The 287099-nt window shown below is 45.9% G+C and overlaps 5 protein-coding genes and 3 long non-coding RNA genes across 12 annotated transcripts in view; 3 read left to right on the plus strand and 5 right to left on the minus strand.

The window, feature by feature from the left end:
- Positions 1-30421: 30421 nt before the first annotated feature.
- On the plus strand, positions 30422-113145 carry NEXMIF (neurite extension and migration factor). Its single transcript, XM_078380676.1, has 4 exons — positions 30422-30561; positions 76403-76560; positions 106457-106581; positions 107941-113145. Exons 3-4 carry the CDS (start codon positions 106506-106508, stop codon positions 112329-112331), a joined length of 4467 nt encoding a protein of 1488 aa, XP_078236802.1. The 5' UTR covers positions 30422-30561; positions 76403-76560; positions 106457-106505; the 3' UTR covers positions 112332-113145.
- LOC110074302 (uncharacterized) lies at positions 86882-141046 on the minus strand. The gene is made up of 6 exons (XM_078380683.1): positions 140909-141046; positions 137456-137564; positions 133203-133237; positions 92630-92741; positions 88857-89630; positions 86882-88601 (listed from the first exon to the last, which is right to left on the minus strand). Exons 1-5 carry the CDS (start codon positions 140913-140915, stop codon positions 89564-89566), a joined length of 330 nt encoding a protein of 109 aa, XP_078236809.1. The 5' UTR covers positions 140916-141046; the 3' UTR covers positions 86882-88601; positions 88857-89563.
- Positions 93285-99668, minus strand: LOC144584481 (uncharacterized). The gene is made up of 3 exons (XR_013538746.1): positions 99530-99668; positions 97721-97839; positions 93285-93400 (listed from the first exon to the last, which is right to left on the minus strand). It is a non-coding gene; the product is annotated as an uncharacterized LOC144584481 (long non-coding RNA).
- On the minus strand, positions 101136-113710 carry LOC144584482 (uncharacterized). Its single transcript, XR_013538748.1, has 2 exons — positions 113578-113710; positions 101136-101360 (listed from the first exon to the last, which is right to left on the minus strand). It is a non-coding gene; the product is annotated as an uncharacterized LOC144584482 (long non-coding RNA).
- Positions 141047-152597: 11551 nt separating the features above from the next.
- Positions 152598-158100, plus strand: RLIM (ring finger protein, LIM domain interacting). Of its 2 annotated transcripts, none has more exons than XM_078380677.1 (3): positions 152598-153401; positions 154530-154613; positions 155854-158100. In XM_078380677.1, the coding sequence occupies exons 1-3, from the start codon at positions 153233-153235 to the stop codon at positions 157401-157403; spliced, it is 1803 nt and encodes a 600-aa protein (XP_078236803.1). In that variant the 5' UTR covers positions 152598-153232; the 3' UTR covers positions 157404-158100. The 2 variants fall into 2 exon arrangements, with proteins under 2 accessions (XP_078236803.1, XP_078236804.1); XM_078380678.1 differs by having other exon boundaries at positions 153110-153401; positions 155857-158100.
- Positions 158101-173227: 15127 nt separating this feature from the next.
- On the minus strand, positions 173228-249717 carry SLC16A2 (solute carrier family 16 member 2). 2 transcript variants are annotated; one of them, XM_072981263.2, is made up of 6 exons: positions 249302-249717; positions 187858-188002; positions 181859-182321; positions 179694-179834; positions 178251-178479; positions 173228-177435 (listed from the first exon to the last, which is right to left on the minus strand). In XM_072981263.2, exons 1-6 carry the CDS (start codon positions 249615-249617, stop codon positions 177215-177217), a joined length of 1515 nt encoding a protein of 504 aa, XP_072837364.2. In that variant the 5' UTR covers positions 249618-249717; the 3' UTR covers positions 173228-177214. The 2 variants fall into 2 exon arrangements, with proteins under 2 accessions (XP_072837364.2, XP_078236808.1); XM_078380682.1 differs by lacking the exon at positions 249302-249717 and adding an exon at positions 193862-197577.
- An 8130-nt stretch (positions 249718-257847) lies between these two features.
- On the minus strand, positions 257848-260366 carry LOC140702243 (uncharacterized). The gene is made up of 2 exons (XR_012081334.2): positions 260248-260366; positions 257848-258189 (listed from the first exon to the last, which is right to left on the minus strand). It is a non-coding gene; the product is annotated as an uncharacterized LOC140702243 (long non-coding RNA).
- The window catches only part of LOC110074267 (actin-binding protein WASF3), a 30773-nt gene continuing 3191 nt past the window's right edge, over positions 259518-287099 (plus strand). The window contains exons 1-7 of one of the 3 annotated variants that reach the window (XM_072980994.2): positions 259518-259645; positions 280006-280165; positions 281880-282014; positions 282801-282954; positions 283283-283400; positions 283881-284056; positions 284674-284937. In XM_072980994.2, the coding sequence (XP_072837095.1) occupies positions 280033-280165; positions 281880-282014; positions 282801-282954; positions 283283-283400; positions 283881-284056; positions 284674-284937 (980 nt within the window). In that variant the 5' untranslated portion in view covers positions 259518-259645; positions 280006-280032. Of the gene's footprint in view, positions 259646-275107; positions 275334-280005; positions 280166-281879; positions 282015-282800; positions 282955-283282; positions 283401-283880; positions 284057-284673; positions 284938-287099 lie in introns of those variants that run through there. The other 2 variants (XM_072980995.2, XM_078380681.1) reach the window with 2 other exon arrangements.

The following is a 287099-nucleotide window of genomic DNA, read 5'->3' on the forward strand; positions in this document are numbered from 1 at the left end:
TCCCCTTCTGTGCAGGACCTGTAACAAGTGGCAAAGAAAGACTATACCGAGGGCTCCCAAAGGCATGGGGTTGGCCAGTTATTAATCTCAGGCAGAGTGAATGAACAGGACTTAACTAGTCCCACTCATTCAGCTGGTCTAGATGAGGCCAGACAACCCAATGGGATTTACTCACGGGTATGCAAGATGTAGCCCTACAGACGTTGCTGCATTGCGGCCACCAGGATTCCTCCTTGCTCTTGCCTGCTTTTGCTAAGGATGATGGCGATCCAACACCATCTGCAGTGCTTTACTTAAACCGCTCCTGATTTAGCCCTCTGGGAAGTAAAATGTAGGTGTGTCTTTGCTATGATCCCTCAGGGTTGCTCGGATGTTCTTCCAAGAGTGCGGCCCTAAGGTGTGTGTGGGGTGGGCTGAGCTTGCTCCCTCGGTGATGCCCCCCATTCTGATTTCAGCGTTTTCCTCTTGGCAAAGCCCCAAACCTGTGAAGGGTTTTCCGGCCACCCTAGGCTGTAGTGGAATGTTGTGAGTCGGCATTCACGCTCACCTGTTCTCCGTGGCGAAGTTATAAAGGAACAGCGTTCCAGTCGACACGGATGTAAAAGCGGCTTTCATTTCCTCCCCTTGTATGTAATGAATTACTGAGCTTTTAGACGACTGTGTGATTAAATGTGTGTGTCTCGACACCATGTAATTAGCTATGAGAGGTTATAAAGTCTGCAAAAGTGTGTTTATTATATTGCAAATAACAGAAAATTTAGTCAAGTTTTTTTTAATTAATACTAACGAAGTCTAATAAGCCCGCTCTTTTCTACAGGGAACACTACGAGGTGTGTCTTTTGTAAGTGCAGCAGCTAGAATCTGTATTAGACTGTTCTCATTGCGAACCTCGTGTCAGGCAGGAGGTGCCAATGGCATTTAAGACGCAAAGTCAGACGAGTTACTTTTTGATTCCCATCATCAGATCTGGACTATGAAAGGGAAAAAGAAACATTAATAAAGAGACACATCAGTTTTACCCCCTTGGCACAAACCTATTCAATAGATTTCTGCTAAACAAAGAGGCATTGCCTCTAAAAAATAAGTAATATTTCTATTTATAAAAATACGTTTGCAAAATGTTTTATTTCTAAGAGCTGTTTTCTCAGTACACGATTAAAGCTTTGAACATCATGCATAAAAAGACAATAGTGGATATGCAGAAGCATGCTGCTTCTGCTTCTGGGAAGAGTATGCACCGTCATAACTAGCTTAATCTCAAAACAGCCTTGTGGCGCAGTGGTTAAACCGCTGTACTGCAGCTAAAACTGTGCTCATGACCTGGGGTTCAAATCCCAGGTAGCCGGCTCAAGGTTGACTCAGCCTTCTATCCTTCCGAGGTGGGTAAAATGAGTACCCAGTTCGCTGGGGGGGGCAATGTGTAGCCTGTATAATTAAATTGTAAACCGCCTGGAGAGTACTTGTAGCGCTATGGGGCGGTATATAAGTAAAATATATATATACTTTCGGGGAGAATGGGTGCCCCTTTATCTGGAAAAGGGGGTACAGTTTCTGGACCCACCCCCCTTCAGTTTGATGGATGGCTGAATCAATGATGAGATTTCAGCCTGGGTGGAATTCGCCTGTTTTGTGAACCATATTCTACCACTTGGAAGAATTATCATAATTCAAGTGCTCTTCACGGCAAATCTCTGAAAGGGCGGCAATCACAGGTGCCAAGGATAACGATAACCTTTATGTTCTGTGCTCTGACAAGCATTTAATTTCTGTTTAAGTAATAAACACCCTTTCTCCTTTCACCTCTTCATCACTGCGGAGGATGTAAACAAGGCAACAAGTTGAAGCCTGCGAAAGGACCCTTCTAGCTGACCTCCGAGCTTCATTGAGGCCCTTGAAGCTTTTCCTGCTCTTGCGGGGACATTTCCTGCACAGTTCCCGTTGCTGCTGGTGGCTTCTTGTTCTTCTTATGTTATTATTCTGTGTCACCGATTGGCTTGTTTTTATTTCAGCGAAGGAGAAAGACTGGAAACCAGGGCGTGATCTCCTTTCTTTGCAGCACACATTCAGAAACAGGTGTGCTAAGCTCAAGACAGTCCTTGATGCTTTATGGTTCCTTCAAGACCGACGGGCACCCTGCTTCTCATCCAATGTGTGCTGTTCATGTGCTAATGTGTAGGGCACGCCAGGGTGCTCCACACACTGCTAGTGTTCCATGATGGATATATTAAATTCTTCAAGACTCAGCCTGAGTTTAAACCCCAAAAAACCCTAAGAGTCTCTAGGCTGTCCAGATTAGGAATGGTTACAGGGCATCACAGTCTCTTTAGGGCTGGCTTAGAAAGGGTTAGAGGGGTGCGTCTTTGTGTTTTCAAACTACAGCTCCCAGGATTTCCTGGTTTGCATGCTTCTCATGAGGTTTCTGAGAGACAGCATGATTTCTGGGGTTTCAGCACGTTGGAGAGCGCCAGGTCTCTTACTGACTCTTTGCCCTAGAACGCATGCGAGTCTCTGACGTTTGTCTAGAGAGTCTGTTGATGATGATGTTGCAGTTGATGCTGTTATGTATGTATGCTTGCTTATGATCAGTAGGTTGGTTGTTTAGACCATAATGGACTATTCAGCTCTTACTGTCAAGTCCTTCTCCCCCCCCCCCCCACACACCACTTTCCTCCAGTGACATAAAGGCACAATATGCGTCTTTGATGTCCAGCTCTCAGAGTGTGAAACCTGTACAGGGTAAAAACTGATTCCTTTGAAATGTGGGGCTAGAAGAGAGGTTTGTGAATACCCTGGACTGGCAGAAAGACGGAGGATTAGATCCTGGATCAAATCAAGCCTGAACTCTCTCTGGAGGCAAAAAATATTGAAACTGAGGCCTGCCCTACTTTGAGCACATCCTAAGAAGGCAGGTTCTCTGGAAAGAACAATAATGCTAGGAAAAGTTGGAGGCAGCAGGAGAAGAAGGAGACCATGTACAAGATGAACTGGCTCCCTAAAGGAAGCCACAGGCTTGAGTCTACAAGAGAGCTATTGAGGAAAGGACATTTTGGAGATTGCTTGTCCATTGGGTCGCCAGGAGTCGGAGGCAACTTGATAGCTCATAACAACAAAAACTATGCGGCTCTCCAGTCCCTCTTTTAAACTTTGCAACAACCCAGGGAGGATGGTCAAGCTAAGAGGACCATGACCTGGGGATTTCCATGGCTCAAGATGGACTCAAATCTGGACCTCCCGGTCTTTGTCAGACACTCTAACCACTATGCCACCTCTTTCATGTCAGAGCCCTGGCTGCCTCTCCAGGTTGACATTGCAACGCTGCTCCTCACCCACGAAAACGGCTTGCCGTCTCTGGCTAGCTGTGGGTAACCAACAACTCGCTCTGTAATTGGTGGCAGTACTGCTTTAGGAGAAGATGCCGCTGAAATTTAATATTTGCAACAAGGCTTCCTACTCCGTAGTGCTTGCCCAGAAGGATATTGCTTTGCAAATTAAAACGAAATGTTTAAACAGTTCACAAAGACCGTACTGGAACCCTTGTGTTATTTTAGCTGAGTAGGTGCCGAATTCATGAGGAAAACTAGCGATGGCATCCGTGGAAGCCTGGAGACAAATGCAACCAATAAATACTTAATGAAGGATGTGGAAATCCAGCAACGATGTATGCCTAGTGACTTCTAGGAATTTATACCATGTGGAGGGGGACTGGGGTGTAAATTCAAGGAAAATTAAGTTTGGGGAGAGGAGTAGGCCTGGCTTATCCCCCAACAGATGAACGTATCCAAGGTGGTGAGGGTGGATGTGGGGCGGCTGATGGCTTAAAGATTTATTTCAGGTCTGGGGAGGTGTGTCTCATTTCTCCCTTTTTTCCTTCCTTCCTGTATGAAATCTCCTTTCCCCCAGCAGGCTTATGTCTGTATTCTTGAACAGAAGCTGTTCTCCTCGTGTGTGTATATTTGTGTCATTCTTGTTAAGGCGTTCTTTCTCCCTGTTATTTCTCTTGCAACACTCAGCACCAAGTAAAGTAGCTTTAATAGTAGAGCAAGGGGTTGGAAAATACATACTCCGTTAAGCAGCTGCCCATTAAGCACCTTATAAACACTGATGAATGGTTTGTTGCTGTTCCTGCAGACATTTTGTTGTGTGTGGTGGGGAAAGTTGTTGGAGCAGCTGTGCTCGAAATCCTTTTCAACACAGTTGTTTTCCATTTCATGCCCAAGGCAAAAATGGATGTTGTTCGGCGGCTTGACAGGGCCGCCTCCCCAAGGAACGCAACCTTACAGACGTGTTGACAGGCGATGCGGCTTCATAAGACCGGCTAATTACCATAATTCGGCAATACCTGTATGAAAACCTGGGCTCCCCTAAAAGATGAGGAGGCAGAAACGCAGCACCTAATTGAGTAAACACCTTTTAATTAAATATTTGGAAGTAGCACATGGAAAATTGGCAGTACGAGAGAGAAGGTAAAAGGGGAGGGAGAATGCCAGATCCGGCCCTTGGCGGGGGGAGAAAAAAAGACAAAACATTAATTTGTGCCAAGGGTATATTTTGAGTAATTTTTTGTATTCAGTTAACTATAATTAAATATTCGCTGAATACAAATTTGGGCCATATTTTATGGGGATAGGAGGCTGCGGCTGTGAATCCTAGCGACGCATGGAAGTCCTTCAGGGTGCTCTGGTGTTCGCTCTTGTCCCCTTGCCCGCCCTTCATGCCGTTCCTCCTCCTCTGCCACACAAACCTTCACTAAGCCTGAATAAATGATGTTGCCAGGAATCATTCAATAAACTCTCCGCTCCTTTTTTTAAAAAATAATAATCCCAAATAGCCAAAGAGTCTAGTGGCAGCTTGAAGATGAACAAACTTATTTGGCACAAGCTCTTATGGATCACCCCCTTCCTCTTCTGGTGCCTCTGAAAAAGTGGGTTGTTCTGCTCAAAAGCTTGCACCCAATAATAAAACCTGGTGGTTTTTAAGAGGCCACAAGACTCCTTTGTCAGCTTTTCTGCAGCCAACTTGCCTGGCTCCCTGCCCTGGAGAGGTTTCGCATCTGGTCCTCGTGTCTCTGATGGGCAGAGGAGCTGGTCATCAAATTATAATGACATGTGCTGAAAACAGGAACTATAGCTTTGTAGGGGCTTTGGTGTCCAAATGAACTGAGGCTGAGTTACGAGAGCTGGCTTAAGTCGAAGAGATGTCGCCCAAGATCCGCCATGGTGGTCTTGGGTGAGAATGGCGGGCCACCTGCCTTAATCTTTCTCCACCGACTTGTAGTGGCAGCCGGGTTACAGAGGGCGGATTTCCTCCCACCAGCCCAGACCTTTTTGCTTGCTAGGTGTGTGCTTGATGACGAAGCCACAGGCCATTCTCAGAGTTGTTGATTAATTGTACATGCCCATTCATGACAATGGATGGACTTAATAATAATAATGATAATTATGTGCCGTCAAGTCAATTCTGACTTAAGGGAAACCCTTTCCAGGGCTTTCTAGATACAAAATATTCAGGAATCATTTATCATTCCCATCTCCCTTGTTTGTGTTGTTTTCCCAAGGCTACACAGGCTGGTTGTTCTTCCAGGAGACCCAGTGGGGAATCTAACTCCCAACCTTTGGCTCTGTAGCCAGATAATTAACTCACCAATCTATCCAGCCAGCTTACCATGTCAGAAATTATAATCAGGTTGTCGAGTAAAGAATTGAGCATTACCAACGGAGCCAAAAATTCTCCATTATTCCTAAATTTTGAAATACTTGCTTTTGTGTGTGCATAGCCATGGCCGACCTGCATCTCGGGATCAGGGCATGCAGAATCAGGTGCCTCCTCAATGCTAAGACTTCCGCGTTCTTCTCAGATGAGGTTTAGAGGCCTGCCACCAACCTCTTCAGCCGTGCTTGGTTTTCATGTGGGCATTCAGGACAAAGGGCTGAAGGATGAAAAAAAAAAGCCAGTCTCCCTTATGGCTGCTCTGCCGGATGGATAGGTTCAGAATGTGGGAGGTTGCAGCAACCGAAACCTGAGCATGCACAGAGGCAGAATTTGGGCGTAGGTGCAGAAAACGCAAATGAAATTTGTTGTTAATCTTGGTTTGAATTACAAAAACAGTAACGTCCGCTGGGTTAGAATCCAGGCTTGTTACACATTTGGAAATTACGAACTGGCGAGCGCCAATCTGCAGGCTAATTAATTTTGAGTTTTGGCAGTACCCCTCGTGTGAATTAGGACTGTCACAGATCGGACTTTGACATTATCTCAGTACTGTAGCTTCCAGTGCCTTTGGCTCATTGATGTGGCGGTTATCAGATCTCTTACATTTAAGTGTGGAAATGTGCTGTCATGCCTATACAAGAGTGAGGAATACCTGGAACATACAGATCAGCTGGTGATTCTCTGTTCCCTTTCAGGGGAGGGGCTGCTATCTGGATTTTGAGGGAGGGCTGTACAGTTTGGTGGGGTGAAACTATACCGTCTGTATTTTGCTGTGTTTATATAATAATAATCTTGGAACTGCAGAGCTGGCAGGAACCCTAGGGATCACCAAATAGTATTTTAAAATTAATTTGCAGGGTTTTTTTTTTTAAAAAATAAGATCTAATTTTTACCTCCCCAATGGATGGGTGTTCTTCCTTGTTTTTATTCACTGTGGCTAGAATCCAGTGTTTGTTCGTTCATTTCTTACCTGCCCATCTGGTGACAGGCCACTAGAGTAATAGGTTGTACTAGAACAAGCCCACTGAAACAGTGGAAATGTGGTGAGTCAACTCCTCTCCAAGTTCCATTGTTTCAATGGGTCTACTCTAATTGTGACTTGCTCTTGGATTTCAGCCAGCGTTTAAATTTCAAACAAAAGCGTGCAGGAGGCGTGCTTGAAGTTAGATATACATTTGATGTCTATCACACGAAGGATGGGTTAAAAAGACTGAAATAAAGCAAGGTTTTCTGGATTTCGTAGTGCGCGTGTGGGTGGAGGGATGAGTGACTTGATGGAAAACTTCCTTGTACCAAAATCTGGCACTGCCGATGGAGCAAGACAGATAGCTCTGTGGCTGAAGCCTCTGCTATCTGGAGAGATTTTATCTCAGAAATGATTGGAGCTGAGGAATTCCTAGTATATTTTCTCAGGCAGCGCCATGGTATATATGCACACTCAACTTGTTTCTCTGGGACACTCCGATAGTTGTTTGACCTACAGGGAGGAAACATGCTTGACTCATAGGGACTACCAATTCGAGATTTGATGTGGCATTTGTGCTGTGCATTTATTTAAAATACGGCCTTGCACTTACTGCTCAGTTGGAGTTTTTCATCTGGTAGGACATCTCTTAGCAGGTGCTCTTGAAGAACCTGGTGTCTATCGCGATGGAAACCAATGGAAACCCAACCTTGCCTTCCATCAGAGACACCAGCCGGCCTCTCAGAAAATTCAGGTCACCTGGAAGGGCATCCAGTTCGATCATCCTTAACCCTCCACGTTCAGTGTTGCTTTGGAAGATACACTGACCTATTTTTAAAAAAACGCAAGGCAAAAGGTCTACAGAGGGAACATGTATGTGCCACATGTTAAATACATCCTTTCTTTTTAGAAGGTGTAGAGCTTGCCATTTTTTTTAATATGACAACTTGCATCATTCCCCATCTGGCATGGCTAGAATGACTGGGGGGGGGGAATCCTGTGAGTTGTCATCCAGAGTCGGCTAGCGTGGTCTTGGGTACCTTTTGACATCCTTAATTTCTGTTTGCTCTCAGTATTAACCTTTGCGAGAGGAGGGGACAAGGCACACATTAATTCTGCAGCTTCAACCTTTGTTTCTATTTGTCAAGAAGGAAAGTGTTTGGAACCGGACGGGCTTCAGCAGCTCGGGCCTCGCGAGATGCAGAAGCTTTGTGCCATGAAGTTGGCCAACGTTCCAGAAGAGTTAGATCAGGTTATAGACCTGGGTGTGAGGAGATAAACAGCATTGGTTTTGGCTGGCAAGGGCTGAGTGGGATGACGGATAACTCACTGACATTTTAATATTTTATTTATTTGTTTTAAAATAGTCCTGTGCCATCTGTCAAGCTCAACATACTCAGGTGGTGCACAGAGATGAAACTGCTGTATAAAAGATACACAACCCAAGGATGTAAAACTTGCCAAGGCATAGCCAATGGGCCATAAGGTTAAAAATAAAAGACCATAAATCATTTCTATCGTGTGCCAAGCTTCATAAAAGTATTGTTTTGCATGGGGAGGGTATGCCACAGAGCAGATGATTTTTAGAGAAGCTGTCTTGCAGTGACTGTGGAGCAGTCAGGATGCTGGGCGCTAAGATGGTGTGGAAGGATATTTTAGTTTTTTGACCCCACTCCTCCACATTTCTGCCCTTTCCATCTCCTGAGCCCTGTTCCAAAGAAAACCGGCCTTTTCGTCTTCTCTAAGCGGAACAGAAAAAGTGGCTATTCCTTGTCATCTTGAATATATGGACCCAGGCGCTGTCTCCACGTAGCCTCTTCGTATTGGAAATGTCTCTGCTTGCAAAGCAGCGGAAGATGGAGAGAGAGAAAAAAAGGAAACTTAGCTCCGGCTGCTTTGTAGAAAAGCAAGAAGGAAATACTAATGTCCTTCTCTCAATGCCTTTTGATCTTGCTTTTGTGGGCTAACAAGTGTGTATGTGTTTAGGGGGATCTAGGATTCTGTAAGGCTGTAGTGTTGTATGTGCCTTGCCGTGCTTTGAAATGAATCGGTCACTGTAAAGAAAAGAGAGAAGAAATAGGTCATTACCGAGACACGTCATGCCAACGGTGCCTCCTTTTTAACAAACTTCTTGAAACGGTTCCCTCTGCTTTTTAAGGGAGCAAAAAGTTCCTCCACCCCCCTTTTCTTTTAAAATTAAAGGCTGAACATTGGGGTCTAGGGGAGGGGCGAATCTGAAACCCAAACTGTACATGCCAAGAATGACTGAAGACAGCTATTCGTGGGGGTGGGTGGGTGTCCTGTCACCCTCCCCTCTTTGCTCTCCGGGTTCATGGAGGGAGGTTTCAGCCTTTAACGAATTTGCAGTCCTGAAACCATTGCAAGCTGCCGTGATTAGCTCTCTTTTCTAATGAGTACACAAAGCTGGATTGTCAGCTTGCCAGTGGGTTCATTGTGAAGCCCTGGCCTTCCCCCGTAATCCTTTGTGCGAGGCGTCTTTTTTTTACACAGAGATGGCAATTTGAATCTAATTTACACTAGTCTGGGCGCTAAGCCTTCCCACACTGGAAATACCCCTAATCAATAAAGTTGGCGTTACTTTGCAGTTCCAAAGTCTCTCTCATCTGTGCCTCTTTTTTTTCTTTTGCTACATTGCACTTAAAAAGGGGGGGGCCCTCTAAATCTTTTGACCGTCATCTTAACACAAGAATAAACAATGTTTTGTTCCCTGGCAGAGAGTTACAGCCTAAGAAACAGAAAACATCTTAGAAGTCTTAAGTCAAGCACGGCGATCTTTGCCAGAGAAACTTCCACCTTGTGTTATAACGAGATTTTTTTTCCACCCTAGATGAGAATCTTGGAAACAAGGAGCTGGAGAGTGTGGCATATAATTGAAGGGCAGAAAAAAATAGCTTTATTTCTGAGAATCTGTTTAGAAAGTGGGGCCAGGGAAACTGGCCCCTTACTGGGCAGGGCTGCCATTTTGAATTTGTCATCACAAACACCATGAACAAAACATATGGTTCTTTTGTTGTGTATTTTTTTTTCACTTGCAGGACTAGCTCAGAAGAAGCTCATCTCCTGGAGAAATGGCCTTCTTAAACATGGAAGCTGCTCCTTTTACCATCCTCTCCATCTCCCCTTTTTACCACCTTCGTTGCCATCTGTTTTAATTTACCCTATTTGGTTATGTATTAATTTAATTTTTTATTATTTCATAATAAACAGTAAAATACTGTTGTTAGCTGCCCAAAGTGGCCTGGTTGCCAGAGGGCGCAGGAAATAAATAAATAAATAAATAAATAAATAAATAAATAAATAAAGTCCTGTTCATATATTACATAGAAATTACCAGCAAAACAGTTTTTGTTCTAGAATACTGTCAAGTATAGATAAAATCTATAAAATCAAAGAAGATCTTTGCTCAGCCTTGTGGCTGAAAGTTCAAGACCATTTTGGGGAAAAAATTCATTTCTTTTTAAAATTATTATTCCTTTCTCCTCCTCCTCCTCCTTTTTTAATCAGAGCATGGTACAATTTAAAATGATGGCCACATATGAAATAAAGGGAGGAGGGGGGAAATGTTAAGATCACTAGATTATTTTTGACCAAAAGCAGGCTGGGACATTCAGATGAAACTCAAAGAGTTAATGGTACAACGGTTTTTTTTTAAATCTGTGATGAAAAAGAGTGTGTTAATGAATGAGGATGCACTGAATTTTAAGTTTTGGTGCATCTTCATAAAGCATCATATGAAGCTGGCATGTTTATTTATTCATTTAAAATATTTTTACCCCACCTTTGTCCTTCAAGAGGACTCAGGTTGGTTTCTGGAGAAGGCCTAGAATCTCGAAATGAAACGATAGCTTCTTTGATTACACTTCGAAGGGAACACTGACTTTTTCCATGTGGCTCTGTTACTGGTCCACAGCATATGTTTGTTGAGACAGGGTAAACATGAGCCATTCTTTGGATTTATATTTCATGCAACACTTCTGTAGAAGCTTAGCCTTTCCCGGCCCTTTGTGCCTTTCCTTAACCACCTCTTTTAATTTGGCAAGGAAAAGAAGAGCCAGCTTCCCTTCCTGTTTAATTTTTGGATACGTTGGTGCAGAGACGATTTCTTCTGAACCTTGCCACCCCCCCTCCCCAAAATGGGCCTGCGGATGGGGGGTGTGTGGGGGGGAGGCAGGAAGCAGCTTCCTCGGAGCTGTCAATTCGGGTATGTGCAAAATGAGCCCTAATGAGGTTGAGCTCCATCGGATTCTTTCACACTTGTCTGTTTCGATCTCACGCCACGAGACGGGGCAGCTGAAAGTCACGCCATGGTGGAAATGTGTAAGCCATCATGCGCAATGCAGAATAAATGTCATTTAGGAACATGAAATATTGGCGTGTTTATAATCCTGCTTCCCTCTTCTTTCCCCCCCTTTCCCTACCGCGGATTTTCGGCTGTCGGCCTCCCTCCCGTTTGTCTCATTTCCCCCACGCCTCCCTTTCTGCCTTCAGGCGTGTTCCTCCCTTATGCGTACCCATGTTTCTTTTGTCAGTCTATCGAAACAGAGCTCCAAATCTGCCACAATTTGGGAGCAGGGGGGGAGGGGAGGGAACAGGACAAGCCCCTTTGCATCAACCAAAGCACACTCTGGTGGGTTTACAAGTTAATTATGCAGGCTACACATTGCACCCCCTTCAGGCCAGCTGGGTCCTCATTTTACCGATCACGAAAGGATGGAAGGCTGAGTGAACCTTGAGCGGGCTACCTGGGATTGAACCCCAGGTCGTGAGCAGAGTGTTGGCTGCAGGGCTGCAGTTTAACCACTGTGCCACAAGCCTCATTGCCTCATGGCACAGTGGAGGCCCTGTGGTGGCCTTGAAGCCCATAGGAAAATGCCCTTGGCGGCAGCAGATGGCCCACAGATTGTATATGGATCATCCTTGTCGTTTTGCCTCCTGCCTTGGGTTTAAATTATGTGGCTCTTTTGTACGGGTGTCTCATGCATTGTTATAATTCTCTCTTGTCTATCTGTCCAGTTATTCTGCCTTGTTCACATGCTCGTGGTTGGTCTTCCAGCTTTTTGTATTGGTCCAGTATTGGCTATGAATTAGGAATGTCAGATGTGCCCCGTAAAGCACAACTAATTAGTCTCTGTTTGAAGCATCGTCCCTTTCTATTTTTTTTTAAAACTTTTCAGCCCGTCCTTTCCATGTCGGGTGGATTCTGCCTGGTTGCATCCAAGCTGAATATTCAGATTGTGATTGATACGGTACATCTTGTGTTGGATGCAGTTCATCGGGGTTGTTTATAGCAACGGGGGGAAATCAGGATGGGGGAGCTGAAACTTTCATTTATGTAGTTTACATTATGTCTGATTAATTTCTTTGTCTGCCTGTATTTTTGAGGAAGAGTTATCTGAAAGAGTCTCATAATGTGTATAGAAGCGAAAGCTCAGCAGTGTATGTAGTTTCCCTTTCCAGATTCTATTTAGAAATGGTCTACAGAAACAACCAACGCTTCTGGCCTTTGTTCTTCACATTTCATTTTGCAAAAACCTGTCCTCGTATGGCTTTGGCGTCCTGCTTGTTTTTCACTTCAGCGTCTCGACTCCCGGGGTTGCTTCTGGCCTGACGGCTGGTCCTTGCTGGGCAGCTACGCCAGAGCGTTCGGGAAGCCTTACATTTTGGGGCCATTATTCCGAGAGTCATCTAGGCATCATGGCTGAGTGAAGGATTCTGGGAATTGTAGTCCAGAAACTCCAGGGCCCCAATTCAGCTCCCTAATCACATGTTTTAACAGGAGGAACCATTGCTATGCAGTTATGTGTGCCCATGGCTACTACAATATTTATAAATGAATGAATGTTTAGAAATCACTTAGGTCCAAAGATGCCAAAGGAGTATACAGTAGGACCACGATATCCGTGGGGATGAATTCCAACCTCCTGCCCCATGGATACCGAAAAATGTGGAAAATTTAAACCCTATAGATTGCATAGTTTATGGTTCCTCCCAGTGTCCAGCTTTGGTCAATACACCCTGGAACTGCATATAAATATATATATTTTTTAATTTATTATTTTCAGACAGTGAATAAATGCCTTAGTGGATACTGATCCTGCAGGTGGCATTATACACACACGTACCAACACAGAGATCAAGTACTGAACAGCACCTTCATCAAGACAGTTCTGGATCCGTGAAGGATTCACTGAATCACTTAAAACGTACATTTTATGGGAGTAACAAATGAACAAAAGTGAACTACATTTTTAAAGCAAAATATTTCAGCTTCTGCCTTTCCTCTGTTGCTCTGGTTAACGTTATGTTCCTTCCAAGGCGGCAGTTATAAAACATAGGGAACAGGATATTTCAAAGTGGATGAATAGATGTTATACGCTTCTTCAAGGATCATAAGAAGAATTAGGGTCTTAAGGGTATTTAAGTTATTTCAATGGACAATTTAGTGTGGGGTTTTTTTTTTCATTATTGGGAGTGGGAAGGACTTTCCATGAGAGAATTCTATGCAGCTATCATGCTGTCAGGACACACCTATTGATGGTTGGCGAGAGGACCAACATCATCATACTCAGTGACACTGAGACCAAGGACAGCAGGATTCTAGCCCAGGATAGATGTGGCAAATGCCTATCTCATATTTGCCCCCTCCTGCTGTATAAACACAGAGACCCACACTTCCTCTGTCATAACTGGCAAAAGAAGTGAATTAGTTCATCAGAAACTTAAGGACACGAAGCAAAGAGTGAAGATTACTAGAGTGAAATAATCTAAAGGGTGCCGATGGAAAAAAAAGAAAATATTAAAATGATTGATTCCCCGCCAAAAAAAAAAATCTTTATGAAAAAAGTCCTTAAAAAAAGAAAACATTAGTGGATAAAAGAATCTAAATTCATGCACCAGTTTTGAATCCGTGTCTCTTTTAAGACCAATGTGTTGTGAATCAGAATATTGTAGAAGGCTCAGTGAGTGCAGTTTGGAATCTGCCAAATTCATTAAAGCCGTGAATAATTTCAAGGCGGACAAAGGCACAGCTTAATCGGCCTTTTGGTTTCTAGAGATGCTGTTGGTGATGAGCATCCTGTGATCTGAAACATCGATCGGCTTTAAACCGTAGCATTTTACCCTTGTTCATCCACTGTGAAATCTTTACCGTAAACGGTTAAATGGGTTGCAACGAACATCTGAATTGATTCTTAATATAATCCAGAGGATAAACCATTCGACTCTTTAGGCGTTCCGAGCCTGAGGCAAGGGTGAGCGTGAGACCGGTCAAAGACGGTTGGGCCAACTGAGCAATGAGAGACTGTCAGCTAATCATTAAGGCCACTATCCTGCTGCCACGCCTGTGCGTGGAATGATAATCGTGCAAGGGCTTTGCCATATATAGGACAAGCATTCTGGCAGGTCATGCGGGCCAGTGTGATTCCCGTTGCACGCCTGGGCCTTTCAACAGGATCCCTCGCCCGCCTGTTTTGTTGTTCTTAAAAGTTCTTTTCATCATCAATTGTCTTCATGCTTACGCTCACAACAAAAATGCATTCAGGTAACTGTGACAACTTTCGTTCTGGATTACAGGAGTCTGTACTTTAAAGCCATGGAGTCAAAATATAAATTAAGCAAAGGCGAAGCAACTGCTTCTAAAAATACTGCTTTTTTTATTTTGAGTTGCTGTTGAGTTGACAGCTAAACAGTCATCTAGAACAGTGGTTTCTAACCTTTTTGAAAGAAACGCCCCCTTGAGCCATTGAGGAAGTTATCACCGCCCCCCTCCCCGCGGTGATGATATCTTTCTTTCTTATTTATTTATTTATTTATTTATTTATTTATTTATTTATTTATTTATTTATTTATTTATTTATTTATTTATTTATTTATTTATTTATTTATTTATTTATTTATTTATGACACTTAAATCCAATGACCCCTGAAAACAAAATTCAATTCTAAGAAAATGAAATGCCCCCAAAACATTTAATGATTTAGTTGCAAGCGAATTTTAAGACGCAAAAAGAAATATAAAAAGGGCATAAAAACAAACCACAATGCAGGAACTAAAAATTTCAAGACAAAAACTCTGAAACTAAATTAAGATTGGAGGAAAATATATATTCATGCACATTGTAAAAAGGCTGCAGCCATCTTAACAGGTTTGGCTTGCTCCAGGGCCTCCCTACCGCCCCCCTTCTGCTCCAGCGCCCCCACACCACCCCTTTTCGTTCTATCGCCCCCCTGAAAAATGAAATCGCCCCCTGGGGGGCATTATTGCCCACGTTAAGAACCACTGATCTAGAATGTCAGCATCATCCAGAGGAAAAACATGGGTCAGACGTGGGCCTCCCGGGGTGGATGGAAGCTTTCGGATACTCATCGAGGCTCTCCCTGATGAGCTGGTTTCCTCTGCTCAACAGATCGACAGGTCTTGGCGTTACATTATTTTCTTAATAATCCCGTTTACTCTCTTTAGAATCAGCGACTAAAGAGCAGCAGGTAACACACAGTCTCAACCAGGAAGGAAGGGGAGGGAGCGTTAATAGAAACAAGTTGTATTTTTTTGCCACAAGTTGCATAATGAGCGGCTTTTCAGAAAGTAACTTTCAGTGTTACATGCAAACCTGTTCAGCTAGAGGGCTGGAACCTCAGGTCTTGTTGCTATTTAAATGCGGAGAACCCATCTTGCAAAAAAAAAAATTAAAAAAATTTACAAAGTGGCCCAGAGAAGCGACAAGCGTTGCATGCATCCACTTTTGTTTATCTTGCTGGTATGCTGTGCTCAGTGGCTAACCTAATGCTCCTTTTACCTCGGTGATGACCGGTTCATGCCTCCCTGCATGTGGGTAATTATGTTTGTGAGTGTGTTCTCTGCCGTCAAGTCGGAACAGACATACATCAACCCTAATGGGTCAACATGTGCCTTCTCCTTAAAATAAAGCTCATTCTGTTTTCTCCCCGCTATGTGAAGCCACACTGTCTTGCTCGAATCCTCACAGACACATCATACAGCTGAAAACGCCCTAATTTCTGAGATGTTGTTAGTGGCTGTTTAGGCAAGCAAGGGCCAGCGTCAACGCTTTTTGTGTGGTGGAAAAGCAAATCGACGCAGGCTTTTGTGAATAATTTGAAAAAGTGCTGCTAGCCGCCAGCTTCCTGCAGAATCCTGGCAGTTCCCCAGTGGTCAAATAGCTGATTATTTTGTATTTTAAACCCTTCCCCCCGAATGGTGCAGAAAACCAAGCTGCCTGGGTGTGAGAAGGTGCATTTGAATGTCTGTCCGCACCTGCAAAGGCACCTGGATGTTTATAGATATACATACTTACAGAGACATAATTTTTTTCAGCCAGTTTTATTGTGGTTTTGGATTTTCTCTGTGTATGTGTTGTTCTTAACAGACTGAATGACTAGCATTTGAACAGTTTTACATTTCCTTGCTAGAAATGCAGATGCAAGTGGTGGAATTGCTGAGAACTGGGCAGGCTGAAAAGAGAAAAGAGAGTCGAAATCAAGCGAGTACATGATTTAAATGTGCTCTCTTCTTAAGCTGTGTCAAGGCAGTAAATGGCTTTCACTTAAACAAGTTCCTGAGGGGTCAGAGAAATATATGTGGAGCAGAAAGAAAGCATGCACTTAGAAATGGCATTAAAATGTGATTTTTGTCACGGGCCTGGTTGGAACGAGCAGAGTGTAGAGCCGTGAAAAATGCAGCAGAAATAAAACCAATAACCTTCTGAACCCTGTGATAAGCTCAGCATGTTTCTCAGCTATAATCAGGGCGAGCAAAAAGAACACAGAGTTTGGTGGCACACGAGAGATTAAAAAGAGCTTGATGGCCCTTGAAGACTAGCCAGTCTGATGTATGACGCGCTTTCCTGGATTGCAGACGGGTTCCTCAGATGCATGCAGATTGGATGCGGAGAAAGGCAACGTTAGGTGTAGCAGGATCCAGTCCTGTTGCGCACTTCTGTGAACGGCACATTGCTGCTGATTAAAGGTTCCTTTTGCAAATTTTGGGGGTGCACAGGCCTTCACTGCATCACGTATGAGTTGCAGGCACCCCAAAACGGCTTTTACTCAGTGGTTTTCTGTTGCCGACAGTCATTTCCACTCCACACGTAACAGGATTTCAGCCACTGTAAAACAGATTTATTTATTTGACTTTATTTGGGAAGGTTAGTAAAGGGGAATATGACCCTTCTGATAGCCTGAAACCATCAAGCTCCATTATAGATTATAGTGATATGCTTTGCATCCAAAAATCGCTAATTTGTCGATTCACATTCATGCGAATCAGTGAATGTTTTTAGTGATTTTTGATTTATTGGGCTATAAAACGGCCTTCCGGGCACCTAGTGACACCACAGAAGAACAATGACAGAGTCCTCTGGGCCACTTGGTTTGAACTGGATGTCCAGCTCATGGCCATGGGACCAATTATTTTTCTAATCTTCTCTTAACTTGTTAACCTTTTGCTTTGGCCTGAGCAGAGACGAAAGGCACAATGAAAAGAGTTCCGATGAGGCAGGTTTGGTTCTGGTTTGATGGCCTGAAATGGATCAGCTTAGGAAGCCTGTCGCCGTTACTATCTTGGCCCCAGATGGCCTCCAGTCCCTGGGCTGTGTTTGTTCTGATGCCTTTCTCGTTCCTCTTTGGCTGTGAAGCCACGTAACTTTGGCTTAGCACCCTAAACGATGCAACACACAAGGATATCCACGGGGTATCCAGTTTTCACAATGACAGGCTCTGTGTCTCTGCGCCCGCGCACACATGCTTGCTTCCAAGTTGTAACTAAGTGTGCTTGTGGAATAAAATCCTGAGCATGTATAATTGATGCGCCATAAACTTGTACAGAGAGTTAGCATTGGCTAAATAGCGTCTTGTCTACAAAAAGGCCTGCCCCTTTCCATTGAAATAGATGCAAGCTGCCAGATAGGTATGCATCAATTAAAAAAAAAAAAACACATCATTTTCAAAGTGTAGTTGACCAGATCAAGTGCTTGGGGGAAGCTTCGTATAGATTACGGTAGTCCTGACATCAAGCCAGAGAGAGGGAGAGAGAGAGAGGCCACTGTGGTTAGCCCTCTGTGATAGATAAGGAGGAAGTGGTCCACCACAACTCAAAAGGTTACCTGTTCTGTCTCTGGTCTCTCTCTCTTTCTCTCTCTCAAAAATTAGCAGCAGCAGCAATTTTTTTAGGGGGGGAAGCCTGTGGACTTTACACAAAAGCATGTGTTTGGCATAACATGTATTCATAATTAGTTTTTTTTAATGCATAAAATGATTATTTCTTTAGTAAATTTATATACTGCTGACTTAGGGCAAGTACTCTAGTTAAACTGCTGTACAGAAAGCCGCCTCCAACATAATTATGCTAGGAGCGCATTTCCCTCCAGACCCAACCAACGAGCTGGGTCCTCGTTTTACCGACCTGAGAAGGACAGAAGGTGGAGTCAGCCTTAAGCTGGCTATCTCAGCTTGTTGGGATTGAACGCAGGTGGTGTGCAGAGTCTTGACGGCCATACTGCAGTTTAACCACTGTTGCCACGGGAGTGCAACGCCACCGATCCAATAACCTACTCCAGATGCAGCTTACGGTTGGATTTTAGCCACTGAAAACGCAGCGTCAGACTTGCGGGAGTTCTTGCATGTTATGATCTGAGCGGTTTCCCTCCTTGGTTCAGAAGGCCACGTAACAAGTAGAGAATTGTTTTGTCTTGTTTTGCAAGCAAACAAACAAAACCCCGAAGAGGCTGGCTGTTGCATAATTTTCAGCTTTGCCTTTTGAGACGCCCGTGTGTTCTTCCTGCATTATTATCCTCCTCCTCCAAGCAATGAAAATCAATGGGCCCGGCTGAATTTCTTGTTTGTTTGTCTGTTAAGACGCAGCAAGAGAATCATCAGAGCCGCTCTGAAATGGGAGATATTACAGATTTTTGAGGCAAAGAAGGGATAACCAATAGCGTTCAGCACTTACCTCGCTGCTTTCGCTGTGGATTTCAAATTGCTTTATAGATATGAGTGAATTTTCGTTTCCCAGCAGAAACCCTCTGGGACTGGAAGCTATTATCACTATATTGCAGATGGAGAAAGCCTGAGAAGTTTAAAGGTTAAATTTTCAGCCCTAGTTGTGCGAGCGACAAGGGGGAGGGGGGAAAACACCCTCTGTTCTGTGATCAGAAGATCCTTCAGAATACTAAAGATGAAATGCAAATACAGTAATATAGATGTGTGGTGTTTCTTTAACCAATAGTTAACATTAAAATTGCATTCAATTATTTCCTTTTAAAACTCAAGACCTAGGTAGACACGATGTTTTGATAGCAACGTCGCCTTTTGTTGTACGTTATTGTTCTGGAGCGGGTTGGCAACACGCAGGGATGTTGGCAAGTCTATGGGTCTGAGTTCGAATCTTTGGTACCAAGTCCAAAGTCCCTAGTAAAAACAAGCTTTTCCCCCAGGAAAAGGGAGAGGTGGGTGGGTTCCGAATCATTCCGAATCATTCGAGTCTGAGTTGAGTTACCGGTGCGACTTAAGTTCCCTTATTGCTGGCAACACATTAATTCTTATTAAGTGACAGGACCGTGGCAGGAGGTGAAAGATGGGGCAAGAGGACAGAAGAGCTCATCGGTTTGGAGCCGGAGGTTGGGAGTTCGATTCCCCCTCGTTGCTTCCTTGACAGGGGCTGGACTCGATGATCTGCAGGCTGCCTTCCATCTCTGCAGTTCTAAGATGATAATGGTGATGATGACGACAACTTCTACTGCTGGGGAAGGAAAACTGGGACATAGAAAACAGTGCATTGGGGAAAAAAGCTGCTCCATCACCATATCCTTGCAGTGCTAGCTTTCTCCATGCAAGGAGCTGAGTTCTCCTCTCTGCAGGGGCCATTCCGACATGCAACTCCTCTGCTATAGTTTGAAGCCACGACGAAAGAGAAAGCCCCCCTGTCTGGTTCTATTGGCTTCCTTTTTTGCCCAGCCCCCCCCGTAAGCCCCCTACCCACCCACCCTCACCCTAAATGCCTTTAACCTGAGGTGGGCTTGTGCGGGGCTGCCTGCAGCGGCTCAAATCCGGCTACTCCCAAGGTCTCTGCAGGGAGCGTAGCATCTGTGACTTCGGCTCCCCCAGCGCCCGGCTCGCCTGCTTTGTGCGGGTTGTGATAACGTGGCCCGAAGGGACCTGTGGTGGTTCCCTCGGCAACTGCTTGCGCTTCCGTAGGAAAGCCGCCTTGGCGTTGGACGTCTCTGGCTGCAGACTATTTTTACTCCTCAAAGCAGCCGAGAAGAAGTGGCAGTTCAGGGCTGACCTGAGAATTCGGGTCGGGTTCCTGCAGCGGAGAGACGGATCGCCGAGATGATGCAGGAGGACAGCCCGTGTTTCGGCTCCTTTCCCAGTCGGTTGCAGAGGGTTGGCATTGAATTAAGCATCCTTCGCCCGGCTCCCCAAAGGATGGGGGTTCAATGCTGCTCATCTACGTAGCTCGTGGGAAATGCTTTTTTTCAGATGACCACACCCAGAATCCCCCAAGGATTACAGCTCCCAGAATCGGCCAAACTCTGAGGCACTCCTGCTTGCAAACAGGATGGTGGTGAATGGTCCGGAGGCAAGCACGGTTTCCATCATCCTCTCCCTCAGCCTTTTGCTTTCAGGGCACCCGGCTCTGCAGGGCACGATGGGAGCTCTGGCAGAACATGTTCCCACGTCGCGGTGGCATTTGGGCAATGAATGCCCCAGAACCAGAGGGCTGAGGGCATGGCCACGTGGTTGTGTTTGGACTGGGAATGTGGGAAATAGATGCAGTGGCCGGCTGGCACTTAAAACCTTCTGGTTGCCTAGCTCAGGGGTTTAGGTCTCTTGCTGTGGAGCCAGAGGTTGGGAGTTCGGTTCCCCCCTTTGTGCCTCCTGGGAGAAAGAGCCAGCCTGGGTAGCCTTGGGCCAGCTGCACAGTCCCAAGGTTGCCCCTAGAGGAAGGGAAGGGTAATGCACTTCTGAGTTTCCAGGGCAAACCACCCATAGAGTGCTTTAAGCGCTGTGAGGCAGTATATAAGCAGCAAACTTTGTTGTTTTTTTTATCACCACAGCCACCCACAAAACAGCCACTCATTATGTTCTATCAAGCTGCTCTTGAGTTTGGTTATTTTCTTTTTTCCCCCTTAGTTTTGTTTTTCCCCTTTAAACAATGTATGTTTGCAAATCTTGGAATTCCTCCAAAGCTAGTGTTCTCTCCTCCTTTCTGCTCGGATGATTCTGCTTTGGATGGATAAGATATATATATATATAGATGTAGACACTTTACTGAACATTTAGACTTGGTGTTCTCTGTAGAGTTTAGTCCAGGGGAAAATAGTCTTTGCATTAAATAACTGACAAAATTGCATATAACTCACCAGTGTTAACAGACGTCGCCTGAACGTCCATCTGTCCATCACTCAGAAGGAGGATGAGGAGTGAGGAGTACGATTTTTGCCTCAATCAGAGAAGATAAAACATCGTGGACCCAACACTGGTTATCTGCCAGGACATGGTTTAATTAAACAAACTATTGTGTACTTGCCAATCTGAGGCAGGAAACCATATACAAGATTTTGAAAGAAGTTTTTTTATTTTTTTTAAATAAAAACTCTGTGCAGTGGTTCCCAACGTTGGGCCCCCAGATGTTCTTGGACTCAAATTCCCAGAAGCCTTCACCACTAGCTGTGCCGGCCAGGATTTCTGGGAGTTGTAGTTACTCAAAGGTGGGAACCACCATACTATAGTTCAATACCTTAGTTTATCTTTTAACATTTTTACTTTAAAAAAAACAATAAATAATCTACCTATCTAAATTGAGTTTACAACTTTATTTTTGTTCTTTTTTGTTTAAATCACAGTTATTGCACCGGTTGAAATCCTGTTGCGCTGGTAGGCAGACATGAAACCGGAAGTCTCTAGCCATGACATGAGATTTTGATTGAACTGTTCCTCAAGATCTGGGCAGGCTTGTCTCTCCTTGGGTTTCCACAATGGCCCCTGGCTTTGGTCTCTTCCTTACATTTGCTTGTCTCAAATTGATTTGCCCATTGGTATTTGCAGGAGTTATTCTACAGCGCTTGGCACCCTGGGCGTTAACCCTTCACACCGGGTTCCAGACCATTAGAAGAAAGTTAAGGAACAGTTTTTTCTCATACAAATGCTTGGAGGACTTCACACTTCCTTTCCACTACTGTGCAAGCTGTTTATTTATCTGGCTGCCGTTCTTGACCAAACGCCTGAGGAATCTTGACCCAGTGCGTAAATTACTGAGTAGCAGTGGTGGAAGCCAGCTGATGGCATCTGGTGTGGAAAAGGATATTACTAACTGGGCACTCACTGCCAGGCTAATTGTTTGATGTGATACAAGGTAATGATCGATGATGGCTTGGCCATAAATCATGACAGCTGTTTCCCTGCATGCTAGTTATCAAATAACACCCAGAATAATGAGGCAACAAACATTAATCCTGAGCGCTCGCTCTTACGAATCCTTCCGAACCCCTCGTTTGTTGCCCATTTTCTGATTCAACTCATGTCATGGTGGTGAATTTTGAGTTATGGGGACCTTTCCAGTTGCCACGCCAAAAAATAAGCAGCTCCGTTGGTCCATTATCCATGTTTTGGATTTTTCTTTTTGTCCACTGAAGTACAAGACAATATACACTTGTGTGCTGTTCAGTCAATTCTAGTGTAGGGCAATGCTTTTGAAGAGTTTTCCAGGTAGAGAATATTCTGCTTTACCCTTCCCTTCCTCTAGGGGCAACCTTGGGACTGTATGCAGCTGGCCCAAGGCTACCCAGGCTGGCTCTTTCTCCCAGGAGGCACATAGTGGGGGAATTGAATTCACAGCCTCTGGCTCTGCTGCCAGAGAACCAAACCACTGAGCCATCCGGCAAGCTGGCACAAAATAGCACGGATAACCACAGGGACAATGGCCATTAGTTTTATTATAAATGGGGAAACTATATTTCTAGCTCACAACTGTAAACATTGCAGCTAGGTGGAGAGAGAAAAGGCCAATGGAGGAGGTGCAGAAGAAACCATTGGCTCAGCTAATTAAAAGACACAGACTCTCTGCCTTCGTTATCTGTGGGTCCACTATACCACTGGTTTCAATCGCCCCTCTGTCCTGAAGGTTCCATCGTTCTGTTCATTTGGAGAAGCTTTGGGTCTTTCAACAAATAAAGTTACGCCGGACTAGATAAAGGGGTGGCCTTCCTTTATTTTATAAAGAAATGTTCATTACTGTCCCAGTTGGAATTTAGTGCCGTTACCCAGTGGCGCTGAACGCGGGGAATGTCATCGTCTCTCACTTTGTTTCCGAAGTTTGTATTAATCAGCACTCTGCAGTTTGCATATTGTTGCTTCATTAACCCACTTGCTTTAAGTGTCTTTAATTTGCAAAGAAGCCAAGCCCTGCTGTTAATGAGGGAAATCCACCTTGGCGCGTGCAAAAAAAAAATTCTCCAAAAATTTGTTGCAGCAGAGGAGCACAGCCCACCCCCCCCCCCCCGTCCCAGTTGCTCCACTGGCGTGAGATCCATTTCAACCCAGATGAGCATTTTAAAGATGAAAGTTTTAATCTGAAATAATAAGCATTCAGATTTTTTTTAAAAAAAAGCCTTCCAGGTGGAATATGGTGCTGGAATTTATCCTAACTGTTGTGCTCGACACCTAACATACAGCTTCCATGTTCAGAAGGTGGAATTTTATTACCCAGGGACAAAACATTGCTGTGCATGGCGAGATCCTTGCTAGTCACCCTAGTAATTTAAAATTATAATAATATAAACATTTGTATTTTGAAATTATTGTAAGTGTTAACTGTTCCTTTTTTAAAGCCGTTCCGCTGGTTAATAAATAGTACATTCAGTTCTTAATTATTCAAATTATATGGAAGACATATATCCATGTGAAAAATACCTGTATTTATTCCTTCTTCATGTCCAGCTCTTTGCTAAACCAGAGTGACTCATTTTTTAAAAAGCTAGTTCTTGATATGTTTCCCCGGCCCGAACTTCAGCCTACCATTCCGGTCACCCTCCCTGCTATAGATATTTTATGGCTGGAAAAGGTGCATAAAGCGGCGTGAATGGGCTATAATAACCAAACTGGATTTTCGTTTGTCTGCTGTAGAGGATGTTGATCAGATGGTTCAGTCTCTTTTTTGGGGAGAGAGTGTGGCACTGCGTCCTCATTGAGGATCTGTGCGATTTTCCCCTAGGAAAACGGTTGCCAGTTTTGAGCCGATTTGGCTTTGGAGAAAACCGAGTAAGTGAAAAGGTGAAGTTGAAGGGGAGAGGGATGATAGAGGTGTATAAAACCACGCAAAATATAGGGGAGGTCTCTCCCCCCCCCCCCCCCGGTCGTTCTATCAGGACCTGGGACCATTTCATTGAGATTGTACTAGGATGGACAATGCAGGGGCAGGAAAATTTCGCTTTCTTTCAAAGGGCACACAGTGAAACTGGAGAGGTTGCCACCCCCCACTGTGGGAACAGCCTGCTTAACCGATGAGGGCTTTCGTCCAGCCCGGGCTGGCTCCTCTACCATCTTCCCACCTCATTCTCATTCCTTGGCTGGTTTTAAACTGTCTTGTTAAAGGACATGCTCTTTTTCCTGAGTCAGAAAACTGAGTGGGATTGGGTTAACCGTTTCATGCATTGTTAATGAGCCCCAAAGTTAATTTAATTGTGTTTACACAATTACATCATTAATGTAATTGGGAGGGGGGAGGCAGGGTGTTCCTTTTAGATATTTGTAAATACTTATTGTTTTAGCTTGAATAGTGTCTTTTAATGATGTAAGGTGTCTCTTTATACTGGTTGTTTTTAGCTTTAAATATTATCTTTTAATGATGTAAACCGCCGTTGTACACTCATACACCTTTAAATATTGTCGTTCAAGGATGTAAGCCGCCTTGGGTCCTTTTTTTTTAAGGGGTAAAACTCTCCACTCATGACTTCCCCTCCTATTATAATCTCATCTCCTGTTCCTCCCTCTCTTTTAAACTTATTCAGTCAAAGGAATTGAAATAAAAAGGAGCTGTGGTATCCAGAGATGACGAGGTGAGCTTTCGTGGGTCAAGGCCACTTCATCAGGCTTGGACCAGTGTGAAGAACTTGAAGTCTTAAAGAATTTGTGCACTGGGGGGGTGAGGTGCATGGGGGTCCCAGGCTGACGCTAGTGGGAATGACCCAGTAAACCACTTTGGGGGTACTCTAAACCAGTCATTCCCATCCTTCCGCCCACACACACCCCATTTTTGGCCATAAACACAATATGAAAAAAAAAATACATAGGCTGAATCAGGGTTGTCTAAGCCTTATAACAAACTTCATAAGGTGGTGTGTGAAGAATTGTTTCCAGTCTGTGCGCCCACCCCCCCTCCAAGTGTGCCAGGGCAACTCAAGTGAGAATTAAAACCCCAGGAACGTTGCCATAACTCAAGACTTCCCTCGAAGGCATGTAATTCTTAAAGCTGTCTCTCGCACACGCATTAACCCTGTCGTTTAAAAAAAATCCCTGTGCCTATTTGCAATCAAATGCTAACAGGCCTCTTTTGAAATGTATTTCCCCCTCAGAACACATGTTGGTGTTTAAAAAGCATGTTGGTGTGATTTCTGTTTTTGAACCCCCAAAGCTTGTCAGAATATTTAGGAAATGTGGGAGTTGACAGCTAATTAAGTTTGAATTTATAGACTAGTTCAGGAGGTGTGGATTCTGCTCTGTTTGCACGAGGAGACCAAATTCCTCCCGCATGCCTAAGGAGAACAGAATGAATGTGACCAAAAAAAAGGGGGATTGGAGGATATAATAACCTGTTGAAGGAGGATGGCAGCCCTCTGGCTCCACCGCCTCAGACCGAGATCACTCAGCAGTCCAACGGGTGCAGAGATGTTTCGCCGGAGGTGGAAATGCTTCTGGCCCATCATGAAACGGCTGCAGTTGTTTCACCTTTCTTTTCTCTGCTCCTCATTGTACGTCAGGCGAGGATCACCTCTCGTTTTCTGCTCAGCAAATAACCATTGCGCTTAGCGCTTCTGGGTCAGTTGTAGAAATGCCTGTTTTGCTTTCTGATGCTTTAAAAAAGAGGGGGGGGGAGAGAGAGAACCTGCTTTAAAAGCAAAAGCGAGTTAGTAGGCAGTGGCTTTTAATGTATTTTAATAAAGTGTATGTCTGCAGTGAGGAAGGGCTGCCTCCCTCTTGCTGCACCACACCTGATTCTGCAGATAGAGTCTCTCTCCCTCCCTCCCTCTCTCTCTCATGTGCTCGCTGGCTCGCAGGCACGCACACATACGCTTCGGCAGACACACATGTGTACAGCGCTTGCTGCAAGGCACGGTTGCGTCTCATGCCTGCTTCCAGAAAGTCCAGGCTCTGATTCGTCAGAGGAGGATTGGGGAAGGATGACAGTTCATCACTAGCCCGTCTGGGTCGCCTTTGATATCTTGGGGGAAATGGCGTGTGAACACGTGCAGCCCAAGGGGAGACGAGACGTCGTCCGTGGGAAAGCTTGCTCTCTTGGGGGGGGGGCTGAGAGGCGACTCCCTGACTTCAGAGGCCCCGCCTCTCTCCCGCTCGCGTGGCTTTCCATGCACTGATGCCCCTCTTCTTGCGGGTGGAGGAAACTCGTCCACCCCATCCTCTGCGTCCTCCAAAAATAATGAGCTGCACAATAAACACAGTCGTGGTTCCCTGGCTTCACCGGCCTTCCCGAGGGCTGCATGACCGCCGTGGTGGCCTCGACCGAGGGGTCGGTGGGTGGGCAGAAGAGGAACGGCGAGTCCAGGCAGCGGAGGGTTAACGAGCACCCTCCTTCAGCTCAGGAGGGCAACCACGTTTGGGAATCCAGGTGCGGGTGAGCAGGGGCAGACAGGAGAAGGTCTTGCGATTTCACTCCACTTATGTTTCTTCAGGATGATGGCCAAAGAAGCGGGCTTTGTTGGTGGACACCAGAGCTTCGTTATTTGATTAAAGGGCCTAATGAGGACTCCCCCCCCCCCGCCTATCTCTTTGCATCCAATTTTCATTTTCATGCACATTAAAAACAAATTGATGAATGCCTTTATTTCATTCAAGGAAGCCAAACATTGCGAGGGTCTTGTACGCCCATCTCATTTGCAGCCATTCTCGTGTGCCTGCCTGATGTGTTTCCACGGGCGAATGGCAGGATTTGGGGGGAGGGGAGACCTTCTGTATCTATTTCAGTTCAATTTGTGTCATCAAAGGAGTATGCATGGTGGTGCCCTGGCCACCACCAAAACTGATCACTAGACGGGCACTCCATGAATCCTAGACTCATAGAGCTAGAAGGGGCCTCGAAGGCCATGGAGTCCGACTCCCCTGCTCAAGACAGGAATCCAAAGCAAAGCAAATCTGACAGGTGGGTGTCCTCTCAGAAACCCCTCTGTCTTTTTGGACCACGCAGAGGGTGGCTGGGCTAGAAATCTCCATCAAGGCTGCATCCAGGTTGGACGTCTTCTCACCCCGACCAGTTCCTGTCTGATATTGGCTCGGTCAGGACGGCTGCATGCTTCCCAGCTGAAAGCTGTGCCCAGCCATCGGCGTCCAGCAGCTTCGTGGGTGTTCGAAACTGCAAGCTGGTGGTGTTCATCCCTAGTTTGCACCGCAAAGTGTTCTTTCTGCACTTATCTTCCCCTGGGTGCGTGCAAATCTGCCAACACTGGCAAAATCTCCTCCACCACCTCTACGTACTGTACGCTTTGCTCTCAGAAGGGTCATGAGTGCAGGCGAATCTCTGTGACATGCAGGTCACGGAGCAGGCCCCCGTGTTGCTAAATTTTTAATTGCTTAACATCTGGATGCCTGGGCAAACCAAGTTGAACTATGTGACTCAGTAAGAATCCGAATTGTTGTTTCTATCATTCTTGTAGGGATTTTTGTACAAATTTGGGGGGGGGGGCATTTTGGCAGGTTTTTTAAAATGAGGAACATGTGGGAGTGTTTAAACTCCTGACCCTTTTTATCTGGAATGCCCATTTAATATTTCAGCGAGGTTATTATTGTGAGAAGTTGTCTGGTGGCTTAAGAGTGATGTTTTGAACAGTTCGTTCAGGAAAATATTACTTCTTTCTGAACCTAAAGCAAACCTTGTACAGAGGTGACATTATCCAAGGCACTGCCGTGGAAAAAAGAGCTCTCTGTGGCAATCGCCACCCCCAGATGTGGGCCACATGGATCAGTGCTACCATATTATTACACGCTTTCTCCCTGCCTGTGGATCCCGGGAATGTGGAAGGGGTGTCTGCACACAAAATTCACCAAGAGACCATTCCCTTGGTTTGGTTTTTTTTTCCCCTTCAGCAGGAAACAAATTAGTATGCATGCTTGTTCTTGAAATTAGAGTTACAAATTGATTTAAATCAATTATTTAGATTTTTTTTCCTAAGATGTTTTTTATCTCTCTCTTTTTCTTCTTTTCTTTCTTTTCCCCTTGTTGATTTAAATCAAGTTTTTGGTCTGCTGATTTAAAATTGCTGTGATGTAAAACAATACATACACCCTGAGGCTTTCATGGCAATTTAACATGTATTTAAAATGGGGTCCCTCCATGGATCTAGACAGTTTGACAGTTTCAGACAGGCGGGGTTGTGCAGGTTCTGTCTTTTAAACCATTTGCTCAGATTTTAAAGGTTATACTTTAGAAGATCACAGAGCTACAGGGCACAGCCATGTCTTTTTTTATTTTTATTTTTGCAAACACAAAACATGGAAAGCCCCTTAATTTTCTCTATTTTTGGTTGAGCAGCCCTATGTAAATTCTTGCTTCCATTCTCTTTTTTTTTTCAAGTTAGGAGGCGTGGGTTTAAATTTGAGCTCACTGGTGCGTCGTAATAGGTGAGCAGATCTTCCAGGTATTCTATACCTCTCCTTCAGCGACTCACCCATAAAAGAGGAGTGAGAAATTGAGCACTGGGGGAAAATGCGTCTGATGTTTAGATGCATCCTGTGAACTGGAAAAGAAGTTCCATATATTTCTTACACCCATCTTTTCACCAGGAAACAGAATCTAGTACCCGGTATGAACAGAATTTAGGAGGCAGAATATGGCACCTGGCGCAGTGGGTTAGTACCACCAGAAACCGACCTTCGGGGCTGATTTGATTTTAAGTCAAAAAGCGAAAACTGGGTCTGGTTGCGCAACCCTGCGGTTGGGTTGTAGAGATCCCAACGTTGTTCCCAGACATGCTGTCATTTCCAAGGATGACCACCAAAAACATCTTCCAGGCAGGGACTTTGCCTGGGTGTTGGGACCTTTTCCTGGGGTATTCTTCATCTCTTCTTTGACTTAACTGTTCTCTACTCCCGTGCGATGGTCCAGGCAGTGACTTGGAAAGGTTCGGCTTGTTACAGTTAGCACCCACGGTTTGAAAAAAAAAAATCATACAATTTTTTTTTTTAATGTGAGCTTTCATGCATCAAGTCCACTTCCTCAGACATATTCGCGGACTTGACTCACAAAAACTCGTATTCAACTATAAGGTTCTACGATATTTTTGTCCCCTGTGGGTTTTGGGGAAGGGTACGTTGTTGTTATGTTTTGTTTTTCTGTCTGATATGCTTGTAAGGACTTTGAGCTAGCTGCCGCCTGGGATTGCCACCTCCATGGGGGGAACCCATGCCCTGTGCCTTCCCACCCATCACTAATGGGAAATGGATAAACATTGCCCAAATAAGCATCCCTTTAATTTGGGAAATGTACCTGCAGCCAAGTGTGAAGCCCATGATGTATAGGTGCTTGGCAGTTTTGTGGTCCTTGTCACACGAGTCTGAACACCCAAATGTCCCCTGTTTCCATTCAGTTGTGTGTACAGTGAAGAGGAGAACGGGTCTTTATTGACCCATCTTTTAGTAGCTGGGCACTGCCTCCATACCCTAGGCAAGCCTGCACATGCCAACAATTGAGTTGGCAGAGGACGTGATGATGCCTTGACTTGGCCTCCTTTCTGTCTCTGAGCAGGCCTTTTCCGTAGCTAAGTGTGGTGCTCAGCACAGAGGGTGACAGGTGTGTTTCACGTCCTTCCGAATTCCGGTGGCAAATGGCTTCAAGGGTAGGTATTCTTGTCTTGTGCCAAGCCACGCAACAGGTGCGTGACTGCAGAGGCCTCCGCTGACCTTCTCAGCTTGTGGCCATTTGCCGCTGGCATTTACAGTCAGTGGAGTTACACTAGGAGGCATAAATAACAGGATTCGGGCCCGTGTGACCTTGTGGTGTGTTTGTCTAGCAAAGAAGTCTGCCTTGTTCACAGTTACACATTGCACTCTCTACATTGTCTCCTCTCTCACCTTGCAAAGCATGTGAATCTTCAAAGTTTGCATGGAGCTCGAGAGAGCACAGAGTTGAATCCTGAAAGAGCAGAAGCCTGGGGGTTTTTTTATGTCCATGCTTTGACCCAGCGTAGACAAAAATCAATGATTTTTTTACAAATCAAATTTCTTTAAATCAAGATTTAAATCAAAAGCAGTGATTTTCAAATTTAAATAATCCAAAAATCCAGTGCCTAAAATTTAAATCGTAATTTAAAGCACTCTGGTTTAAATCGAATTTGCCCTGCTTGGGAGCAAAGTTAATTGCTTGGTTGTGTCGTTCCGCTGTGACTCTCTTGGAGAGGTGAATCTCTTGGATTCACCTGGGCCATTGAAGTTCATGGGCGCCTCAAAGCCAGCGTGCCACTGTATCCACCGATTCAATCTCCTCTTGATGTTTTTCTCCTTCTTCTCCTTTTTGACAGGTCCCCTGTATTCCCAGCACAGTTCTTAGAAGTGACAGAGACCAGCACCAGAAAAAACAAATATCCCAAAGTGAGCCGATGGAGATTCATCTTTTGAGGCATGGTGGCTCGGTAAGTCCGCGTGTAGTTCACACAGCCTGGGTGGTTTGCATTTCCTATGGATCCCATCACGTTCAGACGGTACACCTTCCGCACAGCAGTTTGATTCCCCCCCTTTTTTTGGCAGGGAACTACAATTCCCCTAATCCCACAGCCAGCCAGTGATGGTACTTGTAGTCAAAACAAAAGCATACACACACTGATATGCAGCTTTGCTCTATGTTTTCTTCGTCTTCCTTTGTGCGTGGGACTTTCAGGAAAGGATGTGGTGAAGGACGCTGTTCGGAAAGGCAGGAAATTTATTCCCCATGGAATGAAAACGTGGTTTTTCAAATTTATCTCCCAAGTGGCTCCCAATAAATACGTAAACCACAAACCCCTCGTTCAAGGAGAAACCAGTGATATTTTTGTTCCGACAGGTTTTCAGTGTTTAATTTCAACATGGCTGGTTGGCTCTACCAGTATATTTCTTTAAATTTGTTTCTAAAATACATTTCAAATTTTTGATCTGTTTTTATAGAGTGATTTTAATATTCCCACGATGAATCGTTTTTAAAACGCTTCTGGTTCCTGTCTTAACAATCTGTGGGCTGCTTCAAGCCCCATTGCCTGGGGAAAGGTGGTATACGAGAAGTGCAGTAAACCAGTAAATAAGTGGGAACCAGTATGATGAGGTGACGCAAGAGAGGGTTTATTTATTTAAAATATTTTTACGCCGCCTTTCTCTTTAAAAATGACCCAAGGCAGCTTACATCATTAAAAGACAATGTTTAAAAGCTTAAAAACGCAAGTACAGTGGTGCCTCGCTTAACGAGTGCACCGTATAGCGATGTTTCCGTATAGCGATCCCTTTTTCGGGATCGCTATACGGAAACATCCCCGATCGTCGCAATGGGGAAAACCCGCATTGCGAAGATCGGGTATTGCGGCGGCCATTTTGGAGCCGCCGAACAGCTGTTCGGCGGTTCCAAAATGGCCGCCGGAAGCCCGGAAATAGCTGCCAGCAGCCGTTTTCGCGCCCTGCCCTCGCTTAGCGAAGGCACGAAAATGGCTGCCGGCACTTGGAATCCTCGCTGAACAGGTAAGTAACAAAGGTATTGGAGCGCATTAAACGAAGTTTAATGCGTTTCAATACATTTCCCCTACCCATTTAGCAACGATTTCGCATAGCGAGGGTTAATCCGGAATGGATTAACCTCGCTATGCGGGGCACCACTGTATACAAATATTAAAGAATAATTAAACAAATACAGAGGTACCTCGGTTTACGAACACCTCTGTTAACGTAATTTTTGGTTTACGAATGAAAATCCATTGAAAATAATGCCTCGGTTTAAGAGTTACTTTCGCAATACGAAGCACGTTTCCCTAGGATGCCTTGCACCTAAGAGGTTTATAGCGCCCCCGCCCCCTGTGCATGCATTCCCATGGGAAACCACGTTTCAGTTTGCAATTTTTTTGCAATACATAACATCCCGGAGAGCGCATTAAATTTATAAACGAGGTTACCACTGTATTATATTAAAAATGGTGAATAAAATCAATGCCAAAAAGACATTTAAAAGCAACAAAATGCAACCATCTGTTTAAAAAGACAGCCAATCACTCAGGGAAAGCTTGCCTGACGAGAAAGGTCTTTGCCTGCTTGTGGAAGGACAGCAAAAACGGGGCCAGCCTGGCCTCCAGTGGGAGGGAGTTCCAGAGTCTCTGGGAGCAAACACAGAGAAGGTCCTGACCTGCTTTTCTCCATTGAGCAGAATGATCACCTTAAACACATCACTCATTCTCCTGACCCAGCTAACAGAAGCCCCTGGGGATATCTCTCAAGCCAGTATAAATCATGCTGTGGTGCAAGGCCTTTGAACCCGGAACACCAGTCTCAGCAGCGAAGGGTGTCTGGGGCCTGTCACAATCTCTCGGCAGGATCTCCCTCACAGGGTTGTCAGGAAGATCAAATGAGGGAGGGGGAGAGAGAAAACCATATTTCTATAGGCTGCCTTGGGCAGTGCGTAGGTGGGGTGTGTCTGTGCCAAGGTACAAATAGCCTCTGATTCTCTGCGCCCTCTCTGAGCCGCTTGGTCTGCCTCGTGAAGGGAAGGCGCTTTGGGAAGCCGACTAGAACATCCACCACCGTGCTGTGTGTGTTCGGCAGTCTTCGGCAGGAGTTCCTGGGAGGAAGGAGATAATTTGGTTAAGGAGGTCTTGGGGGGGGGGGGTTGAATCTGCTTCTTGTAATTTTGTCCAACCCTCTTCTGATCCTGAGCTGCACATTCATCCTTTGGCTGGCTGAGCTTTCTGCTCTTGTCCCTCTTTTGCAGTTACAACACCAGGCAGTCTTGTGTGTGTGTGTCTAATGAAAAGGAAATTCTCTCTCTCTCTCTCTCTCTCATATCTGACCTTGGCATGCCTGGGAGCCATCATGCGCTGAAAGACGAGAGCCGGGAAGAATTACACTGTTTGTGCTTTATCTCTGGGGCATTGATACCTGCAGTTCCTGGGCCGTGATAATTAAATCGGAGAATCTCGGTCGTTTCAAGTGAATTGCAGCCACTTCATTCTGTTCCTATAAGCAGCATTTTATTATTCTGTGCGTAATAGAAAATGTGTGTTTAGCAAAGAACTCGGGTTGATCTCAAGGTAAACTAGGGTCTCTGGTATGCTCTAAGATGGACGTGTATTCATTCCTTCATTTATTTATTTGGTTTGTTCCTTTGTTGAATGAGGTTCACTTGAGCTGAGTCTGGGCCCAACCACTGGACACACACACACACACACACACACACACACACACACACACACACACACACACACACACACACACACACACACACACACACACACACACACACACACACACACACACACACACACACACACACACACACACACACACACACACACACACACAGCCTGAAAGAACCCAACCTTTCCCTACATACGACTTTTCCGTTTTCAAGCTGGTCCCGCCTCATGTGGCTTTTCAAGCTCGAAATTGGAAGGCCCGCCCTGTTGTCTCAAGCCATTTTTTTGAAGTACACGGAGAGGATAAAAACCGATCTGCTGGTGTGCCCGAACACACCTCATGAGGTTTAGGAGAACGGTAGTGACAGAGATGCTAGGCGAGAGGATTGAGTCCCACCTACTGTTGTGGCTATGAGACCCCTCCCAAAGTGGGTGTCTTTTCTGAAAAGAAGCAAATTAAAGCAAAGTGTGCTGCTAACATGCTGCCCCATATCACTTAAAGCACTCTCTGGGTAGTTTTCAACATAATTATGCAAGGAACAATTTGCCCCCCTGTTGAGCAGGGTACTTGGTTTACCAACCTTGGAAGGGTGGAAGTCTGAGTCAACCTCGAACCCACATCCTGAGCCCGTTGGGATCAAACTCAAGTCATGGGCGGAGTGTTGACTGCAGTACTGCACTTTAGCCACTGTGCCGTGAGGCAAAGAAATGATTTGTTGAAGCAAAGAGCTGTTATCTCAAACTCCTCTCTGTAACTGTAGAGCTAATAATGTCACATTTTTGGACAGAGGCCTCTCAAGGATTTCAGGGTCAAAAAAAGAGGAAAGGAATACATCTTCACATAATGTATAATTTCATTTATGAAACCCATTGCTGATAGTTGTTGGCCACCAGCTGAGATGAGAAAATTACATGGGAGGGCCTAAGCCACTCAGTGGTTAGGGGCTCCAGTCGCTCAATGGAGCCGCAGTGTTCCAACACAGCATGATAGGGAATAAAGATGTAAGTCTCTACATGTCTAGTTCTTGCACGCAAGAATGAGGAATCGTCACATTATTTTCCTCACCTGCAAGGACACCAAAAATAGCCTCAGTAGAGTTCATCCACTGCTGAGATTGTTGCTTTCTACAAAACTTACCATGTGTTTGCTTCTGTGCGCACACCCACCCACCCAAATCTGTGGTGTTATTTTTCCTAAATCACACAATGTGTGCAATTGGGAGAATTCTGTAAGTTATACAAATTTCTCAAGATTTTGCTGCTTTGCATAATAATTTAAATCACTAAATCGGTTGTTCTAATCTTTCTTAACTATCAGCCAGTCTTTCTGTGCTCTCTCTCTCTCTCTCTCTCTCTCTCTCTGTGTGTGTGTGTTTGTGTGTGTGTGTGTGTGTTTTGCCTCTCAAAGCAAGGGTACCCTAGAACATTTTGTGCAAAATACAGAGACTTGGGTTTGCTGTGCTTTCCAGTTGGAGGGGCACAATTTTGCATCGAGACTGCACAAATCAGGGAGAACAGGGACTTCTGCCAGTAGACTTTCTGTTCTTATTGTCGTATTCCGCTTTGGAGACTGAACCAACAGAAAAGCACGGGGCCTCTCTTTATGTCCCATGTCCCCTTACAGAAAGTTCCCTGGTTGAAGCTGTTCTTTGGTTTTCTTTTCCTCCCTATTCATGCTTTTTTCCTTCAGAAAGTCTTCACATGTTCTTTACATTCCCTTTCTTGTAGAAGAATGCCAGTGGTTTTCTTCAAGGGTAGCATTAAAGGTTTTTCTCTGGGAGGCACTGATATTCTCCAGAGAGGAAGGAAATGGAGTTTATACAGGAAAAGCTCTATAAAGTGCCTTAAATGGATAACTCCTTGCACAATACTGGAACGACTTGATTAAAATTTCTGGGTGAACTGCGAGGAGGAGGGGTAAAAACCAAGGGCAGATGTTTTGAAATGAAAAGACCTTTAAATGAAAACCTGAAAACTAGTTCACTACTTAAGTTCATTCTTCACATTGAATAAGGGACTTGCTGAATTCTTGCTTGCTGGTGTGGCCAAACGCATCCTTGCAAACAAAAGGTTGGTTGATCAGTGAGCCACAAACCAGAGATAGAATGTGCAGTTTGTTGCTGGCTTGTAAAACCTGGTTTGCTTGAACCATGTTTATTTGTTCACTGTATTGTGAACCAGATGTTTGTGCATATCTCTTTTAAGATGTTGAGCTAAAGGCAGTTGTTGAGAATCCCTGTTCTAAGTAGAGTAATCCACATGACATTAACCATGTTGTACTTAAGTGTTGACGTAATGAGGCCCATTCATGGAGTTGATTTAGCTTACCTGAGACTGTACATTGGATTCATCCTTATTTTACCCTCCACCTTTACTAACCTCTCTTCAACTGCAACACAGGATCATATCTTAACTTTTAAAAAAAAATCTAAGAGAGTGTCCCTTCCCAGCTTTTTACTTGTTCCTAGGGACTATGTTACAAATAATTAAATCATCCTCTGTACTGCCCGTTTTACTCGCTTCGCTTTCTCTATTTTAAAGACGAGTCAGAGTTTCCAAAACTGGGAACGAAATTGATTAAAACAGCTCAGACCCAGACGCACCAATGAACTAGCAAACAGAACTGACATCACAAAGAGCAACAGGGACAAAAACAAGGTTTTTCCACTGAAAAAAAGAATAAAACTGAAAGAGGATTTTGTTGGTGTCCACTCACACACAAGAGTCTCGTCGGGAAGGTCTTAGCTGTGTAAAAGTCCAACTTTCAAGGTCTGGAGCAGGATACTAATTCATATGCATTGTGTCAGGGATCTGTTTAGCTGTTTTGCAGATTAATAACATATATGTGCAAGAGTGGACATCACTGAGAACATTTCCCCACCCCCACCACAGTGCAGTTAAAAGAACAAGTAGTTGTGGCATGTTTCAGCACCACTGGGTAGCTTTCCATTCAAAGTTGCTCAGGTGGCTACAGGTCGTCCTTGTGGAACTAACCTCCATCCTTAAAATTGCTTGCACTGTGTCTCAGTCAAATCCTAGAATCGTGGAGTCGGAAGGGGCCTATCGAAGGCCATCAGGTCCAACCCTTCCTGCTCAAGGCCGGAATCCAAATCCAAGCAGATTTGACCGGGGGGGGGTGGTCTTTCTCTTGAATGCTGCCAGTGATGGAGCACTCAGTACCATTCAAGGCCATTGGTTCCACTTAAAGATAAGCATTAAGTATTTCATGGACTTTCACCCCAATAATTTGGCAGACTAAACAAAGGAGGTCACCTTGGTTGGAATGTAGTCTTTCCACGAGGCTTTTGCAAGTCTCATGGACTCTTCGGATTCCTGTTGTCGGGCTGGGCCCATTTCTCCCTGCGGATCAGGGATGTTCAGAGATTTCTGGTCCCCATACCTCGTGCTGCCACGGGGCTTTCGCTCCATAATTTTCCCTGCCAAATTAAGGGGTGGGAAGTCCATTAAGCATGGAAGTCCCATCTCCTGTCTTGATGTCTCCCCAAACTTTGTGGACAATGGCACTGGGGGAAAACCTCATAGAACAATGGATTTTTCTAGTGGTGCTATTTATAGAAAAGAGGAGATTAACACCTCGCCCAATTCACCGGCTTGTAAAACTATTTATAGACACTCAGTGCGTTCTCCTGGTTTTCATTAATCTGAAAACTTTGATTAAAGCAGTTATTGGTAAGGATTGGAGTATCTGTTACAAAGGCCAGTAGCAATTACACTGCTGGAATGTATTTAGATTTCATTTTCTTTCTGAGAAACTCCCGGAGGAACGACCGTGAGGCGTTAAGCCGTGAAGATACGGGCGGAGGAAGTATGTTAAAAGCAATTAGTGGAAATTTAGCAAAGTAGATTGGAGAGGGGAAAAAAAAACACCAACAGGTTTTCATTCCTCCAGAATGTCAGGCTTTGAACGATAATAATTCATGAGTTGTATTCTTGGTGGGCGTTTCAGGTGATGCAGATGAGAGCAGGGTAAGGCGAGAAGAATTTGCTTCTGAGTTTTGGAGTGCGTGCTCCATACAGGTGTGGTGGTAGGTGGCATTCCCAGCCTGGACACAATGAATGCTTGTAAAGGTTCTTGTTCCTCAGTTGGGGGGGGGGGGGGAGAAAAAAAAAAGCAGAACTGAACAACAGAAAGACCAGCCCCGTCTTCATCATTAGCAGCTTTGGCAATAAAAAGGTGGGTGGGTTTTGTGCCTGTATTTTTGCACAGGAACCAGAGAAGAGCACTCAGCTTACATGACTTGCCGTTGAGTCGTACTTAAGTTGCACCAGTGACTCAATTCAGTGTGTGTGTGTGTTTGTTTGTTTTTTGTTTTGTTTGTTTGGCAATGACTCCGACTCAAACTCATGACTCAGACTCATTTTTCCAAGTCGCATTTTCGAGGCCTTTTTTCTTTTAATGAAAGACACTGTAAACGCAGAAGAAGCTTGATGACGCTCACCTGGAAACACGGGAGAGGCAGGTGGCAAAGGGCAGATGGAACCAAAAGTGGGTGGTTTGCAAGCCACTGATCTCCACAAACACACATGGAGAACCCACCCAGCCCTCCATTTTTGCTGGGGGGGGGGAAAGGAAAGCTTGTTTTTAATAAGGACTCAGTCTTGGGACTCGGGGCCCAAATACCTGCCAACATACCTGATAGTAATCCATATTTTCTGTTTAAAATCTTGTAAGTTTTGCCTAACACAAGGCTTTTTCAATGCAAAATACAAGACTTTTTCTTTTAGTGTGCAAAAAAAAAGGGTGTGCAGAAAAGCGCTGCAAGAAGGAGTCAAAAACTCCGATAAACTTGCACAGCAGGCAGAAAACTTTTTGAAATGTTTCATTCACCCCTGCGAGAGTAAAGTACAATGAGATTTACATGCCCCCTAATCATCAGCCCGTGAAGAACCGAAACCGTTGGACCATCTCAGGAAAATGGGTCTCGCCATGACCATCAAACTAATTTATAAATTGCACAGTTGTATACGGGATGGTGGTGGTGATAAAGACAGCGACGATGAACGCTGGCAGAGTGCTTTTACTTTGTTTCTTTCTTCTTCATTTTAATTCCCCCCCTCCTTTATTAAAATGTGTGTTGGGGGGAAATGGGCAGATTGGCCTGCTGGAGAAAGCCAGCTGAACGGCTGGTGCAGTTCTAGGGGAGTTGGCTGGGAGAAAGTGCAGGTTGTATGAAATTGTGTGCATGCGTGTTTCTATGCGCTTTGTGGGGAGAGTCGAGTATGAATAATAATAAAAGAAAGCCCTCTTCTGAAAAGGAAGCAGAATTTTCTCCATTCCTTTGCTTTCTTCCGGCTGAAATTCAGGTTGCACCCTTCTTAGTTAGCGACAACTTGTGTTTCCTAACTTTCTGTGAGGGGTCATGCAAACTGGAATTTATAACTAATCAACTAATTAATTTAAAGTGATAACAACAACAACATTAATGTGCCATCAAGTCAATCCAGGGCTTCCCAGGTAGAGTGTAAGAGGTGCTTTACCCTTCCCTTCCTCTAGAGGAAACCTTGGGACAATGCAGCTTGCCCAAGGCCACCCCAGGCTGGCTGTTCTCCCAGGAGACTCAATGAGGAAACGAATTCCCAACCAACCACTGAGCTAGACAGCCAGCTAAAGTATTCATAAAGGCTAGTCAAGCCTTCTTGGAGAGAAATATAGGACTATTGTTTTTAAAAACACTTTTCTTCTACCATGGAAGCCAGGATTCGTGGAGTACAATTAGCACATTTCCACACAGCTTCTACCGGATGGTAGCCTCCTTTATACACTTCCTTGCATTTCTTTTTTCAGTGTTTTTCACTGCTGAAATAATGGCTCCCTTATCTGCTTCATCTGTCGTTCTGTGAGTAGGCAGGAATGTTGATGGCATCACCTGATAGCGTTCCTGTTAAAGTCGGAAGGTTTATCTAAAGTGGAAAGGAAGCACAATCAGAGACCCACAGACGGTGATCTTTAATTAGGTAGGAATGGAATTAGAAAATTATGAAACTCTAAATTTTTTTTAAAAAGCATTATAGGGCAGGATATGAGAAGTCGAAATAAAATAAAATAAAGTGGAATAAATATGACTAAATTCCACTAGCCTGGAGGCCTGTAAATATTTATTTGTTTGTTTGTTTACTTGATTTATATCCTGCCTGGGGCCCATGGCTGCTCGGAGCATGATTTAAGCAACAGGAACAAATAAAAGTGTGTGTAATATTTAAAAAAAGACTAAAGGGGAGATAAAACACATCAGTAGAAAGAATAAGTTAGTTATTGCCAGAGTACTAGTAGCAATGTTGATAAATGAAGTTCGAGGTCAAGAAAGGCTTTAGATTAGTTACCATATGACAGTATTGTCAGCATACAGTGGAGAGGTAAAAAAAAAAAAAACCCTCCCAATCAATCACCAGTGATCAAGGATGATGGGAGTTGTACTTAAACACCACATCATCATCTTAGAACTGCAGAGCTGAAAGGGATCCGATGGATCATGTGCGAGAAAACACATTTCATTTTCCACTGAAACCTTCAAAAATGTTTTTTTGCCTATCAAAACCTGTTCTCTATATATATCTTAAAAGCCGAAGTGAATTGCTTTTCCACCTCTGATTCAGACAAAAAGCCCATTACGTGGCAAGACTACGCAGCCGCTTTATATTCGTGGATGCCGTTGCTTCTGCCTGGAAAACAATGTTTGAATTATTTGCCAGAAAGTACTTAGGGAGGTGTAAGCTGAAGGCTGAGCTGTAAAATCAGCCCCATTTTCTGCAGGGAGCAAGTTAAGGTGTGGGAGAAAACAAAGAGCCATCTCTTTAGATGAGCACCAGTTCCTTGCGTTGGCATTGCCGGGTGGGCACTGGGCCCCTCAACATGGAAGCTGGCACTGCTCAATTGTGGTGACCCCCCCCCCCCCCCCAAGAAGAGTATCCTGTTTTTGAGCTGTAGAATCGAGTGTTTGCATTGAGCAGGTTTAAGAGAGGTCTTTTCAAAATTCATGCCAGCGATAAATCTTTGATTATATGGAGGAGGAATGTCTAAGATCATTGGGCATCAAAAAGCACGTTGCTGCTAGTGGAGAAATATTCCCCTCCCCCTATAATTTACCTGGAGTAAAAGCAAAGATTCATGTCTTCGTCCATTGTTCTCCTAGCTGCGTATTAACGTGAAACAGCCTTTCTCCCTAAAAAGCGTCCGTTATGTGTGTCATGGGCTTTTATGTAAAGGTGTCAGGTATCTCCGAAGCGAAATTCAAGGAGTGCCGGAGGCAGAACTAAACAAAAGGGATAGACACCAGAAAAAAAAATGGTAAATCGGTTGGAAATTGAAGGCTAATAGACAATGGGAGAAAGTTATTTACTTATTCTTTTTGCGCAAGGAAATGTATTGTGTATTTTACAGAAACCTTTGAAGAAGTTTTGTCTAAAAACCTGTTCCAAACAGAATTAGTCATTTTGCAACCAAGAAAGAACAGTCAATAAAACGGCAACCAACAACAAAGCTATGTTGACTGGCAGCCTTAATCGCTCTTAAATAAATCTTGCCATTTAATGATGCCCATTTTGTGGTCACTTCAAGCCACAAAGTGATAAACAAAGGACCATCCTGGCTCAGGCCAAGCAGAAAAAGTATTTCACCCCTCCACGCTTTTAACTATAGTGTTACAGTACATTTTAAGCCATGATCCTTGTTGTTGTTTAGTCATTAAGTCGTGTCCGGCTCTTCGTGACCCCATATGGACCAGAGCACGCCAGGCCCTCCTGTCTTCCACTGTCTCCCGGAGTTGGGTCAAAATCATTCTGGTAGCTTCGGTGACCCTGTCCAACCATCTCATCCTCTGTCGTCCCCTTCTCCTCCTGCCTTCACCCTTTCCCAACATCAGGGTCTTTTCCAGGGAGTCTTCTCTTCTCATGAGATGGCCAAAGGATTGGAGCCTCAGCTTCAGGATCTGTCCTTCCAGTGAGCACTCAGGGTGGATTCCCTTCAGAATGGATAGGTTTGTTCTCTTTGCAGTCCAGGGGACATGATCCTACTCTTTGCTAAAATTAGGCTGGCACTGCCATCTAACCGAAAGGTGCGTGGAAATGCCGATCCAAACAGCACAACGCAGATGAGCTGTGACTCATCGAGGTTGTGTCTGCTTGATGAAGGATGCCAGAGGAGGGAGAAGGAAAACTTGTCCTAGTATCAATCCCACAGCTTGTATTTTATGCTCTTCGTGTTCTGGGAGACGAGAGGAGGTTGGTGCGTTACTCAGGGTGCAATACTTTGGAATCCAGAGAAGGAGAATTATCATTGTCGTCATCTTAAAACTTCAGAGCTGGAAAGGGAGATCCAGTGGATCCTGGAGTCCAGCCCCTGCCAAGGAGGCACCCTGGGGGGAATTGAACTCCCCACCTCTGGCTGCCCAGCCAGAGACCTCAACCCCTGAGCTCTCCAGCCGTTCTCAGAGGGAGGGATAAAGAGGGATGGATGCAAAAGCAAGGGCAGGACTGGGGAAAATTTGATGTGAAGAGCATCATGGGCAGCTGCAAATTGCCAAAGGAAAGAAGATGGAGGCCTTTGGTTGCATAAAATTCCCTGGCGTACGGCATGGCATTTGTATGGTATTGTGGAGAGACTTAGGAGGTTCTTACAACCAAGGCCAAATGGGAAAGTTAATAGAACCTTCCATATGAGCCTACCCGGCAGTTAAGATCTGGCCAGGGGGCCCTTTTGAAAGAGCCATCCCTCAAAGAGGTAAGAGGGACGGCTTGTAGACAAAGGGCCTTTTCGGCAGCTGCCCCCAGACTATGGAACACCCTCCCGACTGAGATTCGTCTGCCGCCGACGCTGATGACATTTCGGCGCCAGGTCAAAACCTTCCTGTTCCAGAAGGCTTTTAATTGAAATAATATCAACTGTGGGTCCTGATGGCAATTTTTAGAGTATCTATTCTAATTGTATTTTAATTGTTTTATCTTTTTAACTGTATTTTTATTGTATTTTAATTGTTGTAAGCCACGCAGAGACCTTTGGGTAGAGTGGGCGGCATATAAGTTAATCAATCAATCAATCAATCAATCAATACAGTGGTGCCTCGCATAGCGATCATTCCGTTGAGCGACGAAATCGCTTAGCAATGGAGTTTTTCCGATCACTTTGCAATGGTCCCTATGGGGTTTTTTTCACTTTGCGATGATCGCGGGGAAGTGATCATGGCAAAGCAACCCTTTTTTAACAGCTGATTGGCGGTTTCAAAATGGCCGCCGGGAAAACAAAATGGCCGCCCGCTGTTTTTCCTTGCTTAAGAGGCAGTGAAAATGGCGGTGCTATGGAGGATTTTCGCTTAAAGGTGAGGTTTTAAGCCCATAGGAACGCATTAATTGCGTTTTAATGCGTTTCTATGGGCTTTTTAATTTCGCTTAGCAATGTTTTCGCTTAGCAACATTTTTTCCGGAATGGATTAATGTTGCTAAGCAAGGCACCATTGTAACTGCCAACCAACACGTCAACACTAGCCCAACTGACGTTGATGTAAATGCATTGTATGTATTTCTGAGTTCTGCGACAAAGAAATGAATTAAATCTTTGATGCTAATTCTTAGAGACTCATGCGCGGCCATTTTCTTGCCTGTCTTAGGGCCCCCTGCTATTATAGAGAAGGGAATGAGTTGATACAGCCAGCGCATGAACACATGGTTGATTATTTCATGAGCAAGCATTTACAAGTCTTGTGTTTACTCATTTCTGCTCTTCCTCTCATGACTGGCAGCCCCATGCCACATACTCTGCCTTGAGGGTCATTTATACCCTGAAGTTCTGTAATCCTTTGTACAATTTCGCAGTGAGCATAAGAGTAAAACTGTTGTCTAAACACAAATAGATAAAATGGAAGGTGGAAATACGTAACATGGGAGTTAGGATTTAAGTATTTACACATAGAGAATAATTTACTCTCAGCTCAGTCTTGTGCCTCATATTACTTTTTATTGATCCAAAGTCACTTTCTATTGCATTTGAGGAAGGCTTGCATCCCAGGACATTGAAGATGTGACAGCTTCGACACTGCTAAGTACAAGGTCTTTGATGGAAAGGGCCAACTGGGCGTCTTTGGGGAAAATAGCATTATACACACAGTTTCTAACAAGAATTGATCCCAATAATCAAAGTTAGGGAAGAAGGCTAAGCCCATCCCCGCTTTTCCCCAGTTTTGCTGGCTTTGCGAAACTCTCTCTGAAAATATATGCTTTTCCAGTTCAGCAGTGTAGGGTCCATTTCTTGTCTTTAAGGCAGAATTAATGGCTTGATGGCGATGTGGTAATGGAGAAATGATGTGAATTTTGTATAATGGAGTTAATGAGTCCTAGCTTTTGTGCCTCACAGAAAATCCCCATACTGTGCCATATGCACTAGGCCATGTTTAGTTTTTATCTGCATTAATCTTCAAGAGATGCCATAACCTTTCTGAGACATTTAGGATAAATGGTTCCAAATTTGGAATGGTGCCTTACAGCGAAACCCAGATGTTCAGCATAATAACAAGAGAGCTTGTTCCTTGAAGGAATTCATTTGTATGTTATGACTAAACCTCAGGATTTCCTGGGTTTCAATTATATTTTGCATGCAGGGTATGGTGTTTGTAGCTGCTTCTTGTGCTTCTTTGAAAAAAAAAAGTCAGGAACCAATTTACTAAAATACTATTAAAATAAGGCTCACCTTTTCCTGTTGCTCCCTCCCCACTCCCTGAAATTTCAACAAAGGTGTGATTGTACTTGCATGTGTCAGACAAATGGCTCCCAAATACAGCTTTTAAAAAACACAGCTAGAAATGCATGGCACACAGAGGGAGCGTTTTCAGCTTTGGTATATTTTATTCCACAATGAAACTACATATTCTTATTGCCTATCCAAATCTTTACTTTGTCTCCTTGTGGCATGAAGATAAGATATAGTACTAAAATGCAATCTATGTACACATATGATGTTTTGCTTTTTCAGTTGGCTTCTTCGCTATTAATAGTGCAATTTAATACTCATTATTGTAGTCATTTTGATCTCTCTCTTTCCCTCTCTCTGTTGCTTTTACAGCTGTGAATAGAGATGGGCACGGATTTAAAAAAAATGAACCACTAAATTCCTTCAAAAATAACTAAATTTGTCAATTTGTATTCGTACAAATCAATGCCTCTGACGAATATGAATCAGTAAACTTTTAGTGGTTTTTGATTTGTCTGTCTGTTTGGGTATGAAATTCCCCTCCCCAGGTACTTAAAGGCACCAAATTCACAGGGGAGCTTCCTTTAACTGTCCTCTACAATCCCTCCAGGTTTGGTGGATTGGGGGGGGTATTTGTGGGTGCATAACTTGGATGTCCGAAACCGAAACTTCACTAAACTTGCAGGACTTGTAGAGGAGGGTCAGGGGAAGCTTCGTTGTGAATTTGTTGTCTCTAGGTGCCTGGGGGCTGTTTTACAGGGCTTTCAAGTCAATTGACAAATTTATTTCATCAGTTAATCAGAAAAAAAAAATCATAAATTTGTAATTCATGATTCATTAAAACGAATCACAATTTTTCTGATTCGTGCCTATCTCTAATTGTGGGTAAGTACAGGTCCCTCTTTTTCACATCTCTGAAACCATGGGGCAAAATAGAAGCTAAAGAATGTATGGAGGCAAACCCTCTGCTTGCTTATAATGCATGTATTTTATTTGTTATATGGATGGATAGCTCAGTGGTTTAGGTATCTGGCTGTGAGGCCAGAGGTTGGGAGTTTGATTCCCCTACTGGGCCTCCTGCGAATAAAGCCAGTCTATGTAGCCTTGGGTCCCAGGACACCTTCAGAAGAAGGGAATGGGAAGTGACCTCTGAGTATCCTCTACCTGGAAAACCCTGAAAAGGGTCATCATCATAGGTCAGAACTGACTTGACGGCACATGATGATGACCCTCCTTTTCAGAGGCATGCCCTTACCAGGTGGCCTGCAAAGAATAATGGAGATGCAGTAATCAGGTGAACATATAAAAGTATGGTCAAAATTAAAGGATTAGGGTAAATTCAGCATTACTGAGAACCAAATCATGTATTATCTGTCTACTCCGTTTGAACAGCTCTTGAACCCTCATCTAAGGGAGGCTCTTTGTTGCCTTTTCGCTGGCTGGGATATACTTTTTTTAAAAATGGCAGGATATACTTTAAAAAAACAGACAGTCCTTTGTCATTTCAGCTGAGCTCCTGTCGGTTCAGGTCTGCTCCTTTCTCGGGAGGTGGTGTGCCTTTAATTCCTCTTAAGTGGTTTGTTTTTGTGTCTTAATTTATACGTTGTTGAGCATAATGCCGTTTTCTGCCTTGAGTGCCGTTTCCAGTAGAAAGGCCGGATATACATTTCGCAAATTAATAAATTGCCAACTGGAGTGGGGAGATAGATGGTCAGTTGTTTTCAGCCAACAGATTCCCCTTTCAGGACATCAATGAGTTCTTGTTGACTGTATTATTCATGCAGCTCGGCTAACTTGCGATGCTTTCACGTGGAGCGTGAAAGAATAGGAGGGGCATCAAAGCCAAGGGATGTGTGTGTGTGTGTGTCACAGAATGAGCTAAAGAGTGGGTTGTGGACTCGGTTGTATGAGAGATTCAGTGCCCCAGCCCTGTGAGGATACACACAATTTACTCAATGTTTTATTCCAATACGCCTTAGTCATACATCATTCCTCCAGCTGAGCCTTTAGAAGCTGTGCAATGTGTCGTGGTGTGGTGTTGAATTTTAACAGCACTGGAGTGTTGAATAAGGGAAGCTAAAGTGCTAGGAGCTGAATGGAGAAATACGCATAACTAGAGAGTACAATAGAGAGCAAGCACAGATTTGCAGAGCTGGCGTAGAATTTTAGATATTGCCCAGTCAATATGAATACCCAGATGTGGATGATGGAAAATATTTCAGTTTCAGTATTCTTCTTGTTGTTGTTCCTTCCTACTGGAAAGAGGATATTGTGGTGTCCTGACTTCAGTTGCGGCAGCTGTAAATAATGATGTTACTCTTGTGCCCAGAACAATCCTCAGGGTTTCACCAACATCACCAGCCAATATATCATTCTCTTTCCCTAAATTTATTTGATCTAGAATGATGGGCTGCAGCAATCAGGAATTTTTGTTTCCTATTCCGTGACTGATGGGTTCTGTGTTTCTGCCTTTTGAGTGCTCTATGACCTCTTGGCCTTTAGCCATTGGTTTCGGTCTTTCCTAGACTCCCCGAATCCCTGACATACGTATGGCCGTGGGCCCCAGAAGCATTGGGGCTACACAGGAGAGCAGCCTTTTCCCACCTGCCTCCAACGCTTGTCCCTACTAGCTGTCGCCCTTCCCCTCCCTCTCTGGTGAGAAAAAGGGAGACCTCAAAGGTTGGGGCTGGAGATGGAAGGGAGGAGACCTTGGTTGGCTTGCCCTGCATCCTTGACACACAGATGCCTCCCAACGTGAGCAGGAGGGTGTACAAACAGGCACACCTTGGAAGTTTGGAGGACCCTCTGCCCATGGCTAGTGGTGGCTGGTGTGTTTAATTGAGCTTTCCCCATCTTCCACAATGAGCAAAAACCTGGGAGGGCCAGTGAGATCAAAATGAAGTGTAAGTGGATTTTGTGGAGTGTTTGGTCTTTTTGGACGTGCCCCATATGCTGGCTTCGGGCTGGACTTCGGAGTCATGGAAATTGGCTGCATCAGGGGCGGTGGTGGCCATCAACCACTTGGGCGTTCATTCAGCAGCCACCAGTGCTTTGGAAACAATGGCAGCTGCTGTGTGTGCAAAGCCACTGGGAGTGGCCTCACGGGGGACCTGGGTAGGGTTCTTCAGCCCATGAGATAACTCTGGATGTGTCAAATAACAAAAGTAACAAAAAGATGGCACAGTCATGCAGAGCAATACACCGCAGCTCTGTGGCTGTGTGTTCTTATAATCTGGAGCGCTGGAATGAAAAAGCGTTTTGCTGTCATTATTAATTAACACACTCAATAAGGAGAAACAGTGTTAGCAAAGTGACATTCGCGGGGTTGACTTGGAGAGATGTTGTGGTGGAAATCGCAGATGCTTCTTGATATTGTGCTCATTAAGGCATTAAGAGGAAGAAATTCCGTTAACTCGTGAGCTCCAAAGCCAGTCTATCTTGCTTAGTTAACTGTGTAGTGCACGATTGTTCGCCTGTCATCTTCCTTGCTTCTCCATCTCACCGATGAAACCTCCTATGATTCATGTCTTCCACCAGTTTTGGGGTTCCAGCACCTTCAAGTAGATCCTCCAGAAACATGGCCAGGATTGAGGTGTCACCTCTGTCTGAATCCTCGTGAACTTGGTGCAAAGTGGATTTTTGTATATCTGAATGGCTTGCTGTGTTAACTCTGGGCTTCTCTGTATGCAACAAAAGAGCCGTTCCTCCATTGCTTACCGGGATTTGCATCAAAATGTCCTGTCGCAAAGTCCTTTTAAAGAGAAGCACTTCTCTTTAAGAGATCTCAAAGAAAACATGGAAGGGGGCTACTTTTCTGCTGGATGTTCTTTTCCAGATTACTGTTTTTGTTTGAATGCTAACTGAAAGCTTCTGACCAGGAGACTCTTGATGGACATTGATTTCAGATGGGAAGCAACATGTACAAAACTGCCCCGGTGGAACAAGATAAGCTGTGCTTTCGGGACGAATGAAAAAGTGTGGAAGACCATGGAGCAAAACTCACAGTACTAAGGAGACGTCACCTGGATGGTGGTGGTGGTGGTGGTGGTGGTAGACACCGATTGCATCACTGAAGAACCCAGAACTTTCAGGGGAACAAATCATCATCTTAGAACTGCAACGCTGGAAGGGTCCCATATGGATATTCCATTCAGTAGAACTCAGTGTTGTCGCCCAGCGGGTACATTTCTATCTCACCAAATAAATATTCCATCATGAATATGACTGTGAAACCCATCATCTGGATAATCCAGGTGGTCACTACACAATACAAATGTAGAAGACGATGACACCTTTATTAATAATAAATAATAACGGTGTGCCATCTAGTCAATTCCGATGTAATGGCAGCCGTTTTCAGGGGTTTCCTGGAAGTCAGTACTGAGGGGTGGCTCACCCTTCCCTTCTTCTGGAGGCACCCTAAGACTGCGCAGCTTGCCCAAGGCCACCTAGGTTGGCTGTACTCCCAGAAAGGGCCAGTGAGAAATCCAACTCCCAAACTCTGGCTCTGCAGCCAGGCAGCTACACCACAGATCTATCCCGCCAGCTGTGACCCATTTATAAGACAACTAAAAATCAAGCCATTAATGCAAGCTTTCACAGAATAAAAATCCACTTCTTCGGGCATCACCATAATCTGGAGAAAATGATTGACCAGCTGTCGTGTGACCAAATGCACAACCCAGGCACACCCTGGGTGGCCACTAACTGCAGCAAACCTTCCCCAAACACCCATAGGATTCTGGGCATACTTTACCATAGCCAGATGAAATTGGGTGGTGGTGGTGGTGGGGAAAGAACTGGTAAAAGCCCCCATGCCCCCATTTCAGTGAGATGGCAAGGTTATATCATTTATCTGCAATTTAAGGAAGGGATGGGGAATGACTCTATTAGCACCCCCTCCCCCATTTCATACAATGAGCTTCAACTAATTAAAGCAGCTCTGGCTTCAGGGGAAGATCAGATCGGGAGTGCTCCATGACTCACTTTATTAAAATTTCACCATGCGTTAATATAAGATTATAGAAGTCTCCTACCGTGCGCTGGGCTTTTCCTTGCAGTCAAAACTCCTCCATAGCTAACGATTGCTTTTAATTGTGTTTCTTTTGCCAGGCTGGTCTGTCTCAGAACTCATTTTTGGCAGCTGATCTACTAAAATCAGAATGCTAGAGAGATAAATGAGCATGGCCCTCATTTCAGAGCCATAAATTTGCTGCACGAGATGGAGAGGATGGTTACAGTGGGGGAGGGGGGGTTTCTTGGGTTTGATGAGCACCAGGCATCACTCTAAAAAGGGAGAACATTATACAAACACCCCTGGTCTTTTCATTCTGTGACCCAAGTCTGGATGTTCATCCTCTCTAGAGCAGACCCATGGAATCCACGGAATCTGCATAAAGGGTTGATGTACCACATTTTCACAGATCCAACAGGCTCACTCTCTTTGAGGATTAATGACTGGATTTCGGCTTGCCTGTTCAGGACCTGGAAAGGCCGCCTTACCCATTGGGGAGGAACAGAGATTCTTGCCGTTATGTCTTTCAAGAGGAATGCACCCAAGGGCTTGCCGCTTAGCCGCACTCGCTGTACATACCCGGAGTATTGCCCTTCCCTGAGCCACAGAGTAGCACTCCCTACTGGAACAGCCCTTGTGGGCTCAACTCTCCCCGGATCCTAACGAAGAACAGAAGAAGAGCCACATTGGATGAGACCAAAGGCTCAACCAGTCCCGTATTCAGTTCATCAAGTGGCCAACAAGTCAACTTAGGGATGCTCACCAGTAGGATGTGAGTACAATGGCCTTCTCTGACATTCCCCAGCAATTGATAGACAGACTCCATCGGTGATACAGGACATGTGGCACACAACCATCCTGTCCGGTAACCCTCCGTGGCCCTAAACTCTGTGAATTTATCCACTCCTCCAGCCTCCAGGCTGGGCGTTACTACTTGCCCCTTCCTTCCTTCCTCTAGGTCACTGGTTCCCAACCTTGGGTAATCCAGAAGTTTTTGGACAAACGCCCAGAAGCCTTCGCCACTAGCTGTGCTGGCCGGGGTTTCTGGGAATTGCAGTCCAGGAACACTTGGGTTACCCAAGGTAGGGAGCTACTTCTCTCGTTCCCCATGCGTTTGCCTCAATGGGTCTTCCCTGCTCCTCCCAGGTGCCGATTCATTGATTGGGTCGTGTCTCCTTTCAATCCTGCTGCCTTTCTTTGTGGTTTGCCCCCAGTCCATGCCCTCAGGCATCATCAGCGTTGAATCTAGGACAACGCATGTTCCATTCTGTTTCCATGTCCAAGCCCCCTCCTAAAAAAAAAGAAAAGAAAAGAAAAAGAAATGTTTTGAAGGGAGATCAATGACTTATGGAAGTGCTTGGGGCATGGATTATTGCATGCTGTTATATGCTACAAAGGAAAGTGATTTTATTGCTAATATTAACATGACTAATATTGGATAAGGCTAATTATATTTTGCATTAAATGATTGAAAAGGGGGTGGCATGGGGGGGGCAAGGAAGCTCCTTTGTTCTCGCCCTGCTCTTTTAAGAACGAGAGGGAGGAAACGAGGAGAGGCTCGCTAGAGCATAGCTTTCCCTTCCATAGGGGAGGAACAGCTGTGTCAGAGCTATGAAATATGTTGAGGATGATTGAGTTGAATTGCAGGGTGCGTTTGAGGCGACATTCCGCATTGTGGCAGTTTCCCCTCGTTCAGTGACTGAGCAAGCTGCCTTCCTGCTTTGATCGTTGATGTAGATTTCTTTTTTCTTTTTTCTTTTTTAAGCGAAAGGAAAGAAGGCAGAGCTTTTGTTTGAAGGGTGTCTTCGTTCTGTTTGATCGTCGTGCACATGCGGCCGTGCGGTGGTGTGCCTTAAGGAATAGCACGTAGCTCGTTTTCAGGAATGTTGCACTGCTGGTTTTACAGAAGGCACCCAAAAAATTCTCCCTGGAAGCAAGAATGGGAATACAGTACAAAGCAGTGGGGGGTGCTTATCGTTTACTGCCCCCATAGTGCTTAAAGCACTCTTTGGGTGGTATATATATATGTATATGCAGGCTACACATTGCTGCAACACCCTGAGAGCTGGGTACTCATTTTGCTGACCTTGGAAGGATGGAAGGCTGAGTCAACCATGAGCCGGCTACCTGAGCCTGTCTGAGATCAAACTCAGGTTGTGAGCAGACTCTTTACTGCAGGACTGCAGCTTAACCACTGCACTCTGAGGCTCTTCCAGGGGAGCCTGCCTAAATCATGTGCACCCCAGGTGTTTTGGATGCCAAGCCGCATCAGGCCCAGTTAACAGGACAGGTGGTAAAAGGGTTTATCTCCAAAACATGCGGGAGCCAGCAGATTGGCTGAGGCAGGAGCAGCAATATTCGGATGAGACAGATGATGAGCGGTGTCTTCTCAACATGTCTTTGCCCGTTCAGGTTCAACTCAGTGGCTTTTCCTGCCACCGCCTTCCTCTCCATCCTCGGGCTCTATCTGCTTCAACTGAGGATGGACGGGCTGTCGACCCAAACCTTGAGACACCAACCACTTGCATTCAAGTGCAGAATGCATGGATTCTCAAGGACCAGAACGGAGTGGAGCTCATGGCATTTCCTTGCCCAAATGCATGTCTGGATTCTCCGCTGTGTTGGTAGCATCCACAACATAAGATAATAAATGTAGGAATATGTGTAATTTTTTATGCATTTTTTACTATGAGAAATCCTTGCCTATACACTGCAAGTTGCCCAGAGATCTCCAAAGTATATCCAGGTGTTCTTGTGGATTAAAATATGTCAGTGACTCATGCATCACCTCTACAGTTGCCTTTTGTTCATTATTTTTATTTGGGCTCATGAGATGCGCTTGTTTCCATTACTCTAGGGCCGGAGGGGGCCAGCAGTCGTAGGCCCTTCCTAATTCGGCTGAAGAAACCAAGGGATGTTTTCTGCTGGGCAGTCCAGTGTTGCTTTTCCAGTCTTCCACTTCCTCCGGATCAGTGCAGAGGGTGAGAAGAAGGGAGCTTTAGCCCCAGTCCGATCCCTGTGAGTTTGTTTGGTACGACGGCTTCAGTTCCTCCAACCTGGAAGCACTGGTGCTGATTTCAACCGGGGTGAGGACTTTGTGGTGGGGAAAGTGCACAAATGCTGGCATGCATTCAGTGGGTTGCAGGTTGTGCACCCTTATTTCAGCCATGTGCACTGGCACGCCCAATGGCAACGATCAGCTAATGAGCCAGGCACAGTCCTGGTTAATAATAAATCAGAATTCACAGCGATTTTGGCTTGCCAGTACATGGGAACCAATCCATTCCTCATATTCATGCAGATCTTTTTCCAAGTAAGCTTTGCAAACTGAAATAACAAGTTACTGTTTCTTTTCTTTTTTTCCCCCCTAACATTTCATCGCGTACAAGAGAGGTTCGCTGCAAAGGAATACTTTAAAAAAAACAAAACCACACAGCAAAAACAAACAGCTGTGTTGAGCTGAATAACAGATTTAGAAAATGCAGACTTTAATTAATCTGTGTTTTCTGCTGGGGTTTCGGCACCATCTGATTTACTTTTCATGGCTGAAAAGTGTAATTGTAGCTTTTTTCCTACTTGTAGCTGTAAGTTTATCCTCCCAAGGAATTGATCCAGTTCTACTGTTTCCAAAAGAAAACTCAATAAGAAGCTAATGGCACATAGTCCAGGAGACAGGTAATGGATTGTAGTCTGAATGCCAGCCGGCTGGAGACCAGGGAAGAGTTGAGCAGCAGTAAGGTTTCCTCAAGTGCCTCTGGTTCGTCTCATCTGTTAATGGTAGAGCCAGGAAGTTTATGGCACAGAAGCTTGAGAACTGACGTTGGCGCTGAGCCTAGAATCAAGGAGGATGAGCCCAATAACAGTCTTGTTTGGGGTTGTCCAGAACACTGCACAAGCTCTACTCTAACTGGGAGGAAGAGTGTGATCCAGTCGCTCGGTCGTTAAGGGTTTGGTTAGCCATGTAATTCTCAGCTTGTTGGCTCAGAACTGGATTTGGACTGTTCGTGAAGTCTACAGAGTTTGACTTCAGCTGGGTGACCATCTCAAATCATGGAAGAAATTTCATGCCTAGGACCAGAAGATGAGCAGAACTGTTTCGGAAACAGTCTCAAATGTAGGGCTGTGTTCATGTTAGTGGCCCTGTTGGCTACTGAAACACCCAAACGAAGCTCTTCCGTGGCACGCAGAATAATTGGTGGTATGGCCTGCTGGTGTAGGATGAAAAATGTCCTAGGAAGTCCATCCATTTTCCTGGGATCATTGCTTTCAACTGTTAGAAATTCTGATTTATCTTGTGTTCTGTTATGAGATGGTTTGAAAGTAGTCTAGAGGTATTTCCCATGTTGATGTTTTAAGAGTACGATAACCCTACCTGTTTAGGATGGCCACCTAAGCCAACAGGAAGCCAGCTGAAACTGTACCGAATTCAAAATTCTCCCAACCTAAAGATGCTAGAAATTGCTTAGGCCTGCCCTTGTTCCTGGTACAACTTTGTGCTAGCGTTTGTGGCTTCATCCCAGGCCGTTGGATATTTGGGTCTGTTGTTTCTGTGCTGCTGAGCTACTCTGCAAGACATTTTGGTTCTGCCATATCTCGGCTACCCCTGCTCCTTTCTTTTACTCTTCTGCCAGCCAGTTTTAACTAGCAGAATCGTTTCACTGGCAGGTTGCTCTGATTGAGATCAACCAGCAGGAGGATGTTTGTGCGGGAGGAAGACCCCTGAGGCTAATGCTAAACCCCTGTAACCGGTGCGTTTCCGAGCAATTGTTGCATCCTGGCTCCAGCAAGTAATTATAACTTTCACCAGGACCTGATACTATCTTAACATTGATGGGTATATTCATCCGATCGGCCTATTTTGGAGGTATTATGTTTATTTAAAAAACAATTAATTTCATACTTCTTGTTTTAAAAAGTTATTAAGAAGTTGGCATATGTGTTAACATACTAAGTAAGGGTTTTGTATGCAAAGCCAAGCATCCAGTCCAAAGAGAAGCAGTGCATTTATATGCAGAGTGTGATCTCAGGATGGTTGCTAATCTGAACAAGATAAAAAAAAATCATCTTGATGGGCTTTAAAACTTGTTTTAATTAAAGTTTCCCCCTTTCATCTTAGCAAAGCCCTGTATTAGTTTCTTCATTCTCTCACATAGATAAATACGGAGTCCCTGTTATAGGGAGAGCATCCGTGGCCCACCTCCCTCCCCCCCCCCCGCTGTCCAAACCAAGATTAAAATCTCTATTTCCTTGTCACTTGAGACATTAATATTGCAGAGCCCCTGAGAAGGGAAGGCTCCCAATTACAAAGACAATTTTCAAAGTAAAGGTAGAGAATCACAAGAAAGTTCTTGTCTCTAGTTCTGCCAGAATGGCTGGAGGAGGTCTACAGAAACCACTATGTGTGTGTGGGGGGTCATTCTAAAAGAAGTCCGTGGAAGTTGTTCTGTGAATTTGACAGAGTTGGAGGGGAGAGATGTGTCTTTAGTTGTTTCAAACTCGTGGTGGACACCAGCATGGCCATTCGGCTGCGTATCTGCCCCCCTTGATGTCTAAAACGTCGCTTGGTGGCAAGTGATGTATAAGGAAGGGAAGGCAAATCCGCGCCTTCCCCATGATTCATTTCATCCATTTTGGGCTCTTTTTTTCTAAGAAGGTATATCTGCACTACACAGTTCGATACCATTTTAACAGTCCTATGCCGATATTCCTGAAAGCGGTGTTTCCCAACCTTGGAGTCCTCCAGATGTTCTTGGACTACAACTCCCAGAAGCCTTCACCACCAACTGTGCAGACCAGGATTTCTGGAATTTACAGTCCACAAACTTCTGGGAACCCAAAGTTGGTAAACCACTTGCTTAAAGAGATCTTTTCCTTGTAGCCAGAGTAAGGTACTCTGTCTGCGACACTCTAGATGTTGTACGACTTGAATTCCTGTAAATATCCAGATGAATTATCTTAGGCCATACCTAAGATACACCGTGTTTTCAGCTAATACTTTCTAATGAGTGTGTGTGTGTGTGTGTGTGTGTGTGTGAGAGAGAGAGAGAGAGAGAGAGAGAGTGTCAAGGACCAACATTCTACTGCTTGGTTGGCGTTTAACTCCAGTGTGGGGGTTGGAGGGAGAGGATAAATCTACGATGACACGGTAGACCCCACTGTTGATGGATTTAAAATTGTATCCTATTGGAATTCCCCTGGCTGTTAGGGTCACTGCATATATTTGGGAGGGATCTTTGGGTCTACAACAAGAAAGAGGGAAGATACGATATATAACAGTTTGACCTGGCTCCCCTTCTCAGTCTGCCCCAACGATATTGCACCTACGGCAACCATGTCTTCATACTGTGCTGTCTGGTCATTTATTTTTGGGGGGGCTGTGGAGTTCTTCTTCTGAACGTTAGTTTGGTGTGATTTTCCCAGAGCACATTTTCTGCAGATGCAAAAGGAGATAAGGGAGTTGGCTCAGAAGTCAGGCAGTGGCTTGGCTTCTGAATGGCCGGCACTGAAATGGAAATGAAGAGTTGAAGGGGATTTTTCAGAGTGCTATTAGTTCGGTGATAACAGATCACCCTATCTCTTTTGGTCCAGAAGCTGGTCTTATGAGCCCTGTCCCTGATTACATTTCCAGAAGTCAAGCTAAGAGTTTGATTTCTTTTTTTTAAAAAAATGACAGAGTAAAATGGATTTTTTTAATGCAACAACCAGCCTGTGTGTGGAAACTTTGATGCCACACACATACCAGTCATCAGAGAGGGGGAAATTAACCCACAGCTCACTGCTTCCTTGATGCAGTGATCGTCTTAGGCTCAAATTAGCCCTGGCTAATTTAGAAATTACCACCTGTGCATTTTAGTTCAGGCGTGAGCAACTTTAATGGAGCTGGAGATTTATTTTGTGCCCCAAAGATCCTCCATGGAGAGTTTGCCCAGAATGCCAAGACCTGGAAAAATGGAACCACAAGGAGCTCTGAACCAACTTTCAGTTTTGGGAAGGGGAGAAAGAGAGAGAGAGAGAGAATTTTGAAGTGTTACATATATTGGAAGACCTTCTTTTGGTGGAAAAACAGGAGTTCAGGGGACGGTTGGCCACACAACAACAAGAAAGATGATTATGTGTCAGAGTTGCCCTATTTAGACCTGGTTCAAGAGTTAGGTGGCATGTCCTTCTACGCCAGCCTTTTTTTTAGCCCTTGTTCCTGTTCTTGGCTGGCGAGGAAGAAGGTATAGAGAATGATGCAACACATCGTCATTGCACCATTATTAATCCTTGTGTTATAAGGAAGCCAAACGTGAAATGTAGTAATTGCGACTGACTCATGTTCAGCAACATCCAGTTGGAACCTTGGATTCCCTGCCATGTTTCTAACCTGATCATTTTCCTAGAATGTAATGGCATGCATGGGCTACAGAAGCATCTCCCTGGTTTCTTACGACCTGCTGTGATTCTGGGCGGGAGGGCAGAAAGTGATGGAGGTCAGCCCCAGAGATCTTAATGTTATTTAACACAGTGGTCACCAACCTTGGGCCTCCAGATGTTCTTGGACTACAACTCCCAGAAGCCTCCACCACCACCTCTGCTGGCCAGGATTTCTGGGAGTTGAAGTCCAAGAACATCTGGAGGCCCAAGGTTGGGGACCACTGATTTAACAGATCTCCAACTCTTGTAGAATACTGTGCTCATCAGCCCCACTCACCAATAAAGCTGCACATACAAGAAGCAATTTGGGGATATATCAAAAACTATGTTTTTAAAATAAAAACAAAATCAGTTTATTGTTTAAACTTCCTTACTTTACTCTTTTGAGTTAGGAAAAAGAGTGTGGGTGCTTTGTTTCATAAAAAAGAAGAAGAAGAAGTTCAACTTTGACAGAGGCCACTCACCTACCACATTTAATCTGTGATTTTAAATGGCCATCCATGGATTAAAAGGGAAGGGTAGAGGCTGTCCCCGGTACAAGGTAATCCCCACAAGCTCCATGACGTCCTGAATCTGCATGGAGGGAACCCACTAAACCGATGGTTTCAGTCAATTCAATTCAGTAAAGTTGGGCAATGGATTCAGTCAATCTGCTCTAGCTAGGACCTTCTGGATTTAAGCCTAGGTTGTAAGAGTGGCTTCCTTTCCCATCCAGCTTTCCTCTTCTGTTGTGTCTTTCCGATGACAAGCTTGACTTTGTTTTCATAAGGCCTTCAAGTTGCCCCGAGAGCCTCTTCAGCAAAAGACTAGGATACAAGTGCTTTGAACTAGCAAGGGTTAAGGAACCTTGGTCATTGGGTGCCAATTCACCCAAGTAGACAGTATTGGGGGCTAAATGGCACAGTGTCCTTGTTTCATATGATTCTGTATTAATTCTTTTTTTTTAAAAAAAAATCACATGTGACTACTTCTGGCACCTTTCTTTCTAACTTGTAATGTCATAACCTTATCCTATTCCATCACTTCTCAACTTGATCCATACCACAGCTGCAGTGTTAACACAAGGAAAAGTTGTCTTGCTTTATACCTTCTGTTGTTGTCTGGTTTACTTACTGGTCAAATTCCTGCTGAGCAGATTCCACCTGAGCCATGGGAAAGATGTCATCACCATTGGCCAATTGCTCCAGATTAAAGACTTCCCTTTGGAATTTCAGGGTGCATGTAACTTTATCTCATTGCATACAAGCTGATCATACCTCAAGAGCAAAAAGGGAATTCATTAAAGTCATAGTAATGATCTGCCACTGACAACTATGTCATCCCCATTATGCAGGCGGAGCTGTGCAATAGGGTTTTGGCCACTGAATGTGGCTCTATCTTACCTCTACCTTGTCCACTTTTTTCTCTGTGTGTATATTTTTCAGGATACATTTTTTTAAAAAAACACAATAAGTTCTTCAAACATAAGAGTTAAATGAAATCAGTTTTAAATTTGAGCATTGTGATTTTAAGAAACTATAATAACAAGGAATGCTCATGTTTTCAAGATGTTGGTAATTGTCATGGTAACTGTTGGGTGCCATTGGCATGCAGAACAGTGGAATTACCAGAGGTTAAAAAAAAAATTAAAAGCAGCCGGAACAGACTCTGGAAGGAATTGTTCCTGAAATCTAGAGGACACTCTTACTTCCAGTCAGGATGTTCACACATCGCTAATTTGGCTTGCATATTCATCCCTGCATTTCTTCAGAGTTTATTTGTGTATGCTCGTCTATGTGTTTGTGTGCTTTAAGGACTGCTTCAAAATGAGGACTTGCAGTCCTAGAGTCTGGTTAGTCTTTATGCAAATAATATTACATGTAGTTTATCTATGCAGTTCAAACTGGCCCATTCTTGTAGGTATTCTGGCCACATAGAATATTAGCCATCCCTTTCCAGAAGGATTTTTCATGGTGACATTTATCAGGAAGTTCTATCCCTAGAAAACTGTCCTTTCACCGATAGTGTGTATCGTAGGTGTGGTGACCTGAAGATACCTTCTCGCGTGCCCATCACAGGAGACATGATTTGCAGCTCCTCTTGATCTGTCTGAAGCCCTGCCCTTGCTTGGGAGCCTTGTGGTTGGCCTCCCACACTCCATTCCAGTGAGGTGAAGGATGACTGTTGTAGTAGGCTAATGGCCAAACATCACTGGAAAAAAGGGGATATGTATCTCCCAGCAGGAGGACTGAGGGGACCGGCGGTGAGGATAAAATTGCATAGGGTTTTAATAATCTAAAGAAGAACGGCGCCTCCACCTGGCCAAGTGGGGGGGGGGAGACCATGTCCGGGTGGTCTCTGTGCCGGGAGGGGTCTGCCGGCTAGGTGCCAATGGTGAAGTCCCTCGGGGTTCCTCCTCTTTCATTCAGACTTGGACCGGCCAGCCTTCAAAAGACTCTGGACCCTTCCTCCTCGCTGAGCCCAACCTGCTTCATCCAGCTGTTCAGAGGAGGAACCAGGGACGAGAGTGACAGAACCGGCTGTGAGCTCCATGCCAAGAGAAGCCATGGATGCATTTAACGAACAAACAGTCAGGGACGGTCCTCTCTAAAAGAGGACATGGGGCCCTATTGGTTCCAGTTCCGGTCAGATAGAAACGTGAATGGGGTGCATCAGTCATGATCAACAAGGCCTGCAACGGGATGTGGTTGCATGTCCTATTCACCTGGTTGGTGTACTGCTGGATAGCTCAGGGGTTTAAGGCATCTGGCTGCGGAGCCAGAGGTTGGGAGTTCAATTCCCCCATGATGCCGACATGACATGGGCTGGACTTCATGATCCACAAGGTCCCTTTCAGCTCTGCCGTTCCAAGAGGAGGAGGAGGATTACGCCTGCTCAGTATTTCAGCCATTCCAGACCTGGAACCTTCAGTAGATTCCCCCATCCATTCTTCCCCATCCAGTTAACTATGTCTTCACTTGTGCTTTATAAATGATCCCTGTCCTTGACATTGAATGTGAACCTATAGATCCCTTCTCCAAACAATGGGGGGATGTTGCTCTTGTGTTTTCTTCTGTCTTCTTCCCCCACCTTCCTTAAGTCCTGGACGTTCACAGCCCCTTGCCAAGCCATGCTGTAAAATGTATATACTTCTGCATGCCAAGAGAACTCCCTTTTCTATATATAGGTAGAGCTCGCTCCCACATTTTGGGATGTGTGTTTGTTTGTGTGTGTCAGTCAACAGACCCATTTAATGCTCCAGAGTAAGGAGTCCGACCTCCGTACCCTACAAAAGAAACATGGTGTTGCTTTTGCTTTGCTTTGCTTCTGAATCTTCATTTGTTAGCAGTCCCTCCCCATTAAAACCTATTAATAAGCATGATCGGACCATAAGCATAAGGAATTGGATCAATAGCTATGGGGTTAGAGAAGTGTCCCTGCATTTATGAACTGCATAAGCACATTCAGGCTATACGCTCGAATCGATGTGTGCAAACGGCAGCACTCAAGGCGGCGAGCTCGCCGTTGTTGCTCCAGCCGAGCATTGCAAATGATTTGTCCCAAGCATTTAATATATGTGCAGCTGCACCCCCTAATCAAAGCAGAAAGCATTTGCAAATTATGAAAAAAAGAGAGTGGATATTGACTTTGGGAATATTGTCTCTGTTAATTATTTGGGGAGTGATGTCTGCAGCACAGAAAATAGACCAGTCGACTGAATATTTCACAAGTGATTAAGTGCAGTAGATCAGATTTTTGGCTCAGTTCTTAAAAATAAAAGAGCAAGTTCACTGTTGTTTTTTAAAATAATAATAATAATAATAAAGGGCAGAATGATTCACCTTTTAAATACATTCATATGCAGAGTGGTGGCAGGATGTGATCATATGCCACTTCTGGCTGCATGAGTGCGGGGCTGTTATTTTAAATAAGGGGTAGGTAACGTGTGAGTTAAGGGTTCGTTGCAGCTCCTCAAAAGTTTTTGCAGGGCAATGGCCGCCCTCATGTGCCTTTTCTTCCCTTCCGGGAAGGGAAGGAAGGGCTCTCTGTTGCCTCTCTGGAGAACCAGAGGAGGCAAAAAGTGGTCCGTCACTTCTTGCACCCAAGAGTATTGCCACTAGGGCCACCAAATTCCAGCAGTAGAGGTGGCCATAGGGTGGTTGATGGGTTGAAAGTCTCGTTCACCCATGGAAGGATGAGCAGTCCCATCATCCACAGTTAGCACCTCTGGTTAAGCTCAGGAGGGGTTAAACTCCATACTAGGAAGGTTCCAAGCCAATGAACGTGGGTATGCATGGAAGTCATGCAGCAAAGCCATGTCCGTGCGGTGAACATTGTGTCCGTCTTCGCCTTCAATAAACATTCAGCAGTCATTTCAATCCCAAATCTGCCTCTCCATACGGAGCAGCACATCTTCTTATAGATATATATCCATGGGTCGCCACTTACCAGTTTAGTGTTTGAACTGCAGGTCTGAAGCAGAGTTTTCTCCCTCGGTTTTCCTTTTTTTAATTTCAGACAGCCGGTCAGCTCCAATTACAGTCACTGTATATAGTTGCTGTATTCTTCTGCGTTTTAATTGCCTGTCTTTCCCAAGTCAGATCACAGCTCCCCCCTCCTCCCTGTAACCCTGCCCTTGTATTTTAAGTTACCTAGGAGATCCAGGTTAAGATGGATCATTAATGATTAATACCATATGTTTAAAACATATGGAATGTGCAGGCTGTTTATTATTTGCCACGCTGAGGTCACACAGCGATGTTGGCTGATGTTTCACACCACTTTGCCTCTGAGTAGACAGGGTTTCCCCTTCCCAAGGAGGCTTGGTGAGAAAACCAGACGTTTCATCCTCTGAATACATAAAATCTAGGAACTCAAACCCCAGGACTCGGTGATCATCTCCTGAATTTAGATCTTGTGCATCTCCCTTACGCCCAGATCTCAAATAGGAGCTTGGTTCCTTATCTTGAATCCCTCCACAGAGATATCTCTGTTAGGCTGTTTCAGCAAAATGAACAAAAAATTAACCTGAAAAACTTTTATGTGGCAAGATTTTATTTTTATAAAAATGGAGCATGGTTTACTCATCAGTTGCAGGAACTAGGTGTGTGTGTGTGTGTGTGTGTGTGTGTGTGTGTGTGTGTGTGTGTGTGTGTTTTGGCGGGTGGGGTTCTTAGTTTGTAGGTTTCATAATACATCAAACATAGAGAATTCTACATACAGGCAGTAAACATCCCTGCAAAAATGGAGTGGGAAGATTGTCCTTCTCACATCGATCACTTAAACAGACTCGTTCACTTTTTGCAGAAAAATAAAAACCAATAATAAAGAAAATCTAGAATACGTACCTAACTTTAAACATTGAGGCATGGCATTACACCACCTCAATTATATATTTTTTCAGTCATGCAGTGAATTTAGATGGAATTTAGATGGAGTGTTTATCTGTTTACACTGTTCGCTTATTATTGTTCATTTATTTAAAATATTTATGCCCAGCATTTCTCCTCTACAGGACCCAAAGCACCTTACAATATGAGAACAAACATTATTAAAAAAATTTAAAGACAAAAGAAAAAAGGCTGCCCCGTTTTTACGAGTTCCCCCCTTAGGTGGCCAATTAATGAGTCTGTCATAATTTTAGCACCTGTCAACAAATTATTAATACGATTCCCATTTTTCTCTCTCCCGATGCAATGGAGAAAGGCAACTTGTTCAGTGAAAATCAAAATATCCCGAGTGATATCACTTAACTGCCTGGAGGGCCTCTAACTGCAGGTTCTGTGTTTCTATATGTTTGCCCAATGGGAAGAAATCTAGGACCTTCTTTATGACATCTGCAGTGTCTCCCAGAAGTTGTAGTTAGATTTGCACATTGGTCACAGGAATGGAGAAATCATGGGGGAAAGGAGGTGTGGATTTAGTCCCTTGGTGAGACCCAGGACATGTCTTCCACTTGGCCCCATTGCCGGAACTGTCCAAGGTTCTGAACTCTGCCCAGGCATCATTTCAGCACCATGGAGAGTGTCCTTCACTTTCAGACTGGCATGGATTCAATACCACTGCAAAAAAAAAAAAAAAAAAAAAATCAGTGTCATCGTTATTCCCTGATCTGAGAATTAAAGCAGATGCTGTTTCTGACTGCACACCCTTGTCCCTGAAATGGCAGCAACTGGGAGGCACTGGGCCAGATCTGGCCTCCTGAATTGTCAACGTGAAAACGGTATGAGCTGTGAAAAAAAATCTGCACCCCTGGCAGTGAAATTATATGTAGATCATTTTAAAGGAAGTTGACTCTTTCTGACTCCGTACTCTGTTATCAGAGAGGGCCTGTAGGGAAAGCAGCTGTTGACCAAGAATGTGGATGTTTCACTCTGTGTGTGTGTGTGTGTGTGTGTGTGTGTGTGTGTGTGTGTGTGTGTGTGTGTGTGTGTGTGTGTGTGTGTGTGTGTGTGTGAGAGAGAGAGAGAGAGAGAGAGAGAGAGAGAGAGAGAGAGAGAGAGAGAGAGAGAGCATTTGTCACAGAAATACAGGAATGGTTCTGTTTTGGGCAGATTTCAGTAGGACAGACTTTCCAAAATAAATAAATAAATAAATAAAATCCTGAACAAATGTGTAGATAATTATTGCAGTCTTTTAAGTGCTGCTAGTACCATTATGCACAACAAGAGATGCATCCATCCCATAGTGCAAAAGGGGCAAGGGCCCCCAAATTTAGAACAATTATGGTTTACTGTGCTGCTTGGCCAAAGTGCATTTGTTGCCTTGGAAACAAATAGCTGCTGTGAACAGCTAAATAAAATTTACGGAATCATCATCAATAAATCTTGATTATAAATGTGCAAAAAATATGTGTGCAGATTGTGGAAGTGCAATGTGCAAATGAGTGAGATAGTGTTCTATAACAGCATCCAATACATTTTTGGAGAGTGGAAGTGTGCCTTCTGAGATTGGGCTGGTTTATTCTTGATGGGCTGTTTGGCAGTTCTTGAGGGAACAGCATGTGCATGGGCTTTTCATTTTAATTTTAAGGCTTCTTCTCTAATTTACTAAAAAAGCAAAGTCTTATCTACCAGCTCGTAGTGCTTAAAGCCCTCTCTGGGTGAGTTAAAATTTCATTATGTAGGCTACACATTGCCCCCGCCCTGAGCAAGCTGGGTATTCAGTTTACTGACCGCAGAAGGATGGAAAGCTGAATGAACCTTGAGCCCACTACTGGGATTGAACCCAGGTTGTCAGCAGAGTTTTAGCTACAGTGTTGTAGTTTAACCACTGTGCCAGGAGGCTCCTTAAGGAGTGGTTCTGCACCCTACCCCATGAGTCCTGATGTCCATTGGTCAAGGGTGGAGAAGCTTCCAGGATATTTAAAAATATAAAAATGATATTCGTTGTCAGGGTCATTTGTAGTGATGGTTATTTCACCACCTGCAGATGGGAAGAAAGAATGTAGCCATTCTCTGGAGTCTCCACTCAGCCTTCTCTGGTTTGCTTGTCCTAGTAGCACCGGGCCGGTGTCAGAAGCCTGTGAAGCTTTATCTAACTTGGGACCAGTTTGGTTGGTTTGAAAAGGCTGCATTTGTTGAGAGTTCTGGGAACTTGTGTAAGTTCCAATAAAATGCACAGTGAAAGGCCAGCTAACTCTGGTTAGAGCTGACTAAGGAAGTTCCCTTGTTCACCCAGGCTCACCAAAGCCTAGCACTTTTGAAATACAACACTCAGGAGGCGATCTTTAAGTGTAGAAAGGAAAAGAGGAATCCTATCCCTGGAGTTCTGAGCCCCATGGCCATCGTCACAGCTGGACCTGGCCTGCTAAAAACCAGGCGGAAGTATGTCAGGTGCAGAAGGATAGAGAAGCCTGGGCAGTGGGGACCCTCTGGGTCTGATGATGGGGGTTCCCCTGCCCCATTCCACTGAAGTTGGAGACACTTGGTTCCCCTTGTTTCTCCAGAAAGGATGAAGTCGGAGGAGTGGGTTGCTGTACTTAACGGAGTGCGGTGTTGAGCATCAGACCCTGCAGAAGTTAATTCATAACGCCACTGGTAAGCATGGGCCCGTGAGACTTCAGCCACCATCTCCTGTCTGTTTTTCTCTTCTGTCCTCTCTTATGCTGTTGGCGCATTGCTCACCTGAATTCCCAGCATCCGGCTTGTGTGTGTGCGTGCCTGCTGGGCACAGGGGGCAGGACCCTGGACCCCTTTTCAAAGAGGGTAAATACATCTCTCCTGCCCTTCATTTGCATCGTGGCGGTGCTGCAGCATTGGAAAGTGAAGTGCTGTTGGTGGGGCCGGGAGAGTCGAGGAGGGGGCTTGCCCCAGAGGCTCACGGTATTTAAATACGAGGATCTGTTACTCAACACAAGAGCCCTACAGGATGCAAAATTTCTGTGGGGTAATCATTTCGGGTTTTGCACCAGCATCAACAATTACAAGAAGGTTAGCAAAGGGGAAATACGTTTAGATGATGGAATAAGCAAATTCAAGCACTTGTCGGGGGATAATTGCAGTGCATTTTAATTTATTTTTACTAAGCATATTTGCAATCCCATTTAGGATCAGAAATGCAAATCTCACTTGAATCAAGCTTCCCTTTTCCGTTCAACTCAATGTATGCCTAATGATTTTTTACTTGCAAAGCAAAGTGTGCTGCTTATACCCCCCGGGCGCTTGAAGCACTCTCTGGGTGGCTTACCATTTAATTATGCAGGCTACACATTGCCTTCCACCCCCAGAGAGCTGGGTACTCAATTTTCTGACCTCAGAAAGGTAGAAGGCTGTGAGGATCAAACTCTGGGTCGTGAGTGGAGTCTTGGGCGCAGTACTGCAGTTTAGCGAATGCACCACAAGGCTCCCTACTGTTCTGAGAACCGCAGAAATCCATTTTAGCAAGTGGAGGTATACGCTAGGTTAAATTGCTCCAGCCTCTAAACTCAGTGACTTCCCCTCTTCTTTCTGACACCATTAAAAACATTCATAATGTCATTGTATCATAACACTTGGTTTCAAACTTGTATGAGTCAGTCTCTCCCCAAGGCAGATGAAAGGGATACTCCTCCTCCCTGTTTGCTACAAAATAAGTCACTTAAAAATAACTTCTGATGTATTTAGCAATTTTTTTTTTTGAGAACAGTTGCTAACGGAGCACCTCGGTGGATTAAGAATGCAATGAAACACTTTACAGTACTATGGTGAAGCACTGTAAAACTAATGCGTTTACAAGATGAATATTTGTATGTTTTGCAATTTAGTACAGTATATACGGTGCAGGTACTGTACTGTATTTTAAACAGAATTGTTTAGAATGCAAGGAAGAATTAGAATGCAGTGCAGTTGTTGATGAATGACAGCCTGCATCTTTTCTTTTACTTCACGTGTAAACATCCCCCCACTGTGCCATTCCTCTGTTGTTCTAAATGGAGGTTTGGGGTTGGACTGTGCCGATAAAGCCTGGTGCTGCTCACCCCGGGAGAGGTGCTCGTGATTTGATGTCCTTGTCCTGCAAAGCTGGCCATGGGCGACACCTGAGCGGTTCCTTTGTTATGGGCAGAAGACTGCTTGATAGGGATTAGATCAGCAGGACCCCGATTTCTGCAGAAACATCCCCTGTGGTGTAGCAGAGGTTGGTTTAGGACTCAGGAGACCTAGCTGGGTTCTAGCTGGAAGTTTTGACCGATTTCTGGAACAGAGAGAGGACATGATCCAGGCAGTTTAAGAACTGATTGCTCTTAAGTGCACTTTTTCCAGACCAAAGGGGAGCAACTTTCTACATGTTCTGGGTCTGCTAACGCCCACCATCCGTCACTCTTAGCTGTGCTGGCTGCGGCTGATGGGATTTGCAATCCAGCATCCTCCGGAAGAGTGCAAGATGCTTCTCACGAGGAAAGCCTTCGTTAGAGTGTAGGTTTCCTGAGGAACTGCAAATGACGAAACAGTTGGGAGAACCCCTAGAGCAACAGCACATTCATCCATTCTCCCCTCCATAGATGGCTTGGGTCCAGGCTATTTGAAGGATCATATCAGCCCATAGGTGCCTGCCTACCTGGCTTTTAAGGTCTTCTGGGGAGGCCCCCCTCTCAGTTCCCTCACCTTCCCAAGCTCACCTGGTAGGGACTTTCTACTCAGTGGCTGCTCCCGGGCTTTGGGAGGCCTTTCCTGAGAAGCCAGGTGGCCCCCCCTCCCTCTTGGCTTTCCGTCATCAGACAAAGACCTTCCTCTTCAGGCAGGCCTTTAAGCCATAAGTTATATCAGGTCTTTAAATGTTTTTGAACTGTTTGTGAAGTTGCTTTTTAATCTTAATGTATGTTTAATTGTTTGTTTTTACGCTGTTGTTAAGTTTGCTGTTGTATGCCGCTTTGGATCCCCTATGGGGAGAAAAGTGGCGTGTTAAATAATTTAAATCAATAAATGCAGGAAGGGGAATGAAGCTCAGTGGAAGAACATCTGTTTTTCCATGCAGAAGTTCGGCCCTCCGCATTTTGCAAATGTGGCCCTGAAAACATGGATTGCAACTGCCAGCAAAATCAGCTGAGATAAACTAGGAGCCCGGACACATGGTCCAGCAGTTTCTCTCCCCCCCCCCCCGGACATCAGGCTCTCACAAACAGGTACAAGACTATGGAAACCTGTTTTCATCTGTCTCCTAAACATTTGTGGCTTCTACTGATGCAGACTCTAGGTTGGTCCTCTAGACCAGTGGTTCTTAACCTTTGTTACTCAGGTGTTTTTGAACTGCAACTCCCAGAAACCCCAGCCAGCACAGCTGATGGTGAAGGCTTCTGGGAGTTGCAGTCCAAAAACATCTGAGTAACAAAGGTTAAGAACCAGTGCTCTAGACGGCGTGGATGTCTGTTCAAGGATTCAGTGGGTCATGTTCACGTGGATGTTAGTTTGCTCGGCCTGAGGATGTGGACAAGTATCTTGGAGGTTTCAGACGAAACGTAAGCTCTTTTGGTCTTTGTTCATCATGTCTAATTAAATCGAGAAGACGTCAAATGCCCATCCTGGGGGCTCTTAATTCCCAACTCCATGATAGCAAGATCTCAGAAGTCCTGGAAGAATTTTGGGTTTCACCACTGCTGAAAAGTCAATCAGTGGTTCTAATTAGATAACATGAGGACAGCCCTCAGCCTCCATTGATGTGAAGCAAGGGTACCATTTTTTTTTTTGAAAGGTGATGGTTTAACTCCTCATTTTCTTCGGTAAAACTGATTAGCTGGAGCCATTTCAACCTGGTTTTGGAACTGGCTTTCCTATTGTGGTTTTCTCATCATGCTTGAGACAACCAGAGAAATCAAAATAGCTATCAGGATTTTATTTTATTTTATTTTGAGAGAGAGAGAGAGAGAGAGAGAGATGAATGTGTACAAAACATCTATGCACTTTATTTGTAATGAGTTTCACAGTGTACTTTTTTAAAAAAAGTGTGAAATCCATAGTTCTGAAACAGCAAAGGGAATTGTCATATAAATCAATAGATGAATATCTTATTCTTCAGCAGCAGCTATACAGATAGTGTACACTCATACAGTATCAGGAATAGCTTTATTACCTTTCTAAAGGAGTTAAACTTAAAATGTTTGGGAAATACAAAATATATGTACAAAATACAGCCTTTTTAGCCCACGTAAGCTTGCATTAATTGTATTCTCGACGGCTTTCATGGCCAGGATCTGATGGTTGTAGATTTTTTGGGCTCTTTGGCCATATTCTGAAGGTTGTTCTTCCTAACTTTTTACCATCGGATACCTTGCAGTTGTGGCCAGGTATATATTGGAACCACCAAACACAGCATCCACACCAGAATCAGAGAACATGAGATCCACTGCAGACTAAAACAACCGGAAGAATCGGCAGTAGCTGAACATGCCCTGAAACAAGCTGGACATGAAATTCTATTTCAAAACACAGAAGTACTGGACAACACCAGGAATCATTATGTTGTGCTGCACAGGGAAGCCACTGAAATCCATAAACACCAGTAGAGCTTCAACAAAAAAGAAAGTCTAAAACTCAGCAAAACCTGGCTCTGAGCACTGAAAAATACAGCCTGCAAAACGTCAATGAACTCTACCCAGTCACAGGGACCCGTGATCACTGCACACAAAAGACCAGCTAATGACACCCATCAATCACAGTGACAGATCATCTCTCCCCCTTATCACAACAATACACCCACAACAAAAAACATGCTGATCACTATAATCATCCATCTCCTGAAAAGGACAAAAGCTGATCCCACAGCTATAAATACTCAACTATCCCACAAAACTGCACCAGAGCACAGAGTTCTGACTCCTGTCCTCTGAAGATGCCGGCCACAGAGACTGGCGAAATGTTAGGAAGAACAACCTTCAGAACATGGCCAAAGAGCCCGAAAAACCTACAACAATTTGCATTAATTGTTTGATTTCTTTTTAGCAGTCTAATAAACATGCCATATTCTTCTATATTTATATTGTGTAATGACAAAACGGCTTCCTTTGGGTTCTGTTGAACCTTTCCCTGTGTAACTTGGGGGCAGTTTTGACTGGATCTTCTCCAGAGAGTCTTAGCACTGGTAGCACATTACTTATTATTACCTGGCATGACGCATGCTTTCTAAAATTGATATTTCCTGGCCCCCTCCCTCCTTTTTCCTCTCCTTTATCCTAGAAGACTTGAAGGAAATCATTTCATTTTGGTCTGTAGTGGTAGTGGTAGTGGTGAGGAGACCTACCATTGATGCTTATGTAAGATCAGTAGTAGTAGCAACCACAGATGCTTGTAATTAATAAGAACTCTCTTATTTTCAGAAATTCCAGCCAAACACAACAGAAGGGGAGAATATGTGATGTGCTATGACATTATGAGGCAAGACTGTCCCTGGCCTTAGCAAGTAAGAAAGGTCACCTGCCACTGAGAGAACGTTTTTTTCTGGAAAGGCAGAATTAAGTTCAAACTCTGGATATTTTTTAAGCCTTAAATCTCTCTGGGGACGCCTTTCATAACATCTCCGAGCAGGATAACACTGCAGTAAATGAAATACACAGCGCTGGATTAAAGGGTTATTTCCCCTGTGTGTCAAGCTGACACAGAATGCTTAAAACCTTGGGTTGTTTTGCGCTTGTCTCTATCTGCTGATGGCGCTCTTCCTCATTATTGACGCAGTGCTTTCCGGCATTTGCCGGAGAGGTTGGTTTTGCATTGGAAAACAAGGAATGATTTTATGCAGCAAGGAATCATAATAATGCAATTAAAAAGGAGGGCAAACAAGCTGTGGAGGAAACCGGAGAGGCTTCCCTATAAGGGGGAGAATGGATACTGCAGTGTATAAACGGGTGCCTTTTCTCTGATTGGTTTTATTGCTGTATAAACACAGAATAGCCACCAATCTGCCTGGCTGAATCAGGCTTATAAACAGCGGCTTTGCCGATAAAGCATACAATGAGTAAAGAATCCTTTCCGGATAATGAAGAAGGGATATGTGGCGTATTGCAGTGGTTTATAAACAAGAGATATACCTCCCGCTTCTGGGATGCAGAAGGAGTCTAGAAAGGACACCAAATGTTCATTGGAATGGCTAAGAATTTGTTCTCCCTATATTTTGCAGTTCACCGTCGCAATGAAGTGCATACTCAACCGTATTTCTATCATTTCCATCTACCCATTAGAGTTGTTATTTGTTACTTCCACCTTGAATCTGATGCCTATAGTAATAGAATGTCTGTAAATGCACGAATATTCTTCCTGGAGAGGGGACAGGCAACGTGAAATAAACCATATTGATCGGTAAGACTGATCAACTAAAAAGTAGCCTTATTGATCAGGTGTAAAAGGTTGCTTTGTTCAGCAAACCGGGGGGGGGGGGGAGGCTTAACCACACAGCCAGAGCAGCAGTGGAGGAACACCGTGTGACTCAATGCAACACATGAGATTAATGAACTATATGTGTCTCCCTCACCTTCTAATTTCTGTACTTATCATGCTTGACAAAATATTCGGGAGACCTCAAAATCGTGTGCCATCTTTACATAGACATTTGAGTGATCCTAATAAAAGCCATCACCCAGTTGTGGGTTTGGCTTTCACTCGTGGATCACATGGCAATTTTTTTTTAATGAACTGAAGCCTGTTTTTGGAAGCTTCTTGAGCACTGACGCCAGGCGCCAGGCCGACAGATGTGATGAGATGAGAAACGTCCTGAAACACAAAGCAGACACAGAAGGTCAGCTGTTTCCGAACTGCCTGTTTTGCAAACTCCAGGGGGTGGAAGAGAAGGTTGGAGGGTCGGAACCCTGCGTCTGCCTTGGTCTTGAGGTGGGAGGCAGCAGCGCCTGCCGTTGCCACTCCGCTGGTGAGGACGGAGGGCAGTTTCACGGCAACGTTGAATCTGCTCTGGGAGTTTTTGCGGGAGCTCTCCGGGGTGCTGAACGCTATCCTTCAAATAAGTTTAGCCTCCTGAATCGTTCCTTTACAGGTCAAACGAAAGCCCAGAGCGGATGCACCTGCGAGAAATGGAACCCTAACTGCAGCTCACCCTCCTGTCAGCAAAATAAGGGAATGAAATGTAAAACAGTGTTCTCCTAATGAACCCAGTGGACTCCATTGCATTTTCCCTCGACCTGCCAAAAACGCCTGTTGGAAAGGCAACTTTCTTGCCGGTGTGTTTAGAAAAGAAAAGGTGAGGAAAAGCTGCATGGGGAAGGCCCCTCTGATGTGCTCTGGAAGTCCAGCTTCACCGAGGGGACTTGAAGACAGCCTGCTGGCTAATTTAGCGGTAGTGACAGACAGGTTCTGAGACCTGGGCGCTTATCTGTCTCCTCCTCCTTGGTCTGGTGGTGCTCAGACAGCTTTGTGGCATAATCTTTTATGTCATTAGAAGCCCTCGCTGGGTTGCCACTTCTCAGCAAAGTTGGCCATTTGTAGGCATCTCGGAGACTTTGATACCAAAGGGTGAAAACAGTGTGAACATGCCTATACGAGGTGGGCAAGGCTGGCCCGAGACCTCTTTTTGGTTTTTTTCCGTTTTACTTCTGTGTTGGAAAACCTCTTCTTCTAATCAGCACAGCACCCACCAGTAATGTTTCCTGCGCTGTCCCCAATCAAATGGGCAGAAATCTGGCATCTGCTTCTGTCATGGGACTCATCCTGCAACCCTTAATAGTACCCAATGCCTGCATCACCCGTTGGGGATGCTTCTTCTGATTCTTTGACTTACAGTATCTGATTGAACTCCAGGGATCTCCAAAATTGCTATTTAATTCACTCTCATTACTTACTATGGTCCAAAAAGTAATTCTGTGTCCTTGTACATTACAAGAGACACTCGTCGCATTCTCTGTTCTGTTGCTTATTATTTTTTCTGTTACTTTTGGTGGCTTAGAACTCACTCTCAGTCTGAGATCGATTTCAGAATTCCATGTGCCCTTTCCATGTAAATGTTAAAAATAATTAGAAAGATGATTCATTAAAGCAGTAAAGTAATATCATTCCTACCAGTCATATTGCTTTGGAAAAGTAATTTTTCTGCCATTGTTAACTGGCGAGGAGGGAGTGACTCGTTACACATCCTCTATGGTGCTTATCATTATTTCCTGCAACCTTGGAGTTAGGTTTGCTTGCTAGTTGGTAGAATCTGGCTTGGCTTCTCAAAAGCTGGATTGGCTCGAGAGAGAGACTCCTGGTAAGACACTGTGCTTTGTCTCCTCATTTATAGCAAGCCAGACATTAGATACTGTTGTTACATGCTGTTGATTATTCTGGCTGGGGGTTTCTGTGACCTGCAGTTTTTAAAAGAATATTGGGGGGGGGGTCCTTCTAGATTGTTTTAAGAGTGTGTGTAACACGCCTTACTATTGGATTTAGGCTTAGATTGCAACCGGGCATTTCCTAGGAGTTTCTCTTTGATCAGATGCCTTCATCTTTGCCTAGCAATAAAACCTTCCTGATCTTTCCTGATGCAGCTGCAATTTCAAGGGGTCCTTGGAGACCTTGTGAAGAAGGCCTCCCCTTTTTGCCCCAACTCCCAGTCCAGAGGCTTCTAAAGGAGCTTGACTGTCATCCTGACAGGGCAAACGGGGACAAGAGGTGCACTTGTACCAGGTGGGATTTTTTTTCCCCTTGTGAAGTCTATCTTTCTGGACTCCACAAGGCATTATCTATCTCTCAAGCTGGACAGAAAAGCCAAAACAAAATGCGTTTCAATGTATTGCTGCAAAGAGAGGAAGAAAATCAAGCTGTTGCTAATAAAAGCTCTTCTCTTTCAAGCAGCCAGCAATAGGCCAGTTTCTTCCTGGACGCCACCTGACCTGATGTTAGGACGGCTTCCAGGGCGCTCTTCCCATCTCTGCCATTTACTTTCCTGAGTGATCTTGGACAAATTGACCTGGGTGTCTTGGCGTCTGTGGGCAAGAAGCAAAAGCTTGGAAGCTTCTGGTTTTGTAAAGAAGGTCGAGAATTCTTTGCAAGAGACGGGGAAGCCTGTTAGAGAACCGATGGTGTCCTTACCACCGTTAGCCATTATTTATGAGTCTCTCTGCCTTTGCATAATTCAGCAAGGGTATCAGAAGCCCTTGTCTCTTTGGGTCTGCCGGGCCCTTCCGCTAAAAACAAAAGCAGCAAGTCTTAGCATGGGGGAAAACCAGACAGGTTAGCCAGGTAGGAAATTTTTATTTTGGACCGTTTTGAGAATTACCGTTTTGATCGGCTTTTGGTATTTACTCTACCCCCCCCCCCCGCAAATATTACAAAAGGAAATAACGATACAGGTAAGGATGTGGAATAAATACCGATCCAAATGGTTTAGGCAGCTTGATGTTATCCTAAGCATCTACAAGGTGCAGTATTTTGTTCCATTTTATCCATTTTGATGGAACATTCATAATCTTTATTTATTTTATTAGATTTATACCCCGCCCATCTAGACCAAAGGTCTACTCTTTCCCATTTCTAATTCTTTAAAAATTGGTAGATTTTCTCATACTTCGCCTTCTCCAAGCATTTTAAATTTCTGTGGAACATCTGACTTCTCCCCCCAGGTTAGAAATGACTGGAATTTGTGTCATCAACATTATGCAATTAATTGTATATCACCCATTTTTCCCTGCCCCCAAAGAGTTCTTCAGGGTCCTGACCGGCACCAAAAGAGTTGAACATAACCAATAATTTCTGTCAGTAATTTCAGAATTTATCACGTAGATTTTTGGTAGCCTGTGGAATCTGGTAAATGAATGTTATGATTTTATATGCTTTCGCACCTGAGTAGGCGCATAGTATTGCTATCCATCTTTTAAAGCATGGGAACATATTTTTGTTACAAAAAAATAATGCATGGTTGTGTAGAGAGTTTAGAATTACTCCCCTAATAAGTTTGGATGTGTAGGTTTACACCAAAAAAGGTACTGTTCTCAGAAGCATGGAGGCGAAGTTGTAGAGAAGACCTCCTGGCCTGGCTCAGTGGTTTGGCTCATCCCCATACCTGGCAAGAGGCTCTTAGAGTGTCATGTCATTGGAAGACTGGGCGTTCAATGCTTGGTCCCTCCCAGATACTGTTGGAAAGGTCCTCTTTTTGACACCCTGGGGAGATTCTGCAGATCAGGTCAGCCAATTCCAAGCTAGAGGGGACCGGTGACTCGGTATCAGGGGGCACCCTGTGTTTTCAAGAGCGGTTAGGGAACCCACTGAGTGAATCCATCAGTGCTTTTGCTCATGGAGAGCCATGCTGCTTCTCAAGTGTGTGTATTTTTGTTCAGGTGTCTTGGCTAATGGTGGTTGATAGGTCTAAACCAGTGTTAGAATTGTCTAAGCCATTTTCCCTTTAACTCCTGTTACAGAGTTTTGAATTTCTGGTTAAATTCCTCTAGCTGTTCAGCAGAAGTGCAGGATTTCACAGAACAGAATTAGCTTCAAGTTAACCAGATTAATCCACCTCTTTCTTCAACTGGCACTTATAGTCCCAATAACTCACACTGAGACATTAGTAATAGAAAGAACAAAAGGTTTTGTTGACTAACCATTGAACAGATCGAACAGCAAACTAAGAACAAACATGACTGCATTGAGCAACAGGCCTCAACAGACTCACTGACTCCAACAAACTTGAGAGAGGGTCTCTCTTTGAATTAGAGGCAGGGAAAGAACTATTGGTTAGTCCTGTTGATAATTGACAGCCACCCCAGTCCAGAAAGGTTCCTCCCAGCCACACCTAGTAGAGGCAGCATGCGAGGTTGCAAAAACTCCAGTATATCCTTCTAGCCTCTGTTGTATCTCATTTCCCATCATTTGCACCCAAAATAGCTGTGGATTATGAGAACTGTGGTCCCAGCCTTTGCCCCAAACCCTTACCGTATCTTCAGCCTACAGCTTAGTTAATTGTGGAGTTTTTCATCTACATATCAGTTAATGTATTTTTATGAATAGGTAAGTCACTCTACACCAGTGGTTTCCCAACCTTGGGCCCCCAGATGACCCCCAGAAATCCTGGCTAGCCAGACTAGTGGTGAAGGCTTCTGGGAGTTTTAGCCCAAACACATCTGGGAACCCAAGGTTGGGAACCACGGCTCCTTCTCTGCTCTCTTAAAGCACTCTCTGGGTGGTTTACAAGTTAATTACGCAGGCTACACATCATCTCCCTGCGCCCACCCCCAGGGAGTTGGGTTCTCATTGGAAGGATGGAAGGCTGAGTGACCCTTGAGCCGGCTACCTGGGACTGAACCCAGGCCATGAGCACAGTTTTGGGTGCAGCCAGCTACTTACCATAATATTTACCACGAGACCTGTAAATATTTGGAGAAGGGACGATTCCCATCCTTTCATTAATTATTTATTATGTTGACATCCCATTCCAAGTTCAAAATGGCTTGTGTGCCGCTCACATCCAGGAAAAAAGCCAGGGTAGGTTTAAAATGCATCTCGTTCCATCCTTTATTAATGATGATATCATGTGCTCTCTAGGTTTCTTGGCTGCTCCAAAATCTACTCAACTTTTGATGCCTGCACTTGGCCTCCATTGATATTTGATAGTGACATTTAACTGTGTTTGAGAGCTACCTTATAATGGTATTCAACCCCATTTGATAGGCAGCGTGCGCTGGCAGAACATAAGAGAAAGCACGTGAGAATATTTAGTATTTGACACCTGACAGTTTATCCCATATTCAATACCTGCTAAAATCAAAACAAGCTGGAGGTAAGAAGCCCAAGGTGCACATATTTCAAATGTTGTGGATAAAGTTTCACATTCAGAAACGTATTGTTTGGATTCGCAGTTTTGATTTGTCTTGCTGTTAGCAAATATTGCTTTCTTCTACTGCTGTTTAAAACAAAAAAGCTGGAGTACCTGGAGTTAAAGATGGGTGGAAGAACTTCATAGAATCCTAGAATAACGGAGTTGGAAGGGGCTTATAAGGCTATCGAGTCCAATCCTCTCCTCAATAAAGGAATCTAAATCAAAGCAGATCTGACAGGTGGTTGTCTAATCTTCTCTTCAGTGCCTCCAGCGTCGGAGCGCTCACCACCTCCCGAGGTCAATGGCTCCATGATCATACTGCTCTAACAGTTAAGGAGTTTTTCCTGATATTCAACCTAAATCTGGCTTCCTGTCGCTTGAGCCCATTATTCATACCAACCACCACATTCTTTTTCCAAGAGGAAGCCTATTCATACAATTATTTCCAGCCCCAAATTTATCTCAGAGATGAGATAATTATTCTTCTCCCCCCAAAAAAAAAAACAAGAATCCCACAGTCCAAAGGGGTAAGGTTTCCCACTTCTTTCTCAGGAAGATACTGAACACGGACCCTGTTCCCCCACAGAAAATCCTGTCGATTTCTTAATTTTCTGTAGCACCTTGGTCCCAATCCCTTCCCCCACAGTGTTCATGGCACCTGCATTCCAGTTGACAGCTGTGGTATTTGTATGTGGTGAAAAGAACAGTAGGAGGCATTTATGCTGATAGAATTAATTTGATTTAACTTGATAGGATAACCAGACCAAGAGAAATTTTACACTAACTCATTCCCCTTTATTTTACAGTCGCCTGCAGTCTCCGGCTCCTGTTATTGAAAACCCTAACCCGTTCTTCTTGGTATCGTTGTTCGCCTAAAGGCCAGTTTCTGAGCAAGTGAACCCCAGGAGGAGAGTCGCGCATAGAAGAAGGAAAGAAGAAAATGGTGCTGAAATAATTTTTAAAGGTAAGGCAAAGAGAAACTGGCAGGATATTGAAGTGGCTGTATCAAGATTTCCTAATTTCTTTTTCGTGTTCCATCCTTCCTTCCGTCTTTCCTTTCCTTTCCTTCCCCTCCCTCCCTCCCTCCCTCCCTCTGAGCACTTAATATATCTCCCTTTGGTCTGGTTATAATGGGTTGTGTGCTTCCATTTTGCATTTCTGATGCTTTTCTGAATAAATCAGAATATTGTTATTAGAGGAACTATTTATGAAGCTGCAGGTTTGGAAAATATTAGGTGCAGTATTGAAAATATTAGCTAGCCCATTTTATTTATTCATTATTGATGAGGATGATGACTATGTCACATTTTTAGGTCGCATAATGTATTTTTTTTAGCAACCAAGGTCTCTGTCTTCTGATTGTTAACCTTCAATCAATTAGGGGGCTGGTGATATTGGGGGGGGTTAACCACACATTTTTATTGAGTTGGCCCACATCCAAGCCCCTTTCACTGTTTTCCCTGAGGGCAAGAGGAACAGTGCCTCTGTTTCACAAGCTCTGTCATGTAGGAAAGGTTCTCACAGGCAGCGGGGGGGGGGAATACCTATGAATGGCAGAGGTGACTGTTCACCTTTCTCTCTACCCTGTGTGTCATGGAGCTTGGTTTTAAGTCAAGGAAGCTTGCACGACCACCGTGCAAGGCCCACGCTTATTGGTCGTGACCACAGAGTGGCCAGCAAAGGCGTTTATGAAGAGATTAAATAATCAGATTGAGTTTGACCTCATTGGTGGTGTCAAGAGGTCTGCTTGGATTTCTGTCCATGTGCAGGTGGCTCTTTTATGTTCATTGACCTGATGGTTCTAGGACAAACTCCCTTCCCTCTTCCCAAAGATTCAAAGTGGCCTCTCTTCGTGCAGAAATGACAAACCCCTTCTTTTCCCCTGGCCTCCGGAATGGTGGATTAGCGGGTTGTAGTTTATGGGCGTGTGTGTTGTGTTGTGCTTTGCATCATTTTGTTGTTCTGTCCCTTTTGGGTTGTTGCTCGGCTTTTCAAATGGTTGCATTTGGTGAATCTCCTGCTCTAACTCTTGAATGCAGCAAAGGCTGCTCGTGAATGCTTTTCCTAATAATGGAGAACGGATCAGATCATCGGAAACGTTAGAGAGATTATTTTACAGCCCTGTGTCTTAAATGAAAGTATTGTAACTGATTGTAGTTAGGATTCTTACATGCCTTTTTTCCCCCTGCCCAGTATTTATTTGGTCCACCAGTACACAGACACTCTTGAGTCACTAAACCCAAACTTGTTTGCCTGCTGATGTTGCTTGAGGTTCAGTGGTTCATCTGATACTTTTGGGTTTGTAATTTGTTGAGCCCTGTTTGATGGTGCAAGGTTTTTCTCTGGGAGTGGTCGAAAGGGAAGACACGGCAGAGATGCAATCGCTGCAAGAATTGTGGTTAATTAATTGCCCATTCTCTAGTGTGCCATTTGCCACATTATATATACATACATACATATATACATATACATATACATATATATATATTAATGCCAAAAAACATTTTCCGTCCATCTTCTTATGTCTTTACTTTCTAACAGACTGGCTGAACATACTGTGGATTTGGGGAGAAGCCTCAGCCCTTGTATTGTTGATCTTCACAGTGAGCTGTGAATATTAAACGGCCAAGCATCAGGATAAGATATTTTAGTGTCCTGGAACTTCTGTACTATGTTTCTTTGGAAGATATTGGCGTTCTCTGTGAGGGAATACAGAACAGGCATGTGAAACCATGACACGGACCCTCATGTTAGGTGAAACCATAACCCTCACCCTACTTTAGGGTTTAGTAAAGGTAACTCTGTAATGCACGCTTGTCATGGCTAAAGGCCTGCGAATGGGCCTCTCACTAAGATTTGCCTAAATTGTTCACAGCTAAATGTGTCGCTGGGGACTTGACCAGAGAATGTCGTTGCTCCCTAGCACCTTAAGGTGATTCCCTGAACAGTGGAGGAATCACTTCATTCCCCCTGAGGACATGGAGTCTCTTTAAAGGTGGGAGGAGGGTGGTCGCCGTTGGGAGAAGCCGGTGGGCCGCCTCGGTGGATGAAGCAGGAAGCTGTATTGATGTGCATCGGAGCAAATGGGCCGAGGGTGTGTGGGATGGTTTTCCTGTGCAACCTGGTCTATTTCAGTGTAAAAGTAGATTGTAGGAATTGCAAGGTTGCTGGAGTTAACAGTGTTTTGATGTAGAATTGAATTAAAGGAAGAAATTGCGCGTCCCTTAGCTGTGCATAGTTCAGAGGGGTCCAAGACTCCTCAAAATCAATAAGTTATCTGCTAATTCTCTATCTTTTATTCTTACCTCCATGTAAACTACCTGCCGCCTCTGCTGTCCGTTGTTCCAGCACGCGTTAGATGGAAGGATTACTTTGCCTGAGATGACTTGGGGTGTGTCTGAGTGTGTTTTAATCCCGCTCAAAGGACTGGAAGTTTTCTGTCAGTGTGAAAAGTCTGAGAGAAAGCAACGGTGCTGGTCTGCACTTCAGATTTCTTTATACATGTCCAGCTTTCTAAGGGCTGTATGTTGCTTAGCAGTAAACCTGAATTGGTCTACAGAACAGGGAGGGCATCGATCTGAAGTGGTGAATGTTGTCTTGAATGTTGGATCCTGCGCCACCTCCTGCTCTGATCCAACTGTGCATCTGGACCAGCTGTGAGCTTCACTTCAGAGGTGCCTTTTTGGGGGGTGGGGGTGGGGGGTGGGGTCTTCTTGGCTTTAGCAACAGGATCCCAAACTTCCAGTACCTGCCCACCAGGTCATAGACTGCTCTGCTCTACTCTGTTTTGCTTTGCATTTGCTTTGCTTTGAAGGCCATCGGGCTCTCTCCTTCTCTCCGACTTTGTTTGCTTCTGAATGGTCTTAAGGCTTGCAGATGTTGGACAGCACACAGTTACCCTGGGACCAGCAGTCACACCTCGGAAAGCAATTCAGAAACTCCCACGACGGTGAAAATTGTGTATCGGCCCTTGCATCCCAAACGCATACGGCCAGTTTGCTAACGTTTGGAAACAGCTGCAGAAATCAGTTCTTGTCCATTTCCTGATAGACACAATTCTCTCTTCCCCACATGGATGGACACACCTTTCTTAAGACTGCTTTCATACTCCACTTTCACAGTTCTGAGTTCTGTCGTTTTGTAATTGCATGCCCCAGTCTCATGATGCTTTCTGGTTATATGAGAAGCAAATAGCTAACATCTATTTGTCTGTCCTCCCAGGCATCAACACACGTGCTTGCGTCTGTGTATAAGATGCTGGAATAACATGTGAATGAGGAAATGCTGAGGTAGAATAGCATTTCCCCTGGTTTTAATCAGCACCCACGGCAGTTATAATTCTTAGCACTTACGGAGCAAAGCCCCTGCCAGCAAACATTAATGCTGGTGCTTCAGCCCCTCCTTCCCTGAGGAACAGCAGGCCTTTGAAAGGTACCTTATTTGGGAACACAGTTCCCAGCATCCCCTGACCACCACCGGCCACTGGGTCTGACCTCTTTGTCCTTGCTTGATTTATATTAGGTTGGGACAAGTATTTGAAGTCCCTGTTCTCTAATTACGTCAGCAAATAAAAATGTTCTCCCCATCCCCCGCCCATTTGTTTTCTGGAAAAGAATGTTTGAAGGAAAACCAGGAGAGGATTCTTAGGTGGAAGGACTCTGGAGCTTGTCTCCGAATAGCTCCCAAATTCCTGGCCTGGTCTTAACGTTTGTCTGTCTTTGTGTTACAATATTTCAGCAGAGCAGGCTAGTGCTATTATGCCCGTACCAGAGACGGGGCAGGTAGTGAAACCAGGGGGGGGTGCTGTGTGTGCCACGGAGGGAAATGGTAACCTGGGTTGAGGGGGCCGTTGCCTGCTTGCTCAATGGAGACCCCCCCCCGCCCACCCCTCTCCATTTCAGTGAGCACAGTGTGGAATAAAGACCTCTGTCCCTCCACATCTTAACCCCACAACTGATAGTCTGTGGTGTGTCTTGAGTGTGTTTTAACCCCACTCAAAGGACTGGATGTTTTCTGTCAGTGTGAAAGGTCTGAGAGAAAGCAACTGTGCCGGTCTTTCTTTATACATGTTCGACTGACTTGCGAGGAAGGCTAGGTGGAGAAAATGAGTTTCTGTGCTTAAGGAGGGATTTGAACTCAGATCTCCGGAGTCCTCACGCAACCAACCTCCTAACCTCTCTGCACAGAGTCTTCCGTTCTACCTTACTGTATTTAAATATAGCTTTTAGATACGGGTTTGTTAAATGGATTTGTGCCATCAAACATGGATGTGTGATGCTCAGCTTCCTAGACGGTGCTCCCGAGCTTGTTCTCCTGTGAGCGGCAGACCTTTGTGATAGAATTAAACCTTCCTCTTGTGTCATTTTGGAGAGTGTGTGTTTTCCGCAGCTGGGAAGGCCTGACGAATTCCACGAGCCTCTTAAAACCCCCCAGCCTTGCTCAGGAGACGGTGTGTGCCCAAGGACCACCGAGAAGGGGGGGGATGAAATCCATGGGGTGCCGCCTGGGCTGGAGGAAGAGGAGGCTTTTTCCTTGAAAGGATGGCTCGATAGTCCAAGTGGGACAACAGCAGCAGCCGCAACAGCGGGGATGAAAAGACTGCAGTGCTGAGCATGTAATCTGGAAACGCAACAGGGGGGGATGACTTTATAGAGATTTCCACAGGAGGGCCTACAGCCTGCTCTTTATTTGATTAATTTCATGCTTAGTGTGGCTTTCTTTTATTCGATATGAAGCCAGAGACAGCTTGAATGGATGAAAAAAAAACTGTAAGGAGTAGAAAATAGTCTGTTTTCCCTTCCGAAACCCGCTCCTTTCCCTTCAGATCATTTTGACCCTTTTCATTTCCCTCTTGGGACCTACATTTGCAAGGAAAAATTGAGGGGTGAGGCCCAAAATGCCAGCAGGTGTCTTGTGAGTGTAGAGACTTTCTGAGGGGAGCACTGGGAGAGTGGTCTCTGTGTCGCTTCTCTGGTGTCAATGGCCCCTTTCTGAGGAGGGCTTGGAGGTGGGGAGAAGTGCCATTCCCAACCTTAAGAACTAGAATGTCCTTTAAGCCCCCTGAATCCAGATATGGCCCACACTGGGCAGAAAGAACTGTGAATCCATGACGATGACTTACAATCTTCCCAGTGCCTAACCGAAAACAAATCATTCCAAAGGCTGTGTGGTCCCTGCTCGTATCGTCTCGCCGGGGGTGATCTCTGGCACACCACCATGTCTTAACGCCACTCCCAGGGGGGACTGGGGACTCCAGGTCCGTGGAGGCTGCATATCCACCCCGCAGGTTAGTCTGCACTTTTGAGGAGCTATCCACGGTGCTGAAACAATGTGGAGGATAGAATTTAGAACCTCCAAAATAATAATCGCCAACCATCACTCTTCTCCCCCAACCCCTGCCTCTGCCGTGATAAAGAATCCTGCAGGAGGCAAAAGCCATCCACTTTTTGAGTACTTACTGGTCTTGCAAGCACTAAACCTTGTCCTGGGATGTTTTCCACTTGCATCATAGAGTGAAAACTCTGGACGTAAAGAGGAGATTGGCAGGAGCTGAGCCCTAATTCTGACCTGGAATGATGTCATGTGCGATATAATCCTCAAAAGAGTAGAACCAGGGTGTTAACTGGTTTTGTTATTTTCCCACCACCATCCATATAGGAAGGAAATACGGATCCAGCCTTCACGAGCAGGGCACCCCATGGCACTCTCGTCTCATTGCTGTGTTGCATGGATTGGGCGCTGCGGTCTGATGGCCTCGTGTCACATTGCTGGCAGGCAACACCAGAAAAGCAGCACAAACAACACCTTCTTTGCCGCTTATGGGGGGCTGTATTTGTTCCCTGTATGGGAGGGAGAGTTAAGTTCACTCCCCCATTTCTTTGCTTTGTTACTATTCTTGTCTTCCCACCCCGCCCCGCCCGGGTCCCACCTCATTCATGCCAACAAGCAGGCAAGATTGCAGAAAGACCTTTTCCTTTCTCTAAAAATTTCTGCCGGCCACGCCTCTTACTTTTGACAAGCGACGTTGGGGGGAGAGGGACCCGCCTCCTCCCGCAAGAGATGCGAGGGTTTGTAATTTACAAGCCAGCAGGCTCAGGCCAAATTATTAGGCAGAACTGCTGCTGGTTTCGAAGGCAGTTAATGCTATCGGCGTGCCCGGTGCCAGCAGAATGTTTTCTACAGATGGAATAGCTGAAAATATTGGAAGGAAACCAAAGGGTTTAATCAAATTCAACCAGTTTTTCTCAACTGCAGACTTCTCCAGGGATGGGAGTTGAAATAGTGGACGGTTCCACTGCTTTCACAAGCAACGGGGGGAGGTTTTTGACAGGGTGGGATGGAAAATAAAGCTTATTCTTTTTTGTACAAACTATTTCTTTTCATACCCACATGCCGTGGATGGTGCACTTCTGTGGGTGCCCAGAGTGGAAGAATCTGATAGGAATGACAGCAGAGGTAATGGGATGAGAGACGTATCACATCTTGGGTGTGTGTGTGTGTGTGTGTGTGTGTGTGTGTGTGTGTGTGTGTGTGTGTGTGTGTGTGTGTGTGTGTGTGTGTGTGTGTGTGTGTGTGTGTGTGTGTGTGTGTGTGTGAGAATATCTGATAGGAATGACAGCAGAGGTAATGGGATGAGAGAAGTATCACATCTTGGTGTGTGTGTGTGTGTGTGTGTGTGTGTGTGTGTGTGTGTGTGTGTGTTGTAAAGAGTAGTCATGGGAGGAAAGGAGTGGCCAGTTCTCACATTAGCAGCACAAAGATGCAAAGGGAAGCTTTGATTTTACCCTGGACTGATTTCATTAAAACCCATGATGACCAGGAGGTGGGAGGAAAAAAGAAACCTCAAAGCTGACTAATTGGGTTGAAAATGTCACCTGCCAGACGAGGATATAGCTAAGAAATCACCATTGGTCTGCATTTAAATTGCAGAGCAGGTTTTTAAAAAAAACGAGAATGCAGCCAAATAAAACGAAGTTTCTATGTTGCAGTTCATGTGACCTGATCCACATCCTTTTATCTCATAAATTGGACAGTACATTTTACGTAAAAGCGCTTTACTGTGTTTATCACAATGCGTGGGGAGGCAGGCGTACTGTACTGTTCCCTTCGAAATTGCAGATAAAATTTCAAGAAGGCTTACTAGCATTTTAAAAGCATGTAAAACTAAAGGGTGGAAAACACCGAGTTGTGTTAAGCTGGAGGCGTCCAAGCCGACATACAACCTGCACTAACATCAGAATCTACTTTAAGTCTGAAGTCTCGCTACAGTAGCGTGTATGTTGTTTAATAGATGCTCAGATCGGGAGTCCAGCTGTGGTGAAATTGGCCATCTTGATGAGTTTCTAAGAGGGGTGGCTGTTTGAGTCTGTCGTAGCGAAAAAAATAACAAAGCTGTACAGCCCTTTCTTGTGAGGAAGCCATACCGTTTTGCATGTTGTTACTTGGAGATGCAAGCAGCACCGTGTAAGGGTGCCAGGGCTTATCTGTAATGGCAGCCTGCCCCCCCATCTTTTGCATGACAGTATTTTACAGGACCCCGTTGGAAGAGGACCCTCTGATATGTAGTCTTGCGCCTAAAGGCAGGGAATGGGTAGAGTTATCGTTTGTGACAGAATATATGGATAAGCCGCAGTCTCACCCGGGATCTGATGGGCCACGAAGAGTCGAATCAACTGACTGCATGCCGTTAGCTGGAAGCAAAGTAGTGCTGTCTCTAAAGCAGGGGTTTTGGACTACAACACCTACCGTTCTTTCTGATTGGCAACACAACCTGAGGATTCGGGGAGTTATAGTCCAAAGCTTGGGCACCTCTTCTCTAGAGTATCTCCATGCACCATTTCCAGTTGGCTGTTGGCACTGCAGCCGCTAAAAGGGATGGTTTCCCCAGCAGACTTACAGTATGGGTGCATTTACAGCACTTTTGGCATGAAGGCACTCTAGTAGTAAAAGCACATTTGGGGGGGGGGGGGAGAGAATGAGGCCATTAGCACTTCCAGGAGGGCTTCCTCAGCCCGTCCTGGCAATCCGATAAGCCACTGCCAACGACACGGGCAGTTACTGCCACTAAAAAAGGAATTAGTTGATTGTTGTTGTTTAGTCATTTAGTCGTGTCCAACTCTTCGTGACCGCATGGACCAGAGCATGCCAGGCCCTCCTGTCTTCCACAGCCTCCCGGAGTTGGGTCAAATTCATGTTGGTCACTTCAATGACCCTGTCCAACCATCTCATCCTCTGACGTCCCCTTCTCTCCTCTTGCTTTTACACTTTCCCAACCTCAGGGTCTTTTCCAGGGAGTCTTCTCTTCTCATGAGATGGCCAAAGTATTGGAGCCTCTGCTTCAGGATCTATCCTTCCCGTGAGCACACAGGGTTGAATTAGTTGATAGTGACGTGTTACTTTGTACTCAGGGTTGAATTAGTTGATAGTGACGTGTTACTTTGTACTCAGGGTTGAATTAGTTGATAGTGATGTGTTACTTTGTAACACATTACTTCCCCTGCTGTCACCGTGGACAGAAAGGCACTGTGTTTAGTATCACAGACCAGCAGCCTAAAGCGTTAAGATGTTTCTCAAGCAACAAAAGTAATTTCCTGCAGTTCCTTTTCACAAATTCAGAAAATGAAGATACACTTTTTTTAAAAAAACACCGCAGGTATGGCAGCAGCTAGTTATCTGTTGCCAAGCCTTAAAACTAGAATGATAACTACCCCGTTTCCCTGAAAATAAGACCTAATCTGAAAATAAGTCATTGTATGATTTTTCATAGAAGCCCTACCCCCAAAATACGCCCCAGTTAAGTGAAACCCCACCCTCCACCCTTGTGCTGCAACCAGAAAATGACACAACAGTACAGTATTTGAATAAATGTACATTGTTGTACATGGAAAAATAAAACATCCCCTGAAAATAAGACCTACTGAGTTTTACATTGGAGCAAAAATTAATATAAGACCATGTCTTATTTTCGGAGAAACACGGTAATTACTTCTTTAAAAATGGCTTTCCAAGCACAAATATATGAAGCATTTCTATACAGTAAATATTTCTTCTGCTTTTAAAGAAAAGCTTCCTTCACTGGTTTGTTTCTCTGAGGCTGCCAAATTAATCTCCCTCATTTTAGTGTGGCTTCTTATGGTTTTGTGCTGAATCTCGCAGTTCTGCACCCCGTTGTAGGGAGAGGTGGGTGAAAAGGTGAAAAGGAGCGGACGAAACTCTTTATTTGATCTGCCTGCTCAGCTTACTCTTGATAGCACAGTTAAAGGAGTAGCAGAAGTACAACCACTCCCGGTCTGAAAAACGTGGGATGGGTGGTTATGGAGGCAGTTCAGGAGTGAGCGGTTCTACCACGGTCATCCCTTCCGGGGAGTTTCCACAGCCAAGTGTGGATTTGAACTCAGCTCTCCTGAATCCTAGCCCAACACCCTATCCACTACACTATACTGCCACACAGGAGTAAATGGAAAACCCAAATCGGCTTCTGAAGCATCTGTGTCAATGTCCACGTACAGACGTGCTACTGTTTCACCAGAAGTATTCGAAGCTATTTGGGGGAATGATTTATGACTCTCAGAAGAAAAATTCTAAAATCAATGGGCTAATGGTGTTTGTGCAATTAAGGGAGTAATCCAACGCATGCTATTTATGGTGAGCAAATGCCATTCAAAATGGCATTCCATCAAATGGAAATCAATGGGATTTTCTCTGTGAATAACGCGCACCTGCAGGTCTGTGTCAGTGGGCTCTGAGCACCCAGTGTTTTGAAGCTTCTTGAGGGTTTGTCCAGCTACATCAACAATCCAAGCCGCATGGGGTGAAGGCAATGTGTTAGGATGGGGACTCTCCTGCTCCCCTGGCCTCCAGTCTTCCTTGCATGGCCAAGCCCAGAAGCAGACTCAGGCTGCCAGGTCCAGTGGCCGATCTGGAGGGAATGGCCACCCCCAGGCATTCCCACTGAGCCATCCCTCTCCCGGCTATTTCCATAGCCAAAAAACCCCCAAACCAAACCAAACAACACAACTAACTTCTAACTTTCCTGGCTGGTTTTGTTCCTGTTTTCTCTCCAATACCTGTCTTGTTTTCATTTGGGCACAGTAGCCACCTTGGAGGCCGGTTACAGCCAGAGGCAGGATGAAATGTTTAAGAAATAAAAACAAACGCCACTGTTCTACCTGACCAAACTCTGTTGATTTTATTTATCTAAGAGGTTTTATGCTGTGCTTCCTACCCACTCCTATCCCCTACCAGGTAGACTCAAAATGGCTCATCAAAAACATCTGAAAATGACCTACAGTGCTCCAGACACATTTTATTTTATAAAGCACACACACTGAGAGATGAACACATAAAATTGTTTTACAAGCAATATTTGAAGAGCATATGTAATAAAGGAACATTAGGTAAGAATAAAATAAATATAAAATGACAATAAAATAAACCAGATGATAGAAGGACGATGTACTCAGAAATACTCTGATTTAAAAAAAAAACACACACAATGTATTTACAATATTAACAAACGGAGACAAAATGCACTTCTAGGGGAGAATCGTCAGAATGGATTTTGCAACTGAGAAGGAGAGAGAGGAAAGAAAGGGAGAGGGGGATACGGCTCCATTTCCCAGTGCATGCGCATATATTATAGACGTGTGTTGCATTCCTGCAGAATTTAAGTCCTTCCATGTCAGTTCTTGCTTGGTGGTTACAAAGTTGGGGTTGCATTTTCATTGCTTCCAGTGAGCATGGGGATATCCAGTATCTCCAGAGCTGCTCTCGCCCAGCCCCCCCCCCAGTTCCCCAGTCCCCCCCACCTCTGCAATCCTCCGGGCAGCTTCCCCTTTGCTTCATTAGAATAAGTTGGTTCGGGGAAAGAGACTTCCCAAAGTGAAGGCATGTGTTCATCCAGGCACCCCAGAGAGCAGCGCAATTATGCATACATAATTCTACCCTTTGAATATATTTTTGTCTTCCACTGTCTAATTTCTTCCTGCTCGTCTTGATAGTGCCCTTCTGAGATAAACAGAGAAGGCTTTTGCTTTCAGCCCACACCCAGACAAAGAAGGATATGGCCACTGTATCTGTTATCAGCAGTTTCTCTCTCTCCCCCCCCCCCAGTTAAAACACACACACAGAAAAACAAGGCAAACAGGCAAATGATGGACTCACTTAGTCCAAGTTCAAGAGGGAGGATGTTTCAGCCGTTCTAAATAGCTCTGGTGCCAGGTAGGAAGCATTTTTTCATTGCAAGCTTTCCTCCACAACTACCCATCTAAGCTGATATTGTCAGCTCTGACCAGCAGCAGCCAGCAGAAGTCTGTGGCTCTGGTTGGTACTAGTGGAGCAGTTCATATCTGATGGAGGTACATCTCAACTTTCAAAGACCTCTCCAGGGTGCTGAACATGGCTTCCCAAAATAGGCTGGGCAGTTCACATAGTTCCTTCAAACTTTGGATTTAAATCTGGAGCAGATTTATCACCCCGCTGACTTGGCAGTCCCCAGACTTCATTGGCAGTGGCTTTTTAGGATCACTGCCCACTTTCCCATCCTTCCTGTTGAGTCCTGATCCTTCCAGCTGGAAATGTGGAGGCCTGAACTTCAAGCCTTCTGTGTAGAAAGCAGAGTCCCTGCCATTGACCTAGGGTCTCCCCTCCCCTCTTGCCCCAAACAGACCTTCTTCAAAATCCTGTCCCACTGTTGTATTGGGGGAAAAAAGAAACAACTGAAAAGAAAGACTTTTGTGGCATTAGAAAGACTACTAAGTTTTGTCTGGCAGAAGGTTTGATGGGCGGCGGCAGCCTGCTTCAGCAGATACTCGTGATGAAATGGGCAACAGCCCACCAGAACTTTGGCCAAATAAAACTCGTTAGCGTTGAAAGGGCAGTAAGGTTCTTAGCTGTTCAGGCTTTTGACAGATTAATGTGGCTACCCCCTGGAAACAGTCAGGGGGTTCATCTAATGCCGCAAAAGGGAAATTCTGCCTCTTGTGCTTTGGTGTAATGCTAAAGAGCCTCGTGGCGCAGTGGTTAAAACGCTGTACTGCAGCTAAAACTGTGCTCACGACCTGGGGTTCAAATCCCAGGTAGCCGGCTCAAGGTTGACTCAGCCTTCCATCCTTCCGAGGTCGGTAAAATGAGTACCCAGCTTGCTGGGGGGGCAATGTGTAGCCTGTATAATTAAAATTGTAAACCGCCCGGAGAGTGCTTGTAGCGCTATGGGGCGGTATATAAGTCCAATAAATAAATAAATAAAAATAAATAAAGCACCAACAGTCCACAGACCCAGTTTCCAAAATAATTTGGGGCCTCCACAGAACCCTGTGTAAACAGTGCTTGGATGTCCCTCAGAGATATATTTAGGAAAAAGTCTGTAACAATAAAACTGTTCTGGATGTCTGTAAATGTCACCGGAAACTCAAAACTTGGGGTTCAGCAGAGAGCGCGTGTCAGGAGAGCAGGAAAGCATCAGCTGTGCTGCTGGTCTCTGGATCTTTGTAAATCACGTCAGATTAGGTGGACCTTGAGATGATCCCGGAAGGCTCTTCCCTTAAGAAAGAGTTTCCGTATCGCCAAGGACAGCTAACATCTTTTATGACTTCATTCATTTAAAATATGCTGGAAGGTGAGGAGATTCTAGATTTTGTTTTTTTCTTCAAAAAGGGAGAGTAAGATGATGTAAGATCTCGGTCACACCAAACCTGTATCCTGCCAACAGTTGGAGCATGACAAGAGAAGGCATTTATTCATTTAAGACAATTTGGAGCATTTTACAAATCTGAGAAAGGGGGAAAAAAATCCCTGATCACAGATTTCCAGTCTGAAAGATGCAACACAAAAGGAAAATGGATGGGAAGGAAAGAGGATGGGAAGTGGGGTTAAGATTCTTAGTTTCAGAGTCCAACAGACCTTTCGTAAAGCTGGATTTAAGCACATGGGTGGGTTGCTGTTTCTTCTCCCGGATTGCTTGCATCTGATCACTGGGTTCTTTCAGACACCCAAACTCCTCCTCCAGTAAGCCAACGAAGAATTATCATTAAACCACTGCAAAAAGTAAACCAGTACAGAATTTACTGATGGAATAAACAAAATGATGGAAGAGCCTCATAAATGCTCATAAACTGTGAAAACAGACAAGAGATTGCATTAAAAATAACAGCAATTGTCATGTTCAATCCAGAATGGATTAACATGAGGTCCACGCGTGAGTATTAGGAAAGTAGTAACATTTAAAGTAATGCAAGTAAAGTGGGCCAACTAAGAAAATGGAGAAGATACAATGAAACATGGAATATTATATTAAGACATAGAATGGGTGCATATTAAACAAAAGTTACACCTCAGTAGTACCACTGAATGATTGCAAAAAATAGCTCTTGTCTCCTGACACCTAACCTGACTGTGTTTAAAAGGAAAAATGTGAATATGGGTTACCCTAGTGCTTATGGATTAAAGGATTTGTACAAATACTCAATCGGGGGTAACTTGCTGGCATAAATCACAGACATGGGCCAGAATCCTCTTAGTTATGCCTACCGGTGTAAATCCATTCGCGTAAACCCATTAGCAATTCACCTCAGTGGTGAATTGAATCAAATTTAAGATGTTGGTGTAAGCATCTCATTCCCCGGTTGAGCGGCTCTGTGCATGACAGCAAATGCTTAGAGTAAAGTAAATCGATTATTTTTTAAAAAAATTGTAACTGATGTCAACAAATCATTACTTTTGGGATTTGGGCAATAATTTTAACTAACTACTTTTAGGAAGTAACTTATCATGGACTGGACTGCTCTCACACCCCCTATCAGGGAACCTGCCTGGTTCTTGCCACGCTAAGTCTTCCCCCTGTCTAGTCAAGATCAACTTGTCCTCAGACCACCTGTTGGGGACAGCTTAATTCAAATGTGCACATTCAGACTGGAACAATCTCTCTTTACATTAAAGCATCAAGCCAATAGCACAGTCCAAATTGTAAATAACATTTTGAAAGACACAGAGAGAAAGAGAGAGAGGTGTAGGGCTGGTGCACTCGCTTGGGTGTTTAAAGGAGAGTGCGCTTCCATCAACAGGCCTCTTCCGCTTCACAGTTTGTACTGGCTCCCATGACAGACAGCCGCTTTATTATAGAAATGTAATATACTTGTCTTTGCGGTTCAACTGAAATTATGTTTTGACTGTGTCACCCTGAACTCTTGTTCTGGCAGACAGGGTCAGATAGACAAAAGGAAAGGGTGGAAAGACTTCAGATTTTAAAGCACAGAATTATGACTGGGAAGCTCTGCTCCCAAAGAAGAAAACTCAGTCCAAAGACCACTGCCTTTCAAAGAATAGAATAAGCACATGGAGGTGCCAGTTACACACCCGCTTGCATGACAATCAGGCCCTTGGATGACACCTTGTTAATTGGCCTTCGTGATTCCTGCAAGTTGTGCTACCATGCATGGAGGAAAACGATAGGATATTGGCCCCAGATGTTTTGAATGCCAGCCACTCTAGCCATCGGTTAGGAGCTGCGGTCCATCGTATGAAAGGCACAACTTTAAAAAGCTGCCAGCACTCATCTTTCTGCAGATCTTTACACAAGATCTTGATATATCCAATTTGAAGGATGTGAGGAGGCACAGAATAGAACCCAGCCTAAACAGCGGATCTTTTATACCCATATATAACAATAGATGACATGAGATGGGTTCAGTCGGTAAAAGAAACCACAGCCTCGAGTCTGCAAGACTTGAGGAGAGCCAGGAAGGGCAGGATCTCCGGGAAATTGCTTATGCAGAGGGTCACCACAAATCAGAAACACCTAGCTCCAAGACATGGAGAGTTCTTGTGTGTGTGTGTGTTTTAATCTAAGGTTTTAATGTAGATTTTCTGCTAAGTATCTGTATCAGTGAATTGTTGGTTGCCCCATTGGCATCTGAGGTTCTGCAAACCCTGCCCCTATGTCTTAGGGTCAACGTTTCTACCTTCTGGAACTTGTACATCTAAGTGCATGTACGTCATTCTAAAGAGAGGTCTTCTTTCTATCATGGCTTTCATTGATGGATGGCAGCCCAATAAGAGGGCAGGAGGAGGTTAATTCCCAGCACCTTCCTGCAGACTTGCCTCTAAGCCAATTTATTTGCATAAATTGAACTCCTCCTGCCGCAGAGCTGAGCGCTCAACTGCCACAAGGATCTTTGGCTTTTTTGCCTCTGTTAAAACATCTGCCCTTTCCTTCTCCACAACCCACTCCATGTGAGCTGGTTTTCTGCAATGAATGCACCCATTTTATAAAGGAAAAGCTAATGGATAATGAGCAAGAGAAAGGGGACCCTTGACTCCAAGAGTGACGACTCTATCACATCGGACTGCTGGATTTTATGGGAGTCTGCCTTTGCTCTCCTGCTTCCCTCTTGCCTTCCCTGACAGGATTTGGAAGCAAACACTTCTCCTGCTGCTCTTGAGCCTCATCAAAATCATGGTCAAAAAGGAAACCCCACCTTCAGAGAGCTATGTTATATCCTCCCGCCCCGCCCCATTCCATTCCATCAAGGCAAGGTTTTGGCAGGGCCGGCCCTAACATTAGCCAGAGTGAGGCAGCCGCCTCAAACAGCAGGTTTGGAGTATCACGTTGTCATAATTAATTTTTTTGTCCTGTGGGCACAAGGTACCAAAAGTCTTGTAGCACTTCAAAGATCAGCAAATTTTATTTGGAATTAAATTTTCTGGATTGCAGCCTGCTTTGTCGGATGGAGCCATAAACTCTTTTTTTTTAAAGCTTTGGAATATGAAGGCTTACTGGTTAATAATAGCATTAAGGTACCAGACATCATTTCTTTGTATGTATCGTTAAATCACACTTGTTAAGGTTTATTAGAAGTTATTTCCTTGTAGATTATTGGCTGCCCTTCATGTGGCTGCATTCTCTCCCCCCCCCCCCCATATTTAATTATTTAAAAAGAAGCTGTTGATTTAGAAGTCTAAATAGCTGGCAAAGTTTTTGAAAACTGAAACAGGTTAAAAATCTAATTTACTTTTCACTACTGCTGCTAATAAATTACTTTTTCCACATCACTGGGCTTGGAAAATAGATACTGGACAGGTTCGTCTGCTTTTGATGCTTGTCAGCTTCTCTCCAGAACCACTTGGTTCCACTGGCCTCAGGTTTGGCCTCTGAAAAGGAAAATAACACTGTTGAAAAAGCAAGTGAAAACTGAGATTTTGGTGGGGTTTATTTTTGCATTAAAAAAAAAAGAATCTCAAAAGCTAACAAGCAGTTCAATTCCCAGAAGTAGCTTTAAAGAAGAAGAAGAAAGATTATACCTGGCGGGTGATTTCCACCTAGTCTGGAGAAGCATCTGAAAGCTGTTGTACTCCAACTCTACTTCTGTATCTTAGGCCAAATTGTACATCGCTTTTGTAAGGTCACCTGTACCTTTCCATCTTTTAAGAATGAAAAGCAGCTCTGTGCATGAATGGAAATGGAGGGGGCTGTTTTTCCTCTGGGGTAAACAATGCAGCCAAATCCTGGATATTTACACACACACATTCCCCTCTGATAGAAAAGCCAGCTTGGGTTGGGGGATTTTTTTTACAAAGACAATGACAGGAAGAGGAGGCTTAAGATTCTCACCACCACCACCTCCCTAGAAGTAGGTGAGCCGAGGATCTGACTCAGGAAACAGAATCTTATTTTGCTCTCACGTTCTGGAGTACTGAGATATGGGTTGGACTGAAGCTTTTTCACAGACACAGTTTCTTTCCTGTTAGGATTTCTGTGCATGTACTGTAGTCCCAAGACTAGATCCATTTGGTCATAGAGGGCATTGAACCTAAAAGGATCAACATAAAACAGAATGAAACAACCATGTCTTTGGTGTCTGTAAAGTCTTAACAGGTTTATTCGTGCATAAGCTTTTGTGGATTAGTTTAGTTTTTCAGACCCAAGTGATCAATTAAAGGTTTCCCCCTTCCTTGGTTGAATATTCTGGAAGGTATTGCTGTGTGGGCACATTCATAACTAAAGGCAAGTTGTTTATGATAAAATACAGCATATGTGATCCTGTGTTTGTTCCCAAAATTTATGTGCTGGGGGGTACGGGGAATAAAAATAAATCAGAGCTAATGTTGTTTTTGCACATTGGAAAAATCCCAGGACTTTAATATCAAGAAGTCAATACAGTGGTGCCTCGCTAGACGATAATCCGTTCCACTGAAATCGCTGTTTAGCGAAATCATTGTCTAGCGAAAAGCATTTCCCTATTGGAAGCATTGAAACCTGGGGAAGAATCGTCGTTGTCTAGGAAAGATCGGCCATAGGAAAGGCACTCTGCGAACCACCGATCAGCTGTTTAAATCACTGTCTTGCAAAGCTTAGGTCCTGAAAACACCTGTTTTGCAAGCGAGGAAGGAGCTGTCAAAATCGTCGTCTAGCGAAAATTGGTTTGCGAAGCAGGGACCAAATATTGTCCAGCGAAATTCCCCCATAGGAATCACTGTTCCGCGAATCGCTATAGCGATTGCAAAAATCAGTGTCTAGCGAAAAAACTATGATGCGGGGTAACTGTCTAGCGAGGCACCACTGTAGCTATAAAGTACCTCTGAAAATGATCGTTTTCTTACAGAAAACCTCATGGCCCAGTGGTTAAACTGCAGTACTGCATCCAGAACTCTGCTCACGTCCTACGTTTAATCCCACGTGTCCGGCTCAAGGATGACTCAGCCTTCCATCCTTTTGAGGTCGGTAAACGAAGCACCCAACTTGCAGGGGGGTGGCGGCACTGTGTACACCCTACATAATTGCAAACCACCCACAGGGTGCTTTAAGTGCCATGGGACCAGTATATAAGCAGCACGCTTTGCTTTTACAGCATGCTGATGGGCAGTATAGAATAGGGACAGTTTTAATTTCTGGACTCCCAGATTAAATTATTTCTTTTAAAAGACCAATTCAATCTCTCTGCCTCTCCCTTCCCCCACCCCACCCCGGTGGTGTCATTACAGGGCTTTTGGTATTATTAAATATTGACTTATTTATATGTTACAACCAATATATTTAAATGACTCAAGGCCATCAAACTGTACACAGAGCTAGTCTATGTAAAAACATGTTCTTGTCAGCGATACCCTCATTCGAACACCCACATTAACTTGGATATGTTTGTTACACCATCTGCTGTGCCTTGTCATCAACGGGAACTTCAGAACAGACGTTGCCTCTTCGTTTCCTTGTGTGTCTCTGTGTGTGTGAGAGAGTGTATGTAGACACGGTACCCTACAGCTTGGTCTCAGTTCTGCATCCCTTTGAGCGCTGCTCTGTGGACAAGAGGGCCATCTGACTGGAATCGTTATCAACCAACCGAAGCGTCCATGCCCTCTCCAAGGGGCTGCATCGCCTGAGAACTTACATGGTCGGCCACTTGGCCTGGGCCTCTGTGCAAAGCCAAGGCACCTCTTCTCCGCACGGGAAAATGGCCAAGAAAAGTTACGATTGGTCTTCGGTTCAGATGAAGCACAAAAGCCAGGAGTTTTTAAAAAATAAGTAATAATGATCAGGACTGGAAACGGTTTTGCAAGTGAACGTTATAAAGGCCAAAGCAACCTTGCACTAAACAGCCATCAAATTAGTCATCAAAAAACCACACTGCTAATGTTTTGCAGTGAATGATAAGACAGTTTGTAAATACAGTCATCATTGTTATTGTGTTTTGAAGTGGCAGGACAGCTCCCTGCAAAAAAGCTCACCATATATTGAAAGCGGAGGTCTCTACAGGCAAAAGAAAAGTCCTGCTGGATCAGAGCAAAAGCTTCTCTAACCCGGTGGTGCTAAACCAAATGCTAGAAATCTGTGGCATTCAGGAGTTTTTCTTTACAATGATCTATAAACATACATTGCGGTCAAAGTTGCTTTTTAACTATCACAATGATCACGGAACTAAATTCCCTTGGGGTCTTGGAACTATAACTACCATCACCTTTATACGTCGCTTTCTCAGAGTTGTCCTGGGGTAAAATGCCAAGGAATAAGAAACTGGGGACAACAGACAGGGGCCCAGGAAGAATTCAGCAAGGCTGTTCTGTAGGCTGCCTTTTCACCACAATGTGGCATAAGGAACTCAGAGCCAGGACTGAATCCTGCCTCGCCTACTAGTTAAGAGTATGCAGGGATGGCAGGTTTGGGTATAAGCCCCGTTCCAGCCATCCTGGTATTTGACAGCTGACCTGCAATCAAACCCAATGACTTGAAGCAGGAATTGCCATTAGAAAAGCAGCATTTCTAATAGGTTAGCTTTCTCTTTCGCTGGGAAGGAGGGTGATGTCAGCAAAGCTGCAAGGAAAGGTAAAAAAGATCCAGTACCAGGATCCCATATCAAACACAAAAAGAGATGGTGAAAAGACAGAGGCTATCTTTTACGATGGTAAACTGTAATGTAACTTATGTTAACTGCTCAGTTGATAATTAAGACGTAAGTAAATTCCTTGTGCTAACTTCTCTTTGTGACAATTAAGGCGTAAGTTTTACTACCGTGTTGCCACAGTTAGAGATAAGCCGTTTTTTATACTGCAGCTGCCAATAGAGTAGTTCCAAATCACAATTTAGTTCCAAGCTGCGATCGTATGTTAAAGTGCAATGTTTAGAAGCAGTTTTACAGGATGGAGGCACTGCTGACGGGTAGCCAAAAGCCCCTTTTGAGGCAGAAAGGCATGCAAACCTCATTCTTTTATTGAGGCTGCCCACTTCTCAGCGAGCAGAAGGATCTAGTCCATCTGGAGGGCTCCAACAAGCACCTCCTGGACAAGCGAACCTTGCCTTGTGTTGAGGGCCAGGCAGAAACTCCAGAGCCCCTTGTTTTTTTTGGGGGGTCCCTTCCATTGGGGTGATACTGCAGTTGCTGTTTCTTGTGATGACTCCCCTTCTTCCAGGCTGCCCTGCCTCTTCTTGTCAGTGTTTGTAATGTGGCTAGAGTTGGATGGTAAATGTGAGTTGGTAGAATTTATCCCCAGCTGAAAGCAGAGGCTTTTCTTTCCTGCCAGCTTGTTCTACGGCCAATAAAAAGACAGATGTCAGAATGTCAAGGCATAAAATAATGCTGAGGCTTAGAGTGATTTTTCTACAGTATCTTCTTTGCCGGGTGAAAAACCGTGGGAGAACAGGAGTGTCTTCTTCTTCTTTTTTTTTTTAAAGGAAACAAAACAAAAACAACCCACCTGAAAACAGTTTTGTGACCAAAAGAATATTTTCAGCCTTATAGCAAGGACTTCTGGTCAGCATAACTGAACCTAGATTCTTCCAGATGCTGTGGACAACAGTTCCCATCAGTCCCATCTAATATGCCCATTGATCGGAAACTATGGGTGTTGTAGTCAATGATTTCCCAAGGACCCAAGATCTATATTCAATTTGTGTGCAAAACATAGAGACCTACAAGCGGTAAACGAGGACTGATCATCTCCAGTGGATATGCGGACAAGCATCTGAAAGTGTTATCACGCAAGGAATACACATGTGCCCTTCGCAGGTGGTCTGATCCTCATTGCCGCCTCCAATAGAACCTTGACTGGTGAGTGTGGCATGCCTCTGCAGTGCCTAAGCGTTACCCTATTACAAATGACCCCCTGAAATGAAACAGGTGGGGTACAACGTCTGCCACAAATTATTTGCAGAGCTTGATTTATATTTCCCAGTGCTCTTTGTCTTCCTCTGGAAGTTTAGTCCTCGGCAGTGAGAAATCTGGACTGCTGTTCCCCAACATAACACAACACAACCCAGGCTGTTTTGGAAACAGCACACATGCAGACGGATGCAATAACCTCACTCGAAGCTTCAGCTGTTTGGGCAGCATCTGTATGGAACAGAACATTTCCCGTGATATTTGTCTGCACAAGCGCGGCCCCGCCCTCCAGCTAGGCTCCCGCCTGGCAGGCTTTTTTAATTGTGAATAGGGGGATAAAAAGTGCAAGCCTAAAAGGCAGTTTGAAAAGATCAAGGTCCTGCATGGATTTTGTTAAATCCCTTGAAGTACCTTGATTCTGGGTGAGCAATTGGGTGAATTTTGCCACGGTTAAAAGCTGATTGAGAGAGAGAGAGAATAAAAGGGAAAGAGAGGGGGAGAGAATTATAGGGCAAGAGAAAACCCTGCCACCCAGCTCACCTGGTGCAAAACCTTAATTAAAAGTGTAGCGTTGCAAGCTCTCCTGTTACCCTGGCTCCTTCACAAGCTGCTTCTTGGCAAGACTCTCCTTCAGCTGTTCCCTGTCTGTTTTCTCCCAGCTGCAGAGACAACGGGAGATAGTGAAGAGGGCTTTCTACGTGTCCCTCAATTTAATGAGCATTAGTATGTAACCATGTATATCGCTGTGGCAATGTGGTGCATTAGATTAGGACTCAAGAGACAAGGACTCAAATCCCTGTTTTGACTACGGAAGTTCACTGAGGAATGGCAGGGGTCACCTCACCTCCCTCAAAACCTTCTACTAGGGTGGGCATTAAGTCTGAGAGCGAGCACTGCCAGCTGGGCCATGGAATTCCCCCTTTGGCTCAGGCTTCAGACTGCTGAGGTGGGTCATTTTCCTCCTCCTCCTCCTCCTCCAAAGAGTCAGCTAGGTGTGGCATGACAGTCGTGCAATGATAAGGCTGTCATGATAAGGCTCCAGGAATCCAGATCCCAATCTCTACTTAGCCATGAAGTTTATGGGGTGACCTTGGATCAGTCATATTATCTGAGTTTGATCTACCTCATGGGATTCTTGTGAAAATAAAGTTTCATCTTCCACTTAAGGGTGGAAAGATGGCACAGGTTGACCAAAGATCTAACCTGCTTCTTCCGTTGGTTTGCTTCCAGACATACATTGAGTATCAGGACAAAGATCCGCCGCCCTGTGCCTTAGCAGGAAGGAGCCAACAAGGAGCAATGAGTTCTGCTCTGGTCACTGAAGGACAGGGGTCAACAACCAGATGCCTTTGTACACCCCAGGTGATCAGCTAGATCACCCAGAGAAGGAAGACCAAGGTAGAAGCCGAGCCCTGTGAGGGAGCTGGGCACGTTTATCCTGTGAGGTCTCTGATGAGTGACTACATGGCACAAGAATGTTTTATGTTAGTCCAGAGGGTAGAACCTGAACCAGTGGATTCAACTGATGGAAAAGGAGATTCTTACTAAATATTAGGAAGAGGATCCCAATTTTAACAGCTGTTACAGTGGAGTGAAATACTTTAGAAGGTGTGGGATCCTCCTTTGTTCAAGGTTTTTAAATAGAGGTTGGGTGGCCAATTGTCTGGGATACTTTAGCCATAGGTGCCTCCCTTGGCAGTAGATCCAGTTAGATGATCCTTAGAGTCTTCTCCAGCTCCACAGTTCTATAATATACTAAATCACACATCTGTTTCATGTACCTCCACATTGTCTGCACTCCCCCCCAGCAGCAGCAGCTCACTGCAGTTGTCTTCAGCCCTTCTAGGAGCAGGGACGTAAATTATCCTTTGTCTCATCCCCCCTGAAAAGGAGGAACAGTTGAGACATTCTCTCCTTCACTGGCAAGGAGGGTGAGAAACTCACAATGATGGAGTTCTCACAATGTCAGAAACAACACGCCTGTCTGCAAAGATGCATGCTTGTGAGCAAGAATTGCCTGGGTTTTGTGTCCATGTGTGCAAAACTGCACAGTTTGCATTTTGTGTGGACTGTGTCACTTGCCCAAAATTAGTACCGTTGCTGGAGGTACAGAGAGAACTTTCAAGACTCTGAAGCACTAGGTGGACGTTGGCAACCCATCTTAACAATCTGCTAGTCCTTCTGTGCTTGGAGTGTGTGTGTGTGTCTTTGTGTGCACATGTGCAGGCATGCAATGTGTGGGCACGTGTATGCTTTGCTCCTCAAAGGGAAAGGAAGTTAACAACATTTTATGCAAGTTACAGACATTTTATAGGGGGGAAAGTTTCACAGGGCTGTAAAATTACTCACCCAGGCATCTCCTGATGCCTCGAGGAGGAGGCTTTCCTTCTGTCTGATCTGGAGATGGAAGGGGTTGAAACTGCTCCCTCTGCACGCAAGGAAGATGAGATGAAGCATTACCCTAAAAATCAAGTGGGGTTCAGCTCCTCTACCACTGATTTTTGAGGTGCCCTCACATTTAAGAACAGATGACTGCAGGGTTTGGCTCGTTTCCACATGAGCAAAAAGAGCTGCCTTCTCCCTGGCCGCATTCTTCCAAAGTTTCAGGCAGGAGTCTTGACTGATCTTCTCTGCAGAGGCTGGGGAGGTTGAACCCGGGACCTTCCGTAGGCAAAGTCAGTGCTCTCCCACTCACACGACCCATACCAGCTTTGAACCTCCTTCCCTCCTCCACACTGCTGTGCTCCTTCAGGTGCTGAATCTTGGCTTATTGGGCTAGCAGGCCAGCTCCCCAGCTGCAAGAGGACCTCTGGCAGTCTTGTCTTTCCCCAGAGGGCAAAGCCGTAGATCTGAGCACTCGAGAAACTAGGACAGCAAACTGTAGTCTGTCCACGACACCTCTTCCTGGCTCTCTAGTCACTTGACCATGGATTAGCATTGGCAGGAGGATGGTAGCTAATCCTCCTGGGCACCAAGAGGAGGACAAGCAGGATCATGCCTCTCCTCTGCACACAGTGTCGCTAGAATAATGGGGAAGGAAAAAGATGCTGCTCTTCCTCATTCCTTTTGATTCCTTTTATGTTTACCCTCCTTTTTTGGTCTGTCTTTTCAGAAGCCTGTGACATTTTATAGGCGGTGTTGGGGTGAAGAAAGGAATGGTCTTGGGATGGTCGGTCGCCACTGAACGCAAGACTTGCATGCAAGGCCCTCTTTCCACACTCCGTATCCTCACAACTGTGTGAGGGGAGCCAGGCAGAGACAGAGCGACAGGTCCCCATTCACCCCATGGTTGCATGGCTGAAGGGGACTTTGAACCCTGGTCTCTCATCTCCCAGTTCAACATCCTAAATACTACACCACGTTGGCTCATGTGGAGCAACACGAGTGTCTGTTTGCTCTTTCTCTCATGGGTAGAGGACAGCTACTCTCCCAGGGTCAATAAAGCACTGGCCATTTCGCATGCAATATGTAATTAATGGTTCACGTGTAGGTTTGACCTCCTTCATACAAACTTGCATCGCAGGGTTGGTGGGAGATAAAGGTGGAGGGGAGACTCTTTCCAGCTCTGGGCACTGCAGCATGTGCCGTGCTTGCATATTCTGTCCATGTCATTGCTCTTCTCTTGGGTTACCCCTTGTGCCAAACAACCTGCCACACTACCAGGAGCACTTTGGCTTGAGTTTGATTCTGTTGGAAAACACTTGGCAGATGCTCCTTCAGCCTTTTTGGGACTGTGCATCCTGATTACCTTACCTTGTGATGCCTGGACCTTTTCCCGGGGCAAAGCTCCCGCCTGCCTTGTCAACATCCCAGTGCATTCCATGGATCTTGCAAACTCCCATGGGTTAATTGTGGCTACCTTTTTCTCTCCCTTATCCATATGGAGCCACATGCAGCCAGAGATTTACAATTAGCACTGTTCCCAGATTGTAATCCTGCCACTCAGAAATGCTGATTTGTTGTTTTTCCCACATGCTAGTGCTTCTGTTGCAAGGATATGACTCTCTCTCTCTCTCTCTCTCTCTCTCTTTCTCTGCCATCATTCAAATAGCAAGCTCTTGCTGCTGAGGTCATTTAAGTCTTCCTCCGGTGAGCACACAATTCAGACATGTAGACATTATGCAGCTATTCTGGGAGTCTACCAGCCTGACTAGACATGTCCTCCTTTCACCACCTACCCCTGCAAAATAGAAAAAGAAAAAAAATCAATAAACAATACTTACGGATTTATTTTGTTTGTTTTATTTCTAATGCCTTTCTCTCCATGAAAGTAGTCACTGTAGTCTGATATGGACCCTACTGAGAACAGGATGGCTAGGATTCGTCCAGATGGAAGTGTGGTGTAGACACGGACATGATGCTAATGCTGAACAAGTGAGATTTTGCACAGTGTTGCAGTATATTCTTGCCAATATCTGGAAGAACTATTTTTGAAACGACAATTCCCATAGCTAGTTTGGGAATTCTAGGTGTTGTGGTTCAAAGACAAGGATCTTTTTCACTCAGGAGGAGTGTTCCAGGGTTACAGCCGGCCATATGCCCTTCTCTAGCTCAGCCCATTTTCATACCTCTCCTGCGTTTCCTTCTCAGAGGAATCGTCAACATTTTGTAGCTGCAGAGCGATCAGAAATATCCTCGTCCTTTGACTCCTAGGTTGCCCAAAGAATGTCATGATCAATCCCCTTCTGGTTGCTCAGTAGCCTGGCCCTAATCCATTCCACGTTCACTACTACCTGAGCTCGTTGTTCTTACAGGCAATGAAGCAATAGGTCTGACTTCAGCAAGCATCTCTGAACTACATAAATGCTTGTTTTGGATGGTGAAAACTGTAAATACTTCGGACTGTCAATCCCAGCTGCTTGGGGATTCTTGGAGTTGTCGCCAAAAGATGGCACATTTCTGGAGCTCTGAAATGTTCATGACAGAAGTGGTTTTTCCCTCCCGTTTGCTCGAGATAATCGGAAGGAAGGATAGACCAGCTCAAGATGGGAACTGCTTGTATTTTTAGACTACAGCTCCCAGAACTGCATAGCCAACGTAGCCCTGGCCATGCCCAAGAAAACAAGCATTCCCACCCTGCCCCCAACTGTTAGTGTTGTAAAATAGAAAAGCTCCTTGGATGCTATGCCGCTGATTTTATTGCAAAAGGAACTTGCTGAGTGGCCTGAACCTTTTTCCTAGAGAACCAGCATAGCTTCTTCAAACCATCCTCCCAGCATTGGGGCTGCAGCTCTTATCAGCTCCGGTCAGTGTGGACAAAGGGATGTGATGATGGAATTCGTCATGTAGAACTGTTGGAGAGTAACCAGTTGAGGAAGGCCAATTTACACACAAGAGACTCAATTTTTGTTTAATGAAACTAAACATTCAGGCATAGGGTAAGGAGTATCCTGCAGCTCTTTCTGGCAGTGGCTCTGATTAACGCGGAGCATAGATAATCAGAACTTCTAAACAACCGAAGACACAGCTTTTATTTTATCATTATTCTGCAACACACAAATGGAAATATATGGATTTTTATTGTTTCATGTTTGAGGTTTTGTTTCATCGAGAAATTGGCTCTATGGTTGTCCTATGTGAAGGAAACAGTAATGAATTAACTAGTATCACATATGCTGTGTTGATCAATTTATTACTTTGTGGCAGTGTTGCCTGTTTGGGCTTCCTTTCTCATTTGCCACTTGTTCCCTTTTACACACTGAGACATTTAACTAGTGCCTTGGGCTGAACCAGAATCATTTTAAGGAAACAATTAAGAGCCGAACAACTCAATATGCAAAAGCAAATATATCCCATGCAAGGTGATTGATGCCTTCCTATATATACTGAACCTCAACTCCGTTGTTGATTATTTCCTGCACTGAGGGTGGGAGGCAAGGGAAATAAAGAGGCAGAATTCATGGCTCTCAGCCTAGTTTAGAAAGAAAAAGGAATACACATTTTTAAAATACCTAGGTGTTTTTTTAAAGCCCTTAATGTACTACACACTTAATGGGGAGTGAATGTGGATGCATGGGGCAAGGATGCTGGGGGGGGGGGAAGTAGCGGGATATTTAGAGCCTTTTGCATCCTCCTGGTGGTCTAATTATAAGGCCACTGTGAGGCAGCCGCTTTCTAGTTCATCTGGCAACCTCCTACTCACCACCAACACAAAAGAAAGAAAGCGTGAATGCTGTGCTGAGAGACAGCTGATCACACTCTTCTGTGCAGAGTGTGTGTGTGCGTGCGTGCGTGCGTGCAGGGCTCTTTACCTGCTGCTTGTGGAAGGATAGCAAGGTTAAGCAGCACAGAGTGTCAAACCCAGCAGAGGAATCTCCCTGCAGCATGTGTAGCTTTTGGTGGTTTCCATCGGTTTTTAAACATGGAGGTGAGGCTTCTGCAGCTGAGGGAAGCTCGACAGGCACACTTTTAAGGTGGAGCCGAGCTTGGACTACAGCTCTTGGGAGGATACTGGGAGCTGTAGGCCAAAAAAGGGAAGTGTTTGCAAACTCCCATGCAAAGCATAGGTCTTCACTCCTCCAAGTGTCGTGGCGTGCATCATCCCCACAGATGGACGCAAGGCTACTGGCATAAAAAAAAGCTTTGCCCAGTATACTGTTGGCATTATGCGATCACAGAAGGGCAATTATGTCAATGATTCCTGCTATCTGATAGGTCCCATGTTGCATGCCCAGTCTGGCACTAGTTGTAAGATGCGTCATGTAACCAGTTCTTAAGATCAGTGATCCCACAGGGAGTGCGCTGGAACAGTGGAAAGCTTATGTGATTTCCCTTATGCTACGAACAGGATGCTGGCCTTTGTGTTAAATCTTTCAAGCATGGCAGAAACTGTATGCCAAATCCAACGCCTGCCTTCAAATTCTGGTACGTTATGGTGTGACTCCTTTTAAAGCGGCCATTTTAAAAGTGTTGAGGCTTTAATGTGTTGTAAGATAGATGCTTTTGAATTGTGGTGTTGGAGGAGGCTCTTGAGAGTCCCCTGGACTGCAAGGAGAACAAACCTATCTATTCTAAAGGAAATCAGGCCTGAGTGCCCACTGGAAGGTCCTGAAGCTGAGGCTCTAATACTTTGGCCATCTCATGAGAAGAGAAGACTCCCTGGAAAAGACCTTGATGTTGGGAAAGTGTGGGGGCAAGAGGAGAAGGGGACGACAGAGGACAAGATGGTTGGACAGGGTCATTGAAGCGACCAACATGAATTTGACCCAACTCCGGGCGGCAGTGGAAGGCAGGAGGGCCTGGTGTGCTCTGGTCCATGGGGTCATGAAGAGTCGGACACGACTAAAAGACTAAACAACAACAACAAGATGGATCTCTGAGCTAGGTCTCTGGCTGGGAGCCAGAGGCCGGGAGTTGAGTTCTCCACTGTGCCCCCTTGAGAGGGGCTGGCCTTGATGATCCACAGGGTCGTTTCTAGCTTTGCAGGTATAAGATGATGATTCCCAAGATTCTCTCAGACTGAACCTTGGGGGTTTCTTGTAGGAATGCCTTGGTTAGAGGTGCACCACTGCCTACACAGTCTAATCAGACACTGTTTAATTAAGATGGGGGGAATTAGAGGTTCTGGCATCTACAGCTGCATTTTACTGGCTGAATAACCACCCCATCCACTACCCACCCATGGACTCAACACTACAGTCACGTGTCCCATTGGTGATAACCAAGGATTTAACCAAACCTGGCTTCCTTGGGCACCAGGGAAGATATCCAGAGGGTTCCTGGCTATGTATGTGTGTGCTAGCAAGCTTTCATTCCCTTAAATGCTTTTGTGATTAACATGGTTACCAGGATTGAGGCACAGGAAGGGACTGGTAATGTCACGGGAGCCTAGTGTGGAACTTTGCCTTGTGAATCAGCATTTAAAGTATGACTGAACTCAATGTATTTTAAAGAGGCAATTAAATGATATGTCTTTATGTCTAATGATGACACCTTCAGCTAATTGGGTGAATTGCTAATGTGTAAATTTGTGCACACAGCTGGGTGGGAATTTAAAAAAACCCAACCCTCTAAGGCAAATCTGGCAAGTTGGTTATGTGTGAAAGGTAATGATAGAAAAGAGGTGATGGCTCCAATCCAAGCGACTACACATAGAAGCATTCAAGTATGCATTGGCCCCTTTAAAAGGCTCACATCACAGCATCCTCACTCTTTAGCTGAGAAAAGGGCATGGCAGGGACCTATCAAGCCTCCTTTTTTCCTCAGCAAGGTAGCAGGCAGATTTTGATTTTTAAAAAAAGGCTTTGTGTGCATTTAATGTATTTATTATTCCTGAATCAGATGTACACATAGTAGATTCATAAAATGTATATTATTATATTTGTATTAGAAGTATTTATTGGATTACATTTTTTTTTCACAAAGACGGATTCAGCTAACGGTATTATTAGAGAAGAGAACAATTAGAATACCAAACAAGCTCGAAGTATTTCTATTACGGTGGCCCAGATGTGACCCATTGCCTCTCCTCACTCTTTTTGTAGCCCTAAGAAATCATTGTGGTTCAAATCGTAGTGATGCCACTGGGAAATGTGGCACGAAAAGTCAAAAACAGATGGTCCTGACTGCACGATTTCCATCCTCGGTCTAAGTGGGCTGGGACACTACGACTCCCTTGCGCTTGCCTATGGCAAGCTGGACTGGTCATTTCCAGTAAGGGAAGATGTCATAACCAAGGGTGTCGGAGAATAAGCATTGCTAATGCAAGACTGTGGTCATTCTGTGCCCAGGACCATGGCCATGTACTAGGAAAACTGCTCCCGCACTGTGAACAATCCGTGCATTAATGCTGAGCTTCAGTGGTTTCCCAACAGAAGGGAGTGTTGGTTATGTTTCCCCAGGGTTTACTGGTTAGTCGTTGGTTCAGATCACGGGTTAGGGGAATAGAAGCAATCCCATCGCATTCTTGCAACAGGGAACATATTATACCCTCCCTCCGGATACAGAGTGACAGCACATCTGCCTGCCTTCAGAGGAAGCTCATGCCAATACCTTAGGATGGCCTTACAGAGGTGGATAATAATCCTTGCCCATATATATTGTATGGTAAATTGTGTCCCTCCTGAATGATCTCAGCCTGGGCACAGTGGTGAAAACACTCAATAGAAAAGTCTAGTTCTTTATTCTGACCCTCTGGAGGAGTCCATATAGAATCCCACTTTTCTACTTGCTTTTGATCTGAATAAAAAAATACAGTAAATGTCAAGATGGGCTAATTAATGTTCTTGATTTTAAGATTTCCAATGTCTGTAATTAATGTTTTTTGCACATGGACAGGCTGACTAGCTGCAGCAGAGCATGGAGTGAACAACTGGAGATTACATTGATGGATGACCAACAAGATAAGGATTGTGCCTCAGAAGACCAAGAAGCAATCCTGATTAATGGGGTGAAAGAGGATGGTAAGAAAATCTAATTATAGGAAGGGGTGCACCGCCAAGACTAAACTGCAAGCCAATACAGTGAGAGATCATGTTCAACGCTGGTTCCAAGGAAAGCCAATGGGTTCTGCTTGTAAAAACACTTGTGCTAATAATGAGAATATAAAGGCTTAGAATGGGAATTCCTTGCTTTTAAATTCTGTAAGCAGGACTTAAAGGCAGAACAGTTGGGGGTGAATGGACAAGTTATGAAAACGTTAAAAAAAACCCACATAACTTCTTCCTCTGATACTTTGTCTAAACGTTCTCTCAGGAGCCATGAAGGTTCCCTTTCACCATATTCATTTCCCTTCTTTATTTGGACCATTGCTAATCATTTAGATCCGGCACCTGATTCTAGGCCCCAATACCATGTTCCTAGAAGAAGGTACACAGACACTTTCAGCTTGTTTCATATTCATGTTCCTTCCCACAGCAGGTTCTGTCCAGGTTTACTCATAGTGGTTCTGCTGCAAAGTCTAAAGCAGTTGCTGTTTCACGGCTGTAGCCAGCAATGAAGCTTTTCCCACTTCATACCTCTAGATTCAGCACACCAAGCCCAGTCCATACAAAGAATCTAACTGAAGGAGCTTCATCCCTTTGCTCCTTGAGTTGGGCCTGGTATAGGTTCCACTTGTGTCCTTTTTATGGCCGGAAAATTATCTATTAACGTAAACAGATCAAACAGATCATCTGGGGGCAACAAAAATGGCAGGCAAAAGACTCTCAATATAAAGGGCAAAGGGCTAAAGGCCCACTAGATTCCAGGCCAGACTGGATGTCTCAAGAAAAAAAAGAGGCAGCTGCTAGGCAAGTATTGTACAGTCTGGCCCCAGGCATGACTAAACTTGTAACCAATCCATTCTATTAAGTACCTGAAAGCTGCACACGGCCATTTTTTTTATTTCCTGGGCATTACCGTTTACAAAGGCTAATCAACACCACAAAACGTATCCAGGCGAAGGATGTAACCGCTGTCTTCAAGTAGCTGAAGGGTTGTCACATCGAAAATAAGAGCAACCATGTTTTATGAAGCTCTGCAGAGTAGGATCTAAGAAAAAAAAAGATTCCAGTTAAAAATTAGGAACCATCTCCTGATGGCAGGAGCTATTCACCAAGGGGCATGAATTACGTCAGGTGGTGGAATCTCTGCCATTGTTTGTTTGTTTTTTAACGGAGGTTGGATAGCTATCTGCCAGCAATGCTTTAGTGGTAGATTTCTCCACTGGTAGGTGGTTAGACGGTCTTTTGGATCGCTTCTCATTCTAGAAGACTATGATTCAGTTATTCAGATGCCCAGATTGTAACTCGCCCTCCTTCTCTTCCTCTTCGCTCTTTCAGACTCGCATGACCTGGATGGCGACGAGAAGCCCTTGCGTGCTGCAGACGCGGCAGTTCCCTTCCCGGCCCTGACGGTGACGGTTCAGAAAGAAAGCCAAGGCTGCCACCGAGCCCAGCCGGCCCTGACTTCAAAGAAACCCTGTTGGCTGAGCCCTCCCTCTCCTCTGAGACTGGCCGATGTGCCTGATCACATTTCCGATGACTCCTCCTCTGTCCACGCCATTTCCCTAACATCGTGTGTCACAAAGGGCATGAGCACCTGGTCTCTGCCGGGCGACTGTGAGAAGGCTCCGTTCACCATGATGGAGCCCGGGAGCATCTCAGCACTCACCGGTGACTGCTTGATGCAGCCAAGCCGGACCTGCCTGGGCTGCTTTATTGAATCAAAGGACGGCATAGATGCAGAACCGGGAATAAGCCTGAAAGTAGGTGATATAAATAGGGATTATGACACCTGTTCCGTCTCTGATATAGGGATTCATTGCATGAGCACAGGAGAAAGCATGAGATATGGAGATCAACTGCTTTCAGACCAGCTTTTAAGCTTCCCGATGCATAAATCAAGAGCAGCAGACAAAAGAGATGCTGAGAAATCTGACAGTGATTCAGAGGACCCCACTCAGAAAAATTATTATGAGGGATTACTGTTAGACAAGTGCAATGGGGAGGAACCTTTATTAACAAATCCCAACCAGGAGTGGGGATATTTTGAATCTTTCATTAGTGAAAGTAAAATTGAGCTGCTGGACCTTTGCTCCAAAAACGAGCTTTCTGTAAATCTGTTTTCTGAGGAAGATGTGGATAATTACATGTTTGACGATGATGATTCAACCTTGGGAAGTGACGTCTGCTCCTTAAAGATCCGATACGAATCCTTCCAGGACAACGTGAGGGAGAAGACTGGGGCTCTAGCGCAAGAGGATGCCCAGTTTAACTTCTTCCCGAGTGTGTTCAGCGGATGCCCGAAGCGAGAAGGCAGAACAGCCTTGAAAAGGGGGCCGCGAGGGGCTGGAGATGCCTCCCAATTCAAATCTGAAGACAGCATCATTTGGGGGGAAGAAGAGGGAGACGGAGAGCGGGGAGAAGAGGAGGAGGAGGAAGAGGAGGAAGAGGAGGAGGTGGTGGAGGGTGAGAAAGTGGCCTTAAACAGATCTTGCACCAGTACTGAAGTGCTACAGTACATTGGTCCCAAAAGAAACCACTTCTTGGAAATCGTGAATTCCACGGAGGACTCTGGGGAATTCAGTGATGACAGCACCTGCACTGAATCTTCATTTGATGTGCTCCAGGATCTTAAGGATTGCAACAAGTACCTGCCCAGAGACCACTCTAGCTCTTTCATTCAACAAAACTACGGCCTGCGAGCAAAGAGGAAAGTGCGATACAGTGATGACTACCTGTATGACGTGGATTCCATCGAGAGTGAGAAGATTGTGGATAAGAAGGAGTGGATTCCAGATGGACCCAAGGAGGAGGATGACGACGAGTGGTGTCCAAAGAAGAGGCGAAAAGTTTCTCGCAAGGAACCCCCAGTCATCATCAAATATATCATCATCAACCGGTTCAAAGGGGAGAAGCACATGCTAGTTAAGCTCAGCAAAGTGGATGCCAGTGAGACGACAGTTACCTTGAGTGAGGAACTCTTGAGCAAATATGCCAAGCTGGCCCCGTTGAAGGCGTTCTGGCAGGAGAGGTGGCAGAGCCGCCTCAGCTTCCTCAAATCAGCGCTCTATCGCAAGCAAAGCTTCTATCTCAATGGCTCTGAGGTCTCCTTCCTGCCTCACCCACGGAAACGAAAGTGTAAACTAGCAAACAGGCACCGGATCCAGAGGATCAAGGCCATCGAGCAACCTGTGGGCAAGCCAGGCTCTTGCTCTTCAGATCCGAAGCAGATTTGCCGTAGGATTGGAGATGAGGTAGGAAGCTTGAAAGGCATGCAAGCCTTAGCCCTCACCACCCCTAGCTGTGCAAACGGTCTGCATTTGAGTGACATTGCCAGCCTCGTATCACCGAAATGCAAATTGCAAGACAGGGGATTTAAGGGCCCCGAGAGGAAGGTCTTGCGCAGAATTAAGTTCAAAAGTGAAGCCAGGTTGAAATGCAAACGCATGAAAGCTGCTGCCGCCGCCACTGCTGCCACTCCCCATCTTGCAGAAGCCTCCCTGGCCTTGGAGAACCAGGAGACTGCAACAAGTTTAAAGGACGAAAGTGTTCCTTGTGCTGCAGACGGCTCTCGCCTTTCCGAGTGCCAGGAGGATAAGGTTGCTAAAAATTCCTCATCGTTTCTACCCACCGCCACCTGCTCTTCAGACAAGCCTCCGCCATCTGCCAATCTTGCTGCTAATGTGCCCCTCATCCCTGGGGGGTATTTGCAGACATTGTTAGATGCCTCTGATTTGTCGAGCAGCACTGGCATCGCCTACTTCAGTCCTCAACCCCCTGAGCAGCAGCAGCAGCAACAGGACCCACTCCCCAGCCTCGTACAGGCAGACAAATCCTTCTGTCCTCTGCAGCCGGCTCAGAGCTGCATCCTGTCCCCACCTTCTGAATCAGAGCTGCAGCAGTCTCCGAGCCGTTTGGAAATTGAGCCGGGCAGCTTCGGAGGCATGTGGCCGGCTAGCAAAGGAGGCGGTAGCAACAGCCAGGAATTTGCAAGTGAGTTGCAAGAGGCTTCGGTGATGTCGGCGGCAGAGTTTGGTGGCTGCACAGGTACCGAGAACACCCCAGCCTCTGGATACAATCAAGTTAGTCTGAGTAGCAGCAAATTACTATACCAAAAAAAATACATGCCAGATAACCAGCAACTACCATCTGATGACTCTTACCAGTCCTGTAATTTTAGTAACAGAGAGGGGCATTTTCATTTCCAGAGAGCTACGCTCAGTACGGACGATGGGAGACTCGTTAGTTTTGATTCCGTGGGCTCTTTGTCGGTAAGTTCTAGCAATTACAGCTCCTTGAGTTTAAAGTCCTGTGAAAAGGATGGGGATGATGACATTGCCGACGATTTCTTGGCCCATTGTAGCCCCAAACTTGTGATTCAGCAAAGCATAGATGAAATTACACCTTTGAAGGAGTCAACCGATCTTTTAGATATTTCCAACTTCACACCTGATAAGTTCCGCCAGTCCTCCCTGTCTGAAATGTCTCCTCCAGACACCCCTAACCTTTCCCCGCAGATAGCTGGCTCAGAAAGCAAACCGCTAGGAAACATGAAATGTTTTCCCGATAATTCTCAAGCTGTGCTAAGCAATCCAGAGAAGGTCAAGTGGGGCTGTGGGGTTCTCCAGGCCCAAGACCAGGCAGATAATGGATTCACTTTAAATAATCACCAGTTTCAGTTCCATATGTTCAACGATGAGGATTCTGTCAGCCTCCTTGAAAAAAGTCCATGCCTGTCAACATTTAATGAGCCATCTGGCCAAATTAGCACCAATAGCAAAGTGTCAAAATCAAAGAGGAAAAGTTCGTCTAGTAAAAACGTGGGTACAAACCAAAGCCTTCCCCAGAAAAATGTTCGGAAAAAATCGCCCAAAGCCAACAAAGGGACTGAAAAGCCTCCAGGCAAGAATTCTAGGCAAGTGCCCAAATCAACAAGGAAGGGGAAAAATGCAGGTGGTATTAATGGGGAAAAGACTCCGAGTGTTGGGGGCAGAGTGGCACCCCCCTTAAGCAATTTAGCCTCAGCAACAAAAGTGTTGGCAGAATCCATTCGGCACGGCAGCCCCACCTCCATGCGGGTAGGGAAACATAACGGACTGCCCGGGGATTGGTCCCTGGGAAAAGACAGTGGCGGAGGCTGGTCGGAGACTGGCATCGGACATGCCAGCAGCCTCCTTGATGATGATCAAAGGGAATTTGAGGAGCCGTCCAATATTTTATCAAACATTGCATCTGGAATGGCAGATGTTCAGAGATTCATGATGGCCTCCATCGAACCTCTGTGGGGCCCTATTGGTCACAACAATGTCTCTGATCTCTTCCGGTCCCCGGAGTCAAACAGCCTGAAATTGAAAACTCTTAAGATTCTGGCAGGAACATCCCAGGAATCCAAGAAAAAGGTGAACGCCAATTCTCCGGGAACAGGGAAAAGTCACAAACCAGGAAGCAAAAACCTGAGCAAAACCAGCAGCCGAGCCACCTCGTGCGACCCTGGAGGACGCCCCAATTGTTCGACTGGGTATTCCACAGACATTCACTCTCCCTTTTTTGATAAAAGCTATAGTAACCTGAGCACTTTAGCCAAAAACGAGCCTACTCATAAAAAGCTGTATCGGCATAAATCCACTTCTAAGTCACTGAGGGATGAGAACTGTAAAGTGAAGCGAGCAGAACGTGAGCAGCCCCATAAAGACCCATCTGTGACAGCTTCATTTGAGAAACTGAGGTAATGCTGCACCAAACTGGCTGGAATGCACCCTTAACTTTCCTACTACCTGCTAAGCCCATTATTCCTCATTTTTTCCTTCCTGTGAAAGCGAGAGTTGCATGAAAGAGACATTCCCCTTTTACAGGTCTTTCTTTTTGGTTGTTGTTGTTGTTCTTGTTTTTGTTCTCAAAAAAAATGCATGCAAATACTTATTTCTTGCAAGCTACCTAAAAGAATGACCTTTTTTTAATTATTATTTTTCTGGCTTGGCTGGGGTTAAAAACAAACTAACAAGGCTACTTCTTTTTCTTGCTGTTTGGCTTCTTCAGTTTTTAATTCCTTTTATTTATTTTAAGGGTTAATTATGTGCTTTTTAAAAAAAAGGTTTCAGAAAAAGGAAAACAGACGTTTTTTGGAACATTTTGTAAAAAATTAAATACAAAAAAAAAGAGGTTATGCATCCAAAAAAAAAAGCCAAGATATCCAAACGAAAAGGGTCTTTAGTTAGTAGAATAACAACCCATTCCTAGCTGATTGCCATGTGGCTATTCTGTGTGCTTTCTAGCCCCCTCTGCTGTTTATATCCTAACCTGCACCATATAAAGCTTCATCTTCTCTATCCAAGTTAAGAGCATACGTGACTCCACACAAGCTAACTAAGATGGCATAAAATGTTTGGTTTTTCTGCAGGGAAACAGACTTCATTCTTCTTAAAGCAGAAACAGCATTTTTGGTTTTACCTGTATTTGAAGAAGAGACACCTTTTTCTAGAAAGACATTTGATGCTTGTTTGGGTTGTTTTTCTTTTCTTTTTAAAAAATCTTTGTTTATGCCCCCCTCTTTTACTTGCTCAAAAAGAAAAAAAATAACAATGCCTTGTAATATGTTGAAGTGTTAAGTGCTGAAATCAAAAGTTTGAAATTGTGGGACTTTTATTCTTTGGAAGCAAAACTAACATGGTATTCCCTGTGTTTCAAAAGTCGTACTGTTGTACAGTTGTTGATGCACTATTGTCTACAACAACCACACAAATTGTGCCAAACTCTGAACAAGTGTTGTACTGTACATATTTTTACATCTCTTATCAGCAATGGGTTGTGAGTGTTTTCTGGAGCTATTTTTTGCCTTTTGGTTTACTAAAAACATTCCAGGGATGTAATTAGTCACCCCATTGGAAATCACCACTATGAAAATGATGTTGATCACATACTACAAATGTACCAAAAGTTTTATGGACAAGACTACATATGCGTGCCAAATTGACTTACCTCATTTAATACATTTTGCCCCTGTGGCTCAAAAGGAGGCTGGGTCAGGAGGGTGGGAGAACTGTGATGTGGAAATTTGGAAAATGTTGGTGCCCTCTGGAAAGTATTGATCAAATATTTTTTAAAAAATCAGCCTAGGATTGCTGTTCTGCTGAAAGACTGAGAATATTTAACAGTGTCACTCAAGGTAAGTTTACTGGAAACTCAAGCAATTAAAAAAACACATCTGTTTTCTACCACCTGTTTTATTTAAAGCAAAAACTCTAACTGGAGATAATTTCAAGAGAACAGTTGTATTGTTGATACTTTGTATCAGTTTTCTATATTTTATAATGCAGCATGGGATAAATTCTAAAATTAGTGAGAAAAAATCAGAACTAACCCATTTCATATACACTGTATTGGAATTTCATTTTTAAGTGGTTTTGCCACCATTTTAAAAGCTTCTCCTGGCAGGAAAGACCATTGATCCAAGCTTTGGGGTTTTCTAATGTTTTAACCTCTGGTGTCAATATTGTTTGAAGGCTTGTAAAACAAAACAAAACCCACAAGTTTTTATTCTAACTATGAATTTATAGGTCGACTCTGCATCCTTCGACAGGGAGTGGAACGCCTGCTATTCTCATCGATTGGGGGCCAGAAAAATTGCTAGTAACAATAATAATAATGTGCTTTTCCAAGGAATTAATCAGTGTTGGCTGCTTAATGAAGGCCTTATTTCACTCCTTACAAGGGGAAAGGGGGAGGAAAAAAAGGATATTGCTTTTAATTTTTTCTGTCTACCTGAGCCTGTGCATTTTGCTGCTGATTTATTGTAAAAACTTGACAATGCAAGAGGCCTGCCAGCTTGGGAAGCCTTTGAGAATCCAAGGCAGAGAGATATTGTTAGGACTTCATGCGCTAGGAAACTGTAACATGGATGTGACTGGAGAACAGTTTGTTGAAAGAACACAAAGCATTCCAGGGACGGGGGACTAGCGTGACCAAATCCTCTTTCATTGCTTTCCCTGGGATGTAATCTGACTTCTCTTCTGGATTGTGCTCTTTGGGCTCCTGTATGTGTGCATGATGGGTATGGTTCCTTTTTCAAGCAGAAATATCTTCTCTCCTTAGCTTGGGGGGATGGCCCAAGCCCTCCTGCCACCTGAGGTGGGAGGAGCAGTTCAGTTCACAGCTGCCTCACTGAGCCTAACATTAATCTCTTCCCCCCCCCCATTCATGTAGACACAGAGCTCAACAGAGATGCTTCAGAAGCCTTTGTGTTGAGCAAGTGAAAGCAACTATTTTTCCACAGGAAAGAGCGCTCTGAGAAGTCAAAACGACAGAGGTTGCCTTGCTGAGAGCCTTTTTTCTTTCAATCAGAGATTAAGATGCTAATACTTGAAACTCAAGGCTGTTGGGCCATGAACTGAAAGCAATACACTTACCGAATCTAAACCATGAGGGTGAAGGGCTTGGCTGGCCTTTGGCTGCTCCTTGCTGGATTTCCAGGCACTTTGGTGGATCGTTACCTTACAGGAATAGTGGGGAGGGAAAATGTCATGCCCGGATGAGCCAGGGTAGACTTGCAGGTTAGACGGGCAAGAGGAGCATCCAGGTGCTGCCCGTAATGATTCTGGCTGCTGGCCTGAATTCCACTAAGCTGTGAATGCAGGTTGAAGTCAAAGAAGAGCCTTCTTTTTACGGGGGTGGGAGAAGGAAGAGTCCCCCTAGCCAGCTTCTCAAGCAGCAAGAGGACTGTCCAATGAGTCCTTCTGTCACTACCCCCCCCCCATGTCATGTGCTGTGGGACCCCAGAGCTCTCCACTTCTTCAGCAGAGGCATCATTAGAACCAAGCAGGAAGAAGGGTCAATATTGCAAGCCATAAGGTTGGCCTGTCTCATTGCTGGGCTCTGCTCTCCACGCCCAGCTGAGGAAGTTTGCAGGAAAGGACCAAGGGTTTGACTAGCTGGGAATGAGCTTCGTATGAGTCCCAACCTAGTTCTCACTGGCTGGAATCCTACTGATGTTCATGTAAGCTTAGTGGCTAACTGTTGAGCCACTGGAGGGCACGTAGCTTGCACGAGCAGGCATCTTACCAAGACCTGCTTTCGTTCCACCTCAATAAGCCACAGCCAAATTACAAAAATCCTAAATGAACACCAGCAGGATTCTGGCCATGAACAGTTAGCTGTTAAACCTTGCCTGCTGTGTTTCTCCTCTCCTCTCCTCTGCTGCACCCTCGGATACCATGACAGAATCTCACTTAACACCTTCACTGGCATCTATATGAAGTCCCCTCTTGAACCACTGTGTCTTTGAGACCCTCCCAAATCTTTTCTTGTTGATGTTCCACTTTCCTTCTCCTGTGGTCTCTCGCCTAACTTTTCTGGTGGGCTTTATCTTTCACTCTGCTATATTACAGACTGCAGCAAACTCAAGGAAGTTAATCCCATTCCTAATTGGGTGTTTTTATCTGGCATCTACTGAGCTGGTGTGGAGAGGATGCCACAAGCCACAGTTCATGCCCTGCCTTTCTCCCCTCGCGCAGTAGCCCCACCAGGAGTGGTTTCAGACAAGACAGCCAGAGTTCGTTTCTGCCATCAGAGAGAGCTAGTCATCTGAAAGCTTGTGAGCAAAGCAGAACATGAGCCCCCCCCCCTGTGGTGATCCCACTTGTAATAGGTTGCAACGTTCAGATGACTGAATCCCTAACTGAAAACCACCTACCCTTTTCATCTTAGTCTCCCTAAACACATGAACGGCCAAAACGCTACTGCAAAACACCAGAGGTGTACTGGAAAGGGCACAAACAGGTTTTACAAGCTTCAGTCTGTTTGGGCACACGAGTGGGTGTCTGAATATGTCACAGGCACCCAGAGTCACCATCGGCACATGCAGAAGGAGGTGGTTGGGTGTGATTTGTGATTGCTGCCCACAAAAGGAGGAGGGAATCACATTTTTAAAATGCTCTACTCTATTTTTTTTTAAATCCTGTGGTTAGAAAATAAGCACAAACAGATACATAGTGGACTACATTCAGTGTGCTGGCTTTTAACATGAAGATTTCCCTCCTTCAGAAGCATAGCATTCAAAGTGGTCTTTCTCACCTACCACTAGGAATGGCAGCATCCTGTCTGCTACTCTCAAAAGGTCTGTAATTACAAATTGGTTTATCGCTCTCTCTTTTTCTGTATAAAGTCTCCTCACAGTGGTTCCCAACCTTGGGTCCCCAGATGTTCCTAGACTACAACTCCCAGAAGCTTTCATCACTAGCTCTGCTGGCCAGGATTTCTGGAAGTTCTACTCCAAGACCCTCTGGGCACCCAAGGTTGGGAACTATAGACATTACTGTCCCATCTAATGAATTGTTAACTAAGATAGCTGTGATTTTCCTGCTCTGATGCAAGTCTGGCTTGTTGAGACGACAGCAGATATGGACGAAACCATATTTTGGGTTTTTTTCCCCTCCTGTGACTCCCAGAACTCACCAGCCCACCCAGCCAGTGGACATGGAGACTGGGCTCTCTCCTAAGAGCCATGGCTGAACAAATCAACTGTCGTGACTGTCTCTGGAGGAGACAGATGAGAGTGGCTTTCCCTCGCCTGTTGTGGTGGATGCTATCCTGCCTCTGTGGAACTGGGAGGGGAGACTGGCACGAGGCAACTAGAAATATATGCTTTCTATGTCCCCGAGCCGACTTGACCCCATCCTTCTACATAAACTTGTCTCATAACCTGTAAATTAAACATACTGAGGATAATGCATAATAAGCTAAGTTGTACTGAAATATTCAGCAACTGTTTACCTGTTTCTTAAATGTGCAATAAGAGATGTGTACAGGAAATAAGGAAACACCATCCCTTTTACTGAATCTTGGAAAACTGCATTCAATATGCTTCTTTCCCTCTTGACCCCTGCTTTAATTCAGCTGTAAGTGCTGCCTCCTTTGCTTTCACCTAAGCCTTTTAGACTTTCTTGTCACTGACACCCAGTTCTCATCCACATTCCACCTGCCTACCCATAATTATGCCACCTGATTTCCTATATGCATCTGTACTCATACACACACGATCCTTCGACATCCTATGGAACCAACATGCACACCCTGCAGTGATACACCTCCCTTACTACTACCTCAGTGTAACATTGTCATAAGCACTTTGTCTTCTTCCTGCATTTGCCAAAAACCTAATTCCTGCCTTCATAATGTCTTCGCTTGACTTGATTTCTTTTTCATTGCTGCATTCCCCAAAGTTGAGAAGGCGCTAACGTTCGGCATCTTGCACCATATTTTTCCTCTCCCAGTTGTCCTCACCACTGAGGCTCTGTCAGGAAGACCCCTAAGTTTGAACAAATTACACGTTGCTTGTCACTTTTTGCACAGCCAAGCAGTCTCTCGATTCTGGACCTTCTCCTCCACCACCACCCCTTCTTTTCTATGCTTCTTCATGTCATCACTAACTTGCTTCCTATCTTGCAGCCCTTTCATCAAGAGTGCCTAAGTTTCGTCTCATTTGGGTTCTTGCCCTTAAAACTGCTCTGCCCTTTGGGACAGTAGTAGTAGGTGAAAAAATGGATAGTAGGTGAAAAGAGAGAGAATACTGCCATGGCCTAGTCACAAGGATTATTGGGCTGATGACTCTTCTGAAAATCTTAACTGCAGTAACACAGCGATTTTCATCTTGGAATCCAAATACAGTGGTGCCTCGCAAGACAATTTTCATTTGTTCCCCGAAAATCATCGTTTTGTGAAAAAATCATCTTGCGAGGTTCCCTATGCATTGGTCTAAAAAAAAAAAGTCTTGCAAAGCAGTGGTCTAAAAAAAAAAGTCTTGTGAAGCACGGTCATAGGAAAAAAACGTCTTGCGAGGCACCATAGTGATTGCAAAAACCAATCGTCTTGCAGGTTTTTCGTCCCACGAGGCAACAGTCTAGCGAGGCACTACTGTACAAAAATGTAAGGAGCATCTTAGTTTTGATGGTGACCATGTGTGCATAAGTCATGTCCTTCCACTTCCAAAACATCAGAAAGCAACAGTCAAATCCTTTCCTGGTTACCACTTGTGGTTTGAGGGTGAAAATTGTGAATTATACAAGCATGCACAGAGCCTTTTCTCAGTTGTTGCCATACAGTAAGTTTTAGTTTTTAAGTGTGGAAGCCAAAATGCAAACATTTATGTTCTAAGAAGTGTTCTCTGTCCATTCTAAGCCAGCATCTTAAGGTCATTTATTATCTCCTGTTCAAAAAAGGGAGGTGGCATAGTATTTTGGCACATGAACATTGTAACATGAGAGTTACCATTAGCTGAGTGCAAACCTGCATGTGAACCTGGGTCTGGAAAGGTCCAGGAAACCCTGCTGCAGGCTGTGTAACATGAGATGCTGAGAAAGGCTAGGGGAAGCCAGTTGAACTCCACCGAGTTTGAGATAAAACTTTGCTACTTACAGCAGGCATACTTTTTGGTGGGAGGGCAGTGAGACATCCCTCTGGTCAAAGAGGAAAAAACAACAACAACTGTTCAATCAATGAGAAAAGTGTCTACACCCTGAGCTTTGCTCCATTGCATAAAACTGTTTCCAGCCGTCCCGTAAAAACAAACACACAGGAGGCCCTGCTGTGTTTTTTGCCTTCTTCATTTCCTGACCCTCATTTTGGTTACACCAGTTGAACTATAGCACACCCCACATCTGCTATGCCTGAGCCAATGTCACTGAGGAACCAGGTCTTACAAATCTCTGGTACAGCTGAGAAAAGTTACTGTTTTGGACTACCACACTCGCCAAAATCCCCTGAGCCAACACAGCCATTTCGGGAGTTGTAGTCCAAGGCTGGTATCATTTGATGTCTTTGTACTACTAGTGCAAGACTCGTTTGCACTAACAGTTGAAAATTTTAGGGATTAATGCAAGGGGTAATATTCCATATGCCTATGCAAGCAGTTGCAGCACCCAATGTGCAAAACAGTTGTGCAGCCACCTGCACTGTGCAACTGAGCACAGCTACACTAGGAGAGATTTTCACGGTCCTATTGTTGGATTTGATTTTGGTTCCAAGGAGTAACTTTCCCCAGCTCTGACTGTAGCTGTGCGGTGCAAAACCTGGACTCACTTTTAAGTACCTCTGCTTAAAGGTGACCAAGGAAAAGACAGTTCATGAGCCTTCTCCTTGGGAATGAGCCTCTGTCTGTTTCCAGGAGATTACAAATTCTTTTAAATGCAAAAAATAATACATAGATAAATAGGGTTGTACGGAGGATTAAAGCAAGAGCGTGGTACCTTAGGATGAAGCAAGGCTTAAAAAGAATCGGTTTCTCAGGTAAATAAATGACATTAAGGAACAGCCATTGGAAGGGTGGGGGTAGAAACAATTAGATCGAAAGCAAAGCCAAAGGAGGGTGAGAGCGCTAGGTTCATGCAGCATGGCGCCTGCAGGCACTTGCTGGTGGTGAGCGGGGAAGAAGAAAAAAGACAGCAAGAAGTGCTTTAGCTCTAACTGCCCTTCTAGAGAAAGAATCATGGACTCTTCAAAAAGCACAAAGGGGGTATATTTAGAAACTGTGAGATAGGTTTCAGAAAGGTCCAAGTCCAGCTCCTTTTGTCATTTACTCCCACCAGGAAGCAGGGCAGAAATCTAAGGAGATGATCTGTTTTGCGTCCTGTGGCCCTTACGCTGCTGCAGGTGCTTTGAACTGCTGCCTGCAGACTTGAATGTACTCCTCCTTAAATTAGCTTCCAGAGAACCAGAAGCACCTTTCTATTCAGTTGCTCTTGTTTTATGGTGCTAAAGAAAACTTTTATTCCCCTTGAGCATTTAAGGAAATCCTGTATGGCCCTTTAAATGAATGTAACATATCAGTTTCTGTTTAACAGTGTACACTGCAATTTTACCATGTCTGGGAATAATTTGCCTTTTTTTCTTTTAGAACAAGCTTTATAAATATTCTGTAGAGTCAATTGAAGTATAATTCTTAAGGATCACTCTAAGACGCCTACAAAATCTTGTATATTTTTAAGTGTGCCAATTTGTAAAATATTTTGTAAGTGTATATTTTTCTTAGAAAAGTGCTGTGAAGTGTTTGTATGTGTGAGGTTTCCCCTTTTTGGCACCCCTCCGGGTGCTAATAAAAGGATGTATACTTAAAAGGTATCTGGTTTTAAAAACCAAAATACAAAGAAAAAAAATCTAAACTTTTGTTGGGAATTTTGTAATAAAAAGAAATGTTGTGGAAGAGTGTAGTGATATTGTGTAAAGGAAACTGGAGAAATTTGTGAGCGCTTTGCTGTTTTATAGATCCTCTTGTAAATTATTCTTGTAATATTTTTGGTTTTGTTGTTCTTGTTGCAAAGGTTTTAAATATTTGTGACTGACTCTGTACGGTGAAAACGTCATATTGTTAACGCTGAGTTTTGTTATATTGTTTATGGAATAAATAAAAATTAAAATCTCATTTTAAGATGATGTATGCAAAGAAATTAAACTCCCATTTATTGAGGAGTAGGCATACTCCGGGCAACTGTCTCTAGGTAAAGCATTCTTTTCAGAGTAGGTGGCCTGGCCTCACCTTCCCAGTTACTGAGACCCTGACCAAGGGAATGAAGACTTCAAACACCCTGTTCTTCGATCAGATCATATTACCTTAGTTTTCTTGGTCAAAACAGTTTTCAGTATTAGCTTGGTTTACCTTTAATTACACCACTGGTCTGTTTACACTTAGCTGTTTGTCCTCAAGAAATCATATTGGGGTCTTTTCTCCCTTCCCATGAGTTAACTGAAACAGGAAAGTTATTTTTCTCATGGCTTCTCTTATAGCATACACTTGCATGTGCCTACTCAGAAGTACGTCCCACTGATTTCAACAGAATCTTCAAGCAGGTATTTCCAGGGGAAATGTTGTGTTAAGTCAATTGCAGCAGAAACAGCAAAGAGATTTGGGGCACCTTAAAAACTAGCAAGGATGTTACAGCTGAAGGGTCCATCATCCATCTGTCTGTCAATGTCCATATACAGTATTTGTGTGTGCAAGTATGTGTTCTGAATGGAGGATGATTTTGCTAGATTTAACAATCTGGACAAAGGTAACGTTTCTGAATTGCCCAAAACGTGTTGACAGAAGAATTCCACCTTGGGTTATAATGCTTATGAGGTATTCTAAAGAAATAACAGGATGCCCAAAGCAATTCAGGAGTTTTAAGTAGCAGGTAACTGAAATGGCTATAATTGAGAAAAATACACAAAAGCATGAATAAATAAATGCATTACTGGGCAAAAGAGACAGATACCGGTTTCAGTTTATTATTGCGCAGTGACCAGTCAGGCTCTCTGTGTATACCAGAGAGTGAATGGAAGCAGATGAAAAACAATAATAAAGTAATCCATGAGAGAAATACACTAAACTGCTATAGCACATAACTACATATTTGTTAATTAAAATAATTCTAAAAGCATGTATTATCACCCAGTGAAAATAAATACTGCTGTCATTTCTAAAGCGGATGTAACTTATTTATCAACCCTAAATATCACTGTTGCCAATAAGAAGACAATCGTACTTAAGATGTTGGTATCTCCAAGACCACTAAACAGGGGCCAAAATACTGAGGTCTATGTCAAGATAGTAATGGTCATTCGAAAAAGAAATGACTCAACTCCTCTACCTTCTGCCAAGTGGCAAGGTAATACCAAATTGGCCATTATACTGTCCCCTGACTTGCATCAACTGCAGGCTTTTTCATCTGTATTTAGGGACAAGTACTTCAAGGACATATAGGCAGATGAAAGCCAGACATCCTGACCAACTCTGAGAGTAGGAAGCAGTATTATACAATAATTGCAATCCCTGTTAGGCACTTGCATGAAGGTTGCCTGATTATCAACATCAAGTACCATGTCTCCCCGAAAATAAGACAGGGTCTTATATTAATTTTTCCTCCAAAAAAAGCATTAGGGCATTTTCAGGGGATGTTTTATTTTACAGTCCTGTCATCTTCTGGTTGCTGCACAATGCTGCACAATGATAGAGGGTGGGATTTCACTTAACTAGGGCTTATTTTTGCGGTAGGACTTATATTATGAGCATCCTGAAAAATCATATTAGGGCTTATTTTCAGGTTAGGTCTCATTTTTGGGGAAACAGAGTAGGCACCCTGTGACATTCAACCAAGCACCACTGCCAGTCCTTGTAATCAGACAGACCACTGAAAAGCCCAGATCAAAAACAGTTTGGACAAAATTAGTAGCCCATGATTCTGGGCCCATATCCTCAAATGCTATCAGGACTACGGAAAAGGTAGAAAAGTATGTAACATAGTGGATGACTGCATTCTAGACTAAATTGCCCACAGAGTAACAGGCTGTCTCCATATGAACCACTGCCCAATCCAGAATAATTAGAAACCCCCAGAGGCTCTTGTCAGGAATTTAAGTAAGTATATTAAAGAAATGTACACCAAGGGAAGACCAGGTTCAATTTACATATGCTGAAGGCAGGGTCAGATTACAGAATTCAAGGCTGCCCCAAAATTTGCAAAGATAGCCTAGAGAGAATCATATGATGCAAGTGTATATTTCTTTCCTAAGTATTTCGGCCAGATGGTTTTCTGAGTCTTCCAACCTTCCAGCTGATCCAAAACATGCCTCACAGAGCTTGCTGACTGCAATTAGAAGCAGGAAGTATAGCCCCCAAGGACCCCAGTTACAATGTGCAGCTTATGCTTAAACTGAATGTCCTGGAAGAGATGAGAAAGGTTATTTTTGTGGGGCTAAAACACTGAGAATACCCCAGCCAGTTCAGCTGCCATCCAAAAAAGCAACTTTACCCATCTTGACATGTTAAGACAACTAGTTCCCCACACAATAAGTCTGCTACAGAAAATACAGCGCCGATGAGCTGGCAGCAGTCATGCAAAACTGGCCTTCTTTCACCAAGTGATAAAACACTTGTTCTCCTTAAAACTGTTAACTCTTCACAGCGCAGGAGGAGTTTCACATAATAAAATGCTCCACCATCAAAACCAACCAACCAACCAACTGGATATTGGAAAGAAGTTCTCTAAACCCTGTTGCTTTCCAAACTATCTAAAGATCTGTTTGCACCTACTGCACACAAACAGCAACTAATCAGAAGATGCTACAGCCCAAATTCAGACCTATATTTATAGATCAGACAGTTTTACCACCTGTTTTAAAACCAAACCAAAATAGTTGAAGCTTGTTGTTAACCTATTAATACTTGTAGTTTAAAGTTTAAATTTAATGAAACCAAGATTTTACTTTATTTGTGCAAAGAGGTCCCCATTGTGGCAGACTTTCGGCTTGCTCTTTTGCCAATCCCTTTGAGAAGAATGTTTTCTTGCTTATATGTTCTATATTCCCTTCTTTTAAAATTGCTGAGATGCTGTTGCTGGTTTTAATATGATGGAAGATAGCTCAGTGAGTTAGGTCTCTGACTGTGGAGCCAGGGGTTGGGAGTTTGTGCCTCCTGGGAGAAAAGCCTGCCTGTGTAGCCTTGGGAAAGCTGTACAGTCCCACGGGCACCACAGAAGAAGGGAATGGTACCCCATTTTGGAGCAGATTGCCATGAGCTGGACCAACTTGAAGACATGCAATTTAATATTACGATATTTTGAGCATGCGTCCGTATCATTTTTAAAAATATTCTCAATAAACAAGAATTGCCTGGTGTCTCCTATTTAATGTTTTGCTTTCCTTTTGTGTGGAAGGGTTGGCTACACAATGAACAGTTCCAGGTTGCATCTTGGTTCAAGCTGTACCAAACCTTCCACCTAGAACAGCCGAATGCCATCGTATTCTGAAAAGGATTAAATTCAACATCTATTCCTTATACCATTTTCCATTATGAGATTAGCTCTGCTTAAAGGCTACTCAGCTGTACCTTGACTGAAAGCCACCTTAATACCTATTCTAATCATCCTAGCCTCCGTGACATGAGAAATGGTTTCCTTCTACGCTCTGTCTACCAAAGAGAATGCCGTTATTTAAATGCTTAGCAAATGGGATGTGTAAAATCACCTTTCCTTGCTCTCTAACCAGGGCTGAAATATTCTTGTCTACAGTACAAAGAAGAAAAAGAAGAATGGCACAAGAGGTGGCGTCTGCCTAAGGTATATGAATTTCTGATCAGGATATTAGATCAAAAGTGACAGTAGATTCTAATGGTAAAATATGAATCATTGCACAGAGAACATCTGAACCACTACCCTGTTTCCCTGAAAATAAGACCTAACCTGAAAATAAGCTCTAGTATGATTTTTCAGGATGCGCCTAATATAAGCCCTACCCCAAAAATAAGCCCCAGTTAAGTGAAACCCCACCCTCCACCCTTGTGCAGCAACCAGAAGATGACATGACTGTAATGTAAAACATCCCCTGAAAATAAGCTCTAATGTGTTTTTTGGCACAAAATTTAACATAAGACCCTGTCTTATTTTTGAGGAAACACGGTAGAGGTTTGGGAAACCATACCGCATAACTTCCTACCATTGATTTATACCCTGCCTTTCTCTTCTCGCCCTCCCCATTCATCTTTCTGCATGTAAACCCACATGAGCAGTGACTTAACTTGATTACAATAGCAAAGTTGGCAAAGTTGCTGGGTCTGCTGCCAGTATTTCCCCACTGCTGGGGGAGGTGTGTAGAGCAGTTCTTAGGTTTAGTGTCATGAAGGAGTTGTAACTCTTGCAAAGAAGAAAATCTTCTTTGCAGAGAAGACAGTCAGAGTATTTTAAATGTATAAGGCTGCAGATGAGAAGACGTGATGGTGATTCTTCTTGTGTTGAGATTGTATTTATTTGATTGTTTCCATTTTCCCCCCAATAAAGATGGAGAAGAACAGCAGAGATCGTAAACATGGAGGCATAGTTATAGAAAAGATCTGTGTGTAAACTTCAATAAAAGGAAAACAAATGTGTAAAAAAATAGCTGTATAAAACTGGTATACTGAACCTATGGACTGAGATCCTCCTCAGTGCATTGCCCCAAATATATAATATTTAAAACCCGTCATTAAGGGTGAGGAAGATGGCCAGCCTCCTATTGGTATTGTGCAGCACAGACCTGGTACAGATGTGCACAATCATTCTGACTGGTGGCGGCATGCTGTGACAGAGCCTGGTCGTGTACAGGCCTGCACATTCATTTGTGCACCTGGGCATGTGACAGATGAGTGGAAAAATTGTGAAAGCCATTTGCACAATTTCTCCTACAGACAAGAGTGTTTCACAGTAGGATTCTGGCTGTCCTCTTCACAAGAAGATTCAGACAACTTGAACAAATAAAATACACCAATTTAAAAGAAAGCAAACACTGAAAGACCATAAGCAATTTTTTTTAAAAGGACAACAAAATTCGGACCAGTGCAGGCTGAAATAATATCAGGAATTATTTTTTGTTTAAGTTGTAAAGTTAAGTGGTGGTTGGTAGGGGATTCTAAAAGTTGCAATCCAAAAAGCTAACTTTTCTAAGCTGTTATTGTTTTTAGCCCATCAGTGAATGGTGCAATCCCACAGCAAAGGTTTTCAAAAAGATAGAGCCACCACTGAGAAATACCTGTTCTACTATCAAGCCAAATCAAGTGGCTTCACTAGTGGACCAGATGGCCACCTTCAGCCAGGACAAGTGGTCCTCCAGATCATCTTGTTCTGGATCAGTATGCCAGAGGACTGGGGTGTGCACTTTGTCATGGGGCTGGCAGTTCCCCTGATCCCTCGCCACTGCCTATTCCAGCTAGGGCTGATGAGTGTTGGCAGACCAAGAATATCTGGAGGGATACACTTGGCCCATCCCTGCATTGACATCCCTACTTGGCACTCTTTCGGGAAAGGACATGCCTTGGATTTACAACACCAAAGTGAAAAGGGCCCTTTCAGCGGCTCCAAGGAAGCCCAAAATGTGTTTCTTTCCACTGCATAAACCATCACCATCTCGTTCAGAAGGAGAGAGAAGCACAGGCTCCTTGTGGACAAGCATGTCATGCTTGGAAAAGACACTGTATAAATTACACGCCACTCTTAATAAGTAACTCAGGATCTTGGGAGTATCAGCTTCTGTCTTTCTCTGCATGGTGATATTTTAATGACTTTAACATGCCATGTCATTGCCCTGGAGGAGCATGGTGGTGGCATGAGCTGTCTGGGGAAGCAAAGCCGCCCTTCTCTTGCTGTTTTTTTTAGTATAATGTATGACTTGCTTGGAGCGGGGAATGCAAGTGAGCAGATCTGCAATATGTTAAAATGTAAGCGAGGAGATTTGCTACAGGCCTGAGAAGGTGCAGGCAGATAAGTCAGGCATGGAGATGGAGGAGGAGGCTGCTGAGCAACAAAGTATGGCTTCACCTCAGTAGGCATTCAGGCTTTCAATGCAAGGAGAGTGAGGAGGTTTACTCTTTGATTAAAGAAAATGTTACAGCTCTGTTTATCATATAGTTGATTTTAAAAATCAACTAAAAACATGGATGTTTCGGCAGGCCTTCCCTCCAGTCAATTCCTGATGTTTCCTTTTATCCTCCCCCCCCATTGTTGGCCCCCATCTTGTTGAAATGTGTTCTACTATGTAAAAACTGTTTTATGTATATATACTTATTGTGTATTTTTATGCTGTAAGCTGCCTAGAGTGGTCTTAACCGACCAGATAGGCGGGATATAAATAAATAAATACACCTGTTTTTGTTCTCATCACCCTAAATAATTTGGTATGATCAATAATGCTGCCCACCTCCCTGTTCACCCATGACTCCAGTTCAAACTCCCCGCCTAAACACTTCAGGTACAAAGATCCCTGCACTACATCTTTTTTAGTACAGTAAAGATGACAGCTGCAAAGAATTCATTGAGCTTCTCTGTAATCTTACCCTCCTTCATTCCACTCTGATGTCTTTAAAGATTCCCTTATTGTAGGCTTGATGTTCCTGATACAATGTTCAAAATTATTTTTGCATCCCTTATTGTCTACTTGAATTTTGTTATTATATATTGTATTTCTATCCCATCTTTGTTTAAAAAAAAAAGGTCTCAAAGAAGCTGATCACACTCAAACAAATGAAACAGCAAAGCCTTTAAAATCATCGCTAAAAGCCAACAAAATAATCCAGATTTTAAAAACGCTGCTTCTTGGGTTTGTTCGTTTAGTTTGGACAAGACTTCTGTTTTCTGTAGGAACAAGAACATGTCTTTTTTTATTGTTTCCTTGACATAGCTTATAAGCAGTGCTGGAGACCTTTTGGCCTTTATTTTATTTAATTTTATTCAATTTCTGTACTGCCCCTCTGGCTACCAAGGCCACTCTGGGCAGTTCACAACATTGTGCTACTTTTGTTGACGTGTAGCATATAAATTCTTGTCAAGTCTTTGGGACTGTGGTTTTGAGTCACCCCCAAGCATTTTGGAGAGATGTGACCACTCTGGCTTCCCTTTTCAACTTCCTTTTCCTCATTCAGTCATTTAAAAGTCATTTCTAGCTTTTGAAGATGACTACATTGGAATTCCTTCGATCTTACACTTGGATATAAATAAAATTTGATACCACTATGGCCCTTGTTTCCAGTGGGTTCAATCATCTGTCACACTAAATGAATTAAGTACATAAAATTTTAATTAAAAGTACAAGAAATAAACCACATATTTGTTAGATACGTAGCACTCAGCTAAGCGTCTAGGTTTTTCTTACTAAACTGCAGGGTGGCTTTTCCCCTATCCCAGTCAGAGCCGAATAATACCCCTGCCTCTTTTTTTTTTTTAATTTATTTGTTGGCACTAATGGGAGTTTTTTTTTGTTTTTGTTTTGCTTTGTTTTGTTTGTTAGCTACCTCTGCCCATACATCATGGGGATGGTTTCCTGATCATGCTGTGGAGAGATAAACATCCCATCTGTGTGTTCTGTATGTGGATTGCCTTCCCTCCCACAATGCAGCCTGTAATTTAGTAAGGAAAAAAAAGCTGCACACTAGACCTAGTGAAATGTCGAGTTTTGTTTGCTGGGGCATGGGTTCTGAAAGCTACTGCCAAAGACTTGATGGAAAAGGGCGGCTTGAGAGAGAGCAATTAGGCGGAAATAACAGAGGTAGGATCTCAGAGGTGTTTCCATGAGGCGATGCCAACCATGCATAGCAAGCAACAGAGGACAGAGTATTTTGTAGCATGGACAGAGCTTTAGACAGTGGCAGATTACAACAGTTCAGGGGGGAAGATCACAAGCAGGAAAGTTGTCAGGCTCTCCATAGTTCTGACTAGTTTGCTACAGGAAGTGTAAAGAAATCTCACAAACATTCCTTTGTCTGGGCAGACCCCGGTTGCACGACATATCATACAGTGTCATAACCGGTTGTGCAAGTAATGGAGCAATCAGTGCGAGACTGGACACACAGCAGGGAGCTTGCCAGAGACTGGCGAAGGGTTCCATGGTCACCCTTCTGCAATGGCATCACATGACAGGACACTAGCTGCTAGCTTTGTTCAGAGAGTTTCAGCCCTCCTCAAGCCAGGTATAAGCTATCCTGTACCAGTGGTAAAACTTTAAGCACCAACCCTAGCAACAGCTAATGATCAGATACAGCTACTGGAAGGCTTTGGTATTTTGTCCCTTCTTAATAAACCCTAATTAAAATGCAAATGGTTCATCTCACTTTTTACTTCCTCCTCCAAAGTCAGGGGCCTTGATCTTTAATAGAGATAGGCAGTATAAGAGGTCTCTTCTGTAATAGCTACCAGCTTATCCCCAAGTATACAAGCCAGCATTGTTGTTGTTGTTTAGTCGTTAAGTCGTGTCCAACTCTTCGTGAACCAGCATTAGGAGCTCTCTAAAACCATGTTTAGGGCCTTTCCCCTGAACTCTCTCTGAATGGATGTCCTGGAGCAATAAACATAAATTGAGTATGTATACTTATGAGTTTTCAGTAGTTATTCCTGTTTAATAGCTATAAACACAGCACCCGCTTGTTGCCCTCTGCTACTGCTACGGCCTCACAATCTTAAAAGGAAGGCTTGAGGCATCTTTCTGGCTTTGCCTCTGCTTTCCTTGCCTACAAGAAGTTCCTGAAATCATTATTTTGGCAACTAAGCCAGCCAATGCTTTCTGACCAACCTCTTTGTTCTCCTGCCTTCATTTCTGAATGAGAAGCACCAGAGTTCCCAATCACAACCCCTTCGGTTGCTCCCAAGGAAGGACAAATCTGTTCAGTGCAAATAAAAACGAGTGAGTTCTGTACCTTCATCCTGATGCAAGACTCTCCATCCCTCTCCCCCACATGTTTGTGTCATGCTAAGAAGATGGAGAAAGAGTCCCCTGTCTGTGAATGCTTCTTAAAAGAAGAACAAATAGATTGGGTAAAATGATGGATAAGGAAAAAGGTCACACCATGGAATTCAGGTAGATAAATAGCACAGGGAATATGTGTCAGTAAACATGGAGACACTGCCCTCTACAGGATGGCATCAATCACCCACAGTTTATACCAACTGCTGAAATATAAATGGGTTAAAACACCAAATCCATAGCTACCGTTCTCATGATTCTGTGACAGTTGTGGTTTCTTTGGTGTTTATCCCAGATATACTACTAAACGAGAAAAGAGTGGCTTCTAGAAGAAATAAGACATAAGACATAAGAAGTTTATTTGTCATTGCGCTCACAAGTGGGTGCAACGAAATGAGGTGCTCTTCCCCAAGGTAAAACTGGACAACACTACAAAAAAAAAGTTAAAATATACACAACTTTCACCATCCAAATATAGATACCCCGTTTTCTCTCAGCAATTAAAATTCCACCAAAAACCTATGGCCCCGCATTTAAACTCAGTACTGCACTTGGGTAAAAACTGTTCTTGAATCTGCTTGTCCTTGCTTTCAATACCCTGAATCTCCTTCCTGATGGTAATAATTTAAAGAGCTGATGTCCCGGATGAGAGGAGTCTTTCAGTATGTTAGATATCTTCCTCTTACATCTGTTCTTATACAATTCTTCCAAAGAGGGGAGTGAACAGCCAATGATGTTTTGGGCCGTCTTAATCACCCTTTGAATTGCCTTTTTCTCTGCCACTGTGCAGCTCGTGAACCATACACAGAGACTGTAGGATAATATGCTCTCAATCGAACTCCGATAGAAGGTGATTAACAAACTCTCAGTCAATTGTTGCTTTCTAAGAATCCTTAGAAAATACAACCGTTGTTGTGCCTTCCTGATTAACGCAGCGGTGTTTGCACTCCAAGTCAGGTCATTTGTTATGATAGTCCCAAGAAACTTACATTCAACCACCTGTTCCACACAAACTCCATCTATATACAGTGGCTGAATGTCTGTAATGTAGTCTATAAACAAAACAATCAGATAAACCTCTGCTCTTGTGGCTGCAGATTTACACCAAATGCTATCCAAGTTGCCTGAAGCAAAAATAGACAGGAAACCAGATATTCACAGTATTTTTGTCATGTCAAAAGGGATTTTAGTTTAAAATTATTCTCAGATAATACACAATAGCCAAGAAAAAAAATCCATTTATGGATAGGTTGCAAGAAATCTCTGCAAGTTTACAAAAGTGTGTCTCTCCATGGAATTCTTGTTAAACCAGGTTGCACAACTAAGTTGGTTGTGATTAACAGCAGAATTCTATCAGAAGCAAGCTTCACTAGCCCAACAGAATTTAGTCCCATATAACTATATACAGCCTTACACCTTGATGTGTTGCTTTCACTTGGATTCAGCAGATTAACCTGTGCTCAGCTATGGCAGCTGGCCTCATAAGAGAACAGGCTGGCTTGTTTCAAGGCATTCTGTCTTCTCTCACTCGTAGGAGCCTGCCTAAGCTCTGAGATGTTCAGGGGAGACCCATCTCTTGGTCCTGCCATTCTGAGGGCCATACTTTGACCTCTTCCCTGTTGTCCTTCAGCCACGAGGCAAACACCCTCTTCCTCAGGCTTTTGTCAGCTTTCTAATCCCTGAAGGAAGTGCATTTTAGCAAGTGGGTACTGTGTTTTCTTGATTGTATGTTCTTGTTTCTTGATGTATTTTTTTCTATTTTTAATCCGTTTAGGAGTGAACTTGTTTCTGTTTGAGTTTTATTGGTACTCAATCTCATGCTGAAATGTCTTGAACACCTTTTTTTTTTTTGGAGAAATGTGAGACACCAATTCAATTAAGTTTAATTTCAAAAAGATATCAATACTGATAATAATTCCCTATCTACTATGTCGATGTTTCATGTGCCAAATAAATCAGCATTTTGGTCTGTCGGGATTTCTTTTTCAGTTATCCCATTCCTTATTCGCTTCATGGGTGGTGATGGTATTTACCTCCTGAACTTTCCAGCAGAAAAAGCACAGTCCTTGTCACTCTGAATAGCTTTCTCATCCTCACGGGGCACAGACTGTTAATGTAAAATTGCAGTGGTTCAAAAAGAAAAGGTCTATATCTGCGTATTATTCAGCTCTGCCCTGTGCCAAAATAAGGGATATTCTTTGACTGTAATGGCTTAGTGTGATTTGTGCCATCGCAGCTTAAAACAACTGATAGAACAGGGTGGTCCAACTTCCCTGCATTTCTGGGGGAGTGAGGTGGCTGAAGAAAGGAGAGCAGTTGTAAGTCAAAGAACAAACTCAGCCATGTGTTGACAGGCAGCTCTTTTGAATAATTTCACAAACGTACATGCATTGGCTTAGATGGACTTAGCAAAGTCATAACTGAGAACTGAACCATGTCTAATTCCATATTCCGTGAATAAAAAAGCAAGTCTTATTTCCAATATTAGCACAATGTTCCCACGAGCCATAGACCGGCACTGCCAGCCTCTTATGCTTCCTTAAGTGTGAAGAAGAAGCAGTCTTTACGGAGGATGGAGGGGAAAGGGTGAGAGCCATTCTGTTCTTTGCCATTCTGTTTTACTTTTTTTTAACAAATCTCTAGGTGTAGCACTAGTTTTGCACATCCCAACAGGAAGTAAAAAACCAAGTAAAATCAATTAAATAATAAGTAAAAACATCTGGATAGTAATTGTTTTGGGGAGAGCTTAAAATCTGAGTCACCCATCTGGAAATGCGTGCCAAAACTCTGCAAACTGCCCTGCCTCACCGCAGTCTCACCCTCAAAGGCAGTAGATGAGAAAGTGGGGCTACCCTCCCCCAGCCCAGGAAGAGGGAGAATTACTAAAATAGGCCATGGCAGTGTCCCTAACAGGCCAGGAGAAGCACATCACTCAGGGGCTCTAATATTCTTCTTTTCCACCTTGGCAATCATCTGTTCAAGACAGAAAACTAAATATTACACTCATACATTCTAAATGTGTTTTGAAGAGGCTCCACACATGCCTCCACACACCTGTAACTCTGGATCAATAAAGAGGAAATGCAGCCTCAAAAACGGAAACAATGAACCTGTGTTAAATATTTGTTCCTTTAAAAAAAAAAGGGCCCATGATTTGATCAAGGGGTCAATCCAGATAGTTTGCAACCACTGGAAACCGGTGGAAAAACGAAACGCCTCCCCAGCAAAAAGCACACCAAAGAACAAAAACTGGAGCAATTATAACTGGCCTTATCAGCAGTATAGCATTCTCGTAATTTTCACAAGCACATTCCACTCCCAGCTTAAGGAAACAAAGCCGTCTTTACTTGACGCTTAAGAAAAAACAAAGTCCTTACCTAGACAGGTGGCTTCGGGGCTTCCAGTCAGGGCGCTGTGAAAGAAAAGGTGCATAAAGATTAATCAGGTTGTCATTTGGGAGAGGCTATGCACTAGCACCTAGTATGTTTTATGTTCAGAAAAGATGTGTGCAACATTTATTCACATATTCTTCCCTCAGCTCTAGTGCCTTGCATATTATACTCATCCAATAGCTACTTGAGTTCTTACAGGGTGGCTGAAAAACAGACAACGAATGTGAAAAATTCTGTACATCATAAAGCTGAACATTAAAAACCAAGCATGAGGCATGTAAACACATGCCCTGAACCTAGATAGCTATATTACCTTTGATGTATATTGAAGAAATCATATTGAATAAATGTCATATAAAATATTATCAGATTGTTTTCTAAATAGTCAAAGGCACTTTAATTAACAGTGAATCATTTTTTTAGAAAGTGTAATAATTGCAACTTGTGCTAGTCCTTCCTCTTGCAACATGGATCCCTCAAGCACAATTCTTTTGAGCTGCCCTGTTGTTCTATATTAATTTCAGCCTAACTTGGGCTTGTTCTGAGAATCGCTGTGACCAATCTCAAACACATATCTAACAGCCACTACCCCGAAAAGTCTGTGCATACTGAACAGAAGCATCTTTCTCCTGTGTGTTCAGATCTTTGGTGCTGCTTCATTAGTCAGGTTATTTTTATGTTCCCAGAAATAACAAAATGGAGAGAGCAATCATTAGCTGCAGTTAGAACAGCTGCAGATGACAGGCGAGGCAGGCCCTCCTCTCAGCACTTCGGCTGGTTTTAGGGTACTTATCCAGACATCTGTTCATAGGTCAATGATCATTTTTCTCTTTGCAGTCCCCCTTTTAAAAGCTAATATCTCTAACTATGATGGTGCCTTTGGGTTGCAAGCCTAAGCAAAGAAGTTGATAGACCACATTAATGCACAACTAGTTAAGGCAGTTATTTGACCACCAAAATGATCACCTTTATGTCTAAAAATTCAGGCTTAGATGGTGAATCACCCTTTTAATAATAACAGCATATCTTTTAACACTTTTTGTACTACTGAACAGGGCTTTGGAATCAGCACTGTGATGGCACCATTAAAAAAAACAATTCAGCCCAGGTTTTACAAGCTCACTGGGCCTTGTACCAAAATCAGCCACATAATAACACACTTGGAAGTAGGAAAATGTACACTGAATTTTAGCTCTAGACAGTGTGGGTGTTTTCAATAAATCTGCTGTTGCTTTTATGTTTTATTTATTTATTTATTTTTAAATGCAGTCTGCCTTTCAGACTGTTAAGTTGCTGCAACCTGCAGTCATGTTTACAGTCAGTTCTTAAAATATCCACTGTCACTAATGGGGCAGAGAGCAAGGCAGCTAAGAGTAACTGGCATCCATCATAAAAGGTAGAGACTGCAGTAGGGGGGTTAATAATAACAAACGAAAAAGGACCACAACTCCAGAATGCAACCAGAAGCAAAAAGATAACTAGTACATGAAAACAAACAGGACAACAACCAGTGTCAGAAAGATCTGCTTGGAACAGCTCAGGCCACCAAACCAGGATGGGCAGGGGTAGTCTTCCACCTTACAATAATACCCCAAACAGAAAAAACCTTCCATTTAAAGCAAAAGTTAATGGTTGATGCTGTACTTCCAAAAAAGAAAAAAAAGTGCCTTTCCCTCAAAGCAGGGGCACATTAATACTCTCCTGTTGTACCTTAACTTCCACCACAAGTAAACATTACAGTGTAGTTCCACTACTCACCCCGTTCCCCATATAGCACATCACTACAAACTGCACACTTGCAGTATGGTTCTATCAGTAATCTTTATAATCTTTACCAGTCCAGTCCAATTAATCTATATTTAGGGACTGGAAATCTCACTGGCCAAAATTCATAATGTAAGTGCAATCTCACAAGGGAAGGTACTTGTTTCCTGGGCATGTGTCTGCTCTTCTCCAAACTGTACAACTGACCATACCAAGAAAAAAGAAAAACAGCATAGTAATAGACACAATTTTCCTCTGCAGGATTCTAGCCATTTTGTTACATGGGCTTCATACTAGCTAAGGAGAGAGGTTTTTTGGAGGGGGGTGTTGGGGGAGGTTCACCTTGGAGAATCAAATAAGGTTGTTCATCAATTTTGTTCATTTCTGATTTAAGTTAAGGTACAAGATGTATCAGGATGCAAGGTGCATCAGAATGTGTATGTTTTGAGCTAAGATGAGGGAGGTTGTTTGGTATTGATTTCCTTTCTTTTGCACGTATGTTGTTGTTGTCTAGTTGTTGAGTCGTGTCTGACTCTTTGTGACCCCATGGACCAGAGCACGCCAGGCCCTCCTGTCTTCCACTGTCTCCCGGAGTTGGGTCAAATTCATGTTGGTCGCTTTGATGACCCTGTCCAACCATCTCATCCTCTGTTGTCCCCTTCTCCTCTTGCCTTCACACTTTCCCAACATCAGGGTCTTTTCCAGGAAGTCTTCTCTTCTCATGAGATGGCCAAAGTATTGGGGCCTCAGCTTCAGGATCTGTCCTTTCAGTGAGCACTCGGGGTTGATTTTCCCTGAATTCTTCGGTGGTCAGCCTTCTTTATGGTCCACCTCTCACTTCCATACATCGCTACTGGAAAAACCACAGCTTTGACTATGCGAACCTTTGTCGGCAAGGTGACGTCTCTGCTTTTTAAGATGCTGTCTAGGTTTGTAGGTATAGCTCTAACCATACTTTTTTTTTTTTTGCTTTAAACTCAAGGTTTTTCTTCCCCGCTTTGTGAAATTTCTCTGCTTTTTAAAACATAGAGGCAATAAACAATGATGTTGGTAAATCAACTGATGACAACATGTCAGGAGCAGTTTAAAGTAGGTATTGGTCTCCCCCCCCCCGCACTGTATAAACAAACAAACCAGTCAAGAGCAACATAAAACCTCAAACTCACTTTATACAACAAGCCATCTTGCACTGACCAGTTTCTGCTTGGAGTGTCTAAGGCAACTACATCCCTTGAATGGAGGGGGCTCCTCTTTAACTCATCTGCTAAATAGGTTAAGTTCTTTATAATACTACAAGATGTTACTCATAAAAAATGGCTTACATGGCATGTTCCTCAGTAATTTCCCTAGAAAACACATTCCACAGTCAGATGTGGTCCACCAAAATCTAGTCCTATGGGGTGGGGGATTGCTTAAAAAGCTCAATTTTCATGATTACCATACACATTGTCTGCCTGAGTAAAAGGCACAAGTGGAGATCTCAACCTTTCCGAAGGCAGCAAGACTAAGTAAAACTGCAACAATAGTAAATGCTTGTCCCAATTTAAAAGTTGCCAGAAAGCAAAACAGATGATATGAAAAAATTCATGAACTATAAGCATAAGAGCATTTGGCAGCTATTCCCTCTGTATACACAATCTGTGTATAGCTCATTTTCTATGAGGAAATCAGTTTTATTGAGGCATCAAAATGCAAACTAAAAGTCTGCAACATGTTTTTTAAAAAAAAGTAACAAAGTCTAGTTCCTCCTGGATACTTTTGTTGACTTACCCTGGAAAAAATCACTGAAATGATCCAGAAGGAGACAGCCTGCCTCTATGTGCTCAGAGCGAAGGGTAGGCCTTCACTATTTCACTTTTTACGCAAACAAGTCATTCAAGGTGACCTAACACCATCATATCAATCATAAGGCTGTTATTTTGTCCCAGTTTCTCCCCCAAGATGAGGAAGAGAGTAATAATAAAAAAAGGCTGGAAACACAACCTGCCCTCAAATGTAACTCACACTTTGACCTTGATAACTACCCTGTTTCCCCGAAAATAAACCCTACTCCCAAAAAATAAGCCCCAGTGAAGTGAAACCTCGCCCTCCACCCTTGTGCAGCAACCAGAAGATGACATGACTATATTTGAATAAATGTAGATGGTTGAACATGAAAAAAATAAAACACCCCCTGAAAATAAGCCCTAATACGTTCTGGAGGAAAAATATAAGATCTTGTCTTATTTTCGGGGAAACATGGTAGTTAGTAACCCCCAGGACCTCCCCACTACCTTGAATAAATATGTATTTATTTAAAATATTTTTACCTCACCTTTCTCCTTAGAAGGACCCAAGGCAGGTTACAACAATTATGTACCCTGTTCGCAAGCAGCCCATGGCATGCTTCCCAGCACACAATCCTACATTGCTATGACAATAAAAAAAAAAGGAAAAGGGCATCAACCCTGCAGTGGAAAAACATACAAACTCACCAGCTGAAAAGAACTGGACAGGGGAGGGAATACTCCTGGGGCAGGATTCTGTTCATTCTTTTCATTTGCACAGTGGCCCACTGGATGGCACTCTGGATAGCTTCCAACCCTGTTCAGAGAAGTATTACTGTAGTAGGAAAATGCAAGCTTGGAAAGTGCCCAAAAGCTCACGTAACAGACTACGGTGCAAACAGAAGGAATGAACTGGATTCAGCCTTTGGAAGGCAAGTGTAATTTCTGCCAATGGCTGATGCTATGAACTCCTGGCAAAAGCGAGGGAAGGAAGTTTGGATAAAGGGAGGTACAACAACGTATCACACTCCTGTTTACAACAGCTGAGCTTCTACAAAATTACCAAGTTATTCTAGTCACATTAGTGTAAACAGTATTCAAAGGGATTTATCTCTGTTTACCCTATTCAAAGAATCTCCTATTCAGCTCTCAAAAAAAATCAAGAAATCTTCCCATTTTCCTTTGAGCTAAATACCAACATCCCACCCAGAGTATATTTGACTGTGCTTCTGATTTTGAAAGCTAAACAGGACTGGCCCTGGTCAGTACCGTACTTGGATAGGAACACCAGGTGCTATATTAGAGAAGGGCTGCTAATTCAGTTCCATGTCATGGTCCCAAATTCAATCTCAAGAACCTTCGAATAAGGCTAGGACAAACATAGGGCTGAAAGGCTGGAAAGTTGCTGAAAAATACTGCACGGGAATGGGAGGGTGCACACAATGGTCTGACTCAATAGAAAGCTGTTTCCTACAATCCTAATTCTTACTGCATTCTTCTTTGACTAATTGAGAAATGCCTTGATTCTAGCATGACCTACTTGGAAGGAAATTCCATTGGCATTCGCCTCAGCAATTAAATTAATTCATGCATATCTGGTTGACTGGTGGGCAGAAGGATCAGTTAGATCTGATCTAGCAGGCGTTTACTTAACAAGGCTTATTACAATTTCTTTAGAGTTTGACGACTGTACCAAAGACTCAGTTTTAGTGCCCAAATGCCTCCTGACAAATGGAACCATCATTTCGGGAATGGGTTGGATAATGAAATCCATAAGCTAGTGTGAAGTTGCAGCTCTCAACTGGAATTCCAAGCTGTGATTGTAAAAATGGGACAGCCTAAAAAATTTGGCAACTATAGTCCAAAGCAGAGGTAATATTTCAAACTGTGTATCAGCGAAATGGGACAAGAGTGTATACAAAAAGACTGCATAATCTATGATTTATATTGAATTCTGAGGAAGCAACTCTGAGTAACACAACCACTTTAGATTCTCGGAGCAAGTGCCAAATCACGATGGAAAAGCCCATAATTTAAATTTTAAAAAATCCAACACAGAGGAACCCATCCCATGAGAGGGAGGCACCAATAATTTCCCTCTTTGCATATTACTCTAGAGGACCTAAATTTAAAAAATAAATGAAAGGGGTCTCCCCTCAGTCCACCGGTCAGAAATCATCGTTTAGTCGTGTCCGACTCTCTGTGACCCCATGGACCAGAGCACGCCAGGCCCGCCTATCTTCCACTGCCTCCTGGAGTTGTGTCAATTTCATGTTGGTTGCTTCGCAGACCCTGTCCAGCCATCTCATCCTCTGTCGTCCCCTTCTCCTCTTGCCGTCACACTTTCCTAACATCAAGGTCTTTTCCGAGGAGTCTTCTCTTCTCATGAGATGGCCAAAATACTGGAGCCTCAGCTTCAGGATCTGTCCTTCCAGTGAGCACTCAGGCGTGATTTCCTTTAGAATTGATAGGTTTGTTCTCCTTGCAGTCCAGGGGACTCTCAAGAGCCTCCTCCAGCACCACAATTTAAAGGCATCAATTCTTCGGCGGTCTGCTTTCTTTATGGTCCAGCTCTCACTTCCATACATCACTACAGGAAAAACCATAGCTTTGACTATTCGGACTTTTGTTGGCAAGGTGGTGTCTCTGCTTTTTAAGATGCTGTCGAGGTTTGTCATCGCTTTCCTCCCAAGAAGCAGGCGTCTTTTAATTTCGTGGCAGCTGTCTCCATCTGCAGTGATCATGGAGCCCAAGAAAGTAAAATCTGTCACTGCCTCCATATCTTCCCCTTCAGTTTCCCAGGAGGTGATGGGACCAGTGGCCATGATCTTAGTTTTTTTATGTTGACTTTCAGGCCGTTTTTTGCACTCTCCTCTTTCACCCTCATTAAGAGGTTAATTCCTCCTCACTTTCTGCCATCAGAGTAGTATCATCTGCATATCGGAGGTTGTTGGTATTTCTTCCGGCAATCTTAATTCCGGCTTGGGATTCCGCCAGTCCAGCCTTCCGCATGATGTATTCTGCATATAAGTTAAATAAGCCGGGGGACAATATACAGTTTGAACCAATCAGTTGTTCCATATCCAGTTCTAACTGTTGCTTCCTGTCCCACATATAGGTTTCTCAGGAGATAGACAAGGTGGTCAGGCACTCCCATTTCTTTAAGGACTTGCCATAGTTTGCTGTGGTCCACACAGTCAAAGGCTTTTGCATAGTCAATGAAGCAGAAGTAGATATTTTCCTGGAACTCTCTGGCTTTCTCCATAATCCAGCAAATGTTAGCAATTTGGTCTCTAGTTCCTCTGCCCCTTTCGGAATCCAGCTTGTACTTCTGGGAGTTCTTGGTCCACATACTGCTGACGCCTACCTTGGAGGATTTTGAGCATAACCTTGCTAGAAATCAGAACATGGCAAAAACCCAAAGACCTGTTGTTTTCTTCCTTCAAGACTTTACGAGGCACAAGCTTCCAAAGAATACAGATGACTCCCTGAGGCATTCTCCCTTGAGAATTAATTTCCTTAAATGGAAATACTGTTATTACTTTCGGTGAGCATTTAATGGTCCAAGGACTGGCATTATATTCAGAGGTAATGTCTAAATCTGTCCTTTGTAATGCCTTTATATAATTATATAAATATAATTATATTTACCCAACATTTATAACATAGTTATTAATTCTTCTTTCATCTTTGAATAATGTATCATTTTTAGCTGTTGACATTATGTTTTCAATCTTATAAGCGGCCTTGGGTCCCTTTTTTAAAGGAGAAAGGCAAGGTAAAAATATTTTAAATAAAGAGTACCTCAGAGAACTTAGGCTATTTTCTGGTTCCTTTTGGTTAAACTATAAAAGGCTTTCCCCTCAGTACGGAATTTCCTTAACTGACTCTCCATCCCTCAAAACACAGTTTGGAAGCTAATGTCTCAGAAAATGGCTTCGGTTTCCAAACTAGGCTGCTGCTTCTCCCTCAGAATTCTCCTATTAGCCTAGACTATATTATTATTATTATTTATTGAACTTTTAGGCCACTCGACTTAATGAAACACAACTCGGGGCAGTTTATATTATAATATCATTATGCTCTATTAAGTTGCATTACCTTACATTGCGTTATATTATGTTTTTGTATTTTTATATTATATTTTTAACTTGTACCTACACCTCATCTCGCCCCAGCCTAGCAACGTCTCCCCACCGCTTGCTCTTCTTCACCCTTCCTCAGTTTGGCGCCTATTCAAAATGGACGCCAAAAGGCTTTTTTTTTAATGAGGCCGTTCTATCGTTCGGTCCTCCCAACTTCATGGTCGAGGGGGAAATTGCGCGCGCAATCCGGAGACTCCTCCCCCCCCACCCCTAACGGCTCAATCCGGCGACTCCCTTTGGCTTTGCCCCCTCAAAGAGCCGTTAACTGAGCACGCGCGCGAGGCCGTTGAGGGGAGTTCGGGCGTGGAGAGGGGGGGAGGAGGCGGAGGGAGGGGAAGGCGTCACTTCCTGTGTTGCGCGCGCGCCCGCGTCACAGAGCCCCCCCTCTGTGGCGCAAGAGGCCGGTTGGCCGGCTTCCGGCCACTCCCCCTCCGCCCCCCCCCGCTCTGGCGGCGCTCTCTCCCTCCCCTCTTGCTGACTCGCGCCGTTTCCGGCTCCAAGTTCCTTAGTAACACAATGGAGCATAAAATGGCCGCCTGAGAGAACGGAGGGGAAGGAGGCCCGAGTTGGTGAGAGGGAGGCCGGTGGGCAACGAAGGCCGGGACGAACCGCGGGGCCCTGGGCGACCGGAGGAGGAGAATAGCCGTAGGGGGCCGTTGAGGGGCGCGAAGGCGAGCGACGGACCGAGACCCCCGGAAGGGCGGCGGAGGAGGAGGAGGAGAAGGAAGGAGGAAGGGTGAGTGAGGGGCCTGGCCGGGCTGAGGGGAGCCCCCCGAGGCCGCTTCTCTCCCCTCCTGGGAGGTCGAGGGCCTCCGCGGCCTGCCACCGAACCGGGCCTCGCTGGGGAGCGGAGGACAGGGCCTGAGGAGAGACCCGGCCCGTCGCCGGCTCGGCCTTCCCTCCCTCCTTCCCTCTTTCCCCGCGGCTTTGGGGAGGTGGTGGTGGTGGGGGGAGAGGACTCGGGCCCTTCCCAGAACGACCCTGCTCCTCGGGGATGGAGAGGCCTCCTTTTTCCTCGGTTGGACTCGTGACGATCGTCTGAACGCGTGTCCCTGTGTGTGTGTGTATATGAATGTCGCTTTAGCCCTCCCTGGTTTCCCCCGAGACAGACAGGACACGGGTGGACTTTTCGCCTTTCCTATGTCCTCGCCATCCACCCACCGACCCGGAAGGAAAGAGAGGCACCTCACCTAATCTGAAAAACATATACAGTATATGTCAAGGCCTGGAAACGAGGGCCGGCCTTTCCTTTTCGGTCAGAGTTTCAGGCCCTGATATTGCAGCCCCATCCGTTGCCTCGGTGGCTTCCTGACCTGTCACTCTTCCCCCAAACGAAATGTCATAGATCGAAAAGGAAATTCCCCACGATTTTGCTGGGCTTCTCACTTCCAGTAGTCCTGATCTTATTATCTCTTTTAGTATGAGTGAGTTAAAAAAATTTTTTTTACCACCCCTCCACTTCCTGCTCATTCCTCTTTTCTTTTTTTCTATCTGATGGGGACTAGCCGTTGGATTTAGGCCAGTCTCGGACACGTATCAGATTTCCTTGTTCCTTTAGTTGGACTTGGGGAAGGTGTGTCCTTTATAGCGAGAAAGAATCCCACACAAAACTTGGTCTCAAATGTTAAATCTCTACCCAGCTGACCCCCCCCCCCCAATTGCCTTTTATCTGCATCACAGGGATTGGGTTTGTAAATGTACTTAAAATTGGTGGGTGGGTGAAAGGAGACTGAGTTGTAACTAGAAATAATGATGTCACATCCAGGTGTCTGGTCTACCCTGCCAGTGTGATAGTGCAAACAGGAAGTATTGCCAAAGAGGAATTGCTACTAACATGTGGTCTTCTCACATTTTTAGCATCACTACCTTTGCTGAACACAGAGTGTGTGTGTGTGTCTGGAAGTGCTTTATTTTCCCCTAGTATTAGTTTATGATGGAGATATTTAGGAAGCCATTCGGTATAAAGTAACACCATTATATATGATGCTTATGGAAGAAGGCAAATTTGTGTAAACCTAATTTATTGCCATGGTTTTGTCTTTTAAAATATTGCTGCTGGATATTTTGATTAGAAATGATGCCCCGTCTTAAAGTAAAAAAAGAATGCCCTTAGTGGCAAATCCGACTTATATGTATGTATAAAGATACAGAAGTCAGCTTTTCACTTTCTAAAACACTGATTTACAAGACTGATTGGGTTGTCATTTGTGTAGATCAACCAAATTGTTTAGATCTGGTTGAGTTTCTCTAGGCTCAGTGGGTAAGGGTGCAGCTGAAAGTACAGTATGTGTGAGCCCATGAGTAGAAGTAGCCCTTTTTGGTTGCCATGAAAAGACAAAATGGCATTTCCTATTGATAGTTGGGCCTAAGTATGGCTCAGCCTTGTATATGTGAGATTTTTTGCAGATATTAATGCTCTCAAAAGAGCATTTGTGCAATTTATTATCTTCATCCAAAATGAGAGTAAACCTTGGGCAAGGCAAGTCCACTCTGTCAGTCCATCCCGCGGTTTGCTGCACTTGATGTTTTTTCTGTATTCCATGTTTTGTTTTGTTTTGCTAGTGCTGTTGTTTGTACTTGGAAGTATAGTACACCTGTATAGTTATTTTCTAGGATAGTGATTCCAAGCTTTGGGGAACCCACGTGTTCTTGGTCTGCAACTCCCAGAAACCTTCACCACCACTAGCTCTGCTGGCTGGGTTTCTAAGAATTGCAGCTAAAGAACATCTGGGTTGCCCGTGGTCGGGTACTGCTGCTTAGCAGCTTCTTTTGCTGTAAATCCCTGCTTCCATGATGATCTCGACTGTGTTTTTCTTGCCTGTTCCCCTGCCACCATTTTCTGTAACTGTGATGTAGCCGTAACGTAGTTTGCAAACCAGCTTGAAGTCCTAGTTTACTATTAACTATGCTTGTCCCAGCTCCTGCCAACCTAGCAGTTCGAAAGCATGTACAAATGTGAGTAGATAAATAGGTACCACTACAGTGGGAAGGTACTGTAATGGCGTTCCATGTCTAGTTGCGCTGGCCATGTGACCACGGAAACTGTCTTCAGACAAACGCTGGCTCTACAGCTTGGAGACAGGGATGAGCACTACCCCCGAGAGTCGGACACGACTGGACAAATTGTCAAGAGAAACTTTTACCTTTACCTATGTTTGACAACAGCGTACACAAGACATTGTCAGGATAAAGAAAAAAGGGGGGAGGAATTCCAATAGTCTTGTGCCCAGTTTACAGTGGCTAAGAAACCTAGAACATCTTGTTTGCACCAGGACTGAAAACCAACAGGGATAGGAAGGAGCGCTGATATGTACAGCAGTTGTGAAAGAAAACAGTTGAGATAGTAGTTAGGGAGTAGTGAGTGGGAAACCAAAGATTTTCTTTAAACTGTTGACAAGTAAGAGAAGTGAGTAAAATTAACATTTAGTGTAATATTGTTGGTAGTGATATAGTTTGTGATGACTGCTTATAAATCTTAGATCTTTTTTTTCTTTTACCTGCTAACATGGCAGTAGCACGTGTTAGAAGCCAATATAGTATTTATTTTTGCATTGAAATATTGCAAGCTTTGTCTGTCTCTTTTCCAGCATGCTCTCCTAGGATTCTTTGTTGCTCATTTGGAGCCCACACATTTTTGGCTGACCTTGGTACCCCATCATTTGTTGTTTGTCATTCAGTGCTTGTAGGACGAGTAGCAATTGAAACACTATACAGAATGCATTTATCTTTTTTACATTGCCACAGCTGGTCGTTGAGGTGACTCTGTAACATTTATGACGTAGAAATAGAGCTTTGCATAACCTGAGCAACTTATTTTGATCCTGTGTTCAAGCAGTGTAAACTGGAAGCAGGTACTGCTGGTTCTAATCCAGGGTGGATTTGGTTTAAATCAAATGATTAACTAAAAAAACCTGGAATTTTTTAATGATTTAAATAAAAATTCATTTTTAAGAAATTAAATTGTGATTTAAATCAATTTGATTTTGAAAAACCATTAATTTTTATCCACCCTTTTCTAATCACTGCCACCATGCTTTCCAGGCATGAGTAATGTGTTCGTTGGTTTTCCATATTTGTGGAAACTCTGCAATTTGTCTATTAAATAGCTTTCCAGGTTCAATTTACTTGGCAGGTACTAACACCATTCACTCTCTGTTGAATTCACATGTTTTCTAGAAATCATGATGGACCAAGGACAGTTTGAATGTTATAATAAGCTGTTTTATAAATACTTGTACTGTATTTGTGCAAAATCAACCATGTCCACTTTGGGCAAATCATGCAAGAAAATTCTGAAGATTATAATATATCGGATGAATTCTTAAAACTATTTCTGTTGCAGGGACTATATAAATGTAAATGTCAAGAGAATAAATTGCAGCTTTAATACTATCCAAACTTACAAACACACACACACCTATTTAGATCTAAAATGACCTGCTTCAGCCTGTTGGTGTCAAAGTTGGATACAGCCAATCAATTTCTGCCAAGGTAAATCTCAAGGCAAATTTAATTGGCCCCGTTTGAGTTCAAGGAGCAGTTGTAATGGATCAGCTGAGAGGCAGATTTCAGTAATGAGCTTGCTTTTGGAAAACTGTCATGGATTGAGTAGTTCTTGTCGTTTTCATTAGAGCTGATACCACTGAATACCAATTCAGCCAGCTTGGCATGGTTATGGGCTGTGTTTCACTTGGTACAGCTTACAGTTCATTTGACTTTAGACGGAAAGAGGGGTTTGGTAGATGTTTTGAGGCTCATTTTATTGCTTTGGGGGCTGTTGTGAAGGTTAGTTGCGTAATCCAATCTTGGCGTCATGATTTATAGTTGAAGATTAAAAATATGATTCCAAATGTAGCACAGAATCCTGATGTGACCGTAAGGGGACAACTGGTTAAAATAACTATGGCACAAGCATGAAAAGCCAGCACTAAAAGTTTAGAAGACAGGTTATTTGTTTTCCAGAGAAACAGACCCCTATCTGTTACCTTGAGCTAGCTTTTGGAAACTTGACCAATTGTTTGAGGAACCTCCCCTAAGTGACAGGTGTATAAAAGTGGAAAACCACCACAAAATGGTGCAGTATTTTCCTAGTATCATTTCAGGGCTGAGGCCAGCTTGGAGCTGGTCTTTAATAGCATCGTTCATGGATCATGAGGAGTCAAGGGAGGAAAGGTATGTTTATAGAGGCTGGTTGCATCTGGAGATTGGAGAAGAGGTGAGCTTTTTTTTTATTTCGTCCGGCCATCCTGCAGCCTCCTCACAAGACAGACTTTTTTAACCCCTGCATTCCCCTGTCCTCAATCCCCATCCCCTCAAGGCTCTTATAAATTATTATTAGCTCAAGTAGGTCAGACATAATTTTGAGAATAAGACTTGTACTGATAAGGGGGTTAATTTCCCCCCTCTTTTTAATGAGCTAACCAAAGTAATTTTGCCTACCTGGGGAGTATGTGAAAGCCATCATTTTCATTAGTCTATTTTTCTTCCAGTTGAGTAAATACAGGACCACTTAGATATATTGTTAGACATTAATATTTCAAAGGCTTTATATTAGTGGCAAATAATTTTGACAGGACCCAGAACTGGCCAGTTCCAAATCTACTGACATGTGCCAAGGACTGTTTTCCTTAACTCCCAGATTTGCCTTTGGGTGCTACTTACAATTTTCACCTTTTATACACTGCCACCAGAGGAGAATCTCCTCTATGCACCAAATAGGCATAATAACTCTCTGTTGTAAAATGTAACAATATTTATTCACATATGTAAATCAAGGATGGTCTTATTTTATTCGTTCATTAATAGTGCTTTTGACTTGAGATGTTTGCTTGTTTAGACTTACTTTAATCACAGTGTTACCATATTCAAACAGTTTCTTTTATTTTTATCACTATTAATTAATTCAATTCTTAACCAAACCAAATTCCCAAGATCTTGTCCTATTACTAACTCTTTCAATCTCTCTGTATATTCTAGACTATCTTCTCTCTAACACATCAACGGCCCTAACTGTCTAAAACTGTCATTAACTGTCTTTTTGTCTCCTTTTATTCTCTTGGTTCCGCCCCTCCTGTGATGTCATAGGCTCCCACACCACAGCTCTGACCTGACTGACAGGAGTGACCTGAGAGCTATCCGTCACACCTGCCTTATATAACTCTGTCTTGATTAATTTAGCCATCCTTAAATTCATTCATAAGGTTGGTATCCTGTTCAGGTACACCTTGGGGAACAAGTGATATCCAGGCTCCTATCCAGTGGTTTTCTTGACTAAACAGTCGTTGATGATCGGTAGACATCTGATAAGAAATTACTCTCCTAAAATATTTGTTTGTTACTCTGGAGTTGCTGTTTCTGATCTGCTAGATTTAAAGTATTGGGAGTTTTCTTAGGTGCGAATTGTATCAGTCTGCCATCTTCATGGGGTATGGCTGCATTATACATGCTACACGGATAGAGAGGTTTGAATTCAGGCAGGCAGAAATTAATACAGTATTTGGGAGTTACAAATCAATCTAGCCGAGTTTAAACACTTAAATTTTCTTACTTTCTTTGAAAAAGTGGGGAACAATCAAGCAATTGATCTGGGAGCTCTTTTATTTAAATATTTCTTGAGTTTCCAAATTGTCCAGTTCTAGCCACTTTCTGTCAGATGGATCATTTGCATTAATAGATTAAGTAAGTATGGCTCTAACCAACAGATCTGCGTTCCTGATTCTTACAGACTTGAGCTTCTTCAGGATCCAGACTTTTATACTGCTTTGAAAAATCAATATACTTTGAACAAGGAGGCCTCGAACCACATAGGAATTTCTAATTGTCCTATAAGTGCTAAACCCGAGCAGCCTTCAATATTTTTTTACCCATGATACATTGCACTCTGCTAGAAGATGGAGCATACCTTCTGATATGTTACATGTCTAGGATACTCGTCAACACTTGTGTTCAGTTAAAAAAAATGTTAAGGTTTGTGAAGAGATTCTCTGTACAATGTCATGTAAGTTCTGTTCACTCAACTTAAACAGGCTGGTAAGGAACAACCACTCACCTGTAAGGGATTCTTCAGGGTAGCAAGCGTAAATGTTGATCGGTGTCTTGCTCACCCCTGTCTGGGACTTTCACATTACAGGAAGAGCCTTCTGTATTGTCGGCACTGTAACTATACTGAATAATGCTAAGAAATAGTTCTTTGAAGTGGGAACAGACTGAACTGGAGTGGCAGACATTTGAGGAACTACAGACACTTCGGTGGCCCTAGAGAGATGAAATTTTAATTAGCCAAACTGTAGTGAACCTTTTTTAAAAAGTGTAGCTGGTAGAAGGCATTCCATTGAAACTACGATAACTCCAGATATAATTATTGCCATGTTTCTTTGCAGTGTCACTTATGAAAGCTAATGCAGATGGTTGCCCTGCCCGAAGCAGAGGGCACGTGTATTACTCTCTCTCAGATCACAATTTGCAGCAAGTTTTGTACATAAGGTTTAGTGTTTATGTTACTGGAATTATCTTTGCCATATAATTTAGAAAGGAGTGTTTAAAGAAGTTCCTTTGTTTTAATATTTCTGCTGTTCTGTGCATGATTAAGTTTGACACGCTGCTCAGTTGGCTGGCCAGGTATTCCAAGAATGCTGCACTGTCAATACTTGTGATCTCTTCTTATTCCGGAATGGGGTCGTTTGTTAGCAAATGCAGGAAGAAAGGCAGCTTTCCCTGTCGCCTAGCAATAAGCAGGGGAAACCTTGCAGCGTGTCTTTGCTTCCAGTGACTGATAATAACGAAAGGCACCCACAAAGGGGAATACAAGCGACTATTCATAACCGTGGCAAAACAGTGTTCCCTTGTATGAAATGACAGTCATGATGCTGATGTGCTGTCAAGCCAACTGTAACATATGGTGATCCTTTCTCAGAGCTTTCTAGGTAGAGTACTCGGAAGTGGTTTATCCTTCCCTTCTTTTGCGGGTGTCCTGGGACGGTGAAGCTGGCCCAAGGCCACCCAGGCTGGCTCTGCTTGCAGGAGGCACCCTGGGAGAATCGAACTCCCAACCTCTGGCTCCACAGCCAGAGACTTCAACTAGTGAGCTTAAACCAGCCAGCCATCTCTGTCTGTTAACTAAATGGAAAAGGGATGCTCAGAGCTTTCATCTCAGCCATTTGGAGGTACCAATTTGACAAAATCAAGTATTTATGCCACCACAGCCTCCTTCTTGGAGAAGAATGGGGTAAAATTGTAATAACACAAAGCAAAATGTGCTGCTTATATACAGTTGTGTTCAAAATTATTCAACCCCCACTGAAATTGAATGTTTTGGCCATTTTGACATTGATTTTGATCATTCAGTCATCTTGCTTACATTTACATGAAAGAGGCACTTGTAGGTCAGAGAAATATAACCTTAAGTTTATAATGAAATAACCACAAATGTCTTTTCTGTGCTCACATCATTATTAGTTTTTATTCAACCCCCAAGTGACATTCAATCTTAGTACTTAGTACAACATCCTTTTACAGTTATAACAGCTTTTAAACGTGAAGCATAGCTTGACACAAGTGTCTTGCAGCGATCTACGGGTATCTTCGCCCATTCTTCATGGGCAAAAGCCTCCAGTTCAGTCAAATTCTTAGGCTTGCGCACTGCAACTGCTTTCTTTAAGTCCCACCAGAGGTTCTCAATCGGATTTAAGTCTGGTGACTGTGATGGCCACTCCAAAATGTTCCAGCCTTTCCTCTGCAACCATGCTCTAGTGGACTTGGAGGTATGCTTGGGATCATTGTCCTGTTGAAAGGTCCAACGTCTCCCAAGCCTCAGGTGTGTGACGGACTGCATCACATTTTCATCCAATATCTCCTGGTACTGAAGAGAATTCATGGTACCTTGTACACGCTGAAGCTTCCCTGTACCTGCAGAAGCAAAACAGCCCCAAAGCATTATTGACCCTCCGCCATGCTTCACAGTAGGCAAGGTGTTCTTTTCGTCATATGCCTTGTTCTTCCTCCTCCAAACATAGCGTTGATCCATGGGCCCAAACAGTTCTAATTTTTTTTCATCAGTCCACAGAACACTATCCCACAACTTTTGTGGTTTGCCCACATGACTTTTGGCATACTGCAGTCGACTCTTCTTATTCTTGGGAGACAGCAAGGGGGTGCGCCTGGGGGTTCTGGCATGGAGACCTTCATTACGCAGTGTGCGCCTTATTGTCTGAGCTGAAACTTCTATACCCACATCTGACAAATCTTTTTTCAGTTCCTCAGCAGTCACACGGGGACTTTTCACCACTCTACGCTTTAGGTAGCGCACAGCAGTCGAAGTCAGCATCTTCTTTCTTCCACGACCAGGTAGCATTTCAACAGTGCCCTTTGCCTTGAATTTGCGAATGATGCTTCCTATGGTGTCTCTTGGTATGTTTAACTTCTTTGCAATCTTCTTATAGCCATTGCCCTTCCTGTGAAGACAAATCACCTCTTCTCTTGTCTTCCTGGACCATTCTCTTGACTTCACCACGTTTGTAACCACACCAGTAAATGTCTAGAAGGAGCTGAGTATCACAGTCCTTTTAAAGCTGCCTAATTGGTGCTTATTATGCTTGATTGGTGCTCGGTGACATCCACAGGTGTTTTCAATACCTGTTCGAAAACACCTGAATGAACCTCTCTTCTTCAGAGTGGTAGTCTTTAAGGGGTTGAATAATTGTGGCAATGAAGAAACCACAAAAGAAACATTTACTACTGTATTACATAAACAATTGATGTTATTTTAGTTGCATTTGGTTCTTTAAAACGTCCTTGTAGGATTTCATTCTGAATACAATTCCAAATGTACACTATAGTCCCTAAACCCCTTTACAGCATTGGGGGTTGAATAATTTTGAACACAACTGTACAATCCCATACTGCTCATTTGATTCTGCAGGCTACACAGTTGCACACCCACTCGCCCCCCCCCACCCCGGTGAGTTGGGTGCTCAGTTTACCGGCCTCAAAAGGATGGAAGGCTGTGTCAACCCTGAGTCGGCTACCTGAACCTGTTGGGATTGAACTCTGGCCTTGAACTGAGTCCTGAGTGCTGTATTACAATTTAACCACTGCGCCATGAGGCTTCTAATAACTTCTTAATTGATTATATATAAAAGAAACAGTTTGTTTCAAAATAACAACTGCCTTCTTTGTACTTTAGTCAAACATTGTTTGACTGATACCTCATGGGTCAGGGGCCCAACACTAGACACTCTGTCAGTGTTGCAAAAAGTGCCGGAAAATACAATCAAAAAGGGTAAGACTGTTGAGTAGTCCTTGTTAATCCTTGCATGTATTTGATCGCTTGCCCTTGCAGATGTGCATAACCAAAAAGGAGGAACCGGAGGATGAGAGCTGCAGGAGTAGCAGCATCTGACTCAGAGCCGATCCAAGATGGCCTTGTTTTTGGAGGGCTGGGTGTTTGGGCAGTCTGTAGAAACCTCCCTCCTAGTAGGCTGTGTTTAATTATGAAAAAAAGAGATCTAGATCAGTTTTGTTCTGGATGCCTTCTGTTCCTGATAGAAAGTCTTACTTGTCTTAGGTTTTTATATTGTGGTGGTAGTTGCAGGCCGAGGAACACAAGTGTCAAATGTTGAATGGAAAAATGGTTGCACTGTTGGAATAGAACAACTGCACAGTACAGGAGATTTTGCTTCTCTTGGAATGATTAAATTGCTAAGAGACAGGGTATCGCTTCAGAAGTTTGATCACAGCCAAACTATACAAAAACTTCCTTTCGCCAGTGTCAATCTCAAATCTCATTTGGAATTTAAAAAGACTGTGCCAGTCTTAGTTCAGCTTATTTGATGTCTCTCTATGCTTTCTATTTAGTCACGTAATTTTAAAGGATTTTTTGAAAAAACTCGAGTGGTGGTGACATCTGTCATTTGAAGAAACGATCAGATACCTGTAGAATATTTAGGTAACTGTGCCAAGTACCATTTCCATGGAATAGTCCAATACATGGCGTGTTTTCAAGCATCTAGAATGTCTTTGTTGTTTTTCATAGCAGCAGTTTGAGGAATACAACGGATGGAGTTTGCTCACCTAGCTAGTGGACAGTTATGAAGAGTGTTAGTCTTCTTGACTTGATTGGCCTCTGATTAACAGCATTGCCTTCTATTCACATGGCCAACTATTTAAAAATAAAGTGCAGTTTTCACAGCTGCTATATAATGCTGCAAAGAATAGTGACTAAATATGTATATATATACTCAAGCTACAACTTGAATCTCTGCTCGGCCCTAAATTATGCAATCACTATTTATTCTGCAAATTTCACCAGTTTCTTCCTTTGTGTATTTCTGTATTTGTTTAATCATCTGCTTTACGTCAGCTTTAATGTAAGCACAAACCTAACCATTGCCACTCCAGAGTAAGACAACTGAAAAACAAACCAAAAAAAAAATGATCCACCAGCAAAGTACAATCAAGAAACCTGTAAATCAGTAGAATAAGGCAGTGAAAAGAGCTGCCGCCAGTTGCCCATTACAATCCCTTGAGAATAAAGAAGGTCTCAACCTGAGTGCTGTTCTCGGCCCAGTCTGAGCACTTGCTGGGAGAATGCCTTCCGTAGCCAGGCTGCCTTGATTGAACAGGTGTAAAGCAAGGGGCATTGTAGTTTTTGTTGAGGTGGGTACCAGACAGGACGTGCTGTCCCTCAGGTCCTCTACCCACCTGAGAGTAAGGACCCCATTGCATGTTCACTATAAAGTTGGCAAAGGTGCCTGTAATCACATTACGCTGAAGTTGTCCGCACGGCTCTCTCTGGTCAGAAAACATTTCCGGGGGGTTTGATGGGGTTTGAGGGGGCGGCTCTGTCGCTCACCCTCTTGTCATTACAGCACTACAACCTTGCAGGCTGAGTGTCTGAATAGGGTTCTTGCTGCTTTTGACTCGGGGCGCCTGAAGGAGGACCTTGGGCAGATCCTCTGATTTAGACAGGTTCTTTTTCCAGGTCTCAGAGAAGGCAAGGCGGCTGTACAGGATTCTGAATCTGAAAACAGGCAGCCAGGCCTCTGGCTTCTGAAAGGTCCCAGATAGTTGCCGTGCAATTCAAGAATGTTTCTGCTGCCACAGAGGCTAAATATTTAGTGGTGTGTTGCTTTTTAAAAAACCAAAATACTTAGGAAGCACTGAATTCTTCAGACAGTACTGGATTATTTCTTTTTCTTCCTCCCTTGCGCTTTTTGCAGAGTTGTGGCACGTGCATGGCTGTAATTAAAGCTCCAGCTCTCATGCATGAGTCTAGGAACGTGATGGTTCCCCAACAGTTTGCTTTTTCTCCTTCCTTGTAGACGATTCCCCTACCCTTTCCAAGATGGAGAGCTCAGAGGCTAATAATAAAGGAAGCGTGGACCAGTCCGAAGCCCAGCGTCGGAGCCAGCTGGACCGTTTGGATCGGGAAGAAGCTTTCTATCACTTTGTAAATAATCTGAGTGAAGAGGACTACCGGCTGATGAGGGACAACAACTTGCTAGGTACCCCTGGTAAGTTACTTTTTGGAGTCTCTGGCTATCACGTTCACCTTATGTAGAAACTTTACCATTAGGATCAAACTGTGTGTGTTGTGTGTCAGAGTCATCAGCTGAAAGCTAACTGTCAAGATTAGTGCATCGTCTTATTAAATGGACACTTATTTAAACTTTGTTGTACACAATAGCTGCTTTATAGAAATAAGATCGTTATTTTTACTTTATTATTATGTTTACTTTATTATTTAAATGCTTACAGCACACACCACCTATGTCTGCATAATTCGTATGATAAACAGTCTTCTCTTTCACTTGTATCTGATTGTTTTTTTCCTTTTAAGCACCATTCCCAACCAAATTAAATAGAATATTTCTTTAACTCCATGCAGTTATATTGGGTGATTGTTATTGAAGAAACACTTCAAAAACAATACAAGGTTGTGCATTGGTTTCATTAAGAGATGTTTTGGTACACGAGAAGTAGATTGTGGGGTAGTGTTCAGAATACAATGACCTTTTTACAGTGTCACAATATTATGTGACGATTACACTTCCTCACTTTTGTGATATGTGGTGAAACAGCAGTTCATTTTCGTTCTCTTTCTCTCTCATTAGTCTTGGATTATTTTTAGTGCTTAGCAGGTGAACTGAAATGGAGTCCCCTTTCCAGTGCTGTGTATTGAAAGGACTGTGTAGACGACTTATTCTGCTGTCTTTTAACTCTTTCCCTCTTCTATATTTCCGGCCATTCATTTCCTTGAAATACAAGCACTGCTGTCAAATTGTAATTCACGTCCCTCGTTTTGCCTCCTTCCCCACAACAGTTTTCAGAATTTGGTTTGGGTCTTGTCTTACTTCCCCCGCTCCTTTTGTTTCTCTCCTTCCTGGCACACACATCAGCCCTACAGGGTGATACTTGGGAATATTCTTATGCAGGCCCACACTTTATAAATTGAAAATGCACCTCACTATGAAGCAGGAAAAAAAGTGACAAACCAGGTGCTAATCCTTGAGTTTAACGTCTTGGTGGATGCCTCTCTGTTTTGCTAGGGACTCTTGTCACCCTCGCAGGTGTACCCCCTGGTTTCTTGGATGAATAGATGCTGTTTGGCTCATTTCTTGCAAACTGTTCCCCCCCCCCAGGTGAAATTACGGAAGAGGAGTTGCTAAGAAGGCTGCAGCAAATTAAGGAAGGCCCGCCACAGCAAAACATGGAAGACAACAGAGGTATGTGAGGCTCACCTGAAGATTCTGTTGTGCGAATCATGCCAGAAACCCAAGCCATTAAAATGTTGTTGCCAGAACTGTAAGCTCTGCCAGGTTTAAACAGGGCTCCTGGCATCCTCAGTTGTATTCCAGCCTCTTTGCTGCTGCTCTTCTTTGTGTGTGTTTCTGCTAGGCATTTTTAGGTCTTGCCCTGCTACCAGGAGAAAGCAACTAGCTTTCTTTTTCTTTTCTCTTTCCACTGGCTCAGGTGACAAAAAAAAATCACTTGAACTCTGGCAGAATAAAGACCAGCCACCGCCTTAATGCTGGATTGAACAGCAAGATTGCCATTGTGCAAATATGTGGATGCAGAGCAGTCAAATGATTACTCAGCAGTGCAGTCACATCTTTATGCAAGTGAAGTGTGCTTGCATGAGGGAGAATCGGATGCCTTTTTGCATGTAATAATAAAAGACACCACCACTTGCACAAAGTACAGCTGCTGGCACAGACGTCTTGCCTGTCAGATGGCTATGGAAAAACTGCCGTGCATCTGGATGCAGTGGAGCAGATACTTTCCTCCTGGCCCTGGAGGCAGCAGGCTGCCTTTTTTTTCAGGTGCTGAGATCATGGCTTGCCTCTGAAGTGAGTTGCTTGTTATTAACAATTATTATTTGCTAAAGTGCCAAAGGACATAGTCATGTTCCCTAACCTCTGTAAATGCGACAGCTCAGGAGCTGCCAACCAGGTTCTTAAGCAAATAGCATTATTATTGACTACAGAGTTGTGAGTCAGACAGTCAAATTGTTTTGACAGTAACGGGTCTGCCTTGATTAATTTAGGAGGCAGCAGTAAACTGGCGTAGTCTTTAGAATAGCCTAAAGCAATGGTCCCCGATCTTTTTCTCCCCGCGGACTGGCTGGGGAAGGCGGGGCACCCTCTGTGCTCGTGCGCATATGCAAACTAATGCACTCGCGCACAGACTGCGGTGCGGCACTTGCATGGGCACGCTGGAGTGCACACAGATGTGCAAATCAGCTGTGCGGGGTGGTGGGAGGTCTTTCTCTGTGGCCCGGTCCAGCTCAGGCCACGGACTGGCACCAGGCTGCGGACCAGGGGTTGGGGACCTAAAGTGTTTGAAACTGGATATTTGCATGTGAAACTTGAATCTCTGAGAACCCTGTTTTTGAAGCCGTAGCTTAAAAAGCATTTAAACCCAGATTCCTCTAGTGTTCTGACTCTGGCAGTTCCTCTTGTCCAGCAGGTGCAGAGTCCACGGAGGATGTATCTAATGGCGATTCCATCATAGATTGGCTTAATTCGGTTCGACAGACTGGGAATACAACACGAAGTGGGCAAAGAGGAAACCAGTCTTGGAGGGCAGTAAGCCGGACTAACCCAAACAGTGGGGATTTCCGATTCAGTTTGGAAATAAATGTTAATCGGAACAATGGGAACCCAAACCCAGAAACGGAGGGTGAGCCGTCCGTAGAACCGTCGAACGGAGAGGAGCTTGAAAATCACCAAAGTGACACTGAGATGCCTGGGGCTGAGTCTCCTCCACCTGTTGTTCAGCAATCTGATTCAGAAATGGGTGTTCCCGAAGAGATGAACGAAGACCTTCCTCCCCAGAGAGGCCAGAGAAGGTCAAGGAGTCGAAGTCCAGAACAGCGGAGGACGCGTGCTCGGACTGATAGAAGTAGATCCCCTCTTAATCCAGTGAGCGAATCTCCTCGCAGGGTGCATCAGAGCACATCCTCTCAGACCCCCGAGGTTCCCCCAGTGAGCGAAGCTGAAGGAAGCTCAAGGACAAGGCAACACATGGTGATCAGGCAGCACGCCACCCCGCCTGAGATGCCCAGTGAAAACGCAGTGCTCTTTTCAACTCCCGAAGCGAGACCTGCTCCTCAGGTGGCCGGTTCCTCTGAAACCAACAGCAGCTCAGAGCCTGCAGCCCCCGGACAGAGGCCTCCGACAATCGTCCTGGACTTGCAAGTGAGGCGTGTCCGTCCAGGAGAGTATAGGCAGAGGGACAGCATAGCCAACCGAACCCGGTCACGTTCCCAGACCCCGAACAATACTGTCACTTACGAGAGCGAGCGCGGTGGGTTCAGGCGCACCTTTTCGCGCTCGGAGAGGGCTGGGGTGAGAACTTACGTCAGCACCATTCGGATTCCCATTCGTCGGATCTTGAACACAGGCCTCAGCGAGACGACCTCTGTGGCCATCCAGACCATGTTAAGGCAGATCATGACCGGCTTCGGTGAGCTCAGCTACTTCATGTACAGCGATAGCGACGCAGATCCTGGAGGGCCAGCCCCCAATGCCAGCGTGGAAACGACAGAGCCTCCGAACGGGGCTGGCGGTGGGCACGGCAGTTCAAGCAGCGAAGGTTCTGAGGCCGGCCCAGGGGAGGCCTTTGAAGGTGGCAACGAAGGGGGACCCACCGCCGGCACGAGGAGGGAAGGACGGAACGCCAGGGGGTCGGTGACCTTCGAAGAAAGCGGTTCCCTGCCCTTCCTCAGCCTGGCGCAGTTTTTCCTCCTGAACGAAGAGGACGACGACCAGCCCCGAGGGCTGACCAAGGAGCAGATCGACAACCTCGCCATGAGGAATTTTGGCGAAAGCGATGCCCTGAAAACTTGCAGTGTTTGTATCACCGAATACACGGAGGGGAATAAGCTTCGGAAGCTCCCCTGTTCCCACGAGTACCATGTGCACTGCATAGATCGCTGGCTGTCCGAGAATTCGACCTGCCCCATTTGCCGCCGGGCGGTCTTGGCCTCCGGGAACCGAGAGAGCGTGGTCTAAGCGAGCGTGGCGTGCGGACCTTTCAGCCGAGACCTGGGGAGCTAATTCATTGACAAAGAAGCCATTTTTCCGTGGCCCCTTCTGGTGTGGTGGTTCTCAGTGCTAACCAAGAGGTGGGTGCGGTGCTCCCACACGGCGGGGGGACCCACCATAGAAGTGGAAGCTTCCTGATTAAGGTCCCCCAACATAACGCTAGATTTGTGCTGTCAGTTTAAATGAAAAAAAAAAAAGAAGCAGCAAATCTCTCCACATTGGCCCAAAGACACTTGTCTGTTATCTGGTTTCTGTTTTGCAACACGACCAAGGCCCATGCCTTTCTTCCTCACCCTGGTCCGTCGTGAATATTGAAAAACCTTGACTCTGCTCTTCCTGGTGAGGAATAGAACTGGAGTCCTTTGACTGCATTCAGTTTGCGCGTCGTGGTGGATTGAAACAGAGAGAAACTTGGCCACCTGGGCGGGACAGTGAAATCGCACCCCCCTGTGTCTAATTTTAGCTCCTTTCTTGTATAGGGTATTGAACATTAAATGTAAATAACACTAACATTAGCCCCTCTCCCACTGTACAGCTGTCTTAAGCCCAACACTATGGGGTGCCATAGAATGAGCTGATAGTTTAATGGGGATATTTATCTTGCTGTGGAAATATATTAATTAATTGCTTATGCTTGTTTAAATAAACACTTTTGTTTTAAAAATGGTAAAGCTTTTTGTACAGGTCAGTGAGTATTCCCATTGCACTGTTTGTAGTAATGAATGCAGGACCAGAATTGCCACGGTTAAGGATAAGAATGTCTCGGTGTGATTCTCCATACCTGGGCATGATGGCAAAGGGGGTGTTTGTGTGGTGCAAAAATCTTGGCCGCTTCAGGATACTATAGAGTTAAAGCAGTGCAGCAGCTGGAAATGAGGTGAACCCCCCCCTTTTTTTCTCTCTCTCTTTTGGCTTCTGCTTAGCTGTGGGGATGCTGCTGAAAAGAGGCACCAGGGAGGCCTGCTTGCTGCCGGAAAGGCACTTCTCTTCTGAGGGTCTTCGTAAACAAGTCTGGTTGGAGGGGTTACGAAGCAGCAGCGTTGCCACGTTATTTGACAGCCTTGGGATACGCACCTCTGTTTTTGACCCACATGTACACCCCCTCTGTCTCAGCAGATGTGTGCAACTTCTCGGGGCCAAGAGGGTGCCATTGAAACCCCCCCAGAACACACTGGGGGTGGGTGGGTTTGCGACCACCACTACTTTTGCCACTGGTGACACTGGGTAGCCATCCTCCTGCACCGCCGGGCCCTGTCGTCAGAATCTCTCCTGGGATTTCTGGAGCCTTGGGTGGGAGAGAACACAGAGCAACATTGTCCCCATTTTTGGTGGATGGAATAGAAGCCGTGGCTGAAGCAGGAGATGCGGGAGGGTCCCGGAAAGATAGAAGGCCCGGAGGGAGGACAGCCAGTGCCTAGATCCGGGGATGACTCGCAGGGAAATGGGAAGTGCTACTTAGGTCTCCTGTCGCGTGCAAATTGCTTTTACCTTGCTGGGCAGCTGCACAGATTCAACACAGTAAACCTGTTAGGGTTTTTTAAAATCCCAGAGTGAGTTGTTTCTCAAACTGAACCTTATGAATTCATCTGTATATAAAAAGTGTTTAAGACAATGATTTAGAAATCACTTTATGATTTGCTACGTGTATATGAAGAGTCAAGCTTTATTGAGCTGCGCAGAGCCCTGTGTCACTTTTGCTTACGGACTGAACCTGTTGCCGCCTCTCCCATGGCTTTAAAAAGACGGGTAATATTCAGTGGCTTATAAAAGCCAAGAAACAATGGCAGGTTTATCTCTTTTCGCCTAGAGAAGAATTCCATCCTGTCTCTCTTTGCTCTCCTTTTGCTGCCTTAAAGGAATGTTAGACTATAAATTAATAGTCATTTTGTGTTTGTTCCCTTCCTGGACTGTTCTGCCCTAGCAACAAAGAGCCTTTTTTTTTATTTTCCAAAAGGTAAGAGAGGTTAAGACATTCAGACCTTGTTGGGATATAGATTCATTTTTCCACATTAAAAATTATTGTTGGAGGCTTGCTTGTCTGGACTTTGATTCTGAAATGCTGTAGCACCTCGTTTTAAAGGTTTGCTTTCAGGTTTCCTCTGGTTCTCATTTCAGCAGCGCTCCCAATTGGAAGGCAAGCTGTCGGCTGAGTGTTTATTGCTAGGCAGCCCTGGCCTTCTAAGCACCAGAGCCAGTGTATTCAGGAGATCGACCCTCAGAGCGAACTCAGTTTGATTTGTGTTATACGGGAAGAGTCTATATGGGAACCTCTAAAGAGGTTGAAAACAAAGATTGTATCATCTGTATTTCACCACTGGCTCAGTATGGAAGCGGGTACTTGAAATACACAGAAGAAATCTTTCGGCAAGTCTGTGGTGAGGAAGCAGTGGAGGAAAAAGAGGTGCGCCTGGCCCGGATCCTTCCTGTGCCCGAAGAAGTGGATTGCAGTCTGCGAAGTTTCAGCCTGAAATAATTGTATTCCTCTCCCAGGTGTCCCTATGCTTCTTTCTCCACATTGTGTCTATTGTTGGAGACTGGCTGGAAAATAGGTTGGGAATCAGGCTGCAGAGTTGATGGGCTGCTGGGCTACCTGGGGGGAAGGGAAAGTCTTGGGCAGGTTACCTGATTCCCACAAACTCACAGATTTTGCCAGTAAAAACCCCTGCATCAACCCGAAAACAACAAACGGTGCCCTATATGCTTTCTATAATGTTTTGTTGCAAATGCCATTGAGCAAAAAATACTGTTTTTTCCCTTTAGAAAATTGCTGGACAGCATCTCCCTTTCTGCAAATTGTTTATAAATTGGCCCTCTACAAAGTAGCACTTCAGCATTTAGAAACTGCCAAGAATTTTAAGAAAGACTACATACAGCTCAAGGAAAACCAGGGAGTTCAGTGTCCATTTTAGTTCCGTCAAAGCCGGATCACTGAGGTCAAAACCCACCATAATGCTGGCGCAGTGATTCCCTGCTAGGAGAGTTGTGTTAAATTGCATCACTGCAAGGAATGAGGGAACCCTGTCCAATTAAAATGTTGACCTTGTAAGTGCGTCCCCCCCCCACATATATTGATGATTTCAAACGGCTGCGTTTTCCAGCATTTGTAGAGCTATGAAATGCAGTGACAAGCTAAGTTTTGATCCACTCAATGTTTATCTGGAAGGCAGATGATTTCACGCAGGAAGTAGCAGGTATTGAAAAATTCCTCTTTTCCTATCTGTGATGTGGCTGATCAGTAGCTCTCGGGTGGATTGCTTAAACATTTCACTCATTCTATGTGCTTCATGTAAAGGCTTCTTAGAACAGGGAAGGATAAGATTAATCATTGCTCTTTGTAAAAACCCTTCAGCTACATTCATGAGTCCCAATGTTCTGGGCTTATCTGTTGATTAGAAATGGGCAAGTCAAGAGCAGTGTGATTCACACAGAGACCAGAAGTTGGAGAGGTTGCTGTTTTCAACTACAAGTCCCAGAATCCTCTGGGAATCTAGGTGGTGGTGCTGTCCCGTTTGTCATAGAAGCGACATAAGACGGGGCCTCGTCAGAACCAGGTATCACTGCTATATTTTTTCCACGAGAAAAGATGGAGCAGATCATTCCCAGTGCAAAAACATCCATAGGAAGATCACAAGCTGGGGCCCCCAAGGCAGGCCTTGAACGATGGTGTCATGGTCCCCGCGTGGCTTTGTATGACCAACCTCTAGAGGAAGCTGGTAACTGGTGTGCCTCTCCTTTGGCCCCTACCATTCTGTGCCAGTTTGTTTGGGAGTTTTTGGAATCCTGCAGAGTTGCAACAGGTAGCTTCCTGCTTGAGTAGGTGTTCTGGATTTATACATCATAAGATATATTTTTTTCATTTCAGTTCTTCCTTTGTTTCTAAGCAGTCTGGCAAGGAGTGTAGTAATAATCACCAGCCGTCCTGCTGCATCCCAAGTATCCAGCAGAGGGGTGCCTTGTACAGCAGGAAAAAAGCGGCTGAAGCAGCAGGGGGCGCTGTCTTACCTACGCTTTGAGTAGGCTGGCTGGTAGACTTCAGACCTCTCAATTGCTCGACATGTATGTGCCTTTCTATACCTGGATACACACACGGACCCACATGACAGAGCTGCATCGACAAGAAGTTGATGCATTGACACAGCCTAGCAAAGTGGCTTTAGTACGTGGCTCGAAGCGGCCAGTTAGAGTAGTATAAATAAATAAATCATGCATTCCCTTTGCCTGTGAGGAAAACAAGCCTTCCCGGCAGGGAACACTCCTGCTTTGAATTAAGGCAGCACATGGGATTCTCACGTGTGATGGCTGGCTGCTCCGTCAGGAAGAGTCATCCCTTTGTGTGTTCTCCAGCCAGCTCGGTTTGAGCTGTTCGTAATTGTGTGTCTTTTCTCGTCCCTTGACCTTGGAGTCGGGGAGTCCTGGATCCAAACCAGGCTTTTTATGTAACCCTCTTTTGGCTGCTCGGGCGTCCGAGTAGGACAAAAGACTGTTGCAAAATGTTTAAAAGACGCCAAGCCTTGACTTCTACAATTGCAAATGCAAGTCTTCTGCAGAAGCGATGAATTTTTGAACACTTCAGCTCCCATAATCCTCAGACAGCTTGGCAGGCAACCAGTGAGCACATTGTCTCCCTAGGCACAATGTGGGGGACCCCGGACTCATCAAGCTAAACCACTAGATGTGGTGGATGATGTTTCTGAACCAGATCCCTATGTTGGTCATTTATGGGGAAGCCTCAGCCCCCTATGCATCAGATTAAGTGTTATCTCCTGTTCGTCTCAAAGGAGATAAAAGGCAATATGGAAACTGAGTACTTTATATTCTTTTGAAACCACATCATGCACGTCCGCATGGCATGATTTCCTCAGGGACATGTGCTTTGGGAACCAGCTTTGCAGATGTAGCCCGTATTTACCTTTCAATGACCAATCAGAAGGCCTGCTGAGACACAAGGTATGGAAGTGAGAAAAAACAAGTGTGATGACAAATGTCTTTAGCCACTTGAGAGAGCACTGCTTCTAAACACGGACTAAGTGTATCATCTTGTTTGGAATGGGTCAAAGGATTCCTGAAGGTTTTGCCACTCAGGATTAACTTTTTCCTATCCTCCAAGCTGGTAAGGAGAGACGTGCTTACCAAGAGTTCTGAACACTGGTATTCTCCTTGTATGGCATGGATCCAGGATCACGCCACAGCATAGTACATTGAGTAACTCATATTTACTCCTCCGCCTTTGCAAGCAACGATGGCAAACCTCGAGTATGAATTTCTCAATGTACCGTGGCAATTGCTTTTACCCCATTGGCAAGATCAAATGGGAGAAGGCGCCTCTTGGCTTCCGGACAAAAGATGAAGCGATAACAGCGCCGATAGGCTCGAGCAAGACCATGTGGTTTCAGGCTGGATCCTTGTCAAACCGAGCATGTCAAGACAGCCCCAGAATCCTTTTGAGTGGCTTAATGAGTGATAAGCAAGCCTGTGCCTTTGGCACAGAGAGCCAAGTGCCTTTGCTGTTGGTGGAAGGAGGGAAGTTTATATAACCCAACTTTCCTGGAAGAGAACTGCTGCGGCTGCTCACAGGGAAGCGAATCAGCCAGTGGCCCAACGCTGTCTCCCTAGACTGGATCTCTCTCTGGGGGAGAGTAGGGCAGCCACTCCTGGAGATGCCCAGGATTCGGCTGGAGGCCTTCCATGTCCAAAGCGGGTAGAGTCTACCACTGAGTCAGGCTGTTCAGAGGGGAGGAAGTTCTGCCCCTCCTGGTTTTCTTGTATGCGGAGACAGAGGGAAGTTGTTTCGTTGAACTACCTCTCCTGAAATTCCCAAGCCGGCCTGGCCAACGGCGGGGGGGGGGAAGGTTTGAGCTCCTTGTTCCGAGATCAGCGAGATGTCCTCTCTCTCTCTCTGGAGGCAGGAACGCTTTGTGCCCAAGCCCATCACGTAGATCAGCCCACTCCAGACATTTTTTGGGAATGGGTGCCAACCTCCTCGTTGGCAGTGGGTTCCCTTTCCCATTAGCGCCAAATACCTGTTTCCATTTGGCACCGTCGGGTCACATTCTCCACGAGCTTATCCGAAACCCAGATCAAATTAAAAAGCTCGCTTAATCTCTAGGTAATTAAAAACGGGAGTTATTTCTTCGTCCCCTTGGCCTTCCTTGCCCAAACACTTGCTTTTTCTCTTCCCTGCGTGATGATAGTGGCCCACCACGGCTGGCCAACACAGGCCTTTGGCCATGTGTTTCGGGGGAAATGCAAAGCTGCCGTTTCCCAGCAGTGAGCCTTTTCCAGTGGCTTGTTGACTTTGTTGCCTCCTGGTGTAAGAGGTAGAATCTTGAAGGAGAGAGAGGAAGCTGGGATTGAAAGTCGCCTCTGATTAAGAGGAAGAGCTGATAAATCGTTGTTACATTTCTGTGCTAAGTAGGAGAGAACTAGAAGGGGAGCTTGTAGAGGGGCTGAGCAGAGTGTGGGCAGGAATAGTTCCCCTTGGTACGTTTTGCAAGCAAATTGGGGAGGGGGGTACATTTCACTAGCTTCCACTGGGAAACAATTTTAGGACTTAAACCACAGATCCTAGGATATTTTTTCAAGAGGGAGCCTTGGCAGGGAGAGTGGGATCAAACTGTTTAAATAGCTGTACAATACGAACACATCCCTGAGCTGTCAGTATTCTAAAGCTCAATCTGTGTTTTGTGCTGGAGTAAGACTTCTCAGTTTTTTTTAAAAAAAGGTCTTCAACTTATAATGAAGCCAAGGGGTTCAAAGCTAGAGAAATTTGTTATGCCGAAACGGAGTGAGAAACTCTGGGTCTTGTATCAGTGTGTTCCTGTGGAAATGCACAACACTGGAATAAACAAGAACGGCAGCACAAATCCATGCCATCATCTTCTCTCTGTTTATCTCCTGTGTTTCCCTGCAATGAGCTCAAGGCAGGATCCAAGGCCAGGCTGAGAGACTGCGAAGGACCCCAAGCCCCCCCCCCAATGAGTTTCGTGGCTCAGTGGAGAACTTGAACCCAGATCTCCCCCAAGCTTCAGTCCAACATGCTCCCCAGCCCGCTGGAAGGCCAGGAGCGTGACCCTTGCGTTTGGGAGAGCCAGGCGTGGGAGGGAGAACTGAAAGAGCGAGAGCCAGAGTGGCAGGAGGAAAAAGGCTTTTCAGCATCTTGCCTCGGGTTATGCTTGCCTCCCTGAATCAATGTGCGCAAGGGGGGAAGGAGCCCGCTTTCCGGACTTCCTGGCTGAAATCATACAAGATGCACAGCAGAGCAGGAAAGTGCTCCTCTGAATAATTTAAGGTGACCTCAAAAACTCTTTGGGGCCGAACGGCACGCCAAGCTTGCCTGGCCAATTGCTGCTCAGATGAAGCCATCCGTCTTGGGTTTCGCCTTCTCCATAGAGGCCAGTAGGGCTGAGGCCACTCAAGGCTCCTGGCCGGGCAGCATGGGAGGTTTGGCTCGCTCGAAAGCGGCCACATGGCCAAGCGCAAGACCCAGAGAGCAGTGCGGCTTTCTCAGGATCTGCTTTGATGTGTGATCGGGAGCTGGACCTGCCTTTCCTGTGTTCGTTCGAACGTCTGCAAAGGAGTCCTTCTGATCTCCCTTGTGCAAAAAACGCCCGGTGGACATTTCTGCTCACCAGGCGGGTGTAAAAGACACAGGAGCAGCCATGGTTGATTTTATTCTGATCAGTCAGCCACTCAAGCTGTAGGCAGCATTTGCTTGAGTTGTTTGCTTGCTTTTTAAAAAAGAACTTGCCAAATTACAAAATAAAGAAAAACACATTGCTGAGCCAATTTTGCGGTTTTGTGGCTTGTTCTTTGCAGACATACATGCATACCCCAAAGCTTTTTCATTCTTTGCAAGAGAGAAAACAAAATCCAGAAACATTTTTGAAACAACAACACCAAATTTATTTGATGTCAACAATCAACATTCATATTTGACGAGGATGGCCTTGTTTCAAAAACACATGTCCTTTGCTTCTGATGACAAAAAAACAGACAGGCATACATAGTCTTCTGGGGAAAATATGAAACGCTGATCAGACAATGTGTCTCTCTCCCCCCCGCCCCCAAATTAAACATAATCCGGAATCAACCACAACCTTCTGTTGGTTAGCTAATCACTAAAGTTGCTGGTTCGGTAATTATACTTAATCCGTTTGCATGTGTGTGCTTTGTGTGGTTTAGGCTAGAGACATTTCTGTTCCCCAAGAGCTGGGTGGGTTGTGTTTGTGTATGTTGGCTTCACTCTTGTAGGAAGCCCACATTAGCATGGACCTGTGTTGTTTCAAAATCTATTTGGGAAGCTCAGAACACATGTGTGTATTCATCGTGGGGGACAAAGGCTCTCTCACACAACTTCCATCCATCAAAAAAGAGAACGATCCACCTCCCCCCACAAAGAAAGGAAAAAAACAGAAGACAGTTGGTCTCTGTTGTTGGTGGTGTTTAGTTTTTTTAGTCGTGTCCGACTCTTTGGACCAGAGCACGCCAGGCCCTCCTGTCTTCCACGGCCTCCCGGAATTGGGTCAAATTCATGTTGGTCGCTTCAATGACCCCGTCCAACCATCTTGTCTTCTGTCATCCCCTTCTCCTCTTGCCTTCACACTTTCCCAACAAGGAAAGGTCTCTACTTGGTTTAATTCTGTATGTCTCTGTCTGCCTATGTATAAATGTTGCCCGTCATTTTTTAAAGCAAAGCCTCCTGCTGCTCATTTCAGATAGGACGTGGTTGACAACAGACGGGAGACTGAGATGGGAGACCACTTTGTACAGTGGGAGTGCAATCGCTCCTTTTGTGTAACTGTGGTACGACACAGTTCTACCAGCCTGATAGCCATTTAAGTGGCCCAAGGGATCCTGGGATGTTTGGTTTGTAGAGGTTTTTAGGATTCTTTTTAAAGAAAGGCTCCGGAAGAGAATTGGCCCTACGGGCTCTAGACTCTCATTAACCCTGAACTCTTTGCAGAAGTAAAAAAAATAACCACACTGACGTTGTTGTACTTTAGGCACATCAAGGGAAGGAAAGGCTCACTGGGAAAGCAATAACAGTAGGAAAAGTTGAAGGCAGTAGGAAAAGAAGGAAACCTACCATGAGATGCATCATCTTAATAAAGGAAGCCACTACGGGCAGTTGGATTGTTAGTAATTCTACATTCTGGGAGTTGCACCTGATACACAATGTATTACAGACACTTCAATGTGGTTTCCTTGGGAGGAAGAGCTCAACAGGAAGGCTCCAAGGCCTAGCTTGGCCTAGCTTCCTCTTTGGAAAGAAAGCTACCAGCTACCACTAAGGCAAGAACAGGAAGCCTGGGCAGAGCTAGGCCTCAGAGCCTAGTGAGTCTGATGTTGCTGGGCTGGTGAATCTACTCTCAGGTTTACATCAAACTTTAGAGGTTGCCCTAAGTAGGTTCAGCACCAAGGACAGCTCACAGAAAGGGCAAACTGAAAACTGCAGCGGAGTCACAGCCTCCCAGAAAATGGGAACTGCCAGCCTGCACTGAAGCTGAAGTCTCCCTCTGATCCCCCAGGGAAGGGGTCAGACATGAGATATCAGCACACAAGGCAGCAGGCTGAACCACCAACTCAATGGTGACATGGAAACCATAGCCTTCCTCAACATCTGCTCTTCATGGCTGCCTCAGAGCTTTGACATGTTACTTTTGCAGGATGACTCCCAGAATTCCCCTAACCACAGCTTTAACTATCATGGACTTGCTGGTTGAGAGGATTTGGGGAGAGGTAGTTCCCAAAAGGAGCCTTCCCAAGCACTGAGCAGTCCTCCTACGATGGTCGGCATGGCCTCGAAAGCAATCATAGCTTTGTTCAAATGGAAGGGAACCCTAGTGTAACCTCATCCTGTCAAGGCAGCTCAGGGCCATACGTCTCCACTTATGATGCACTGGATACCGATTCAGCCCCCAAACACTCAATCTTGGCATTCAGTGGGCAAAATCCTTTGGGGATGGGTTTGGTCTCCCTGTCCCAGGTATAACGAGATCAGAGAGCTGGCAGGTGCAATAGAAGCGTAAGCTGTGGGCTGCAGGTTTTCGAGTACGGCGAGATTCTCCATGGAAATGTAATACTTGTCTAATTATGTTTCACGCCATCCTTTTCTGCCTGCCTGCCTGCTGCTTATGGCAAGGTTGCCTTGCCCAACAGAAATATCAAAAGGACCACCTTGGTCAGCAGCCTCACCAAGGCAGTGATGGCAATGAGACAAATCCCCGTTTCTAGGAGACCTGACAAGGGACGCCAGGCAATCCCCATCGCTCTCCCCACCTGCCTGAAGGCCAAACCTGCAAAAACCTGCCAAATCACATTAGTTATGGGGCTAGGGCTGCATCTCCCTCCCCCAAGCATAAAGTACTACTTAGTTTAAGATTATAACTGAGTGGATTTGCATTCTTCTAAACAGCAGGCATTTCAGGTGACATATTTAATAACAATAACAAAGACTGTAGTAGAAGACACTGTGTGACAGATGCCTGGCTGAGGGTTCCTCTTTCTCCCGGGGGGGGGCAGTCAAACGGTCAATCCCAACTTCAGCTCAGCATTTCTTGGTGGGGGGTGAGCATCAGCTTCTTTGTGGGTGCAGCTGGTTCACGTCTCCAGAGATGGCTGAGCTCAGACACGCAACTGCTCCTTGTCTTCGGTGGGGGGAGCCTTTCCCCAGGGGGATCTGCCCCCGGTAGACCACCCTGTCTGGCCAGGCCAGGGCAAAAGAAGGACTAAGCAGGGGACGTGAGTGGCTGCGGGTCAAGTATGCACCCCCTTCCAACTGGTAGGTAACAAGAACTGCCTATGGGCCAAATGGTTGAGTGAATCAGAGGCACCACCTCTCCTTTCTCTTGTTTGTTTGCATAAGAGTTTATCAGGATTCAATTCAGGGCTTCTCTTTCAAAAGCCAACACTCTCATCCATACGGAAACGGCTTCTCTTTGGGAAATCTTTAAAAGGTATTTAAGGACATAGGCACAAGAATCCCTCACCAGGCATCAGCACCAAATGGGAAGCCCTGTGCCACTAAACCCGGTCCCCAGTAGAAAGGCATGGTAAAAAATAAATCAGGAGGAATTTTTTTAAAAGGATGGGAATTAATGGAAATACTTACCGACCCAAAAAGAACATTGTACAGATGACAAAAAAAATGTGCATCAGAACTTGGTACGTTAAGGATGAAAGAGACAGTCATCATCTTGTCCCGAGCTAAGCCAACAAACCACAAGCTTTTAGTTAGGCTGAAGTCTGTCGAGTTTGACAATCAACCGTGGAAGTGTGGCTATGAATGGGCTCTTCTGTGTAGACACACAGCAGCTAGAGCAGTTTGATGCCACTTCATTGTCTATGACGCCATCCTACAGAATCCCGGGAGCCGTGGTTTGGATGAAAAAATGAGAATTCTTTGCTGCGTGCTCTAACACACTCCCTTGAGCTACAACAGAGGTCTCCAGGAATCCCAAGGATGGAGCCATGGCAGCCGCAAGGGAGATCGGACTGTTGTGATACACCTCTGTCCTCTCAAGTACCCCCCCCCTTGCTGCCTGTAGGTTGATGGAGGTGGAAGACCAAATGCAATGGTCTTTCCTGCTTCAGGAAAAACAAAGAGAGTAAAAGTGCCTTCCTACCCATGCATTCTTGAGTTGTGAGTGGTCTGGTCACAGGACTGCAGTTGCTTCTGGGGTCTAGTGACTCATGTCTTAGCCTCACTTTAGTTCAGGGTGCTTGCAAAATGAGAAACTGGAAAATGCTGAACTCCGTGCCCCGCCTAACTTGTGGGAGCAGAATTGATTTGTAGGCACGAAAGATATTCCGCACAGTCCCCGATTCCACATTATTTTTGAATGGATGCTGTTAGACATGGAGGCGGGGGTGGGGAGGAGCTTCCCCAGGCATTGAAGTCCCCCCCCCTTCTGAGAAGTCTTGGAGGCTTCCAAGAGATTTCACCAAACATGCCTTCCACGTTTTCGAGAATAGCTGCATGTTAGAAAGACCAGAAACTTGATTATAAAGGAGTCTTCGGAAGCTGAACCCTCAACGCAACCTCATGTTCTGTGCTTCCATTCACACCATACACTGAATCCTGTCATCTCTTGTTAAGCAGGGTTGGTAGAAGATCAAATACCTGCTGAATGTATTTAACGAGAGAAAATCATAAGGCAAAAGAAAGATAAACGCTGATACTCCTTTTGTTTTGCCTCCCCATTTTTTAAAAAAAAGCCTATTGACTGTAGTTTTGTGCAGAGTAGCTCGTAAGGCATCATCAATCACAAAAGAAGGTGTGTGCCTAGTAAAATACGACAAACTCTTTCTTAATTCTGTCCTTCTGATGAAGACAAACATCAAACAACAACAGCAGGAGAGATGACACAGTTTTAAGAGATGTGTTTTACTTCTGACACCCTTCAGGTAACATTCTGCCTTCCACGGGGAATACATTGTGAAATAAGTATCTCTTGCCCCCAGAAAAGACAAGAGGGAACGAGAGAGAGAGAGAGAGAGATGGATCAATTCCAAACAGCCAGACATTTGCCAAGGAGCCTGTTCTCCACTGTTTTAATGAATTCCACAAAGGGAAAAAAAATACATGAGTTTGCTGAAACTGGATACACTGGGAACTCCAGTTGCAAAATGCTGAATGCTTGTGTTTTTCCTTGGTTTAATGCACACATCAGGCAAAGTTCCTCAGCACTTGAAAAGGAAGCAGACAGACATGGGTGGGATGAGGGGAGGAAGGGCAGAAAAGTAGTTATTCCAAAGTTCAAAGAACATTCAGCTGGAGGGCTAGAAACCTTGAAGGAAGAAGGAGTAATTTTTTCAGCCAGGTTATGAGGGCGGAAATAAGAAACTTCAGCGAAACAAAATCCTTTTAACTAAAAAAAAAAAAACTGTACAAAAAGTTTCATTCCTTTCACAGAAACCCAAAAAAGTTACTGAGCACAATTAACAATACAGTTAACATCGAATGATTGTCTTGGCAGGCAGAAAAATTTGCAGATGGCAGCTAGGGAAAGATTCGAGAAAATAAAAGGACAGCCAGAAAACCCTGAAACCTCAATAACAACACCAACAACAATAATAATAAAAATGTGGGGTTTTTTTCATTTTTATACATAAAGTTCAAATCAATACGCAGACGACACTCACCAAGGAAATAATAGAGGTTGTTTAGAAACAAGTGTCCTGCAGATTGAATCAGGTTGATGTTGTGTTATATACATACATCCTTCAGTTCTTTTCAACCTAGCCATCCGTCTATCCAAACCATTTATGAAGCCTAGGGTGATTTGGTTGGCCCCCATAAGGCATCACCGGTCTCCCACACTGAGTGCTGGCATGGCATCTCCGTCTATGTAAGCATAATAAACACTTGAGTTGCACAGGTCCACCTCGAGCAGAAGGGGGAAATTATCTGGAAATAGTAATAATACCTTAGAGGTGCAGAGCTGGATGGGACCCTCTAGGTCAGTGGTCCCCAACCTTGGGCCTCCAGATGTTCTTGGACTACAACTCCCAGAAGCCTTCACCAACACCTCTGCTGGACAGGATTTCTGGGAGCTGAAGTCCAAGAACATCTGGAGGCCCAAGGTTGAGGAACACTGACCTAACCCACTGAGCTATCCAGCAGTTTTGTCTGTGGACTTTTACAAAGAGCACACAGTTATGAACCAGGTAAACTGCCGGCGAGTGATGAAACTACAGGCAGCGCCAACCTTTTCCTAGGTATATGTTATTTCCTGCAAACATTTGAGGATCTAAAATGACTCATTTTAAAGGATAAGTAGGAACAGTCTGTTTTGGCTGCTTAGAGGCAGAGATTTTTCTGTTTGAGAGAGAAGCGTCTGGCTTTAGATCACTGCAGCCTCACTGAGTTTAAGGGGGAGTTTGTAGTTGCCGATTCTCCACTACCTTGTTCTGTGAAGAATCAACACGACACCGAAAAGGGCAGGGAGAGCAAGATTTTGGAAAGGACATAACTTTGTCATGTTCTTCCAACAGAGACAAGAAGAATGATTCCATGAAAGAGAAGAAAAAACAAGAGGTGCATCGCTGGCAAATATGTCAATAGTTGTAACGATCATACGAGGAAAGCAGGATTTTTCACTGGGACTACAGCAAGCTGGGAAAAATGGTGCTGTGGCCCTCATGTTTTGTGGGGAACTGGATGGGGCCCTTAGAAAAACATGCTTTTGGGAGCCACTCCTGACTGCCCATGTTAAGGCTTCACTGAAATGTGGCAACAGCTGAAATGTGGCAACAGATCGAGGGCGATCTTCTCACTACTTTTCAGAACTCTTAAAACCAACAGGTAGAGCTGTGGCTCTGAAGGGCGCCAAAGAACAAAACGTTGAACCTCGTTCCAGCCACAGGGGCAAGAACTCGAGGAGAGATGAAAAGCAAAATAGGGCCAAGACCCAAAATGAGTTTGAAGACCTTGGTCCTGCCCGTTTGGTCCACAGCAGAGATGCCGACTTAACCAAGCACCGTCTTAAAAGAGGTTGTGATTGTTGTTTTCCCCCCCCCCCAAACTCCTTTCAATCCCGGTGGCTGCTCTTGAGGCACTTAAGAAATAGAGATCATATTTCTTCTGAAGAAAAATATGCCGCTGAGGCCAAATGACGGCCTCCAGGATATGTTTTTTGGTCCTCAAACCGTTATGTAGATATAGGGCAGTAAATAAACACACGAGTACATATTCTATAAGAGTGACTGGAAGCGGTCTGAGCAGATTGTAATTAATGCTTGACATAAATAGCTACTCAACATGTCTTCTGATCTATGCCTTTAAGCACTGCTCTCCAAGCTAATGATCTCTTGATGATCTGGCTTACAAATCCCATTATCCCCAGGTAACAGGGTCACTGAGGGGTTGATGATAATTGCTATCTTTGCAGCGTATCTGGTTAGGGAAGGCTGCCTTTCAGGCTGGGGAAGGAAGTACATCGTCTTCGCCAACTCTCATCTAACTTTGTTGGCATGGGAGAAGACATTGCGGAAAAGAACAGAAGATGCTAAGAAGAACCTCCTGAGTTCAGATCTTGGGCCCACGGATTCCAGAGCCCTCTTTCCAGCAACGGTCAGCTCCTCAGCTGTCCACAAGCAGGAGAGGAAAACCAAGACCCATTGGTTCTCAAAAAGAGATATTGTGGCCTTCAACCGGCCAGTGCTTGGAATGGCTTCAAAGTGGTATAGTTACAGGCACTGCCTTCTTGCATAACACAAGGATGGCAACTTTGCTTTTCAACATAGCATAATGTGTCCGACTGAAATTACTTTATTCATGCAATGGCTTGTGTTTTCTAGTTCCTTTGGAATCCTAGAATCGTGGAGTTGGAAGGAGCCTATAAGGCCATGGAGTCCAACTCGCTGCTCAAGGCAAGAATCCAAATCATGATACTTTTAAGGACTTTTTAAGAAGCATTTTTATTGTTTCTCCCTTTTCCAGACCCCAAATTTTATGGCATCCCTCTGTCGGTCTTAGGGTGTGATCCCACGGGCAAAGAGCTTGCATTTTGGACTGCGGTCTAGTGAGAGCGATTTCCTGCTGAGAGCTGAACTCCAGCCCGACCCCAATCCATACCGAAGCAGAAGCATTTTTGGTCCCATCTAAGGCTACGTCTTTTAGGGGCTGGCCTGGAGCGAGTCCCCCATTGTGGAGATTCCCTCTTGCGAATTCCGGTGCAATCAGACATGCACCTTTCTCGCCCTCTGATCTCACTCTTAATCCTTTCCCAAAAGAACAGAAGATCATGAAAGAAGGGATGAACGCCCTACGTAACAAATAATGTAACCAATTATTTTTTCAACATTGTAATGAGTAACAGCAACAAGTTACATTTCAAACACTGTAATAAGTAACAGGAACAAATTACTTCTTAGAAGTCCATTTCCCCAGTTCCCACCAGTATCTGCGGTGACTTTTACTAGATCTTGCTTGCTTGTTCTGTTGTGGTGTTCTTGAGCAGAGATGCCCACATGGAGAAACAGATGAGAATATCAGGGGGGAAAGCTTCAAAGTATTTTCTCCAACATGTTACTTATTTACACCAGTGGCCAGCACAGCAAGATTTCTGGAAACTGCAGTCCGAGAACATCTGGGACCCCAATTTGAGAACCACTGCTTTATACAACAAGCTGGGAACATCACACCAGCCTGGTTCACATGGCGCAGTAACCCAGATTTTCCCCTCTCTTATCTTTGCTTTCCAAAAATCTGGCCTCCTGTGAATGAGCAACGCCATTGCACTCCGTGCTCTCTCCCAATAGGCGTGGCTAAACAAACCAGGAAATCTCCACCTGAAGCTGGTTTAGTGTTATGTCAGACCAGCTCCCTGGCTTGCTCCTCACCAAAGTCACAAACCAGGGTTGATGTTTAACACACTGGCTTAGTTCGGAGAGCATCAATCTATTGACCATACAGGCTGGAGATGATAGATGCTGTAATCTAAGAGGGCCTCAGTTGGGGGGGGGCAGACTGCCTTGCCCACTGAGGGAGGTTATTAAGGGGTTCAGTGCAAAGGTCCTTTGGCCTATCTAAGGGGAATCAAACGGACACCCCTGTTCTGAATAATCATCTTGTGTTCTGGAGAAAACAAACACGATGCTAAGGATGTTATTTCTGGACTGCCATTTCCCGTATCACCAACTTTCTTTCTTTTTCTCTCCTTCCCCCCCTTCCCAAATTTTAAACACATCAAAATATTCTGGAACAAAATGAAAACTTTGGTATCCATCGTAAGTGTCACCATTGATTACCACATCCTCCCCACCCACCCCAACAAGGGACCACCGTATTAAAACTTCATAAGCATTCTTAGCAGCAGTTGAGTTTCTCTTTAATTTTGCCAGTTACCCCCTTGGCACTGCCGACACAGAAACTGCCCAGAGGTGTCAATTTCAAAATATTTACTAATAGACGCCCAATTTCCCCAAATCTCTCCTGATTCACCGCTTCCTGGTGAGGCGTCAACGGTCCTCTCACCTCGATTTCAACACTTCCTTCATCTCTGGAGCCGATGGCAATTTAATAAATCGCAGATGGAACCCATTGAACACTGCAGCTGGGTTTTGCCTTTAGATGTGTGCAAATGTTGTGGGAGGGAGGGGTGAGGGAGGATCACAACAGGTACAAAGATACTACAGGTGGCCATGAGGTTTCCATTCAGAGAGGAAAGCATTACGTTAAATAGGTAGAACATGTTGCGGACAAGAGTAGAGAGACCTGTAACAGGAAGTACGATCTTTGGGTTGATTCCAGGTAGGCAAACGGGAAGAAGATGCCTGACAGGGATGAAATGGCTTGACTTCGGGGAACAGTTGGATCGGCTTCAAAGATGGAGGTAACACTTCAGAATTGCTGAGAAAAGGGGGCACGTAGGTAGAGAGTTCAGTCTATGGAATGCAGAATCTCAGAGCAAAGCTTAAAAAGCCGCCCAAGGATATATGAGAAAACAGAAATCATAATTATATGTAGTTATATAGTGTCCTCTCTTTTCTCCATGCTCAAAGCACTTAACTGCACTCTCTTGTAATCTTTACAACTTAGAAAGGAGGCGGTGTGATTACCCCATGTGGAACAATCAGAACGAGAGAGAGAAAAGGGGGGGTGTCGAAGGCCATCTCTACTGGAAGGAGAGGCTTTGAAATGCACGGCTCAAATCCCTGCCCTCTTCAGCTCTTCACTGACACTGCATTTTAAGAGCCCTTGTTGCCCAGTGCAGGCTGGCTTTCCTCCTCTTCAAAAACCTCCTTCCTGGTCCTGTATCTCCTCATGGACATGCAGAGCGGAAGGGGCCAAGCCATCGCTCTTCCTCTTGCCCTCGCCGGTTCCCTACCCCGTGCTTGTTTGTGCACAGGATACAAGATGGGTCACACAGCCCCTTGCGTGTTGGGAAGCCTCCCAGTGTGGACACCTCCTCTTCTGCTCATCATTAGACAAAAAGATGCTGACCAAAACAGAGAGGCAGCTTGAACTAGAAGTTCAGGTGGTCTGGAACCCAAACAAGGGAGACAGGGCAAGCTTGTGAGTCTCCCTCCCATCATTGGTCTCCTTGTAAAGGGCCTCCAAAATGTTGACATTTCATGATGCCTTCATGAATATTTGAGGCCCGAGCATCCTTACGGAGCAGGATCGGCACCTGGAGGCCTCCAAGCCGGATGCAGCCTTGGATTCTTGCCAAAATGTTGCCTCGCCAGGAAGCTTTGGGTGATGCCCTCAGATGCCACCTTGCCAGGAAAACGTATTCTTGAGAAACATACGAATGTCTAGTCTAGGAAGCTTCTGGGAGTAGCGATCTGGCTTTGAAACAAGGCAGAGACCCCCACCCTGGCTGGGTTATTTGGGGAGCTGCTGTCCAAAACCACTGCTTTCCTCCTCTCTCCTCTCCACGTTCTCCGAGGTGATCCACTGCATCAAGGGTGTTTCTTGCAGAACCGAAAGCTGTCCACCCCTCAACAAATAAAAAGTAAAGAGAAATCTACAAACACATACAACTCACAGCTCAGGGAGCTGGCAATACGATGGCCCGTCTTTCCTAGTTGGCTATATTATTTCCATGGAACGTGTACAAAAGGAACGTATATATATTAATGCCGGATCGACACAGATGCCAAACAACACTTCCTAGAACGGCCAAACGAAGAAGGCTGGGTGCCGTTCTGGAACCGTGGGAGGCCAAAGCATCATCTGTGGAGGTCCCCTTGGTTTCTCATGGCACGGTACTGCAGATCTGGCCGTTTACAAAAACTTCACATTGGAAAGAAGGGCTGGAAAAGAACGAATTACGAAACCTGGGGGGGGGGGGAGATAAAAAAAAACACACGAAGATACACTTTGCCAAGCTGTGAAGGCACGATGGAAGGAGTCTGACCCTTCTCCTTGTGTTTGGATTTGAAATGGGCATTCATCACGTGGAGCAACCATGGATGTAGACGCTACTCTGAACTCGCCACCATGAGCATTTCAGGACTTCAGAGGGCCAGTATCTCCCAAAGGGACTGGTCAATCAGTGGCTGGGTTCTTCTCTCGTTGGAGCGACGTTGCAAGATATGGAAAGTTCAATGCGGGAAATGTAAGACGGAGGAGCTTTGTATTAAAACCAAGCCGCTCGTGTCAATTGGAGACACAAATGCCAGGGAGATGGGATGGTGGTCAGTGTAACTGTTGTGGACAAGAGGAGGACGTGTTTGACTAGAGAAACGATTCCAGACTCATCCACACCTGCTGTTTTCCTCGTTGCCTCCCTGATGGGGCTCAAACGTCAGTTTTAGAATCTGGCTGTGACAAAATGAACTCCCAAAGCAGCGCGACGAGAGAGGAAACTCCGCTTATGAGGCAAAATAACTAAGCACAATTATAGAATCAGCTTGTTTCGCTGTTGTTATTTTGCCGGGGAGGAAAACATGGCATGGGAGGAAACCAATGTAATCTATTAAAAATATATATATCTTAACAGCCACCTAGGCGTAATTCCTTATTCTGTCAACTAGTAAAATCAAGGCAGAGAAAACCGATTAAGAGTACTATCAAAACTTCCCCTGCAAGGAAGAGCCAAAGGGAAAACAAAGTCGATCTGAAAACCAACTGCACATAGTCCGGAAGGTCCTCCTTTTATGAGCAGGGCCCTTCCCACCTACAAATGGAAAGGCCTGATTCTGCTTAGGAAGCAGTGCTGGGCTCAGATGGGGGGGGGTCAGGATATGCTGGTGGTTCTGTCTGTGTCTCTCTCCCCCTCCCTGTGTTTCTATCCCTGGTTGGCACCAGGGAAGGTTGTGGGAGGGTTCTAGATGTGGGCCTCCATGGCCGGCGAGCCCGGAAGGAGCTCTCCGTTCAGAACCGTCTCTGAAACCAGCATCTTATCTTTCCCCGAATCCAGCCGTTTCTTCTTGAGCTGTCCTTGATGGATCAGGGGAACAAGGGCCAACACCAGGCCTCCGACGATCGGAGGGATTCCGGCAAAGTAGAAGGCGAAATGGTAAGTCCCAAAATGGTCACGAAGAAACCCTAGAACAAACAAACAAACAAAAAAGAGTAGCTTTGCTTTTTCAAGCGTGGTCATTGCAAAGCCCACCCAGCCACCACCCCCACCACCCGCAAGCTAGCTTTGCGCCATTAGACTCATCCTGGACCCCATCTTTGCAAGGCGTAAACCCAGGAAATCTCCCACAGCCTCCAGTTTCCTGTAGAGTCAGATCTGCTCCCTGGTTCTAGTAGAAAAACCAGCATCTTTACCCTCACCCATCAGAAGCTGGTTGCAATTTAAAATACAAAAAAAAAGGCAGAAGGCATCTTCTGATTTTATGTAGGAGGGCTAGAGGCCAAAGAAAGGGAGCCAAAAATGAATCTTAGATCCGTCCCATTCATGGTGTCAGCATTTGCCTCTTGGGTGCATCAGGCTTCGGGATCTTGAAAACCGGGACTGATTGACTTGCTACATTTAAACAAGGAAGCAATTCTGTCCCGTTGAAGGCCTGCTTTCAAGCTAAAGACTGCCTTCATCTCATGTCCTCTCCGGCCGTGGTTCTCAAACTGGGGTCCCCAGATGTTCTTGGACTGCCACTCCCAGAAACTGTGGCCAGCACAGCTAGTGGTGAAGGCTTCTGGGAGTTGTAGTCCAAGAAGATCTGGGTGACCCCATTTGGAGAACCACTGCTCTAGGGCAGAGGTGGGCAGCTGGAGAGGGCCTGAACCTTCCCTCTGTGCCCCACTGTACTCGAGTCTAGGCTGGAAGGGATGCAAGGGAGATGGCCTTCTGTCTTTCTGCTGCTTTCGCCTCTGCAAATGGAAATTGGTTCGTGATCTTCTCTGGGGTTGCTCACCTGCAATGGGGGGACCTGCTGTCATTGGAACAGCCATAAGTCCCAGAAGGTAACCGATGGCTTGCGAAGCCTGCAGGGGCCCGACCAGCTCAAAGGCAATGGGGGCCATAATGGTTATGAAGAGTCCGTCGCAAAGTCCGAGGAAAAGGCAGACCACAATGACCGCCCAAAACTCTTTGCACTGTGGGAGCATCATGCACATGATCCCCAGGACTATGAACGAGGCAACCTGTGGAGGGAAAGCAGGAATGGAGACTCAGATAAGGGGAGAGACAATTAAGGAGGAATAGGGGTCAAAGTAGGTATTAGGGATAGTCCCTCCTGAGAAGCAAGAAGCAATGAATTCAAGGATGTGGTTCTGGCTGGCCTTTATGTTCAAGCAATCGTATCTGCTAATGAAGCCCATGCTTCCCTCTCAGCAGCCGATTGCAAAACAAGCGAATGAAGTTGCAAACTATGGGAGGTGTGAGAAACTCCTGCTGCAACAATCAGCTATTGTAAGTGCTTAAGGAATGCTCTCTTCAAACAGTGTGCTTCTCCGTGACATGTGGTTTGCCCCATAACAGGCTGGAAATCAGAAACGGTGCTTTAGAGCAGGGCTGGCTGACTCCTTCTGTTCTCCAACCACTGCCCAGAGCATCATTCCCCTTATGCAGGCAGAGCTCCACAACAGGATTTCAGTCAGGGTTTCCACAATAAGAATTCGTTCTCCTTCAATCCACCTCTCCTCCTACAGGTATAAAGTGCCATCTCCAACAGAGCTTACCTCCCACAGATAGTCCCTCTCTGAATTTTTGTCATGGTTTACAATTACTGTAGCAGCACAATTTAAACTCAGCAATTATTTGTAAGGTGGTGTTTTTCTGTGGTTCTCAACCAGCGGCCGATGTATCACTGGTGCGATTCAGGAACAGTTGAGGTGGGTAACCAGGTTTTAATGAAAATGACAAAGAATTTACAATCTTTTTGTAAATAAACAAGAAAAGGAATAACAGAATGGGTCCAGACGTTGTAGGACTGCAACTGCCAGCAGTCCTCACCATCGGGTAAGTATGATGGAGTTTGTGGTCCAGTCACATCTGGATGGTGCAGTCTGTCCACTTTGGGTGTGAAGTACAGGCCTGAGTCCAGCTGGCAATTTGACCCTGAATAAGGGAAATGGAATAAGCCTTGCGGGCAACTGACCCACCCGTTGAGGAGGTGCTGACTCCATTCCTCAGTCCATGTTTGGTCACGCCATGAGGCTCGTCTCCAGCAACACAACCAGAGTCTGTATAAGGAGTAGCAGGCGATTTGCCACCAAAACTGAGACAATTTACCAAGCATGAGAGTAAATCATAAACCAGATTGTGGCCATTGGTTCTCCTACAGAAATATTCACGTCCTAGGAGGGAGGTGGGGTAATCAATCAGCGCAGTGATGGAACGGGCAGGCCCCACCTACCTGTAAGTAAATTTTTTTCAGCCCGGGGATGAGGTCACCAATGGGTCCTGAAGCCAAACGGCCGACCCCCGACGTGGCCCCCATGCACACCAGCACAATCCATGCTTTCTCGTCTTTGAACTTCTCTTCCACGTATTTCACCTGAGAAAACAAGAGAGGTGGAAATAAGGGATATCCTGCTTCCATGGGAAAGCAACTCTGATGTCCACTTAAAGCCCCCTCGGATCTGCTGGATCCTTGGGCCAAGCAGCAGGCTTGGCATTTGCACTGGGCTATGAGTGACACCAACGAGCCAGTGGACCACTCCGTAGCTGAAGATCAGGAGCTGGCTCAAGGGCTTGAGCTAGGAGAAGGGGTGGACCCCAATTACATGGGAAGGGGCAGTCAATTTGCTCTGGGTTTTAGCCTGAACTTTATAACAGCCATCAAAGTTGCTGGGTCCCACTCCCAAAATATGGTCAGTACCATGGAGAGCTCCTCAGATTGGTTCTCCACTGGAGCCACTGGCTTCTCCCCTACAACCATGCACACAAAGGTTGGGAAAAGTTCTTTATGGAAACTACATCACCCAGAATCCTCAAAGGAAGTATTTGCCCCCCCCACAAACTCTGACAGCACTTTACATTGAACAAGCCTCAACAAGCCTAGTAGGAGATGTGGGCTCTGCAGGTTCAGGGCAGCTGTTCCATCCTCACAGTAGTTCTAAGTGGACATTTCCAAAACATCATCACCATCATCATCACCATCACCATCACCATCACCATCACCATCATCATCATCATCATCATCATCATCATCATCATCATCATCATCATGCTTTAATATATTAATGATAGAAAAGGGCCTAGAGATTGAGACCATCTCGGATCATCTGGTTTCTTTGAACAAAGAAGCCAGACGATCGGAGATAGCATCTGATAGCTTCCTGAGTCACTCGACTGCAGCAGAATACTGCCTCTCTCAACTTTGAGCCCAATGACGAAGGCACTGCTGAGACAAAAGGCCATTATCAAGGTTTGAGTCATAGAACGGCCCTTATGCTTCCCACTGGAGTAATATTCAAATCGTTACTTTGATGACTGATAAGAAGAACAAGTTCACCAACACTTATCGTAGAAAGGATCCGAAGCACCAGCTCACATAATTCTGAAATTTCTTTGGGTGGCAACCTAGAATTAGCCTTGGCACTATCATGGAGCAGGAAGAAGTCAGCCAACCAGGCTTAGATCCGAGACAGTATCAAAGTGGCTTCTTGTTTTCTTTCATATGGTTGTCCTGAAACGTCTTCATCAAAGGTCAGTCCCTTCGGTTCTGAATGCCTGCCCACCCCCAGTTTAGTACAAGCAAGAGACAAGGTGGTTTTCTTCCCCTGATCCAAACTAGAGATGGGAAATTTTACCTTTTCTTTTTAAAAAGCTGCAATTATATTCCAGCTAGTGTGCTCCCTGGTCATGAAAACTGGGTACTCCGGAAGCTGTGATTCTGAAAAGTCACTTTTCCTATCTCTGATTTCACTCCACCTGACTTTTATTTTGAACTTAATTGGGACAGCTCAATGGGATTTTACATATACAGTGGACCCTCGACTCACGGAATTAATCCGCATTGGAACAGTGGCTGCAGGTCGAAAAGTCTGTAGGTCGAGGCTCCACTAACCTACAGTGCATTGAAAACCGATAAATCCATACCTGGCCGTTTTTGTTCCACTTTGGTTTTTTTCCTGGTCTGTAGGTCGATTCTCTGGCTGCAAGTCGAACCTAAATTTTGCAGCCAGGGAAGTCTGTAACTCGAAAAGTCTGTGAGTGAAGCCGTCTGTAAATCGAGGGTCCACTGTATATATATGCTGAATAAAAGTCAGGTGGAGTGAAATCAGAGATAGGAAAAGCAACTTTTCAGAATCACAGCTTCCAGAATACCCAGTTTTCATGACCAGGGAGCACACTAGCTGGAATATAGGTTAGGCTTCAGCACCTGGGACAGCTCAGAGAGACAGAAAGAGAGAGAGAGAGGAGCTGTCCCGGGTCCTGAAGCTTAACCTCTTTCTATGTACAGTATATAGTGAGTAAAATCCTGGACAGATTTGCTCCTCCTCTGACCAAAACATGGCCACCACCCACCTCGCCCACCCCAGCCTTCCAGCTCCCCCTGCCTCCTGACATTCTCACCAAATACGTGTACGGGACAAAATATCCAAGAACAGCCGTGGCAATCCCGAAAGCCCAAACCCGGTAGGTTTTCTTTCTGAACACTCTCAGGTTGAAATACTTCCTCATCTGGGAGGCACACTGCTGCCTGCAGGTGCGGCTGTCCAGTTTGACATGCCTGACATCGTGTGGATCAGAGGTTGAGGGGAACATGGGGCGGAAGGTCAGAGACAAGAAGATCTGGACCAGCATCAGGGTGCTGAGGACTTGGAAAGTGTGGGAGAGCCCGATGGTATGGCCGATGATCTCCAGGAGGAAAGGGAGGCTCATGGAGAAGAGGCAGCTTCCGGCTGTCACCAAGCCGTTGGCTAAACCCAAGCGCCGTTTGAAGTAATGGCCGAGGATGACCAACGATGGCTGGAATGCAAATGAACTGCCACATCCAAAGAGGACGCCGTAGGTGAAGTAACGGACTTCGAGGGACCTGTTGGAAAGAAATGAATCCATAAGAGTTCCCGCTGAGCAGCAGCATCTTCTTGTGAAACCAATTGAGTAGCCCAGTGGTGGCCAATCTAGGGTGATAAGCCAAATGTTCTTGAACTACAACTCCCAAAAGCCCTGGCCAGTACAGCTAGTGGTGAAGGCTTCTGGGAGTTTTAGTCCAAGAACGTTTGGGGACCTAACATGGGGAACCACTGGATTAGACCAGTGGTCCTCAACCTTGGTCCTCCAGATGTTCTTGGGCTTCAACTCCCAGAAATCCTGGCCAGCAGAGATGGTGGTGAGGGCTTCTGGGAGTTGTAGTCCAAGAACATCTGGGGAACCAAGGTTGGGCACCACTGGATTAGACTATCAAAATCCTGATCCATTTATAGGATGTCATGACAGGGAACAAACGACGGTGCATCACTTAAAAACAAGAAACACAAAATAATGACCTCAGACCATGAACTCTATTTAAAACAGTTTAAAACAAAATAGTGCCCCGGGCATTAGATGGGCGTGGGATATAAATGCAATGAAATAAATAAATAAAATTCAGATGTACTTGGCCAGCCTGTATATTGCCTAACCAAGAAAGATCTATAGATTTTGCCAACTATCTGAAGAAAGCCTTAAAATAATAAGATTTTGGACTAATTCTCCAGGAAAAAAAAATTAATTTTAGGCAGAGCAGGGCTCTCAATATTTTCTCCACAGGCATTCAGAAAAAGGAGGAAAAGGTTTGGAAAATAGCAGCAAAATGGCTGCCTGAAATAGATTTTTTTTAAAGTGCAGTTGCCTATGTTTAAACAGAGGACTTAATAAAGCCCTGTCTGTTTAATCTTCTAATTTTCTGCAGAAAGAAAGCTGTTTAAACACTACACATTAATTTTAAATGCACACACACAGAAACACAAGCACACGTACTGCTGGAAGGAGGCTATCTTGCCAAATAAAAACAACAACAACAGAGGACTTGGAACGGAGAAAAGCTTTATAAGTATAATATTTACTTCCTTACACGTCTCTCCTCTCAGCTGGTGAAGGAGACAACGGGGCACAATGGCTCTGCCGTCATTCAAAGGAAGCCTTAAAAACCAATTTTCTGCCCTTCCAGAATCGAGCAATATCAGAAGAACCACAGGAGGAGAAGCACAAGACAGCTTGTGCAATACAGTATGAACTACCCGGCTCCCGTCGGGCTTCCTTTCACTACGGAACAAACGCGTTCTTTTTGAAAAGGCGCATCAAAGGATTTCCATATGTAAAAAAAAAATGAACACAAAGGTTAGGACAGATGAAGACCTCCATTTCTCGCTTCTATTGTGCTTCCTCTTTCAGAAAAGCAAAGATAAGCGGGACAGAAAGAATAAATGCTGAGATCGATGCTTAACCGGCATGAATGTCTTCTTTTCATCTCGCAAACTCATTCCTCTTTACTAGCTGTCGGCTTTTGCTTCCAGAGGGTCTTCAACCAATGGTTTTCTAACAAATGGTTTTGCTCAGTGTCCTTGAGGGTGCACAGCAGGGCCTGGGAAACTTACCCAGTAGCGTGGTTGTTCGGAGCCATCATGTCGTCTCCGACTTATCGCGACCCTGCGAATGAGCCATCTCCAAAATGCCCGGTCCTCAGCTGCTCAGCTCTTCTAAACTCAAGTTTGTGGCTTCCTTTATGGAATCAGTCCATCTCATATTTGGTCTTCCTCGTTTCCTCCTGCCTTCCACCTTTCCCAGCATCATTGACCTTTCTAGAAAATCCTGCCTTCTCATGATGTGCCCAAGGTAGGATGGCATTAACTTCAGCATTTTTGCCTCCAGAGAAGGTTCAGGCTTGGTTTGATCGAGGACCCACTTGTTCTTCTTTCTGGCAATCCAGATTATCCACAAAGATTATCTCGCCAAAAAAGGAGGAACTCCTTCAGATCTTTAATGAACCCAATCAAAACAACAACAACAACAACAATCCCAAATAACTTAATATTAGTACAGCATGCATTTCCGAAGAGAGAGCAAAGTTCTGTCCTCATGTTTTGATTTCCTTTCAAGTGCATGATGGTTTTCCTTGGCTAAGATCATGTCTGCTCTCTTATTCCAAATATAAAATAGGATCCAACTAAAGCTATATACATGAACCCCCCCTTATTTCAGTGGGCTGGTTAACAAGAGTCAAAACAAGAGTTAAACTCAAGTAAATCTGAAATAACTACAAAGTGACACAAAGATCTCTCTAATTATATAGACTTTTACCTGTAAACCAACATACAGATTTCTATACAGTATTTATATAATCTGCTATTTGTGGCTAATTTGGTCTGGATTGTACACATATAATCTCACATACTGTACTCCAGAAGGTTACAGAAAATTATGCACATTTTGGGTTTTTTTATTGCAGTCATGGTAAAATGCCTTATTAATGCTTCTTTTTTTTTTATCATGTTCCAGCAAATATTTTACTTGGGGGCACAGCCTGTAATCTGGTATCTGGTGAAGAGAGCCACGAAGCTGGCTGGATAGCTCAGTGAGTTTGATGGGAGTTCGATTCCCCCACTGGGCCTCATGTGAGTAGAGCCAGCCTGGGTGGCCTTGGGCAAGCTGCACTGTCCCAGGGCACCCCCTAGAGGAAGAGAAGGGTAAAGCACTTCTGAGTACTCTCTACCCAGAAAACCCTAAAATCTGAAAAGGCTTGCCATAAGTCCGAACTGACTTGACGGCACATTGTTGTTATTATTCTGAAGAGAGCCACAGGGTAAAACATATTAAAAACAGAGACCAAATGGAACACCAGACTGTCCAAAATTCTTCAAAGCTATAGGGGCCGAATTGTTTTAATTGTACCAACATGGAGAACTGTTGACAATCTACATGTGCAGTCCACAGCAAGGGAGAAAACCACAGATATTTAAAGCCTCAAAAACAAACAGACATCGAATCGGGATCAGAACAACCTATTGCAGAGTGAAAAATAAGTTTCTGAATGCATGAAAATGGCCTTCTCCTCTGAAAACACATCCAGATATTTCCTTTTAGCAGGGCACAGCCAAGCAAAACACACCACGATCCATTTGTCCCTGCTTTTTAGCTCATAAGAAAACACAAACCTCCTCTGTTTTTTTAAATTTTTAATGCTGCATTTCCTACTTATTAATGATTTCAGTTTGGAATAGCTCTCGTTTTAAAAGCTGGAGAGTGTGGCCGTCCAGGCTGTGGTAGAGAAAAGAGAGGGCTAATGGAATCTGTTCCAACAGGGGAAAAGGCTATTATTAGGAGGGTAACAAGGAGATTTCAGGAAAGGACAGCTTTGCCTGAGCCCAAATCGCTGGTACAGCCCAGTCCAACAAGACGTCCACTGGCACTCAAAGCATAGACAAAGCTGCCTGCAAAGCACAGTCCCTGATATGTAAATAAAATACCCCCATCCATCTACAGCACCCTTTCCAGACTTCCAAATGCATTGAACTACAATGCCCATCTATAGCAAACAGAGGATGATAGTTGTAACAAGCCAACATTTCTGGAAGGAACCACAATGGAAGTGGGAGGCCTATAGAATGTTGAGTCTAAAGAAAAAGGCGCCATGGACCGGCAAAAAGAGGAGGAGGAGGAAAACCACATGTTTCTGAGAATTAAATGTTTTAGAGGACCAAAACATGAAAGAAGGAACCCCTCTCAAAACATCCTAAGGAAGACTGGACAGTCAGGAGCCTCAAAATAACTTAGTATCTGTTGGCCAAAATAATTGGAAAACTTAGGGCACCAACATGCCACCCTGAATGCAATTGATCTTATGCAATCTTGGAAGCAAAAACACAATTAGATGCTGTGAGAACTTGAGTTAAAGTGGTAACAGATACTTGCAAATTTTTGTACATCCATCACTAAAAGCCTGTCTCAACACATGGAGACACTCCACCCCCAAACCCGGCAACTGCTCAAAGACTTTGTGCTCTTACACAAGAGTGAAAAGAACCGTCTTCCTTTTTAATGAGCCATGGCGCTTCTCCCCCCTCCCCAAAAAAGTAGTTTCTGCACCAAAAAACCACAAAAAACCCCAACAACCCTTGTGTTTAAAACTCTGCATTCTAGCCAAAGCGCAAAGTTTTCTGAACGAAAGAAGGAGTCGTGGTTTTGTCTGTTCCTTTCCTCTTAAAAAAAAAAGTCTCCGTATTTTTTTAACCAAACAAAAAGGTACCAAAATGGGGAAGAAGAAGAAGTAGAAAGTCCATAAATTCTTGTAATTGCACCTGGCAGGGAAGAAAACTTTCATGTGGTTTGCTTGCTGTCTGAGAGAATGAAATAATCAGTATCGACATCCTTAAGCAGGATGGTGGCGGGGCCGCCCGGCAATATCGGAGATCTCCATGGAAGCCAAGGGAAGGACATTGTTACCTAAAACGTGGTTGCCAAGCCACCACTAACAGTCAAACTCGGCAGCTGCAGGCTGAACAGACAATGCCGAATGCTGCTCCCAGCCTTGAAGTGGAATACACCTCGAACACTCTTTATGCTTGAACTGGGAGCCCTTTGCATTTCTACATTTTAAAGCAAGCTTCTCCTTGTTTTGTTATAACTGCTTGGCCAAGAGCTTCCCAGTTAGAAAACGAAGAGAAGCCACCCTAAATCAGGATTGGCAGCTCAGTGGCTTAGGTCCCTGGCTATGTAGCCAAAGGTTGGGAGTTCGATTCCCCCTCTGGGCCTCCTTGACAAGGTCCGGGCTCAGCTCTGCCAGTCTAAGGTTATTTTAACTTTCTCCAAGAATTTGTTAGGCACGCCAGAGACCTCGTGCTGTCTACAAAAAGGAGAAAGGAGATTTAAAAGCCAACAAGCCAATGAGCTAAAAATGTCTTCTGAACAGAACGTTGAGGACAGAAGAGAAAGCTCCCTCGTTCTTTGGAGAAAAGAATTCTATCAAAAACAGGGATTTAAGCCAGGTGGACTTTACACCATTTGACTGTAACGCTGGCATAGAATTCTGGCCACCATTTAAAAGGAAAGGGAGCAAGTGCAGAAAGACAGAGGAGGAACCAGCCTGTTTGAGCTTACTCGTCATCAGAGCTTGAATCATTCGGACTGAAAATGAATTCAATGGTGCGAAATTAAATGAATCTGTTGTTAACACTGAAGTCGAAAATGTTTCAGTTGCAGGAAACTAGGCTCTTGTAAATGGATAGAAGCCTGCTGGATAGCTCAGTAGTTTAGGTCTCTGGTGGTGGAGCCAGAGTTGAAATCCCCCACTGGGCCTCCTTGGCAGGGGTCAATCTCGATGATCCATAGGATCTCCTGCAGTTCTAAGGTACTGCTATTATTATTATTATTAACTATCACCTGATGCAACCACAAATGAAGACGAAATCAGAAGGAGAACCAAGACTACCAAGAGAAGCAATACCCGCCAGCACCTGTTTCTTCTCTGACAAAACATGGGCTCCGTTGGGTGGGCGAGTGACAAGCAGCATCACGGCTATTCAAGTGTGAACTGCGTTGAAACCAAAGGTTGGCTGGAGAGGGCACCACAACAACCAAGCTTCAAGCCTTACTTGGTGAAGGAGCTTGAGAAGAGGCCGATGAAGGCAATGGCCGCCCCAGAGGCGGCCGTCGTCCTGCAGCCGATCCGGTCGGTGAAGATGCTGACGATGGGAGAGCAGAGGAAAACCATCCCCATGCCGATCGACCCGACCAAGGCTGCAGAGGAAGAAGAAGAAGAAGGGGAACATAATCAGCCGAGGATAAAAAGGAAAAAAAAAAACCCAAACAGTCTGAGAAACCTAATTTGTGCGCTCCTGTGGCGATGTTGACGGGCAATCTGTGGTCCTCTCCTCAGCTGCCAATCAAAAGGCATTGTGCAGCTTTTCAGAGAGTAGCAATAACCCACCAGAATCAATGCGTTAAGATTACCTTTGTTATTTCCTCCATCCAACAGGTAAAATAAGCGCCAACTTCTCTAATGCTTTAAAAGCAACACCTCAAAAGGAGCATAAAGACTTCCTTTCCATTCAGCGAAACAATCATTCATACTCTGTTATGTTCACAGTCCTCTTTCTTGGAAAGAGAGAACAGCCAAAGCTCTCCCCCCCCCCACCCGGGGGGGGGGCATCAGCTCTACGCAAGTAATTCTTGAGATTGTCATGTCAGATATTTCTGGACTTAAGCTCACAGGGAAGCCAAAGGGGAGCAGTGGATAAAGCGATGGGTTAAGTCTCCGGAGCCCTGAGCCCGATTCTCCAAAATTCATTTGGAGGGCCGGCCACAGCAAAAGCACTCCCTGAATTTCTCAGGTGCCTTAGACAGGCTATGAGGCTCTCCATCATCATCTCACTACTATTGCTCCTACTTCACGCAAGTTGGTAGAGTTTAGATGCTCCCAGAGTTTGCTGCCTATGCCTACTCCTAGGTTTCAAGTCCTTCGAACCTCCGAGCAAATAGGTTGCAAGCTGACCTTCCCTATAGGGCTGCTTTTCACCATTTCTTCTGAGTTTCATTACAGGTGCACAACACAGGCGGGGGGAAAAAGGCTGTCTTACGTACCAGTGTTCTTACAAGACATATCCCACAGATGAAGGTATATTTTAAAGAAATGTATACTCCATTGGCATATTGATTTTTGACATGCTCTTAGGTTATTTGGGTGTGTTTCGTGCCACAGTAATTTGTGGCATTTAGATTTTTTTTAAAAAAGTAACTAGAACATAACTTTTTAGTTACTTGTGTGCAAAAGGAATCCATATTACTAGTGGTCTTTGGAAGAGGGATTTGAACCCCAAATTGGGACCCCCTACATGTGCTTAGATGACAGCCCTCACAAGTCCCAACACAGTATTTGGGGGAGGCAAAGTTTGGACCACTTGGAAGAGAAAAAGGTGAATCTGCTTACAAACCAAGTAAGATGATAAAATTGTAATTTTCTAAACACTGGCCTTTGTTTTCTGTTAAACTGATGCAAATAACAAATAGTTAAGTATGCAGAACTCCCAGAATAAAAATAGCTAACTTGGTTTAAGATAATGAGACAGGCAGGATCTCTGGACAGAAATAGAAAATAAAAATAAAATAAGTCAAAGAAAGCATGTATGTTTAGAAATAACAACTTGATGGCCGCTTCTTCTGAAAGAGGTGGTACGTCTTTCCACCGTGTTTATTTTCAGGTGCGCTTGTACAGGAGGACAAAAGCTGAAGGATCTTAAATGCACACAGAAACAACCACCCCATTGAGCGGAGGAAACAGAGGCAGGACTGGAGGACGAGACTCCTGAACTTTATACATAAATATGTGCTCAAAAGCAATTCTGGAAAACAAGCCCAGGAGATTAAGAGGCGACGCATTGTTCCCTGGTTTAAAGTTTCTCCTCGCACACCCCCGCCCGATCTGTTAAAGCCATTTTGTGTGTGCACTTTCTCACAGTATTTCGCAATTCAGCCCAAAGGGAAAAGTCGAAGAAGGCAGTGGTTTTAATAAAATTAAAACAGGATCTTAAAAAACAAGAAACAAACAAACAAACAAAAAACCTGCTACCTTCGGAACGGCTCCTGCTCATGGTTAAGAAGGACACGGAGGGCCATACTCAAAAACTGAAATGAAACAGGAGGCAGAACTGCAGAAAGAAGGGCCCTCTCTCAGAGAGATTTAGTTGTTCTAAAACATGTTTGTTATTTCTCTCTTTTCTAAAACCAGCATTTATGGATCGTTTACATTTTATTTTATTTTTTGGGGGGGGGCAGGAGATAGCCAGTCAGCTGTAGCGAAAACAAGGAAGTTTGAAGGAAACTTAAAGGCTAAGAAACGACATTCAGCAGACATTAGCAGGAATATCTTCGGATGCCTGGAGCGTTGTGTCTCCTGGCAGAGGTTGACCTGCAATGCCAAGTTAGGATGTCTGGGGTGATGGACAAGAATAATCCATATTACTACTTTTGGGGTTGTACCTCGTTCCTTCGACTGTGCTCCCTTCTCTTGGCAGGTGCACAATATTTCTGAGGCAACGCTCTATTGCCCCGATGAAGTGGGCTGCGCTCCACAGCAGCGTTTCCCAAATGAAGCAGACTTTGAGATGTCACAAAGCGGGCTGTGTAGGTTCTCACCAGGACAGTCCTCCTAGCCACCCCATCCTATAAGGAGAGTCCAGCAAGGCAGATAGCCAAATCAGTTCATGTCAACAAAAGGTCTTTTGCAAAGGTAATGGCTCTTAATGGCCCATCCAAGACCAAACCGCTCCCAGACATATTGCATTACACTATGCTGGGGACCATTAATTTCTCTCAGCTACTAGGAAAACGGTTACTCAGAGGAAGCAAAAGATTATGAGAGTGACAGCTGGAAATATGGCAGCTTTGATCCTTCAAAGAGTGGGTACACGACTACACCACTTGCCACGAAACATTTTGTTGCTGAAGGTTTTTCACGTCTCATCCGTGACATGCCAGCCTTCCCCATCCAATGACTTTGACTGCAGCTTCCATCCGCCCAAAGAAGCATGGCCACAGTGGTTGGGATGATGAGAGCTTGTAGCCTTACACATGAGGATGGAACGGGGTTGCATCAGGGCGAACCAGATCAACACGCTTCACCGCTGAACTAAGCAAACTTCCAAACAATTTGAAAAGAGGCACAACTGTGTAGTGGGTTTGCAACCTTGTTTGCTATTTCTGGTTTTCCATTCATCCCCCCCACCCACAAAAGCCCCTCTTCATTAACCAAACCACAGGGTGCCTCCGTTCCTTCAGCCCTCCACAAACTGCTTCACAAGCCCCCTCAAAGCAATAAGTGCCCTCATTAAAAGGGACGCTAAGAGGGTCAACATCCCTCCTCCTTCCACCTAACCGTTTCCCCAAAGCTCAAAGAACAACAGGCAATTGTTCTGAATTAATTATAGGCTGCCTCTCAAAACCTCAATTTCTTCAAAGGCTTCCTGGACTAAACTCAGCGCCTTCCAAAAGAGGGTAGAATAACTGAGACATGGCACGCTCTCTCTCTCTCTCTTCCATTTTAGGCTTGTTGGGCAGGGGGCAAGATAAGGCCAAAGAAGGGGTAAGATGGGGGAGCCAGACCCCACCGCAACCTGGCTTCTCGGCCATGAATAAAGCGCTCCGTGTAATGAAGTTCTTTGAATAGGATTACATGGCTTCTTTCCAAACAGCTATTCCCAAACTCCGGCAGGCCAGCCAGCCAATATATAAATAAATAAGCAAACAAACAAACTGAGAAATTGAAAGACGCCGAGACGAGACAAGAGCTCATTAAAACTGGATCTTTCCAGAAAGGTCCCTGCCAAAGCAGTAAAACAAGACATGGCCTTTGTGAGGTTTGAAATTTACTCAGCCATGTATGTGGTGGCGAGGGGGGTGGGTGGGGAAATTAGTTCAAGGACCATGGGGGGGGGGAAGGCTTCCAGCAGATCTCCAATTTAGTGGGCTAGGTTCGAAATGCAATTAAGGCTGGCTTACCCGTGAAGGGTTGGGATCGGGAATCTGGACGTAAATTGAGTCTTGTAGGAGAAGATTAAAATAAATTAATTAATGAAAAGACTTGACTTGGACTTCAGAAAATTCTGGTCTTTTCTTCCTTCAGGTTAAAAAGTAACAAAAGCTTTAGACGTCCAGATGCTTTTACATAGTTATAATAGAGAATGGCCATGTTTCGTTCACTGGCTTTTTACGAGCAACTTGCACGATGCTTTGGGCTGCTTGTTGTCCTCTCGTGTTCTTCCTCCGGTTCTTGTGCCTTAAATCCAGATGTTAGTTCCAACCATCCCAGATCCACCAGGTCAACAGAACCTACATCATCAGTACTGACTTACGAAATTCGCATGGGTTCAGTGAGTCTATGGAAGTTGACGCTACTCATTGTATCAAAGTCTCGGCCTTCCCTCAACCTGCAGAAAACCAGACTATTGTGTCTTTTGAAGAATCCATGGAGTGTTAAGGTCTGTAAATGCAGGCTGGCCACAAGATTTGAGAGTACTTTTCTGAATTACAATGTCCACAACCTCACAGCCAGCATGTACGAATTATAGGCCAAACTGCAACACAAAAGTAACTAAATTATAGTCCAAGAAGATCTAAGGCCATTTTCTTACAAATCTTCAGTGTCTAGGGCCTTACTTTTTGGTACGATCTTTTGTATTTCTAGAAGTATTTCTGAGGTGTAATATCAAAATTGGCCACTAGAGGGAACCCACAGATTACTTCCCTGTATTATTAATTTTTTTTGGGTTGCCGACAAGGGCAAGGCAACAGGTAATACATTACAACACAACAGGTTACCTGCACAGCTGTGGCAACAGTGATGGTAAAGGGAAATATCATGGTTGCAGAAAAGTAACGAGTAATGCAAGGGGTTGCTTGTTAAAAGTAACATTCCCAGCTCTAGTTCAAACAGCCGAGTCTTCCTCTGCAAACAGTGACTTGAGCCTTTTTAGTTCCAAGAACTGCAGAAAGTTCCCAGGAAAAAAGTCTTTTGTTGCTAGGAAAACGGTGGTGTTTGGAATCTCAAAGGCCAAGCTCAAGGGAGGTGCTTTCAAGGTTCTCCAGCTGGCATTTCACAAATAGGTCATGAAAGCAAATGAAGGAACACGGATTTCTTCAGCGAAAGGTTGCTGAATGTCTCCTGGCTTGGGTTCACGTTCCGGAGCAGATCTCCAGCAGGGGTCTGGGTGGAGAAAGGACCCCAGTCCCTCCTTTAAGCCGACTCAGAACCACCTGCCCGCCTAGTCTGGTAGTATTTCCTCTGATAAAGATGAGAGGGGGGGGAATCCTTCCCATCACCTGCGCTGGTGGAATGCAGCCTTTGGACTACCGCTCCCATCAACCCCAGGTCAAAGAACCTGGGAGTTGCCAGCCAAAGCCTGCACCAGGAAGGAAATGGGCCCTCTCACACGGAAACCATAAGCTCTGCCACTAGACGAAGGTCTTCTTCGCCCACCGGGTTTTCCTTTTTTTGTATTTGCATGCAATACACCAAAGAACTGCCAGAGAGCTCAGTGGTTTCGGCCTCTGGCTGCAGAGCCGTAGGTTGGAAGTTCGATTCCCCAGATGTGCTTCCCGGACAGGAGCTGGACTCCGTGATCCAGAGGGTCCCTCCCAGCTCTGCAGGGCTAAGATGATGTTCTGACGTGATTCCCAGGTTTGGGCAAAAAGGATATGGGAGCAACCACCCCAGCCCACCAAGACAAACAACCCGGTACGCTGGCCGGATCATTCTTTACCCGCTTTGTTTTTTTCCAGGAAGACAAACAAAGGAGCAGAGGAAGTAACTGTTTTAAGACAAAACCCCAAATCCTCTTGGGTCTTTGCCAAAGCCGTTACTAAAGACACCACCGTTACAAGCTGGGCTCTCCGGGCTGATTAGAGCCCGGGGCTTTTCGTTCATAGCAAATTAACCTCCAGAGAAATAATGGGAAAGCCACTCTTTGCGAGATTTATGGCCCCCCCCCCAGCCCTCCAAAGGACGGGAAGGGAAGCAGATTCCTTGTAGACCAGCATGCAGTTCTGACAAACACAGCAAAAGCAAAGGCTTGCAGGGAGAGGGACAACTTGGAACCCACTCACTCTGCCCTTTTTGGGGGGTCGGCGGGGGGAGCTTGCTTTCCAATAGGGACTCCGTCTTGGGTCTTGGTTTCAAAGATTGAGCCTCGGCCTCGGGGCTGCTTGGTGTCACAGACTCCAACAACATCCCTGAGGGCTAGTAGCTGTAGATTTTACAGCCTAGCCTCCCAGCCAGGTGGTTCAGGAAAGGGTTGATCCAGACACACAAGAAGGGGTGGAGGACACTAGCTTGTTTGCATATTTTAAAGAAAGGACCTTCCAGAAATGAGTAATTTGCAAGCATAATCTGTGAGTAATGGCCACCAAGTGGCTTCTAGCAGCTTCGTTTGTTGAGTTGATCCACCTCATGTTATGACTCACCACGCAAGCGACGGATAAGACATGAATCAGAGAAGAGAGTTTAAAAAAATTTCATTTGAAAGTTACAGCTTTAAACCACTTGCTACAATTCTGCTATAAGCTCTACAGGAATCCAAGCAGGTCCAGCCAATGACGCTCAGCCTCCAATTCTTAGAAGTATTACAGCAGATTACAAAAGAATGTGAAGGTCAAGGAAAAGGGTCGGGTGAGGGGGGGGCTGCAGTTCATGCATTAAAGCCTCTACTACCACCCTCAAGCTTTCTGCTTGAGGGAAATAAGGGATAACTTGAACAGCTTGTATAGCCACTCAGCTCTACTTAATGCTCCCTGGGCTTCTTGAAATCCAGATATCTCAGTTTGTTGTTATTACTATTATTGCAACCAGCTAAGTTAGATTGAGTGGGAAGGGCTGGCCCACAGTTACCCAAAGGTCACAGAATCATGAAGTTGGAAGGGGTCTTTAAGGCCATCAAGTCCAACCCCATGGCTGTCTTAAGTTTCTCTTGAATGCCTCCAGCGTTACACTGCTCACCGCCTCCCAAGGTAACTGGTTCCATTGTGTCACTACTCCTACAGGGAAGTTTTTCCTGATATTCAACCAAAATCTGGCTTGTTGTAGCTTGAGCCCATTGCTGCAGGTCCTGCACTCTGGGATGATCGAGAATAGATCCTGCCCCTCCTCTGTTGGACCACCTGTAGCCAACCGTATATCCACCTGACAGTTGTTCTATCCAGCCCACCTCCAGATCTCCATTTGAAACCAGTACTCTCAGCCCAACTGGAGGTGTTGAGCACTCCAATGCTGGAAGCATTCAAGGGAAAGTGGGGCCACCCTCTGTCAGATCTGCTTTGACCAGGATTCCTGCCTTGAGAAGGGGGCTGGACTCGATGGCCTTAAGAGGTCCCTTCCAACTCCATGATTCTAAGATTCTACAACATGGCCTGGAACTCTACTTGGAGAGGAAACGCAGCAGTGCAGAACCATCTTCCTTCTACGGCTACATCTCTTAGTCCTTTGGATGGGCTCAGATGGATTCTGCTGCTAATTTCAATCCCTGCCTATTCATTCCACATTCCATTTTCTTCCACTGCATCCCAGACTCAGGAAGGATCTCTCCCTACTGCCGAGAGGTTGTTATTTCAGATCCCACCCTGTCAGAAATGGGAGAACATTAAATTGTCTCCACCTCTCCTGCCCCACTGCAGACAACTCAGGCCTTTTGCTTGGCAAGAGTGTCTTGAATTGCACATGGTTGAGGTCAAGCCCTTCTGCAGACTGCCTTCCCCGTCTCCCAGAAGACACCCGAAGGAAGCCAAAACTAAGAAGAAAGTGGAGCCGAGTTATGACTTCTGGTAAAAAGTGTTGGCTGAACAAGCTAAAGATCTGGGAACAGCGGAAATAGGTTCGTGCTTTGGAGAAGACCTACAGACAGCAGAAACGGATCCACCGCTGGATTCGTGGTCTTAAAAATTGGAAAACCACAAGCAAATAATACTTTTTGTTAAGCCCAATGGTAAAGCTGCACAGTATGCAAGCTTTTGAGCTCTCAAGAGGGTCTTCTTCAGGCTAATAATCATGTGCTGTCGATTCTAACCCACAGTGACCCTTTTCAGGGTTTTGAAGGCAGAGGACACTCAGAAGTGCTTTACCCTTCCCTTCCTCTAGGGGCACCCTTGGGACTGTGCAGCTGGCCCAAGGCTACACAGGCTGGCTTTTCTCCCAGGAGGCACATAGTGGGGAATCAAACTCCCAACCTCTGACTCCACAGCTAGAAACCCTAACTCCCTGAACTACGCAGCCAGCTGAATAAGGATATGCTGTCAAGTCAATTCTGACTGATGGCAACCCTCTGTCACTGCTACCTAAACAGAAAACCTCCTGGCCTCTTTGCGGGGCCTCCATTTAAACTCTTCTCTTCTCAGCTGAGCCAGCATCCCTGGAGATGCAGCCGTTGAGCAAGTAAAATTTCAGTGGCTCGTCTCCATACCTGCAGCTGCTCCAGGAAGAAGAAAAAAAGGAACTTAACCTTTTGTCATGGATTGATTTTGCCATGCACTGAATTCCCAAGAATGCTGGGCTTCTGCAGGGAGTATAGTCATTTATTTCTTGGCTAATTCACCACTCCTGCAGTCATGAGAGAGAACCTTGATTTAAAAAAAAATGGGCAAGGTTTGAGCAGCCTTTGAAACAAAGGCCATGACCCAGTTAAAATCTCAACGATTTCAAACCCTTTGCTGCTGAAATTGAGAAGATGCTTAACTTTGGCTGATTCACATCTTCTGTGTCAAGCTGACAAAGACTCATTGAGTCATGGAGTTGGAAGGGGCCTCCTAAGGCCATCAAGTCCAACCCCCTGCTCAAGGCAGGAATCCAAATCAAAGGAGATCTAACACACTGTTGTCCACTTTTCTCTTGAAGGCCTCCAGTGCTGGAGCGCTCACCATCTCCTGAGGTAACTGGTTCCACTGTTTTACTGCTCTAAGAGTTAATTTTTTTTTCCTGATATTCAGCCAAAATCTGGCTTCCTGTCACTTGAGCCCATCCTGCACTCCGGGGTGACTGAGAACAGATTCTAGCCCTCCTCTGTGCGGCTACCTTCCAAGTATGTTTACATCATGTTATCTCCACAGATGGACAATTTTATTTAATTTTTTTAACCTCTACCTTGCACCATATCCTAGTTAGCTTGGCCGTTATGGTTGAAATGCCCACGGGGGGCATTCTGGGAATTGTAGCTAGCCAACCAGCCAACCAATATTGCCCAGTTCTTCAACATTGTACATAGAAATAAGTGTATTTGTTAAAATGCTTTCCATTTCCTCTTCTGCAGTGGGATTACAAATTCTTAAACCTCACTTTTGTTCAAAGAGCTTCCTTTATTTAATCCTGGATTTTGTCTCTCTTTGATTCTACATACCTTTTGTCTGCACATCTTATGCGAGCGACTGTATGACACTCTGCTTTCACAAGAGAACAATGCATTCCCGCTAAGACGAGGAACTGAAATCCACAATTAGATTGCAATGGATAGATGTAGTGGTCAGGATGCTACTTCCTATTCAGCCTATCCTGCTCGGTTCTCTTGACACTGGCTGGTAGGCCATGCCTCAGCTGGATTTTGGTCAGGAGACTCTTCTGGAGATGCTGAAGATTTTAACCGGGAACTTTTACATGCAAAATACTTGCTAGACAGGAAGCTGCGTGTCCATGTCTGCACAGGGCTACCTCTCTAATAACCATCTACTAAACTGCAGCACGAACTCCCTGCTTATTGCAATTGTTTTGTAATCCTTTAAAATGATACTGACGCAAGAGGCAATGAAGGAACACAATGGCAAGCTACAAAACGGGGAAGAATGCATTCTTTTTTGCTGGTGTTTTGTGGGGTTTTTTTGGCCTTTTGGATGTGTGGCCAAAGTATCAAATGATGTTTCTCACAGTGCTAAGTGCCTTCATAATTTCCCAGCACAACGAAGGGGTAGGAAGACAGTGTTAGCAACGTGTTTTGAAGGGCATGCGAGAATGTTCGGTTGGAGGCACTGGCCGAATCGCTTCAGAGCCAACCAATGATAAAGAGTCGAGCTGAGTATTCGGCCTGTGGTTATACCAGGAACAGTACATACAGTGCACAACCAGTTGCTACTCCCATCTAGAGCAGACCCACGGAATCAATGAAACTTACACAGGTGTTGAGTTACCCAGTTCCATTGATCCCATTGGGACTAACATGGAGTTCAGCTATATAAATGAAAATACACCCACACTGAAATGATCTAGAAATTACCAACGAGCTGCTAACTGCTTGATGCCATAACGTTCTCAATGATTTTCATTAAGAGCTAAACACATCTGGATGCTGCATCTGTTCGCACTGACTCCCTTAGGCACAGAAGCTCATTAATTACAAGCTACAACATCAGGACATGATGCGGCTGTCTATATACGGAGAGATTTCTGTGTGCAAATGGATGGCAGCTTTCTCAGAGAGTTAGGAGTGGCACAATAGGATCAGTCTTTTTACCTAATGCATATACATGTGTGTGCGTGCGTGCGTGCGTGAGTGTGTGTGTGCGCGTGCGTGCGCACCATTATTGGATCTAGTCAACTAGAGATTGTGGGATCTGTGACCCTCAAAGTCAAAAACTCAATCATCATCCATCATCACTGTCATCCTAATCTATATAGGTTTCCAAGCCTTCAAAGGTCTCTGTGAAACATTATTTTGTTGCAATCCTTTGGAGAACCCCACAAAGTTGCTCTGAAGTACTGCCACGTCATGAAGATGGAGACCTAGAACTCAACGCTGAGTCACCATCCACATGGAACCGGCTCCTGTTGAGAATTCTTGGTTTAATCAGTCATAACAACTGTCTTAGAAAAGTGTGTAGAAGTTGGCCAGAAAACTCCGCATTCTCCTGAAGAATAAGCGCCAAAGGTTTGAAATTGTGTCTGTGTCCTTTTTGCCATTCCTCAATGATGGCCCCACCCCTACACTCAAAGAACACTGGAAATAGCCAAGACAATTAGACTTCTTAAATCAAGGAAGTTTATTGTACAAGGAAGCAGAATCATAAAGATCAAATGATCTTTTAATGAACTGAAGCTACACTGCTTCCACACGAAATCCAGCAAGCTGGAGCAGCATCAGCTCTTCTTCCTAGAATAGCTGTCCCTGCTGCCAAAATCAGATCAAATAAACGTCTAATAATTAATTCTACAGATTTATTTTTTTAATGGGTCAGCAACACTCTGTGAGAATAGACTCTGGTACCTCCCAGCTTCTAATCCCAAGGGGGGGGAAAAGTGGTCTGAATGAGCCTCTTTGTCTTTGGAAGATGATTAACTATATAAACTTTGCTGAGCTGACCATGGGCCACGGTGGGGTATTGCTGACGATGTCCATCCACCTTTCCCCTCTGTTTTTTCAACAACCTGCCGTCACCCGGTTGAAGTTCAAGGCTCCTGTCCTTTGATCCTGGCTGATGACCTAGAAAGAGCACTATTGAGATAGAACTCAGCATTGATCATGTGGAAGCCAACATTGGGGGGGGGGTTATGAAAATCGCAGCTGGTATAATGGACCTGAACCTCAACCCAACAGCAGCCTCTGCCAAGCGTATTGGGTTGACCTTAGTATGACCACAAAGAGCGGGAAGGGATCGTCAATGATCTTAAATCCACAGCTAAAGCAGGCCCAAAGGGCAGCCATGCCATCTCTGTTTAAACATTTACATTGGAAGAGAGCCCATCACGGTCAAAAACACAGACTATTGGAATGTTCTTCTTTCCTAATATTTAGTCCAGATCTCATTTGGGGTTCCACTGGTACTGATCTTACCCTCTAGAATCCAAACAAGAGATGTGGAAACGAACCTTTTGCACAACTCTAGTTTCCAAAACATCCTAATCATGATGTTTGAGACATTGTGGGTCTTGTAGTCCAAAAAAATGGACCATTTCTCTCTCTGGAAGTAGGTTTTGCAGACTGGGAAGCTTACAATGGGAGGTCCTGATAGGCTGATGCATGAGTCTCTCTTGGTTGAAAGCTGTGGTTTCCCCACCCTGGCTGACCCAGAGGTTCTTGGACTGCAATTCCCAGAAGCCTTGTCCAGCACAGCAGGTGCTGAAGACTGCTGGGAGTTGCTGTCCAAGAACCCCCGGGTTGCCCAAGGTGGGCACCCACCAGTCTAGAGAAAACTAGTCATTTCTTTCCAAATGGAACAAGTGGCCAAAGTAGGGGAAAAGTCACAGCCCTATCAGTTGATGATAAGATGTGCAGACATCTGTATCATGTCCAGGATTGCACAGTAGACACATCACATCTGACGTGATGTCACTGTAAACTGTACTTTTGACTGTATCCTGTGTGCTTTCAACATTGTTTTGTCCCCGATTCATACAGATGGGAGCCAGTATTGACGATCTCTCCTTCCACATCTAGGAAAGGTGGAGACAGCACTGAACGCACCACTAAACCACGCTCTCAGACAGATTCACGGGGTCACTAGGCCTACCGATCTCAACCCAAATGGTACAAAGGGTCTGAAGAACAACCCTAACCGTTCAAATTGGCTGAGAAATGGGCATGAGTCAAAGGTAACCCAACGGGCTTCCAAGGTGGACAGAGATTTGAACCCATGTCTCTCTAATTCCAGCCTGACATGCCAACCACTGTACCATACTGTCTCTCAAAAGTAAATGCAGGTTTAGGAAGCTGGCCTGAGGTGATCACCTTCTAAGATCCATTAGATTAAGCCCAATGTTAGAGCAACCCAGATTATGGAAGTGAGACTTGAACGCAAGGGGCATGCGTCTCCTGGAACATACCTTGTAGATCTGTGTTGTTTTCTTTAAAGAATACATGGATAGGTTTTTACTTCTCACACAAAAATATTCATATATATATAATTTTCTCAAAACTTTATCCCCAGTTGGAAACTTGACAACATCTAAAGGGTGCTATTGTGTCTTTTTGGACAGGCTTAGAAGTTAGTCCCACTGCAAAAAAAAAACATCAACAACTGTGCCACGGGCTTCTGAGTAAAGGCACGCTGGATGAGGGTAGCAGGCAGCCACGAAGCCTTTGAATTTTCTAGACCTGGCAGGATGCCTATCCTGCCTCAACCTGGATGACAAGCAGCATCTGTGGCCTGCTGCCCCCCCCCTCCGGGGACCAGGAACCCCCCCCCCAGGATACATTTGGAGGAAGTGAATTGAGATCATCCACTGCGACGCTTCCGCCCATCCGCCGAAAGACCGGCTGCTGTTCCAAGAAGCCGACATTCTCCACAAAAGCCCAGTGAGACCTTTTTTAAAGGTGTTTTAAAAAGGCACCTTTTATGGTTCTCTAGAGCCTCTTTACCACACCCAAAAGCCACTTCCCTTTGGAGGGGAAACAAAAGATGGCGAGCCCAACGAGGCACTGAGGATCTCCGGGCTTATTCACATCGGAACGGCAGACAAGAACCCAGAGGGAAGGTGCCCACGGAGAGCCCATCTCAAGCTGGCTCAGCCCAGCCGCGCACGGCCGGCCGAAGAGAAACCGCCTGGCTTTGACGCTGAGCCAAGCCCCCTTTTTCTAAAAAGGCAGAGAGAAGGTGGAGGAATGTCACGGCAGACGTTTTGCAAATGGCTGCCTCTGTGCGCCTTCCGTTGCACCAATTTTGAGGAGGCCGGTGTGTCTGCAACACAGTCTCCCTCCACCAGGAAGGGCCACGGGCTTCTAGCCACCCCTGACCTGGTTCTTTTCTTTCCACAGCTTGGCCCTTTCGGAGGCACCCGAGCCTCTGCGCCGGCCGACCACGGGGTCCGGAGATGTATTATTCCTTTCGGAGTTGCTAAAAGGAGGCCGCTTTGTGGTGGTGGTGGTGGGGGGGGTGGGGACCACACACACCCCCGGGTAACATCCGCCTCTATTCAAACATCCGTCCCTGCAAGTGACCCACCTTTGAATCCCAAACGGCCCTTCCTGTTTTGGAACCCTCTCTGGGCCAGCGCCTCTCAGGGTATCCCGTGTGCGCATTGTCTTTGGCAGGATAGAAACCCACGGGGCACCTTCCCCTCATTAAGGCACAGCATTCAACCTCCCAAAGTGAACGGCCCAAGCCGTAGGAGGCCTTCAGAGGCGCACCAGCAAAAGCCCAGCCCTGGGAACGAGAGCCGACGAGGGACGAGAAGCAATCCGAGATGGGCCTGGTGGGAACAGATAAGAACATCAACAGGAAAAAGTCCATTAAGGAGAACAGTGAGAAAACGCTGGACGCAAGGGCCATAAAAGACCGACAAGGAATTGGGGCATTTTTGAAGAGGCCTGGGAGGAAGAAAAAGAGGGAGGAGAGCATTGGCTCTCATCCGGTATTAGGGGGGCCAGGAAGGACCCCCACCGACGCCTTGGGAGAGGTACCGGTCACCCTCTATTTGGCACCGGTCGGGCCTCAGCTAGAGTCCTGTGTCCAGTTCTGGACGACGCAGTTTAAGAAGGACAAACGGGAGCAAATGTCCAGAGGAGGGCAACAAGGAGGATCAAGGGACAAGAAACCGAGGAAAGATTAAAAGAACTGGGCATGTTTAGCCTTGGGGAAATAAGACCGAGGGGAGACAGGCTAGCACTCTTCAAAGACCTGAAAGGTAGTCTGTCCGAGGAGGGGGCAGGATCAGCTCTCAGTCATCCCATAGTTCAGGACATGTAATAATGGACTCAAGCTACAGGAAGCCAGTTTTCAACTGAATATCAGGAAAAATCTCTTAACTGTGAGAGCAGTGGGACGATGGAACCAAAGACCTCGGGAGGTGGCGAGCGCTCCAACGCTGGAGGCCTTCAAGAGAAAATTGAACAACCCTCTGTCCGATCTGCTTTGACTGGGATTCCTGCCTTGAGCAAGTGGCTGGATGGACTCAATGGTCTTAGGAGGCCCCTTCCAACTCTGTTAGTCTAGGATTTGAAAAGTAATACAATCATGGATGGACTCAGTCCCTAAAGGAAGCCCCATGTATGCGCCTTAAAACATGAATAGCTAGAAAGTATGCCATTGAAGACACGGGTCCTCCTGGCCCAGCGCAGTCTGCCTCTATTGCTTTTATTTAAACCTTGCCTATGTGCAAATGCTCCAGGCAAAGTGTGTCTCTTTTCAAGCCCATCAAATCCAACACGTTTCCCCCCCCCCAATCCCTAGTGCCCCCATCTTGGGCTGTGCGGGAACAGGAGATGTGATGCAGCATAAAAAGAGAGCCATCTGGTCCTGCCTTGCTAGAAGCTACAGAATGGGAAGCCCAAACAACTGAGACGTCCTCCCATGCCAAATGACGAAGCTGCAAGGAGGTGCTAATGCCAAGCAGATGGACCATAAAACCATGCAAAGGAGACATTTAAAGGAAGTGCTCCAAGCGACACTGAACCGTGACCAAGAACACCCAGTTGCTAGAGCCAGGAAGAAAGGTTCGGACGCTCTAACAAGAAACAACAAGTTACAATTGCCCATGGTCATCATGGCTGTGGAAAGTATTTGCTGAAGAGAGTCAATGAACCCCATGTTGACAGCCTTCAAAAGGACCAGTGCAGCCAAAAGGGCTGCTGGAACTGGGGGTGGGAGGCAGAGGACACATCTGAGGCTCTTAAACCGTGACTTCTCAAAGGGTACCTTGGTATGCTTGTTTCTCTCCTGTGCAAGCTTTATTCAAGGACTCTACTTTGTCTGAAACAAAATGTACCCATAGGCACTGCACGCTGAAGGACGCAACCCCTTGATGCATGCCGAGCTCACACGGTTGGTTCTTCAAGAGGTTCCTGATAAGGTTAAAGAAAACTCTGCAAGTTTCTGACGGTGGAGGGTGACTGGTTAGGGTCTGCTGTCTTCCTTTCAAGGACTCTGAACACGTAAAGAGACTCAAGGTCAAGCCAGTTGAGTTTTCTCCCTACCTCCGATTATTTCCCTGCTCCCTGGTCCTTGGTTATGTATGTATAAGAGACTGCTCTTCCACCCTTCCCACAAAAGATACATACAGTAATTCCTGCAACTTTTTTTTTTTACCTTTGGGCATCAGAGAACTGAAAGCGATTTTGAGTCTGTTCTGGGTAGCTACCTAGGAAAAAGACGTACAAATAGTTCCTTTGTGATCCCTGATTGTTTTGTGACCCTGGTGGACTAGGATCCCCTAAACGCGTGACTTGCACTAGAAAGATGTTTCTCACTTGTATGTCAGATAGCCTTACCGATGAAAACAAGTAGCCAAGTCAGATTACCAACACAGTCCTGTGACACCATAGCCAATACACATTCCCTGATTGTTTGGGATCAGAAACGAGATGGGGGGGAAAAGGTGACTGAAGGAGTAGCAATGGCCAGAGGAGAGAGCTGCGCACAGTCCCCATGGCAGGAGGAGAGAGGGATATTTTAAGGATGCAGAGATGGTCCTTGTTATGCCCCTTCTTGCTGTGGATTCTGTCCGGTGTGATAAATACATCCGTGTAAGCATATTATATATTCAATCGTATGATTATGTAAAAAGAGGCTTCCTCTTTCAGCCTCGTGAGTGATATCACCGGCAATAGTAATCAGCCTCCCAGCTCTGCAAAATCACAGATAAATGGAGGGGCTTGTCAGCGCTGTCAAAAATGGTTAACGAAAACCCTTGAGTCATCACCGCTCAGGTCGGTTTTATTTGCATGCCCGGCATGCTTCCCATTCTTGGCTAAGGCACAGGGTCTTCGAAGGCTCTTCACCGTTTAATCACAGGGTTCTTCACAAGGAATAGGTGGACTTTACACTGGGTTTTTTGTTTTTTTAAAGCTGGTAACTGACCTGCCAGGACGATTGTAATATACTGACTTGTCCTTAACACCACCCCACTGAAGGGGTTGGTGGTGGTGGTAATGTCAAAGTGTTTTCCATTTCTCAGCACATGACTTTGGAAAGGGTCGTGTGGTTTCGTCTTTAGATTCCCTAAAAGAGGAAGAGTTTGCCTTTTCCTTTACAGAACAGGAACAGAGGGAGAACTTGCTTTTTTTTTTTTGGCACTAAACTCCCACAGCCTCTCCCCCAAAAAACCTTCCCAAACTCTCTGAACTGATGCAACCATTCCAAGCACTCAGCATAATCCTTAACACTGTTCTTTTAAGATTAGAGATAATAAAAGGTAATCATTTGCCATCAAGTCAGTTCTGACTAACGGTGACCCTTTTCAATGTTTTCCAGGTACAGAATACTCAGAAGAGGTTGTGCCATTTCCTTCTTCTGGGGGCATCCTAGGACGGCGCTGCTTGGCCAAGGGCACCCAGGCCAGCTCTTCTTGCAGGAGGCTCAGTGGGGGAATCAAACTCCCAACCTCTGGGTCCACAGCCAGAGACCTCAACCACTGAGCTATCCAGCCAGCTGAGACTAGAGATACTCCTCTGTGCATTGCAGACACATTTGAGGCATACCTGGTTGGGATGGGAAAAGAATATCTTCTCTGTGACTGAACCCAAACTCTGGCGCTCCCCAGGTTGGTCCCATCTCTCTTGGGCTTCTCTCATCCAATCAGGATGTCTTACTTTTCGGTTCCAGCACAGAAATAATTAAGCATCCGCAATCCAACTTATGCCACCTGGGCAAAGAGTGAAACCAGGCTGGCATCAGCCCTCTCGCATTGGGAGGAGATCCATTGGCTACGGTGCAACCACAGAAAATCATCTCCTTTATTAATGCATCATTCAACCTACTGATGGGATCTACAGAAGGGTCTTCTCTGATGACCTGAATGCTGAGCAGGTCAAGTATATATTTTTTTCCAGATATTTGAGCACATCAAATCTGAACACAGGGAAAGCCTATGGTGGATAAACATAATGGAAGTCAAATCCAGGGGCAGGCAGCTAGGGAGGTCCAGGGATTATTTAGAAACTCCATTGCCAGTCCTGAAAGCTCTTCCAGAATCTGCCACTCAAACATCCAGTGTTTTAGGCCTCTGGCTGCAGAGCCGGAGGTTGGGAGTTCGATTCCCGCAAGGTGCCTCCTTGACAAGGGCCGGACTCGATGACCCGTAGGGCCCCTTCCAGCTCAGCAATTCGAAGACTATTAAAAGAGAGCGTCAAAAGAGAAGAGGCTTGCAAAAATGACCTACGGTAGACTTGGCCAACAGGGTCAAAATGGATGAATGTCTGCAAAACTGATCGTTTTTAAAAAGAAGTTGACCTTTCATGAAAACCGGTGGTGGGTCAAAGATGGCCCAAAACCTCCAAGGCAGAAAAGCCAAAACCTGGTTGGATTTCAGACTTGGACACTCTACTGGTGACCCATCCTTTTTCCTACGGCACAGATGTCTTACAATTCACGCTCAGCGTCCACGACTCGAATACTAACAGAGGTGGAAGTCTGCCAAGGGAGTGGATGGCAAAACAGTAAACAAAAGTAAAATTAGAAACTCATTTTTGTACCAAAAGCAAGCCTTCTGGGCTTTTCAAAAAGGTAGGGAGCTAAGCCTTCAAGACTGTTTTTTTCCAGCTTCCTGCTTTCTCTGTGTTCCCTCTCTTCTTCAGATGAAATTACACTTCGTGAAAAGTATTCAGGAGCAGGCGATTCATGTTTCAAATAGGTTATGACCCTGTTGCAACTGAGCCACCCCTCCCTCACCAAAAAAAATAAAAATAAAAATCTCATTTTTCATAACTGGACGTCGAGATCTGGCTATTTCGATTTCCCCATTTTGTATTAGGGGTATTTTCTGGAGGGCAGAAAATGGACCCGCCAACGTTGCTCACAGTTGACTTAAAATGTGAACCCAGAAGAGGTGAGACGCCTATTCCCGTTGGCGAGGCAAAGTAGTATTTTGGGGGTGACTTACTGGAAAGGCAAATCCTGACTCCCCGCAGGCTGCCAGGAGTGGCCGTTCACCCCTTTCTGGAGGAAAACGAAGGCGCTGCCAATGCAGGATTCTCAATGGCCCATCCCGAAAAGACTTGCAGGTTTTACTCCAACAACCTAACACAGCTACTCCTCAGGAGAATTTTTTTTTTTTACAGCCCCTGGCGTGAGGGTGAGAATCCAAGCTAGAGACCTCAAAGCGGACAACACCTGAATCAGAAGCAAGCCGACATCTGGGGACGCAGCAACAACGGGCGCCCTTCCGCACCACGCTTCTGCTGCGTCTCAAAGGCTCTAGCGAGAACCAGTCTCTAGGCAGCCGTGAAAACCGAAGGGCTCGGCAGCACCAGAAATAGGCCTCACAGAGAAAAAAAATGGGTCACTGGGTTCTGTTGCCTAGTGCCGCTCACAAAGCGCTGGAGGAGCGTGAGTGGCAGGCGCCGAGCTCTCTCTTCCCAAATGCGCACTGCGAAGTCACCGTATGTGCCGCTTTGCATCTAGCTCACAAACACAAACACAGAGCCTCCACCACACACACACACACACACAAACTCAGGCTGTCAAGCAAAGCCCTTCAGACCTGCATTTCTGACCCTCCCCCTGGGAGGTTAAGCCAGTGACTTAGGCAGACAATGGCAGGAAGTGGATGCTGGTGAGTAGGTTTCCAGGACTGAAGCCCGATACATCCTCTCTGTCTTAGGGCCCCATTATGACCATTATTTATTCCTGGCGCGAACCTTCTGCCAGGTGGGCTTTTCCAAACAAAAATACAAGAAGCCTATACAATGAATGCGGCACCATTTCTTAAAAAAAAAAAAAATCAATTGAGGGATTTATAAAATCCACGGACAGCAGACCTCACACGAGCAGCGTCATTACTGCTTCAATTCCATGCAGGATGGAGAAGTTACACCTGCATGCAGATGGTCTCGGGTTTCGAATGTTCAAAAGCCATGAACATCACGACATACACCAACATTTAGGCATGCCTCTGAACCAGAAAAACAGACCTACTGGTGGTTCCCGCCACCACCACCTACACATGGAAAGGTTCTCTTCATGTTTAACACTGCATCTCCCAGAGTCCACAAGGGATTGTTAACAACAATAACAACAACAATATTGCAATTCCAGGGGATGCCAGAGTTGAAAATAAAGAATTGGAAAAACCAACAGAATACAGAAACCTGGCCATCGAAGCATCATGCTTGCGGGTGAAACACACTTATTTTATTTATTGATTTTATTTGATTTGATTTGTATCCCGCCCTTTTGGTCTATGCGACCACTTCAGTGGTCCCTGTAGTCATTGGGGCTTGGGTAACAATATCAAGAAATTTCACAAGTGCTATAACCAGTTGCAGATCTCAGAAATCACACCATCAGAGATACAAAAAAATGTCCAGTATTAGGGACAGCATACAGACTGAGCCAATATTTAACAGATACTTAGGTTTTTGGTGAAAACTTGTATCTGTTGTATAATACCAGTCAATGTTTTTATAGCGTTGACTGTGCCCGGTTGTTTCTGAATAATAGTAATAGTGTGCTATCGAGTCAATTCCAACTTAAGATGACCTTTTTCAGGGCTTTGTGAGTAGAAATTACACAGAAGTGGTTTCTCCTTCTTCTTCCAAGGGTTCCCTGGGATGGTGCAGCTGGCCCAAAGCCACCCAGGCTGGCTCATCTCCCTGCAGACACAGTACGGGATTGAACATCCAACCTCGAGCTCTGAAACCAGATTCCTTCCCTTCTGAAGGAAATCAACCCGGAGTGCTCCCTGGAAGGATAGATCCTGAAGCTGAGGCTCCAATCCTTTGGCCACCTCATGAGAGGAGAAGACTCTTTGGAAAAGACCCTGATATTGGGAAAGTGTGAAGATAAGAGGAGAAGGGGACGACAGAGGACGTTATGGCGGGACAGCGTCATCGAAGCGACCAACATGACTTTGACCCAACTCTGGGAGGCCGTGGAAGACAGGAGGGCCTGGCGTGCTCTGGTCCATGGGGTCACGAAGAGTCGGACACAACTAAATGACTAAACAACAACAACAAACTCACTGAGCTATCCAACCAGCTTAAGGTTACATGACTGCAAACTTGGTGGATTTGCTTGGCTAGCAATTCCTGATGTCTGGAATGAAAACAACCACACTTCTGATGTATCTCCACCCCATGTCTTCATGCTGAGAGGACGGCATGTCCATTTCTCTTCTTTCTATACCAGTGGTTCCCAATCTTGGTTCCCCAGATGTTCTTGGAATAAAACTCCCAGGCACCTTCACTAAAGGCTAGGGCTTCTGGGAGCTGCAGTCCAAGACTATCTGGAGACCCCAAGTTGGGAACTGCGCATGTGCGCATGCACACACACACACACACACACAGAGAGAGAGAGAGAGAGAGAGAGAGACTGCTTTGTTGTAAAGCTTTGGATTAAGTAGTTCTCCATTCTCCCCTTGAAACCAAAAAAGAAAAAAAAATTAAACTTCCATGCTGTTGCAAAACAAAATTAAACATGTGAACTTGGTAATCCTGGTTTCCTATTTTGTTTTTTTAAAAAAGATAATTTTTAAAAAATATATATTAAAAGTAGGAATTATTATATTGCTTTCACTGCATAAAAGACAAGGTGGGAGATGAAGCGCCCGGATGAGAGTATTTAATGACCACATTCTTGGAAGCTGAGCAATGTGGGAAGAAAGAGGAGACAAAAGGCGAAAGACAGCTGGAGAAAAAAAAAAAGAAAACCAAAGAGGGAGGGCGGGGGGGGGAGTGAGAGCGGCAAGAGACAAAGATGAGGTTCCACACAGGAAAGGGGGGGGGGCAGCGCCGGATTCCTGAGTCATGACAATTAAAGGCAATTAATGGCTTGTGCAGCTGCCGGGATGGGGGAATAAAAGACACCCACACAGAGAGATGCACAACACACCAGGACAACTCAAACAAACAACCTCAAATACGTTTTAAAATAAACAACAGTCGCTCTCCGACAAATTGCATCTCTGGACCTGTCTTCTAGCAGGCGTCTGAGAAGCCATGCTCTTCCCTTCCCCTGCTACCCCCTCAAAAAAATTCTCAAGGGAAAATCAGTAACACCCCCCCCCCCGAAACAAAAATGGTCCAAAGCAGCTTCTTTGTTTTAAGTCAATGGTTCCCAACCTTGGGTCCCCGGGTGTTCTTAGACTGCAACTCCCAGAAATCCTGGCCAGCACAGAGAGTGGTGAAGGCTTCTGGGAGTTGTAGTCTAAGAGCATCTGGAGACCCAAGTTTGGGAACCAGTGTTCTAGGTGAAACTTCTTGAAGGGCTAAGGCAGAAGAGGGAGGTGGTTGGGTTGGCTTTGCTTTACCTGCCCAAATTTGACCCAAGCTGGATGGCTTGACCTCCTGGGTTGTCCAGGGGGCTTCTGGCTGGACAAACTGAGCCTTGGACAGGCAGCTAGGGGGAAATGAGCAAAGATCATTAGGAGAAAGGATGCATCAAGAGAGTTCAAGGCCAAGAGTATTCATACTATGAGATTCCCAATTACTATGTATGGATGTGGAAACCAGACAGGAGAGGAAGTTTACCTGTCTAGGGTAAACATGTACCTACAGTCTACACTTATTTGGCATCATTAACCACTGACGTAACACAATGTAGCCTTGACTTGAAATACCAAATGTTAATCCTTTCCTCAGCTCCATAAATGACCCCATAGCAACCCACAATACATACTAGGCCAAACGAGATGATATGCTTAGCATGTATATAGAAGTGGTGCTCCTTCAAGTGGTGAAAAATGATCTGTTTGTTATGGTATGTGCTTTCTTCACCTCTATATCTTGCATTCCAGCATGTTTTGGTTTATGATTGTTCACCGAGAGATAAACACATGCTTCCTTTGGAAGCTTGCCTGCAAAATCTGAGGTGCAAGCTCAGGTATGACCTTCAGGGGTGGTGGGACAACACTATTACAATTGGTGGCACAATCACTTTACCAACTGCAACCATATCAGCTGCTGCTGTATGACACTCCTCCCTTCTCCATCATCCTCTGAATTTGTGAGTGTAATTCACTGCAGAAATCCTAATCAGTGCCTAAATAAACCTTACCTAGTGCTATGCAAGCAAACAATAAATGTTAATTGGGTTGCCTCTGATTATCCATCATAATGAGCCATTACATGGCCATGAAGAACAGAACAGTAAATAGTGAAGATTGTAAGGATTCTCTTGAGCAAGCAAATGCGCCCACCTAACAACCGTGTGTCTTTTAATCCCTGACTCTTCCTGCAATGTGGGATTCAGTTTGCTGTTGTGTCACCCTATAACATCACATGGTATTTCAAAGGTATGCTTACCCTACCTTGCCTGCCTTGCCCCCGGGCTTCGAAACAGATTCATTTTTGCCCTTCTTGCCCATTTCCTGCACAGGATTCTATTTGACAGTCCTGTGCAGCTCCTGGCTGAGCTCCTGTCCTTCACAGGATTTCTGGATCACTTTCTTGCCCTTGTCAATTCCGCCGACTCTTACTCCGGTCAGTTTCAAATGGTTGTGTACCAAGTTTTCAGGCAAGTGTTTGAAACTGACCAGGGTAAGTGCTGGAAATTGACAAGCACAAGAAAGAGCAGCAAGAAGTCTCCTGCAGAGAGCGTTAGTTCAGGCACATGCCGTGCAGGACCGACAGACCTCAATTGCTGCAGGAAATTAAGGGAAAGGGTGGATGGGTGGATGGGTGGATGGGTGGATGGATGGATGGATGGATGGATGGATGGATGGATGGATGGATAGATGGATAGATAGATAGATAGATAGATAGATAGATAGATAGATAGATAGATAGATAGATAGATAGATAGATAGATAGATAGATAGATAGATAGATAGATAGATAGATAGATAGATAGATAGATAGATAGATAGATAGATAGATAGATAGATAGATAGATAGATAGATAGATTTAGTCTTGAACTAATTGGAGTAAAGGCAATGTATGAACGTAACTAAGTATTAATTAAATAACTATTAAGTAGGGAAACAACTGACTGGGGAAAAAAAAACAGACAGGGTTCTGGAATTCCTCATCCAGTGGAAAATCAATGGGCCCTATGGATGTACACAGAAGATGATTCAGCAACTGGAGATGCTCAGATCAAATCTGCCCTTCTGAAAACCGTTGACTAAGCCGACTGCCAATCCAACGCTTCAAAAAGTTACTTTCTTTGACTTCACCTCACGGGTTCATCCTGCCCCGATGGCCTCCGAACGCTTTGAGCTCTTAAGAGGAAAAGTGGGATCTAGATCAAATTAGTAACATCAGCACCTTTTAAAAGATCTGATCTATTTTGGACTACCGCTCCCACCGGTGACATGTTTGATAGGGGATTCTGGGACCCGTAATGATACACCTACATCCAAATGCCAGCCTCAAACAAGAATGGACCCACAGAATCAACTGGTGAAGGGGAAATCAACACCAAAGGAAGTCCTACCGATTCAACCGGTCTATACCCGCTGGGTCTACCAACAGGATTTAAGCCCTCAAAAGTAACTTTGCTAAGCTCTGACCTACAGAGGTGGAACAACTCGTGTCCTGGGGGTGGGCAGGACAGAAGAAGGCCTTATCTTCCATCCCATGGTTCCCTTCTCAGACTTACTCCTTTAAAAAAAAATTGTTTGCAACTAAAGATTTTGCATTCTTTCCGCAAAGGAAGGGCGGGAAACAGCTTCACCCACAAGGAGGGATCCCCAAGGGGCTTCACAGCTCCGGAGAAGTGACTGAGGTCAGGCGGGCTGATTCTGACCACCATGAAGGCGGCATGGAAACAACGGCCCAAGGGTCAACCTCGGGGCTGAAATGCCCCCCCCCGATCATCTTCCCTTGTACCTGGAATTGTACAGCTGGGTTCGCTTTACCTCCCGTCACCTTCCAGCAACAAGGAAAGTAAACAAACATCAGGAGCCTTAATGAAATAACAGCAATAATAATAATAATAAATAAAAGGCAGCATGCCAGTAACGGACCTGATCCTTCTGCAAACACAACACCCTGCTGGGCCAGGTCGGACTGCTAACCAGCTGCATCCATATTTAAGCAGGGTGCTGCTTACATAATGTCACAGGGAAGCAAGGAAAACAGATATGCAATGTTCAAATGCTGTGGTAAAGATTTCTTCTAGCGTACAACCCAACTAAAAGGGGGTCTGGACATTCACTTTGCAATTCTTAAACAGGATTATTCAGAAGGGATGGGATTTTTGGGGTTCCTTAGACTACAGATCCCATAATTCTCCATTCCAGGAGTTCTATCTGACTTTCATGCACCTGGAAAGAAGGGCCTCAACTGGAAGGCTCTGAAGCCCAGCTAGGCCTAGCTCTGATAGTTTCCTGTTTCAGAAACTCCCAGCTTGCACTGGGGCAGGAACAGAACGCTTGGGAGGATCTAGGCCTAGCTAGGTCTCAAAGCATTCCAGTTTAGGCTCGTTTCTCCCAGGTGAGCCGCACTTAGGTGTGTGTAAGACAGGTAAAACTCCAAGAATGGGGAATTATGGGATTTGTAGTCCAAGAAACCAGAAAACCCCATGCCTATTATTCAGAGTGTGGCTCAGTGCATCATTTGCGACTACTGGGAACAAGTATGTTTGCATGTTTAGTCGTTTAGTCGTGTCCGACTCTTCGTGACCCCATGGACCAGAGCACGCCAGGCCCTCCTGTCTTCTACTGCCTCCCGGAGTTGTGTCAGGTTCATGTTGGTTGCTTCGCAGACACTGTCCAGCCATCTCATCCTCGGTCGTCCCCTTCTCCTCTTGCCATCACACCTTCCTAACATCAAGGTTTTTTCCAAGGACTCTTTTCTTCTCATGAGATGGCCAAAGTACTGGAGCCTCAGCTTCAGGATCTGTCCTTCAAGTGAACATTCAGGGTTGATTTCCTTTAGAACTGATAAGTTTGTTCTCCTTGCAGTCCAGGGGATTCTCAAGAGCCTCCTCCAGCACCACAATTCAAAGGCATCAATTCTTCGGCGGTCTGCTTTCTTTATGGTCCAGCTCTCACTTCCATACATCACGACAGGAAAAACCATAGCTTTGTCTATTCGGACTTTTGTTGGCAAGGTGATGTCTCTGCTTTTCAAGATGCTGTCAAGATTTGTCATCGCTTTCCTCCCAAGAAGAAGGCGTCTTTTAATTTCAGGGCTGCTGTCTCCATCTGCAGTGATCATGGAGCCCAGGAAGATAAAATTTGACACTGCCTCCATATCTTCCCCTTCTATTTCCCAGGAGGTGATGGGACCAGTGGCCATGATCTTAGTTTTTTTGATGTTGAGTTTCAGACCGTTTTTTGCACTCTCCTCTTTCACTCTCATTACAAGGTTCTTTAATTCCTCCTCACTTTCTGCCATCAGAGTGGTATCATCTGCATATCGGAGGTTGTTAATATTTCTTCCGGCAATCTTAATTCCGGCTTGGGTTTCTTCCAGTCCAGCCTTCCGCATGATGTATTCTGCATATAAGTTAAATAAGCTGGGGGACAATATACAGCCTTGCCGTACTCCTTTCCCAATTTTGAACCACTCAGTTGTTCCATGACCAGTTCTAACTGTTGCTTCCTGTCCCACATATAGGTTTCTCAGGAGACAGATAAAGTGGTCAGGCACTCCCATTTCTTTAAGAACTTGCCATAGTTTGCTGTGGTCCACACAGTCAAAGGCTTTTGCATAGTCAATGAAGCAGAAGTAGATATTTTTCTGGAACTCTCTGGCTTTCTCCATAATCCAGAAACTGGCAGCAAGACAAAAAAGCCATTTATTATACAGGTAAAAAGTGACATAGAACACTATACTACTCTGGACATGCCAGATTTCATCCGATTTTGGAAGCTAAACAGATCAAACCTGGCTAGCAGTTGACTCCAGACCACCACAGAACGCTGGGTGTTGCATTGGAGAGGAACCATAGTTAAGCAGTGGAGCAGACGGAGGAGATGCTTTGCAACCAGGTTTGGTCCTCAACAATGTCTAGTTTTAGCAAGCAAACAATCGTGTCTGAAACCCTGAAGAGCTACTGCCAGCCAGAGTCTAACAATACTGGGCTGGGTAGACTGACTATAAGATAGTTTCTTATATTTCTCTATTCAGGGACATCTATCTAGGTAGGAAAAATATCTGAATCCCAAAGTCTGCACAGTCATTATGGAGAAGCCATGTAAGTCTGCTTCTAGTTGGGATGGAGCAGCAAGAAGAAATGGAAGGAGAGAGAGAAGGAAGGAAAGAAGCCTAAGAATACTAATCTAAATTAGATCCAGACAAGAACAGAGAGTAAAACACACTTGGCCATGTATCTGCTTATTCCTGAAACCCCCCTCTGGGGTTCTGACCACTTGCTGGGTACATGAGATTCTGTTGGGACTCCTCCACTTCCAGTAGCACATGAATTGCATGAGAAGTAACTGGTTTGCTCCTAACCATTACTAGCAAAGTGGAAGCCATACCAGATGGGAGATTTTGAGAGCTGTGACACCCCCCCCCAAAAAAAGACCTAGTCTGTATATGGTTGACCACCTCTTGACCGTTGCCACATTGATTAATGCACAGCAACAAACAAATCAACAGATGAAATAGCTGCAAGTTCCCTGAAGAACCCAAGAGAGGCGGAATTTATTGTGACAGCCACTTGTAGGAAGCAGTGGCTTTGTTTCTGGGGCAGCAAACGCACGTCAGAACCACTCCCGTCATATTTTCTGTTTCAAAGGCAGAGTCACAATGGCTTCTCAGCTCCAGCCACCTTTGCTTACAGGCAGAAATCTTCCTCTGCACGGCCTAATCCAATTAAGAAAGCAATCTTAAAAGCTTGTTTAATGAGAAGTTAAGTCCCTCTGAGTGCAAAGGGACGCCGTTCGTCATTGTGTTTATGGAGGCAGCCTTAGTCTGCCTTCCCCAGACTGCGGTCTCGCAGCTTTCCTCTCTGCGCATGTGCGTGCACGCACACATAAAGCGCTGCCAGCATTCTGCTGAATGAGCAATCTGACAAACGGCTCAGAATTACTTAAGACAGTGGCCCATCCAGAGAAGTCAGCAAATCTGTTCTGGGTTTTAGTCCGAACTTTACAGAAGTTCTCAAAGCAGACGAACTCTATTCCCAACGTAGGTTCAAAGCTTGGACTAAAAACTAGAGGAGAGCCACAGCCCCCACAACATCGGAGTTACCCATTTTGATCGCCCACTGCTACTTTTTACTGGGTCATAATATGGGAAGCATCCAACTGATGCTTACAATGCTGGAACATGTAGAATTACACCTCTGACTAAAAACCTGGTCACGTTCAAATATAGGAAGACTGACAGTTGTCCTAGAGGAGGCCTCTTGATGGTCAAGGTTAAATCTGGTGGCCTCTGCGTGTGTTGGACTACAATTCCAGTTGGCTGTGGGATCATGGGATTCATAGTCCCTTCACCAGGTTGAAAAGGCCTGTGCTAGGCTTTCCTCAAATAAAGAAAGAAAATAAGTGCAAAATTGCACAATTGTTATAAGTCCAAACAAGAAAATGGCAGAAAGAGAGCAGAAATTAACAATAATTATCTGTTGTCAATTCTGACTTATGGCAACCTTTTCCAGGGCCTCCTAGGTAGAAAATACTCAGAAATCCATTATCATTCCTTCTTCTGGGGGTGCCCTGGGATCACTGTGCAGCTTGCCCAAGGCTACCCGGGCTGGCTCCTCTTCTTAGAGGCGCGCTCCCAACATTGGGCTGCGCTGCCAGAAATTACCTGAAATAAAATCACTACTTCCTTTGCTCAGAGAGATTTACACGTCTATTTTGGCTCAGCTCCACCTCCAGCCTCCAGTTTGGCTCCCAGCACTAGCAGGGAAATATTTCATTTCGGAGACAGCCCTGCATAAACACATAAAGCAGGCTGAAGGCGCTCAGCCAGCTCTGCAGGAACGCAAGCGACCGGCGAAAGAAGGCCGATAAAACCCCATCAGCCTCGCTTTTCCGAGCATGGATCTCTCGACTCTCCAATCTCCGGAGGAGAAGGGCCCTTTTGGGTCCATGTAGATAAGGTTTGGGGCCGAATTATTCAGGAGGAAAGGAGACCGCCCCCCTCACTGTCTCACATGAGCCATCTTTGCCCAGTGCAAAGGAAGGACTGAAGATCGAACACACACACACACAAATCACCCAACACAAACAAGTACCGTCCACTTATAATCCTCAGCCCTGGCCACGAATTCCTGTATAATAAATCTGAGGAGTGGAGGGGAAGACAGGGAGGAAGAAGAAATGGGCTGTGCTTCAGCTGCTTGTTGCATTAAAGTCCACCGGGGTCTGGACCTACAGATAAAAAGGACAGGAAGGGCACGTCGGCTTGAAAGAAAACTATTGCTGGCTGGAAAGCTCTGTGGTTTAAGTCTCTGGCTGCAAAGCAAGAGGTTAAGAGTTTGATTCCTGACTAGGCCTCCTGGGAGAAAAGCCAGCCTGGGTAGCCTTGGGCAAGCTGCAGCATCCCAGGGCACCCCCCCCCCCAGAGGAAGGGAATGGTAAACCACTTCTGGGGACTCTCTATCTGGAAAACCCTGAAGAGTGTCACCAGAAGTCAGAATTGATTTGACAGCGTATGATTATTATTATACTGACTGGATAGCTCAAGTCCCCGGCTGCAAAGCCAGAGGTCGGGTGTTTATTTCCCCACCCGGCCTCCTGTGACTTGAACCAGCCTGGGTAGCCTTGGGCAAGCTGCACAGTCCCAAGGTTGCCCCTAGAGGAAGGGAAGGGTACTGCACTTCTGCGTATTCTTTACCTGGAAACCCCAGAAAAAAGGGTGGCCATAAATCAGAACAGACATGATGATGATGATGACGATGATGATGACGATGACGATGATGATGATGATGATGATGATGATGATGATGATAAGCAACTTGGAAGGAGTCAGGTCATAGAGACCAGTCTGCTTTCGGTATCAGCACTGTAAGATTGTGAAAAGTCCTCAACTGTCTTCTCAAAAGCATGTTATCATGTCTCCCATACACATTGCTCTGAATGTACGCCTCCCGGAAGTCATACATTCATTGGGTTACTGAGAACTGGAAGCAACTTGAGGGCACTACCACCACCACCACCATGGACAATCTTGCATAGCCCTCAAGCGCCATATAAAAACAGAGATTCGTTTTAAAATGCATATACATATACATAATTAACATTAAAGCTGCTTAGTCTTCTGCAAGAAACACTAATCAGAGCTTAGCTCTCACAAGGTCCTGTGATTGCCTGGGGGGGGGCAGGGAAAAGGTAAACAGAAGCAGAGGAGAGACCCTTTGAAAGACAAATTGGCAGCATGCTCATTAGTTTAATTAATCCGCTGGATTTTGATTGGTGCAAAAGTAAAAAAGAAAAGAAAAAGGGATTCAAGCAGCCAACCGCTCTGCCATCTTTGCAAAGAGATTGGGTCGGACATTAAAAAAAAAAACTGTGTAGAGGAGAACGGGACGACGGACCGCCAGACTCTAGACACCAACATCAGTGGGGACTTCATGAGAGCGTGAAATGGTTGGCCCTTGGCGGAAGGGCCAGGAGTAGAACAGCAAACGAGGAAGGCTGTGATGACCCTCGTTCCCTGCTCTGAAAAGGAGTGTGATGATTACAGGGTGGGGAGTGTCTTTGGTGTCTTGAATTCAGTGCCCGATCGACGTGACGGGAGTAAACATGTTTAAAAATACAGTTCAGAAGAGGATCAACCTGCTTTGGCCCACCATTAGGATGCGAGCAGTGTTTTGGTTCACACAGGTCTCCGTGCCAGTTTAAACTCCCTCTCTCTCTGCTACAGTCTCTGCCACCCCCAATTTTGGTTTCTTGAAGTGGATGAGTATATTTTGGATCTCTGACAATAGGAGGCCAGTGTTTCTAAAGAGCCTCGCTCTCCTCCTGCCTCTTCTGCCACCCACGCAGAAAGGAACTGTTTATTTTGGCCACGAAAGCAGAAAACAGGGCTTCAGATGTTTCGAAACGAAGAATCTTGCCCGATGCCTCATTGGGGACATCCAGGTTTTGGCCCGGCGTTCTTTCCTCCTTAAAAGCAAGAGTCATTTGTTTTTTTCACCCCAATGCTCATGTTGCCTGCTATCGCTCCTATTCAAGATATTTCCATCACTGCAGTGATCACGACCAAGAGCTAAAAAGCAACTGAAGGAAATCTAGCATGAGCTGCTGAATATAAATCAGCATTAGGCACTCAGCGAAGCATCGGAAGGAGGGAGACGGATCCTGCAAACACGCATAAATTGCACAGAATCAAGCGGGCATTAATTGCTGATTTTGCATAGTGGGTTTTAATTTAGCTCCTTGCAGGGAAGTGTAATAGAAAATGCACAGCAGCTGATCATCTTCCCCCCCCCAGAGCTTTTCATCTTTCTTTGCAGCTTTTCACATTTGCATTTCCCTCTTGAATTTTAAACCAAAAGCTGAGGATTCCAGGATATTTACCAACTAGAGCAAGAATGTAACAAGTACTTCACGACATTTTTCGATCCTGACAAACCTCGCGAGAACCAGCCGTCTCCCCAATGGAGACGGGGACTGAAATTTCCAGAGTTTTCCTCCTCTCTTCTCCCTGATGCTTTGTACAATAATACATTTTGACAGTCCTGCGTGGCCTGTGCATGAAATATTATCCTCTGCAGGGTTTCTGTATCTCTTTCTTGCTCTTTTTAATTTCAGACTCTCACATGGGTTGGTTTACAGTGGCCGACAGTCACAACGTGTACAACCTAGGCTAAAATAAAGGTGTGGGCAGGTTGATACGGATAAGAGCTACAAAACGCAACGTGGAGGATAAAGCCTCAGGCGCCGGCAGTGCAAGAGGGTCAACAATCATCTCCCAAAGGAAATCTGAGAGAAGAGCAGAAACACCTGTTTCGAAGCTCAGAGGGACTGAGCAAGGAGAGAACATAACCATAAATTCAAAATTCTGTGTGCCATCATGTCACAACAAACTGAATCCCACAAGGAAGGAAGAGCTGGGGGGGTGGGGGGAATGATGTCCCTTCTGTGAAATGAGGGTCATCACGGCCTTCCTCGTTTGCTGTTCTACTCTTAACGGCCCCTAATGGCTGCTGCTCAGGCAATGTGGCTTAGCATGAGCCTGCACAGCAGTAGGTAAGATTTATCCAAAGGGCAGGTAAGGAATCTTACAAAGAATGCCATCAATTCCTGCACAGTATCTAAGGGATTCTTGAGTTCTCTGGACAAAAAAAACATGGGTGGGGGGGAGTGTAAGAGAGAAGAACTGAAAGAGAGAGAGAGAGATTGGCCCAAGTCTAGCAAGGGAATTTGAAGGACAAGTGCTGATTTAAAACTGGGTCTCTCCGGCTCTGAGCGCCAGTGTGGATAGATGTCAGTCTAGGACTCAGGATTTGTCCTTTAGTTGTTAAGTTGTGTCCAACTCTTTGTGATCCCATATGGACCAGCGCATGCCAGGCCCTCCCGTCTTCCACGGCCTCCCAGAGTTGAGTCAAATTCATGCCGGTCGCTTCAATGATCCTGTCCAACCATCTCGTCCTCTGTCGTTCAGTATCTTTGCCAAGAAAACCCCATGATCAGAAACAAAGGAGTCAGGAGGCCTGGGTTCAAATCCCCATTCAGCCACGGGAATCCACTAGGGGGTTGACAATGCTAAAAACCACTCCTTAAATATCTCACATACCTTGAAAACCTCTCTACTAAGTTGGAAGCAACCGGATAGCAGAAAACGTCTCCCTATTCCAGACCAGCAGCTAATAGCATTCAAATGTTTTCCTAAAAGGCAAGCTTGAAAGCAGAGGTGTGTGGTCTGTGGTTTTAGATGATAATACTTAGAGTTCCCCATGGGTGTGTGTGTGTGTGTGTGTGTGTAGGAATACAAGAAAACAATGACTAAAGATTGAACACAGTACCAGTACAAAGACACAGAAACGCTAGAACATTTCTTTAAGGGCCTTGGAGAATTCGAAGTCTCCCACCTGGCATTGGGAAGATCATGAGATAGGTGCCAGGTCAGTCTGCCTTTGAAGGTGGATCCATAATCACCAGAGGAAAAAAATCCTGGCTCACCTTATTTGGTGGGTTTGCTCACAAAATTCAGTGTCCAGGTAAATAGTACGACAGGAGACTCTCCTTTTGGTAACTTGTCCTCCAGAGATATTTTGTTATTTTCAATGAATTTCTTTTTTTTTCTTTTCCCAAATTGCAAAGGTAATGGTAACTAACATCTGCCTTTTTTTGACCCCAGGAATCCCTAACTGTAACTAATTGCCCTGGAAAAGAAACTTTCCAATCTCGACTCTGGTTCCACTCCTACCTTTTTGCCATGACACCATAGAAGGTCTCGATATTTCAAGGACCTCTGATGCAGGCTCACAAAGACGACGCGCAGACTAGTCACGATAACCTACAATAATAGGATTGCAATTGACAGATGGCAAAGCAGCCGGAGCGCCCCAGTATCTGTCACACCTCAATGCGGCTTTACCGCAATGCCCAGCCGGCGGTGTGCCCAGCTGCCGTTAGCCATCCAATGGCACAAGGTCAAAGAACCAGAAGACCGGAATGGCTTAGGAGGAGGAGATCTGGGAGACCCTCCCCCCAACAAGACAGGCTTGGATCCAGAAGGATCTCCTCCCTTAAGCTGATAGACCTCAACATTTCCAAAGGACAAAAGAAAAAAGAAAAGGAAAAAAGGAGGCCAGCCATGGTAGTATCTCCATAAGGTTAGCTGCAGCAAAATAATAATAAAAAGACTCTTGTTAAAGAAACCACACAGATTTTTAAGGTGACACAGATTGTGTTTGACCAACACAAAGGCAGTAGTGCAGGTTAACAGGTTCATGGAAAAAGGATGCCAGATCCAGGTTCCAGGGGCCTGGAAAACACAAATCCAACTGGGAAGCTGCATTTTAAGATGGAAAAAAAAAACCACAAGCATTCCTCATCACTTCTCAGCAGATAGGCTGTCATCCTTACTGTTGTTCGGAATACCGAAATCATTAGCTGCACCCCACATTAATAACATATTGCACTACCATGACAAACATGCTAAAAAATATTCCAGGAAATACGCCAGGTATCCTGTAGTGGCTAATTCTGATTTTTCTGCACCTTGGGAAATATTTATTAAAATAGGAAAGATAAAAACCAAAGAGGACTTTGAGGATGGGTTAAGAGAAGGAGCACATCCCAAAAAATCTCTGCCAAAATGACTGAAATGTATTTATTTTTATTTATTTAAAATATTTTTTAAATAGATAAGCTTCAAAGCCTTCCAGTTTAGGCCTTCTCTCCCAGCTGTGCTGCAGTTAGGTGTCTATAAAGTATCTGCGTGCCAGGTCCAATCCCCAGAATGGGGGATTATGGGGTCTGTGGTCCAAGAAGTAGGAAAACCCCATCTCCAAGAAGCAAGAGAACATAGGCTGTCCTGAGACCCCCAGCATCTTGAAAGTCGCTTGTGAAGACACCCCCAAGAATCCTGCCTACAGGATTTCCAGGGATTTCACTGCTCAGCCACAGGGATCTTGATCGCCACCCTTGCTATGCGTGACATGCGCAGGCCAAATGTTCGTCCCGCTCGAGCTGCCCTTGACACGTCGAAGCCAACCTGTCTCGCTTCCCCCTGCCGTGTACACACACAGGGGACAAGAACCGAGCAAACAACAACAGGGGGGGGCGGGGGGGCTCTGCTGTCGCTCAGCCAGGAAGGCCACTGGCTGAGTTCACATAAGCACTGGGAAACGAGCACAATGGATAGAACTGGGGGTGGGGGTGGGGAGCCCTTCCTTTCAGAGGCCCAGAAGTCTTCTCCATCGCTCTCCTCTTGCAGGCCTTTGTCAAGGAAGTAGGCAAGTGCTCCTCTCAAGGAGAAGCGGCAGGAAGCCAATTTCGGTCTCTGGATACTACTTAAGGCGCCAAGACAATAGGCAGGCAAGCAAACAAATCAATGAACGCTCTTACAGACGAGGGGGGAAAACCCAGTGCCCATAAATCCGGCTAATCTCAGAGATCTGCTCCTTTCAATGTGGCTACAAGCAACCTCTGGACAACTTCACAGGGAAACATCCTGTTTGGTGGCTCCTGTTCCTGAAAGATGTAGGTCAACCTTCGCCACTGCTCCTGCTGGCAACGCTCCAGGGAAGGGCGCACCTGCCTGCAGAGAACCAGGGCTGGGAGTCAAGATGCCCTACTGTGTCTTCCCGGGAGGAGGGCCAACAAAGATGACCCCTCAGAGCACCTGTGGCTGATGGGGTTCGGTGCCTTGCCACCTGGGTGGCCTTTGGACGAGCTCCACGAGAAGGAAGGACTGGTGAGACGGTTCTGAATGCTTGATACCGAAAAAAAAAATCCTAGAGGGCTGCCCCATAGTCAGAATCATCTTGACAGCTAATAATTTCAGTTTCGCCTAATTTGGTGCCCAGCAGGTATACTGCATTACAAATCCCATAACCCACAATCAATGCCTCTGTGTTATCAGTAGATGATGGGTGTGGTACTCCACCACATCTGGAGTGCGATACGTTGAGGCAAGCTGATTTAAGGTTTGACAACGACAGCTGGGCAGATGTTTTGGCTCTTGGACTAACCCCAAACCACGAAGTTCACGGGATAGCTTCTGCCCCATTGCTGTCTCTCGCCTGAACCCAGTGGTTTTCAACCTTTGGTCTTGTTCCGGACTTTTAACTCCCAGAAGCCTGCCCAGTATGGCTAAAAAGTCAAGCATTCCAAGAACTGGAGTGGAAAACATCTGGAAGCTCAAAGGTTGAAAACCACTGACATACCATGTTGTAGTTTCTGCAACCTCGCATGCTGCCTTCCATAGGTTTGGCTGGGGAGGGGCTTTTCTGGGCTGGGGTGACATTTATCCAGCACTAACCAGTTGTTCTTTCTCTGCCTCTGAATTCAAAGAGAGCCTTGCCTCTTCGCTCTGTGTCTTTTTCTCTCTCTAGAGTGTGTTGAAGTCTATTGTTGAAAGCTGTCATGTTTGCCAGTTTGCTGTTCAATTGTAAGTAATGAAACTTTTTAATTTTTTTCCCCTCCTACTAATGTCTCAGAATGAGTTACTGAGAGTATATGTGCCAGCTGATAAGAAAAGAGTATGGACTACTCTGGGGGCCGTGAAGCTATTCTTCTCTGTGAATTCTTACTCTTCTCATCTTACTGTGAAGACCGAGCGAGGGTGGTCAGGAATACAGCTCAAACTCTTTAGAAAACAGGGGAAAGGGAGTATCAAGAATGCATAAAATAAAGCTGCCTGAAGCCAGAACGACAGGAAACTTTCTTTCTTTTTCAACAAACACAGATATAAAATAAATCTTGCATGCTTCTCATCGCTCAAAGCAGCTTGCCAAAAAAATTTATCTCCTTTTAATAAGAGAACAACAAACAAAGCATCACCCTTGAAAAACAAAAATAAAGCAAAAGCTTGAACAAACCAACTAGCAATTTCTGTAGAAACACAGACACATCAACCAAGCCCTCCCAGAACAGAAGGACCTTATATTCTTGCAAATTATAAGGCAAAGATGGCACGCTAAACACCGCTGTGGGCTGTTTATCTTCCTTACAGAGTCCTGTGCAATTTCCCAGCGTTGAAATCTGCCTAGGTTTGTAGCCTGAGCCCCGATCGAAACGCAACGGTACATGCAGAAGGCACACGGAACGAGGGGGAGACAGAACGGCTTGGTGCAGAGGGATAACTCCCAAGGCTGTGGTTTAGAGCCTGCTCTCCATTCTTACCGATCGGTTGCCATCTCACCGATCCGAATGGCCATGAGCGTGGCCTGGAGCATTAAGTTAGAAATAATTTCTTCTAAAAAGCCAGTGGCTGAGAGGGGGCAACACTGCCATCCCAGATTAGAGTGGGCTGTGGAGGGAAAGATGCAAACCCCCCCCAGCCTCTAAGGACTTCCAGGGCTGCTGACAATGGGAAATGGATACATGGCGAATGACCCCTAAATGTGCGGCTACAGTATCTACCCCGGAGGAGGAAACAGAGCGAGGAGGAAAGATTGCTCACAGATAACAGGTTGAAGCTGTGACTTGTGGTCCCCCCATTTTCAATTTGTCCACAGCTGGGGATAAGCCAGATGTGACATCTCAGGTCCCCTTGAAGCAGAACAAATGGATCAAGACGAACAAGGTCATCTTCTCTGAAGCTAGGGCTGCCTCCTAGGAGGCTCCCAGACACCTCCGGGCAGGCCATTATACTGTGGCGACCCAGGAAAGAGACGTCCTTCATGCTAATTAGCAACTTCTTCTGAGCCTTTCCTAACACAGCCTGAACCCCAGACCTCCACAACTTTCTAACCAACGTAGGCTGTGGATGAAGGTCCACCGAAGACAGGAGCAGCCTTCAGCCGCCCCCGCCCCCCGCAGCAACACAGAAGGAGACTTTGACTGCAATCCGACGGCCAGACAGACCTTCATGAGATTGCACCAGAAAGGGGCTGCCTTACAACGAACAATCTCCCTAAAAATGACTTTTTGATCCATCGGGGAAAGGCTGCACCCTGGAAGCAGCAGTCCTATAGCTGGACCACCGTCATCATCATCACATTCGAACTGCAGAGCTGGAAAGGATCCGATGGAGCATCAAGTCCAGACCTTGTCAAGAAGGCCCAGGGGGAATCGAACTCCCAGCTGAGCTGTCCGGCTTGGCACTCTAAACACCGGGCCGGAACGCAATGGCCCCGTCGTGCGATCGCCAGGAAACGGATTGAGAACATTTGTGCATGCATCACCCATAGGCTCTCAATTTTAAAAAAAGGTTACACAATGTTGCTCTGCACCCATGCCTTTTCAATTCCTATAAAATTGGCCTCTGCATTTCAACCCTACACACGTAAAGGGTAAGCAAGGGAACTGGTGGTTATTGATTTGGTTGCTGGCTTTGAAGAACCAATTCGCAACGGAATTCTGAATAATTGAGGTTATTTTCCCAAGGCTGAAATTGTCCATTGGGATGCAGCAAAGGAAACCTTCCATGCTGAGAACTTACAGCTGTTAAACATGAACAGAAATTACTTTCTAATTCTATTGAATAACATACACTCCCGGATCCGCGCTACAAAAGAGAACGATGCGTGCAGAGAGCCAAACCAGAGTAAATCAAACATCTGCTTTTCCTCTCCCAACAGAAACAGAGTGGGAACCATGTTTGAACCATCTCGGTTCAGCCCACCGTGAGTCATACACGTGGACATACCACCAGATATCATTCCCACGACCTAAAATGCCGCCCCTAGTTTCCGACGAGGTCACGTGACACGTCTAAATACAATCTGGCTTTCGTGATGAAGCGCACACACACACACACACACACACACAAGACTGTCCCCTTCTGTCACAAGACGCCTGGTGCCACTTGAGATCTCTGGAGTTCCACCAAGACAAACAGCCGGAAGCCAATGGAGGAGGTGCCCAAGGAACACTCACGTGAACACGCCACGCCTTGTCAGGGACCCTCAGTCCTTCCTCCGACGCAGACACTCACACCCACATGAAGCTCCTCACCTCGCTTCACCCCATGAGCCGAGTGGGCTCAAGAAGGGGCTCCATCACCCATTCCTTCCTGAGTGGCAAGACCAGGCGGTGGACGGAGAGCCTCAACACGGCGCCAGCTCTTCAAATAAGCTGCCTCTCATTTGTTTACTTTATTATTTGCTCACTTAATAAATAAGTGAGCAAATAATGCGTTTTAAAAACAAACCAATGTTTTGGTTTGTCTTAAAAATGTATTTACATATTACTTACAATTTCTACATCTCTGCGACACCCCGCTGTGGAAGGTGGGGCAGCGACTTGCGAATACAGTCCAATCTGGATTTACATTCACTTTTCTATTTAGCACAAGCCCTGCTCTATTTATTTGTCGACGGGGATTTCTTTTGATAAATCCTTTTCTACGGTTGTTGCTGGTTTTTTGTTTGTTTGTTTCGTTTTGTTTTAATGTGATGCTTCCGCTGAGAAACGACAGGCGCGATCCCTGGGACTGAGCCCGAGGAGCAAAAATAGGTTCGGCACTCTTGAGAACTCCTTTAAAGTGCAGGCTAAAACCCAGAGTGGATGAAACTGACCTCACCAGCCTCCACCACAGGCAACCTGTCCTTTAAAAAGCCATTACATTCAGCAATAAAGCTTTCCACTCACCCTAGATCTAAATCATAAAAAAAGGCACTCTGCACATGAACGTGTTCTGTCATTTTTGCACCCTCTCTCTCTGTATTCAGCAATGGGAACAACCTCACATTCTGGTGAAGCATGGGGGGGTGGGGGGAGAGACCTCTTTTGCTCTGAATGGCACCTCTCAAAATTCTGGGATATTTGGAGAAATGTAACCCAAAAAGGAGAGCATTTCTCATCCCAGAGCCAGCCTGCCCTGCATTCATTTTCTGATTAAGTTCCGATGTGTTTTACTTAAGGGACGCACTTGGTCTTTTCCCAGCCCGCCCAGGTCAAGGGTGTGGGTCTAGAACGAAAAATGGAGTGAGAAACCCTAACCCCTTTTGCCTTGCCTCGGCTCCCTGCAGCTGGTCCACTGCCTTGATCTGCTTAGATCTTCTGGAAGGCTACCGTATTTTTCCGCGTATAAGACTATACTTTTGTCTAAAATCTTTAGACTAAAAATTGAGGGTCATCTTATACATGGAAGTAAGCTGAGGAGAGAACAAACACAAGTGGAGGGGAAAGCAGGGATCAAAGCGATCCTGCAGCACTTTGATCCCTATCCCCCTACACTTGCTAAGCCCCACTTAGATTTCTTAATTTGGGATTCGAAAAGTGTGTGTGTGGGGATTCCTTATACATGGGGGTGTCTTATACATGGAAAAATATGGTATATTCTTGCCTTCTCAACCTCTTCCCGCACCTCTTCCCTCCTGCCTGGTCATCGCAGCATCTATTGTTTATGCAAAGCTTTAGAAATTAGATCCACTTTGGCTAAAACACCAAGATTATTTCCTGGCCAGGCATCAAGAATACAGTGACTGCTGCTGATCCTTTATCGTGGGCCAGAGACGTGGAGGGAGTCCGCACGGCGTCTTGCACCACCGGAGAGCTCACACACCCTTCGTGTGTTGGTGGACTGTGAGGTTATGCTTGGCAACATACCCGGATGGGTTTGCAACTCCAAGCTGCTCTGCCCGGCACAGCCAGGGAGGAGGAATTCTGCAAATTGCTCTTCACCATGTTGAGCATCCTTCTTTAGCTACCTTTGCTTTTAGAGACCAGAATTTTGGCACAACCAAGGACAGGCAACACATTAACCAGCGATGACATTATGACTGCCATATTCCCCTCCTTCCCCAGGCTAACTTTTAACACTTATTTCAATGCTACGGTTACCTGGTTTCACTAAACAGAGGGGAAGGAATTCCACATCAGTCAAGGGTTGGCTTAGGCCAAAGTTTGTGCTGCTGGTGGGTGCTGAGGAAACTGCATGGTGGACTGGAAACCAGAACATGGTGCATGGCTTAAAAAAATAGAACTGAGAAAATAAAGTTACTTTTGAAAATTATAACTACAATGGTAACTAACTACTCTGGGGTAGAACTGTAACTGCAATGGATTACTTTTTGAAAACACACTTTCCAAGCACTTAAAAGGACTCTTTATCTGAATGACAAGCTGTCTGTCATCCCTGCATCTCTGCATAACAGCAGGAGTCGGCAAACGGGATTCCCAGGAAATCCACCATGTCCCTAGCAGCGTTGTGCCCCATATTCTCTCCAAAGAAATGCACAGTTAGCTGCTTTCCTCCCCTGTCCCACGTGGGCCAAGAGAGAAGTTCATTCAATGGCGCCCATGAGAATCAAATGTAGATAAATCCTTAAAATATTGAGGATGAGGGTTGAGGGTTCTGTCGAACATCCACACGTCTGCAAGTCAGAAATGGAGGGTCGCGTCGCCCTCCAGAAAGAAGCTGGGAGTCTCCCAGTTCTCCCTCGCCACCAGCTATGCTAGCCAGGGCAGCTGGGAGCTGAAGACCCCCTTCTTGCCCACCCTGGCTTAGATCACCTTTGCAAAATTAACCTCTGGCACGTTGCAGACAGAAGCTGGATACTGTGCCTGCTGCCACACCTGGAACAGCTGCTGGGGAAGCAGCCGGTCAGCAGGCCATTCTCTCAAATGGAAGCTGCAGGGCCGTCTCTGTCCAGAAGGAGGCACTGTCCACTTCCTTGGAGGTCCACAGTCTCTCTCTCTGGAACCCAGGACACATCACACGGAGGGGGCACCAAACCAGCCAGTCTGCTCCCCCCCCCCCCGGTACCCTTGGGCACGTAGGAATCAGGCTGGCGATTCTCAATCATTGAGCCCTCTGTGTCCGGGGGGGGGGAGGAGGTATTCTTCGGATTTCAAGGGAGCCCCATGCAGTTTGGGAAGAAAACGGGGAATCATGTTTAGTGTTACAATTTGAATTAGCATAAAGAAGAAGTGTTTTTTTGTTTGTTTGTTTGCTCTTCCCTTACTCAGTTGGCCAGTTTCTACATTTCGGCTGCGATGCTCACCTGTCAAAGCCAATTACGCTTTGAAGAGGGAAGCGTTGAGATATTTATGTTTATCAACAGAGGGCATGGACTTTCAAAAATGTAAGAAACAATTCACTCATTTTTGATGCATTAGAAAGAATTCAAGTCATGTTTGCATAATAGCCGCCCTCTGAGAGACGGAACGTACACCGAGGAAGGGAGATAACCCCCCTTGTTATTCACATGGGACGGAGACATTACGATATAGCAGGGGCTCCAAACTTCTGACTCCACCCAATTATAAGCTTTCTATGCCAACAGAAAGTGGAAATAAGGCGTGCTTTAAGTAAGAGAATGCAAGTCCCCCGTCCAGCTTAATCAAACATAATGCAGGAGATTAATGATCTAATGAGAATTGATGAAGCGCTTGGTGGTTTAGACACCTGGACGCAGAGTCAGAGGCTAGGAGTTTGATTCACAACAGTGCCTGCTTGACAGGTGGGATCAGGAAGAAGCCACATGCTTGTAGAAATAATACAAGGTGATACCTTTAATCAAACATTAAGAATATTAAAAAAGCAAACAAAAACAAACCAGCAAGCTTTCAGTGATAAATCATCTTCTTCAGGGCTGTGCATCAAGTTCTCGTGAGCCGTTCCAATAATACGCTGTTATTACTATCCGAGATTCACCTGGCGGATGGTGTAGAGGCCTGGTTCACTTCTTAGCTAGAAACCAACTTTCATGCTGCAGCTGGTTCCATCTAAGAAGCAAACCTGGCCTCCACATCGTCAGCCAGGTGAATCTGGGACAGTAACAGCAGCGTATAAGTTTGGAACAGCCCACGAGAACTTGATGCACAGCCCCGAAGAAGATGATTTATCATTGAAAGCTTGCTGCGTTTTTTTGTTTGCTTTGTTTTATATTCTTAATGGTCGGTTGAAGGTATCACCTCTTTCTGTGCTTGTATTATATCCAGACAGGGCCTGGACGTGATGATGCATTGGGTCCCTTCCAGATCTGCCATTCTAAGATTATTCTTACTAATTTTCAATGCTTAAGTAAAAGGGAACAGCTCTCCTGCCTCTCACCCACCCAGCGGCCAATTTTAAGCTTGAAAAGAAAAGAAGAACAGATGTCCCCAAATCCCATCACATTATCTTCCACGGGGTCTCGGAAGACCATTTATGAAACAGCACGGACTCTGTCACGCTACGGAAGCGGGCACTCTACGATGCGCCGCATGCACATTAAGCCCCCCTGCAGGGGACGGAGCTAATTGGACAGGGGTTTTCCCACAGAACCCATACTTGTCTTCCTGGGCCAAAATGGAAAATATCCAGACATTTCTGGAGACAAGTAAGCGCAAGGACTGCCAACGAATCCGGGCACACAGTTCATGTCTCTCTCTCTCGTGGTACACGGCTTCGGATCTCCGCTTGGGAATGACTGTTCTAGCATCTTTGTGTCTTATTCTGTGCCGTCATGTCCCTTCCAATTAAGGCCGTCCATTAAGGACTTCCAAAAAGGGTTATCAGTAACAGATCTGTTTGCATCTTGCAGACAGGGTGGATACAGTCTAAATAAAATTGCCTTAAATGAAAAGCACTGAATAATCTGCCCTCCCAAAAAAATCACTTGAGAAAAGTATGCTCGTGTTTCCTACATAACCTTAATTCAGATTTTTCACAAAGTAAGAAAATTTAATTATGCAGGCTGCACATTGCTCTCCCCTCATTGCAGTACGGCAACCAAAATGTGCTCACAACCCGGGGGTTTAATCCCAGGTAGCCGGCACAAGGTTCCCTCAGCCTTCCATCCTTCTGAGGTTGGTAAAATCCGCACCCAACTGGTGTGTGTGTGTGTCTGTTTGCACGCAATGTGTAGCCTGCATAATTAAATTGTAAACCACTCAGAGTGTTTTAATTGCTATGGAATGATATATAAGCAACATACTTTGCTTTTATGCGTGTGTGTGTGCATGCGTGCGTGTCAAAAAGATAGTGACAATCAGTAGTGAAAACAAAAGAGCCACTGGTTTAAAAGAGAAACGTTACAGTGGAACCTCTACTTAAGAACTTAATCCATTTTGGAATGGTGTTCTTAAGTTGAAACGTTCTTAAGTTGAAGCAAAATTTCCCATAGGAATGGACTGAAAACCAATTAATCCGTTCTGGCTGTTTTTTTGTTATGTAGAGGTGTGTTCGTACATTGAAGCATTAGTTCCCATAGGAACTAATGCAAAGCTGGTTAATACGTACTCTACCACTAGGGGGAGAATATTTTTTAACCTAAAATGACCTAAGGTTAAAAAAAGAGCAGGAAAGGTTTTTTTTCCTGTTCTTATCTTGGATTTTTGTTCTCAAGTAGAAGCAAAATTTAGCAAATGGAGCTGTTCTTAAGTTGGATTATTCTTAAGTAGAGACGTTCTTAAGTAGAGACCCCACTGTATTATGTTTACTGTCAAAGTTGTAATTTTCTGTGTTTTCTCTTTATTGTTGTTGTTATATCATGTGGTATTATTAATAATTTAAAAACGGAGGAGAGGGGGGGAAAATCTCTCTCTTAATGATAGAAATAATGTCCTAAGTAGAACCGGGGGGGGGGAAAGCACCTCTAAATTTTCTTGAAACCAAAGGGACAGACAGAGGTTAACGGAACCGTCATTTTTATTCTGCAGAGTCTGATATTTACATTACCCAGCTATTTACTTACAGTGTGCAGACTTTGCTCGGAAACAGATCAGCAGAAGCAATCATGTGCCCTGCTTTGGGGACTAAAAAAAAGGTGTGTTTGTGTGTGTTTGTGTGTGTGTGTGTGACACAACACATACACACGCAAGAAGACAAAAGACATCTGTGCCCAACGGAGGTCTTGTGCAACTTCGAAAGCTCTTCAAAACAAGGAGGCGAGGCTCCTTTCCCCCCGTTGTGGCTTTAATAGTATTTATAGCACAACAGGCTGCGTCCCACACAGGAAGGCATGGGGCAAACAGAACCCCTGTTATTCCAGTCCCTGACCTCTGGCTCTCCGCCATGCAGTACTGAATAACAGTCTCGCTCAGCGCTGAGGGGGTGGAGGGCCGGAGCAGGGGGGAAAAAAGGTTTCTAGGTCACTAATTTTAGAGGCTGGCAGGAAGGGGGGAGTTGAGGGAAGCAAGGCCTGCACCCGGTGCCCGTCTCTCAGCAAGATGTAGAGGCTGCTGACAAGAATTTCCCGCTTGGATTATCTCCCTCTTAGCTCAAGAATATTGCCCTGGCCTCTGAACCCACATTCGCTCTGTAAGCACAGTTTTCTAAATTCCCCACGTACTGGCTTGTGCAAAAAAAAAAATGCTCCGTAGGCTTTTCCATAATCCTTTACCCGTTTCCCAAGAGTAAATGACACTGGACATGCTGGGTCCTGCCTCTGAAGAGAAGTATCTATAGAGTGGGTGGCATCCTGCTCTGCACAAAGCGCTACCATGAATGAATGAATCCGTTGCTTTCATTGCCAGTCATGTGCCGGGCCTGTGACTGGCATGAGAGGAGAAATGCGAGCCTTGACTTCTTCACCAGAGGCAATTAGCTGGGGCAATTTATAACACCAGGGGGCATTAAGATCTTACTTAACCCTATCCGATTCCAGCCTCTTGGATTCCATGCACTATGTTGCCAGGATCCTCAAAGAGTTTCCAGATGAAAAGACGTCAACGGTAATGCCTTATTTTGCTTTGGTCACAACAAACCTCGTGTGCCCACTAATCCTAGACACCACGTATCCGTGAGCCGGAACACACCCACGGAAAGGCAAGAAAAGGTGGCCGAGGGTTGAGAAACCCAGCCGGACCCTGAGCGGCTGAGAGAAAGGGGTCTGTTAGCCTGAAAGAGAGAAGACAGAAATGTGACATGACAGGCACCTTTAGGTATCTGGAGGCCAGCTTGTTTTGGGTTTTTTTTTGCTGCTTCGGAGGGTGGGACCTGAAGCAACCGATTTAAATTACAAGAAAGCAGTTTTGAACAAAACACCAGGCAGAACATGGCAGAGGCTAAGAGCTGTCAGACAGTGGAACCAAAGTGAATTTTAAAAAAATCATTGCTTTAAAAAAATAAACATTTTTGAAAGATCTAATAACAGAATAGGGATTATAATATCTTTGTCTATTTTCCGAGATAACCTTTCATGTTTTTTTTAAAAAAAGATTAGGGTCTGCCAGTTCTTTCATCCGGGCCACGATTTTTATGGATGTCCGTAGAGATCACCCAGGTCAACGTTTTCTGTCTCCTCCTGCCCGGAGTCTAGGAGATACCACCAGAAAAAACACCACGGTGCTGTTGTGACTCCAGAGACCTGAGTTCAAGTCCCCGCTCAGCCGTGAAACTCAGGACGGGCCCCCGAACCAGGCATCTTCTCTCAGCCTGGCCTACCTCACAGGACTCTTGAAATGAGAAAGTGGGGAGGAGTTAAAATAAGCACTTGTTTAGCCTACTGGATAAAAAGCAAAGGAACAAAAACAAGCCACAGTTGCAGACGGTAGACCCAGAGCCACAAAATGTTCCTGGTTTGCACCACTGCACCCATAGATTATTACGTCAGTTGGGGGGGGGGCGTTGGCCGCTGTCGCCCAAACGAGAAATATTTCCAAACCCAACGTCCATGGCTAATGGGTCACACCTTGTCCTCATGTCGCCCAGCCCGGCTTTCCCTCAGAAACCACCAGTTGTGTGTTCTCTTAACAAGGCTCTGCCTTTAGCTGATTCGACTAACATTTCCAAGAAACCATACGTCTCACGCTAGAGAATGTGGGCTGCCATTAAGCTAATTGCAAGTGTAATAGAACCAGCTGGTAAAAGGCACTTTACAATCAGAGGAGGAGGATTTATTTTTCTTTCTTTCTTTTTGCAAGGTTTTTTTTGGGGGGGGCAGAGAATCGTTTACAACAACCCTACCCGGCTTCTAATTAACTGCAATTCTTTTGCATGGAAACTTGCTCTGTGGGCTTTCAAGAATGCTACTACTCTCTCTTTCCGCTCCAAACACATCGACCTCATTTGCTCGGAGCAATCAGCTGAGAATCCCCTCGGCTTTTCCCGCCAGGGCAACCGGAGAGTCCGACCAGAAGTGGCCTGCTTAAGGTGCTCTTCAAACCACGGAAGGGGGCTTGTCGCTCCCAAACTGGGCAGGATTCACAGGGATGCTGGCAAGCTTGTGGTACCAAGTCCTGAATCCCAAGTCCCTGTTAAAAACAAGCTTTCCACCCCCCCTGAAAAAAGGGAGTGGGTGGGTAGGGGCCAAGTCCTCATTTGAATCCGAGTCATTGAGAAAAATCATCAGACTCAAGTTGCCGGCGCAACTGAAGTCCAGTTTGATCTGAGACTCAAGTCACCATCCCTGAGGATTCATAAACCAAGAAATGAGCCCAGGTTTTTACCTTGCAACAAGGCAAGACAGAAAATAAAACAACAAGTGCGCACGACACCCTACAACAGCTTATCCCGGCAAAGAATCAAAAGGTTTTGATTTGCCAACCTGGACCTAATAAGCACCTGTGCTCTCTGATGCACCTCTCTGGATCATGACCTTTTCACTCCTTTTGCAAAATGAGTTTTCCCATGCCCTGATTTGGCCCAGGGTGGCCAGTTGCCCGCCGCTCTTTGAAAGGGCTTTTCTGGGCCACTGACAAAAATGGGCAGGGCTGTTTCCCACCCCTCTTTACAAGAGTTTTGCCAACACGCTCCATGAGCCAGATGCAAGAGCTGCTAACTCTCCCTTCATTTCTTCCGCTTCTTCCCTTCCAAAATCTCTGTTTGCCCAAAGCAGCTCCTCGGCGTTCTTCGGTCGGCAATTTCGAGGGAAGACACGGCAAGGCGGGTTTGTCCGAAAAGAGTGGAAGAGCTGCAAGCTGGCTGAGCCGATGGAGGTTTGCTGTTGATTTTTTTAAAAGAATTCAGAACAGCCTTGGGCCTTCAAAGTTCAGAACGCAGTTGAAGAGCCTGTCTTAAGCAAAAGATTCCCTGGGCCAGGAACACACCCTTTGGGTGGTTTATAGCACATTAAGGGAGACAGCTCCAGGAATAATCTCTTGCCAAATGCAACATTGTGAAGTAAGAGTTTGGCAGGGCGCTTCCAAGTCTCAAATTCTCCTCTCCCGCCTCCCCACCCGGGCCTCATTTATGTAACTTTCAGGTCTCGGTAGGGTCACTCCTCTTCTTTCGGCAACACACAGGCAGCGCCTGTGCCCTTTCTCTCCAGCTGCATCGTCGGCAGTGAGAGAGCTTGCTTTCTTGTCTGGCATTTCTTCAAGGTGAGGTTCTCGCTGAGCCACAAAACGCACAAATTCCACGGAAATAAAAGAGAGCCCGGGGGGGTCTTTACACAACACCAGTGCATGGCTAGGTGATATTTTCTAGAGACCACTAAAGACGTCATACAATCTGCTAGCTTTCGGGTTCAGCTTGCACCCGAGTCCTGTCATTAGTGCAAAGAACTTAACAAGTGCCAGCCGCTCGTGGATGATGGATTTTGCCAGGTGTTCTTCTTAGATGTTACTTAGTAAATTCACTAAGTAAATTTGGGGCTTCTCCCCCTCCTCGCAGGGTTATGGGGAGGATAATACCTGCCACCTTGTTGGAAGAAAGATGGCAGACAAATGCAACAAATAGTTCTAATTCATCAAGCTGCAAATTTTGGTTCTGACTCTGAGTTTACCTGCCAAGATCCATTTTTAGACGTCATGTGTTTCTCTCCCACTTCTCTCCCTTTCTGCAAACCATCTACCCCGACGAAGGGTCCTGCAGAACTCAAAAGCGCACGCATGTCCAGGGAGTGGTAGCAAGCTTTGAGAAAGACGTTGCCTGACTTTGCCTTTTGTCTGGCATCTCATGAGGATCTCTGTGAAGCCCTGAGGCTGCCAATGTTCCAGGAGAGACAGAGAGAAAAAAGACTAACATGCAAAGTAAATCATACGAGAAAATAAGAAGTTGTCAAGCAAAGAAGGATCTGCCCAGGGCTCTCTTGCTAAAAAGATACACTAAATGTTGTTTGTTGTATTTGAGATATTTAATGCTGGGTGGTTCAGTCACTGTTATAGTATGCTGCTGTAAACCACTAAGTCAGCAGTATATGAATGAATGAATGAATGAATGAATGAATGAATGAATGAATGAATGAATGAATGAATGAATGAATGAATGAATGAATGAATGAATGAAGCCCTTCAGCTTATTTGGGGGTCTCTCTAGATTATTTTTCTATCCTTTTTTTAAAAAAATACCTCCTAAATTCTGTGGCAAATCACTAAATTGGCTGCTTACATCAATGAGGCAAGTGTTTATCGAGTGCTAACTGTTGAGTAAAACAGGAAGTTTACCGTTGATTAGAACTGGAAACCTTTAATTACCATTTATTGCCAGCCGCTTTCATCAGGTTTCTTCTCTTTTGTTATTCAAATAGCGTTTGCAAACGGTTTAAAAGGCTTTTGGTACTTAAGCACCCAGTTGCTGTTTAGTAATTTTATAATCAACTGTGAATGAAGTTCATCTAAAACCATTCCATAATGAATTACATGTAACCTTAAATTTTAATTAAGCCTTAATTCAGCCTTAGTGAGCTTGGGGGCAGATGACATAACCTTGGGTGAATTAAAATTATAATTTTATGATAATACGTACTTAAACCTGAACGGACTTGCAGGAGAAAATTTATATCCCAATCTTACAAGATCTTATAAAATTCACAAAATGTTGTATTTATTTTTTTAAGCGTCAAACAACACTCAAATAAATTTGTTCCGGAGCTGTAATTAGGAACCTTAGTCCAGAACATCACAAGCTATTTGAATTAATCATCATCATCATCCTCTTAGAATGGCTGAGCGGGAAAGGACCCTAAGGATCCATTGAGTTCAGCCCCTGACATAGAAGCCCAGCAGGGAATCGAACTCCCAACTTCTGGCTCCTCAACCAGTTGCCTTTGTCAATGACTGGGCCGAACCTCCGATCTAAGGGGAAGGACTTCTTGATTTATACTTTTGGTGAGCAGCATCTCATGGCCTGGGTCTAGCCAAAATTAGGATCTTCACAAATTCCTTTAAGCCTAGGGGTACCAAGCTATCCGTTTCCCAGCAACTCCAAGTGACTTCTGTGCCACTTTGCAGCGAGACCTCTCAGCCATGGCCTGTGGTCAATGGGTGTGGCGGGAGACTGCCAATGTTTATCCGGACGGGCTTTCAAAATGGCCACCCCCTCGAGCTCACTGTGTTATTAGGGTTTCCTCTGCAAGGCCACAGAATCAAAAGGACCTCACACAGAAACGTCCGGAGGCTGTGTTTTGGTCGGCCTCCACAAAGGACATTTCCTCGCCGGCGCCCAGTCGCCAAGTCACGAGGGTCTCCTTGCTTCCAGGACATCCAAAATCCGGGCGCTCTCAAGCCGGACGCATGGTGTGCAGAAAAGCTCAGGGAGTCAGGATTATTTGGTATTTATTTATTGGCAAAGCTCGTCACAGTCAAACTTGTGACTTCTTATGAGGGACTAGTGGTAAGGCCCGCAAAAAGTAGTAAGGCCAAAAAAAAGGGGGGGGGGCAAAAAAACCTTACGATTTATTAATTAGGAAATCCATCTAGGGATAGTGCAGGAGGAAAGAAACAGGTTGTCACAACTTGCTTACAGAAGTCCCAAGAGGGGGACTTCCAGATATACAGATCTGACGGTGCAGCTACGATGGAGGGGGGGAACGACAGGTAGAGAGATGGGGAGGAAGCAAGAACTCGGGTGCAGCAATCGTAACACAAGATGACAGAAAAGAGGGGAAAAAACACCAGCTCTGTTCGTTATTTGCTTATGTCGCTTTCCCCTCCCCAAAATGCGCTACATGCACCAATCTTTTATCCCGTACAAGCAGCCAAGCTAATTACGAAAGTAAGCCTATTTAATTAAAGGGAACAAAGGGCGTTCTATGGTTGATCTCTTCTTTGGAAAAACCCTCGCCGCCCAGAACGCCGTGTCTTGTTTTCCCAACCGGGAAGGGCCATCATCACCTAGTGGAACAACGGATACTCTGTATGCCATAAATCCCAGGTTCAATTCCCAGTGGCCACAGGCTGGGTGTTTACAGTACTAGGTCAGACCGCTCACTGGCCCTGCCTCAATGCAAGGCAGCGCCGACAATCACCGCCCCGCCTCCTCCGCCACGAGAGGGGTTTATCTGGACGTCTTGCGCTGCGTGTCCGGCTGGAAGGCTGAAGAATCAGGTCAGTGGTGTCTACCAGGCAGGAGAGCTCCATAATGGGCCGGATATTGATTCCAACAACAGCGTATCTTCTCCAGCTACTGGGGAGGAGGATGGATCTGGCAGGCAACTAAGAGTCTCTACCTGCTGTTCGTTCAGTCTGACCCCGGATACGGAGGCTGCAGCTCAGCCTCCGTAGGAGCAAGTGTCCAGAGGCTCAGCATGGGCCCACCCCTCAAGCTTTCACCCATGCACCAGGGCGGAATAGGTCTCGTTTATGCTTTTTGGTGGTGGTGGCGTTGTAGGACCAGAAAGCATGGTCGTCTATTTTTCCTAACACCCAGAGGTAGACTTACCACTAAGTTTCAGTGCCCCGAATTCTAGGTGTCACCGTCCCCGGGAGGCAAAGCTTTCTCCCCCCCCCCCCCCCGGTCGCTTCACCCAGCCTCTCTTACTCCCTCCGAAGGGGCAGAATATTAAATACAACGTCCACATTCAGTCCTTCGGCCACCTTCTCCCGGCACTTGGCGCTTTGAAATTAAAAGAAAAGACCCAAGCCTCTGCTCAGAGAGCCACGAGAGGACCGCTCTTCACAGTTTTCAGCCAGGCCGCCAGTTTGCGGCTCGCCAAGAATCCACGGTACTTAATTATCTCCGGTCGCCTCTGTTCTGAAATGCACAGCCAGGTCCGCTGAGGAACTGGAGTGTGGGAGACGGACCTAAGAAATGAGAGGGGGGGAAATGGGAGAAATCCTGCCCCCATCATTGGTGCAGACGAACTGAAGACGAACTCCAGGGTTCATCGCGTGGCACCCTCCCGAACACATTCGAAGCATCCCCTGCCACTGCTGTATTGACCAACCCTCTTCCTAGCCCACAGACAGCGAAACCTGCGTCCAGTCCTTACTTCTGCCCCATTTGGAAGGGTTGAACAAGGCACCTGTTGGCAGACTTGCAAAAGGGGGATCGTGGATGTGCAAGGAAGCTGTGCGACTAAAGACAGAGAGGGTTTGGAAAGCCCTTTTGCAAATGGGAGTCCTGATCTGCCTACCTGGAAATTCCCTTCTTGGGGTTTCTGTAAGCAAGTTGGGATGCTCTGCTCCTGCTCTCCTGCACTATCCCTAAATGAAAGGCATGGGATGGAAGAAGTGGTGCAAAGCAGAGCGAGCCGGCCGTCTCCTAACTGGCCAGGCCACAGAGCAAGCCCAGCCGGGCAGCCTTTATAAGGGTCAAGAGGGATCCCATGACAAGCTTATGGGGCTACTCAGACATGTTCCTCCTTCTCTGGCAGGCCTCTCCGCCACTGATTTGGCCCGAGCTGAAGGGCACGAGAAGGGCAGCCTACAGATTTAATCCTTCTCAGGTGACCGGCATCAGGCTCCATTCCTGACACACATTTCGCACGTCTGGAGAAAATCTTGAAATCCTTGGGGGTGGGGAATTAAAGTCTTGATCCCACGAAAGGTTGAGCTTAAAAATCTCAACAGAAACAAATATTTTTTAAAAAATAAACAAAAAGAATGGCCCACAACGAATCTGTTGTTTTGAGTTTTTTTGTCCATTGGGATATTTTGGGGTTTGTTTGTTTGTTGGAGAAAATCCCAGCAGTATTGCCATCAAGAACAAAATAAAAGTTCCAGAGAGGTGATCCCTTGATTAGACCACAAAATCTACAGCAGGTGATGCAGAGAAACAGGTTGGACACAGGTACTCGGGTTGACACCGCGGGACAAAGGGAAAGAATTGCATTCTCACCGGAATGAGGTGTACGTATATTAAACCCTAACCGGATCCATAAACCATACTTGAAATACACAGGAACCTTCATGGGGGTGAGAAAATACTCTGCAACTTGCACAAAGGCATGATTTTTAAACAGTGTTAAAGATCCATGTGCACTAGAGTTAAGACATAATTTTGTATACAAGAATTTTGCTGTTTGCCTATTGTTTTTAAAGTGTCCTCTTTACATTAAAGCAGAGTTTGCATGTAAGGGAAAAAAGGCTCTGTGTACGTAGCGAACATGGTAATCACAGCGGATGCTTTTAAAAAGACCAAGAGAGGGGGAAAAATTGTGTCTATTCTCTTACTGTTTGGGTTCGACGTGCCTTTTACACCTTGCACATAAACCATGAAAGCGTTTCAGTCCGCCCTGATAGGCAGGGCATTAGCCTGCAGCATTCGATAGACACAGACCCATTCTTAATGAAAACCTCAAAACGTGACAAAAGGCTCGCTCAGGCTGAGTGACTTGACGGAGGGCACAACGTGAGTCAGTGGCAGAGCTGGTGTCCAGAGTGCACTTGGCAGCTTCAACCCCATGCTCAGCTGGTCCAAGCTCTCAAAGCACCAGGCAACAAGAACTGGGTATCAAGACAGGAATGTTCCCAGTTCTACTTCTTTTCAAGTTATTGCACACTGAGGCAACCCTCAAACCAACCCACTCTTTCCAGAAAAAGCAGACAAACAAAAATCGTAAACATAAACAACATCCGATCAACCTTCTGTAGTGTGTAGGTTTTCAACAAAATACTTTGTAGCCCAGCGGGACCTGATGGGAACGGTTGCAGGTCCGACCTCTCCTGTCCACAAGGAGCCCTTGAAGCATGTAGGCCTCTACCCACAGACCAAAGTGGCACAGCCTAAACAAAGGCTGTGTAGTTTAAAAAGAAGAACCCTCTGTCTCCAGGCAGGGCAAACACTTCCAAATTCTGCTGCCTCCCCATGTCAACAGAGAGAGAGAGACGCTGGGAGAAGTAGAACCGAAAGGCCTATAATTCCAGCGGCTTTTTAAACGATGCGCCAGCGAAGCCCACGCTCATCCAGGTGGCTTAAGCGCCTGAACTATGAAACGTGCTTTAAAAGAAGACGAAAGCTGCGGAATGAAACTACCGGCCTAGGGAGATTTGGGGGAGAAGGAGCAGGAGGGCGGCCGGCTGAGCTGGGGAGGCCCCCGGAAATGCAATACTCAGGATTCTTATCGCTGAGAACCCCTTTAGGTGAACCGCTGGATGCGTAAATCGTTCTAGCCTCCAGCAATCCGCGCTTCAGTTCCACGTACCGTAACTCTGCTTTCATTATTTCAGAAGCAGGAGAGAACGTCTAATGGAATGGACCCAAGACAGGCAGCAGATGTGCCCGTCCTGACTTAGACGCTGGCCTCAGATTAGCTCTGCTGCTGGACTTCACCGGCTCAAAGGGGTCTCAGGGATGGTTTTGATCCACAGGGACAGATGTTTTGATTGATGGATTTACCAACGGCTTCCATTTATCTGCACGCCCTTTTTTTTTTTTTGCTTCCCAGAGAAAAGCCCTCAAGGCCTGGCACCAGGATTCCAAAACAATGTAATTATTTTCAAAAGGCACACTTGAAAGAGTTTCCAGTCCTAGCAATAAACTATAATAGGAGAAAAATAAGCTTTCCATCCAATCCCCAGGAAACCACCAAAGCGACTAAAACACAAACAAACAGCGTCTCAAGAGATGAGGAGATGAGGGGGCACAACCTAGATTTTAACCATATACTTTTCTCCCTTCAGCAACGCAGGGGTTAGGGCCACCAGACCCCTCGCGTACTTCAAAATCGGTCCCCAAAACTACAAGGTATAAAGAGTTCATTAACACAGAGACAGGCATCCGTTCTCTCTCGCTCTCGCTCTCCGAGTTCTTTTCCATAGCAAGGATGTGTTTTATAAGCCATAAAAGTTGCTATGACCCCCTCCCCCGGACCTAGAGGCTGAACTGGAGATGATGGGTCTGGGGGCAAGGAGATTACTTCCATGCCTTCCGAGTTGAACTCATGAGGTTCTTGGGTAGCCAGAGGCACAGTACTAATTGGATATTTGTTTATTTATTGACAACAATCCATGCCTAACCGAAACCATGCTATTCTGACCCATGCAATTCAAAGGAGAAGCGTACAAATAAACATCCCGGCTTTTATCAGCCATGAGGACAGGACATCTTGAAGGATCATCTCTCACAGACTTGAGCCCTTCAATTGGGGGGGGGGGATTGTTGAAAAGTGCAGTTAACCAACGAGAGTCCTAAGATTGGTGCAAAAGTCCACACAAGGTTATTTATTAGGTTTATTAACGTCCTGTTTTTCCACCAGGGGCTCACGGTGGTGAGCATGGATTCCCTCTTCCCTAGTTTGTCCGTCTCTGGCAAAGCTCTGTAAGGTCACGCCAGGCCAACCAGCGAGACCCAGGAGTCCCCACGACAGAGATCCTGGGTCGCTCAAGTTTGAAGCCAAAAGCTCTAACCATTACCCAGCACTGCTTCGTTCTGCTTTCCAGAGAGACCAGCCGAAGACTTAGCTTAAAGGCCTCCTGAAAGCCAACACCCATCTAAAGGAGCCCCCCCCCTTACAACGCAACATGCAGCTGGCATCTCCCTAAAAAAAGCAAATTCCACCTCCTGTTTCATTCCCTTTGAAGACACATAAAAGGGGTCATCCTACGATCGTAAAAGGGTACGGCAACTGCGGCTCTCATCATCCCACGCTACAGGAGAGCTGTGGCTGTTTTCCCATGAGAATAGCTCAAGGGGGAGGGGGCGGAAGGTCTGGCACAGCTGGATTTTAACGACATGCAGTATTTATGCTGCTTTTCCGCCCAAGAAGCTCAAGGCACAAAAAATGGATGCTCTTCTCCTACACATGTTTTATTTCTAACAACTCCCTTTCGAGGTAAGCCAGGCTAAGAAAGCAACTAACTCACGTGAGCTTCGAGATCTGCAAGGGCTGGCTGCATAACACGTTGGTTTGGGTCTCTGGTTGCAGAGCCAGAGGTTGGGAGTTTGATTCCCCCCCACTGTGCATCTCCAGAGAGAAGAGCCAGCCTGGGTAGCCTTGGGTCAGCTGCACAGTCCCACAGCTCCCCTAGAGGAAGAGAAGGGTAAAGTACTTCTCAGTACTCTCTACCTGGAAAACATGATTGTTATTACTAAGCATTTGAACCTGGGTCGCCCTAGTTCAAGGCCAACCGTCTAACTCTGTGGTTCTCAACATCTTTTATTGTCTGTCCCTCTGATCACTTGTACCAAAGGACCAGGTTCCAAGCTCAATGGGATGTGGTGCGAGATAAAGTACAGGAGGAGGAGAAGCAGTTATTTTGCCTTGCCATCACTGGAGGAATAATCATCCTCATCATGTGCCGTCAAGTCAGTTTTGACTTATCGTCACCCTTTTCCGGGGTTTTCCAGGTAAAGAATACTCAGAGGTGCCCTTCCTCTACCTTGAGCCCTGGCAGCTTGCCCAAGGCTATACAGGCTGGCTCTGCTTTGCAAGAAGCACAGTGAAGAATCGAACTCCCAACCTGTGGCTCCACAGCCAGAGACCTAAACCAGAAAAAAGCATCATAAAGACTTAAGTTCCCCTGTTAATTATTATAATATTCCTCCCCCAAAATGCTGCAATGTTCTGTGAGACAGCCTCACAAGTACTGCGGTTCTCCCACCTCTCTGGGAAGTCACGGGGAACGGAAGACTCTCTCCGTTGACTCAAGGAGAGCAATCAGGTTCGACCTGCATGCCTAGCCCTGCTACATTCCAGGAGCTGATAAACAAGGACAGGAGAGATGAGCTTTGCCCCCTTAACATCCCCCTTGCCCTTCTTCATCCTCGAGTCTTCCAAGAAAACTGTCCATCACCTTGAACATCAAGAACATCTAAGAATCCAGGGCCTGGAGTGAGGTGTGGACTTCTAACAGCCAGCTGATCCCCCAAGCAGACATTCCAGTAGAAGGGAATAGGCAGGCGGTCATGCAAGCCAGCAGCAAGCCAGCTTTGCTTTGCGGGGGGGGGGCAGGTTACTTCCTTTCCCCCTCTGTATCCAGGCTTTGTTGGGGATGAGCTTTTTTCAGCTGTCTGCTTTCAGGCACAGACTGGTGTTTCCTAAGGGGGCCAAGCCACTCAACCCGAGACGCTTTTTGGTGGAGAAATGAGATCATAAATGTTCCAAACCACCAAAGTCCAGGTGCTTGCAGGCAACAAGCCATATCTTTGAATGTGGATAAACTCTGCCCCAAAGGGAAGCCACCGATGGCCTACAAGCTCTAGGCAGGCCCGTTCGTAAATCTGCCCTAAATCCCTTCATTGGGAAAACCTAAGGTATAAAGAAAGTGGGTGGAAATTGTAGCCCTCTTCTGAAAACTGCAAAGCTCAGTGGCAAATTACACCACCAATTTTAGGGGGAGGAAAACTCATGATGGGGAACGGCGAATGTTTTGCTCGCTTCGGCCTGGCGAGGAGCAGTCTGCTGCTCAGTCTCAGCAGATTCCTGAGAATAATTTTGAAGCAAGTCAAATGCCTCTGAAATTGATTGCCATTGGCCACACACTGGATCCGGGTCTGTGTTGTAAATCTGGCCCTCTCCGTTCGACGGTCTTGCAACACCGAGGCGGCACACCGCGAAGTGCGCTGCTTGATTTTGCATCACGCAACCCAGAGATAACCCAGGGATGACTCACTCCAGCGTTTTCCACCTTCAGCGTGTCATCAACCCAGCCTAGATGTACAAATTTAAATGCAAAGCCCAGCAAAAGGAACATGCCAAAGAGATGTGAAATGTTCAAGGAATCGTTTATCACGCCCACCAGTCCGAGGCCAAGCACGCCTCTGGAGTCTTAGCCCTAACACCACACTTGCTCCCCACCTGCATTCCAGGAGAACGGGCAGGTAAGTTAGCAGAACTGTATGTTTTTTGGGGTTTTTTACCAGTACCCACGTGGCATCTTTCAGGATCCACTTTTCTTGCGAAGCAGGCAAGTCACCAAGAGACAGTTCATGGCAAAGCTGGCTGGAAGCAGCCGCGACACAGTCTGATTCCACCTCGACGAAATCACCCAGTTATTCCCTGGAAATCTTACACTGCAATATAGGGAGCAAAGCCAGTGTTAGCGGCTCGACACGAAGGCTCTGGCCCATTTCCTTCCAATTACAATGTTTAGGCACACAGTTAAAATGCCTGGCGTGCAGATCTAGAAGCATGAGCCACACGCAGGATAGAGATCATAGCTTTGAGCAGTACCTGCGGTGTCGTGACTAGAGCGGTGAGCTAGGGTATGGGAGACCCGGGTTCAATTTCCACATGGCCACAAAGTGCACCGGCTGTCCTTGGGGCAGACATGCCCTTTTCGCCCAGTCTACCTCACAGGGTCGTTGTGCAAATAACATAGGCCCCTCCCATTTATCCTTCCGCCGACAGGCAGGCTTTTAACAATCATGACTGCGTCCCTGAATGCCTGTTTAAAGTTAAGATACATTAAAATGTTTGATTGCTTTCAATTACTTAATTGTGTTTTAATTAGTGTATAGTTTAATTGTTTTTTTTAATGATTAACATGTTTTTAATGCCATTCTTTTGAATATTGAGAGCTGCCTTGGGGCCCCTAATTGGGGGAGGGAGGGAGGGAGGAAGGAGAGAGCAGTCTACGCTACCATGAGCTCCAGGTAGGAAAGGTGGCCCATGAATGTCACAGACCAATAAGTGATGTGCTTGCAAACAGGGGTAGGTGCTGACGGCGGCCACCCTTCTACTCTGATTCCACTTTAACTCTGGTGAGATGGTAGGCGTGGAAGAGGTGGAGGGTCGGTCCTTCGGAAAATCCCCCCAAAAAAGGGGAGCAACAGATTCCTGCAAATTTCCCGCTGCTCCATTTCTCCTCCTTCTGAAATAAAGTGAACCTGGATTTCTGAATCATGCCAAGTATTTCTTGCCTGGGGGAGCAATCCCTGGAGACCTTCAAAGCAGGATGTGAATTTGGGCCGGGCAAACCCGGACCAGGGGTGGGAAATATTTATTTGTTGCCATGTAATACGCAAAACGGTTCCTGAGATAAATGAGATTCTCTGCTCCTCCCACTAACCCTGAGCCTGAAAATCCCACACAGCAGACAACTCCATGCAAAGTAACGTATTTTTTTTTAAATCTGCAAAAATCAAAAGCCTATGGTAGGCACAAGGGAAGGGAATTCTGTTTACAAATGAGTCTTGTAGTACCATAAACTGAACTAGAGCTTGGTGAAGAAAGTGGGGTCATTTAAATAGAAGATGCAACACCAGGTTACCCACGGCAAATTAAAATCATCTCAAGACGACCAGGCCACAGGAACTAGGGGGAGCTGGTTATTTTTGTTTCTTTTAGACTTCCACAAGTATGGTTTAAGTGCATTAAAAGACGTTTTCCCATGCAAGATCCTTCTAAAGGATATATTAGTGGACCATGGAGCCCCCACCCCTTACAGGGTTTGAAGCTCTGAAGAACTAAACTAAACGGGGATTTTCCTGTCTAGGAGACTAACCAAACAACCCCAAAAATCAACACTGGTCTATTTCATGTAAGCAAACAGGTAGACTAATATATAAACAAGGGGCCTGGTTACTCTGCTGGCTGAAACTGACGTTTCCTTCCATGCTGTTTTATAGGGAGACATCATCCTGCAACATGAAAGAATTCCGCTTGAGTAGCTACTGTATCTGAAACCTTGTTAGCAGGAACCTTTCCGCAACAGTCCGAAACCTCTCCTTGTAGGTGTGACCTCCCCTTTGAAGCAGGAACAAAAGGATGCTTCGGCCTATCTTATATTTTTGCTGAACGGCGGGAAGGTCGGGCCAAACTAAAACGGCGCTTCAGAGGTTATGAAATGCCACGGGAAAACGCTTAAGAGGCAACGCAACGACTGTATGAGCAAGAGGCATTTTGGACAATAAGCGTATATTTATTTGCACAGGAAGTAAGAGCATCCTGCCATTGATGTTCGACCTTGCTGGGGAAAGAGGGCGCCTGTAGAAAATGCTTCTGAGGAGCAGCAGAAGGCCTCACATGGGAAAAGACTGGGTAGCTGAATTCATTTTGATCTCCGCCCATCGGCAACACAACTTGAGGGGACATTGAGCGACACAGAGATCCAATGATATGGCCCAGCTATTTTCCAAGTGTTTTCACCGTTCACTGAGAATGAACGGAGGCTGCCCCGTGAAGTGGCTGGCGCGCGCACACACACACACACACACACACACACACAGAGAGAGAGAGAGAGAGAGAAACACAACAGCCCCATTACTAAATTTCCCCTCCCTCTAGCCCACCCCTCCAAAGAATTTGGGGATAAAAGATAGAAACTACATGAAATCCAAACTCCCACCTAAGAGTCAAGAGTAAGGGAGATCCCAGCAACCTCAGCCGGCTTCCATTTCCAGCCAAGGCTCGTTATCCACAAGCTGGTTGGTACAACTGGATATGACAAGGAACTGGGATTCGACGGGTGCGTTAAAAAAAAAAGACAAAACGCACTTCCGCGGGAAACGTTTTTGACAGGTTTAGGGGAAATATGTCATTATTACTGACAGCGGTGCTGCTGCTCAGAATCCTTACGCACCATTTCTAACGTTCCTTTGACTTTACGGTAAAAGCCACCGACTCCCCTGTAGGTCCTATGGGCGGGGGATAATGGGTACTGTAGTCAAAAGCACTTAGAGGCCACCAGGGTGAGGAAGAACAGCTCCTGGGTTGTAAAATCCTGTCAAAACTAAAGAACCAGCCCGAAGCCCTGGGAAGCAGCTACCAACTGAGGTCCAGAGCAGTGGCTGAGACAGGCAACTGACCCGAATATAAAGTGCTTCTCTACATCCCTGTTTCCCAGATGTGGCCTTTACTTTTCCCCAAGATTTCCCCCCTGCTTGCTATTCATTTGCCAAAAGTTGCCCAGACTGAAGTGCAAGGAGACGGGCCTGGATTGCACCCCACTTCCTGGCCTGTTCTCAGCTCAAGGCGTACAAGCAACGGGGACCGGGCGACATGGGCTCAGGCAAGGCTGGGTGGGAGCCGGCGGGAACTGCGCTGCGAGGTTCTCTGAGGTTCCTTCCAGGATAGCCGCCTTTAAAACGAAAATGGCAAGGGGCTTCAAAACTGGCTTGTGGGCATCGCCTTCCACCGAAGGTGGTCTGCAAAAGTGATCTCCTAGCTAAGAACAGGGGCAGGAGAATCCGGACCGTCTAAATCAAAAGGGGCCACTGGAGATGTGGGAGACCCAGGTTCGAGTCTCCCTTCCGCTCTGAAAACTCATAGGGGAGGGGGGGGTTCAGGATCTGTCCAACTTTCTAGCCCTGACCTAACTGATAATAAAGTACAGGAGAAGCTGGGCCACACATGGAGCTGGCTGGCTGGGTGCCGCTTCGGGGAGGAAAACAGACAAATGAATGTAACATGTATGTCTCTGTCATATATGTTTATGCAAACAAACCCACTTATGTATTTACTTCTTTTATAGATACTTTATATATATATATATAAACAGAAATACAATATATACAAATATAAAGGTGGGTTTGTCTGCATATAGACGCAGGAGAGAGAAGCGGCTTCAAAACTTAGAACAACAAGAACCACAACAATCCAGGTAAAGGTGTGTGTGCGTGTGCGTGTGCGCGCGCGTGCTCAGAGCACACAATTAAAACAAAACAAAACAGGGGACCCAAAGGCTGGCTGAGACCTCGAAGCCCCTCCGATGCTCAGCCAGGGAGCAAACCTCGGATCTCCTCCTCGTGGGAGGAAAAGCACCCGCACGCACTCGCACGCACACAGACGCACACGCACACACACGCGTCGGAGGGCGCTTGTTTACTAGCCCCCGGGCGGCCGGCGTGCCAGGCGCTGCGCACGGGGGAGGCTCCTCTTTCGCCCTCTTCCCCCCCCCCCCAACCCGGTCTTTCCAGAAGGAAGGCGAGCGAGGTCGACGGGAGGGAAGGGGACCCGGCCCACCTTCTGGGCAGACCCCCCCCGAGGGTCTCCTCCGGGCCCCCCCTCCCCCACTCCTGAGCCCCGCTTCTTCTTGGACGGCTTGGGGGGGGGTTGCAGAAGGCCCGTAGAGGCGCTCCCCAGGTAGGTCGCGGGTAGGTCCCGATTCACCGCCAACCCCCCCTCCCCGTCCGCCGAGGGCCCGATCCTGAGAACTGCGGCTGCCGGCTCTCTTCCTCCGGGCTGGCCGGCGGGCCCCGTCCCCCCGGGACCCGCCCCGGCTCTTCCTCCTCCTCCTCCTCCTCCTCCTCCTCCTCCTCGGGGCTCCTCACCTGTCTTGTACTCCAGCGCCGGGTCCTGCTCGCCGCCCGCCGCCTCCTTCTGCAGCAGCACGTAGAGCATCCCGAACGAGTTGTGGATGCCGAAGATGGAGCCGTTGCACCAGGTGGCGGCCAGGACCACCACCCAGCCGAAGCCGCCCTCGGGGGGCGTGAAGCCCGGCGCCCCGGCCCCGGAGGCCGCCTGCCCGCCGGCCAGCCCCCCGCCGCCCTCGCCGCCGCCGCCGCCGCCCTCCTCGTCGCCTTCCTCGTCGCCCTCCAGGGCGCCCTGCGCCTCCGACAGCGCCCGATCCTGCCGCCGCAGCGCCATCGCGCCCGCCGAACAGCGCCGCCCCGCCCCGCTCGCGCTCCTGCCTCTGGTGCCGCCGCCGCCGCCGCTGCTGCTGCTGCTGCGCTGGTCGCGGCCGCCGGTGATGCCGCCGCCGCGCCGGTCCCTCGCGCCGCCCCCGCCGCCGCCGCCCGAGGCTCCTCCTCCTCCCCCCCCGTCCTCGCTTCCCTCGGCGTCATCCCGCCTCCCCGTCGCCCCGCCCCGCCCGCCCCGCCCCCTGCCCCCCCTTACACACGCACAAACACACACGCGCGCACGCGGAAGAAGCCCGCCGCCTCCCAGCCCCCTCCGGCGTTGCGCGGCTCGCGCTCCTGCGCCCCATTCCCTCGCCTGCCTCCTTCGCGGCCGGGACCCGCCAGAGGCGAAGGGAAGGCCTCCCGGGCGCACGCGCCGCCCCCCCCGCCTCTTTACGTGTGCGTGTGTTTTGGGGACGGAATTGGGGGGGGGGGCTGGAGTGTGCTTTTGCACCTCTGCTAACTTGGGGCGCGGCAGGTTGGCGGGGGGGGAGAAAGGCAGGGGAGAAAAGCGAGGCGGGGCAGGAGGCGAGCCCCGTGCGCGCTCCCGCCTTGGGCGCGCGTGGCCGCCTCTCCTCTGGGAACCGGCGGCGGCGGGGGGGGGGGGACTGCAGAGCGTGACGGCGGACCGCCGGGAGCCCTCCAGCGCCCGCGTCCAGGCGAGGCTCGCGCCGGCCCGGGGCCAGATTGGGGGGGGGGGTCCGGTCTGGACCCGGAGGCCGAAGGCGGCGGGGGGGCTCTCGGGGGGGGGGCGGGGGGGCTTGTTCCCCAGACGGGGGTCTCCAGTGGCGAGACTGTCGCGATTCACACGGACGCGCACAGGCATCCACATCCGGATTCCCCGGGCGACTCAAGGAAGGGGCGCTCCCGGCGGAGGAGCGCGCCCGGGGATTGTGGGGGGGGGGCGGCCGGCAAGGCGGGGGATCCACCTGGCCTTCCCCCCTCCCGGGGCAGGAGGAGGGCGCGCTGGGGGGGCGGGGCGGCGGCCCGGGAGGGGGGGCGTGGGAAAGAGGCGAGCGCGCGCAGGAGCCACGCTCCGGGCACGGTGCCCAGGGCCGCTCCCGCGGGAAGGGGGGGCGCGCGCGGGGCGAAACACGTCCGGGGCGAGGGGGGGTCTTCTCGCCGCCGGCGGGGGCTGCCAGACGCAATTCCTGTCCTCGGCGCCCCGCCTCCTCCTCCTCCTCCTCCTCCTCCTCGGCCGGGAAGGGCGGCCCCCCGGCTTGGGGAAGGGGCGGCTGGGGATGGAGGGGGGCGGCCTGGGGGATCTCCGGCCGGGGCGCTCCGGAGACGAGCCGGTTTGGGCGCAGGGAGGAAAAGGCTGTCGAGTGCGATGGGACTCGCTGGTGGGATCGGTAGCGCCCTGGTTTGCGTTGGGGGGGGAGGAAGAGAGAGAGACCCCTTCCTCAAGAGCGCCGAGGTGCTTGGCCGGTGTCTTCCCGGCCTACCCCGATCAGTGTCAGACCTTTCTTAGGTGCCAAGCCCCCCCCCCCAAAAAAAACACACACACATCAAAACTCCAGCTGTGGGAAGGAAGAAGGGGTTTTTTTGCCCCCCCCCCTCCGAAAAAAAAACCAGCTGGATGGATTCTGTCCTCTTAGCTACATTTGGAGACCAGGCTCCCTGCTCTGAGCTCAAGATCTTGTCTATACAGTAACTCTCTCCCTAGCCTGACAACAGCCCTGTGAGGCAGGCCAGCTGAGCGACTGTGGGTGGCCCACAGCTGCCCAATGAGTTTCAGGATCCAGTGGGAATTTGAACTCAAGTTTCCTGAATCTTGGCTTGGGTGGCTTGGATATCTGGTTGTAGGGCCAGAGGTTTGGCATTCAGTTCCGTTGCCTCTTGGGAGAAGAGCCAGCCTGGGTGGCCTTGGGCCAGCTGCACCGTAGCCCCAGGAAACACACACACACACCCAAAGGAAGGAAAGTTTTGCAAACGACTGTACTGCTGGATAGTTTGTACCTAGAAGCCCCAGAACTGACTCTGGCGGGACATTATTACTAACTATATTTCCTGAATGCAAGGCCACCATTTCTAACTGCAACACCAGATGGAGTTTCTCAGAGAGATACGCTGGAGCCTTTTATGGCTAGTAAGAAAAATCTTTCAGCCCCTGAAGTGTTTGCTTTCTTGAGCTTTAAAAGCTGTGGCGAATCGCTGCTCTCGTGCATTATGAGTCCTTGCTAGGCAGCAGAAACATTTCAACGAGAAGCAGCTTGTTAAAAGGTTTGTCACACTGCCTTTTCCTTTTATTTTTAATGTGGTGGACACAACAGCCATTGTTCCTTTTAATTAGAGCTGGCTGGCTGGCTAACTCGGAAGTTTAGACTGGGAGTTCGATTCCCCCCACTGGGCTTCCCGGGAGAAAGAGCCAGCCCGTGTAGCCTTGGGCCAGCTGCACCATCCCAGGGCGCCCCCCAGAGGAAGGGAAGGGTAAAGCACTCCTGAGTATTCTCTACCTAGAAAATCCTGGAAAGGAGTCGCCATACATTGGAAGGGCATCACAAGATACATGGGAGCAGCCATTGCTATTTATATTCCTGTCTTTTGATCATTTCCAAGTGGTAGTATCTTTCACATCCACCCTGTTAGGTAGGCTAAGAGACAGGGCTGGACCACCAAGTGAGTGACATGGCCCCCGTGAGAATTAAAGCCTCCCATCTCCCAGGTCCCCATGCAACATGACAATCACTACACATCCGTGTTAGTAGTTTTACACAGGATAAAATGTATGGCATTTCTAATTTGGCACATTTTACAGAAATGCAGGGGGGAATGCGATAAGTGCACATTTTCTTCAAGTTCTGCTAAGTGATGATGAGAAAAATTTGGGGGGAGTTGAAATCTGCAACCACCACCCCGTTTAAGACACAAAGACAAACCTCATCAAGATTTACACCCTTTTTGGGAGTCTTTCCACGTTGTTCCCGACCAGTAATTCCAAGAAGGTGTCTCCCAAAATAAAAAGAGGGTGTGTGGGGTGAAAACATTGCCGGACGAGTGTGTGTGTGTTGAACCTTGAACTTTTTGCCAGTTCCTGCAGCATCCCAGAAGCAGTGGCTGCTGCAGAAGCATGACACGAACCACCAGGCTGAGAAGGATTAGATGCGCCTTTACTTCAGGGAGACCTTTCATGCATAGGAAGACAATTGCTTTCTCCTTGTTGCCCTTTCTGCCTCAAAGGAAATCATCCAGTTTTTACCAAAAAATTATTGAAGGATTAAAGATGCTCAGGGTGCTAACAGCGGCTGGGCCACAGTTCTTACACAGAGCAAGCTGAGCACTGCCTGAACCGAACACATGATGCACTCAATCAGCACATCCGTCAGCCTGTATTCACCCAAAAAAAAAATTATCTCGGAGCATTTAATGGCAAGGCCGAAGCCTCCAGACACGTTTTGCATGTGCCTAGCAGAGTCTTGGCTGATTAAAGAATTATGAAGGGCACTTTAATGTGTCTTTGCTCAGACCTCAGGCTCCCTGAATAGGACTCAATTCTTGATGTTTCTTTAGGCTCGGTACCTTTCACATGGATCATTTAACCGTAAAGGTCATCTGTGCATGGAGACAACCTTTATGTTCTCTCGGGCAATGTAACAACAGATAAGTGCTTTCAAATAATAATAATATGCCATCAAGTTGATTCTGATTTATGGCAACCCTTTCTGAGGTTTTCTTTAGGACTTAGAAGTGACTTGCCAGGACTTTCTCTGCAGCTGGCCGAAGGCTACACAGGCTGGCTCTTCTGGGGTGCACAATGGGGAATCAAACTCCCAGCCCAACTCATCACAGGAAAGAAAAGATCCCTGGCCCTAAATAATTACACACAGGTAGTGAGGGGAAAAAGGGGAGGGAGCAGTTCATCGGATGTGCACGGAGCCACACAAAAGCAGGCTAGGCTCATACACTGTGAAGTTGCCCTTCGGTCTTACTCACCGCCCATGACTTCTGGGAAGGCACGCTTTTCGCTAAGTACTACTATTGGAGTTTGCTGCTTTCTTCCTCCTCCCTCCCAGACTCCTTTCCTTTCATGCCATTGCTGCTGAGTTCAATAAAGACATGGCCTGCTTTCACCTGACTGCAGATCTTCCCTGCTTAGGAAGTTCTTGTAGGCAATTTTTTTCCTCCGAAGGGGTGAAGCAAGCTCCCTGTCTCACCTGCCGCTCCGGCTTGCAATTTTCCACTTGCTGTCATGTTCTTCCCGGGAGGCGAGGAGGCTTGCTACCCATCTACGTGCTTTCCATCCACACCCTGAAATCAGCCTCCTTTAAGAAAACCTTGTTCCTGGCTGATGCACCGTGTCCAAAGAGTGGGTCGCCATGTAATTTTAATCAGCCGAAGGCCACCCTTTTAGCGGAGCGGATGTTGATGCTGATGCTGTTCCCTATCGCTATAAATTATGAAGCGCTGCTCTGGGTACTTCAGCGATGGAGGGCGTTGCTTTCGAAAACAGGCCACCCAGATGCTAAAAGCAGGAGCAGGCACCACGCCGGCCCTGGAGAGGCACCAAGAACCACAACTTGGGGTTTCCAAGGTTGTCTTTCTCTGACAACAGCCAAGCCGCTCCAGCTTTCAGAAGTGGCGCCGTTCCCGCGGTGTGCCCAGGTGTGCAAGAACCAGCGAGCCTCGAGGGTTTCCTTGAAGACTGAGCACTCCATGATAAAGATGCCGGGGCTGGTCAAACCCTTCCCAAGTCCCAGAGTGGGAAGACCCTGGTGGAAGGCGAGGCGGAGGGAGGCCAAGAGGCAGCCGGCAAGGGGGACATGAGGCGGGCCACTCCCCCCCCCCCTTTGCCTGCTTCCTTATTACAGAGGGAGGGTCGGGGCTCTGCCTGTGTTCTCCTGTGTTTGAGTAACTTCCAACCCACGTTGGCCGGCCGGCCTGCCTGCAGGAGTGGGCTTCTGGATTCTTTTGCTCCTCGTTCTCTCCACCACCGTCCGGCGCCATCCAGCTGCACGGCACCTTCTGCCGCACCGGCCCCCAGCCATGCCAGCACCCACTGGGTCTCGGGTGTGGAAGTCTCAGGTGTCTGGGGCCTCGAGATTTTTGGCTCTCCGGCAGCCCTAGGGTCTCTGCTGCAAAACCACTCTTTTCTCAGCCTTGGAGCCGGAGCTGGCCTCCTTGGCCAAGGCAACTCAGGGCCTCCCTGCGGGGCTCGTGGCGATCACTACCCTTCCCACTCCCTTTCTGGACCTCCTCGTGCCCTGCCTTCCTTGAGACACGGGAGAGTTCAAAGGCAGGGCCAGCTCACCTTCTTACCCTCACTCTCGCAGAAAAGCAAGATGGCCCCTTCCCTGACCGCCATCGGAAGCCCTCCCAACCGATGGATGGGTCTCCTTTCACCCCGGTTGGGGGAATAGGGTCCTTCTACAGTAGGTGAGCTTTGGGGGGGACGGGACCCTCCCTCCCTGGCATGCTCTTCATGGCAAATGCAGCTTCCTGTTCTTCAGCGCCCTCCTGCACCGCCTGCCTGAGCCAGCGGCCTCACTCTGCCCAACCAAAGGGCCGCTTGTCCTGCAAAGAGGCAGTGGGGCAAGGGAGGCAGACGCCTCCCCCTCTGGCTGGCCGCCCCACAGCTGAAGGCAGCCCCTCTCCCCAGAAAAAGCTCCACATTGCCTCCGACCTCCCTCCATGGCGTTCTCTCTTTTCCTGTCTGCTGGGCTGAAGGAACCGGAACATTTAGGCAGCTTCGAAGGAGTGTTGCCTCGGCCCCAATACCTGGACGAGCCCCTCAACCCACCCGAAACATGTGGCTCTTCTTTCAGAATAAAATCCTTTCCTTTCCTTTTACAAGACCCTGCCAGGGTTCGTTTGACTTTTCCCGAACCCTCCTGGCCTCCTCCTGAGGAGGCAGTTCGAAACACACACCTGGATGAACATCTAATGATTTCTTTTCTGGGTTTCTGCACCCTGCCTTCCCCATGTCTCCTGTCTTTGCAAGAGCAGCTGAGAAATGAGCAGCGTGGTCTCTTACGCATGTCTACCCACAAGTAGGCGCCACTGATCTCTCTCTCTCTCTCTCTCTCTCTCTCTCTCCCCCCCCCCCCCCTCTGTGTGTATTTCTGGAACTGACCTCTTCTTCATTGTGCTTTTCTTACGACATTGCAACTCTGCCACCTTGTGGTGCAAGGAAAGATTTACACACATATTTGTGTATTCCACACATTTGGGTAGCTAAGGCCCATCTCTCCTTTAAAAATCTAAATTGGTACGTATTTTATATCCATTTTTAAAACACTGATTTATGATTTAATTGTGTCCACCTTCTCAGGTGTTTTGCTATGTTCTGATTCCTCCAAATTGTATCAATGTTTGTTTTAGAATGCTGAATATTAAAATAGGTTTTAACTTCATTACAGCCTCTTTTAAACTTTTAAGTGTTTAAGTCTTTATGAATAAAGTTTGCATTTAATACCAACAGCCTAGAATAACCCAGTTCAACTCTGTTAAGACCAGAAATGTGTGAATTGTTCCCTCCTTTTATTATAAAGGATCATGGAGGTCCTGGAAAACTTTGGGTATCTTCTGATAAAATGCCAGAAATTTCTCATTCAGAGGAAACGGAGCCTCCGGAACTTCCCACCACTTGAAAGAAGGGATGAATACATTAAAGGAAAAATTACTTTTGGGAAGGACAATTCTTAGGAATACATCTCCTAACTGTTGCACTGGGTTTACAAACTAACATCAGAAACTCTTATAAGGGTTGCAACGTATTGCCTGACCCAATTTGAACAGAGGGCTCTCTCTCTCTCTCTCTCTCTCTCTCTCTCTCTCTGTGTGTGTGTGTGTGTGTGTGTGTGTGTGTGTGTGTGTGTGTTGCTGTTGCCAAAGGCTGGTTTCTGTACCATGTCCCTTCTTAATTGGAGTGGGGTATGAGCATGTCTCAAGGGGCTAACTATCCTAGGTTTTTTCTGTGCTTATGTTTCTTTTGAAGGAGTGTGGTGTAGATTTGGACCTTAGCTTTTTGATGGAGTTTAGGGATCTTAAAATCCTCCCAATATCTGGCTGAGAAAGGGCTTCCCCCGGAACAGTATGTTGCTGCCAGCATTCTCTGTTGCAGACTGAAGTACTTCGGGGTGCCTGGGTTTTGAACGGATAATCAAGAGCCACCAGCTTTACAAAAGCCTGCGCCTGATAGAGATGAAAACTGCTAGATCACATTTCCAGTTCAGGAGCAACCAAGCAACCTGCGTCATGGGACTCTTCAAGGTGTGTGTGTGTTTGTGCGCGCGCAAGTATGGAACGTCCTTTTTGATGAGCATCCAGACCTCAAAATGCACCCTCATGCCAGCACTCACAGCTTCCCCCACATCTGACATTTCCTTTCTCCTCTCTAGTTCTCTGACGCACTTTGCGATCATAATCTGAGCAGCTGTTGAAGAGGTCCTTCCATCCAAAAGATGCACGGATGGGATAAAGCAGAGAGGAAGATGAGCGATGTCGAAAAACACACACAGAGACAAGCACAAATGTATTATAGGGGTGATTCTCACCCGCTACCCTCTCCACTCCTGTTTTATTCTGGCTGTGTTCATGCTTCTCACCTGCTTCTTCCGTTTTAGTCCGGCTGTCCTCTTGCAAAACAGTCCATGTAGTTGTTTCTCAGTGTGTAGGCATGCATGTGTGTGTGCGCGCACACACACACACACACTCACTCTTAATCTGCCTCCAGCTGATTCCATTGGATTTTTACAAGAGATTGAGGCCAGAGCAGATGCCTCTGCCCTGTCTCGGTCAGTTGGCTGTGGCAAAAATGGGTCCCACAGGGTGTATAGAGCCTAAAGAGTGTGGTTCCCCTTCCCCCCAGGCCCACCCTCCAGAAAGGGGAGGGGGAAACCCCCCCCCCCCACACACACACACATTTAGCCCCCAAAGCACAAGCCATACCTCAAGAGCCCTCTGGGTGGTGCAGTTTGCCTGTTGTCTGTAATTTCAACCCTGATTTTTTGGGAAACAACGGGACCCTCAAGACATCACCTGTTTTGAAGAAACATCTTTGACTTGACTCTTTATCTTATTGCGTAGACTTACTGATCGCACAGCAGGACTCGTGAGTCAACCCCTGTAGGATTTTTCCCCCCGTGGCTTTGCCAGCCGGGCGGGCGGCTGATGGGGTGCTCACGGCACTCCTTTCCCCGGTTCAGAGCCAGTTTTTTTTGCAAACCGAGAAATGTGTTACATATTTCAGTGGAAAACTCTGGGGCCCAAGTAGCTATTTATAAAGCGCTGAGAAAATACCACAGTGACTTCTTGTGATGCCTAGTGTTCGCAGAGTTGAAGTTATGCATTTAGATATAAATATACACACATACAACAATCTCCACCCCATTTTTCCTGCCCCAGACTTGGCCTGCATGTTTTTCTTGGGTGGATCAATTCAATTCCTCTCGTATATTTCATTATCATGTAAAGGCAACATGTAAGAGGAGGCTAAAGTCATTTAAATATATCTCATATTTGAGATGTTGAATATTCCTCAAGAGTTCATCCATTCCTGCTCAATGGATCGGCTGCCTCCCCTCCATTGGTTGGTAATAGAACTGGAAAGGGAAAACAGTGTAAGAACAGAAAAACAGCAAGGCGGGGGGGGGGAATATTCTGGTCATTACCAGCGTTCTGATGAAGTCCTTAGAGGACAGAAGCATAAGTTACAGAGAACCTGTCATTGCAACATAGAATTCCTTAACCTCTGAAAGCATCTGATTACCATCTCGGTAAGATAAGCTACTCTTAGAAAAAGAGGTGTGGGAGGTCAGGATGGGAGGTGTGGTTTCTTTCTCTCCTTGTGGCTCCTGCTAGCTGATGACACAACAGTCCTGCAAGAGTGCGTAAATGTAGTTTCAGTCGGCAAATCTGGTTCTCTCCAGTGCAGCTCCCCAAGTCAGTCAAGCTATTTCGCCACACAAGGCAGACAATCTCCCCAGCAAGACCACAGTGACCACCCGGCAACGAATGGGCCTTTTGCTCCCTTTTTCATTATCAATCGCACCCAGTGGTCCGAAGACCAGGGGAGAGGGGGGCATCGAGCCTGCAGCTCCCGTTGGATCACGGGGCACCTCTGCCTTTCAGGACAACTCAGGTCCGCGACTTGGAGGTGGCTGCCTCGCTCTGCGCCTACTGTCATGGTCCATCACGCAGAATTTTGGGGTTGACCTTCGCTGCTAGGCAGTCTTAGTTCCTGTTCTCTCCCTGAGCTACATTCCGAGCCCCTCACCAAACTACAACTCCCAGGATTCCATGGGCTGGAGAGTGGGCAGTGTATGAAAGTGGGGTCCAGCTGGTCAAGGTTGGGATGGGGGGGGTCTCTGCATTCCAGCTGGGCCTGGACTAGACAAACCCTTCTTTCCGGGCGATTACAGGCCACAAGAGGCCCGAGGCTGCCTCCCTTCCCAGGCGCCCCCCTCCCCGCCCGAAAAGCCAGGCTTCTGCGGGGTGGCGGCGGCGGCGGGGGGGGTGTCCCTGTGGATCCAGGGCAGGCCAGCCGCTGCGTGGAGGGAACACCCGTCTTGGGCTGGATGCGTAAAGCATCTCTTCCTCCCCCCCCTCCCCGGCATGGCGCTTCTAATCCTAGAGAGATCTCGGCGCAAGGGAGGTGATGATGACGGTGGTTTCCCTCCCCAGCAAGAGGAGAGGGGCGGGTGGAAAAGGGTGGTAGCCCTGGGGATGAGGAGGAGAAGGAGGAGGGGTGTGTGTGTGTGTGTGTCGGGGGGGGGGGGGTTGATGGAGGCGCATGCGCGTTGAGCGCACTGCGGAGCCGGGCTCAGGGAAGCTGCCAGGCAGGGGCGCGTCCCCGCGCGCCCGCCCGCCCGCCGAAGCGAGGAAGCAGGTGGGCAGAAGCTGCGGGTGCACCGCGTCGCTTGGCCATGCCCGGGGGCGACGGAGGGAGCCGCAGCCGCAGCCGCAGTAGCAGCGCCAGGCGCGTCCCCCCCGGCCGCTGAGCCCCCTGCCCAGCGCTCCCAGCCCCGCCGGTGGGAAGGCCAGGGGCCGTCAGGGAAGGTACACCTTGCGCGCGATCCGCCGGGCTGGGCCGGGCGAGGATGGCACCGTCGGGCGGCCGGGCGGGGAGAGCGAGGCGAGGCAGCTTTCGGGCTGGGCAGGGAGCGCGAAGCGAGCGCTTGCCGGGGCGGGAGGTGGGGGGGGAGGAAGGCACGCTGCGGGCCAGGCATCGGGTCCAGCCGGGCGGGCTCCTTCCCTGCCTCCCCGACGCCCGGGCTGGGCAGGCGGAGGGAGCCCCCGCAAGGCGTGGGTCTCGGGGCCTGGGGCGGGGGCTGGCTCGCCAGGGGGCGGCTGGGGGGCAGAGGAGGGCGAGGCGAGGGGCACCTGGCTTCCCAGTCGCTCGCAGGCGGGCAGCGGAGGGCATGGGTGCCCAGCCTGGCAGAGGAAGGGAGGCGGCCAGATGGAGAGCGAGCAGCGGCCGGGAGCGGGGGGGGGGAGGCGAAGGGGGGGCGAAGAGGAACGGGGAGAGGGCAAGCGCGGGGCGAGCCTCATATTTGGGGGAGGGGGTATTGCCTACAAGCCCAGGTTCCCCCCCCCTCCAACCACGGACCTCTGCCGCCCGTTCTCCGCCCCGTTCTGCCCCCCCCGGGGCTCCAGCCCACCTGCGAGGGGGTCTCGGTCTCTCCCCTCCTGTCGCTGGCCAAGGTGTTCGTGTTGGAGAGACGCGTTAGCTGTCCCCGGGTCGACTTCTTTCAGCCATGCTAGGAAGGGAGAGAAGGGGGGGGAGACTGAGCTGGAGGGCGCGGGGGGGCAGAACTGGTTCCGCTCTGGCAGGACACGCGGAGGCAGGGCGCCCCGGAGGGTGTGCAGAGGGCCTGGACGGGTGGGGGCGGCGGCGGCGGGGGCGGCGTGGCCCCCCCCCAACTGGAGGGCCGGAGCGCATCTCCCGGGACCCGAAGGTCACTCCAGGTCGGCGATTAGGGCTTCCAGGCGGGCTTGAGTCCCCAAGCTGGTCGGCTGAGAAGCTGATTAGCCGTCCGGGCCCTGGGGCTGGCCTGGAGCCTCCCTCCCTCCCTCCCTCCCTCCGGGGGCGTTTGGACGGCTTGGATTTTCTGGCCCGCTTGCAGATGCCAGGCTTGGTGTGGGTGGGCGAACGGAGGCGGGGGGGGGGAGGAAAGGCTTCAAATTTAAAAATAAATATGGTGGGCAAAGCAGCCTGTCGGTCGGGTTTGGGTTCAGGAGCAGGTGGGCCAAGGAACCCAGAGGTGCGAGGCAGCATGGCACACGGGGTGAGGGTGGGGGGGGGCACAGGGAATGGAGACCAGGGCTTCTGCACCCTTAAACGTTGGCATGGAGGCGAAAACCTGCAGACCTCCCCCCTCCCTGTGCATCCTTCAAAGGCAGAAGAGCCTAGCTATCTTTTGCATTTGGCTTCCCAACCCTGGAGGAGAAATCCACAGGGTCCGGCTGTCCATTTTCTCCCCGGCCACCCACCCCGGCTGGTTCAGCGAATGAGGGGCGGGTGAAAGGGGAGAGGCGACATCGACCCAAATATTGCAAGAAGCCCCCTTCCATTTTCTTTATTGCTGATTTTGGGGGGTTTGGGGGGGGAGAGAAGGGAGGATCCAACGGATGGGCCCCTTTTGTGTTGCAACCCCGCCACTCCGGGAGATGTCCAGGAAAAGAAAACGGAATGAACTCCCAACCCAAAGCGGGTGGAAAGCGCCCGGTGGCAGAGGGACCCCGTCCTGGAGACAGAGCAGTTTGGACCACCAGCCGCTGGGACTCAGTTCCACCCAGCGACACCCTGCGTCTTGGCCCGAAAGCTCCTTGCTCTTTAGAAAGTGTGTGCCCTTTGGGGGTTGGCCTCATCCAGGCATCGCCCCAGTGTGGGGTTTGGTGTTTCGGAAGGGACCGGCTCTCCTCCCCCCCCCCCCCACTGGTGCCTGCAGTGAAGCATCTTGGAGCGTCTCTGGACCCAACGGCCTTGCCCAGTGAGGGCGGACTCTTTTGATGGCAAGGTCTGTCCTTCAGCCATGGAGAAATTTCCTTTTTTTTGGCCTATGGATCCCAGGATGCCAAAATCAGTGGGGATGATGGCTGCACTGCCTGTGGGGTTCCGGGGCCTCTAGCCACCCTCCCCACTCCCCCACCCCCTCAACAAAAGGGAACAGTCCCCACCTGTGGGGTTACTTGCAACCTGGGGGCTTCTCCATCCTATCTCTCGCCCCTCTATCCTTTCGGGATTTCAAAGCAGATTCTGAGAACCTTGGATTTCGGGGTTTGTAAGGGCAGGAATGCCCACTGGAGAAGCTACACGGTTCCGACACATGCGCTTTTCTAGCTACATCAGCCTGAGACCTGTCCAACCTGCCCCAGGGACTAGCGTTCCTTGGGAGCTGTGGTCTCCGACTGAGAGGGGCCGAACCAATTGTTCCGTCAGACCCCCACCCCATGACTGTGAAATAGCATCTCTGTTAAATGGGTGGGTTTTGTGCCCAGAGACCAGAAAAGCTCCTTTTAAAGGCCATCTTGTGAGCAGGATGCTCCGTCTAGCTGGAGAATTCTGGGTTCTGAGGTCTAAGAAGTGAAAAATAGATCCGTTTCCCAGCGCCGCCGCTCATGTCCGCCCCCACACCTTCCCTCTAAATCTTGCATTTCTGAGTTTTTTTAAAAAATTCTCTGCACTTTGGAGGAGAGCAGAGCAACAGCCCCCACAAGGTTATATTCAGGCAGCACAATTGGCTTCTGCTGGGGAAGGGGGGGAAATGATTTGGAGGATATACATACCAGGTTGAGACCACGTTGGCTGTGATGGCCTCGCCGCATGCGATGGGTGTCGTTTCGAGAGGTATTTTACACTCCGTGCTGTGCACACACACACTCATGCCTGCTTCTGTACCTTTGGAAAGGGGTGGGGATTTTTATTAATTTAATTAACAATGGGGTGTGTTTGGGGATTTAGAGGATGATAATGGGATTGGAAAAAGGCTAAGGAAAGCATGTCCCAAAACCACTGTTCTCTCCTTCCTGCGAACCAATGTGATGTAGGTTTCTGGCCATTATTCCTTTCTTTATTTATTTTCATCTTGTTTATTTATTTAATGTGTGCCTCGCCTTTCTCCTTGTAGAGGGGCTCCAGTATGAGAAGCATCATTCCTTTTTCTACCAGTTGCTGGGGGATATGGCAGAACTGCTCGATAGCTCTGGGGTTTGAGGCCTCTGGCTGCAGAACCAGAAATTGGGAGTTGGATTCCCCCACTGGACTTCCTTAACAGGGCTGGACTGGATGATCTGCAGGGTCCCTTCCAGCTCTGCCATTCTCAGGTGATGATGGTGGAAAGGAAATATCTATTGCACTCAAGTCTTGCTTTGGGTTTTCCTATAAACATCTGGATGGTGAATGCACAAACAGGACGCTGGACGAGGGAGGCGTTGGGTCTGGTCCACCCCACAGGGACGCTCTTCTTTTCTCTTCTCCGGATTCCTCGTGCCTCACGTCTTTTTTGGGTTCTAAGAGCACAGAGACTGTTGACTTGCCTTTCGGAGGGCAAGATACCCATGGCAGCCGATGGACAGTGAATTTGCCACCCTGGTTCTTCCATAAGCCCAAATTAGATTGTGCAGTTAGCCCGTCGTTTGAAGCAGAACCCTCTGGAGTGATTGTCCCAGCACAAAGTTATTTCACTCTGCATTTTGCAAAATGACTTAACTTTTGTTTTGTGAATTGTTTTTTTTTTTAAAGAGGTGAGTGCTGGCTTTATTTTCCAGTCTGGTTATATTTTGGAGGAACTGCATATCTGGGGGATGGAGGAAATGCTCAACACACCTTTAGCAGGTCATTTGATCCCCAGGTACTAACCATTGTTTCACAGTACACAGAATCTGAGGGTCATGGAGTGGGAAGGGGGCTTCTCAGGCCATCGGGTCCAAACCCCCCCCCCTCGCTCAGTGCAAGGACCCACATCAAAGCAGGTCTGACGGAGGTAGGTCTAATTTTCCCTTAAAGGCCTCCAGCATTGGAGCGCTCACCACAGCTTCCTGAGCTCACGGCTCCCTCGTCATACTGCTCTAACAGTTAGGAAGTTTTTCCTGATATCCAGGCAATTCTGAGCTTTGGGAAGTTCCTCATTTTGTGGACTACACCTCCCAGAATGCTGAGGCCAAACAGAACAAATATAAATATCAATAAGCATGGCCATTGCTGGGTGGGAATTCCCCATGTCATTTGAGAGATACTAGAAACTGTAGCCTAGAAGAAGGAAATCCCCCCAAAAGCATACACTTTGCTCCGTTACCTGTGTTTTACATCTTACCAGACCGTTTAACCAGGTGAGCTCTTCCCTGAGGGCTGTCATGCTCCTGAAACGGACCAACCCTCAGAGTTTTGTGCGCACGAGACTTAGGCCTCTGCCCCAAAGGATCTGGGCCACACGCAAGATTGCTGGTCTTATACATCCTGCTGGAATAATTCTGTGTCGGTCAGCCTCCCGGCAGGCTCGTTGGACCGAACCAACGCTGAGCCTGGTTCCTGAGAACCAGCTGTGCCTAATGACATCGTGGTTCTGTGAAATTATGGGCAGAAAGTCAACGCGGCAAGTTGTCATTTCCAAACCCAAGGCAGGCAGGCAGCCAATTTCCAGCCCACCTCTTCTCTTGGGAAGCAGCACGAGAGCGAGTTAAGGATCCGTGTGGGCTTTGCTGTTGAAGTTTCCAACTCCTCCCACTCAGCCGGCTGGCCGAATCCTGCTTGGAAACTGATGCACAGAAAGGGTGGCAAAGGGCGATCTCTGGAGGAGAGCTTGTTTTTTTCTCCTTCTGTTGGCAGCGTTTGAGGCTTTACTGCAAGGATAGGTGTCCAGATGTTTTGTGATTTTTTTTTCATTAGCCCTCGTCAGTGAGGGGGAGGTGATGATTGTGTTCCGGCCAAATTCGGAAGGCTGTAGCCGCTAACCAGTGCTTCCCTGGATCACCTTGCAGACACCGCTTGGGAATGAATCTGGCTTGCTGCTTCCTCCCTGCCTAGCCTGCTGCCCTTACTAAGCCTCTGAGCAACCGAGCATGGCAGGTGTGACATTATATTAAGCACTGTTGATGTGACGCATGCGGCATAGTGTCAGCTTCCTTGTTCCAATGGCATCTCAGCCCCTTTTCTCCATAATGCTCCCTTCTCAGGTTCAGATCGGGGAAGGCAAATCATTTTCGGACCTAAACATGCTTGGACTGAATTTGTGACAACGGGGAACTGATGTACCAGCTGATTAGATGCCAGACCTTGGGGGGCCTGGTATCCTTTTGGCTCAGAGCAGGAGTTAATCTAATTCAGCTTCCTCTTTTCCAAAGTGGCCACTCAAGGCCCATCATTCCTGTTTCCCCCCCTCTTGCCTCCCACCCCCTTTCAAATAAAGAGGGACATACCTGGCTTCTCTTTTTCCCTTTCTTGTTCTGAACACATGCAGGCATAACGGAACCTCTCAGCTGCTCCAGAAGGGGTAGACCTGGGTTTCTCAGCATCCGGAAGCAGAAATCTCCCTGCTTACCATAATTACTTGGGGGGCTCTCAGTGTGGGCACAATGTGAGGGAGGGGGAGATGTAGCCACGTGCTTTTGCACTCCTCAGGTGGAGGGGGAGGGAACCAGATTTAAAAATAGAGACTCTTTTGCTGAAGCCCTTCGTGTCCCTGTTCCTAACATTTGAAAGTAACAGGAAACATTGATTGCACACTAATAAAGTTCCCACTCCTCATTTTGTTCTTGGAATGTAACTTCGTTGCATTCTCCTTATCCACCAGAGTAACTAAATGGAGGCAACGGGGATACTTAAAATTCTCTCTGCTAAAACCTGTAGCATTTCAGAGTTAGAAGGGAACATAGTGTGGTCCGGTCTATGTGGAACTCCGTAGCATCCCCAGTGTCATCATCATCATCATCTTAGCACTGCAGAGCTGGAAGGGACCCTTGGGATCAAGACATCCAGCCCCTGCCAGGGAATTACAGTGCAGAATTCGAACTCCCCACTTCTGGCTCTGAAACCACTGAAATAGGGGCCATCTTTAGAGATCCCCAGCAAAGGAGAGCCACCTTGTGGCAGAGTGTTTCCCTGTCAAACACGATTTACCATAAGGAACTTTCACCTAAGGCTGAAATCTGTTTCTTTGTGATATTCAGCCATGGGTTCAAATCCCACCCCCCCACCCCCCAGAGGAACAGAAGACTAAGTTTGCTGTAGTTTCGCCCAGGCTTTTTTTGGGAGTAGACCTGGTCAGAGTTTGCAGAGAGAGGATGGGATTCCCTCTCTCGTTCTTGCTACAGGACTCCACATGTCCAGACAGCCGTTGCTTCGAAACACTTGGGATCCTTGGAGAATAGGCTGGTGTGAGTCATAGGGCTGGCGGTACACCAAGGATCAGCTCAGGGAGCAGTAGGTCGCTTCTTGGTGAAGTGGGCAGTTTTATCCCTGCAGTAGCTCCAGGGCTCCCTTCCTCCTGGGGGGGGGGGGTCTTTCATCTCCGTCCCAAACTAAGAAACCCCACATTGGAAGGGAAAATATATCTGCTAAAGCAGTGCCCTTCTGAGTGACTGGCATCGATGCCTGGATCCAGGAAAATTATCTTTGAATCTCTCCTCTGGGTTTCTTCTCTTAAATGTCAGGAAACCAGCCTGAACCGATTTTTTTTCCCCTGACGCCCTTGAAGAGCGAGGAAAAGGCATCGCTGTTTCCCTTTTGCCTCTGCGGCTCCATCTTTTGTTTCCCCCTCTTCTTTTTCTGTTTTATAATGCCCTGCTTTTATATAAGCTGCTCCGTGGGCGTTTGTATTTTTTGTGGACTAAAAGGGAGTGTACACATGTTCTGAATATACAAAGTAAGGTCTTGATAAAAGACTTAGTAATTGAACTGTTAAAATGTTCACCCTTCCGAGTGTAGAATTCTGGGGATATTTGCCTTTGAAATGAGCAGAGAGAGTTAGGGTGCAGGAAACAATGAAAATGGATCTATTTTTAAATGTTGACGAAATAAGGCCCTGATCAACGTTGGTTTATGTGTGCAATTGCCTGGAATATCAAAATGGCTTTTTGTTTGGCTGAGTCCAGCTCTACTGAATTATATCATGGATAAAACTGAATTGCTAAGGACATACTAGGTTGCCTTCTTCTGAGTAATGAAACTTAGTCATTTCATTTTACCGGCTTAATACCCACGTTTTTGGACAGGTCTACCAAATTTAACAAATAACATGAAAATTACAAATAGAATGATATAGCTTTTCAGAAAGCTAAAAGGACGAAGAATAGAAAAACCTGTGATGGGTTATAATATTATGTAGCCAGGATAAAACGTTTGCAGAAACCCAGCAATAACAGAGCAGCAGAATCAGCGAAAAGCTTCTCTTAAAAGCCACCCAAAATGTTAAGAGATTTGGAGCCTTTTTTCAGTGCCAGAATTGAGAAGAGTGACTGCATATCTAATAGAGAGGAAGTTTCATTAAGACAGGGGCTTTGACTGAGAAGGCCCTGTCTGTGATATCTGCTGATCTGGCTGTTCTTAGATTAGATTAGGCATCTTTCAGTTTCGAGAGGTGATGGTAACGTGCTCTGAACAGAGGTCTTGGAATAGCGTCTAGTGTGCCTGAGAAGGCCAATTCAAGAGTGACCATCCCTTCCACATGGAAGACAATTACAATCTGTACCCCGTCTAGGTCCCTGATTTTGCTGCTTTCATGACTGCCTCTTCGCCTCGGCCTGCTGGACAAGGGTCTCTTCAAATTGGGAGAGGCCATTGTGCACCACCTGCCTCCAGGCTGAACGCTCCGAGGTCAAGGTTTCCCCTCTGTTGAGGTCCATTCCTAAGGCCTTCAGATCCCGTTTGCAGATTCTCCTTGTATCGCAGCTGTGGTCTCCCTCTGGGGCGGTTTCCCTGCACTAATTCTCCATATAGGAGATCTTTTGGAATCCGACTGTCAGCCATTCTCACGACATGGTTGATGTCTGTTCTTAGAAGTCTGTGAACAAGTAAGGGCTCCTGTACGATTTGGAAAATGGAAGGAGGTTCATAAACTTGCTGACAGTCAGTGACGTATGCCAGCATGCTGTCTTCCTTTTGATGGGAGATTCTGGGGATTAAACCTGCCTTGATTTGCATGGAAAGCATGCGTTCCGCCCACAAAGTGATGGTTCCTTAGGGGTGGAGATCCTGAATTTTGCTTGCTTTATGCAGTAATAATGAGGAAGTGCCAACTCTTCTTGTCTAAACTACCACATTTAATAGCACTGGATGGTTTGTGTGTGTGTGTGTGTGTGTGTGTGTGTGTTTATGATCAATCGGCATTGAATGAATATTCAAATCTGTTCTGAGTTACTGAGAATGTTTGTAAGAAATGTCTGCCTTTTTTGTTTTCACGGTTGCAATTCGATAGGATTTCCCCATTTTTCTCTTGTGATCTGTCTCGCCGGTTTGGACTGCAAATGCTTAGAAGTTTTGTTTCGAAAGAAAGATCATATTCTTGAAATAACTGCAAGAAATAGGGTCTGAATGAAGTTTTGGGAAAGAGCAGTGCTCACAGCTGGCTTGATAGGGCACAGATGAAATTATGAGCAGCTGCAATCGGGCGGTTACCTACTCGGGAGTAGGCCGAATTGAAATCTGTTGGCATCATCAACAGTTGGTATCAACTCCTGATCCCCCTTCCTTCTTCTTCCTTAATTCTGTCCCATCCTGTCGTAACCTTTCCTTTGTATAATTATTTTAACTGTATTGTTGTTGTTTATTGTTGTAAGCTGCCTAGAGTAATCTTAATTGATTAGATAGGCGGGATATAAATAAAATAAATAAATAAATAAATAAATAAATAAATAAATAAATAAATAAATAAATAAATAAATAAATAAATCATGTAAGAGTAGATTCACAGTGGACAGCCAGTGAGATGGATAGCATGTCAGACAAGAACTCGGGGCCTGGGTTCAAATCTGTGTTTGGTCATCAGAGTTCAGTTAGGCATGGAAATTGTAAGCTGCTCCTTGAACCTCTGGCATCCCTTAAAACCCCTTCTAGATTTCCCACGCGTCTGAAGTGACTTGACAGCACATCACACACAGAACAATGTTTTTTCCCAGGCAGTGTCCCTCTGCTCAGATCAAAAGCAAAAAAGCAAAGCATCCTGATTAGATACCACCCGTGGCATTTAAAGCAATCTCTGGGCAGATTACAATTTAATTATGCAGGCCACACATTGAGCCCCCCTCCATTACAAGCTGGATACTCACTTTACCGAGCTCAGAAGGATGGAAGGCTGAGTGAACCTTGATCCGGCTACCTGGGATTGAACCCCTGGGTCGTGAGCAGAGTTTTGGCTGCAGGACTGCAGTTTAACCATTGTGCCATGAAGCTCTGTTGCTTATCCAGGCTAGCTCCAAATTCGTCCTCCCTTTCTGCACATGATCAGCTCATTCCTGACTTTGTTGCAAGGCCGATTATGCAAAATGCTTAGGGATGTGGAAATCTTTCAGTCTCCCTTTTCAGTGGGTTTCTCCAAATGTCAGCCGCATTTTTTTCACATCCATATTTTTGACTGTGGCGATGAATGGCTGTTTTTCTCTCCCCCTCCCTTCATCTTGGTAGAGATTTTTGGAGGATTTCCTCATATCTATTCTTTTTATGAATACAGACTCCAGAGAAGAAAATTCAAAGCTATCCTGGTTTGGAAGCACTGGAAATATGCCCCCAAGTGAGCCTAGCATGTGTACAGAAATGCATATAGCTCTCAGCAAGTCACATATGTCTCCAGAAGGGGAGAAGGTTGGGATTAGGATAGCTTTTAAAAATATCCATTGTGGGAATTGTCCCTCTCCCTCCACCCCAACCTCCATGTCTCATAAATTACAAGAGAAAGAGGTGGTAGCTCAAATTTCATGGGGTGATGGCTAATCCATTCTGGGTTTTAGACTGAACTCTACAGGAGCTCTCCAAGGTTCTGAACCTCTTTAGGGGATAGGCTTAATTGCCCAGGATAGCTCCTGGACATGTCAGCCTAAAAGCCACAAGCAAACTGATCACCCTTGGGGAATCCGAGTCGCACCCTTCCACAGGGTGAAACTAAAGACGGGGATGCTAACCACCCACCACCACAGCACCCAATTTGAACCCATCCTCTGCCTTGAAACCAACATGATCTTCTAGCCATAGATGCAAAACCAAAATGGAAGTGAGTGTTGGAAAATCCTGCATTAAATGCAAAGGAAGTGAGTGCTATTTTATTTCATTTTTCAAAATTACCCTGCTGAGATAGATGCATCCCACAGCCCAAGAAAATGGCTGAGGCTTTTTCGTAACATGGAACCAAAGATGCGTTCCGTGAAAAAGCCGCTTCCGATGCCAGTTTCCTCCGCTCTCTGCCTCCCCTGCCCCCCACCCAGTGCACACGAGACTTGACAAGCGCATTGAGCTGTACTAAGCGAAGGTTTCATCTTTCCGAACAGAAACAGCTTGGGGAGGTTAGCGAAGCTGACGGAGCCGAGATGCCAAAGAGGCTTGATGGATGCATTGTTGGAGTCTCTCTCTCTCTCTCTCTCTCTCTCTGTCTCTGTATGTGTGTGTGTGTGTGTGCACATGCAGAAAAGGTACGTTGCATTGCAAGGAGAAAAATACTGTGCCTTGTTCACAACAAGGAAGGGATAGCAGCTCTTGTCGCTGTACGAGAATCCCAGAGAGCAGCCTTTATAAAATCATCATCATCATCATCATCATCATAATCATCATCATCATCATCATCATCATCATCATCATCATCATAATGTGCCCTCAAGTCAATTCTGACTCAGGGTGGCCCTTTTTAAGGCTTTCCCAGGTACACAGTACTCAGAAGTGGTTTAGCATCCTGGGGTGCCCTGGGAACACGGTGCAGCTGGCCCAAGGCCACCCAGGCTAGCTCTTCTCCTTCGAGGCACTGTGGGGGTGGGGGTGGTGGAATTGAACTCCCCACCTTGTGACACACTGGGACACTCCGCTGAAAAAATGGGCCAAGGTCTCACAGGAACTGGATTTTCCTCTCTATGTTGTTTCATCCTGTCTGGACCAAAACAGAGGCACCAGTAAGATGTTCTGCACTCCCCATTGCACTTAAATTTCAACAAAGCCTTCTTCGACTGCACTGATTCATGCAAAGATGCTCTGGTTCAGAGTGTCGACACAGAGAGGAAGGTGGGCATCTCAAATCTGGGCCTCTCATCCCTGCAACCCGGGCTATGTGGCTTCTGTTGGCTGCTGCAGAAGCATGTCCTTTGCCAGAAGAATCGGGACTGTCAGGGTTGGGGGCTGGTCCTCCTTTTCCAAGAGACTTCTAGCAGGCCTTGGAGATGTTGCAAAGCTGCGGTTTCCTCCCGAGCCACTTGGGCTTTGCTGCAATTATGTCAGCTTAAGACGGACGTTGCTGCGTTAGACACGCTCGGCTGTGCGGGTGAGATAAAAGTGGAACATGGTGCTCCTGGAGGGGGGACTCCTTCTGCTCGAGAAAGGAGGCGCTGGAATGCTCTGCCTGCCATGTCTTATAACACCCAGCTTCTCTGCAGTGGAGAGAGAGAGAGAGAGAGAGAGAGAGAGAGAGAGAGAGAGAGAGAGAGAGAGAGGAAGGCTGTTCTCATAGCTGTTGTAGCTGCCTGCCTTCTGAAATGCCTGCCACACTGGCAGGAAGCGAAACCCTGCAATGACTTTTTTCCAAAAGGGGATAACATTTACTTATTTTCCTTATATCTCCGCTGTAACTGAAGGAGGAGGTGTAGAGAGGGCCTGTGGATGAGTATTAGAAAACCAGAGAAATGCTGAAGAGGAAATGGACGTGCATGATCCACCCTCCTGGAGAGGCCTGTGAAGGCGAGGACAGCCATGTCTGCAAAATCCAGGAGTCACCAGATTTCAGTGGACCAATCTCTCTGTCTCTCTGCTGGCCGGCTGGTCTGCCTGTTTCTTGGCCAATCTATCGGTCCAAAATGTTGGCCCTTTCATGAATACATGAAGGTGCATTACTCTGTGGAAGGGCTGAAAGCCTAGAGCCATGGACTTCTAGAGCATCTCCAGATGTTCTTGGACTGCAGCTCCCAGAAGCCTTCACCCCTTGCTGTGCTGGCCAGGATTTCTGGGAGTTGTAGTCCAAGAACATCTGGGGGCCCCAGGTTGGGGATCACTGTCCTATAGCTTCCCAGATGCAGTTAGAGTATGCTTTGCATCAGTCCTAGCCAGCCGGGTGGATAAGGACGGAGCCTGGGCATTGAAAATTCGCACCATCCCAGGGCCCGGTCTTTCCCTACCCCCGATTCTCCAGGGATCAGCTTCTGAGATCTTGGCCTGGGATGAGAAATGTGTGGCTTTATGGGGTCCCTCTCCCATTAGCTCTCACCCCTGACTGGTCTGCCTGTGGATGATGGGCTCTACAGTCCTGCAACAGTCATGGGTGTGTGTGTCCTTCTCCATCTCTGTCATACATAGACACCGGGAACCATTGTGAGCACCCATCCAGGACAATTGCCCAGGTCTGCACTCCCACCCTCTCAGGCTGGACGAGTGGTGACCCCTTGGCTTCCCCAGAGCAGCACCCCGGTAGGCAGGCCACACCAAAGCACTGAGAAGTTTACACGTGTGTGTGTGTGTGTGAAACATCCAGGATGGAGAGAAGCTGCACGCATCCTGCATCTGTCCACACTCTTACCGTTGGGGCTTGTGGTGATGGCCTTGCAAAAAGGACTGTCTGGCTCCACTGCCTTGCAGCTAGTGGCTCGACAGTCCATAAAGCAGTCAATCCATGTGGGGCTATAGTACGGTGTTTTAAAACTGAAGCAAAAAAAGCGGAGAGTTATACTCGTACTGCGCAAGAGGTGACAATATCATTCATTCAGTTGTAATCGTAACTGTTGGGAAAAGCTATTGACTGCAAGTAACTCACTGTGTGTAACTCATTCCTTTCATGCATTCAGACGTATAAAATCTCATCCTCTTTCTGATGCATTAGTTCAGCAAGATGGTTCCCAGTGGGGACGTGATGTGAGCATGTCGATTGTGTTCTGACATCATTGTTTATATTCTGCAGAAGGCAGACGCTGAAACCATCTGTGCCCTGCTCGTTGTCTTTCCTTTTTATTGTTTCTCGTGGGTAAAGAACAATAATGCAGCCGTCTCAAATATATATATATAAACCCAACCATCAATGGGTGTTCCTTAGCTTGAGGGCTGGCCCTGTCTTCTCCTTGTGGCCCTGTTTGCTGAGACTGATGGAGATTGTAGTCCTGCTCTTTGCAGGAGGCTGAGGTGGCGAAGGAGGGTTTCGTGGCTGAAGGGCAGATCCTTAACTTATTGGGACCTGCCAAATCGGCTTCACCTGGCTGTGGCTGGCTAGGATTGTGAGCCGAAGGGCCTCCCAGGGAATTAAAATTTATGGCATCCTGTGTTATGGGATCATGGTCTGTAGTTATGTAGGAACATGGTTAATCCAGTGAATGGAGGAGAACTCATCTCTCAATTGCTAGTCGTCTTGATGGTTGAAGGAAACACCATTTGCAACAGGCAGAGGAGGGCTGTTACACAGGTTCTGCATTTGGATTTTGTTCAGGGTTGGGGTGAGCAGAAGCAATGGCTCAACAACGGACACGTACTAAGTTTATGGAAGCCCACAGGTTTGGGGTCAAATTAAAGGTTGTGTGGAAAGCATATCTCCTCTGGTTTAATCCATTTCCCCCTCTCACAGAGGGGTTCTCTTGGAGTTCCATGATTCAGCTTGTATCCAACATGCAAATTAAGTCTGAGTTTCCTTTTTGCAACCAGTCACAAACCAATGCAGGATGCCTAGATGGGGAAGACCATTTGCTGTGACCAACAGACAGTTTTCTCCTCTTAAAGGAGCACCTTCTCCAGAAACAGGCTCAACACCATGATGTAGTGAAGTCAGTGGCCTCAGGATTGAAGCCCCAGGACTTCCAAACCAAAAGGGATGATTACATCATCTTTCACCTCCCACCCAGGTTGTCCTGTTCCTTCTGAGTTTAGTTGAAGTCCTCATGGCAGCCAGGGAAGAAATAGTCTATGGCCACAAGTTATTCCTTCTGTCAGGCAAAGCATTTGAAGGTGGTTCAGTCTTGAGTAAGCAATTAAGAGCTATTAGGCTAGAAGTTGTTTATTTATTTATTTATTTATTTATTTATTTATTTATTTATTTATTTATTTATTTATTTATTTATTTATTTATTTATTTATTTATTTATTTATTTATTTATTTATTTATTTAATTTATATGCCGCCCACTCTACCCAAAGGTCTCTGGGCGGCTTACAACAATTAAAATTCAATGCAGTAAAATAAAATGATTAAAATACAGTTAAAATACAATTAAAATACAATTAAAAATACAATTAAAATTGCCATCATTAAGACCCACAGTTAATGTTATTTCAACACCCTGTATTCAGGGGCTTTTCTTTGGGGTACAGCCAGCTATGGCGATGGTTCATAATGAATGCCTGTACTTTCAAATGTACCTCCGTACCACTAGCTACACGCGTTGTTGTGGCTGACCCAGAATCCCTGGCCCTTCCAGATGGTTGTGGGAGAGAAGCTGAGGGGGCTGCCTGTCCATCAGCCAGAGACCCCCTGACAGTCCCATTTTGATAACACACTAGGCTACAGGGATCGGAGATCAGACTCTCCGAAGGCAGCAGAAGATGGCTGCAAATTACATGAAGGAGGGGAAGGGTGGGGCTGCTCCTCATCACCGCTCTTCTGTGTCTGAATACCTTTGCATGCATAATAAGGAAGGCCATAACACGCATGCATCATCTCGTTGATTACAGGACTTAATTATTCCATCGTTTCGGAAGATGCTTAATTGTGCTCAGTGCCTTAATTACATGATGCAGGCCGGCTTACAGGGAGAACCAGCAACGGCTGGGAACTGTTTACCCATTCCGGACGACTCCATCAATGTCATTTCAGCTTGTACTGGGTGAAAAACTGTACATTTTCTGTAGGTGTCAGCTTCTAGAAGACTTTCTTTTGAAGCTTTCCCCTTATTTCCATAATTTAGCTTTTTGAGCTATGGTTGCTGAAGCCTCGATAAATCCCAGCCAGGGCTGATCTAGAGTTTTTTAAAAGGCAGCAGACTGATTGTATGCATGTGTGTGTATGTGTGTGTGTGTGTGTGTGTGTGTGAGAGAGAGAGAGTTAGTAGATTAGTTGATTAACAGCGCCATTGAATTGAGAAAAAGATAAACCAATCGTGCACGTCTGATACACGAGTGTGCCAGAATGGTCATCCTCCCAGGGTCATCCTGTACAATATACGTAAGATAATGTGAGAAGCGGGAATTCCATAAGTGATGAAACATGTCTGATAGTCCTCACCTGGGCTTTCTTGCTTAGGTCTTGCAAATTTGCTGGCCTTGTTTTGTGGTTGGTCCGTTTGGCAGTAAACACAGGCTTCATTTGCAAGTCTGATTTTTCCCAAGGCAAAGCACTGTGGAATCCCAGTGAGTTCCCAAGGATGTGCTATTAAGAGTGGCTTGATGTGACTCTCCGTTGTGTTTGAGAGGACAAAAAAGACCGAGCTGGAGAGCTACAACTTGATGGGACCATGCTGGCTCTGGGAAACACCCCACCCCACCCTTCCAAAGCTCCCTTCTCCTGACTGAGATGGAAAAGGGCCTGGGTGAAGCCTCCACGAATCACTTGGCAGTGTGGACGATGGTCTCTGGTGAGACACAGGAAGGAATGGTAAGGAAGCTTCCTCCTACAAGGCCTTTGACTGAGAAATAAAAGGGAAAGCAGAATTTGCTGTTGAATTCACCACAGTGCATTTGGGTGGATTAGCAGACTTAATCTAATTGCTTAAACAATGATCTCCTAATGACCATCTTATCTTCCTGGTTAGAGTTTTTGCAACCTCGCAGTCTGCCTTTAGCAGGTTTGGTTGGGAGGGACCTTTCTGGGCTGGGGTGGCTGCCAATTTATCCGGCACTGACCAATTGATCTCTCCCCACCTCTGAATTCAAAGAGAGCCCCGCCTCTCTGTTGAAGTCTCCCCTCTTTAGAGTCTATCTGAGTCTATTGTCGAAGGCAATCACGTTTGTCAGTTTGCTGTTGGGTCTGCTCAACTGTAGGGAATGACACCTTTTATTCTTTCTACTATTAATGTCTGTTGAGTGAGTTATTGAGACTGTAAGTGCCAGTAAATGATAAAACAGGAACTTGAGGCTATTCTGCTCAGTGAATCCCTGCGCTTCTGCTGCACAGCGCGAGGAATCTGACGCAAAATTCAAAACTCTGCAATATTCCCTTCCGACAGTCATCAAACCGACCCAGACCTTTAACTTCTCTACAGCCTTTCTGCTACCCTCGAGCAAGGGAGACCTTCTTGCATGCCAGGGAGGCACTCCTCTGAGCTGCCAGAAATTTAGATCAGGGGTAGATAACGTTGCAGGCGTAGTTCAGGCTCTCCATGTTTTGCGATCTCTGGACATGGGTGGAGGGGAAGAATACCTGTTTTTTAAATTCTCAAAAGTGCTACGTTACACGCACAGGTCCAAGTGTCCGCTGCTTAGCTGCCCTTTCAACTACACTGGTCAGTGGAGCGTTCAACTGTGATGGTTGCTCAGGACCGGCTGCTTCGGCGGCTTTCTTCCTCTGGTTGCTCAGCGAGCCGAGAGGGACCCATGGAGCAGAGAGGGACCTACATCCGTTGCCCCCATTGCCTCCCCATGGCCTGCCCCCCCACAAGCCCTGGGACACTTCCAGCTGAGCTCAGTCCAGGGAGGAGGAGGAGGTTCCAGGGGCAGCTTTTCATTTTGCTTTTCGGGCGGGCGTTTGCAAGTTCACTTCGGAAAGGAAGGAACACACATTCTTGGCACTCGTTTGGCCACTTAATTGGCAGGTGGCGTGAGTGGCTCTTCTGTTCTGGCCTTTTACATGGCGCTGCCCATTCAAGTAGCTCGTTAAAGGCTTTCTCTCTCTCTCACCCTTCCGGTGCCCCTCTGGCCTGGCAGCCCGTCTGCGAAATCATTCCACGTGGTCTCAGGCTTGGCCGGGGCATGGGAGTCCTTTTGATACAGGCGGTATAACGACCTTGATGTGAAGACATCTAATGAACCTGCTGTTTCTTGATGAAACTGGCCACCTCTTCAGATGGCCTCTGTGAGGATTCACTAACCCCTAAAAGAGCTCCCGGTGCAAGAAGGAGACAAATGCCTTTTTCATTGCATTTTCCACATTTTGTGCAAAATGTTTTCTGCGCAGACCAGTGGCTTTCCTCTTTGTATGGTGAAGCACACACACATGTGCACGCAGATACACACAGAGAGAGTGCAGAAGGATTGGCAAACTGGTCAGGAAGACACAAGTAACCTATCCTCGGCTTCTGCTTTGTAGAAGCACTTGTGTCGTGGCAGCACTTGCCGCAGTTTTGCACAGTGGTGCAATCTGTGGAAAACCTGGACTGCCAAATACACAGATTCCCCCTGAGACTGACGAAAATCTCATAAAGATTTTTTTTGAGCCTGATGTCTTAGGCAAGAACAATCTTTTAATCTTGTTTTTGTTATGTGCACAAGAACAAAGCAAGTGAAGATTTAAACTGCTAAATCAGAATGGCCTGTTCCTGCATAACTGCTAGGCGAAAGCTCAGTGGAAATTTCAGCATGCATATAGAGGTTCCGTCCTACCATCCTGTGTTGCAGAGTTTTGAATTTCTGGTAAAATTCCTTTAGCTATGCAATAGAAGTGCAGAGACCCACAGAGGAGATTAGCTTCAAGTTCCCCAAAGTCCACCCCTTTCTCATTAACTGGCGCTTAAAGTTTCGGTAACTCCTTCTGAGACATTTGTAGGAGAATTTTTTTAAAAAAAAATTCTTCAAGTACAGTTGTTTGACATTCCAAACTTGCTTATGCTGCTTTCTTTGCTACACACATACTTAGCCACCAACTGAACAGATCAACAGCAAACAGGTCGGCCAGTGGTTACACTGGCTTGTGGGGGCAGATTTCTGGAAATTTTGTTCCAAAACCAGAAAAGTGCATAAGTTCAGGTATGAAAACATGTGAAAGTGATGCTGGACATCTGCAACAGGAGGGAAAAAAAGCCGTTTAGGAAATGAGCTCATTGGAGCTTGTTTGACATCAGGGACCCCAGTGCTTATGGAACCCATCAGGAAATTAAATGTCACTTGATTTTCCAGCAGTCCTGCTGACTCTTTGCCAGGGCGTAATGGTGATAGCAACTAAGCGAGTGTTCATTGCCCTCCGCCTTCGTAGCATTGAAAAACCACGTGAGGGCAATTTAAATGCCATGTCTCCGTCTAGGCAGCAGTGCCCTTATTAACGAGGGACAGTGACCCACTTCTAAATGAGCAAACCAGAGGCAGTGGTTGAGGGCTCAGCACAAATTCTGGATGATTTTAGAGGCTTACTTGGAACTGGGTGAAGCTGAGTCCTTGTATTAGCCTGCTTTATTTGGTGTGGATTTTTTTAATGTGCTTTATTCCTTCGTGGCAGTATATGCATTTACATTTATATATACATACATCTCAGTAATTTAAGTATCTGGTTGCAGAGCCAGAGGTTGGGAGTTTGATTTCTTCCTGAAGTTCTAAGGGGATGGGGATAGTGACGAACTGCCATGAGCATGTGGAAACAAAACCCAGTGAAAACTGGGTTTGCTTTTCATTAAAATAACACACAATCAATGATTTTTTGCTTTGCATGTTAATGAAATCTGTCAAATAGGTGCCTGCTTAAAAAAAATAAAACAAAATGATTTTTCAGCCGATAAATGGGGGTCCTTAAACTAAGCAAATCTGAGCTCTGCAAAGCGAAAGAGGAGCTCAGCAAAATTCCTCTCGCTTCATGTCATTCTTTAATACATACCGGTTTGCCTATTTTGTCCTGGTTTCGTTCATGGGAAAGGCCAGGGACTGTTGAAGAGGAAGAAAAACAACAGCTTTTCCAGATGTCCTTGGACCACAACTCCCATCACCCCCTCCCCATGGGCTTTGCGGGCCAGGGATGATGGGGGCTGCTGTCTCACAGCATCTGCCAGGGTGCACATTCCCCATCTCTGGTCGAAATCAAGTCAAAGGTCTGCCCGAGAGTCACGGGTTGCGAGGGGAGGTGGAGGACCAGACCGGGCACTCTGGAGAAGGTGCTTGAAAACAGGAAGGGCCCCCTCTTCGACTTCAATCCAGCCCTGCCTGCTTTCTTTAAAGGAAAATGTCAAAGTTCTTTAGGCTGCATCCATAAAAAGAGTTTCCCCCCCAGTTCTGAGCACGGCAACTTGGCCAACTCATTTGGGTGCTTGAAAGAGGGTTCGGTGGGTCTCCAGGACTCTGCGTAGGGAGTGGGAGCGTTAGGACAGCCTCCTCATCAGGCTGCTGCTCATTCCTCTCCTCATTAGCACTCTCCACGGGAGGCTGCAGATTGAATAATTCATAGTGACGGTTTGCTCGTCAAGGTGTTCCCCTTGAGGCTCAGGCGCTTCAGCAGGAAGATCTGTCGGGAGAAGCTAGCCTGGCACCATCTCTGCCAAATACGGGTCTTGGACAGCGGCGTTCCGTTGCCAAAGCTGGCGGGTGTTTTCGGAGCATTGCATTGCAAACTGCTCGAAAGGTTTCAGAAAACCATCCGTGAGCACCGCAGCTTCTCTGGATGTGGGCGCAGAGCGATGGGGCGATCCTGGATGCCCTGCGAGAAGTAGCGTAAGCTAGTGAGTCAATGAACGTCCCTATGTACACTGGGAAGATTTAGGTTCCAATCCTGCTTCTACCATGATGTTTGCTGGGTGGCCTTGGGCCAGCTGCTAGATCTCATCTTATCCTACCTTGCAGGACTGTCGTGGCGATCCAAAGGGGGCATAAGAGTCAACATGACTCACCGGTTAGAGTCAGATGTTCGAGTCAGATGTTCCCCAAAAGATTTTCCACTAAACCCCTTCATTGTTTCAGTTTAGAGGAGAACCTGACCAAAATTTCTCAAAGCGCGGTTATTTTTCCTGAGACATTTTTGAGGTTGGAAACAGATGAGAGAGTGTCTTCGCTGCTTTAAGAAGTAAAGGATGTTTGATTATCCTCCAGTGTAGTTTCATCACTCCAGAAGCTGGCAGTTGGGTTGCTTTGGGTTTGATGATTGCTCACTGAGAGATAAACAACGGGCTTTGTTTACATTTATTTTTGTGATTCTTCTCTGAGAGGTAATTAAAACATGGGCTTCATTTGCACATGGATTGTGCAAACAGCAGCTTTGAAGAAATCGGTATCTGGAGCAATAATGTTTTGACACTTTCTAACTGCGAAGCTGTTGGCTAGCCTACAGAGCTATTATTGTTTAAATAATTTGCACAGTGGTTTTAAAGGAAAAATAAATCCAAATGCTCTCTGTCTCTTTCTTCCTTTTATCTCAGGTGACACCCGGCTGATTCCTCGCCAAGATGCCGCTGGTAAAGCGGAATATTGAACCTCGCCATCTGTGTCGTGGAGCCCTCCCAGATGGGGTGACCAGCGAGTTGGAATGCGTGACCAACAGTACCTTAGCTGCCATCATTAAGCAACTGGGAAGCCTCAGTAAGCTTGCAGCTTTCCTATGCTCTCCACAGAGACAGAGAAAAAGTTACTTTTTGGACTGGGATTCACAGAAGGTCCAAAGCATATTTGGGAGGGGCTGAAAAACACTAGTTTTCCCCATCATTATACGTAGGTCATCATGGAAGTCGCCAGAGCTGAGAGAGGGCTGCGGTTTAATTGGGAGGGGAGCCTGTGTTCAGCCTTTTTACAAGGAGACTCGGACGGCCAAAAGCGCTCATGAAAAATGATCAGTCGTTTGTCACAAATAGGAGTGCTGATTATCATTTAGATATCTGGGTGGCTCAGTGGTTTCGGTCTTGGAGGTCGGGAGTTCAATTCCTGCAAGGGGCCTCCCAGACGGGGGGTGGACTTGATGACCCAGGGGGGTCCCTCCCAGCTCTGCCCGTTCTAAGAGCATTTTTTTCCCCTAATTCCCAGTCCGGAAGTGAAAGGATGGCTCTCCAGCGCTACTTGCAAAACACTTGTGGGAGTCCAATTACTTTTCCCCTCGAGAGAGAGAACGAGTGATCCCGGGCCAGGCTTTCACAAAGCGTCCTTCATTCTGAGGGAGGCAGAGAGAAACAAAGCCTCCCATTTGAGCAGAGATCCATAATGCCCCCATCTGCGGCGCTTGATTTTGAGTTGCTTGCTCGGACCGCTGCGTGCGACGAACAAAGGCCCCCCGCTGCTGAGCTGCCTCGTTAAACAAGACGGCCATTGTGGCCGCTCTGGAGAGGTCCCTCTTTGAAGACTCGCTCTGTTCAGTCCATCAAAAGGATCAGGCGTGGAGGGCAAACCAGACCCTCCTTCGGGCAAGCTTGCTTCAGTTTGTGCCAGAGTGGACGGCTCCCAGTAGATGGAGGCCGTCTTCCGTTTCCGTCAGCAATTTGCTTCGCGGTTTGTCTGGCTGCGAGGAGTTTTTTAAGCTTGTTTTGTTAATTTTTTTTGCTTTTTGAGGGAGGGGGGAGGGGGGGTCTGGTTGGTCTTTTTTGCCAAGCATGATGAAGCCTGTGTGCCTGTCTCATAAACATTGCCTGGCATTCCAAATTAAGGGAAATGTCTACTTCCCGCTATTACACTGTTTTCCCTCCAGTCACCCCTTCCCTTCAAAGCTCCATGCTTGAGCAAGGCAAATCCAATGAATGGCTCTAATAGAAAGTGCCAGACTGGGGAAAGCTGTATGTACTATCCATTTTTGAAGTAGGTTTTCTTAACAACACAAACAGGGTTGGGCCTCTTGTGGGAACATCTGGTTGGCGACCGTCGGAAACAGGATTGTGGATTGAATAGACCTTTGATCTGATCTGGCAGGACTTCTCTTCCATTCTTGTGTGTAGATGCTTCATGGAGGGCCTTCTCAGTTGCTGCTCCCTTCCCCCCCCCGACTTCGGAACTCTCATTCAATGTGTTGAACTATGTTTTAATATTTGTAACTCTGTTTTAGCGAAACTGGTGTTTGGTTTCTTTAGAAAACACACAACTACATAGCAAAACTGCTTCAGGCTCCAGTTTGGGGAGAAAAGTGACCGTTTACACAAACAAACAAACAAAAAAGAAAAGTGGTACAAATTAAAGGCCTTCTAAAATCTTGCTGGAAACCTAAGCTTCAGAAAGGAAAGCCCCCTTCTTCCTCCACCTTCTCTGCCTTGCGCCTCTTTTGAAAACAAAAAACAAAAAATGCCAACCCATCCACCTCCTATCTTCTTTTTTCCAGGCAGACATGCTGAAGACATTTTTGGAGAGCTGTTCAACGAAGCCAATAGCTTCTACATGCGGATGAATTCTCTCCAGGAGCGGGTGGACCTTCTGGTGATCAAGGTCACTCAGCTGGACTCCACCGTGGAAGAAGGTGGTCATCAAGAGCCCTGCGGGCCAACCCCTCTCATATCCCTCTTGCAATCTTTGTTGTTTGGTTAAGCGCACGTTGGTGGGTGTTTTTTTTGACTGGGTGAAGCAAAATCCAGCAAGGCAGAGAGCTGGGACAACAGAGGCAGACGAAACATAGATCGGTGGGGGAGTTGCGCCGTGTGCCGTGAGCACTGTGCAAGGGGCAGAGGTTGGGGTGGGCCACTACAAAATAAAGAAAATAAATTCCTCCCAGCAGGAAATGAGCCTGTTGCAAAGAAGGGATCCAACCTAGCCTTTGGGTTGGCTTGCTAGTGCTTTTGACTTTGGCTGGTCTTTATGAGCCCTATGGGCCATTCCAGCTCTGCACTTCTAAGATAATGATGATGATTAACTGCACAATTGTGGAAGGCCAACTGTGTAAGTGTTCTCCGCCCGACCCCTGTGCCTGTCCCATCTTGCACAGCTTGTGAGATTGATTGTGCTATAGATTGTGTGGTCCGTCTCACAACAGGGGCCTGGCAGAGCAAGGAAACCACGAAGCGATTACTCTTACTGTACAAATATATTTACCCTTGGTTATAATGAATTATTGCATTTTTAATTTAAAAAATAGTTTTAAACTTCTAATGTGTTCATAGCTGTCAAGATAATCACGGAGACAGAATTTGAGACAAATGACCAAGTCAGTTTCTTAACAAGCAAAGGGGATACGGTGTGTGAGGAACCTGCCGAGCGTTCCGGAATTCAGTTTAACCTGCCTTGTGTTCTCTCTTTGGCATTTTCCCAGTCTCACTGCAGGATATCAACATGCGGAAAGCATTCAAGAGCTCTACCATCCAGAACCAGCAGGTGGTGTCTCGCAACTCGATTCCTAACCCGGTGATGGAGATGTACCAGCGCTGCGATAAACCTCCACCACTCAACATCCTCACACCATACAGGTATTGCGAACCTTTGACCAAAGGGTCCTTACAGACCACATGTATCATAGGAGTTTAAGGATCAAAGCAGATGATAGGCTTAGCAAGAATTTAGAAAGAGTGCTCCCTTTAGTAGTGGAAGACATCTGTTTGTCATTGTGTAGGATCTTGCCTTTAGCATGTTATCAGCAACATATAGTTCAGCCCCACATGTGCAATTTTAAGTGAGATTCATAGTGATTGTAGCTGCTGTACTCCTTTCATATTCATTTGATTTGTCATTGTAGGTAACTGCTAATAAATGGGTCTTTTTGTCTTTCCCTCCACGCAACCAACTTGCTGGTTTCAGAGATGACAAGAAAGATGGCTTGAAGTTCTACACTGACCCATCGTACTTCTTCAATTTGTGGAAAGAGAAGATGTTGCAGGCGACAGAGGATAAGAGGAAGGAGAAACGTCGACAGAAGGTAAAAAACAGGGTTGAGGAGTGACGTCGTTCTTGCAGTGGCTGCAGAGCTCTGCAAGAAGGCACTCACTATTTTATTTTATAGCAGGACCCCTTTATCCATGGGGTCCACCGTTTCGCTTATCCATCATCAGAAAACAAAAAATATTAAAAGGAAAAAAAATCCAGAAATGTTTTTCCATGATGTAGTTACTGGAACTGGTCACTAGAGGGATCCATAAACCACGCTATGTATAGGGTTTGCTATTATCCGCGGTTTTCAGCATCTGTGGTTGGGCTTGGAACCTCTTCCCTGTGGACATGAGGGTCCAGCAGTAGTTTATTTGAAGCCTTCCTTTCAGAATAAAGCCCTCTCAAGGCAGTGTACATACGAGAAGCTGCATAAAACAAATCTGAACCAATTTCTGACCAAACCTTATCTGTACAAAATATCAGTGTGACCCTCGGGATCATCTCTCTCTCTCTCTCTCTCTCTCTCTAGGAACAGCGACTCATAGAGGACTCCACCCGGGAGGTCAAAAAAGTGAGGAAAGCCCGCAACCGAAGGCTGGAGTGGAACATGATGGCGTATGATAAAGAGTTTCGGCCCGATAACAGGTTCTCCCCATCCCCCTATCACATGGCATCATCGGAAGGATCCCTTTCCCCCGACAATAGGCAGGTTTTATGTCTTACACGCTTTGCTTGGTCTCCTCCTTTGATTTGCTGTTTTGGCTGCCCTTTTCTCTGGCTTTAGTTATTCATCTGTTTGTTTGTTTGTTTAAAACAACGACAACAACCCCTGGTGCTTTGAATCACTCCTGACAAGGAAGTCTCCCTGTTCTGGCCAGATGCAGGGGCGGAGGGGATCCCCAGGGCATTGAGGAACCCTTTGTGAGGAGCTTTAGGCGGTGCAGCTCGAGAGGAAAGAGGCGCGGGGAGGGAAGAGGGAACGCAGCGCACGGCTCAGGGACCCACTTCTCTTCTGTTTGCATGGGAGGCTTTGCTGCTTCTGGATGATGCTCAGGGGTGCTCTCGGGAGCCCTGACTGGGAGAATTCAGACAGAAGGCTCAGTGCTTCTGTGGCCTTGCCCCTTTCCTCCTAACCAGTGTGTGCTGTTCCTTCACTGCATGCCTGTGTTTCCCTTTTTTCTCTGCACCTCCTCCCTGTGGCTGTTTGGCTCCCCTAGGCCTCAATCCCAGGGACATCATAACCCTCCCCCCTTCCATTGGGTTCTCCCCACCTTCCCCTTCCACCCAGGTGTACAACCTTCTGGTGTTTTTCTGTGTGACAGATCCTACGCGTCCGACGCAGCCGATCATTCATACCCGGCCAGCCCTAACCATCCAGCCCAGCAAATCTTAGCTCCAGCCTCCCACCTCTCCACAGACAACAAGGAGGTGATCCTGGTGGCTAGCCAGGGCCAGGAACATGTCTACAGGCCCTCAGCGGCAGGAAGCCGGCAGAACAGTCTCAACCGGGTCCAACCTCCCCATGTGTCGCAGCCACCTGAGAACATGCTCAATGGACCGAGGCCTCAGATAGTCAAGGATTATGGGTATGAACTCCTGCCTACTTTCCTTCCTCTGCTTTCTCTTTGGATAGAGGGAGTTCAGCAGAGCTACTGGGATGATGGTTGTTGAAAAGCAAAGTCCTTTCCACTCCCAGGTACAGGAAGAGTATAGAGAAGCATGACAAAACGTTGTTATGCTTATCGACGAGGTGTTAATTGGCCAAAAGGCCCGGGAACCAAGGAAGGGTCAAGGATGATGGGCCTGATTAGAGAGGCCACCAGACAGATATGTGAACAGCTGCCACGTGGAAGATGTAGCATGCTTGTTTGCTAATGCACCAGAGGGCAGGACTTGAACTCATACACTCAAATGACAATAAGGGAGATCCTGACTTTAGGAAGGACTTCCGGTAGTAAGAGTGTTCAAAAATAGAGTATATTGCTTCAGAGGTTGATGGGCTCCCTTTCTCTGGAGGTGTTTGAGCAGAGGTACAATTCATCGCTTCTGTTTCTTGAACATTAAGTGGGTCAGTGGATAGCCAGGGAGCAGGGGCCCTGATCCCAACTCCTTTGACTGAGGCTGGTGTCTTTGGTCAAGAGTAAGTTTGATCCAGAGTTTGTTCCCACCTCTTGGTGTTTCCCCAGTGGAAAACACCAGCCAGAGATCCTTTCACTGGAAGTTTGGGTTGATCCTGGGAGATTTGATGAAAACATTCCAGTTCAGTCCTTGGGAGTCAACTCAGGTAGGAGACAAGTTTTGATAACCAGAAGACTTTTATAAGGTAGCTCAGAGAAATGAAAGTACACCAGGATGAATGGCCATCAGTGACTGAGTTCTGAAACAGGCTCCTAAGAGGAAACAGGGCTTCTTTATTGAATGTTTATTCAAAGCCATTACCCTTTATGGGAACACAAGCCATGACCAGCCTGTGTAAACTGAAGGTCCTTCTCCCATGATGTTGAGGGCCACCCATATTGGTTGACCTCAGGTGGTCAGACTGGGCAAAAATGGCCATTTCCCCTTCTCTTCAAACCTTTCCTCATCTAGTTCCATTTCCCTTTGTCTTGGTCCAGTTCCTGCCCTTCGGCACTAACCTTCACCACGACCCAATGCATGAAAGCCAGGAAACAAACCAAAGAATGATGTCCTACTGTTTTCAATCTCTCTCTCTCTCTCTCTCTCACACACACACACACACACACACACACACACACACAGTGTTCTTCCCGGTCCTATAAAAGGGTCTACCTCCCCCTTTCCATCTCTTCCCACTCCCATAAAGGTAAAGACGCTCCTGTTAGTTAAACTAGAACATGTGTAAGCCCTCGTAAGGTCAACATTTGAGGCAATATCTGGGACCCTTTTTTGCAGCCTTCTGGTTCCTTTTGGTCCCTCTGCCCTTAAAGGTGGGTGCAATTTATAGAGGTTGGAGGGTGGCAGAAAATGCTGAAGGCTTGGACAATGTCTAGCTTTGAGCAGGGCAGGGGACACTGTTTCAGACTTTTAAAAGACGAGAGGCTGAAATGGAGAGTTATTGCCCCCCTGGAGGCTTCTGGGGATGCATCCATTTTAGACTCTCTGTTTTCTAAGTGTGTTTGTGTGTAGGGGGGACATGCAATGGGCCCCATATGGCCTGTGACTGCAGGCGATCTTATTCCTGGCCTAAGGATTGAGATAAACAAAGGACCTCGTTGGGAAGATTCTTCTGTAGCAAACCCTCCGCCCACCCACCCCTGCCTCTGTGCAACAGGTCATTCCTCCCTCATGATCACCTGTCTTGAGCAGGAGCCTCCTTTTTGAGTCACCATAAACACACAAGAGTGCAACTTTGTGGTGAAAAGGAGATGGAAGGTTTTGTTATGGTAGGTCTCTGCAAGCCAAATGCTGGAGCAGTTGCCATAAGGAGTGTTAATTTGCTTCAATCCTTAAAAGCTGCTTTCACATTAGTGAACTCTTAGGCTGGTGAAGCACCACCACTCTGCAAATATCCATAAGTGGAATTAAAAGAGGGACTTAATTTAATTCTATGTTAATAGTAATGATGACTGTCTGTATGGCTGTCTTCCTTCTATATTTAACCAGAATTAAGCGACATTCAAGGAACATTTCCATTACTGTTAACTAGATGCTTCCTTTTCATAGCTTCTGCCTCTAACGGACTGCTGTTCAGGACAGTCCGGGAATTAACAATGCAATTTTCATTTCC

Source organism: Pogona vitticeps, chromosome 11, assembly GCF_051106095.1.
Source record: "Pogona vitticeps strain Pit_001003342236 chromosome 11, PviZW2.1, whole genome shotgun sequence".
Taxonomy (NCBI): domain Eukaryota; kingdom Metazoa; phylum Chordata; class Lepidosauria; order Squamata; family Agamidae; genus Pogona; species Pogona vitticeps.

Coding starts and splice junctions, on each gene's coding strand:
- NEXMIF (XM_078380676.1), top strand. CDS start 106,506: ATGGATGACCAACAAGATAAGGATTGTGCCTCAGAAGACCAAGAAGCA. Junction 106,582..107,940: donor TAATGGGGTGAAAGAGGATG/GTAAGAAAATCT, acceptor TCGCTCTTTCAG/ACTCGCATGACCTGGATGGC.
- LOC110074302 (XM_078380683.1), bottom strand. Junction 92,742..133,202: donor CCCCGAAGCCACCTGTCTAG/GTAAGGACTTTG, acceptor TTTCCTTTTCAG/AGGCCAAACCTGAGGCCAGT. Junction 89,631..92,629: donor AGCCCAGTGATGTGGAAAAA/GTAATTTATTAG, acceptor TACTTTTTGCAG/TGGTTTAATGATAATTCTTC.
- RLIM (XM_078380677.1), top strand. CDS start 153,233: ATGGAGAGCTCAGAGGCTAATAATAAAGGAAGCGTGGACCAGTCCGAA. Junction 153,402..154,529: donor CAACTTGCTAGGTACCCCTG/GTAAGTTACTTT, acceptor CCCCCCCCCCAG/GTGAAATTACGGAAGAGGAG. Junction 154,614..155,853: donor AAACATGGAAGACAACAGAG/GTATGTGAGGCT, acceptor CCTCTTGTCCAG/CAGGTGCAGAGTCCACGGAG.
- SLC16A2 (XM_072981263.2), bottom strand. CDS start 249,617: ATGGCGCTGCGGCGGCAGGATCGGGCGCTGTCGGAGGCGCAGGGCGCC. Junction 188,003..249,301: donor GGCGCTGGAGTACAAGACAG/GTGAGGAGCCCC, acceptor CTTCCTCTGCAG/CCTTGGTCGGGTCGATCGGC. Junction 177,436..178,250: donor AGCAGGTCCCCCCATTGCAG/GTGAGCAACCCC, acceptor TGTTTGTTCTAG/GGTTTCTTCGTGACCATTTT.